The sequence below is a fragment of the Ambystoma mexicanum genome, chromosome 8, assembly GCF_040938575.1.
Source record: "Ambystoma mexicanum isolate Mex_15411 chromosome 8, UKY_AmexF1_1, whole genome shotgun sequence".
Lineage (NCBI taxonomy): Eukaryota > Metazoa > Chordata > Amphibia > Caudata > Ambystomatidae > Ambystoma > Ambystoma mexicanum.
In genome coordinates, this window is record NC_090929.1 from 276,860,851 (window position 1) to 277,149,208 (window position 288,358).

Sequence of the window (288,358 nt, forward strand, 5' to 3'; positions counted from 1 at the left end):
CAAGTCAATGGGCCTCATTCCGAGATTGGAGGTAGCCATGGCGCTATTTGCGCCATGGCTGCCTCCAATAACGGGTCCGGCACCGGTCTTGTTCAATGGGGACTTAACGGTGCAGTCCGACCCTGGCGGGACCGGTAAGTCCCCATTGAACAAAACATTCCCCTTTCCCATTTGAGCCCCCATAGGTCTCAATGGGAATGGGGAGGGCGCTAATAAAGGGCTCGTGAATGGCAAGCCTGTTATTAGCGCCCTGGTCCCTTAGCGGAACCCGTAAGGGACGTGTGGTCAGACCACACGTTCCTTACGGTTCCCTCCAAGGGACCTCGGAATCAGGCGGTAAGGGATTACCGGCACCGGTCTCCTTACCGGTGTCCAGTATCTCTTACCGCCCGACTCGTAATGACCCCCAATGTTTGATTATGCCTGCTGTCCACTGATTGTTTGATAGTGATGCAATTGTAGACCCTACATCCAGGTACCTAACAAGGTCTGGCAGATCCCCAGTACCTCCCATAAAGCTTATATGTGGCCCGCAATCTCCCGCATATATGGACAATGCACCTTCAGTGGGATGATGCATGCAATGACAATGTATGGGCCTCATTACAAGTTTGCCGGTCTGGGAACTACAGTACCGGTAAGCTTGCGTATCGTAGTTCCCGGACCGGCAAACTATGAGTTGTGCTCGCGGGTGCCTTTCTGCCGGCCAGGTCGGACCTGGCCGGCAGAAAGGCACCCGCAAGCACAGCATGTCGGATGCACCGGCACCGTTGTAAACGGTGCCGGTGCATCCGACATTCCCATTCAGCCCTATGGGGCCGAATGGGAAGGGGGAGCATCTTTTTTCCGGCGCCCGCAAATGGGCAATTACCGAGTTTGGCAGGGCCATAATGACCCGGTAATTGCCCATTCGCGGCGCCGGAAATTTTCTGAAGTTTTGCGGCAGCCTGCCGGTTTTACCTGCAAGTCTACTACCAAACTTCTAATGAGGCCCTATGTCTTAAAATAGTAGGCCGGTCCCCACCTTGAGGAATGCCTCTGTCACTGCTCCTGTCATTCTTCTTTTAACCCTAAAAACACAGCACTCCTCTTCACGATATTAGTGTTTTTTCTATGGTCACATTTCTGTCAACAACTGCTGGGGTGGTTCTGTCAAACGCACACCTAGCATGACTTTGCCCATAAAGAGAGTGAGAGAGTCGGATACATAGGGCCTCATTACAACCCTGGCGGGAGCCGTGCCTATCACACAGGCACGGCTGCCACCGGAGTTGCATTTTTCCAGCCCCTATTCCGACCTTGTCTGGCCCTGTATGTCGTCATTGCCCGGGGGATGGAATCCATTACTCCCCATTCCTATTTGCGCCCCATAGGGCTCATTTGGAATGGGGAGGGCGGACGCACTGGCACCGTTTATAACGGTGCCGGTGCATCCGACATGCTGTGCTCGTGGGTGCCGTTCTGCCCGCCAGGTCTGACCTGAGAGAGAGAGAGAGAGAGAGAGAGAGAGAGAGAGAGAGAGAGAGAGAGAGAGAGAGAGAGAGAGAGAGAGAGAGAGAGAGAGAGAGAGAATGACCGAGAAGTAAAATTATTTGAGGGTTCCATTCTATCTGGCCTTACGTTGCCACTTTGAATTGCTAATGCGCTAACAGCTACAGCAATGGTTTTCTGCTTAATACTACCAATTGTCAAGGAGAGCATTTTCACTCTGTTTATGTAACCATGATATCAGTGATGCTAATACATTTGTGCGTTTGAACCTGGTATGGATGGAAGAATTAGCTCCATAATGCTGTATTGGTGATACTAAAATGGGTTAGTGTGTAAGACTAAAATCATGGCACGGTAGAGAGGATCTCTCTCATTTGCTATTCTTCTGTATAGGGTATGCAGGTATCCGTAAAGTGTCCCTGATTCCTGCCCTTAAGAAGTCGATGATCCGCACACACAGGGCTGCTCTTGTGTTTCTCCTGAGCGCCGAAACAGTTTACACCGCATGGGCTCTTTTGACGTTCCTGAAAAGAGCGATGTATTTTAGAAATCGTATTCTGAAACTGCAAGGTGGTAAAGGTCTGTAAGAAAAACTTTATAGCACTCGTAATGGGTCAAAGCATTCTGTACTGTTTTTCGTATGAATCATCACTAAAATATTCTTTAATGTAGTTTATGACGAGGCAACCGTCCAATTGCTAAATGTATTTGTATGCTGCCTTTGGTAATGTTAATTGATTCTATTTTTATGGAAGTATAATTTTAAGATTTTGTAATTTGGATCAGTGTAATAATTGTGTTTACTTGTCGTTTAATGGTTGCTTTATACAACCGAATAAACTTGTTTGACTTGACTTGACTTAAAATCATGTCTATTCATATTACACCCTCGCCAATCCAAGCATTCCAACTTACTGGTACCAGGCAGAAACAGTTCTTATCACTACATGGGGAATCACAACTTCTGCCATATAAGGCTGTAATCTTCGTAACCACAAGTCTTGATATCACAGTGTAAGACAAACTCTCTTCCTCAATCGCACAGAAAACTGCCATTCTTCCTCCTACAGAACCGTCTGCCGTAATATACTGATGTGCTGGGATCATGTTCTTCATAATCCTCCAGGTTCAGCACCTCTGGGATAACTTCACGATAGTGATGCCATAACCAAAGCACGTGTGGCATACCCATATCTTTGCTGCCACAAGAAAGGCCCGCTCACAGTTCTTAAAAGAACAATGGAGTGAACCATTTCCATCCTCCAAGCATAATGGAACACACCAATTTGTAATGCATAGTTGAAGCCCTTTATCTTGCCAGCCCAGTGGAAACCACCAATGCTCAATGGATAGCTTGTAGTCTGCGAAGCAGGCTGTGATGGCCCTGCCCCTGCCATTAGAGGGCACCTATCTGTCCACCCCTTTCATAGCACGGAAAAAGCACTCAAGACTTCATCATTACCATTGGACTTCTTTCAAGGAACCAAGCGTGACCCTCTTGAGGCTCCATTGCAAAGAAGACTCACAGCTATCTTTGTTTACTGCCAAAACATCTATGGTAATTTTATAGTAACTGTCCGAGTGAGAGCAGAGCCAGTTTCCAGAGGATTAGACCAGGGGTCTACAACCTTTGGGTCTCAAGATGTTTTGGACTAAGACTCCCAGGAACCCTCACTGTTGGCTATACTGGCTAGGGCTGATGGGAGTTGTAGTCCAAAGTCAACGTTTTCAGAACCCTGGCTTAGACCATACAACAGTCCTATAACCCAAACATGTCTATCATAAAATCACCAGGAGCTGATCTCAGTGACACAATGAGAAACCGATAAAGTGTCTTCCCGGGGACCAGACAATATGCTTGTCAAGACCACAACCTATTCCCAAGAGGTGGAGTGACCTGTTTGGCAACATAACTAACTGCATGAGTTAGACAGCGACCCAGAACTTACACAGGTGACAGATTCAGGAAAGGAAGGGATCACGGGTTTAATAGCGTTCTGTCGTAGGTTTTCAAATACACCTCCCAAGATCAATGGTCTTGTGTCTTCAAATTGCATTCTCTGCATAGACAACACAGGGGAGTGTCGGAAAAAGGTGGTGGCTCCAGACTATTGGGGGCATTAATTAAGCAATATGCCCCGAGTGGCGGGAGCATTAACGACTCAGGTAATGCCCCGGGGCTCATAGTTATAGGCCCAAGTGAAGCGAGGGCCTTAACGAAGGCACCGGGGCATTACCTGAGTCGGTAACGCCCCCGTCGCGAGGGGCACATAGCCATTAGTACCCCGGCCTGCAAAAACTGTGTGACCAGGGAACTAAAAAAAAATGGCAAAGAAAATGCCCAGCAGGAAATGGAAAACAGAGTCCGTTTTTCCTTTCCATGGCAGCCATCGGGAGCGGATGCGCTGGAGACAGAAGCGTTTCCAGCACGTCTGCTCCTGAAAAAAAAAAAGAAGGTAAGTGCGTTTGGGAGGGCGAAAGGGAGGGGAAGGGGAAAAAAAGAAACGTACCTGGGTCCCCGGGGGTGGGGGGGACGATGGAAGCCTCCAGCCGTGTGGAGGCTCGGAGCGGGGATGGCCCTGCTTCGAGCATCCTCATTGGCTGAGGGGCTGCCACGCCCCCCGCCGGGGACAAAGGCTGTGGATACCCGACTGAGGGATTCCCGGCATGCTAATGATTCAGCAAGGGCCAATCAGAATGGCTATTTCATTCTGATTGCGCCCTCGCCGGGTACTAATAAGCCTTAACAATAGGTGTTTATTCTACAAAAACTGAGGAAAAGGCACATTTTAGGCTTGCTTTTCGATTGCAGGCCCTGAGCCTCATCTGGCCGCTGGCACAAACTACTCTTTCCTTTTTGGGATATTTCCTGTCCAGGAGCCCCTTTCTCTCTTCCACTGCAACATGATTGCTTGGCGACTTTCCACTCCCAAGCTTTCTGTGAGAGGTGGACCCAGTGTCACTCGATTAACAGCAGTTCGTTTTGTAGCGTCCAGGGAGAGCCTCCCCCAACTTTATCACTAAGTGCCTCCGTTGCTTGAAACCATGAACTTAATTCTCACTAAATTGCCAATGTGTGCAACACACGTGGTCTCCGCTTACTCAGCTCCTGCCTACAACAATTTACTGTTGGAATTCATTGCAACTAATGCAAGATGTAACTTGTATTGGCATGCCTCTTCCTGCCAACACCGAGGGGTTTCTGCTAATTTGAGATGTACATTACTGTGTACAGACCCCTCAGCAGTCCAGCAGAAAATGTAGACCTCCCTGGATCACTGCTCCCAACTCAGAAAACGCATAGATGCAAAGAAAGGTAATCGTTTTAATTTCCTCATGTGGGCCAGCACTACAATAACTGATCTTCAACGTTATCGCTGTGGAATGTGCAGATTATGGTCTTTAGAAAGCGAGGCCCATTGTTTGGATTCATGTCAGGAGCGCATCTGAGATCCTACGCTGGTGCTGCTAAGAAGAGGGAGGGCGAAGGGTGGGCAGCATGCAGGTCACTTACCCCCTGTTCCCATTGCCATTCTCGTGCACTTCGATTGTAATTCATATTATATCCCTCCGCATTGTTCTTGAATGGTGGGGGTATCTAGGCCTACCGTCATTGCCACTTAAAAAAAAAAAAAAAAGACCGAGCTGTACTTTAATCACTGCTTCCTTATGTGGCGATTGGCATGGACACCTTTAGTTTTCTCCACGTACGGAAAAGAGATGGGTATTTGAAACCCGATCACCCAGCCGCACCTAAGCAAACAAAAGCATACACCCATATGCGCGCCCATAAAAGCGCATGCGCGTATACTCACATGCGCACACACACAAATGTGCGGACTATTACACGCTGCGTAGATTTATGCCCGGAAAATGATGCATCCAGCATACATGCATACATGCATGGGCACTCTGCTGAGTTGAACACAAGACCATAAAAATTCAACAGAGGCAGAGCCGGCCTTAGGGTGGGTGAGGAGCTGGGTGACTGTCTGGGGCGCCACGCCCCCCCGTGCCATTAGCCCCGCCACGCCAGCTCGGGGAGTCTTTCAAGGGCTCCCCCGAATTGGCGTAGTGGGAGGCGGCGTGGCAGGCGGGCTTTTGCCGTCAAATGCACCCGCGGTGGCATGCGCCCCTAATGACAAAAGGTGCCATTAGCCCCCCACCACACCAGCTCGGGGGAGTCTTTCAAAGGCTCCCCCGAGCTGGCGTGATGGCAGAAGGCATGGCAGGTGCCTCATTGTCATTGAATGCACCCGCGGCGGCGGGCTCATTCAATGACAATGGGCTGCTGACGTGCCCTATTAATATCATTACCTCCTCGCCGGAGCGAGGAGGGAAAAAAAAAAGAAAAGTGGCCCATCCTGACCCGACCCCCTTCCGCCCCGCCCCCTGTTAACCAGGGGCGCCAGGGGGAAAGAGGGGTACGCAGAGGGCAAGGGGGTGCCAATTCGCCCAGGGCCGGTCCTGAACGGAGGTGACATATTGTGTTGAAAAATGGTATGTAAAAGGACCATAAGCAGGGTGAGGACAGCATATGAAAGGAGATTTGGTGGTCCACCTGTGGTAGATGGAGCTCAGTGAGGTCAGGGAATGATCCAACAACAGAACATGTAAAGCATAAAGCCTATTAAGCCATTTTATGGCAGAAATAAATCATAATGAATGAATATATATACATAGTTATGCTGCCATCATTGGCCAGCATGACATCATATGACATCATATGATATGGCATTTATAACACCCCTGTACACAAGTGTTTCTAGGCGCGACAAGACAAGGAGGAGGAAACAGAGGGAGGACAAAACAATTATCTTACAAGACCTTGTGTCATTCAGAACGCACAAGTGCAGGGAAGTGGATGGGGATAAGTGCCAAAAGAGGGGGATGGAGAAGTGCAGGTAATCAAAAAGTGCAGTCAGCGGGTGGCTCAGTGCAGGTAATAGAAAGTGCAGCCAACGGGTGGCTCATAAGTGCAGAGAGTGGGGACTGTAGGGTTACAGATACAGACCACAAGTGCTGGGGCAGCAAAGAGGCAGTGCAAGGTGCAACTGGACATGCAGAGACCTAGGCCCAAGTTCAGAGGGTGGCCAGGTGACCAGTGCGTGAACCAGACGGGTCATCAACATGGTAGAGGAAGAGAGAAAGTGGAAGCGAAGAGGATGGTCTTGAGTTGCTTCCGGAACCGGAGGTGGTTCTGCTCAAGTTTGAGAGAGGCAGGCAGGCTGTTCCAGAGGGTGGCCCCAGCCGAAGAAAGAGATCTGCTCCCAACTCTCTGCTTGGAAAATCGACTGACCCACAGAGAGTTGGAGGTGGATGAGCAGAGAGCTTGAGAAGGGCGAAGTTTAGGAAGAGATTGTTGGAGGTAGTGCAATCCCAGGCCCCAGAAAGCCTTGTGGACGATGCAGAGGGTCTTGAACTAGATCCTTGCCACCACTGGGAGCCAGTGTAGAGATTTCAGTGCTGGAGAGATATGATCCCTGGGCTTGAGGACAAGGACACGTCTCACAGTCCTGTTTTGGAAAAGTCGTAGAGGACGGAGAGTAGAGGCAGGAAGATTTAGAAAGAGGCTGTTGCAGTAGTCCAGCCTAGAGAGAACCAGAGCTCTGTAGACAGTGAGCGTCCGGGGGAAAGTGAGGAAAGGATAAATACCTCAGAGGAGGTGCAGCTGGTAGTTTGACTTCTTAGAGACATCAGTTATGTGAGGAGAGAAGGAGAGGGTGGAGTCAAAGATGACTCCAAGGTTCTTAGCCTCACAGGTAGGAGTAGGAACAGGGCCCAAGGCCAGACAGAGAGGAAAGCAGGATGCCGGTGTTCCGATGAGGAGGATCCCAGTGCCACCGGCTTCAAGACAGACACCACCAGTGGGATATCACTCTCACACCATGGACAGACAGCTCGGGACGAGAGAAGGAGTAGAGGTGGCAGAGGGGAGCCTGAAAGCAAGTTGGGTGTCATCAACATAAAACTGAAAGTTGGAGCAGAGAGCAGCGACGCAGTGGGCAAGAGGTGCCAGGCAACCGTTGAACAGCCAGTGAGAAAGGTCAGACCTCTAGGGCACACCCCAGGCAGAGAGAGAGCGATAGAAGAGGAAGGACCCCAGCTGACCCTGAGAGGGCCGATCAGCGAGAAAGGAGGTCAGCCAGGCCACGGCCTGATCAGTGATACCCAGGTTATCACAGAGGCGATTGAGCAGTATGGCATGGCTGACCGTATCAAAAGCAGAAGAAATATTGAGGAGAATGAGAACAGAAGGAAGGCCAGAATAAAGGTTAGAGAGCAGGTCTACACAGTTGTTCAGGAGAACAGTTTCCATGCTCCTGGATGCCCTGAAGCCAAACTGGTGGTCATGAAGACAACCAACATATTCAGAGTGAAGATTAAGATGGGAGATGGCCAACTCCTCCAAGAAACTGCCCAGGAAAGGAGTGATGGAGAATGGGCGAAAGTTAGCCGGAGAGGAAGGATTGGCAGAGGGCTTCTTAAGGAGGGGGTGCACAATGGAATGCTTAAGGGGATAGGGGAAGGTTCCAGTGGCAAAAGAGTGATTGCAAAAATCGGCCAAGCCTGGAGCAAGGGTGTCAATGTGGCCCTTGATGGTTCTGAATGAACAGGGAAGAACCTGTTTTGATGATACTTTCATAGATCTGACTTCTCTAGAAACATTGTCAGGGGTGAACAAGGGAAAGGAAGAGAAGGGAGGAGGAGAGGAGGGCACAGGCAGGCCAGTAGTGGAGGAGGATGAGGGAGAGGAAGAGAGTGTGGACAGGATGTCCTGAATTTTAGTGATGAAATGAGAAGCTAAGGCCATACAGAGCGCCTCAGAGGTACCATGAGAGGTAGAGACTGCAGCAGGTTTGACCAGCTCCTTACAGATTATGAAGAGTTTGGCAGAGTTGTTAGATGCCACAGAGACGCGGGCTTGGATGTGTGCTCTTTTCTTGGTGAGGACAGAGAGTCTGAACTGCCTTTGGAGCAGGCAACAGGCCAGTTTGTCAGAGGATGCACCACCTGCAGCCCTCCACTTCCTCTCAGCCTCCCTGCACTTGTGGTTGAGGGTGACGAGGACAGAGTCCTACCAGGAGTTGTACTTTGATTTGGACTTCAAGCTGATCCTCATGACAGGGGCAAGTAGATCAAGAGTGTCATAGATAGAGAGATGGAGGTTAGAAAGGGTTGTGCCAGGATGAGAGTGAGCCAAAGGTGCAGAAGGAGGATGGAAAGTAGTGGTAAAAGACTCAACTGACTCACACTTCATAAGTCAGATGACCGAGAAGGTAGGTGGCAGTGCTGGAGTCACCTTGGCCTGAGGGGTAGAGATAGAGATGGGAGGAAAGGAGAAAGTGATCACTCCAGGAGAGAGGAGTGGTGAGAGGGTTGGAGAGGGGGAGGTCTCCAGAGATCAGAACATCCAGGGTGTGCACTGCAGAGTGTTTAGGGCCAGAGGGAAGAATAGAGACAGAAAGAGTGAAAGAGAGAGAAAGAGAGTCGCAGAGGTTGCGAAAGAGTCCTGCAGAAGGACATGAAGCATCCAAGTGTATGTTAAGGTACCTGCCGAGGAGAAGTTGTGACGTAGATGTGAGGAGGGGGGGGCGAGAGGCCTGCCCACTCAGAGAGGAAGGAGGCTAACTGGCAGTGCAGCTGGTAGATAGTGGCCACAGTGAGAGAAAAGCTAGGACAGATAGGGGGCCTGCAGACCAGGCATTCAAAGGAGGAGTAGTCTTCTTGCATAGGAATGATAGAAATAGGGATCCACTCCGGGAAGTTCAAGGCTACACCCCTACCAGGAAGGTTGGTTCTGGGAGCAGAGAGGATCTTGTAGACACCAGGCGGAGAGTGTCTAAGCGTGTGACAGAGCAGGCCATGAACTATGTCTCAGTCAGACCGAGTACATCTAGATAGAGTTCTTCAAGGAGACGGCAGATGTCAGGGGAGTGTTTGACCGCTGAGCAAGAGTTGAGAGTAGCAATATGGAGTAGGTTCCCACCTTTTAGGACTTCTGTGGAGGGGTACAGGTCAGTGGTATGCCCTGCAGAAGTGTTGGAGGCACCCAAGGATGAGCAGAGGAGGAGGGAAGAGAGGGCAAGGTAGCCAAAGAGGAGTTGGTGGGTGCCAGAGGGGTGGCAGAGGAAAGAGGCAAGAGGGTGGCTGAAGAAGCAGCAAAGACAGCCATAGAGGTAGCAGAGGATGGAGGAAGCAGAGGAGCCAGAGTGGGAAGAGAAGGGCAGCAGGAGAAGAAAGGAAGTTGATAAGGCGCAGGATGTGTTTTTCAAAAAGGAGGAGGTTGACCCGAGGGCCTTGGACCAAGACAGTGCCGTTTAGGTCAACATTAATGATGGTCTTGGAGGAGTGGAAGGGGACCCGGAGGACCTACCATTTGGAGCCACCATTAATGGATGAGGAGGAAAATGGAGTGAGAACAGAGACCATATAGGTCTGGAAAGGGAATGACACAGAGGATGTTGGCAAGGGTCTGTCTGTAGGAAGAAATGGTGTAGGTATCAGTGATTGGGAGACCTGGGTTGGTGACCAGAATATCCCATTTGAACTTCTTCTTCCCAGACTTAGTAAGAAGGATAGGATAGTCGATAAAAAAGCAGTTAGAGAAGATAGGATAGACAGAGAGCACCACAGAGGGTGCAGATGGAGTAGTGGGGGAAAGGGAGTTTGGAGAGTGGAGGGGGGTGAGCTAAGGAACAGGTAGGCGGGTAAACACTAGGGTGGAGGGACATAGAAGGAGGGGCACACGGAGGACAGAACAATAACAGAAAATCAGATACAATATATAGACAAGTCAATTGCCAATGGAACCTATTGGACATAGCAGGGATGCAGGCAGTACAATGAAAGAAAACTATCAGGGAGAACCAGACCACTACCTCCTCTATCTCCTGCCTCCTCTCCGTTCCCCCTCCTTGTTCCCCATCTCCTGTACCTACCCCTCTATTCAACCTCCTCTACCCGCTCCCTCTCATCTTCCTTCTTTACCTCCATCTACTCGATTGTCTCTCTCAACTAAATCCCACCACTCTTCCTCACTATGATATGGTGATGAGCCATTGATTGAGAAGAATGCTCCACCATCAAAGGCTTTTTAGTGGTTTAAGTGGAAATGGTGGGATGTTGTTGAAGTTGCAGTTGCATAACCCACTCCATTGCAGGAGGGCATCGCATGGGCTTATAGGTCTAATCACACGCGGTGGGAGGGCTACCCCATGGAAGAGACCATGTACATCATTGATCTATGCTGGTTACTGAGCAGACTCCCATAAGAGTAAACCCCATTCTTGGTGCAAATCATCTGTCAGTCCCACTCTTCTTTTTGTCACCACTACATGGTGGTCAAGTGATAACACACAAAAAAGGAATAAAGTACCTCAACACTTTTTCTTGGCAGTGCTGATTGATTGCTTCTTTGTTGAATTTTCGAACTGTTGCCCTTTGAGGTGGTTAAGTTCACACATTTGGACCGGAGAGGTGTGTTGATCACAGGGCAAGGTTCCATTCATCTATAAGATTTTGGCAAACCTCTATAGGAATGCTAAAGGTCAGGTCCAGACCAAAGGATGCTGTTGGCAGACTCTGCAACAGTCTCCACCATTGCTGGGTTGGTAGGTGCCCTAGCAGTCAGGTGCTCCTTGACCTGGCACTTCTCCCTTCTCTGTTGTTCCTTGCACTTTGGCCTTGGCTTTGCTTTTTGACTTTCACCTGTTTCCTCATTGATGTCCTGCAAATATAGGGTCCATTTCCCCTCCCCTTTTATCATCTTCCTCCTCTTCAGATTACATTGTTTCCTTCCTCCCTTTTGATGTCATGCTGCACTGCCTTCACCCTCTCCCTGTGCTCAGCGTTTCCCTCATTCTCCATTTTCTCATGCATCACCTCCTCTCCAACATCCTCAACTATTACTGTCTGTTTTCTTTCCCCAGTTTCCTATTGTTGCAGCAACTCATCACCAAGCTTCCCAGCTCTTACTTTATTTTGTCCTCCTTCATCTCCAGAAACTCATCTCCAGCCTCCTCCATGCTTTATCTCTGTTCTTTCTCCTTCTCTTCCCCTTCTCTCAAACTGTCTCTTTTATCTTGCCCCTTGCTCATCCTTCACTATCTGCTCTGCACTCTCCTAATCTTTCAAACCATGAGCCTTTGCTTCATCCTTCACATTGCAGGGATGATTAACATACCCATGGGGCATGTGTAAGAGTTGTTGTAGTATTCTGTGTGGGCTACGGGATAGATTAAGTTATTACAGCTGTTTGGGCTTGACAGTTCTACGTGAAGGTTATGGGGTAGATTCTGGGGCAATAAATCCTATAATGATAGGCAGACAACAACAAATTATGGCACTAATATTGCCATACACAGGTACACTCATTAACAATGAAACAAGTCATGGACGTTGGGCTGCTGGAACACCAGTGGACATAACATCTGTTAAAAGGGCTAGGACATCGGCAGGGGAAATATGGACATAGTATGCCTTCAAGAGACGTGGCTGAGGGTCCCCTCAAACCTACATGGCTACTCTTCTTATTTAAACCTGGCCTATGGTGGTGGGAAGGGTAGACGCACAGTCAGCCTACTAACTTTAATAAAGAACGGTACTGACATGAAAGTGTTGTGTCTGGCTTAGCTTGGTAGTGGGAATGCAGAAGGAATGTTGTGATGTCATGTGGAGTGTTTGTGTCTGAGTGTCGGAAAGCCTGAGGGAAGGTTCTATGTTGGGCAGTTAGTCAGCCTGAAGCCTGGGTGATGGTCTGCCAGTGTTTCTGTCCTATTAATGCAACTTACTTAAGAACTATGTAACTGCTTGTGAAGGTGTCCTGAGAAGCTGTAATAAACTTTACAAGTATATTTAAGAAGGCATGAGAGTCACTTCGTAACATTGGTGACGAGGATGGGATATCTAAGGTTCATAACCCAAAACCCTTCCTGCAGATGATATATGTGATAATAAAAGATGGTATGACCAAACAACCCACATGTGGTCTACTGATAAACATCTGTTGGAATCCCCTGATGATAGAAACAGTTACTTTGAAACACAAGATAACTGAAGCCCTCAACCTCTTCGCTAGAATGCATGAGGATATATTTGTCATACTGGGAGGGGATTTAAATATTCCATGCATTGATGAAAGAGGGAGAATAATTGAGGAAGATTAGGTGTACAGGACTGGACGTATGCAACGTGCCACAACATGGCTTAGGACAATGCACTCCAAACACCTCTACTTGCTTAATATACAAATGAAGGGAGATCAATCAGCAAACGTGACTTGGTCAAACGGCACCCAGCCCTCGATTCTAGACTACATATTCATTTTGCTAAATATATTTGGAGACACACACCTAATGGAGATTATAGCAAAACAAACTAGCGACCATGCCCTTCTGAAGCTAACTTGGTGAAACTAAATTTAGAAGGGATGATGGCGATGGAGGGTGGCAGTCACCAACACAAAAACCTGCCTAAGATTGCGATCCCAAGACATTCCAACATTGCTGGAGGGCTTTGAGAGACAATGGGAACAAGGCGCTGATATAAACTCTGCTCCCTTGCTGTTAGAATCCTCCAGACCAGTTAAAGTGGGGGGAAGCTTGCACCCGCCTCATAACCACGTGGGTGACGGAAAGATCAGACAGGAGAACAAAACTGCTTAGTAAAGATTTGAAAGTTTTAAGGAAGCTTGAAACAAAAGCTTGCTTCATGCTATTGAAAAAGAAAAGAGCAAGATACAGAAATTGGCTGCATGGATATAAAGCAAAGCTCATTCAAAAAGATGTAGAAGCTATGCTTAGAGCTTTAGCAAAGAAAGACACTCGACAGATATGGCAATTGCTAAACAACCTAACCACCTCCAATCGATCTGCCCTAGTTAACATGGAGATTGAGGAGTGTTGGAGTCATTTTAATAGGGATATCTATGGGATGGGATCCTGTCTCTCAATGGAACTCAAAAACGAGGTGAACCATCAATGGACTATCCCTATGGATAGCCTTGATTTAGAGATCCTGATAAAGAAAGAAAGCACATTGAATGCGCCTGGCCTGGATGGATTAAAAAACACAATGATAAAAATAAATGTGGAGAGGCTTGGATCCTGTTAATCTTTGATCTCTTCACTCAGATCATGAGATCAGGGACCATCTCGTGGAGAAGAGCAATCATGGTTCCCATCTTTAAGAAGGGCGATAGGATGAATCCTTTAAACTATCGACCTATCACCCTCGTGGATGTTGTAGGGAAACTCTTTGCGGCCCTGCTATTAAAACCCAGAGGAAGTGGATTGAAGAGACTAGCGGCTTTGACCTGCAACAATCTGGGTTCATCCCAGAAGTCGGGACACAGCAACATTTGTTTGCGATAACATTTCTGAAAGGGACTGCCTTAATAAAGCAAAGTAAAATATATTTAGTTTTTATAGACCTGAGAAAAGCGTTTGACATGATGGACAGGAACTTACCATCGGCAAAAATGGATGCCGGAAACTTCCCTAATGAGATACTGGGACCTATAAAGGTCCTATATTCATCTACTAGAGTCCAAATTAGATTGATCGACCAGGGAACCTTAAGAAAAGAAATTCCCACATCCCGAAGACTAAAACAGGGATGCCCCTTAGCACCTACTTTATTTAACTTCTTCCTAGCGGATCTAAAAAACTGCCGATACTCAGGGTAATACCATCCCCCCTCAGATCAATTATATATTAATTTGGAGAGAATGGAAATAGGATTCCAATTGTGAATTACGTTTATCACTTCAGAGTTGATCTATCAAAATAATTGGTACATAACGTAGGTTTTTGGCAAGATGACAAATGTGTTAAGATTGTAACTCCGGAGATGGTAGCATTTCATGTATAGGAACCTGATGTATATTTTATACCAAAGTTAGATACCTGTGTAAAATTCAAGGAGCAAAATTATATATGTCCAGGCAAGCCATTTATATCTGATGCAGCAGATGTTATTTGCGGGTTGAGGTCAGACCATTGGGTGTCTAAGGGGTGTGAGATGATTATAAGTAATACGGAAGTTGAGGAGTTAGCCCATGCTAGATTAAGGATAGGTGGTTAGTGAGTACTTCGATGGCAAATTACACAATTACCTTAATCATGGCTCTTTTATTGTCAAAAAGTTGCAGCATAGCGTGTTCTACATATCTATCCCTAACGATACAGTGGTGTCGGTGGGTGGATTGACTCTGTTTCATGCCGATGGTGATTTGTGGGAAGGGAAAGTGAAGAACACTGGTTTCTTTCAGGAAAATGCATTTCCTATTGATCCAGATATTCAATTCTCACTGAAACATAAAAGCATACATACAATTAGAATGAATATGAATAAAGATAACATTACATTGAGCGGCTTAGGCCTAACAGAGTCAGATAGGTTCAATTGGGGGACCTGGATGGAAAGAGGTTTAGTGATTTTGGTGGTTCTAATGGTGATTGTTTTGATATGGTGCATTGTACTTACCTTTAAGATGAAAATTATGATGTTTGTTTTAATGACGATGGGGAGAGAGAAGATCCAATTGGGAGAAGCACATGTGTTTTAGAGCCTATATCTTTGTTTTTCCTGCAGTGATTTCAGGTTATATTCCAGCAGAAAACAAGGATGGTGTGTACGAATAATCTAGGCTCCTCATTTCAACATCTAGACTCTGCATTTCAGCTTTCACATTTTAGTGAGTTTTGAACTTTAACTAGCGCTAAGGGCTGAGGCTCATTGCTGAACTCAAGAGTATGGTCTCAGGCTGAAGGTCTCAGGCTGAACTTAAATAGATGCCAATGCACACAGCGCATAATAGAAAATGATCACTTTGCGCCGGGATGCAATTTTAATGAGCTGACTTGCATTAAAATGTAATACTAACATGAATCTAATATAAATAATTAACCCAACCCTTGTTAACATGTAACAGATTCCTATAATAACATTTAATTAAAATAAGTCCATGAAATAAGTTGGATGCAGATTGAGGAAAATGCATGAAGGTTTAAAAATGGGAATTTAAACGTGCAGGCTGGGTCTGTGTTGTAAGCTGAAAAATATGCATTGTATTGGAGCAGGAAGCGCAAGAAAAATTTAGCAAGTTCTATTCAGCCATGCAGTTAGCGCAATGAGAAAGGCACAGGGGAAATCGTGTGATCTAGTGGAGGATCTGGTCATGTGGAGGTGTTCCTGATTGACAAAGGGTTTGAGGCAGAGTTACAGGCATTCCTATTCTTGCACTGACTGATGAAGGAGGCAGAAGTACTGGTTCCTGGGCAGACTGAGTTCAGTGCTTGCAAGCTGACTAAGGCTGAAGCTGTCTCTCTCCTGGGTTGGCAATTTTTAGAAGGGTTGCAAAATCTCGAGCAACATTTGCTGTGAATGACCCTGGAACACTGCCAAGCTGAGCCAGGAAATTTCACCAGCTCAACCTAGGTAATTATTAGTTAATTGAGGTGCTGGTGAAGTGAATACTACTATAGAGCACAGATTAGATAATTCAGTTACTTTTTAGGCACTGCATCTGCATTAACTATGATAATGTAAATGTGAATACACAACTGTGTTTGTATTTCTCTAGGTTTTGCTGAAAATCAACAGTATATCCACCAAGCCAATTTTTGTTGCAAAGCCAAAGTTGATTTAGCAGAGTTTGGCACAGATATAGCGTTGAAAGCCACTGCAGGAAAATCCCTTCACATTGCGAATTACAAAGTGGGTATAATGTCACTCTTTGTAACTTGCATAATTCTAGTTTATGATAAGAACAACCTCAAAAAGGTAATTTAGTCTCATTGCATTTCTTCTGCATTCAGGGCCCAATTCATGGAATATTTGCCCGGTTCAAAGTGAATTGGCACTGCTGAAAAGTGACTTTGCGCTGCCGACACAAACCCTGATTCATGGAACCGTGCAAAGTGAATTTTTGCAGTGTAAAATCCGGGCAAAGTCAGCGCATAGTCATTTCTGCAGTGTATTAAGTCCAGTATTTGTTTATAGTTAGTGACCCTGGTGAAATAATTATTAGGCAACATTCTGAAATTAGTCTCACCACTATAAAAATACCACAAAAATACCACCATAGCAAAGTACAGCAAAATACCACAAAAATACCACAACATACTAAATATAACCCCAAAATACATCCAGCACTGCTCACAGCCCACTTCAGTGCTCTACACTGTTCCTCACAATGTTAATCATGGGTGCTAATTCAGTAGTGTTTGGAGACTGTTACAATGCAGGCCAAGTCCTAACATGAGAAGTTCCTCACATGGTTGCTCTAGTGGTGGCATGTTTCCCTTCTGCAGAGTCTTTAGTAAGGGCAACATAGCGGCTCATTTTCCATTAACCGATCATAAGAGTCCAGGTTCGAGAGTGTAGTGTTGAACACAGCTTGAGAGTACTATTAGCAGATATATTAGTCTTGCTACAAAGCTGTAAAATTGTCCAAATAAATAAATGATAGCTCATTTTGAAAGTGCATTTTACAGCATTCTTATGTGGCTCAGTTGCAGCACTTAGCACTGCATTAAAACAATATAGAAATGTTTGCACTGCCTAATTAAATAAATGAAATATATTATTACCACATTATGAAGTAGATGGTAAATACGCACACATCCCTTGCGAGAGGACCATCAACACACTAACATGTATTCTCCTGACTAGACCCAGCAGTCTGACCTGACTCACTTGTCTCCTTTGGGTAGCTCCTACACAAATTATGCCAACAACACCCAACTATTCATCCTCCTCTGTGGTGACTACACACAGGATACCCTTAAAGTGAACACTAGTGTAGAGGAGAAGCTGAATGCCTCTGCAGGAAGTCCCCCGCCCCTATTCTTCCTATATGTTGTAAAACCTGAAATCGTGACATGCACAACACCAGTGATTGTACCAATTCCACGGAGAGTCTTTGAGAAAAGGTATTAATTGAGAAGACCCTATATGATGTATCCCCACAGAGATGACAATCTCCTGGAGGAAGTCCTTAAAGGAATATGAAGATGAGAGGAAAGAGGCACTGAGAATAAAGGCCGAAGAAAAAGAGGCATAGACCGTATAGAATCTGATGACGAAGTAGAGAATCGAGTAAACTTTCATGTGCGGAATGAAGATTGCACGTATGAAGAACACTGCAGAAAATGCAAGCCATTTTATAATTGTACAGATGCAGCAATGCAAGTTGACTAAGTAATCATAAAGGCTAGCTATAAGTAGTCAATAGACTCCAGGCGATGCCGCCATTATATAGAATCTGGACATCGGTGTTACACATTTAGTAAGCTCAGAGCCTTGAAGAAAGAAGGATCGAAAAGCTGTGTCACAGTAAGAAAGCAGCTGAAGATCGAGAGAAGGCCTGGAATAGCTGTCTGGCCTGGTGTCAAAGGATGGAGCGGCCAAGAACGGTTATTTATCCTTGAAGAACAGTGAACGTGAGAATCTAAATCAGCCCTTGTTAAGGTGCAAGAAAGAACACCATGAGTGCCAAGTTTATTAATTCAAGACAATTAAATGCTGCAAAACAGGCCGAAATACAGTCTCCTGTCACGTGGGTCGAGTATGGAAATAGGAGTGGGGCTTACAAACCTGAACTGCAATAAGAGTGTGCCTATACTCCCTTTTAATCTCAGGAGCAGTGATACTTTGCAAGGACAAGTTAAAAGACAATCTTTATTGCAATCTTTATTGCAGACAGCATGAGTGATGAGAGATGTTGGGCTCATTAGTTGGAGAGACACGGTGAAGTCCACCCACTAGAACCTGGGGTACCAGCTTATGTGCTCCTAGTGAATCAAATGTTCCAGAAAGGGTACAAGCATGCCAACCAATAGTAGAGGGCCATATAACGAAGGGCCTTATAGTTTGATAGTCAATGGTGTACCGTGTATCTAGTAACTGTTGAAGATGACTTGCACTAGGGGTGGGCATAAGTTGTTCAACTGATTGTACAGACCCAATCACAACCCAATCCCATAAAGTATACTTAGATGTTCCCCTTAGTTCTATCATAACTCCAGTAGGTTTTTTTTGCTACAAAGGAACAGTTTTTTATAAAATCCATTGAGATCATGCCTTGCGACATCCGTTGATGTATGTTGTAACTCCCTGTTTTAGATCATTGAAAATAAAACTGCTGGTGGAGACTCTTTGCCAACTTCCTGAGTCAGTCTTATTATTTGGTGTAGGAGTTTTTCTGCATCCCATCCTGAGTATGACGTGTTACTAATTTAAAGGGGCCCCTAAGGGTTCACTACTTATTTTATTTATTTATTTATTGGACATTTGTAAGTAGCTTATTCAGCAAGAGGTGTTTCAAGGCGCCACCCGACAAATGGGGGAGGGCAAGGGAGAAAGATACAATAACAGTCCTACTAGGCCTTGTGACAATCGGATAATGCAATTGCTAAATAAGAAGTGCGAGGAAAGGGGGAAGGAAGAAGTGTAAGGTCTGAGTGATAGGAGCTAAGGTGGGAGGGAAGGTGACGGGGGAAGTGCAGATGTTACTGGGAGACCCAAGTGCAAATGACATGGAGAGCAGGTAAGCACAGGGAAAAAAGAGGGTGTGGGGGCATGGGTGGACTGGGTGAAAGAGAGCCTGGGACCCTGTAATATTCAGAGGGAACTAGGAAGCCAGTCATTGAGGTGGAGGGAAGGATTTAGCAGGGAGAGTGAGAGAGAGAAGGAGGAAGAGAAAAGGAAGATCTTGAGGAGCTTCCTGAATTTAAGGAGATCCGGCTCAAGCCTGAGAGTGACAGGAAGACCATTCCAGAGGGTGGCTCCTGCAGAGGAGAGACATCTGCCACCCACTCTTTGCTTCGCAAAGTGCAGGATTTGCAGGGAACTAGAGTTATCAGACTGAAGGGCTCTAGCAGGGAGGTATTTAGGGAGAGAAGGATGTATCGGGGTACCAGGCCCCAGAAAGCCTAGTGGATGATGCAAAGTGTCTTGAATTTGATCTTAACAACAACCGGGAGGCAGTGGAGAGAAATTAGGGCTGGAGAGATACAGTCCCTGGTCTTGAGGCCAAGAATAAGTCTTGCAGTCCTATTCTGAATTAGTTGAAGGGGACGAAGGGAGGAATATGGTAAATTAAGGAAGAAGCTGTTACAGTAGTCAAGCCTAGAGATGGAGATATGGAGACATTGAGTTTCTGTGGGAAGGGGAGGAAAGGAAGAATACCGCTGAGTAAGTGCAGTTGATAGTGGGCCTTGTTGGCAAGGTCCGCAATGCAAGTAGAGAAGGAGAGAGATGAATCAAAGATGACCCCAAGGATTTTTGCCTCACAAGAGGATGAATGGAATGGAAGGGGCCAATCGAGGGCGGCCAGAGGGAGGGTGGGATGGTAGGGGCTGGGGTCCCAATGGAAAGGATCTTGGTCTTACTGGCATTAAATCTCTCTCATTGGTAGTGCACCATGATGAATGGCAGTAAGACAGAAACGGAACGAGAGGAGGAAGGCGAGGGAAGCTTGAAAGAGAGCTGCATGCCATCTCCATAAAACTGGAAGAGAGGAGAGAAGGAGGAGATGAGATGGACCAAGGAGGCATAGTAGATATTGAAACGCCACAGCAAGACTATTGATCCTTGAAGGATGCCGCAGGTAGAGAGTATGATAGGGGAGAGAAAAGGGCCCAGTTGAACCTTGGAGTGTCTGTTAGAGAGGAAGGAGGTCAGCCAGTCAGAACCATACCCATGATACCAAGGGTGTCACGAAGCCGATTTATCTGGGTGCCATTGTTGACAGTGTCAAAGGTGGAGGAAAGATCAAGGGGGATAAGAACAGAAGGAGAGTTAGAGTCAGGATGAGAGAGCAGGTTGTCACGGGTGTTCAGTAGAGCAGTTTCCATGCATCTGGCAGCTCTGAACCCAGACTTATTGTCATGGAGACAGCCACCAGAGTCAGAATGTTGAGTCAGTTGGGAGATGGCAAGCTACTCGAGGAGTCTGCCCAGGAAGTGGGTGATGGAGATAGGGCAATAGTTAGCAGGGCATCAAGGGTCAGAAGAGGGCTTGTCAAGGAGGGGATGCACAAGGGAGTGCTTGAGGGATTGAGGGAAGGAGCTTGTGCCAAATGAGTGGTTACAGACATCTGTTGGGGAAGGCACAAGGGAGACAATGTTGTCCTTGGTAGTTCTAGAAGAACAGCGGAGCACCTGTTTGTAGGAGACTTTCATAGAGAGCACTGCTCTAGAGACTAGGTAGGGAAGAGGGGAGGCATAGTAGTAGGAGAGGGAGAAGGGGAGCAGAGGAGGGTAGAGGAGAGAGTGGACATCATTTCCTGGGTTTTGGAAAGGAAGTGGGAAGCCAGAGAAGTATAGAAGGTCAGGGATGGAAGGGAAGATGTGGAGACTGCAGAAGGATTGGTGAGTTCTTTGCACATTTTCAACAGTTGGCTAGAGTTGTTAGTGGCTCTGGAGATGTGGGCCTGGATGTGAGCCCTCTTCTTAGAATGAATGGAGAATCTGTAATGCCTTTGGAGCAAGCAAGAGGCCAGTTTGTCAGAGGATGCACCTGAAGCCTGCCTCTTCTGCTCAGCCACTCTGCACTTGCGTTTCAAAGTGGCTAGGTCAGAGTCAAATTTATTTATTTATTCTAATATTTATAATGCACCATATGCCCATTGGCCTCAGAGTGCACACCAAGTGTTACGGTAGAAGGCAGGCTTCATTTGGGTCCTCATGCAGGGCCAACGATATCCAGGGTGTTAGTGATAGAAAGAGGAGGATTAGCAAGGATGGAGTCAGATAAGGCATCCCAGGCAGGAGAAGGAGGGAGAATGAAGGTGGTAGCAAAGGCAGCAACTGACACTCACGTCATCAGTCGAATGATGAGAAGCAGACTGCCAGTGCTGGCAAAGGCATAGTAGGGGGACCTAAGAGATCAGATGAGAAGACTGGAGGAAGTAGTCGGACCAGAAGACAGGAGTAGTATGAAGGTTGAAAATAGGAATGTCAGAGAAGATGAGAGCATCCAAGGTATGTCTGTCAAAATGTGTATGACCTGAGGGATGGATGGAGAGCGAGAGAACATTGCAGAGGCTGCAAAAGTGATAAGTGGCCCCATTGGAGGAGTCCAGGAGAATAATGAAGTCGCCAGGAGGAGTAGTTTGGAGTGAGAAGGGAATAAGTGAGGTCAGACCACTCAGAGAGGAAGAGGGTGACGGGGACAGGGGACGTGTAGATGGTGGCAAGAGCCAAATAAAGGGAGGGAGAGATGCTGCGCCTACAGATGAAGCATTCAAAGGAGGAATAGAACTTAGTGGGAATGATTGTGGTAGGGATGCAGTCAGGGAAGATCAAGGCCACTACACCTCCAGAACAGTTAGGCACACTGGCGTAACAAGGGCCCCCGCAGCACCCGCGGTGCGGGGGGTCCCCGCCAGCACATATCCTGGGAGGGGGCCCCACTGGAAAAAAAAAATAATTCTCAAAAAAATATGTCTTTATTCATAAAGAAATAATTTCTGTAGCAGAAATTATTTCTTTATGAAGACAGAGTGACTACAAAAAGAAATGTTCTTTTTGAAGTCTGAGGGCTCTGCCCTCCCCATGGCATGGAAGACGCTAGGCTCGAGGCCTCCATGTCCTGGGGTTGTGGGGGCCCTATGACTTCAAAAAGAAATAGTTTATTTCTGAAGTCACTCTGCCTTCACAAAGAAATTATTTCCGTTATTGTTTGGTCCTTAACAGAAATAATTTCTTTATGAAGTCAGAGTGACTTCAAGAAGAAACAATGGGCCTCATTTCGGGTTTGGCGGTAACCGTGCCGGTACTACCAGGCAGGTTGCCGCCGGACCCGTAATGATTTACTGGTGCTCAACTTCCCGGTAACACCAGGGGATTACAACCCCGGCGGTTCGGGAAGTCAGGCGCAGGCAAATGGTAAGTCCCAATTTCTACGGGAATGGGGACCACGGAAGCACCAGCACTGTTAATAACGGTGCCAGTGCTTCCATGAAAACTCTGCGGGTCGGTGCCATTCTGCCCGGTAGGTCTGACCTGCCGGGTAGAGCTGTAATATGCCGGTCCGGAAACAACAGTGCCAGTAAGCTTACCGACACTGTTGTTCCCGGACCGGCATATTTGTCATGAGGCCCAATTTCATTTTGAAGTATTATGGCTCCTCTTAACCCCATGATGTGTGTGTGTGTGAGTGTATGGTGAACAGGTGCCCACTTAAATGTATAGGTGGCTGCCTGCGTGTGCCTGTATGGTGAAAGGGTGCACACATAAATGTATGGGTGGGTGCCTGGGTGTTTGTGCCTGTATGGTGAAAGGGTGCACCCTTAAATGTACAGGTGGCTGCCTGGGTGTCCCTGTATGGTGAAATAATGAACACTTTAATGTATGGATGGCTGGGTGTGCATGTGTGTATATGGTGATTGGTGTGTGTGCTTGCGTTTAGGGGCACGACAAAACCTACATTTCGGGGGGATAACCCTTCAAATGTTGGGAGAGGCGCTAACTTCATGGGAGGTGGGGGAGGAGCAAACTTGTTTGTTTGGGGGCATCTCATTTCTTTACTCATTTTAATGAGTCTATTCTAGTGCAGCTTCAATGTTACAAGCAGTTAACTCTCTCCTTTAAGGTTGAAAGCATTCACTTACGGACTGCTGTGAGAATGAATGGTCTCCTGTTCCCTCTCTTCCATTCCAATCACTCCCCTGACATCCAAGTATTAAACCCACATCACGATTTCGATTGCATAAAACATTTGGCATTTGAAAGCAATTACTAACAGTGAAATGCTTTATGTTAGTATTTGCTGGGCTCTTGTTTACAGCGAAACCCAGGTGCCATTTACCATCTGTGCCCTGTTCTGTCTGGCAACTGCTCTAAAGGTCAGCCAGGTCGAGTCAACAAACATAGCCAAAAGTTTCAGGGGGAGGGGGAGTGCTGAATCCCAGTCAACTCAATGGTGTTGCACCAATACTTGTGTTTAATGCCTTGATTACTCATTACTCCTAGCCCTATTCTTTCTCGTCCCAGTGTGTATTAGAAAGTACTTGTGTATAAGGCACTCTGCCTTATACACAAGTACTGGGATGAGGTAGAGGTACATGGAGATAATGCTGACTTAGCTATCTGTGCTCTTCATTACTCCTAGTCCCACTATTCCTCATCCCAGTACTTACTTATGAGGCAAAGAGCCTCATACATAAGATCTGGGACAAGAAAGAGTGACATGGAGGTAATTCTGGGCCAAGGAGCTGATTTTGTTGGTTGGGGCAGGGATGGTAGGGAGAGCGGATGTGTGGGGGGCAGGATTGTGCAACAAATTATAATGCTGTTGATGTCTGGGTTAAGCAGGCATGATATGTGGTAATAGTGGCTAGAGAGGCATTTTGGTGCAGCCAGTCTAGTCATTCCTCAGTTTGGTATGACTGTTTTTAACTGGGCATTTTTGATAAAGCAGTCCTGCTAAGTGAATTACCTATTTAGACTGCCATTTGGGTCCTGCCAGTCTAGCCGTTTCTTACTGCGCCATTGTATATTTTTCTGGGCATCTGTGATCAAATGATATGATATAAGTTATTTATAATGCGCCGGTACACAAGTGTTTCTAGGCGCGACAAGACAAGGGAGGGAAGATAGAGGGAGGACAAGACAAACAATCTTACTAAGCCTTGTGTCATTCAGATTGTGCAAGTGAGAGAATGAGAAGTGCAAGGGGAAAGGGAGGGGGGAAGTGCAAGGCAGAGGGCAGGCAAAAACAGGGCAGCAATGCTCTGAGTGAGTGCAGCCAGGGCAGCGTGGCTCTGGGTATTGCAAAGAGAACAAGGGACTGTAAGGTCACATGTACATCCAATAGGTGCTTGGTAGGCCCAGAGGCAGTGCAAGGGTGACTAATCAAGAAAGAGTCTGGACTCAGTGAGACTCTGAGGGTAGACAAGCAAACAGTCGGCACAGCAGACAGGTAGGTCAGGTAGGCCAGCAGGGGAGGGAGAGAGAGAAAGCAGAGGAAAAGAGGAAAGTTTTGAGCTGCTTCCAGAACTTCAGGTGGTCCAGCTGAAGTTTGAGAGGGGCAGGGAGGATATTCCAGAGGGAGGCACCTGCAGAGGAGAGAGATCTACCCCCACTCTCTGCCTGGAGAAGTGTCTAACCCTTCATGAGCTGTAGGTAGCTGAGCGAAGGGCTTGAGAAGGAAGATATTTTGGAAGAGAGCACTGGATGAAGTGCGGTCCCCAGGCCCAGAAAGCCTTATGGACAATGCAAAGGGTGTTGAACTTGATCCTTGCAGCAACTGGGAGCCAGTGGAGGGATTTCAGGGCTGGAGAGATAAGATCACTGGGCTTGAGGCCAAGGATAAGTCTTGCAGTCCTGTTCTGGATTAGTTGCAGAGGGTGGAGAGTAGAGGAAGGCAGATTGATAAAGAGGCTGTTGCAGTAGTCCAGCCTAGAGAGAACCAGGGCTCTGGAGACAGTGAGCTTCTGGGAGAAAGTAAGAAAGGGAAGAGTACCTTTGAGGAGCAGCAGCTGGTAGTGGGACTTCTTGGCGATGTCGGAGATGTGAGGAGAGAAAGAGAAAGAGAGAGTGGATTCAAAGATGACACCACGGTTGTTTGCCTCACAGGAAGGGCCCAAGGCGGGTAGCCAGAGTGAGAGAGGGAAAGCAGGGGCTGGAGTCCAAATGAGAATGATCGCCATCTTACTGACATTAAGGCAGAGATCACTGGCGGCACACCAATCCTGACTCGTGGATAGACAGTCAGGAATGAGCGAGAGAGTAGAGGAGTCTGAGGGGAGCCTGAAGGAAAACGGAGTGTCAGCCGCATAACACTGAAAGTTAGAGGAGAAGGTAGAGTTTGGGTGGGCCAGAGGGGCCAAGTAGAGGTTGAAAAACATGGTGAGAGGATGGAGCGGAGAGAAAGGGACCAAGTTGGTCCTGGGAGGGGCTGTCCAAGAGGAGGTCAGCCACTAAAGGGCCTGATACGTGATGTCCAGCTTCTCATGGAGTCGATTTATCAGGATTGATCAGGATGGCGTGGTTGACCGTGTCAAATGCAGAGGAAAGATCAAGGAGGATGAGGACAGAAGGAATGCTGGAATCAAGGTTAGAGAGCAGATCTTTACAGGTGTTCAGGAGAGTAGTTTCCGTGCCTCTGGCAGCTCTGAAGCCAGACTGAAGGTCAAGGAGCCAACCAACAGATTCTTCGTTGAGAGTAAACTGGGAGATGGCCAGCTTTTCCAACAGTTTGCCCAGGAACGGAATGATGGAGATTGGGCAATAGTTCGCCGGGCAGGCAGGATTGGCAGATGACTTCTTGAGGATTGGGTGCATAAGGGAGTGGTTAAGGGGAGAGGGGAACATTCCAGTGGCAAAAGAGTGATTACAGAAATCGGCCAAGGCTGGAGCAAGGGTGTCAATATGGTCCTTGATGGTTTTGGAGCAGTAGGGAAGCACCTGTTTGGATGACACTTTCATAGATCGCACTTGTCTAGAAACCTTGTCAGGTGTTGTCAGAGAAAAAGAGGAGAAAGGAGAAAGAGAGGTAGAGATGGCCAAAGGGGGTGCCGAGAGAGGAAGAGGGAGAGGAAGAGGAGATGAAGGACAGGATATCCTGAGTTTTAGCATAGAAGTGAGATGACAGAGCCATACAGAGGGCCTGGGAGGGAACAGGAAAGGTAAAGACCGCAACAGGATTCACCAGTTCCTTGCAGATTTGAAAGAGTTTTGCTGTGTTGTTAGAGGCCGCAGGCTTGAATGTGTGTTCTCTTCTTGATGAGTGTTACGAGTGTTATTCCTTCGACTGGCATTTTGGTGCAACCAGTCTAGGTATGTCTAGGTATGTCTAAATGTGGACCGGGATGCTTTACTGTAACAATATTACGTGTCTACACTGCTCTACATTGTGTAGCCAGTTGGACATGTTTTCATTGTGGCATGGCATTTTTAATAGCAAAGTATTAATGTTCCTGTGCACTGTTGGTGACTTGCATCTATTGGATTGGTGTTATCCTACAAAACAATTGCAAACACTCTGGCTTTTTTAGGCAATTTTTCTCAGAAAGTGTGCTGTATATTGCATTAAAACACATATTTATACATTTCTCCTAGTGCAGTGTGCGGCATATCCCTTCAGCAGCACATTCGTGCGTATTTTGCAAGCGTTATAATCTATGCCGACCCAGAGTTTGGCGCGGCCAGTGATTTGTTGCCGAGTTGGGGGGCCCCACCAGCATGGCTCGCAGGGGGGCCCCCACATTTTGTGTTACGCCACTGGTTAGACATGGGCATAGAAAGGATCTTGTAGCCCTCAGGAAGGAGTGTGTCAAAGGATCTGACAGAGCTGGCACTGAACCACATCTCAGTGAGGGTGAGAACGTCAAGGTCAAAGTCTTCGAGGAGGAGACGGACATCGGAAGCATATTTGACAGCAGATCGAGAGTTGAAGGTCACAAGGTGGACCTACTTTCCACTTTTGAAGGACTTCTGAGGAGGGGTACATGGATTTGGTTCACTCGTCGGAGTTGGAGAAGGGGAAGGGGGGTTGCCACCAAAGTAGTGGCAGGAGAAGGGAGGTAGTTGATCAGAGAAGGAAGACACCTGTCAAGAAAGTGAAGGTTGGGATGAGAGCCCTGGGCCATAAACAGTGCTGTTGTGGTAGACATTATTGATGCACCTGGAGGATGAGAAACCAGCCAAGAGTACTTCCCATCTGGTACCACTATTAATGGGAAATGAAGATAAGAGAGAGCGTACAGAGACGATAAGTGGAGCCCACAGGTCAGAAGATCGAGCAACAAAGTGGATTCCTGTAACAGTCTGCCTGGAAGAAGCATTGACATAGATGGCAGTGATGAGCAGGCCTGAGTTGGAAACCAAAAGAATCCTTTTGAACATTTTCCTTCCAGAGGGGCGAGGGATAGAAGATAGAGTAGCAGTTGAAGTATGGTATTGGTGTGGTATTGTTTATTTGTAAAGCGCGTATACACAAAGCAAGTGTTTCAAAGCGCTCAAGTAGGGAGGGACCAAGGCGAAAACAACAGCCATTTAGGGCTTTTGAATTTCTGAATGATACAAGTCTGCACAGGCAGAGTGGGAGCATGGAACAAGTGCATATAATACAATTAACAGTGTAGATAACAGCAAATAGGTCTGATGATTATTCTGAAGTTTTTCCAAGTGCATTGAGGCGCCACCATGCAAGGAGGGTAGATAAGGGAAACGCATATAGACAATCTTCACTGCATGGTGAATTCAGATCATGCAAGTGCGCAGACAGGTGCAGGAGAGGGGAGGGATGATAAGTGCACGGGAGCCAAGGGGGAATGAACCAAATGCACCCAGTTAGTCAGAAGCTGGGGTAAGTGCTGAGAGTTGCCCCTCTCAAGGCTCATTGACCAAGTGCAGTAATGATGAGGCAAGTGCGAGGGGACTGGAGAGGGTGCCAGGGACCTGTGAGACTCTGAGGTACACCACATAGCCAGTCAGCAGGCTGCGTGGAAAAGGAGGTAGAGAGGGATAGAGCAGAGGGAAAGATTAGCAGGTTAGAGGGAGAGAGAAGGAAGAGGGAAGAGCATCTCTGCTCTGACACTGGCCATCGCCCGCTGCTTTGTATTATCCATCGCCTAGGTGACCATGAACACCACTCGGTCACTGCATTGAAGCACGGGCCCATCAGGGACCGGGAGTGTTCCTCTCCACACTAGTGCCTCCACATCATTGCCTCTCCCGGGGGCTACAGTGCTGTGTCTGTGTCTCCTAATGTCAATCAGATGCCAAGCGCAGCCCTTTCCTGAGCTCCAGGCAGCACACATAATAGAATTATACCTTTCAGGTGATGCCCGCTCTATATTCCGGGTCCTTTCCTCTAGCAGGCCGAGGTGACATCTGATCTGTTCACCAATAATTCCAGGGACTAATTCAGCCAGTGAAGAAAAATACCATTCATATTAAGTAGAAAGTCCACACTATTCCAGATGGCCACTGCCAGTACATATTCAGAGCTTACACAGTGACAAGACTTGGTAATGGCCCCTCCTCACCTCTACATGCCATGGCCACTTCCAGTAACCACCCTGACACTGAGTCATGCTCACCGAGCTCACCAGCCAGAGTCGGCATCAATCACACAGCAACCCAATTGCCACACCACACTATAGGGGCTCACAAGACCCGGCCGTGTGCAGTGTCCATCCTCCTGTCACCTTCCCGCAATATGTGCGTATCTCCACTGAGATGCTCCTCAGGTCCAGACACCTAGCGAGGTTAAGGGTGACGGTGATACAGTCACAGTCCACAACTGCCCTCCAGGTCCGCCAGATACATCATGGGATCCTCAAGGCCCCCTAGAAAATCCCACCACCCACATCCTCACTTGGAGCAGATGGACAGATTCAGCTTCTCCCTGTACTTCTATACTCTTGGGCTACTGAAGGTGGCAAGCTACACACAAGCCTACGGCCTCCGTCGCTTCAAAGTGGATGATCTCCTTTCCCTCTGAGCTGAAGCTGAACTAGATTGGTGTTAGCTATGGCCCTTCTCGCCGCTTTTTTGCAGACTGGGCTCGGTCAGCCTAGGAACCTCTCTGGCCACTGCTTCATTGGTCTATTGAAATGCCAGCATGCCCTGTACTACTCATGGCAACAGATCCGCCATCCATCCGCTGCCACCAGAATCTTTTCAAGGGGCCGCAACCAGCACAGCTGTCATCTTGGGAGATTGGAGGTGTCTGTGGCTGTGTCCTGCCAGGCCCACAGTGGCAGCCTCACTCGGATCCATTGCTCCCCTCTGTGTCTCCACTCCACTGTCTATGAAACAATCAAATCCTGGATGGCCACGCACATACTCTGCCTGAGTGTTGAGAAAACAGAGCTACCTCTCATCAGATCACCAGACCGCCTCGCCAAACTTGACAATGATATGATATGATGATAGGTTGTTTTTTTTAATGTTTTTTTATTTTATTGGCTTGTACAAGCCTTTAAAACAACAATCATATGTCTCCACATCAAATACAAACATGAGATGGAATTCCATCCATTTTACAAAACACATTTCGCCATTGTTAAAAGAGCCTTGTCGGAGAATGACGGGTGTGCCGCATTTGATCACTAAACAAAACTGCACACCATTCCGTCATCCTTGTACTTCAACTTCTGATGACTTTAGGCTCTTTTCAATATCGTTCAAGAAAAAGGTTAGCACAATCGTCAGTTTTGTGTTTGCACCCGTGAACATCAACTGCCACCATTCTTCGGCATTCCTTGTTGATTGATCTTTCAGCAATTGGCCAAAGTGTTTCGTTCTTTGGGGTCCAAAGAAGGGGCAGAATAAGAAGAGATGTTTGGTCGTTTCATCACAGGCCTTACAGAATCTACAGGCGGTATTCGTCTTATCTCTTCCAGCCCAGTTCTTTGTTCGGTCTTTGGTTCTAATCAGATTTAGACAAAATCTCATGTATGTGGCCCTTTTCCTATTGTCCGGAAATAATACTACGTAATTTTGCAGTTTATGGAACGCTCTTGCTTCACTCGGGACGTCCTTCATTGATTTGGCCGTCCTTCGATCTTCGATGGTCTGGATCCAGTCTGTTTCCCAGATCTTTTTCTTCACCAATTCTGGATTGTCCTGCAGCGTTTTGATGTTTGTTTCATGCATGATCAGCAACTCTTCACATCTTTTAAACCATAAGACTAACAGACACTCAGGGTTGCCACTGCCAGGTTTGCTTAGTATTCTAAATTGTGGGGCAACGTTTGGCAGAATAGTTTTCCTAAATAGAGCAAGAGTATTCCAAGTGATCCGGGCTTCGATAGAAATCAAGCCTAACTCGTAACGTAGGCAAGCAGTTGAGATGTTGTTCGGTAGATGTAAGATTTTCACCCAGAAAATGTGTTCTAGGGTTGACCAAAATTCAACTGGGCATCCGAAGGCATTTTCAGCTCCGTATATCAGGGCTGGGACCACCTTTTGCTGGTAAAAGGTTATCACTGGCTTAAGTGAAAACTTCCCATATTTTTTGTTTAGTATCGAGGCTTGAGAGGCAAATTGTCGGCATTTTGTTTTCGTGATCTCCATCCAAGGGCTGTCATTTATGTTTGTGCTGATCTGCATTCCGAGGTATCTGGTGCTTTCCACCGTGGTTAGTTTTTCTTTTCCCAAATGCCATCTGAATTTGTTGTTTTTCTGATAGCGGCCTGCTTGCAGATTTTGTAGCGTCAGGATTTCGCTTTTTGTGTTGTTGATATGCAGGCCATTAGTTTCCACATATCGTTCTACTGCGTTCCTTTTGCGGTGTAGGCCGATTGGCGTGGTATCTAACAAGATCAGATAGTCAGCGTACAGCATCCAACTTAGTGCAGAGCCATGTATTTTTGGGGAGAATGATCGTGGCTCATCGATTGCAATGCCAATGTCTGAGAGAAACAGATTAAATAGGGTCGCAGCCAGTGGACAGCACTGTTTAACCCCACAGAAGGTGTTGATTTCCTCTTTTAGAGATCCACGTTGGTCAAGGCGCACTCTGATGGTAGTGGCAGAATGGATTTCTTTGATGGCAGCTAATAAACTCTCAGGACAACCCCAGGTGGTCATCTTCATCCAGAGTAATTCTCGGTCGATGGAATCGAAGGCATGGGAGAAACCTATCAGGGCTAGGTAGACCTTTCTCCCAGATCTAATGACTTCCATTTTTAGCAGGTTTATCAGCAGAAGGTTTAGGCCACAGCCGAACCCTTTTACAAATCCCATCTGTCTGTCATCTATGTGGTTACTGTCTAAAATCCATTGTGAGAGTTTCTGTCGAAGCATGGTTGCATATACTTTACCTAGCGCATCCAGAAGCGCTATCGGGCAATAATGTTTAGGATCCAGCCGATTTCCTTTTTTAAAGATGGGAACAATTATTGCTTTCTTCCAAGATTCTGCAGTGGCGCATCTTCTGCAAATTCGCTTAAAGAGCTCCTCACAAAACTCTGCCCATAATTCTGGATTTTGCTTTAAGGTACAGTTAGTCAGGCAGTCAGGTCCAGGGGCCCTTGTGGCACTGGCGTTCTTAATTATCTGGAGGACATCATCTTTAAAGAATGTGAGGTCCCATTTTACTAAATTTGATGTTGTAGGATACAACCACTTCCCTTTTTTGCTGTACAGGTTTTTGAAGTGTAGAATCCACCCTGCTTCTAATACCATATTTGCCATCAGCGCAGATTGCGGGGCACCTTCATTATTCAGTAGTCTCCAGAAATCAGCCGAGTTTTTGTTTCTCATCTTTTGCAGCAGTAGTTCTGCGTCTTTTTAGATCATTAGGGCCTTATGAGATCTTAGCCAGTTTTTATATTTCTGTTTTGCGGCACGTTTTTCTTGCAGGAAGCCTATGGGGTCCCTGAGTCTTATATATCTGATTGTGGCGCGTAATTCCCTCTTTTTTCTCATAACCTCAACATCGCATTTGTGTTTGTTTGCAAAGCCAGGGTTTCTCAAGCCCTGTTTTTTTTCCACAAAAAGTTGTAGTAGGTGCGCATATTCCACTCCAAGATCATCTTTGATAAATGTGTCTTTGATTTTAGAGACTTCGTCAGACTGGAGCGACAGCCTCACTCTGTTTGACTCCACCATGATCCGATGATTCCAGATGTTATGGGAGGTCTGCTTTTTCGACTGACAGGGTTAGAATTACCATCTCGTGATCACTTTGAGTCATCGGCTTTACCAGAAGCGACAAGGTGGACTGTTGAATTTTGTCTGATACGAAAAAGTAATCCAAGATGGAATTCTGTTCTAGTCTTCTCGACGTTGGTTTGGCTGGTATGTCGCCGCTGATGTTTCCATTTAACATTGCCAGGTTTCTGGCTTCCATTTCCAACATCCATTTTGAGGCCACGTTATTCGGTACATAAGGGACTTCGTTGTTTTTCAACTTTATGGCCATACAGTTGATATTTAAGTCCCCACATATTATTATGTTTGTTGACTCGTTTGTGAGTAATAATTTGTCAATTATTGATGAAACTTGATCTATGAAGAGAGTTGTCCCAGCTTGAATAAGGTTCCAGTATATGTTGAGAATGTGGAAATGGGTCACATTGGTAGTTATGGTCCTGGCTGTGGCAATCGTTGACACCTGTATAAAAGGTGACCAGTTTGTTGAGTTTGTAATGCGACATCCAGAGCTTTTTTTCACGAGTGTCAACAGGCCTGCCATAGGTCGTCCTCTGGTTTTTTTAAGAGCCGGATTAAATGCCACTTCATAGGCTTCCGAAGTCGGACAAGTGATCATCCAGGTTTCCTGTAGGCATACCACATGAAGCACGTCCGGCCAGGGTTCTTGAAGTAAGTGGGAGAAGCCCCTAGTGTTCCAGGATCCGATCTTAAACACGAGTGGCTCCTCTACCTCCTGGCGTTACCGTCTTGAGGGTCTGCATAGGGCTTCTGCCAGCCAGGACCAATCCTTTGGGTCTCCACTTAGGTCCTTTGAACTTGGCAAGTCGAGGCACCTTGTTTCCAAGGCGCAGTCTCCTTTAATAGTAATTTTTATATTTTCGTCTTTAGGGAATTTCCCCAAGTCGTCACCAGTGGCATGGCTGGCAGACAGGATTTTCTCGTTGTCGTGGCGTGGATAAAGCTCACGTTCTCTTAGAATTTCTGAGTTTTGGTATGACACTACTTCCATAGCTTTTTTGGTAGGAAGCAGTTCGTGGGGGGGATTGTCATGTTTAATTTTTTTGAGGTTCAGGCCTGCGGTCAGTTTTGGATTTCTCGGACACTTCTGAGATGTCAAAACCCATGGACATAAAAGCAGAGGCAGCATCCAGCACAATGTTCAGGACAATTCTAGATCTGAAGTGAAGGATAATTTTGTCATTTTGCTCTTCATTTTTAAATTCAACAGTCTTGATATCATCAGATCGTATCGTTCTGAGAGAGGGCACATGTTGGAATAGGCATAGAACGTTTGTGCGGTTTAAGATGAGTTTGTCGCCATGTTCTATGCGTTCTAGCCGGGCTTTGTGAGATGTTTGAAATTTATCACTACGACTTATGTCGTTCCTATTCATTGAACGCCATCCCTTTCGGTCACTGCCATGACACGAGTCTTGTGTCAGATTACAAGCCGGGCCTGGACTGTTTTTGTTCACTTTGTTATGGTCAAGGCCATCAAGGGTTTTTTCTTTTGATTCGCCGTGATTCCACAAGGCCTCTTTCTGGTCTGAGTTCCTTTCCATCGTTGGTTTGGGCAGAGTCCATGTTTGAGCCGTAACTTTACGCCTGTCTTCCAGGGTTTTAAAGATGGGACTTGGGGGAACCGCCTGAGGCCCATCTTGATTAGCAGGTTTTTGAAAAAGAATATATGTTCTGGAGGCACCAGCCAGTATTTGAGCGGGCACCGAGACGTTTTCATCGTTTGTTGTTTTTAAAGGTTCGGAAGCAGGTACCTTTTCCTCCGCTTCCATCTCGGGGACCTTGTCATCTGTTTCCAGGTCTTCATACACAGAGAGGTCAATGAGATCGGTGGAAGACTCGTCAGCTGCTTCTGGAGAGGCTTCCTGTCCTCCAGTCTTTTCGATCGGATTGACAGTGGGGAGATCTTTTATCTTTACTGAGCCTCTGTCTTCTGTAAGAGTGTTGTTGACAGTGACATTAACAGTTTTGAGGTTCCGGAGAAATTTCCTTGAATTATTGCCATGCCTTTGATTTTTTGTTCTTTGATTTTTCATTTTTTTCATTTGCCCTACTTTTGAGCCGTTTGGAACTGGTTTCTGAGGTAGGTTGCCCTTGAATGTGTCAAATATTACACTTTTCGGCTCGACTGTTTGTGGAATTGAAATCTCCAGAGACACGCGAGGGACAACCGTGTCTGTTATAGCTGCCGATGTGGAAGGTTTTTGCGGGTCCAGGGTCGCAGGGTTGTTGGGGCCTTTACTACTTTCCAAGACACTAGCAAAGTTAATTTGTTGAGATGGCTTGTCTGTGATTGGCTATTTATAACGTGCTTAATACCCAGATATTTCTAAGCGCAGACCCACGGATCAAACCTGTGGTGCTCCTCGTCGTCTTGCTTCGAGGGCGAGCACAGTGTCCCTGAGCTATCCTCACAAGACAATGCCCTCAAATTCTTCATCATCGATGGTCACAAAATCCTTGTCGCCTCATCTGTAAAAACTTTGTGTGTATACTTAAATGCCACTCAACATGTCATGGCAAGTTAATCACATCACCTCCTCCTCAGCCTTTGCAACAAAGCTCATCAATGCAAGCAAACCATTCCTTTACCCAGAGAAATGCTTCACAGTAGCATATGGGCTCGTCGGATCCAAACTGGACCATTGCAATGCGCTACTCTATGGCACTACTGAAAAAAAGAAAACTCCAAGTAATCCAAAATAACACTTTCCGTGCCACCCGTGACCTGGGAAAGCACAACCACATTTCTGAAGCCAGGAGATCTGTTCGTTGGCTCCCTGCCAGAGAAAGATTCAAAGTAACAATTCTTTCAATCAGCCACCATTGTCTATCAAACAATGCTGGGCACACCTTGGATGTTCTCATCTCCTCAGACATCCCCCTCTCACAACTCCTCTCTCTTGGACTGACGACTTTCTGTTCTCCTCTCACCTGAAATGTCTTGCCCCTCAAGCAAAGTCTACCCAAGTACTTCCACCTTCTTTCTCTGTGAAATGGCCCATGAAGCGAGTGTCAGGGTGCCCTTGCCTCTACATTCTCTGCTCCTCCTACTCCTGCATCTGACTCGCACCCTGACACAGCCCTCTCTAACCTGAATCTATCCCCAACACTCTGGACATCATTGCCCCTGTCATGAGAATCCATCTGAAGCCTACCTCCAAGTGCAACCCTTGGCAAAACTCTGACCTCGCCGCCCTGAAACGCAAGTGCAAGGTGCATGAGAGGAAGTGGAGGGCTTTGGGCGCATTCTTTGACAAACTGGCGTGCCACTTGCCCAAAGGCAATACAGACTTCCTTTCCTCTCCAAGAAGAGGATCCATATCCAAGCCTGTGTCTCTGTGGCCTCTAACAACACGGCCGAACGCATTAAAATCTGCAAGGAGCTGGACAATCCTACTGCAGTCTCCACCTCCCCTGTTCCCTACCAGGCCCTCTGTATGGCTCTGACCTCTCATTTCACAACTAAAACTCTGGAAACCATGTCCTCGCTTTCCTCTTCCTCTACCTCTACCTCCCGCAGGCCCCTTTTGGCCTCCTCCACCACTCCTCTTCTTTTTCCTCCTTCTCTCTGACAACTCCTGACGATGTTTCTAGACAAGTCTGATCTATGAAAGTGTCATCCAAACAGGTGCTCTCCTACTGCTCTAGAATCATCAAGGACCACATTGCCACCCTGCTCCAGTCTTGACCGATTTCTGCAATCACTCTTTTGCCACTGGATCTTTCCCGTCTCTCCCCAAGTACTCCCTTGTCTATCCCCTCCTTAAAAAGTGATATGCCGGTCCTACATCTCTGGCAAATTTCTATCACTCCTTTCCTGGGCAAACTCTTGGAAAAGCTGGCCATCTCCAAGCTGACCCTCCACACTGAATCTGTTGGCTGCCTCCATGACCATCAGTCTGGATTCAGAGCAGCCAGATGCATGGAAACTGCTCTCCTGAACATCTGTTGAGATCTGCTATCTAACCTTGATTCCAGCTCTCCCTGTTTCCTCATCCTCCTTGAACTTTCCTCTGCTTTCGACACGTTCAATCATGCCACCCTGATCAACCAACTCCGTGTGAACCTGGGCATCATGGATCAGGCCCTGGCGTGGCTGACCTCCTTCCTCCTGGACTGTCCATCCCAGGTCCAACTTGGGTCCTTCTCCTCCACTACCTCTCTCTCCACATGTGGTGTCCCATAGGGCTGTATCCTCTCACCCTGGCTATTCAATGTCTAACTCGTCTCTTTGGCCCACCTGATCTCCACCTTCCCTTCTAACTTACAGTGTTATGCAGATGACAATCAGCTCTCCTTCAGGCTTCCCTCAGCCTCCTCTCCTCCCTCACTCATTCCTGACTGTCTATTCACAATTCAGGATTGGTGTGCCTCCAACGATTTTTGTCTTAATGCCGGTAATTTCGAGATCCTTGTCATTTGGACCCCAGCACCCACTTTCCCTCTCTCACTCTGTCTGCCCTTCTTGGGCCTGTTAGCCCCACCTTCCTGTGAGGCAAAAATCCTTGGCGTCATCTTCGACTCCACTTTCTCCTTCTCTCCTCACATCTCGGACCTTGCCTAAAAGGCCCACTTCCAGCTGCACCTCGTAAGAGGTACCTTTTCTGACTTTCCCCCAGAGGCTCACTATCTCCAGAGCCCTGGGTCTCTCCAGGCTGGACTACTGCAACAGCCTTTTTCTCACTGTGCCTACCTCTACTCTTTGCCCCCTGCAACTTATCCAGAACAGGTTCCCTCAAGCCCAGGGACTGTATCTCTCCAGCCCTGAAATTTCTTCACTGACTTCCGATGGCTGCAGGATCAACTTCAAGAACCTCAGCATCGTCCACAAGGCTTTCTGGGGCTGATGCGCACACTACATCCAACTCTCTCTTTTGAAATACCTTCCTTCTAGAGCCCTTGACTCAGCTACCTCCAACTCTCTAAGGGTCAGACGCTTCTCCAGACAGAGAGTGGGGGGTATATCTCTTTCTTCTGTGCAGGTGCCTTCGTCTGGAGTGGTCTCCCTGCCTCTCTCAGACTTGAGCCGGACCACCTTAAGTTCCAGAAGCAGCTAAAGACCCTTCTCTTCTCATCTGCCTTCTCTCTCTCTCTCCCTTGCTAACTTACCTGACTGCTGCGCTGACTGGTTGCTTGGTTCCCTCAGAGTATCATTGGGTTCCAGGCTCCTCCACAGCCAGTCTTCCTTTGCACTGCTTCCTGGCCTACTGCACACTTAGGGGCTGTAACTCCTACCCCTACAGCCCCCCTGCCTCCTGCACTTACCTAGAGCCGTGCTGCCCTGGCTGCACTTACTCAAAGTAATGCTGCCCTGATCGCACTTCCCCCTTTTCCTCTCCCTTGCACTTCTCCATCTCCTTGCACTTCTTTTGTCACAGTTGCACGATCCGAATGACACAAGGCCTAGTAAGATCATTTGTCTTGTCCTTCCTTTGTCTTCCCTCCCTTATCTTGTTGCACCTAGAAACACTTGTGTACAGGCGCATCATAAATGCCATATCATATCATATCAACTCTCCATCGTGTCTTGTGCAGAGATTCAATAGACATGCTCTCATGAGGGCCCTACAATCCGCTTACAGGCACTTCCTCATCGTACCAAGATTCAACCGGAAAAGAGCAGGGGGATTCAGCTTCCCGGTGTGCGCAGTCACCTTCTCGAACAACCTCCACATTTCCCCTTGCATTCTGAACCTTCCTTCCACCTGTTCAGAAGAAAACCCTCAAAACTCACCTGTTCAACTAATCTCAATGCATATTTCTGTTAATCCGTACTCACTGTAACTAGCACCTAGATGGCCATGGGCTTTGTGCGCAGGTATAAATGCTAAAATAAAAATGAATAAATAAATGTAAGGCAAGCCTGTTTTTTACTGGCTCTGCTTCACATTTACTGGTGTCAAAGTGGTTTATTGACAGTGTCAGTTTCTTTTGAGGCATGAGGGATGGAGACGTCACAAAAGGTGCCACATTAGGATAAGTATAGCCTGAATCAGCCACCAGCAGTGCAAGCTTCCCATTATATAGCGTGCATTACACATGCTCAGAAGGGGACAATGGATTGCTTAGCACTGAGTCTATTTAATCCTTAGACTCTTTAATGAGCCTGTCAAGTGGTTGTACCTCCTCCCAATTTTTCACCACCTTCCCCTTTATCTTCTTGGTCTTCTTCACCTGACAGCTCCAACCTACTCCCTGTTCCCTGTCTCTGCCCCCTCCATTTCTTGACACCTACAACTTCCTTTCCTCTTTCTCTAATTAGTCTACTCCCCCTCTTTGAGCCCTTTAGGCTCCAGCCCTTTCCTCTCTAGAACTCTCACTTCCAGAAAACTCGTTCTCTACCCCCATTCTCCCTTTATACTCCCACCCTCATCTGCAAACTCCCATTTCTGTTAAATAGTGGCTTATGCCAGTCTGCCTGGCCCTCCCCTCTCTGAACGAACTCAAGTGTTTTTCTTTTAATTAGAGAATGTGATTGGCTCGTTTAAATCGGGGATTTCTCTGACCAGGGTGCCGGCTCTGCCTTCCCCTTTGCGGATCCATGGACGGAGCACATACCCGTGGCCAGTGATGTTTTGGAAACCTTGTATGTGCCTGCACAATGTTAGTCATGCAGTCGGGCATGCAGAGTGCAGTTGCATGTTCTGCGAGACCACCTGGTTCATGACCAGGCTTGTGTTAGCTTGAGTTATTCCTTCTCCCGAGGGGCACCGCCTTACGACAGTTGGTCTAAAGTCTCCCTTCTACTCAAAATGTTTTATGGGTGAAAAAGAAGTCCCTTAAAGGGAAAGAGCAAGATGGGGTGCCCAGAGACCAGGGGTGGATGGGGAACCAAAGGTGGCCCTGGAAATGTTTTTCCAAGTGGCCCCATATGGTGGCTATCCACAGTCTTTGCAGAGCTTCACTGCTTTCAAGCTAGGTCTGCGCTTTATACAATAAAATACATAAATAAGAAAAAATACACTGCGGCACCAACAAGATAATGAGCGGATGCTCTCAGCACTATGTGAAAATAGTACTCGTAATTTCTGGTCATTAATAAATAATTCAGGAAAGAAACCAATTACTAATAGCATTCAATGCAACTTAGTGTCTGAAAAGGGCTGGACGGACTTTCTTACATAAAACTTTAAAAACACGTCAGAGTCCAAGGAAGGAGAGAAGGAAGTTGCGCAGTGGGACCTTAAGTACAATAACAAATTAATAGAAGAGCTCATCCTGAATGCTTCATCCTCAAAGGCAGCGGGCCCAAATGGGCTAACTTATCAGGTCTTAACAAACAATGTAAAAACATGGGAAAACCTCCTTTTCAACCTCTATAATGAAATACTAAAGACACAACGTTTTCCATCCTCCTGGAAACAAGCAGTCGTCATACCATTCTACAAGGGGCGGTGACCGGTCACAACCTGAAAACTATAGACCAATTGCCCTCCTTGACATTGAAAGCAAAATATTTATGAAGATCCATCTGTTAGAGCTAGAGGACTGGGCAAAGGAAACAAACATCCTGTCTAAATTTCAAACAGGGTTTAGACGTGGTATGTCCACAACATTAAATGGTATGGTCCTGAATCTCTTGGCAGAACATTTCAAAGAGTATGGAGAAGGCCTGATTTATGGAGCCCAGATAGACTTCTCCAGGGCCTTTGATCTAGTGAAAATGGAGAATATGTGGGCTAAATTGAGAGATTGGTGATTACCGAGAAGGTTGCTATCAATATTGATTGAATTGCACAAAGACACGTCAATGATGGTAAGATTGGACGAGGCCGGTCCTCATACCAACTCAATAAACATCGAGCAAGGCGTGAGACAAGGGTGTTTGGGTGCGCTGTTTTTCTTTAATGTGTATTTGTCAGATCTGAGGGCTTTTTTGCAATCTTGGACAATGGCAAGCCCAAAATGAAACTCAGTCAAGGTTTTTTGGCTCGCTTACGCTGATGACATCGTCCTTATTGATAGGACAGCCCTAGGGCTGCAACGTTTATTGACTGGCTTAAGTGCATACACCAAAATGAACGGTCTTCAAGTAAACCCAAAAAAGTCTAAAATCTTAGTGTTGAAACATCCAAAAAAGCATATCAAGTATGGAAAATGTTTTTTTGAAGATCAGGCGATCAAGAGAACAGAAGAGCTAGTCTATTGGGGCTATACAGAGTATTATTTTCTGTCAGCCAGCAAAGCAGAAAGAGAAATAAGGCTAAAGGTTGAGAAAGCGGTACCACAGATGAAAAAGATTCTCAGCGAACTGTGCAAAATCTCACTTATGCTGTTACTAAAGTTCTAATCTGCAAAAATAATTCCAGTGATATGATATGGTCTGGAGGCCAAACCGACTCTCTGGGACATAGACTGGCAAAAAGTGGAAGGTCAGTTATGGAAAAGATAATTAGGCCTACCCAACTGTTTTCCCATGTCTGTTCTAAGATTTGAACTCGGACTAAAATCACTCCAGCAACAAGTGGGTAGGCGTTTGCTCACACTATATAGGCTGATAGCAACCGCCCAAAAAAACTCGCTCTATGAGGATATGAAGACGCAGCCTCAAATGGACAGGTCTAAGTTACTTCATCAGCTGGAAGTTTGAGTTATGAGAATTCTGACAGAGGCAGTCTCATCAATAGAAACTTTGAAAACTAATCCCTTGAACGCAAAGAAAGAAACCGAAATAATGGACTGGATCAGGACAGGCTTGGAAATGCGGCGCACACAACCCAAAAATAGTTTTCTAACTCTGGAAAAAAAATCTGGGAGGGATACCAAAATATTTACAAAAACATCCAAGCTGGGAGTCACGAAATATATTGTTTGGAGCGCGCCTAAATATAATCCATACAGGAGAAATGTTAAACATCAGAGGACAAAATCATAATGCCATCATTCTGTGCAATTTGTGTGCAGATCCTAAATTGCAACGCTTGGAGCATTTACTTCGAGACTGTGAAGGGACTTGGGACACCAGAATAATTTATTTTTCTAAATTTGAAGACAAAATAGAATATCTACTATCAGAACATTTTTGGAACCTTTTGATATCGGGGTATGGCACTGCCCTAACAATCGCAGTAGGTCAAATATTATCAAAAATCGGTCTGTTCTCTACAGAAGCCTGGAAGAAAGAGGATGATCCCATCAAAGATACACAGGAGTAGAGTGGGGGGCAGTGCTTGATGTTCCTCATGGTCCTTATGGTCCTCAGGTTCCATTAAGTTTTCGTGATTCTGTAATAATTTTGTCTTCAGTAGAACTATTTTTTTTCAAAGGAGCTGAAAAATGATTGTGTTATATTTTATACGTTATATTTTAAGGTGGTATAAAGTTTCTGATTTTTCTTTTGTAAAGATCAAATTTGATCAAAAACAAATTAAAAAAAAATACACTGTGCAAGTGAATATAGCGAGCACCTTTTGGTAGTACTTGGAGGTTCACAGCACAATAGCATTTAGATAAAATGGTACAAATAGTGAATTTTAAAGCACATATTTCACCATTTTGGGATTGAGCAGCAGATAGGCATGAGTAAAAGGGACATAGGGACTGAGCTGATATGAAAGGAAAGGGGGTGGGGTTGTTGGGAAAGAGGAGAAGAGGAGAAGAAAACCACGGTACACACAAAACAGCGGCCCATGGTGCAGAGGCCCACCAGAAAACGACCAGACTACCCAGAAGGCCAGTCCACCGCTGCCAGTGGCAAGTCTCTATTATGTGGCATAGGGAGGGTGGGCGAAGACCCGGCCACCCTCCCCACACCATCCCACAGCCCAGCATCCGTGGGTGGTGGTACCTAGCCCCCATGGACACATCACAGCCCTATGTTGAAAGTAACAAAGTAATTACTTTCTCTATATCTCTTTGTCTCCCTAACACACTCTCTCTCTCTCTCTCTCTCTCTCTCTCTCTCTCTCTCTCTCTCTCTCTCTATCTCTCTCTCTCCCTCCCTCTCTCTCCCTCTCTCTCTCTCTTTCTCTCTCTCTCTCTCTCTCTCTCTCTCTCTTCTCTCTCTCTCTCTCTCTCTCTCTCTCTCTATCTCTCTCTCTCTTCTGGAACAGAAAAAATAGCTTAACTTATACACATACTCTGCCAGCCCAAGGGCCTGCAATAATTTCATATTAGAAAACAGGTCAAAGTCCTGATTACATATTGGGAATTGAAAGTACATCAAATGAAAACGTAGAGCAAGTTAAACGAACAGGCTGTGGCAACCTGCACACAAAGACTTGAACCCCAATAAGAATAAACCCAGCACTCCACAGAAAACAGCACAGACCCAGATCCTAACAACTCCTGCGGACATGGGGTCCTGCGCCTGTCTGCTGTGTGGATGAACAAACACGGTAGGTTTGTAAACAAGCCGGGCTATCATCAGTCAATTGCCTGCATACATTATGGGTGATCTGTAGCACCCACGGAACCCCTATTTCCAGCACAGCTGCATTTCAAAAGGTTCGTTGGCTCTCCTTTGAGAGACTGCATCACATTTTGGAAGGCGGCGTTAGCCTGCCCTGCTGAGATATCAGTCATCCTGCCACCAAACAGGAGACTGTCCAGCAATGCTTCTTTGACTTTCAATGATGTCACTCTTTTTATTGCCAGAGACAAAGTGCCAAATCATGCCCAAATCCACGGTGCCTGACATCCTGTACGCCAGTGGTCTTCAAACATTTTGACCCCGAGTCCCCCCTAAGAAAACTTTCTCTGGCCCAGGCCCCCCCCTATACACATGCACTCCAAAATTGTACTCGGTTGCGAACGGTTATCGCGCGCTGGAGTACAATGGTGCCCCTAACGAAGGAGTGAATGTGAAACACCACGTTGTTTCAAAAGCATTGCTTGCAATGATTCAAATCAGATTAGAGGACAAATATTTGTGAACAAAGCATTCCGATTATTTTGCTATAATACAGAGGACTCGACTAAAAATAGTGTTGGATATTTATTTTACACAAACGAAAACACCCAAAACTGCTGTCCTGTAGTAACATCTGCTATGCAAGTGCTGTAACAATTTGTTTCTCAAGTACAACAACGTACTGTCAATGCTGTCACTTGCAAGTTGGACAGTGGCATACTGGAGAACTAGTGTGAAGGGTGGGCCTGCCTTTCACCAGCCAGCCTGTCGATATTGGGTTCAATTTTTGCAATAGCCAACCGCAGGCACACCATTTTATCCCCATTCATTTAGCTGGGGAAACTTTTCATCAGATGTCATGTCCCCCCCAACATTTTCAGCAAAGGTACTCCACTGCTTGCCTCCTCTCCTACATGCCCCCTAATGTGGGGGTCGCAGAGGGAGAGGGGCGCAGTGAGGACCGGTGCTGTACTAATAACGCAGCTCCCCCATGGCAGATTGCTGGAGCCCAGCAATCTGCCATGGGGGAGCCGCATTGTAAACACAACACCGGCAGAGCAGTTCCAGACCCCCGCTAGCCTCCATGGGCGTAATTTTAGGGGGGACATGGGTGTTTGTCCCCCCCCCAACTTTCATGGCACACCATTTTATCCCCATTCATTTAACTGGGTAAACTTTTCATCAGATGTCATGTCCCCCCCAACATTTTCAGTAAAGGTACTCCACTACTTGCCTCCTCTCCTCCATGCCCCCTAATGTGGGGGTCGCAGAGGGAGAGAGGCGCAGGGAGTACCGGTGCTGTATTAATAACGCAGCTCCCCCATGGCAGATTGCTGGGCTCCAGCAATCTGCCATGGGGGAGCTGCGTTATTAATGCAGCACCAGTCCCCCCTGCACGCCTCTCCCTCTGCAACCTCCACATTAGGGGGCATGGAGGAGAGGAGGCGAGCAGGCGACCGAAACTGCTCTGCCGGTGTTGTTTACTACGCAGCTCCCCCATGGCAGATTGCTGGAGTCCAGCAATCTGCCATGGGGGAGCTGCGTTATTAATACAGCACCGGCAGAGTGGTTTCGGTACCCCATCTTTAGTCCTTGATTATTCAATGATCACTGAGAGAAGTGTTGCTTGGAAATGGCTGCCCACTGCGTGAGTGTCTTTCACATTCCCTACAAGCCCACTGCCGCCACATCTGAATGCATGCACTGTTGCTCCTCATCATCTACAGTGGTCCCGCTCATTTAACTGAATATCCGTGAAGACATTGGAAAACTAGGATAAGTATCAAATAGAACATTTATATTTATTTGACATTTTCTTCTCTGAAATGTATTTAAATTATCACGAGACATATTGTTCATGCACACGCTTTTTTGTAACTCTTAAAGTTCCTTATGTGCACATGATTCATCTATCACACTGCATCAACAGACCGTATGCACACATTACACATATGGTAAAAGGTCTTTCAAGCTAAGGTTTCTATAGCCTGGTGCAACTCATCTTACAACCAGCTTCTGGATAGCGGACGCAGCCACTAATGAAGAATCAGACAGCGCGGAAAGGTACAGAACGGTAACCTCATGTAAGGCTGTGAGGTAACTAGATCTCGTTTGTGATACATACCCAATAGCACTGTAAACACACACAGGTTTACGACTTCATTTTTGAAAGTAGAATCTTGGGCTTGTTAGGAGACGACTTTTTCAGGGCCACATGGCCTCTCCCACTCGGGTTCCTATGTCTTGCTTCTGGACCCCATTCCTGTGCCTATCACTAGTCCTCGGCAAGTGCTGGGAGTCACCTTTCTGCCCGAGGCTTTGATGTGCACAGAGGAAAAGAGTCTCTGTTTCTTGGAAAGCAGCTGGTTAACTCAGTAGAGACATGCAGTTTGGAAGCTTCCAGAGAGCATCATCAGGGGCTCTCTCCATGGCCACTAAGAGATGGCAACAGGCAGGATGCCAATGCAAGGGCCAGAGCCTGAGGTTGTGAAGTGTCCCTCCCTCACCTGAATATAGCTCCATCAGCTTCTGCCACCATCTGCAGCAGCTAACTGAGACTGGAACACAGAGTCAATGGAACACGTTTCTTAGGCCCTCATTCTGACTCAGGTGTTAAGGGGTTTACGGCGCCGTAAACGGCGCCGACCCTTAACGCCTGATTACAAGGTTCCCTTTGCGGGATGGCTTTTAACGGCTACTTTTTTGCAGCCGTTAAAACCCATGCCGCAAAGGGACCTTGGCGATAATTACGGCACCGTAATTTACGGTGCCGTAATTATCGCCTTTCCCCATTCCCATTATGCCCTATGGGGCGAAAATGGGAATGGGGAAGGGTAAAATGGGAAATGGGGATTTACCGCCCCACTCACCTTGGAATGGGGCGGTAAATCCGCCAACCACCATGGCGTAAACGTAGTTTACGCCATGGTGGTAAGGGTACGACCCAGGCGGTAACTTACCGCCTGGGTCGTAATGAGGGCCTTAGTCTTAATGAAGGAAATGCATTCATTATATTGGCCACTCTGACCATCAGTCATTCTGAATGCTGACAAATGAAGTGTTCATATCCCCAGATGATATGGGATACACTTTCGGCAACTCTGTTGCTATATATCATGTATCCAATGAATTGTACAGGTATCCAGTGCCTCTGGACGCATAGAATTAAGGGTGTAGCATGGCTATGGGCAGGGCTAGATGGCTGTCTTCCTGGATTTTATATGTAGAATGAAATACAACATGAATAGCATGGCTGTAATGCCTGAAGTTCATCTGCCTTGCGGAAATTAGATTAGAGGTATGTTGACTGGGTATGTCTAGTGGCAAAGAATTGGGTTTGGGTATCCACTTGTATGGGGTATAGGCTGTCATTTTTGCATCTCATGGGTATCCGCTTATCATTGGTAATAGTGTGATAATTTCCTTATCAAATTCATTCTTCAATGATAATGGACCTCATTCCGAGTTTGGCGGCACCAGCGAGTTGCCTCCAAACTCGTACACTGTTTCTGCTGCCTTATATCCCAGTTCCACCAGGACATTACAAGTCCCAGCGGCCCGGGAATTCAAGCGGGGGAAGTGTAAGTCCCCATTCCCATGGAGTCCATTTGGACTCTATGGGAATGGGAATACGGAATCACTGGCACCGTTGATAATGGTGTTGGTGCTTGAGTGACAAGTCTGCCTACCGGGATGGTTGCACCCAGCTGCTCAGCCCTCCTGGGCGCAATGGACCCTGCAGGCAGATTTGTATTGTGGCTGTCCAGAAAGGGTCCCGGTACGTTGCTACCGGTACGTTTATTTCCAGACCGCCACACTTGTAATGAGGCCCATAGCGTGGAAAGAAGAGATGATGGGAGCCTTTGACAAATTGAAGAGGGCAATATGCCCTACACCAGTCATGGTGATCCCAATTCACGGTGCAGAATTAGTCTTGTTTATTCACTAAAATGGGGTGGAAATGACAGCAGTACTCACACAAAAGAACACCATAGGACCTAAACCAGTGGCCTATTACGGCAGACTTTTAGACCCAGTAATGAAATGCCATTACCCCTGCGAACAATTGCTGGCTGCTTCAGCCTTCGCAATTCTGAAATCATCAACTATCAAAATGGGTTGTGGAGTAATATTGTATGTGGAACATGCCCTGTTCGCCATTCTTGAAAAACCAAAAATCGCATAAATGACTCAAAGAGAGTCCGGTTATGAAGTTATTATATCAAAGCCAGCAATCAAGATTGTCAGGTTTAAGGTGTGTGAGAAATCTGAGGGTGTTCTCACATTTAACCCGGTGAAGACCCCCCTCAGGAAACATAGAGAGGGGTAAGACTGTCAGAGTTAGGCTGCAAAGGGGTACTACTGGGATGAAGGACCTTTGAGAAACAGAAGTGGGATGCCCAAAGATGAGATCCGACATCCCCTTTTTCCCAATCCCAATCTATCCCACCTCGCCTCTACTGTCAAAGGAAATCATCACGGATGTCCGACCCTACCCCAATATCTTCAGTCAAACACTTACACTCAGAGGAAAGCAAGACAATATAAAACCCCTTTTGCTAACTATATCCCAGACATATCCTCCCGTCCCTCTAATATCATAAACTATTGTGAGAATCAATCTTTTCCTTCCCTGTTAACCTCATTTACTGAGGGTACCAGAGTGAAAGAACCAATACCAATTTTCTATCCTGTATTAAGACACACAATCTTCTTTTCCCCAAGTATCACTGAAGTACTGTGAAGAAGAATAGGAACTCAAGAGGAGTGGAGATTACCTATGAGAATCACCACTGTGGCACTGGGACGAAGAAGATGCAGATAGAGGCACAGCACCATCTTCATAGGCCATGTCCCAATAACAAGGCCAGGCAGGACCAGGCAATTGAAATCAACCATGCCCACATGCAGCCTATCAAGTCTGTGTCAGAGTGTAAAAGAAACATTAGCAATAAGCAAAGAGAGCAAGTTGGGAGGAGAGCTGAGAGGCCATGGCTGCACAGGACCAGATGGAAGAAACAGGGATGCAAAGATGCGGAGGGTCTGTGTGAAGAAGTATCCTGGAGAAGCATGACCACAGACCCCTGTTTCCAGCAAAGACGAGAAGTCCTAAAAAGGGAGCCGGGAGGTGTGCTGATCCCTTGTTACAGCAAGATACAACGTTGCAGCCCAAATGTGTAAGACTGGAGACGCGTCAGGTGAAGTTGACAAATGGAATTACAGGGATACATAGTGGCAGAGTGATTGTGTGTATGATTCCACGTCCTTGAATGATTCTGTTTAAAGAAAGGAAGTGTCTGCAAAGAGGATAGCTCTGCACGGACAGGAAAAGTGAGCAAAATTGAGATCCTGACAAGGGGGAGCTGTGCGATAAATGAAGTGTGAACAAAATGCTCAAAACTGAGAGAAAAGTGTTGACAACAAGGAGTGTTGGAAAAGCATTGGGGTGGGCAGCAGGCAGGAGATTGATCCAGGACTGCCGCAGAGACCCCAGAATAAACAAAGAGTGTTGGAAAAGCATTGAGGTGGACACCAGGTGAGAAATCGATCCAGGCTGGCCACAAGGACCTCAGAATAAGCATTGCAGTGGCCACCAGGTGGAAGATTGATCCAGGCTGGCCGAAGAGACCCCAGAATAAGCAAAGAGTGTGGGAAGAGCATCACGGTGGCCACCAGGTGGGAGATTAATCCAGGTTGGCTGCAGAGACCCAAGTATAAGGAAAAGAGAACTCTATTAAGGATAAGGATCCTGGTTGTGTGACCTGTAATGGGTGGACCATGCTGTCTGACAACTGCACCATGAACAAAGGAGCCCAATTAAAAGCAAGAAGCGGAGCTCACGGAAAGGAGACCCCGAGAAGCCTAAAGAACTTACTAGGAAAAGGTACAGTGAACTTCTTTTGCCAAGTGAACATTGTGTCAAGTGAACTTTTCTTTGCCAAGTGAAACCTGAGAGACATGTGGAACATTATAATCATGATGTCATAGCCACAGGCCCCAGAACACAAAAACCACACCATCCACTGATGGGGGCAATTGGTCACTTGACTCACTTATGTCCCTTTGGGGACCATAAACACATGGGCCCTGGCTGGACTCAGTCCTGGTGCCTTTGGCACCAGGCTCAAATAGGGATGTGAGCAGGAACACTTTATTTCAGTGCAGGAGTGCTTTTACTTTATTTCAGTGCAGGCGTGCTTTTATTTTACAAGAACTTTCAAGGAGCTGAAAGCCTTTATTCCAGAGAACATCCACATGTGCTGACTCATCGGGTGTGGCTCCCTAGGCCTGGTCTTCATGTGCTGACTCATCGGGTGTGGCAGGGTGTGGCAGGCAGGCTGAACCTGGTGGCCGTGGCTTCAGAAGCTCAGCTATATAAGCTGCTCCATCCTTAAGGCGGTGCTTTGCTTTACTGTGCACTCGCGTGCAACGTGATGCTCACCGCCGCTTGGACCAGTTTACTTACCTTTGAAAGCAGTCGTTCTCCTGCATACTCACCTCCAGGATACCGGTGCTTCATCTGCCGACTCATCTCCTGACATCCAGTGATCTTGATCCCGACGCCGCAGCACTGCACTCCGCATCCATGAACTCAGACCCTGTGAAGAAGAAAGAAAAGGTTAGAACATCTGTCCTAGGGCCGCGCCGCATTTGAACCCCACGTGCCCCGTAGTGAACAATTTAACAGCTACTGTACCGCTGCAGCTTCGTTCCTCATTCCCTCCGGCTGCCGCCTCGAGCTCCGCAGCTTCTGCCGGGCCGGCAACATCACCTGCAAGGGAAGAAACCAAAAGAGCAAACATCAAAAGTGGAACGGGCAGCAATACAAGACAATGAACTTTAAAATACAACAAGAACAGATGAGGAAAGACAAAGGCAAACAGGAACACTTACCTGAAGTATAGTGGCTTAGTCGCAGCAGGACTGGACAACGTGCAAGGGACCAGTGAAGGCACTCAGTCTAGATCATACAAGCGCCCCTGACAGAAGCAGTAGGAAGGAGTGCTTGCCAAAACTAATCAACAGGTGAGCTTTCCAGGGACAGCGCAACCCACGGGTACCACGGTTTGGGAGAAGGGGTCTGGAAGGGGATCAGGCGCACAAGCTGGCATACTCATGCCCCCTATTCTCCATGCAAGAGCAGTCCCAAGCAGCATCACCTATTACCACCAGTCACCACATAAGCACAGAGGGCAAAGTCAGACCCGAGAAACCTCACCCCCGGGAGGTTGGCAACCGTGCAACAAAGCCTCCGCAGAGACCAGGTGAGCCTAACACATGAATGCCTTAAACTTGGAAAGTGAGCTGCAAAAAGGCGCGATTGTCTCATTAACTTTATTTTGAACACTATTGAGTTGACCAAATACCATTCACCCTATTAATCTGTAAAAGTGAGTACATGCATAGATTTTGACACAGACAGTATTTTGTTTTGGACTGACAGACTCAGACTTCCCTGAGTTTTCTTTCAGTTAGAGGCATTCCCATCTTAGAGTTAGTGTAAGTTAGGCATTACACCATCATGACCATTGAGAGAAAAGGTATCTAAACTGTGTTTCACTTGTCTGTGTCGTCTCTTGATACCATGCCTGTCTCATATATGGTGTCAGAGTGGGATGCAGATCAACTGAAACAGGTTGGAGGACCCTAAAATATAAAAGGTTAAATGTTAGAGCTTCAGGTCTCTCAGTAGCCACAACATGGTCTATTGGGCTTGACATTTGCAGTAGTAGGGGCGAAGAGATCCCTCCGTGAGAAAGAAGTTTAATCTCCACAGATTTAGTGTTGATTCCACCTCCAGATACTTACATTAGAATAGCACCTAAGTTAGGACTGGCCTGGGAATTTGGGATCAACATTTTGGAAGGAGTTATAGATCCAAACTACCGAGGGGATGTAAAGATACTAGTAATACATCATGCAAAGAATCCATTTAGATTTTTTTGAGGCCATAAGATTGCTCAAGTGGTGCTGGAAAGGGCTATGATCCCTAGACATCTATCAGGAAAGTGTTGATGGGGGAACTCAATGGTTTTGGGAAAACATGGGGGTCCCTGATGACTCTGTTGGTTCAAGATCTCAGAGAGGTTGAACAGGATTAGAGGATGGAAAGGCATAGGAGGAGCAAAACAATTTTCCTATATGGTTGAATAATAAAAAGTGGAATTCAGAAAACAATGCTAACCCTATCCATACGAAGAATACATATTTAGGGTTTCATTTTAGGGTATTGGGTCCTCATGCTAGTCTTCCCATTAGGAGAAATGTAGAGGGACATTATTTTGATCTCTTTTGCCCATATGATTGCTGAATACCTGGGAGGGATAAAATTATATTCTCTTTATGGTTAGAAGTACATTTTACATCAAGGCCGAGGTGTGTATGTTATAAATGCTGATGATGAAGAATTAAGAATATCTTGTGTTCTCTCTTGGGGAGATTCATTGAAACTTATCCTTGTGAATTATTAAAATGACCCAAAAGAAATTGAGCAGGGCCATTTGGTGGGCAGATTGAGATATGAGGCATTGGGACATTCTCATAGACAAGGGTCAGTGAGAGAAGTGCCATGGGAGAAGATCGAGAAAAACATGTCAGAGGATCCTTGTAAGTTAACATCTAAACTTAAAGAACACTTATCTTTCCATCTTCCCCTAATCACCACAACCATGAACAACAAAGGTATCCCTTTTAAGGAACAACAAAAAGGGAGAAGGTATCTTTTGAAAATCAACTCCCTTCTTGACCAATATAAACAATGTTATTCTTGTAAAGGGTATGGGCATTTGAAAAGACATTATTCAAGGATGCAGGATGGTCCTTCTTACCCGTTTCCTATAGATCATAAAAGGCAGGGAAAAGAAAAAAGTTAAGTAGTAGGACACTAAACTCACTCACCCAGAATTGTAGAAATCTCCTCAGAGGGAGGCCCATGCGAGAAGGAAACTAAGAAACCAGAAAAGTATTTGTATGTACAGGAGATAAACATTCTCATCAAATCCCTGCTATTTTGGCTGGACAAAATGTGCGGGGACAATTAGACGGCGGGAGTAAGAAATGTACCCCACGAGCTGGGTTGCTTCTCCAGAAATGGAGGGAGGAGAATGGAGAGGAGGTAGGTTGCATACATGGTCATGTGGAATTCTACCCACAGGTTGAAATACCTATCTCTATTCTGGGTAAAGATTTTCAACTGGCAATGACTGTAATCCCCAATTTGCCAATACCACTAGCATTGGGAACAGAAGTACCCTGATTCGATCAGGAGATTACACAGATCGCACAAATAAAATCCAGGACCAGTAAAACAGAGATTCCCTCTTTAGAAAACCTACTACCCTGCAGGTATAGCAAGAAGGTAGGTGAAGAAGAAACCCTCATGCCTCAAACAGATAAAATCAGCGTAAAGGGCATGCAGGACACCTTGGAATGTATTTTAGTCTCCTCCATTATAGAAACCCAGGAAAGTCCACAACCAGGTGACCCTAACCTCTTGGAAAAGGAGTATAGATCTAGTACAGAACCGTCCCCTCGAAAACAAGGAAGTAATTCATACACCAGATTGGATTACCTCTTAAAACCAAGTCCAATCGATGAACACAAGGGCAGTATTTTAACATTTAAAGAGCCATTTAGACTTCCACCAGACCCAAAAGTACCATGTACAGATATTTTGTACACCCATTCCAAGAAAATAACAAATCCCTGAGAAACCAAAGAGGGACACATTCTTTCTACTTTAGTATTGAAAAACAAAACAAGTCTCACAGCGCCAAAGTGTGTTGGATTAAAGTGTACTTCCAGTGTTTCAAATTTGTTAATTGAATTTAGCTAGGTCCCGTCTGACACATGTTTTGAGCACAGAATTGCTCTTATTCAGAGGCTTGTAACTGCTATTTGTATGCCCCAAATAGATCAGTCTGGTTAGGCTGCCAGCTGGTGCCCTGTAGGGTATGCAGAAAACGAATTCCTGGCAGTTGTGGTAGTTACTATATTCAATCGAGCCTGTAGCTGGTCTGGATTCTAGTTAAATTCGATTAATAAATTTGAAACACTGGAAGTACAATTTAATACTTCATACCTGTGGCCTACTCAGGCAAAGTACCCAATCCTTATCAGTCACCTGCAGCCTCAGTTTGTTTTGATCCAACTTGCAAGCACAGAGGACTCCAAGTGACTTTTGCCACAAGTGTTACTTTATTTCTTTCTACTTTAAACCATCCATGCTATCCTTGTAGAAAGGTTGGTCACCTCACCAGGTTTGATCTGCTAAATCTAAAGGAAGGTGTCCTTATTTCACTCAGGGAAGAACCATATATAAACCAATCCCCTAACCCTTCTGTGGGTAGCCCTATTCATAGGTGAAGGGTATGTGAGAAATCTGAGGGCGTTCTCATATTTAACCTGCTTAAGACCCACCCTCCGATAATCAAGAGAAGAGTAAGACTGTCAGATTCATACCCCAGGAGTGAGGCTGCAAAGGAGTACTCCTGGTGTATAGGGTCTTTGAAGAACAGAAGTGGGATGCCCAAAGATGAGATCTGGCATCCCCCTTTTCCTAATACTGATCTATCCTACCTCCCCTCTACTGTCAAAGGATATCATCATGTATGTCCTACTCTACCACAAGATCTTCCATCCAACATTTACTCTTGGAGGAAAGCAAAAGATTGCAAAACCACTTTTTCTAACTATAACCCAGACTTATCCTCCCATCCCTCTAATTTCATAAACTACTCTGAGAACCAATCTTTTTCTTCCCTGTTAACCTCATTTAATGAGGGTATCAGAGTGAAAGAAGCAATACCAATTTCCTATCCTAAGAACACCCCTAGACAAGAGACATGGTATCCTCCTTCCTTAACAGTGACCTACCCAATCCTGCCTCAGCCTTCATAGGATGTATTAAGACACACTGGGCCTCATTATGACTTTGCCAGTCCAGAAGCAAGGGTGCAGGTAAGCTCACTGGCACCCTTGTTTCCGGACCGGCAAAATACAAGTTTACCTGCCAGGGCCGCTGCGCCCAACAGGTCTGATCATGCTGAGCACAGTGGCCACTGTAGGCAGATTCTTCAAGCAAGCACCGGTACCGTTAGCAACAGTGCCAGCACTTCCATGAACCCCTTCCCATGGAGCCCTGTGGGACTCCGCGGGAATGGTGAACAACATTTACCTGCACCTAGCTTGCCGTTCTGACATGACTTGTTATGTTCCAGTAACACTGGTAAGCTAGGTGCTGGTAAAATGTCACAAGTCTGGAGGCAACCCACCGGAAGCACCGGCAGGGTTATCATCAGATTCGTAATGAGGCCCACAATATTCTTTTCCCCAAGTATCACCCAAGTACTGTGATGACGAAGAGGAAATAAAGCGGAGTATAGATTGCCTATGAAAAACACCACTATGGTACTGGGACGAAGATGATGCAGATAGAGGCACATCAACATCTTCATAGGTCATGTCTGCCTAACAAGGCCAGGCATGGTCAGGCAAGTATAAGTCAAGTCTGCAGCACAGTATAAAGGAAACATTAGCAATCAGCAAAGGGAGCAAGTTTGGAGGAGAGCTGAGGAGCCATGACTGCTCAGGAACAGCTGGAAGAAACAGGGATGCCGAGGCACTGAGGGTCTGTGTGAGGAAGCTTCCAGGAGAAGCGTGGATACAGACCCCTGTTTCCAGCAAAGAAGAGGGTTCCAAAAAAGGGAGCCAGGAGGCGTGCTGATCCCTTCTTAGAGCAAGATACAACATTTCTGCCCGAACGGGTATGACTGGAGATGCATGGGGTGAAATTGACAAATGGAATTACAAGGATACATAGTAGCAGAGTTGTCGTGTTTATGATTCCACGTTCTCGAATGACTCTGTGTAAAGAAAGGAAGTGTCTGCAAAGTGGGGAGCTGTACACGGACAGGAAAAGTAAGAGAAACAGAGATCTTAAAAAGGGGGAGTTGTGAGAGAAATGAAGTGGGAGCAAAATCCCCAAAACTGATAGAAAAGTGTTGACAACATACAAAGTGTGTTGGAAAAACCTTGGGGTGGCCACAAGGCGGGAGATTGATCCAGGCTGGCCTTAGAAACCCCAGAATAAGTTTCAGTTGGCCCTAGTTGGGAGATTGGTCCAGGCTGGCCGCAAGGACCCCGGATAAGCATTGGGGTGGCCACCAGGTGGGAGATTGATCCAGGCTGGCCGCAGAGACCCCCAAATAAGCAAATAGTATGGGGTGGCCACCAGGCAGGACATTGATCCATGTTGGCTGCAGAGAGTCCATTATAAGGAAAAGAGAACTCTATTAAGGATAATGCATCTAGTTGCGCGATCTGTAATGGTGGCCTGTGTGGTTTGATAACTGTGCCACGACCAGGCGAGCCCAAATGAAAGCAAGGAGCTGCATGATCTTAAAGGCTTCCGCGTTGATGGAAAAGAGACCTGGAAAAGACTGAAGATCTTTCCAGGAAAAGGTACAGTGAACTTCTTTTCCAAGTGAATTTTCTGCCAAGTGAACACTGTGCCAAGTAAACCTTTATTTGCTAAGTGAAACCCTAGAGACTTCTGGAACTTTATAATCCTGTGTGCCTTAAACCTGGGCAAGGAAGCTGCAGAAAGGCTCCATTGTCACATTAGCTTTATTTTAAAGACGATTGAGTTGACCAAATCCTATTCACCCTATTATTCTGTATGAGCGAGGACAAGCATAGACTTTGACACAGCCAGTATTTGTTTTGGGCTGACATACTTAGACTTCCCTTTTCTTTCCATTAGGGAACATTCCCATCTTAAAGTTCTGGCAATTTAGGTGTTACACCATCCTGATCATGGAGAATAAAGTTTTTCAAACTGTGTTTCAGTTGTCTGCGTCGTATCTTGATACCATGCCTGTCTCACATGTGGTAAACCCAGCAACGTTCATTGCAGAACCAGTAGAAGAAGGAGATTACATACATGACAGCACCAGATGCACAGAACATTATGATGCCATACCCCATGTTAGAGAAAATGCCATTGGAGGGGGCAGTACTCTTTATTGAGGGGTCCTCAATTATTGATCAAGGTTCGGGGGAAAGACATACTGGGACTGAAGTGATAAAGCTGAGACAAGACAGTGAAGTGCCACATTCAAGATTGCCTTTACATTTTTCAGCGCAAGCAGCAGAATTAGTAGTGCTCATTGCGGCCCTCAGAATTCATGAGGATGAGGAATTAACAGTGTAGTCCGACTATGCCTATGTGACGTTTGCCATGTTGAAAGAGGCAGGGCTTTCTATGCTAAAATGGCACATCAGTGCATCATACTCCATTACTGGCCAGACTCATAGATGCACTACAGCTACCATCAGCCATTGCTGTGGTGAAATGGGCAGCCCAAACTAGAGAAAGAGACATCATTTCCCATGGCAATGAAGCTGCAGACACAGAGGCTAAAAAAGCAGCATTTCTCCCTGAAATCTCCAAATTCAACATGTCACCTAACAAGTACATGAGAATGCTTTGCATGATAATGATGGAGGTTTAGTTCATTGCCCATAGCACAGATCGCACAATTACGGGGTGCTCAGTCTCCCCCACCAAGCCAGTGATGTCCTTCACATTACTTAAAGTAGCATTAGAACAGCTCCATTATCCTACACACACAACATGAGAGAGTCTTGCAGCACTGATTTCAGAAGACTGGTTTATACTCAATTGTACTCAATTGGATACAGCATGTTTCTGTGTTTGTAGTTAATTATATGATATGTCAACAGTTTATGGCACAACACACTGTGCAAGTAGTGAGAGTAGCAATACCCCGTCCTACTGAAACTTTCCAACACCTAAAGATTAACAATGTTGATGTGATCCAGAATTGCAATGGCAATAGATACCTGCTGGTAATTGTGTGCCCATTTTCCAGGTGGATCAAGGCTGGTCCATGTACACACCTTGATGCCATGAATGCTGCCAAATTCCTCATATGTGAGGTTTTCCCTAGATGGGGGGTGTGCGAGGTTCACCGGTCTGACAACATGCCGCATTTGATCTCTTTGAACACATTACATTTCTACTGGGTGTTAGTCATACATTCACCTGGTGTTAAATGTAATTTGTGAGATACTCAACAATCTTCTCAGAGAAAGAATAGCAAAAATCTAATTGAAACTGAAAAAGGGAATGTTCCATTGCTTACCCATGGCCGTATTTGCATTATACAATCAGCCCGGCTCTGACCATCACCTAATTCCTCATGATCTGGTGATGGGAGGCCGCATGCACACACCCTTTGCTCCTCTCACTAGAGCGCTAACGGATGTCCAAAGAATATCTGCTGTTCTTGGATCAGAAATGCATGAATATTTGGCTGCTATGATGGAAAGTGTCTCTTTTATGTCTCAATTGCTCCATGCCCAGCAGGAGGAGTCAAAGAAGAATGTTGAAGACAACCAACAGCTTGACTGACAAACTCTTCTCAAGCCCGCTGTATTGTGCCCTGTAGATTTAGTTCTTGTAAGGAGTTTTTCTAGAACATGGAACAAACCTAGGTTGCATGGCATTGTTCTCGTAGAGAACATTACCCCTACAGCTGTCAAAGTTCAAGCAAGGTGAGCCTGGCTTCACCTCTGTGGCGTCAAACCCTACAAAGGTGAGACCCCCTTCCGACAACCCCCAAAGCAGAAGAAAAGAAGGAGGAGATGAGAATGCAGACTCTATCAGCTACAAGGAAATGACAGCCGCTCAAGGGAGAACAAACACAGAACACTGCACCCAGGAAAATAGAGAACCCCCTCAAGGAACCATACCCGCACAAGCGGGCGACTTACATGAAATCTGACCAACATCTAATTCCACCTCCACAAGGACTATCACAGGTGATCCTGTTATACATAACACATTCCTTCCTGGCTCTCTGCAGCTGGGACATCACGCTGGTGACACTCTGTGAAAATCCAAAGACCTATTCTATTGACATGAGAATACTTTTAGCAATTATTATACAATTCCTTCTGTAAGAAGATTATCTACTGCCGTAAGTGTCTCATTTTCTTACAGGTACAGACCTTTGTGACTGATGTACAAGTCAGAGCTAAATAAGAAACAGTGGTGTAAATGAAAAAAAAAGAAATTGGCCTTTTTAACTATATGCTTATAGCCTGAAGTCAACCCCTTTTCAAAAGGTGAACACAGTAGCAATTATGCTCATAACTACATTGTTTACCTTCTGTTTCTTTTATTTCTTTGTCCTTTTTGCCTTACCAGAATTGGTTCTTATAAGCACCCCAACCAGAGCATACTAATATGACCTTGGTCCCCATATGGGACAAGGTAAATCTCCAACCTGTCTCTGCTGTTGCAGAGCAAAATATGACTGACTCTACACGACTAACTGATAATATATTATATCAAGACATGTCTCTAGTGGGGAGGGAGACATCTGATGAGTTCTGTTATGTGTCTTCTCTCATTCCCTATTACATGAGCGCACCCGGGACATTTGTGGCAACTAAACCGCCCGTGCACGATGCCCATTGTTTCACAAATTTAGCACTATGCACAACCAGAGGACAGTTTGAAGGAAGATGGGCCACTTTATGATGGATGTCAGAAGGCTCATTTCCCTATGATGACCCAAAAATGAAAAAAAAATGGTATGATACATATTGGAGGGCTCAAACAAAATAGACTCCACATTAGTAGGTACAAAGTTGTTGCAGTGACAAAATGTTGTAGGGAAGGAGACACCGGGGGTGACCGGAGGCTGGTAGAGACCCCAACTAATAATATATGAGCAGTTATACATCTCAGAAAGGTGGATTTAGGGGATGATGGGATGTAAAGCACAGGAGCTCCTCACAAAGCCAGTGGAAGTGGTACAGAATGCAAACGACAAATGTCTCAAGGAATGGACCAAATACTCTAAACTGCTCACATGGGTAGAAAATGAAGAGGCCCTGTATCCATAGAACCTGTGAGGAATGCCACCCTGTGCTTTAGGAATGCTGGACCCATTAAGGTAGGTAAAAATGAAGGATGTAAGCTCATTTTTTATGTGCCTGGCATGAAGCTAGGCACTGCAGTGTTAATGGATCACTATTGGACCTCTGGGTCAAGAGCATACATGAAACCTCCCCTAATTGGGGAGGATTATGTTCCATGGTACTGATAAGCATGCCCACATTGGTAGTACCCCAAAGCGACTTACACATTACAGACTTCCCAAAAATGGATACACACTTGAGAAAGAGAATGTTCCTAGACCTCAAATGAACCAAACGAGGGAGCAACTATTTCTCCACAAAGATGGAAAGCATGCTCAATGAAATTACATGGGAGTACAGCTTGTTTAGCAGGGCGGAAATGTCCTTCACCTCCCTGAACCCCAGGGTGCAGACACATCCCAATGCTAAATGGTTGCAGATCATCAGATGAGAGCTGCTACAAACAATTAATTCCACGCTAAAGGGCTTCAATCTAATACAGGGGGAACTGAGGGCCATAAGACTAATGACCCTCCAAAATAGGTATATCCTTGACCTAATAACAGCCATGGAAGGTGGGGTTTGAACACAAATTTCTCAAACTTGCTGTATCTACATATCTGCTAACGATGAGGAAAATGGAACCCTCACAGAATCCATAACACTGCTGACCGACCTTCATATGAAAATGATCCAGGAGGTAGAAGAAATTGGGAACAATGATTGGTTCACATATCTGTTCTCCTGGGTCCTCTCCTGTTTAGCTAATGCATTCAAGGCACTAATAGCTATATTAGTGCTGATACTTTTAGGAGTCTGCACCATGAGAATTATTAGCAGCCAATGCAAGAAGACGGCTAAAAAGGCAATAGGAATGAAGATCATGATAAATATGGACACCAGAATATATGTATACACACAAATAACCAACTATCTACCTCACTTGGATTGGAAGTAAAGTCCTATTGTCCCTCCAGGGTCTAAATTCTGATATCCCTGAGACCCCCGTAATTACGTGGGTCATTGGGTATTCTGAAAACCAGATGGGAATTGCTGCTAATTGACCTGGAGTGTGGACGAACACATAGGAAAATCTGGTAACCTGAGAGGGGTGACAAAAATATGGACCCCTCTAGGGATCTCACTGGGGAGAGGGACCTCCAAGAAACATAGTCGAGATCTTGACCAGAGGGGGAATGTTGAGTGACAGATAAATGCAACAACTGTAGCGTCAACCCCACCCAGCCTCCAAATCGAAGGAACGATGGGAGAGCATCATTCATGGAGCCTTTCGCCTTCCCATCACTGTGTCATGGAAGTAAAAGGTGGTATTCACTCAGACAACCCTACCAGCCTTATCCTGAAGTAATTATAGAGGAGGTGGACGTGCAGAATCAAAAAGAACTGAACCTGGTGTGACCTGGGTGCCGAAGCAAATGACGCCCTTGTTGAAGCTGATACATGTAGACACATTAGACACAAAGCAGATACACATCCACCAAGAAGCTAGGGAAACAATAGGTCAAACTGCACTTAGACTTGAAGGACATACCTGCGCCCAATAGGTTTAGAAAACATATACACTATACATGGAAAACAAGACGCACGAGAAATACACATTAAAGCCTGCTTAAAATGAAAAAGGAGCAATAAGAATTACTGGCCATATAAAAAAAATGGATGGCGAGGCTACAGTCAAATGAATGGAAGGCATTAGGGGAGAGGCAGAACAGACCCGCTTAATTAGCTAAAATCACTGAGCCAAGCAACGGGAGTTGTGTGCTGGCACCGAGGAGAACGGAACATAACGCCCAAGGGGGAAAACATTTCTCTTAGATTGAGTTCAGGAAAAACAACTCATTGTAGACCAGATGTTCATTAATTAGGAGACAATATTGAAGGAAAGTAGCTTGACCAAGTCTCTAGAGGACAATAAGGGTAAAAACACCCACATCCAAATAGACGAAACATCCCAGTAAAAGGCAAGCTGAATGATTGTCTCGCCAGACGTGACTTAGAGTTGAAAACAGTCTGTATTTATTATGATGAGATACAGGAATGCACCTGCCAGCAACTCCTCAAAAGTCCTCAGAACTACGATACAGGACCAGGTTTAGTTCAAAGCTGAAAGCCCTGGTTCATGGCCTAGAGAATTAGTGATGCTAAGTTTTAATTGGGAAAGTGGCCTCTCAATGTCTCTCCCCCTACCAGTACAATTACTCATGTGTTGTTGACCCACCAAGTAATCAAGGCTGGTAAAGTCCACACCAACCAATCCTTAGCCTCAATTCAAGATATATCATAAGTAAATCCACTTGCCAATCCAGAGGTAAAGAAATGACATGTATACTATGTTATCAATTTAGAGGTGATCCCAGGTGGAGCCATTAGATAAGTACATCAAATAAAAAGACTAAACCTTGTAGCTTCCATATGTATACATTCCCTTCACCTATCCCCGTACCTCGTAGGTTTTTTGTAACCAAGATTGTGATGTGACATCAATGCAGGTGATTTTTCTGTTTTTAAACCATTGACATGCTGGACACTGCTGAGAGCTCTGAGGAGTGTTACTTATGGCTGTCCCTATTTTATATAACTGACAAATAAAACAGACCTTTGTCATTTACCTTGACTCTTCCACTTATTGGGCCTGGGATTTCCCGTCCTACCTGCTCTGCTTAAGGGCTTGGTTTTCCCACCCTCGCATTAAAACCCGGTGGGAGGGAGCCCTTTGTCGGATCAGTCAGTCACCCTGTGAGGCAGACATTCAATGTGGAGCAGGCTGGAGGTTCATTGAGTACTGGGGAGATACTATACATTAGGACTAAAGGCACAAGTGAGGACACAAATGTTTATTCGGCTAGGGCAACACAAATCTTTGTATTAGCCATCTTTGTTCCCAGCATGATGTGAACTAACCCATTCCCAATTCAGTTGGTTCCCCAGGCATGGTTTGGCACATAAAATGCTGAGACATACCATGAACATCTGGTAAACCCTTTCACATCAGATTTGCCAGTTATGGTCGGTGTGCGGGTCCATGTGCATTGTTCCTCTGTGTCTGTGTTGCTGTAGAAGTGCTCCTTGTTGGGCCAACACATTTGGGAGAGTTGGCGGATGAAGGGATAAAGGCAGCAACCGTCTGCATTATTTTGTCCCCATCCTGGAAGTGGAGACCCAGAATCCTATCAGCATCTCGTGGGGAGGGGGGTTATCGCAGATTGCCATTTCTTCCTATGCGTGTTACTGCTCAATACACAATTTATATATGCATTTCTATTTAGACTACTCCCTGATTTTTCCATCTTGACCAGTTTGCTTACCATGGGTACAATGATTTATGCTCATTTAGTTCCTTAGATATTTCGCTTCATGTGCCTTTTGCTGCTTCAGCTCATACTCTTGTTTAGTTTTTGACTCTTCCTTCTCTTTTCCACACCAAATCTTGTCAGCAGTCGGAGCATGTCGTTATCAATTATATAGTATTTGTAATATTCGTTATTCCTTCTTCTTCTACTAAACTTTTTCTAGAGACAATGGTTCTTTCTTGATTAGATCAATGATGATCTTACGTACCTTACCGGCATGGTGCAAATAGTGTGTCCGTGCTGGCACCAGTCCGCTAATAGAGGACTATTACGACTTTGCGGGCACAATCTTTATGCCATGCCGATAAGGTATCTAGCGCCATGCCGCAAAAGGCTCCCAAAAAGCCCTTACCGGCATCAAGCGTAGCTCAGATAACACTACCGACATTGTTCAATGCGTCATTAGCGGTGACCGTAAATAGCGGTGACCGTAATTAGCGGTGACTGCTATTTACGGTCACCGCTAATAAGCAGAACCAGAAGTAGCGTCATTGCACCTGGAATGAGAAGGAGCACGGCGGCCATCTTTAAAAACACAATCCATTGCCATCCTCACCACACAGGACCCCTGGGACACTGCTGATTGTTTGAAAACATCCACCTGCAAGACCACAATGCCTAAGGCCCTGAAGAAGGGAGCTGCCCGCTTGAGAAAGGAACGATTTAATGAGGATGAGCTCCAGATGCTTGTGGACACACTGCACGAGCATGCTGCCACAGTCTTCTCTAGCAACATGAGGAGAGAGGCAGTGCTAAGGAAAACAGAGATCAGGGCACTTGTTGCCCAGAAGGTTAGTGTGGTGGGCAATACACCATGCACAGTAAAAGACTGTCGCAAGCGATGGGACGACCTGCGACTAAGGGTGCGCAACATCCTCTCTGTCAATCACAGCCAGGCCATGGGAACAGGAGGAGGTCCCAGTTCCCCGATAAATCTCACCCCATGGGAGGAAATATGTGCAAGCATGATTGGGACGGAATCCATCAAAGGTGTAGGCGAGATGGAGTGTGGTGCCACAACATCGGGTGATGGAGGTGAGTGTCCAAAGTAAACACTGCTATGCCAAATCTGATGAAAGTCAACCCCAATGTCAGTCCGAAGAGTCAAGCTGTGGTCGCCCACACACACACACACACACTCCCCACAAAGTAGGCCGATGCATCACAGACACATGCAGATGCCTGGAGCAAGGCAATATCATACATGACACATACCACACAAAGTAGGAAATTCCACGAGTCACACAGCGTGCATGTCCAAAATAGTATGCATGTCAGACAGCACTGTTCCTGGCCAACATGAGTGACGCCAACATATGCCTGCATTAACCACTGATGTACCAAATGACCTGCTCTTCCAAACACAAATGCCTGTTACCCCCATTTGTGTGGATGAGCAAATGTCCCAATGTATGTATGTTGCCAATCAAAACATCAATCATGCTGTCCCTCTCTTCTACCCCACAGGCACAGACCATGACAGCGATGGGCAGGACACCACCCCTGCACAGGCCACACCCAGAAAGAGGTCCCAGGATGACAGCAACCGGCTGTCAACCTCGAGGGGTCAACCCAGGGGGCGCCGTGTACCAGCATCCAAGGTACCCAAGGTACCCATTGCACCTGTGCCACCAAGGCCCGTGGAGGGCAAAGCACCATCACCACCTCCACCCACTGGTCAGCCTGATGACACATGTGAGGCACCACACTCGGAGGAGTTGAGTTTGGCGGGTGAGGTGGCAGCCACGGCACCCCTGACTGTGGATGACACTCGGGAGGACATCTCGGTCCCCATTGAGGACAATATTTCCGATGTGGTACATACCCCAACTCAAATGCCATCCCCCCCAAGTATCGTCGTTCGATACGGGGAACACCACCACCCCAGAGCAGTCTGGTCATGACCACTCAGAGGGACAATTGAGTCCAGTTTCCAGGGCTAGTGAGGCTGAGCAGGCTGGGCATGACAGCCAGGGGCCCAATACCTCCACAGGTGCAGCCACAGGGCCGAAGCGGGCTGACCTGCTAACTGCCCTTGTACGTGAGTTTGTGCAGGACAACAGGCAGGCCAGAGAGGAGTGGCGTACGGACTTAGCCGCACTAGGCCGGTCCATCTCGGACAACACTGCCTCCATGGTGAGATCTTTCTCGGACAACACCATCCGCCTCTGCGAGGAGGTCTCGGCCCTCCGCCAGGTGTTACTATGCATCGCGGATGCCATGGAGGCAGGGCATCCCACCACACAACCACAGCGGGCGGCCAAACCGTCGTCCAGCAGTTCCACGCAAACAAGCCCGCTCCGCAGGTCGGCCCGTACACAGCGCTGACAAGACATGCCACCCCCTGGGCCAGGGAGTGCCGAGTAATTGTCATGGCAGCCTCATGTAGGCTTCGGGGACTCAATGGGACTTGTGTAGGGGAGTTGTGGGGGGAGGTGGAGGGGGTGAGGGTGTGTGGGGGAGTTGTGTGGGGAGAGGGAGGGGGGAGGGTGTGTGGGGGAGTTGTGGGGGGAGGGGGAGGGGGTGAAGGTGTGGGGGAGTTGTGGGGGGAGGGGAGGGGGTGAGGGTGTGTAGGGGAGTTGTGGGGGAGTGGGAGGGGGTGAGGGTGGTTGAGGGTTTTGTTACTTACATTTACTTTGTTACATTTAATACACCAGTTGTGTGAAAAGCAAGACCTGCATGGACATTCATCATTGTGCATGTGTCAATTATTCAGTTACAGTGCATGGTGTAGTTGTACCCCCACACCCAGTGCCCTCTGTCCAATCATCATGTCACCCTCTGCTGACATGTGTGTCACAAATATTGTGCAATCACTGAATTGCGCACAGTACGGCCCTCCTGTGCATTGCCACCGCGGTGATGTCCAGCCACATCTTCTTCCTCCCTTTCATCATCACCAGGTGGTAGCAGTTCAATGTCAGGGGGCAGGGGCACATTCCGGCGGATGCTCATATCGTGCAGCTTGACACATGCTATGATGATCTTGGTCACCTTCTCATGCATGTAGCGGAGTGCCCCATCCGACCGGCTGAGGCAGTGAAATCGTGGCTTCAACAGGCCAAAGGTCTGCTCGATGTCCACACGGGTACAGGAATGGAAACAATTGTAGTGCTCCTCGTGCCTGTTCTGTGGGAATTTAGACAGGGGTGAGGAGCCATGGCTTCAAGGGATAGCCACTATCACCTGCATGCAAGGAAATTAAAGGTAAATGTCATGCGAATAATGATGGACAGCTGTACTAGTCACACATGCCGGCAGATTATCGTTGGTAACATGCACAGGTGTCTGGTTGTATGCAAGCTATTTTTGGCCCTCTATGTGTCCTGTGCCATGGAATAATGGTGTGGGTTGCATCTTCAAGATGATACACGGTGTGCTCTGCCGTATTGTAGCTCATGCATTGTGTACGCATATTGCTGTGTTTGTGTGAATTTAGTGATTTGTTGTGTTGTGTAGGATGTTCTGATGGTGAGCGTTGGCAGTAGCCTCTGCAATTTTTGGCATTTTGCGCTGATTTTTCCCATGGTGACATGCAGCATTCCTGTGGTTCATCCGGGATAATGGCCACCACAATGTGTGAAGATCTTGCTTGCGTCACCTTCCATTTCCACCTGTTTGTGGTGGTATAGTTTTTGATTGCGTTAAACCACCTCCATGGCATTGAGACCACCTTTTGTTTCTAGTATCTCCTGGGGAGGCTGTGGTTGAGATATGTATTCTGTTGTGTGCTTGAGGTGTAGCACCGATACTACCTTCAGTAGAGGGTGGATGGCGATGCATATTTCAATGAGACTGACAGTCTTATATCATGTCCACAATGGTGTTGATGGTATCACGGTCCAGACGGTACAGGGTGTGGTTGTGCTGCAGGGTTGGATTGGAGGGACTGGCTCTGATGTTTGGGATTGGGGGCAGCATGCGTGATTAAGCTGGCTGCACTGGTGAGGCATGCAGGGCCTGTCTCACCCTAGTTCTCCTGCTGCGTCTCCTCTGTGGTGTCTGCTGTTGTTGTTGGTGTTGTTGCTATGCATGCTTGTCCTCCAGCTGAAGTATTGATGCTGCTATTGTATTGATCTTGGTGTGCTAAGGGTTGTGGTGTGTGGGTGAGCTCATTTTGTAGTGGGGCGAACTCCATTGCCTCCACCTGTGCTGATTGTGTGCACCTGTGGCATTTGGGATCACTGCACATGAGATTTTACGGTAGGTCGGCGATGCCGGTATTTATGGCATGCCGGTAGGGACTTTTAACGCCTTCATGAAGCCGTTATTTGCATGTCCACTTACCTTGTGATCTCCTCCACTTTACGGCATGCCGCTATTGCCGGCATGGTGGGTCGCGTGCCTGCGCCCAGACCGCCATTAACGGCAACAATGCCGTTAATAGCGGTCGGGCAGGTCAGAATAGCCGGTAGCGGTATTCAATGCCGGTATTCCTTTACCGGCATCATTGTTCCCTTAGCACCAACCTCGTAGTGAGTCCCTATGTTGCACTCTTTGAGTTTCATTTACTTTGTATTACTGATAAGTGTATGCTTGCTCTTGCACTTTCCTATCTGACAGAGCTTACTTCTCTTTACCAGCCTTCTAAAAATCCACGTTCTTCTACCCAGGTTTTACTTTCATCTCAGCTTCGTCCTTGTGCATCAACACGCTTTTGCTAATGTCAAACTTTGGCCACTCAGTTGTGGAATGTACTAGCATTGGATATTCATCCTTGCCTCAATTTATCCTATCTCTCAAAAAAAAAACCATTAAAAAGAACATATATTGTAAATGCTTTCTCCACACCGAGCACATGTGTATTGGTTGATCCTGAGCTGCTTTATATGTGTCTTATTGTAATGTCTTGTTGCAATGTAAATATCTTTTTGATTTTGATACGTCCTATGTGCTGGGGTTTGGATAAAGGTGCCACATACATTAACATACATAAATAGAATAATAATAATAATGTCAAATCCTAGTTCATGGTAGGCAGAGGACTATGGGATGAGCAGGGTCATGTCTCTTCATATGTTGTCAGCACTACCAAGATGAACGCGCTCACGTGGAGGCAGGCAAATACCGTTTTGCTTAGCGAAGTTGGAGGTGTGCAGCAGCCTAGAACCCAGCAGGTCCCTCAATGCCCCTGTAGAGCAGCACAGGGAGCACACCTGTTCCATGGACTTCATCCCCATATAAGGTGCTTAGCCACACTTAACACCATACTCTGTTATTGGCTCATACATTTTAGCCGTCCTTTATTTTTTAGTTATTAATATCAGTGTATTTATTGAGCGAGAACCTAGCTTCAGGAAGCAATGGAGCATTTTCCAAGTCCCAGGGGGAAGAACAGAGTGAGGAAAGCAGAGAGACAAAGGAGTGGCGAGCAAACAGGGGAGGAAAAGACAGGGAATTTGGCAGCAAGGGATCTACGAGCAACCAGGGGCGGGACAGATCGCCGGTCTCAGATTTCTCTGCTCTTTCTTCATCCGCTAATATCAGGAGGGAGGGGCATATAGAGCTCCTGATATATGCTTAATGCCGCAATAAGTTGCATCTCACCATGCTATATTCTAATGCTGTTGTGTACTTTACTGGGGACTTCTCTGTTGACTAGAAATGCCAGCAACGTAGCCAATGTGTTGCCTTGTTGATAAAGTGAAGAGGTTTCTTCCTCCTTTCTGCACCCGTCCATTGCCTCGTGACATCACATTCTTTGCTTCAGCATTCTCCTAAACTCATTCTCCCTTCTCGGCCAGTTGCTAGGCTGGAAGGGCAGCCTCCGCCTCTAGCATTCTTGGTGTGCCGATATGCACACCCTTCCCTCAAGCCATTGCTCGGGCCTCTGGTCTGCACATCGAGGAATGCCAAGTGACCTGGGGGCATGACCCATCCCTGCAGGAAAAAAAGCAGCAGGTAGAAAAAGACTCCACTAGATATCCGTCAGTTAATATCGAGGGCATGCCCCAGTGGACACAAAGTAAAGGAGGTAAAGTAGAGCGGGAGTTCTGATGCAACTTCAATTCGGCTGCAATCTCTTTACTACTTCTAGCTCCTAAACCGGCAGAGGTCAACTGTGCATCTAGCAGGAACAGACCAGGAACCTTCAGAGACATCTACCTAAAGCAAGGATTAAGTTTGTAAATTCAGCCGGATAGCTTCGAAGGGTCAACAAATCTGCAATATTAAAATCCTGATTAATGGTGCCACTGCTCCTGTTCTTCCCGGCAGACTCCACTGGCACACACTGAAGACCGGCTAACCTGATGCCCATGGGCAAATCTCCAGCACCAACGTGCTTAAAACCACCAGATAATGATGCCGCACTCACCATGATGATCATGGTGTATGGCACCAGTTTCTTTCCAAGCTCCCCTATGTTATCTCCAAGGACCAAAACTGGCCAATGAGCATCCCAGAGTTAGTTGCAACACACCGCCCCCTGGCCATTAAATTGCCCTCCCAGACCATCCCTTAATCTTCTGGGAGTTTTTTTTGCCCTAAAAGTAATTAATTCGCGCATCCTGTATTCTCCTTCTAAATGTGAAAGCTATGATTTCCCCTGCTCCCAACATGTGAGAGTACACGCCCTGGCATGTTACCAATTTAGTGTCCATGCAAACTGTGAGTGCTGTGATATAGACCTCTCCAAATACATGGCTGCATTAAAATCGTGCAGAAGTTTCCAAGCACGTAGAATGGTATCAGCAATCTCATGTGCTGAATTTACTTCCAAGTCATCTCACTGTCAAAGCCTAATATGCTGTTGTGCTCTCTATGCATCTATGAAATTCATTGTGCCTGTTCTATCGATCATGGTCCAATAATCAGATGCCACTGAGAGCAAACGAGCTGTTGATCTTACTGTTAACTGAAAATTCCATCCAATAGAGCGAGAGAGCCCTTTTCGTGTCCCACATCTACATCGCCCTTTGTAAAATGTCATCAGTTTTAACATTTGCTACATGTAAATTAATCATATGTATCCGTTGACCATCTAGTTCAGCACTCACTTAATCCCACCATACATTAACAGCTCTGAGAGGCATCACTTCAGCCTCACAGGTGTTGACTCCGTCCATGTATGTATTATGAAAAGTAAAACCTTTTAGGCTTCCCTCTGGAATTGGTGGTAATGATATCACTGACGGTATATTGTAAATATATTATAAATACCAGTGATGGTAGGTTACCCCAAATTCCAGAAGTCACAAATACTACAAGTCTGGAAAAAACACTCAGGCAGTTTACTGCTCGGTTACTTCCAATGTATTGCCGCTCATACCACTATGGTAAAACAGCCATCCGCATCAGAATGAAATCAGTGGAAAGTATAACATCTAAACATGGCAGCAAGTACCACTGAAAAGAAGACCAGCTGAGAGCTCTTCTTAAAAGAAAGTCTTGACAGATAGCTGATACCTCAATACAAAATGTGAATAAAATGTTGGGACATAAGGTACATGTACTGGACAGGGATTGTTTTATTCCTGCACTGTATTTACCCCACCACTGGCATTTAACCTGTGATTTGCTGTTTTTTTGAGATCACTGTGAAATGTTCGAATCAGAAATGACCGAGGGATAAAAAACCAAAAGGTTTTAAAAAAAAAATAACCTTCGGTTTTGTCTCCCACGGACATTTCAGACCAGCCACACCTCCACACCCCCTTACTTACCTTCTGGCGGCACACAGCAACTTGTGATGCTGCCTCTGCAATCCCCCTGCAACGCCGATTCCCTTTACGCACATGGAAGGGAACGGGCACCACAGGGTCCTTTCCTTTTTTTGTTTTTTAAAAGCTTGCTTGTGAATGTCGATCAAGGAGAGCGGGGGACACACCTGCACCCATGCTCCCCTTCATCAACATTTTTGTAATTCGTTATCTCGCATTCATTTTCTTTTTCATTATTTCCTCCGGATTCAGTTTTTTATACTACTAAATTATAACAGGCAGTATTTTTTTTATCACTGGTGGAAATCATGACATTGCAGAAAAAATTGAAAAATACGTATTCCGTGATGGTGTTTTAACAACCAGCCTTATTTATCAGTGTCAGTTTTTTTCCAAAGGTGGCAAACCATCAGAATTTCATCCCACCAGTGGTGTACCAGAATACCAAATGTAGGTTATTTTACCAGTGGTGGATAGCTATTGAGCGGTGGAGGGTTATTTTACCACTGCAGCATATTTGAGGAATGAGGAGAATGACCATTCCATCGTTTTGAAAAAAAATAATCAAAATTCATGGTTATATGTACTGCATAAAAGGGATCCATAGAATGGGACCATACAGTATTAAGTCATGCCAGCAAAGTGCAACTACAGCAAAGAAAATCATACAAATCCCATATATAGAGGCATTCATATGAATTATATGTTATCACCCCTGCCGTCTATTCTCCATATAATCATTTCTTTTGATAGATATTATCCCTGGGCAATGGTATCATACTATTCAGGCAGTGGGTAAATGTGCTATAAGCAAGTTATCAAACTCTGCTTGTGTTACTGGCATGAGAATATGCTACTCTGTAGTAAGCACATATAGGCCAACAATACTGGCAGTTACTTGTTTATTTTTTATAGTGTTTCTTGGTTAATAAAAACCTTATACACTTATTCAAACAATTTAACACATCGCATTTCATATAATTGAAACAGTTTTAACCAAGTTCAAAAAGAAATTCTTAATTCACAATTCATAATTCATAGTCAATTTTGTACATCGTTCCAATTATTTCATCCAGGTATATAAAACACATTAAAATAAAAAATATTAAAACCCCTCCCCTTTCAATGCCATCTAGCCATCTTCTCCCTTAAGAGGAAAGTTCATATCACTTTAAATGTATGAAACCAATATACTTTACAATAAAATAAATTATGGTATCAGTTTTAGTAATTCATAATAATACTTCAGAGAGTATTTACACCACCAGTAGCCTTAAGTCAACTAAAAGTACATCCCTATCCTATTCAACCATTTTGTCATCTTACTAGACTTGTCCTAAAATACCATTTATACTGTTTGGCAATACCTCTATTATTCTTGTAATTTCTAACCAAATATGGTAAGCTGCACTGATAAAAATCAGTGTCTCTGCTGAGTATATACTAGCCCAAAATTGGTCAATAGCTACCGACCTAAAATCATGAGTTACATCCCTATATCCTTTATAATACATCTCTGTCCGTTTATCACATTCTGTTTTATCGTTCAACCTCCTTTTTGCAAATTCTACACACTCTTCTTTTTCTCGGTATGCCTGTCCATCCACCAACGTATTCATAACAGGGTACAATGTTAAATCTTAATAAAGTGATGAAACTAGAGAGGTCCCTGTTTGCTACCTTCAGCCAATAGCTACAAGGCCTAGAGACATTTAAACCCTGCAAGCTATATTTCATAACTGCTCTTTTTACCCAATAAGTCCAGATTGTTACAGAGGTCCCATTGAATTGATTTTTTCTTCAATGTCTTAAACAATCCCTCTATCTCCATCTGCACTTTGGGTAACTTCATGTTAATTTCATTCAATAAATCCAAAGTGGTAGCTGACAGAGCTTTTATGGACAAATTCATATTCCTATTTTTTGCAGTCATACATCTACCCAAAACTTTCATCATGCTTTCATCTCCATCACGTTGGAAAACGATTTTAGTATATAACTTGCAGCACTTTATTCTCCTATATAGGCGTAGAGTTGGCCAATCTTAAGGTGGTTCTCCATAATTTCCCTTCGAGTTTCCCTTAATCTGTAAGACATCTCGCTGACAAAGTTTCTACCGCATACAAGGCTGCCAGGATAATACAACTCCTATATATCTCTAACAATCCTTCCACCGAGTATCCACCTTTAGAGGCTATATAGGAGCGTATTACATTCCATCTTTTTATTATTTTGCCTTCCATCATTTCATGGAAAAAATTGCGGGGAGGATTATTCCTGACTAGCATATCTAAGTAGGTATATGATTCAACCACCTCAATTTTCTGTCCCTCCATTTTCCATACAAATTTTTATTGTTACTTCTTCCACCAAAGATCATTATTATAGTCTTCTCTACATTTATGCTCAAATTATTCTCAAGGCCATAGCATTGCAGCTGATCCAGAGATCTCTGCAATCCAATCGGGGTCTTGTCTATTAAAACTGTATCATCAGCAGATGATGACATCCAGCTAATGGACAAGACCCTGATCTTCGGTGGATGGTTGTTGATGTTCATAAATCTTTCACCCATATCAGCTACATATAAGTTATATAGTATGGGAGAAATAATTAAACCTTGTTTAAAGCCCAAATTGGTGGGGATGGGTAAATATCTATTGATCCCTTTATTCAGACAAGCAGTAACCAAGGTGTTACTATACATATATCTCAAGAAGTGCAATACAATCAGATCAATTTTCTAATTAGCCAGCTTGCTCCACAATCTATCCCTAATCACACAATCAAAGGCTCTTGAAAAGTCTATGAAACATACATTCAAATTCAGATCCTTACTCTTTCAGATGTCCGATATCACATAATTAATGGCTACCATATTATCCAATGTAATGCAGCCTGGCCTAAACCCAGTTTGACAAAACGGTAAGAGCTTTATCGCTTCTCCATCCTTTTATAATTTTTAATAATAAGGTACCGACGATTTTACAACTTGTATCCACCATTGCTAGTAAACGATAATTCCTAGGGCAAGATCTACTTCGCTTTTTATAAATTGGAATAAAGATGGCTTTTCTCCAACTCTCAGGAACATTGCCACTTTTCCAAATATTTGCAAAGAATTCCAAAAATATTGCCACCCACTTCAAAGGATTTCTCTTAATGACGGTATTGGCAAGTTCGTCTGGGCCTGGGGCTGTAGATGCTTTTAATTTTTCAATAATATTAATAATATCCTCTAAGCCAAAAGGAAAGATTATGTCTCCTCCGACCAACCTAGTTTCTCTTCACATCAGGCTCATTTTCAACATAGTAGAGACCAGATATAAAGACTGTCCGTGTCTCCATGGATATAGTGTTAATATCAGAAGCTACCTCATCTGTGAGGTATTGGCGATATAAATACCAACATTTATTGGAATCCTGGGACCAACAAAGTGTACGGATCATATTCCAATTAGCATTATGAATATAGCTTCTATGAGATCTTAACCAATTCTTATAATTTGTACGTAGGTTTGTAATACTTTGCACTTTACTAACTATACTCATAGTTCTATCTTTTCTGATTAGATTTATATCAGCCTTAAGTTTCTTCTTCCGTTCATTTATCTGAGCATCATATAGGTTATTATATTTGCTACCCATCTTGTGGGCCAACAGATTTTTGTGGTGAGCTCTTAATATAATTCCCAATAGATTACCAATTGCTCGTAAGCCATTATGTGCAATCTTTTGCCCATCTATTGTTAAAATATCAAACATCTCATCAAATTTATTTAGGTCTTCTTCAGTCCAACATAACCTGTTGGTAGCCCCACTACATTTTATATTCATAATCTCCCAATGTTTTACCTTCCTAACATGTCCATGGTGCAAAGAGCACTTTAATATCTTATGGTCGCTAAGGGAGGTTTCAATATGTTCAAAGCTTCTGACCAATTTCTTCATCCCTGCATTAACAAAGATGTAATCCAATATATAACCAACCTTTCCATTCATCCAGGTGCTATGTTTGCTTAGCAAATTATCAATTTCTAAAAAAGATAGTCCCCAGCTCTGCAGCAGATTTAGCGATGCTATCCCACTAGAAATGTGGGTCAAATGCTTTTATCAATACCTGTGTTCCCCAAACAGACAGGTGGAGCTAAATCGAAGTCACCACCTCTTTCCTCCCATTCTTCCATGTTTTTCAATGCTACATCACAGTAGGAGTTTAAGTCCCCAACTAGCAACACTAAAGCTTTAGAGGATTCTAACAGCCAGCCATCAATGGAGTCTCTAATGATCTTGCTCACCTCCTCCCTAAGGCTCCCACTTGGATGGGAGTAGACATTTATGAATAATAGCTCATCTAAATCAGCAAGATTATTTATTATGACACACATAACAGCAGCTGACCTACCAAATGTATCATATTCCCTTATAGAACCTGGACATTTAACTCCTACACAAAGCCCACCCATAGTTCTTCCTTTCCCCCACGCTATTGCAGAGTTTGCAAGTATATTATATCCATCCATAATTATCAAGCCCCTCACCCATATCTCTTGAAGAGCAAATATATTGCTACCCTTCAACAAAATTAGCCCTTCTTTCTGTGAGAAGGAGCAAAAGCCTCTGGCCCTAGCTGTTACCTTCGTCTCAGTATTCAGTCAAATAATTTTCATCTGGAATCCATTTATCAAAATGCTTTTGTTTCTTCATTTTGAGTTGTTGTTGTTCACCTAAACTCAAAGGTAGTATACTATACTCACTTGTACTTTCAATATTATTACAAACAATGATCTCAAAGTTATTATTCCAGACCTCATTTGAACGTTCCCTAAGTAGCTCAGAAATGAATGCAGTGCCAAACTGGACAATAGACCAATTATTCCAACTCCCAGTTTCGGCTTTTATGACTCTTTCAATATCCGATGACTTAATGCATTTTAGTTGAGATACTTTAGTAAGACACTCTAATAGCCAATTTCTATTTAAATAAGAACTGTCTTCTCTCAGATCCTTTTCTATGATTTTAATACTCCTACCTCTGTTACTAATCTACGACGACTAGTCTTCATTAATATCATCAAAAACCTTAATATTAGATCTGCAATTACTACTCATGGCCATTCTTTCCATTTCCATCTGGTAAGTTTCTCTTTCCCTTGCATTGAGGCCAGGCCTTTTGATATTAACAGGAACGTCTAAGAACTTAACCACCAGTTCTTTACCATCTTCTAATTCCTGTATCATTCTCTGCCGATGATACAATTCTCTCCTCTAAATCTGATTTTTTTTTTTAGGGAGCCATTTTTCCATACATTTTTCTTTAGGGTTAAGTTTATTTTTGGCTCCCTCTTGTTTGGCAGAGTTGATATTTAATTCAAATCTATTAGCAACCTCAATGCATTACAAATCATCCAATAAGGTTTCAGCTCACGATTGGCAATTCCTTTTGACAGTTACTTTTCTTTTTAACTTGGTCCCCTTATTTTTGCCTTTATTACCTTTTTTATAGTTTCTTTTTACGGTGTAAACAATGTCTCATCCCTTGAGATAATACAGGGACTTCTTGATTTTCTACTATTTCCTCTTTTCCACCTTCTTCATTCATACCCTGCACTACTGTGTCACTTAAATTCTCACTCAAATCTCTCTGGCCATTTGTTTCCTCACCCACCAATATACATAGTTCACTCAACTCACAATTTCGTTCCCAAGGAGGACTAATAGGTGAAGCAGATTCTTTCCGATTTGCCCATTCTGATGAAATTGCGTGCAGTACCTCTTTCAAATTCTCATTCATAATTACTACCAATTCCTTCACCGATTGCTGTTCATTCATGAGTATAGGGCAAACACCCAATAATATGTCTATAGTAAATGTGCAGGAATCCATATTTTCCCTCAAGTGTAAGGTATTGTCTATCCCACCCTCGGAAGCATTCCAAGAACAATTTTGATCTTCCTCCATGGATGCTGTACCCTGGGCTAATTTCTCCAAGTCTGGAGTAATAGAGAGGTTAGATCCAATTACATTATTCATGCTGGTTGAGACCTCCACATTGTTTCCAAGTAGCCCAGTGCTTGTTCCAATAGTAAGCCCCATTGAGTGTCTACGGAAGTCATGGCATAACTTAAGTAATGCATTTTTGTCTATAATGGAACTATCACCAGGAACAGGCATGGCATCTATCCTTGTAAAATCCTTGACTAGGTCTATTTTAGTAAAAAAAAAGTATGATATTTTTGGTTGTTCTAATATAGTTATATCCTTTTTGCTTCTGCCATCTTTGCAGGCTGTGTCTTTAAGGGTAGGAGAGCTCTCTGAACAATTACTTTTAGCGCCCTTTCTTTTTCTGCTTTTGTTTGACCTTAATTTAGGTGCCATAATCCCAGCAATTGGTCACTAGGAGGCCGCAAACTGAGACTATAGTAAAGGCCAATTACACGTAATGAAGCTCCAACTAATCAACCCTAATATATACTTCGATTACTGTGATGTTTAACTTCTTTCTCAACGATAGACTAATGGGGTAGTGTGTTTATATATAAATGTAATAACAATGACATTAGTAATTAAAACCTCTTCATGAAAATAGTACAGGATAAATTAAAATTAAAACTTAAAATTTCAATGGAAATTGGGCTCTTTCTAATTTAAAAGAAAAAATAAAAACACCTTAAAACAGCTTCTCAGTGTATGTAAAAACACAATTTAAAATAAGACAATTTAAATATACACATTTGCTACCATACTGCAGTAGTGTTAAGCTAAAATAGCCGCTTTACTTGCAAAATTAAGCAATACTCTTCAGCAAGAACGATATGCAGTTTTCAATCCTAATTGTCTGTGAATAGTAGAAAAGATAAGCGTTAAGTACAGCTGTCTTGCTGTATAGATAGCTACCAGGAAAGAGGAGAGCATTACAGCCCCAATACGTAATAAAACCAGACTCTCTGTATAGCTGGTGTTCCAGAAAGTTAGTGCGTTCTCTGCCTCTCAGAGTGGAAACAATAAGCTATTTACCGTATCCTTAATGTCTCAGATATATTTAACCACAGGACAGGTGGGGGAAAACCCGACAGCTTGAGGAGCTGCCAGAGTCCATCTCTCCTCCCCCACACCTGTTTAAATCAACCATTGCAGTGAAGAATGTGTCACTACTCCGATTCTTTGTAAGCAACTGAAAGTGTAGCGGTGTAATTCAGAAATGGTCTGTGTCTATGGGCGCACTTAATGCGTGTAACTAAGTCTGGAATGTAAGATCTGCTATTGCCAGATTGGTAGCATTGATATTATCGTCTCACTGCTCACCTCCAGCCAAACTGCTCCAAACAGCTGCTCCTAGCCCTTTACACCTCAGGGCTTATCGCCGCAAAGGCAGCCATGGTCCACTTTCAAACTGATGCAAATAAGTCACGTGGTTGTTGCCGGCATCAATAGTCCTCTTAAAGCTGTAGCAGTATTTAGTTTCAGCACGTCACATTAGTTTGAATCGTGCAGAACTTTGTCTCTTTCTGCAAACCTTATGGGGCTCCAAACAGCTGCTCCTCGCCCTTTAGACCTCAGGGCTTTCCATGTCATTACTATGTTAAAAAAAAAAAATCCCTTACATGTTCCATACCAATTAACAATGTAACCTAAAACTCCCCTACTTCTGATTGTAAGGTGTGAATATGATATACACAACTTTTGCCGAATGGCATTTTTGCTGAATGCATTTTTTGGTGAATTTGTTTCCACTTTTTTACCACAAACTTGCAGATGGTATCTATGAGCAAGGGATATAGTAAGGAGGTGAGTGCGGTGTGGAAGGGGTATGTGGGGAGTCTCCTCCACTGTTTTTGGTAAAAAGTGAAACATTCAGTGAAAATGCATTATGCAAAAATAAATGCGGCAAACAATTAATAGAACCATGACAACAGGGATTATTGCCAGACCCTTTGTTTTACAGATCAGTCTGAAATCTCAGGGCAATCTCCCACAGGCTGGGTGACTAAGTCTTTCCTCACTCACCATCCTCTGCCCACCTTGGGCATTTACCTCTACTCAACATACCACCTTTTGGTGGTAGAGAATGAGCCATTGAATGGTTGTCAGCATCCACACAATCCCCAGTAATGCATCTGCAGTACTAGAGTTGGGCTCAAAGATCTCACCCTAACCCACATTTAACTGCTGTCTGTTCCTTGCCAGATTGGAATCCACATGATACCAACAGTAGCCTGTCAGAGAATAGTTGATACTTGTTAAGAACAACTGTCCCTTTACTGCATAAAAAATAAGTGTCCACAGTAAAACTTATTTAAAAAAATTAAAAGAAAGTTCTTGTTTCTAACTTAATGTATATATTGTTCAAAAGAAAACTGGCATAAAAATGTTTTCTTAAAGAATCAAGAAAAAGGGGTATTTCAAAAGAGTCTTTGGGGAATTATCAAAGTCTTCTTGGGACAGACAAAATAGCACTGAGAATCTATGCTTCTTGTTGCTCTTGTGGATGATTAATTCTGGTCATCACCCTCATTTGGGAACTTCATATTTCTTCTTCATCGTTGTCATTTGTGTCGGTGGACAGGGGGGTGTCACGACAGTAGTTTTTGACATCACTCAAATGAAGCTATCCTCTCCTTGCCTCTAATTTAAATGTGGACGTGGTTGCTGCTTCTACACCATAAGGTCCTTTGAACCTAGGTTTGTGCCGTTGTCTCACAACATTTGTGCAAATATCTTCATCCCCTGGATAGAGCTGGAGGGGCTGTAACAACCTATCTACATCAATATGTCCATCTATTCTTTTAGTGACTCTTGAGCCCCCTTGTATAGACTGTACCTGTTTGGAGATAAATATCAGAGATTTAGTCATAGCCATTAAATAGTCATGCATTTCTTTAACAAGAACAGTGGCTGAATTATCAGCATCAGTTCAAGCCGTGTGAGAGCAGCAATTGGGGCAGTCATTCCTGTCCAATGACAAGCTCATGAGGTATCAGGTGGTGGTCAGAGCCTGGCTGATTGTGTGAGGCAAAAAGAGGCAGGGGAAGGCAATGTAAACATTTCTTATGCAATGTATCTTTTTATTTTTGCAATGCGGTCCTTCAAGAGGCCGCTAAGGTGATTGCAAATTATTTTTGCTTGTGGGTGGTAGGCAAATGAGAATTTATGTCTTTTTCACAATAGGGATGTTTTGTGTTTGAACAGTTTGTTTACAAAATCTGGTCCATTTTCTGAGCGTAGCACTTTACATACACCCCATCTAGGAAATACCTCCTGTATGAGAAAATCTGTAGCCAATATGGCATTGGATGTGTGGATGGACATGCTTCGATCCAGCAGAAGAAAGGGCATACAACTACTATCATATATTTGTAGCCGTTACAATTTTGACTCATATCTGCGTAATCCATATGCAAATGCCTAAATGGTCCAGTAGAATGGGGTTTTGCTTTTCTCAACATTGGCAATGTATGTCCAGCAGTACCATTTCTGGCACCTCATGAAAATGATAATACAATTGGTTACATGCTTATTCAAATTGGGGACCAACCAGTCTTCTGAAATGGATGCTGTAAGGAATTCTCTGGTGATATGTGCTGGGTAATGGAGTTGCTCCAGTGCTACTGTGAGCAACCTCACAGGCATACCAGTTTTCCCTGTGCTATCCATGTGCCACTCTAAATGAGGGGGAAGATGAGCACCCCCTCTTCCTCCACAATTCCTTTTCTTCTTGCGGGGCGCGTCCCTGCAACTCCACAATCTGCATTACTGGCAGTGTGTTGAAATCTTCTATCATCACCATGTTACGTGTATATGTGTATTTATTTGGGGCAATTATAATGTCTAATATCTTATGAAAATATGCTGCCCTTTTGACTTCTGAGTGCGCAGCTTTGTTGCAACGAGAAATCATGTCTAGTATGTGCTACCACACTTGATCACAGCGATCGCCGATGGACATTCAAGTGCTTCCAATCCAATAGCTTTTCTAACAATGGTGCATGCTGTACTGGTACGCTGTCTGTACACGAGAAGCCCCTCCTTTTCCAATGTGACAACCCTGAATATACTGTTGTCATAAGGTAGGCGGAGTCAGAGTACATTGTCACCACCTCATCCTCATGCTCCTCAAGCACTAAAATCATGGTACCACCTATGCGGCTTTCACTGAAAAATGTGCTGGCAATCTTGCTCTTTTCAAATTTGTCATTGTCTATTGCCTTTGTAACAGCTGTTCCACTATGCTGTAATCCACTGCATTGATCTACAATTTATGATTAAAAAAATAAGAGAATTATAACCTTCCTATGGCATTTTCCTTGATGTAAGGCAGGTCATCATAAAAATCAGTAAATTCAGTGTGGTTTACACAATCACATTCATAATATCCCTCTTCCACTAGTTCTGCTAAGAACCTGTTTGGTTCTCTGCACAACACCAAACAATGTTGATCGATGGATTTGAGATTATGACCTCATACCCTGATGCTCTCTGTGTAGTCAATGTGCTTTTGGGTTTAAATAATAGCAACAAATAGCATGTTCTGCATATAAGGTAACTGAACAGCCCATTGTGATATTTGCTGACTTCTCAATTGCAAAGGCTGCTGTAGCCAATGTTGTTCATATGGGTAATGGCCTCCCATTACTGGATATAAGATCCCTCTAAGATCTGTAATATGCCAGTGGTTTGTGTCCCATTGCAGTTCTCTATGTGAGGACAGCCATCATCACAACTCCATTTGAATGGGAGAATTAGAAAAAGTCTTTATTGCAATCTGGGATCCCCAACGTGGGAGCTCTGCTGAATGCTTTTTTTCAATTAATCAAATGCATCAATCATCTCAAATGTCCACGCCATATCTTTCCTGTCTTTCTGTGCTTCTTTCAGCCCTTCTAAATGCAGTCTAACATGTGTGCTGTAGTCAAAAACCAATGCCCTGCAATCATTTCAGAGTCCCAAAAACTATTGCATCTCCTTTACAGTATTTGACACGGCTGAGTTCCTAATCACCTCTGCTCTTTCGGGTGTCATTTTACTCCCCTACTTTGACATTATCTGGCCTATGTAAATTACCTCTTCCTGACAATATTGCAATTTCTCTTTGTCCACCATGTACACTTTTTCAGTCAAAACCATCCATAATTTCACAGTGTCTTTCCTATGTTGCACTGCAAACGAATAAGTCATGCAACATACTGTATGGCTGTTCTGTCATTTTGGACACTTCCCAAGTCCATTTTCAGCCCTCAATTAAAGACACTGACGGACTAGCAGTACCCCTGTGGGAGGCTATGCTGTAATCTGTTCCCGCAATAGTTAAATGTGTTCAAATATTGTGAGTCTTCATGCAGGGAAATGGGAAAAAAAAACTTTTTTGAATCAATCAATGTCAAATTGTGGGCTGTAGATGGTATATTGCATAATATTGTTCCTGGGTTTGGCACTAATGGGAATTAAACCTCAACAACATTGTTCAGAGGGTGTAAATTTAGTCGTGTTACATAGTGATTCTGAAGGCACTAATATACCCTGCCACACAAAGGCAGCAATGGTCTCATAGGTACCCTCATCAGTTTCCTTGGCAATGGGATACTTTTTTACTCATGGTAAAATGGCATTCTTCAGTTTTGTTTGTACTGCTCCTACTCCTTTTAATAAGCCAACATCATATGGACCGCTGGTCAACAATTAACTCAATATCTTTGCCAAATCTTCCTGCATAATTGATGGTACCCTCCTCACCAATAATATTTATTGGGGAACCTTTCTGTACTCTATTTGCAAATGATATGCACGAAAAATACCAAAAATTACCTCATCATCTGAGTCATCATCATCAAATGGGTCTTCATCAGTCAAGTCAGTTAGTCTGTGTGTTGAGTCAAGCGCTATGACTGTGTGCCAGGTTACTCCTTCACCATCGACTCTGTGTAATATCACTCTGTCCTCTCTTAACATTGGCACTTTTAATTCAATTGTAATTATTTGCCCTTCTTCCAGGTCCGTCGGTATCTGTGGTCTGAACAAAAATTCTGTGGGTAGTCTCACCGATGTGTCCTGTATGTGTGGAAACCATGTCAATAATATCTGTACTCCATAAAGGAACATCTCTGGGTTTAGTGGCACCCCTCTCTGTGATTTCCACTTGTTAAACACTCCGATAAACTTGCGAGCATTCACATAATGAATGCCTGGTGTGGAACAAATGATTCCCTCCTCAGTTTAGGAAATCATCATGTTTAGCTTACTCATCACGTCTCTCCCCCAAAATGTTGACTGGTGCCTTTCAAGAGAATATCAGTGGTATAGCTATCTCGTTTTTTCCTATGGTTATGGGGAATTTGTCTGTAAAAGGAACCATTGTGATTGCCCCAGGGAATCCTTGCTTGTCCATTGATATTCCTGACATTGGGTCTTTCCCTTTCTAACATAGGATCTTGTTGAACCTGTATCAACCTTTTGGGCCTCATTAGGACCCAGGCGGTAAGGGGTTTACGGCAGCGTAAACAGCGCCGACCCTTACCGCCTGATTCCGAGGTCCCTTAGCGCCATGGAGGTTTTAACACCTGCGGTGTTAAAATCCATGGCGCTAAGGGACCTTGTTGTTAATTACGCCACCGTAATTTACGGTGGCGTAATTAACGCCTTCCCCACTCCCATTATGCCCTATGGGGCAAAAATGGGAATGGGGAAGGGTAAATGGGTTAATGGGGACTTACTGCCCCACTCACCTCGGAATGGGGCGGTAAGTCCGCCAACCACCATGGCGTAAACGTAGTTTACGCCATGGTGGTAAAGGTACGACCCAGGCGGTAACTTACCGCCTGGGTCGTAATGAGGCCCTTTGTCACCTACAGTCACCGCAACCGTTGGTTCCTCTTTGGGGTGTGGGGTAATCAGTGGAATTGGACACATCAAGTCGCTCTGTGGGCTGTCCTATTACAGATATATGTCAGTCAAGTTCCAGTAAAGTGATTCTCTCCCACCAATGCCACGCCTCCTACTTTGGATATTGGCAGCGCTTATGGCAATATTTGTGTGTCCCATTGCACTATTGCATTCTGTCGTACCTGTGGTTGTATTTGTGCTTGCTGTATCTGAGATTACCGCCTGTTGTTGTATTTGTGAATGTATTGTCTGCTGTGCTTGCAGTATTTGAGCTCTTGTGTTTGCTGATACTGCATATCATCTTGGATGCTATAGTCTGCTGGTTCAGCGCTATATGGTGCTCGGTATGCTGACCTCCCCTCTTGGGATGAAATGTTGCCAGTTTTGTTGCATTCCTCTGCTACTTTTTTAAACCTGTGAAATGTTTCCCAGTTTCTTACATGTCCAGCCCTTTGTTGGCGATCCTCCGAATCAAGGTTGCCCTCCATTACACCCTCCTGCCTTGGTGCTTGAAATCCAAACCTTCTGCTTCTGGGTGGGACCCCTCTCTCCCAGAGGTAATAAGTGTACTCCCCTCTTCCTGAAAAGTTTCCATTTGGCCATAGCTGCATTTACTATGCTTCCTGCATGCTGTGGTTCTCCCCAACATTTTTTAATACAGCTCTTCTACTACAAATTTTGACAGTTAATTGAGACAAACTTTGCCTCTTCTATCCTCAACCTTTTTCTGTTCTTTGCTTATTTTAGTCAAAAATGATGAACAATGTTCAAATGTTTCCCGGGCAAGGGTTTTGCCTCAATCCCCACAATTTCCTTTAACTGCCTTTGTACTTCTTTGGGGAGTAACTGACATAGAATGTATTTAAGAAACTGTTATATTTTTGCCCCAACTGTCCCTTGTCTCTGGATACTATTTCTCCTGAAACTCCAGGTAGTAAGCAGCAGGGTCTTCATCTGTCCCCATTTTTCGTGTCATAATTGCACTGATGTCTGATGAGTCTGGGAAGTGGCCTCCAAACATCTGCTCGACAATTGTTAAAATTGTTTAAAGGGGCACTGTCATGTCTGGTAATTTGTGTTGTCACCCCAGGATACCCTGCCCACTTCCAAATGTTGTCTGATTGTTCACACAATATAGCAGCAAACAGGCTTTTCATGTCTCTTACTGCTAAAGTCATTCCGGCAGTTTCTCTTTCTAACTCATGAATACGCTTCCTTGCCCCTGCTATAAACTATGTTAATTTACCAATCACATTATTTGTATTTGTCTGTGGCCACTGTATATATTGTGCTAGTCCTCTATCTTTCTGTAATCATGGGAATTCTGTCAGTCCAGTTTTGAGTGCAGGTGCAGTCACACCATTTGTCTTTTTGGCACGTCTTTCATGCAAACTTTCTTATGTGCTGGTAAATCCCTTAGCCTATTTACACATAGTGGTTTTCGTTATGGGTTTTCAAGCTCATCTCTGGGAGCCATGGGTATTTAATGGGCTCTGGCCTTATTGTGGTTCCTCCAAATCTGACCAAGCTACCTCTCTCCCTAAACACGTTCCTCGTAGACAGGACTCGTACAGATTCCTCCTCCATGCTCTCCTCATCATCTTCCTCTTCTGATGGTGTTTCTTCATCTTTTTCATCCTCTCTGTCCTCTGCTTCTGGTCTTCAAAGAGGACCTCTCTCATACACCCCACTCCTTACCTCCTCTAATATATCCTGCCTTCCTCATGCAGACACTTTCCCCAACTCTCCCTTATACTTGTGCCATCCCTTCTGTTCCTGTATAAGCTGCCAATATGCATTCTTATAACGTCTTCTTCTCCCTTGTCTAATAATGTTTGCCTACTAATGTCATCATTTTCTTTGCAGAATCTCTCTAAACTTCTTTCCTTTTCCCTCCCTTCATCTTGTTGTCTTTCTCTTCTGTTTTCCTGCTCTCCTCCCGTCTCTTTTCTCTTTCACAGTCGTCCTCTCATCTGCTCTATTTCCTTCTCATCTGTTCATCTACCCTTTTCTTTCTCTTTCTCTTCTCATAGTCTGCCTACTATCTGCCTATACCTTCCCTCACCTTCTCTTTACATTCATCAATGCCTTTTCATCAAGTTTCAATATTATTTGCCCTCCTATCCATTTATCTGACACAATTGCTGTCTTGTCTTTTTGCACTCCTTTTGCTCTCTGATGCTCCTCATACGCTTCTGTTAATTTTGCTTGCGCCCTGTGCCGTGCATCAGATTTTTCGTGTAATAACAGTGGCCTTTGCTTGCTCACTTTCTCTCCACTCATCCCGCCTTCATCACTATATGCTGGGGGTGCATATAGGGAGTTGGAGTATCCTGCAGCAGCCTTTAATGGATATTATCCCGGTACAGTCGAGGACGGGCCACTGGTTTGAGTAAAAGGAGGGGGAGGGGCTGTGGGCTTTGTGCCGCTCCATCATGTTGGTTAGGCATCCATTCTTTTTTACTTTGCACCACCTCCTCTTCCTCGAACATTTTCCACAGCTCGAGTATACTCAAACTATTCTGTAATTGTTTTCACTTGTATGTGGCATATAAATATGTGCAGATGTGTTGCAGCACCGTCTTCGAATGATTGTCATCTTGAGGCCATGGCATAATCATCTTGCCAGACGTATCTTTAACCCACTCATAATGGTAATTCATCATTTTATGTTGATATCTGGGGAGTGACACCAATGAACGATGTGAGTATGTGCCATAATAACATTATAATTTACCAATAATTGATAAACACTGCTTCAACCTTTGCTTACCTTTTTTCATTCCTTTTCAAACCCCTCCCCGCAACAATTCCCCCAATATTACCACATCAACATCTCTCTCTGAGACAAAGTCCACTATAACACACAATCCTTCTCTTGAGCAGCACCAACAAACGCTGCTCATGCTCCGAATCACTTTTCTTGGTCCAAAACACCAATTCACTTCTTCTACCAATACAAAAGAACACCTCTTTTATTCTACATTACCCCCACAACACAAGCCGAGTGCCAGCACACATGAATACAAAATAAAATACAGCTGTCTTCCCGTATATTCCTGAGAGTTTCCGAATGACTGTTACATATCTTTTTGCTTCAACAGACATTATTGCTTGAACAAGAACTTTGTGAGTCCAATGAAGAACTCTTAGCTAAAAAGACATTGTGCCATCCTGTTTAAGAATCCAGTGGAAGGGGACCATTCTCAGGATCCAAGGGGTTTTACCATGGAGAACATTTTCATTGGAGTCATTCTTACACGTTTAGTTTTTGCAATTTTTTTCTAACATCATGTCAAAGACATTTCCTTGCACCTTTTGTTGTTTGTTTATAAGTGTGAGGGTCAGGATAGGTTGTTTTTTGACACAAGGACAGCTTTTCAGTAACTGACTTCCTGACACAGACAAATCCTTAGTTTTAGTTTCTAGGTAGGGAAGTTCCTCTTTACAATAGGGCTAGAGAAGAATTTCCCCCCCATTTTTATTTTATAATAATGTATTTGATTAAGAGCACAGCAACCTTGCGTCCTTCTTTAATTTCTGACGCCTCACACTGAGCTCTGCACGAGTTTCTAGAATACTACTTTATGCTTTTGTAATCTCAGCATCTTGGGTTCTGAGGCCTTGGTAATTCTAAGATCTGCTGCTGTGGCCTCTGTTTTAGGAAAATGGCTACACTCCTGTCTTCATGTCTCCACATTGGCAACCTATAGCCCGTCAATTTGTCTTGTATGTCTGCCATACGATGGCATTCTTGCCTGTGTATTCAGCATCTTATCTACCTATAATCGAACTGCCCTATTGGTGTAGTGAGTTCCTTTCTTGGTATACAGGATCCTCCTGTCCTTTTATACTATGTTGCATTATTAATACCGCACACTGTTTGTGCATTCTACAAACTACTTTTAGACCTTACTTGTGTCGCACAACCGAACAAATCCTTTATGGCAGAGTACATGCATATTCGCTTGAGTTAAGCATAGTGTTTCATTAAGCTCAGTTTAACTCATATTGTCAACCATCCCTAGGTTCATGGGGTGGTAATACTGTCTCAGTTTGTAACATTTGTCACCCTTGCGGTAATGGGGCATGACCGGGCAGAAGTTGCTAATGACATATTAATGTGTGTCATCACACACTGCAAACCTAAATGCTATGCCAATGGACACATCAATCCATATTAAAAAATAAGAATTTGGAGGGGGCTTCAAGGCCCATCAGGCATGGGGCTTTTTTCTTATTCCCAGTGGTCACTTGCTCCAAAGATGAAGGGCCAGCACTGCTAGACTCCTGCACTGACATCATTGGTTGTAGGGACCACCTAGAGTCTGCTCCTGCTAGGACATAAGGCTCTACCAGATTGAAATCGACAGATTGTTGCCTCTACGGAAAGTGTTGCCATACTATTCAAGCACTTCAAAACCCATTAGTTCGGATTTCATTGTTCTCACTACAAAAGACGGCTGTATCACTAGATGCCTTCCAAACATAGCACAATGGTGGCTGGCTGCTGACAGAACCTGTGGCAATGCGTTTTTATCTGAAAAATGGCCAGTGAAATTATTAGACCTCAGCATTAACTATCACAGCAGGAGCAGAATGCCAGGCTGTGAACAAGAAAGATACACTTAGGTGGTTTTTACTCGTGAAACCCCCAAAAAATATATATAAATTAAAAAAATAAAGAATACGCTTTTTTTTTTACATTATTTTTTTGAAATTATTGTCTTTCGACATTTTTTTTCGATATTATGACTGATCACCATGATTGCCTGAGTGCATATCATCTCTCATACACTTGATGCGGTATAGGGACAATACATGGGGTCCACCTGGATGCTTCTAATCCCTCCTCTCGGCGTTTCCACAACCTCTGCAACACTCTCTCTCTCTTTCCATTCTGTCCTCTGGTCCGACACACTCTGCCGGACACACTTTGGATGCTCTCATCTCCTTGGACAACCACCTCTCTAACTCTCTCACCACTTTTCTCTCATGGACTGACCACTTTCTACTCTCCTCTCATTTGAAACCCTCTATCACTCAGGCAAAGCCCCCCCAGCATTTCCACCTACCTTTTCAGTAATTTGGCCCATGAAGCGTATCAGTGGGTGCTTTTTCCTCTTCTTTCTCTGCTCCTCCTACTCCTGTGGCTGACTTACACCCTGAGACAGCCCTCTCTAATCTGCATCTTTCTATTTCCAACATCCTGGACATCCTTGCCTCTGTCATGAGAATCTGCTTGAAGCCTACCTCCAAGTGAAACTCTTGTTATGTTTACGACCTCACCATCCTTAAAAGCAAGTACAGGGTGGCTGAGAGGAACTGGAGGGCTTTGGGTGCATCCCCTGACAAACTGGCCTGCCACCTGTTCCAAAAGCAATACAGACTCTCTTTCCTGTCCAAAAAGAGAGCACACATTCAAGCCTGTGTCTCTGCAGTCTCTAACAACATGGCCAAACTCTTTAGAGTCTGCAAGGAACTGGCCTGTCTCTTCCTCTCCTATTCCCTCCCAGAGCCTCTGTAAAGGCCTTGGCCTCTCAGTTCTCCAAACAAACCCACGGTATCATGTCCTCTCCTCTTCCTCTCCCCACCCCCCCGGACATCTCTCTGTCTCCTCTTCCTTTCTCCTCTTTCTTTCTAACAACAGCTGACAAGGTTTCTAGACATCTCCGATCTATGAAAGTGTTGTCCAAACAGGTGCTCCCCTGCTCCTCCAGAACCATCAGGGACCATATTAACACACTTGCTCCAGCCTTGGCCAATTCCTGTAATCGCTCTTTTGCCACTGGAACTTTCCCATCTCCCCTTAAGCACTCTCTGGTACACCGCCTTCTCAAGAAGCCATTTGACGATCCTACCTGCCCGGGAAACTATGCCCTGATCTCTATTCCTTCCTGGGCAAACTCTTGGAAAAGCTGGCCATCCCCCAGCTTAATCCCCACACTGAATCTGTTGGTTATCTCCAGAACCATCTGTCTGGCTTCGGAGCAGCAGAGGCATGGACACTGTTCTCCTGAACACCTGTGAAGATCTGGTCTTTAACCTTGATTCCAGCATTCATTCTGTCCTCTTCCTCCTTGATCTTTCCACTGCTTTCAACACGGTCAACCATGCCATCCTGATCAATCGACTCAGTGAGAATCTATGCATCATGGGTCAGGCCCTGGAGTATCTGAACTCTTTCCTCTTGGACCACCCCCCCTAGGTCCAGTTTTATCCCTTTCTCTCCACCACCTCTCTTTCTACCTGCGGCATTCCCCAGTACTCTATCCTCTCACCCTTGCTTTGCAACCTCTACTTGGCCCCTTTGGCCCACCTCAGCTCTTCCTTCTCCTCGAACTTTCAGTGTTATGCGGATGAGTCAGCTTTTCTTCAGGCTCCCCTCAGCCTCCTCTCCTCTCTCCAATGATATCTGCCTTAATGCCAGTAAGACTGAAATCCTTCTCATTGGGACCCCTGCTCCTGCTTTCCCTCTCTCACTCTGGCTGCACACCTTTGGCCCTTTTCTCTGCCTACCTGTGAGAAAAAAACTTTGGGGTCATCTTCGACTCTACTCTCTCTTTCTCGCCTCACATCTTGAACGTCACCAAGAAGTCCCACTATCGGATGCACCTCCTCAAAGGGACTCTTCCCTTTCTCACTTTTGCCCAGAAGCTCACTCTATCCAGAGCCCTGGTTCTCTCTAGGCTAGACGACTGTAACAGCCTCTTTCTCAATCTGCCTTCCTCTACTCTCAGCCCTCTGCAACTAATCCAGAACAGGACTGCAAGTCTTATCCTTGGCCTCAAGCCCAGGTACCTTATCTCTCCAGCCCTGAGTTCTCTCCACTGGCTCCGGGTGGCTGCAAGCATCAAGTACAAGAACAATTGCATTGTCCACAAAGCTTTTTGTGGTCAGGGCCCACACTACATCCAATGCTCGTATCCAAAACACCTTCCTTCTCAAGCCCTTCAATCAGCAACCTAAGGGTCAGAGGCTTTTCCAGGCAGAGAGTGAGGGTAGATCTTTCTCCCCTTCAGGTGCCTCCCTCTGGAATGGCTTCCTGTCCCTCTCAAACTCGAGCCAGACAACCTGAAGTTCTGGAAGCAGCTAAAAACATTCATCTTCTCTTTTGCTTTCTCTCGCTGCCCCCTACAGACCTACCTGTCTACTGTCCCGACTGGTTGCTTGACTACCCTCAGATTCTCACTGGGTACCAGGCTCCTTCTTGATCAGTCTCCCTGCACTGCCTCTGGGCCTTCCACGCACTTAGGGGCTGTAACTGTAACCATACAGTCCCCTCTCTACTTGCACTTACCCAGAGCCGCGCTGCCCTGGCTGCACTTCCTCCTCCCTTTCCTCTTGCACTTCTCATTTTCGCACTTGAACGATCTGAATGACACAAGGCCTAGTGAGATTGTTTGTCTTGTTGTCCCTCGTTCTCCCCTACCTTGCCGTCTCACACCTCGAAACACTTGTGTACAGGCACATTATGAAGGACTTATCATATCGTATATCATATCATGTCATACAATATAGCTCTTCTCCTGCTGTTCAATATGATGGTGGTGAGGGGGCAGGAGCTTGGGAAAATGCATCCACCTGCTTCTCTACATTCCCCCTCTGGTCGAGTCCTCAACCATATTCTTTTCTTCAATTTCATTCATCTTCTCTTCATACTGTCATTTCTTTGGAATCCATATCTTTGTCTCCCCCTCAGGTGACCTGCCTTCTTCATACGTTCATCCACAGGTCATGTTACAGTATTCTCCTAATGGTGGACAGAACATCCAATGTTCTACATATTATTTATGATGCTTAACTTAGTAGAACCTTGTCCCTTGAGGTGCCATGGGACTTTTCTTTATAGTCACATTGGTACATTCCTCATCTTGCATGTGTTCACCCGCTCCAGCATCTACATCAATCATTATCTTCATCCCAATGGTTTTCTTTTCTGTCATCTGGCACTGCCCGAGATGATGCTTATGAGACAAAAATCCTAGCAATACCAACACGAGTATTGCTCCAAATATTTTGAAAGCATTTGCCAGTCAAGCTGGAATCCATGAAAATAGAAATGAAAACCAGTCCTCTCCTGCTGTCTCATCAACTTCATCGCCCATCTTTGTATGCAAGGTCAGCATAGTTATTGCTTCCACCAGGGTTCCATTTTCTCCATTATGAGAAGGTGTCAATGTACGGCAAAATGGCCCAACCTTGTTGCACATGACCCCTTTCATTGCTGTAATTAAGTCCAAGTCATACCTGTTCTAGAGAATCATCAGACTGATGGCTCTCATTTCTTCTCTGATTGCATTGAATCCATATATTGTTACATTGATCGTCTGTAACAGCTCCCATCTGCTAATCCGCAGCCACTTGGCCTTCACTGCAGACTGGAGTCCTGGCATGAATATATATATATATATATCATTATCATTGCTGTCTTGCTGAACAGCTTATGCTCATCTGGATTATCTTCAAAGGACTTTATTGATTTTGTTGAGAAATTGTTCTCCCTTTTCAGATGCCGAAGAATGAGCGATCTCTTCCTTCTGTGGTGTCCATTCATTTTTGGAAATTCATCAATATTGAGGTCAATTTGAGGAATCACTAATGCTGGAACGTGTATTACTACAATGGAGCATACTCCTCACCAATTTTTAGACAATTGCATGTAAGCTCTGAATCCACAGGCCCAATATCAGTGCATCAGTAGTGCAGTTCCACCATTCATTCCTGGGACCACAATTGTCTGCCCACATCCTTTGTTTTCTTCAACCAGAACCAAGCCTTCATTCTTAAAGTATGTTAATGCGTTCTTTAGTGGTATTATAAACACTGGTCCCACTTCGTTGTCGACCCATGTTAGTAACTTAGAGTATTTGGCCCATGACTCTAGGAATCTGTAATTCTCTGTTTGCACTATGCTTACTGGTCCCTTCTTCAATAAATGTGCAGGGCAAGATAATAGTCCTTCTTCCCATCCATTACTGGTGGCAACACACCCATACACCAATAGCTGAGGTCTTGCCCAGCATCCTGGTTCTCCTGATTTTCAGTCATATATGAGCAGTCCATCCTCTTCATCTTAGTGTTTTTATTTGTTCTCCAATTTGGGATGGGTTCATACGTTTTTTGGTTATCAACACCATCCCACTTTCCATCCTCCTTGTTTTCACTTAAGTATTCTTTTATGGAAATGTTCCTCATGATCGCCATCGTAAAGTGGCCCATTTTCCTTTTAATTGCCCTCTGCTCTGGTCATGCACGCTGCTAGATGACTGAGAAATTTTGCATCATGTGCAGGCATTTCTTTGGTAAAACATGTCCTTGCTGCGTTCATGGAATACAGTATTAAGAAACAGATGTGGCAGCTTTCATCTGACGTTCTCTCCTCCAACTCCTTTGTGTGCTGAAACCATACAATATTTTTTAATTGAGTCAAATAATCAGGATATGTATTTATATCTTCTCCAACACCCATTTGAAATAGAAATAGGTGCCTTGTAAGATTATAGAAAATTCTGCCCATACGTCTATTGGGGACAATATGAAATTATTCATTTTTACCCATCATGTCTGTATTGTTTCTTTTAGCATATCTAAATGTCTTAATAATCAGGTGGAAAACACAAATCATAATACATAATTATATCACAATTATTATTCCATGAAAATTCATCGATTTTCTTGATGGCAATGACTCTCTTATATTCTGAAACCTCCTCATCTTGTTTTGACTCTGAATGTATAACTCTGTAATTCTTTATGGATCACACCCTTTAGCTCAAGAACTGCAAGATAATTGCTAGAATTAATATGAAAATAATATCATTGTTCGATATTCGATATTCGATATTCACATGTCTTCTGACTAAAGCTGGATAAGACTGTAATAAATATGTGAAAACAGCATGCTAGAATATGTGTATTGTTATTACAACAGGTAACATGAGAGATGAAGTTTGCGTCTTTTCTTTCCACTCCAGTACATTAAAACTTTGTTTCTTTAGCCTATCTAAAGAGTTCCACCATAATCTAAGTCTATGTATTCCTTATCAAATGTTGAAAGATGTTAGTCCTGAATTTAAAGTGCTTTTGTGCTCTTCATAATCCTTGTCTTTGCTCTTGGCCATTGAACGAGTCTGCATGTGCAGAACCTCTTCTCATACTTCACAGTCGGTAGCTGCAGGAGGGGTCTGAGTTTCTTCTTTACACGGTTTGATGTCGTGCAAATTTAACCAAGCTTGCCTTCCTTTTAATTTAACAGCTGTGGGAGTAACTTCTTCCACCACATACGGTCCTTCAAATTGGGGCGTACTCCAAGTGTTATGTTATGAGAATTTCTAAGCGCACAACCACCCAAAGGTGTCATGGCGCTGGAGAGGAAAAGGCATGCAGCCATAGCCAATGCACCCTGTCACCTAAAAAACAGATATGTTTTACAGCCTTTAAGAAGGCCAGATGGTTGGATCATTTTATATGGCAGGTGGGAGCTCGTTCTATAGCTGAGCTGCTGCCATGGAAAAGGCTCGACCCCCAGTTTACAGATGGTGGAAAGGGAGGCACACAGAGCATATCAGCCGAGGCGGATCGCAGACAGCGTTTAGGCAGATAACAGGTGAACTTCGTGCAAAGATATTCGCACACTAATCATGCAGCATCCGATGGACGATGCATAGCGCCTTAAACCTGATGCACTGAGCCAGTGCATGGCCCGCAAAACCTATGAAATATGAGGGCGAACCTGTGGCAACACGAGCTGCTAGTTTTTGCAAACGTCGGAGGACCAGACCCTTTGGCTGCGCCAGATAAAGGGAGTTACAATAGTCCAGCCAGTTTAGCACCAAAGCTGCAACCACCGGTGGACAAAGAGGTGCGGTATCATACGAAGCACTTTTTGCTGTATTTTAAGCTAAAACTGACCTGCTTGGCAGACTGTCACTACGTTGGTGTCCATTGACAAGGACGCTGACAGGACCACGCACAGGTTTTTCACCTTCGTCACAGGAACAGGAAGGGGACCAAGAGAAGACTGACTGAAGGAGGACACCCAAAGTGAGGGATCAGGGGGAGAACCCAGTACCCGAACCTCTGTCACCATTCAGTTTGAGCCAATTGTGGTTCATCCAGTCTCCCATGGTCGGCAGGCACCGCTGAAGGCACGACGACACCACAGCCTGATCGAGACCTAAACAGATCAGGATCTGGGTGTCGTCGGCAGAAGAATAGCACCTGAAACTTAATGAGCGGATTAGACACACAAGTGCCCAGATGTAGATATTAAAGAGAATAGGAAAGAGTGAGGAACCCTGCAGCACCCCAAAACTAGGGTTGCAGGGGCCGAATACAAAAGGGTGCATAGAGGGAGCCTTGCCGCGATTGGCCAGGAACAAAGAAAACAAGGCCAGCACTTTCCCAGATATGCCAATCTGGGCAAGATGGGACAGCAGGTTGGGGTGGTCAACAGTGTCCAATGCCGCTGAAAGATCTAACAGAATCATGGTGCCCACCACTCCTACATCCACCAGCCTGGCCATGTCATCTTGGACAGAGATCAGGACTCTTTGCCCCTGCCCGCCTAAAGCCAGATTGGGCAGAGTCCAAGAGGTGGGAGGATTCAAGGAATGAAGAAAGTAAGGGTGTCACCAGTGACTCCAAAAGCTTTGTGAAAAAGGTAGAAGATAGTTGGGATGGAAATTAGACAGAATAGATGGGTCCAGTGACGGCTTCTTCAAGAGAGGAATTACCATAGCAGCTTTTTGCTCTGGCGGGACCAGCCCTGTCTGGCAGGAGTCGTTAATGGCCACCGTGATCTCCATCAAGAAATCAGGGGAGATCTTCGTCATAACAGCCAATGGGACTGCGTCAGAAGCTGCACACAACTTGATCTTTTGGATGGCAGCAAGCACCTTCTATTCAGAGAACCTCGGAAAAGATGACCAACCCATCAATCCGGCCAAGCCCAGAGATTCAGGCAGTTTATTCTCACTAGTAGAAGCATTCACCCCCATTGAGATGTTCACATGAACAGTCTCAATCTTCTTTATAAAAGAAAAAGCAAAAATGCGTCACACGGTTCCTAAGTGGGCGCAAGAGTGGGAACCAATTTAGCTGATGAAGAGAGAGATTTAACTGCAGAGAAAAGAGCTTTTGGTTGGCATAGGGATGGCTCAATTTTCCTAATCAGCTACAGTGTCTTTACAGCTATAATAGCTGACGAACAAGCTGCAGAACAGGCCTTGTACTGTGTTGTAAGAGTAGGGTCATAAGCCTTATGCTATTTCGCTCCACCTGCCTCAGTTTGAGTCGGGTGGCCTTCAATAGATCAGAAAATTGTGGCTCTGATGGCAGCCTGCATGGTTGTCTAAGTCGCAATGGAGCCACAATATCTGCTGCCTCATGCAGTGCGTGAGAGAGCAGAGAAAGAGGGGTGGTAGTAAACACCTTACATTTAGCATTGACTGAAGAAACCATGCCAGGAGCACTGCCAAACTCTGCAAGAATGGTTCTTAGGCTGATCCCTTACTGGTTCTAGCATACAGGTCAACCAATGGTGATCTGTCCAAAGTACAGACTTGACTGACCGCAAAGCCAGTGCAGCTTTTTTTTTAGAAAAGATCAGATCTAGTGTATTAGCTAGCTTATGGGTAGGTCCTACCACAAATTGATACAAAACCAGGTCAGACAAACTGTAAAAAAAAAGGTTCATAACTGGGGGCCTAGGACTATTACATTTCAGATTGAGGTCCCCAAGTACAACCAAATGAGTATATTGTACTTGAAAGTCTTCCAGTAAGTCCGTAAAGTGTTCCAAGAAATCCCCATATGGGCCTGGAGGCCGGTAGATGAGCATACATGGCAGGTAAAAACAGGTGAACTCACACACCTAAAAAGCACAGCCTCCATGGCCAGACAATGGGGGCAGCTAAGCTGAGTGACTGTAAGTTCAGACGTAAAAATTACTGCAATTCCATGCTGGGGTGGTGGTCGGTCAAGATGGATAATTCGATAATCGGGAGGGATAGCCTGGACAAGCGCCAGCGCCAAACTTGCTTGGAGCCATGTCTCCATGAGGCATAGCAAGGCAGGGCGGCGATCAGACAAAAGATGGTGGATTTCATCCACATGTGCATAGTCGAGAGCAGGTATTTAGTAACAGTGGAAAAACAGTTTTGCTTTGCACCTCAGTGGGCAGCTGCTGTGTGGGCGATATTCCTACAAAATCTAAATGGCTGCTCCAACCTGACAGAAATATGGTGCATATAGGGGCTAACCTCAAAAGAATAGTACAATAGCCCATCCTCCCCATCCTCCACACGGACGGGCACAGACGGGCTTGCCTTAAGCGTGACTTAAGCACGCCTTTGGTGCACTGATGGTGCACCTGCTGTGCCCATTCGCTGCGCCCATCCGTTTTGCTCATCTGCTGCGCGGGTGACCGGCATGGCACATTTAATGCTGATGCCTAGGAAAAGTGAGGCAAAACACCACCTGCTAACGAGATAGAAAGAGCACTGACTGCCCTTGCGGCGTCCCAGCACACAATAGTAAAAATAACAATGTAGCAGGCTAGCCATGTATAGTGGTATGAATTATTAAAAGCAATTCAGTTTAAAATAATAGAAAAGGTAAAACCAAGAAATCATGCATTGCAGAGTGGCTTTATATGGCCGTCTGAAACAGGAGCAGCCTCACCTCTCCAAGTGTGTACAAACCTTCGTACCATCACCTGTTCCCCTGGACATAGACCGGTTTGCTTCAATAAATCCTCTGAATCAATGAGTTGTTTCTCTTCGTCACTTCTCTTTGACCCTTCCCTCAAGTTCTTGACATGTTGAGAAATGAAAGAAACTCTTGCAGTCATTATTGTTAGGTAATCATGAATCTCATCACCTAATGTCTTTGGTACACTATCTGCATGAGTTTTGAACCTAGTTGGAGGTGCAATGTAGCCATCGCTTCTTTAAATCATTTTTATTTTTGCAATTTTCTCTTTCAACAGTCCATTAAATCCCTCACAGATGCTATTCGCCTATGGATGGTAAGCTGAGGAAAATGTGTGCTTAATGCCTAATAGAATTATTTGTTCAAAGAATTAATTTACAAAATGCAGTCAATTGTCAAACCATAAGACCTTGCACACACCACATCTTGGAAACACCTCACACACAAGGAACTTTGTGGTGCATGTGGGATCAGGATGTGTGCATGGACCTGCCTTGATCCGTTTAGAAAAGGGACATAATACGACCAGTATATATCTGTAGCTGTTACATGTCTGCACATATCCGCATAATCTATATGTAAGTGCTGAAATGGGCCATTGCATCTAGGTATTTCTCCTCTCACTGCTCGCAAAGTATGCCCTGCTGTACATTTCTGACACGCAATGCAATTTACAATAAACTGTGCCACATGCTCCAACATATTTGGCAAAAACCAATCTTATACAATTGTAGCAGCAAGACTCTCTTGAGTGACATGTGCGAGTTAGTGAAGCTGCTCCAGTGCTAGCCTCAATAATGCTAGAAGCATAACTGGCCTTCCAGAACACCACCATTTCCTCCTTAACAAAGTGCATCGTCCTGCCATTTGTTTAACACTCAAAATTAGAAATGGTTGAGACATAGGATGCCTTTTTGGCTTCTAAATCTGCAGCTTCGTTTCCGCAAGACATTTTGTCTGCCCTTTTAGAATGTGCTGCTCATTTTATGACTGTGAGCGTCAATGGGAGTCCTAATGCTTCAATAAGCTTATCCAACAGGGCCGCATGTTGAACTGGAGTGCCGCCTGCATGGAGGAAGCCCCTCCTTTTCCAGTACAGTTGACATCACATAGGCGGAGTCAGAGTACACCATCACTTTCTCATCTTCAAATCTCTGAAGTGTGATGATAAGAGCCACTATTTCTGTAGCCGGTGCTGAGTAATGCAAAGGCAATCTCATGCTTATCACTACCTCAAATTTACCCTCTCGGTTCAGCTTCACTACAGCTGATCCAGAATGCCTTTGGGCAGTCATTTGGTCAATTTTTGAAGAACCATCAATAAAGAGCACTTCTACTTTCCCAAGAGCATTTTCTCTATTTTGGGGAATATCATTATAGTATTTGCAATCATGTACATAATCATTATCCCCTACTAGTTCTGCTATGAATGTTGATGGGTTAACTGACTTGCATCTAACATTTTTCATCGCAGGATTCAAAATGATTACCTCGTATCCTGATGCTCTTTGTGTAGTCAATGTACTTTTGGGTTTCTCAAAAATCGTGAATAATGCATGCTCTTTAAATAGTGTTACTGAACACCCCATTATTATACTTGAAGCTTTTTCAATCACGAATGCAGCAGCAGCTAAAGATTGCTCACAGGGACAATGCCCTTTCATAACTGAATCTAATATCTCACTATAGTAAGCCAAAGGTTTATTTCCATGTCCTAATGTTGTTTTCTGTGCAAGGACTGCTAGCATAACTTCTTCATTTGTATGAGAAATAAAATACAATTCCTCATGATAATCTGTAATTCCTAACAGAGGGGCTGTACTGATTGCGATTTTAAATTCTTGAAATCCTTCCGTAATCTCATCTGTCCATATTATTTTACTCTTGCCTACTTGTGCTTAAGCCCTTTTAAAAGTGGTTGAATATATGTACTGTTCCTATATTCCATCTCCCTCTCTACCTGAGGAGTTCCGCAGGGGTACAAACTCTCGGCCTGGCTTGTCAAACAAAACCTGGCAACTCTCGCCCACTGCATTGCCATTTTCTGCTCAAATTTCCAGTTCTACGCTGACGACAGTGAACTCATCTTCAGGCTACCCTCAGCCACCTCCTCTTCCTCTCTCATCTCTGATTGCCTTACTGCCATTCAAAATTTTCCACACCGATGCAGGAGCAGACACTTTCATACACTCGCCTTCATGACATACACGGAACTGTTTTCATTCACTCAGAGACCAGTCGAGCGCACGATCAGAATGCTCGCACACAGCAGAAACAATGAGTGATTGCTAGCGACACCTTGCTGGAGGTAAGCAAACTATAGGGCCAGCATCATATTGATGCAACCTACTCAGGTTAGTCAAGTATTAACACTATTTCTCTGCCCCCACAGAACACGAGGGACTCCGAGTTTAGTTTGAGGATTCATCTTGAGCACAGAATAGGGCACAAACATGTCAGCAAGCACGGTAGAGCTATAGATGTATTTCAGATGCTTCAGTGTCCTATAGGTAGGTCTATACAACAGTTGTATCTCCTGATAAGGAGAACACTCCAAGATGGCCACCTGCATCGTCGCACACCGATGCAGGAGCAGACACCATCATACCCTCCGATTTGTGACATCCACAAACTGTTTACATTTACTCAGAGAACAGTCGAGCCCATAATCAGAATGCTCGCACACAGCAGAAACAATGAGTGATTACTACCAGCACCTTGCAGGAGGTAAGCAAACTATAGGGACAGCATCATATTGAAGCAACCTACTCTGGTTAGTCGAGTATTAATTCTATTTCTCTGCTACCATAGAACACAAGGGACTTGCTCTGGACAGAACCATGCACTCCACCGATAGTTACAGCAGCGTTTCATTTATGGGCACAGCAGTATCTAACCGCAATACATCATGCCGCTCGATAGTTAAGGAGACTAGGTGGTGGGATGTGTGTAATTACTAACCCATCAGAAGAATATATTTAAGACTTCTGTCCCCTAAGAGCAGATTGAGAGTTTTCAACTGCACCAAGAGGGGAGCTACGCACGCCTTGAAGATTGCTCCACCATCTTCACCTAGAGCAAGACAACATGCTCAGAATTGGGTAGGTGACTTATACGTTTACCACTCACGGTAACACTTGATAGGTGGCCAGGTCCTCATGGTCTATTGAACACCTGATAGGTGGCCTGTTCCATTGTGCTACTCCAATGGTTACCACTGTACCCCATACTGCCCCCCACCCTCACTTTGGTGTCTGGTTCAGGACATTGAGTAAGTCCCACTAATGAGACACCACCAGTAAGAAGTTCTTGTATAAGAAAACAGACGACTGCACACTACTAACCCAAACACATTGTGAGTGATAAAGAGTTGGGAATAATACCCAGCTTTTCACCCTATGTCTCCTTCTAGGGGATGGAGATGCCACCTGGTCCGCACTACTGATGGAGAGAAGCCAAACATAAAAAGCAATTAGGTCCTGAAGAAGATGACCCCAACCATAGTGGTCATCGAAACCAGTTGACCATAAGAGCATGAGCTTTCTCATGATCATGATGATGTTCACACAATAGAGTTTGAACATGTTAGATTCATTTTGTTTTCTAGACAGGCATCCTGCCACTAGGATTTCCCTATTTTTATGGGTTTTTATCTTTTAATAGCCCAGAAAAAGTTCTGATGTGTGAAAGGCAACTACCAAGTTGGTGATTTAATATGTATAGAAATTCCAGGTAGCAGGAGCCCTTCGTAACACACAGCTGAGATAACTTCTAATGTTTACTGTCTCCAAACACACTTGTCTTTGGTCTTTTTAATCAGTGTAATTGGTACATGTCTATATTAGCTGATGAGGGAAAGTACTCTTGCTATCCCTATTAGATAGGCGGTGCACCACCGGCCTCCTAGGAAGAGCTTTGCCCGACAGGGTCACAGTGTTCTTCCTACTAGGGACAGTCCAAGTGTGTTTTGTTTATTGGATACGAGTACTACCTTTTTGAGATAATTTCTAGCTAAACAAAAGCTCATCAGGTATTCTAAATAATGTACCTATCAGCCTGGGTAACCATGATAATAAAACAGTCACTCCATACAAACATACTTCTAAGTGTAAGGAACTCCTCATAATGCCTTCTGGCATGTGAAGGCTAATATAAGCTCTCTCACATTCATATAATGTATCCCTGGGATAGAACACACTATTCCTTCATCAGTAAAAGATATTGGGCCTCATTATACGGTAGGCGGTAAGGGATTACCGGCACCGGTAATCCCTTACCGCCCTACTACGAGGTCCCTTAGCGGGTCCCTCCCCTAACGCCTGCTTTTCCCAGGCGTTATGGAAGGGACCCGCTAAGGGACTTCAGAGCTAATAACGGTACCGCAAATTGCGGTACCGTTATTAGCTCCTTCCCCATTCCCATTGAGCCCTATGAGGGCTCAATGGGAATGGGGAATGGTTCCCGGAATGGGGATTTACCAGTCCCGCCAAGGTCGGAATTACCTGGTAAATCCCCATTCCGGGAACATGGACCTGGAATGCGGTAAGGGGGTGCCATGGCGCTTACAGCCATGGCTACCGCCTACCATGTAATGAGGCCCATTATCATGTTAAGTTTTGTCATTAAGTCAAGCCCTAATATGTTAACTGGCGTCTACTTAGAATATAATAATGGCATTGACACATTGTGTTCTCCTATAGAGATTGGTAATTCATCTGTGAAAGGAACTAAATGAATTTCCCTAGAGAATCCCTGCACATTCATGGCAATACCTAACATTGGATATTTTCCCTCACAGACGTAGGAACGAGTTGCTCCAGTGTCTACAAGAAAAGAAAATGTCTTGCCTCCTATCATTACCTTGACCCTTGGCTCCTCCTGTACTGAACACATCAGGTTGCTCTGTGGGCTGCCCTATTGTGGATACAATTTCATCCCTGCACCTGTGAAAGGATTTCCTCCTACCATGGTCACACTCTCTAGTATGGGTGCGGGTGCTTGCTGGACTGCTCTATTCATATTCCATTGTGGTATCATGGCTTGTTGTGTCTGCACCTGCTGAGTTTGTACCTGTTGTGTTTGTATAGGTACTTGCTGAAGTTGCCCATGCAGGGATTGCATTTGCAATGATGATTGATGTGTCTGCTGTAGTTGCTGCACACGTGTGAGTCTGCATATGATCTTGGACATGATACTCCTGTGGTTCTGTATTATATTGCATAACATAGCCCATCTCCCCTCTTGGAGTTTGCCAATTTTGCTGCATGTCTCCTCTGATTTTACATGTTCTGGCTATATGTCCTATTCACCTGCAATTCCAACATTGCTGCAGTTGTCTGCCATTAAATCCTCCTCCTCCCTGAGGGTTTTGAAATCCACTTCCTCCGCTTCTTCTAGGTTCTTTCCCTCTTCCTCTTGGTCAGGAATTGCTCCCACCTTCTCGGGAGGATAGCTCCATGGCAGAGTGCTTGCCTTGGAAGCAAGACGACACGGAGCAACACAGGTTTGATCCCTGGGTACGGGCTTAGAAACCTCTGGGTATTAAGCATGTTATAAATAACATATAATATCATATCACCCTGATGCGTAGGGTACACTGCATTATTTTGCTGTGCTGGTTGCATCTCCTGTGTCATCACACCCTCATTACTCGTCAATACTGCTCCCTCTATGGCTAATTTTGATGAGATAACTTCTCCTCTTCATGCTTCTTGCTCTTGGCTTTCTTCTTATTCTTCTCCTGTAACAATCTGCAATGATGCACGATCGTCAACTGTATTTATGGCCATGGTTTCGCTTCAATTCCCACCTGTTTCTTCATTTGCCATTGCACTGGTTCGGGCAGCCCCTGAAACAAAATGTGGTAAAATAATGCTACAGTTTCATCCCACGGTTCTCTCAGCTCAAGATGCCATCTCTCTTGAATATCTTGAATAAAGGCAACAGAGTCTTCATTCTCTCCCATTTTCCTAGTCATAATTGCACCCATATCTGATGTATCGGGATATTGTACTCTGAGCGCCCGCCATACATCTGCTCTGTAATTATTAAATGCCGCTCCATCATGTGTCATGTTTTGTGCACACACCTGCGTATCCTGCTTGATTCCAAATGTAGCCAGCCCACTCACCTAAAATGGCTGCTAGCAGGCCTTTTATATCACCTAAGGCTAACGTAATTCCTGATGTCATTCTCTCTGACTCATAAATCAATTTTCACAGACCAGAAGTTAAAATCTTTAATTTACATTTTAAATGGTCTTTATCCATTTGTGGCTATGGAATATAGTGTGGTTGTCCTCTCCCTTTCTCTAATAATGGGAATTGTAAAAATCCTGATCCATAATCATACCTGCCTACACTTCTTGTTTTCCAGGCGGGGCAAATCTCACCTCTTTGTCTCCTTCCTGGTAGAGCCCTTAATCTGCTTACATAAGGCAGGGATACATCCCGTGTACTGCACGATCTTGCTTGTGGTCGCTCAGTGCACAGTGTTGATTCTGCTGTTCTTTCTTTGGGGTCCTCTACATCTGACCATTTTAACCCTTTCTCTAGACTTGATTCTTTTGAGAATCTGCATGCACTCTCCCTTTGCACTCTTTAGTTTGCTTACCTTTCTTCGTCTGACATCATTATGCCTCAGCTGGTATGACTATTATCGTTCTGCTCATCATCAAGGTCTAATATGCATAAAGATAGGGTTCTGTGCTCGTCTGTTATGGCGTCTTCTGACCTACCTCCAGTGTCCCTCAAAAGAGTTGCGTCAACATTCTCTTGGGTTTATGCCCTTCTTTATCCCTCATTTGCCTGTATAAAACCCCAATTATTTTCCCTACATCTGCTATTTCATGCTGGTCAGCCCATGTTGGTATTCTTGGGATCCCTTGCAGCTCCCTGTGGGGCTGTTGTGACCCTATCTCTCCCTCAAGTCATTCTTGTGCTTCAGTAGGCTCTATGCTTCTATAACATAGATAATGTATCTCCTCATCTTGTAATCTGCTACTTCTGTGTATTTCATCTTCCCTTCTCCTCATCTCCCTCAATTCATCTTCCTCTCACACTCTTTGCAACCTATGTACTTTCATTCTTTGTGCTTCTACTTCCTCTTGTTTCTTATCTTCTAGTCTCTCATTTTCTTTCCCCGTCTCGTATCTTCGTCACTCTTCCCTTTGCTTTCTTTTTTACTTCCTTTTCTTCTTTTTATGCTCTCTCTTCTTCCTTTTATTTTTTCACCTTTCTTCTTTCTCACACCCCATCATTGCCCTTGTCGTCCAGCTTAAGTCATATTTGTCCTTCCTTCCATCCATTCATTCATTCATCCCTTAGCTTTGTCCTTTATGTCTTTCTGTTTCCTTGCTTCTTCCTCTATCTCCATCTGTTTATCTTGTCTGTCCTTTTATTCTTCTCTTTATTTGATCAAATATACCACACTGATCAATGTTATCAGGCACTATCAATTGCGGCTTATTATCTGAAAATCAAAATATTTTAACCACTTTAAAATCTATGCAACAATGTTTTGTTTTCCTTTGTTTGTGATTTCTATCAATGTTTAGTATTTTGTTGTTTTATCCTTGATATTTTAAAAATCTCTTATTTATGTACTTTACTTTGATTTTTATCCTTCTAATTAATGTCAATCTTTTGATAAAAAAATCTAATAATCACTTTGATTTTTTACTATAGTTGTATATCTATTAATCTAAACACAAAACAAACTTTATACTGACACATTATAACCCCATACACATGTGCACTTTAATTACTTTTACATGTGTATGCCTTCATTTACTACCTTTAGTAAATGTATCTCATCTCACTTTTTTACTACATCTTGGAGTTTGATACACACTCTTCTTGTTTGCCTTGTCTCAGGAATCCTTAAAACCCCTATTTGGAGTCTTTTTAGGTTGTATCCTTCCATCCCCTTGGAACCAGTAATCGAGGCATCTATTTCTCCTTTTTATAATCTCCAAAAAATCCTGTTATTTTTACACTTTATAATTACAACACAATCCCTCACCCTATTTTTGCCACCTTCAATGTTCTACTTACATCCATGGCTCAGCTCGTGTCCATCGACCTCGACTTTTCCTCAACTGACCAGTTCACCTTGCACTTGGAGGGACCGGACAGGAATTTCATCAAAGAGGGAGCTGCCAACTGTATCTTCTTACACATTTTTTGTTAGGTGCCACTCTCCGCAAGAAGCTACGTGGTCTTCTGGCTAATGGCGAAAGCAGCCAAACGTCTGATGATCTGGGTCTAGGTCGATTAGATCTGCACCATCCTCTAGCACCTTGAAGCATCTCTTGTGCTGGATGGAAAACCAATAAAGATCTCAGACCAAATAACCAGACAGACTCAGAAAATATGGCAAAATACAACTTTTTTCTTAATTTAATAAAGCAGGGCAAACTGGTGAACAATGGACAAATGCTTGCACACTCACACACAGACTGGATTAAACAGAGGTTATATACCACAATAAGCATCATCTATGACATCATCCTATGTGGCAAACTGCAAAACCTATTGACAGGAAGCATTGGTTGAGGGAACATTTGACCCTCTGGTATTCATGTGGGTTATTAATTCATTGGCTGCCCTTTATCTGTAAGGCATGCCTAAAAATACCTCTAGATATGTATAATACTGATTATAACAGAGAAACTGGCAGCAGATTGGTCTATGCAACATTTTATAGCATATTGCTCCATTGACCCTGTGGTTGTTTGGCATTCTCAACCAACCTTGGACTTTTGGCTCGTCAGCAGCATGTAAGCGAAACGAAACCCAGCTTGAGTCACGTCAGATTACTCCCCACTTTCCCAATTAATCCATCATCTTTCATCAGTCCGGACACAAGCCAAAGTTTCCCATCTGTAGTTGACTTTGTAGTCTTCTCTCTGTTCTGGGACATTTGAGGGAGTGTAGACACATCACTATCTTCATCCAAAGCTTAATGAATAGCCCTTGTTTTCAACTTCTGAATCACATGTGAGGAGACCGCAAATCTGTCCATTTCGACCTCCTAATTACTGCTATTTCATTTACTTATACTGGGTGTCCTTGCTCCTTTTGACTTGCTCACTCCATCTTGTATAGACCTTATCCACTGTTAATTGTCCAATACTTGGCTCTTGCAAATACTTTCTTCTTCTGTAATCACACACTCAATCTCAGGCCAACACAGACTCCTCTTTATTTTGCACACAAAGGTATTTCTCCAACATCCCCTGACTCTCCATCCCTGATCCATCTCTGAGGTAGCTGGATTTAATCTTGACACAAGCCAACGTCCATCTTCCTATTATGGCCGCCTTAGCCACATTATATTTTCCCCTATGGCAATCTACATGTCTCATCTTTCTTGCGTTACTGTGTATTTACACTCATTGGTCTGCAAGTTACTTCAACTTCTTTGTATATATGATTACTTTATCATTTGTAGATGTTTCTCCTGTCACTTCAGTTACATTGTTACTCTTAAGTATATTGATATTGTTTCAGTATGTCCTCATATATCTTCTTCATGACATTACTCTTCCCTCCTCAGATTTCACCCAGTGCCCCATGATGCTCAAAGGTACGTGCTGGCATCCTTCCACTCTTTCAGTATAAGGCTACATTCGGTATGGTTGCCTGACTGCATTCTCTCTCTCTCATACGCTCGATGCAGTATAGGGAGAACATAAGGGGTTCCACATATAGCTCTTCTCCTGCTGTTCCAATATGATGGCGGTGAGGGTTCGGGAGCTAGGGAAAACACATCCACCTGCTCCTCTAAAGGGAGCACAGTTGAAGTGCTTAATTGAGGAATAAACTATGCAATACATCTGAAATTCTAGCTCTCACCATAGACAATGCACCGAGACTGAGCATTGGCTTGGCAATAGCCTAGGAGAAACTAATAGTCCTTCCCAGCCCCCTGGGACCTTTGGTGACATTTATCTGGCAACATAGATTACCCCCCACCCCGTCCATAAATATATTTTTTGTATTACTGTATTTACCGACTTGCTTCAATGGCCTGTTCTGTTGGGGTGTCTTTTGAGTGGTTTTGTTATATTCTACAAGTATTTGAGCAGCAGGTGATGATGGAAACAATTGTTCCTCCTCTGTATTTTGTGGAATGCGATGATTTGCACCCAGAGGCCAAATTCGTATCTCCTTAGCATCCACTTGCTTTACCTCGTGATCATGATACAATCCGGGGTCAGTTTTAGCACTCTTTGGAAAAAGACCCAAACATTTCTCAGGAATGGATGTTATGTTATTAAGGATTTATAATGCGCCCATCACCACCGTGGGATGTAAGGATGTGAGTGAACAGTATCAAGAAAAATTGGACAACATGAAGGATTGCAGCTGGGTGTAAGCCATCTGCATAATACAGCTTTGAAGGCCAATGGAGGGGGTCATTATAGTGCGATAGTGACCTGCACACAAGTTAAGGCCTGAGACAAAGAGTAGTGCCAAATGCTGTGGACGGGTTTTTTATCCTGGCGATAATTACCACTCCTAAAGTCTAATAGGCGTTTTGTACATACTGGTAACATCAAAATAAGTCATGGCGTTGTGTCCAGGAAACTCAAAACGTTGTTTAATGGTGAGCAAATTAAACGTGTTCTTGTTCTGCAACATTTAATGAACAAGGTTGCCTTTACAAGATTAGCATTTTAATTGTAAACTTGATTGACCTGGAACACTTTTAGCATAAACATGCATTAAGTGTAAAGATAAAGTGAACATTTTCTCTATTCAAAAATAAAAGCGTTGTTCCATTTTTTAGCTTTCACTTTGGTAAAATTGGTTATTACCATTACATTGAAGATGCAGTGAGAAAAAAAGAGTATCTTGTTAAAAGAAATCTAAGCAGAAATTTGCATTGCTTTTTTTAAATGAAGAGAAGCGCTTTCAGCTGTTTCCATTTCTGCTTCTGAAGTAAGAATGGAATGCTGTCAATGCACGTAGTTAGTGATTGCATTTCAGGCATTCTGTTTGGCTGAGAAGAGGTCAATAAAGACATCCATGTGCTTATATGGCTTACTTTCATGCCGTGCCAGGAGCGCGGACATGGCCTTTAACAGCCCCCCAGCCCCAGCTAAGTTAGTCCCGAGCAAAACAAGGGCTTCAGCTCAGCCTGTGGGCAGTTATAGGCCATGTAGGCCCGGCTGGCAGAGCATGAAAGCCGATCGCACCCCGGGGTTCGTCCAGGGTGCAAATGGCTTTCAGAATTATTTATAGGGTGATCCGCGTGCTTGCACAGCCGATCTCCAGATGAAAAATGAAGAAGAAAAAACTATGGCCGCTGTCACATGGAAAAGGGACTATGTCCCTTTTCCATTTCTGTTCTCACCCGCTGTTATAGCCACCTGATTGGCTGAAAGCTCTTCCCTGGGTGTGACATCACAACAACTTTGTCAGCTAGGTAATGCACCTTTTAATGTGTATGAGGTCTCCCACATGTTAGCTGATGTTCAGGGACCCTTTTCTGTCCATGTCAGCTTCGGAGAATGCTCCCGTATATATTATGTATTTACTGAAAATTAAATGTGTTCCACCAACTAGCACTGTACAAGACATATAGTGATATCTGAAGCAGTCCCATTGCCAGCGGTTTTACATAGTCATGATGTACAGTAGAGGCTATTACATGAAATCAGGTGGCAGTAGTGAAGAATTTGAAAACAGTTTATAGGACAGCACAAGCCAATTCTTAAATATATTTTCAGTATTACCGTATTTACAGGTATATACAGATTTGAAATCCAGTTGTTGAGGATCATTGGCCAGGGCATGGTGGTTAATAACACTACAACACTCTGAAACTCCATCCTCAGAGGGACAGTGGTCCTTAAGGGTGATCCTGAAGCCAGTTTTGATTGGAATGCCTTACCTTATGGAGGAAGCATTGTCCAGTGTTGGTGACCAAGGAGAGGGAAGCAGTGAAATATGGAGGCAGCGCAGGTTGTGTGGGGTATGATTAATTTGACGAGAACTAGAGAGCACAGCGAAGGTGGTATGTAGTAGGAGATGGATTCAGCCACATGGAGAGCGATCTGATGGCTGGATTTAAGCACAAGAAGAACAAATGTTAATAGGAAGCAGTTTTGCGCAGATGTCCACCCCATTTGAGGGCTGCACTCGGAGATGGGAGAGACAATTGGGCAGATGCAGAACATGCGGGAAGCAAAATTCTAAACCTTTTTGGGGGAAGCAAAGTAGTAGAAGGGTAGTCTCAAAAGGAGGATGGACGAGACTGCAGTAATATTCCCAACAGACGCAGACTCAATTGCCTGTCTACAGACCACAATTCCTGCAGTGCATTTGGGGTGTTGCTCACCCCCTAGAGTTCCATGTGAAGTATAGAGATTCTCTGTCACTGAATAGGCCATAGGTGATAATCACTTCCCTTACTGCCAATCTGTACTATGCTTCCCCTCAAGACTCTGTGGTTCATCTCTACATACCTGAAGGGCCATGTCTTTCACAATATGAAACTGCTGCCCTCTATCTGCCAGTCAGGCTTGTATGGTACATATGACTCCAATTTCTCACCACTCCTTCCTCTAAATAATTAACTATGGGAGAAAGGTGGGTTGATGTTCAGTCAACCACCAGATTATAGAATATGTTACATTCCTTTTGTGATGGTTAAGTACTTACATGTGTTCCTGCCACTTGGTCTAATTCCTCTGTAACATGCTTAGAAGTAAAGTTTGTGGTGCATCCTCAGTCTTAACACACAAATCTAATAAGAATGAAAAAATGTGAAACATTGACCATCTTCACTTAATCCGTGTGACACCTTCACATGCATCCATCCTTCCAAGCCTTATATAGTTCACAACACCCTCCCATGCATTCATATTGCAATCCCTCCACTCACCCTCGTATTCTCCCTGACATCCTTTCCTCCTCCTTTTGATTCTCAATGGCAGTCTTCCATGCTTCTTAATATTGTCTATCCTTCCACCATCACGCACCTTTGCTATGTTGCCCTTGCAACCCCTGACACGCCCTAGAAAGGCTACTCGTCCATCCTTAGTCACATTCTCCGTTCCATCCTTTCCTCCTCCCTTTCATTCTCCATGGCAGTCTTTTATGTTTCTTAACATTCTCTATTGTATCCCTTCACCATCACGCACCTTTGCTATGTTGCCCTTGCAACCCCCTTAGCAGGATACTCGTCCATCCCCAGTCACATTCTCCCTGAGATCCTTTCTAACTCCGTTTAATTCTCCGTGGCAGTCTACTAGGCTTGCTGATATTCGTGTTTACATCCTTCCACCCTCACTTGCAATCTCCATGGTAGTTTCCATCCTTCCTAGCATTCTCTAACGTGGCTCCATTCAATCATTTCCTGAATTTTTTGACACCCTTTCAACCTCCCTTTCATTCTCATTGGCATCCTTCTACCCACTCCAGCATTCCTCCTGACACCTTTCCACCCTCCCTCACATTTCTTGTGGCATTCTTCCTCCGTCACTCACATTATCCAGTGTACATTCCTACCGCATTCTATGTGCCACTCTTCCACCCACTGCCTCCAACTTCATGACCTCTTTTCACTCTCCCTTGCATTCTTTCTGGTATCTTTCCACCCTCCCTCACATTTCTTGTGGCATCCTTCCTCCCTCACTCACATTCTCCAGTGTACATTCCTACCGCCTTTGCATTCTATGTGCCACTCTTCCACCCACTGCCTCCATCTTCATGACCTCTTTTCACTCTCCCTTGCATTCTTTCTGGTATCTTTCCACCCTCCCTCACATTTCTTGTGGCATCCTTCCTCCCTCACTCACATTCTCCAGTGTACATTCCTACCGCCTTTGCATTCTATGTGCCACTCTTCCAACCACTGCCTCCATCTTCATGACCTCTTTTCACTCTCCCTTGCATTCTTTCTGGTATCTTTCCACCCTCCCTCACATTTCGTGTGGCATCCTTCCTCCCTCACTCACATTCTCCAGTGTACATTCCTACCACCTTTGCATTCTATGTGCCACTCTTCCACCCACTGTCTCCATCTTCATGACCTCTTTTCACTCTCCCTTGCATTCTTGCTGGTATCTTTGCATCCTCCCTCACATTCCCCAGGACATGATTCCTTCTTTGTGGCATTCTCCCTGGCGTTCATGCATGCTCCCAGACGGTCTCCCTTCTGCCCATTACACCAAGGTTTTGAAATGTGTGTTATGGAACCTGACCATACCGTCAACAAACTTTGAAACCCCCTTCACTCTGAGTTCCACAACAGACGCTCCAAGGAAACAGCTCTGACCCACATATCTAATGGTTAGTATAATGCTCGTTACTTAAAACTCTCCTCAATTCTCATTCTTCTTGATCTTTCTGCGGCTTTTGATCAACCCTCTTTCCTCCAAACCTTCTCTAACCTCGTCATCTGGCACTCTGCTCATGCCTCCATCACCTAGAGGTCTGACTGCTCCTTCTCTACCTCATGTAACTTGCACCCTTCCACTCCCCGACTTCTCCCAGTGGAAGTCAGACACATTTCTGTATTTGGAATACTCCTCTTTATGATCTAGACCGCCTCTTATTTCAACCTCGGACATTTCAGAACACATTTTTGCAATCATGACACAGATTTGCTACTACTTTCCCTCCTTCACTCCTGACCGTCCACACAAATTTCTAACTATCTCTCGCTATCCATCACTGGATGGAACTTCAGTGCTTATGCTGAACTCCTCTGGGACCAAAGCTATCTAGTGGCCTGCCTCTAAAGCTCTATCTGTCGTCCCCATTCAACGTCCCCCTGATACCAGTGCACATAAGGCTCGAATCCCAGGGGTTTGCCATGATGTTGAGCTCAGCCTTCACCACTTTACAACCTCCAAGACTGAACCTACTATAAATTAGGATGACCCGTCCCTACTTCATTGCTGCTCTTGTTACCAACAGATGTGAGCGTTCCTGCCTTCCCCTGGGTCTTCCCCGCTACTCTTCTATGCTATGTACAAAACTTTGAACCATGCAACATAAGGTTTTGATAACATCATATGCCTACGGCCCCTGTCTTCCCACTGTTCTTATGCCAGTTGGCTCTCGATGCAACAACGAATACTCTTCAAATTTTTCCTCTGAATCTTCAAATCTATCCCTGGGCTTGCCACCTCTTCTGGCTTCCTCTATTTTGGGACACTCACCTCCCTGAACACTTGACTCTAATGCACCTTACTGTCCCCATCCACCCTGAACTTCCTCTCACTTCTGCTCATTCACACTTCAAGAGCCCGACAACAGGAGCTCCCTCCCAACTGCATGAACATCAACACCTGTCTGGCATGTCAACGTGCATTCAAACAGCACCTCCTTGCTGTCGAAGGATCACCTGCACTTACCCATGCCAGCATCCCTCTGCTATAAGGCACCCCATTTGTCATCTTCCCTGTTCCCAAATGTTCATACACACACATGTAAATTATCAAGCTTTGAGTGGATTCATGTGGATGCTGTAAATATCCGTAGTGTTAATATGGTGTGTCCTTTTTTCAATGTCCTCACTTCCTAGGAAAAGACACATCCTGCATGGTGCAGGTCTAGCAGTGTGTCATTGCTCCTAACTACAGCTGCTCATCAAGGTGTCACTTGCATCTGCCTTCATTAGACCCATGCTCTAGTGTGATTTGCAGGGCGAGAGTGGACAAGGTTTATGACATAAAAAGTATAACTTCTCAAACTCTAATCTGTATTTACCAAGGACAACAAGTAAAACCACTATCTGTTAAATCAAAATTCAGTTGTTTATTGAATTGTATGTGACAGCTTTTTCATACTTGGAAGGATGGTTGATGGCTCGTTTGCATCTTTTCAACCCATAAGTACATGAGGTGGCACACTTTCCATACCCTAGCTCAGGGCCAGGAGTTTGAGTGTGAGACTTTAGGGTGCGCATATGATTGGCTGTAGTTCCTAGTCAAGTCTCTTCCTTTGCCGCTGGCCTCTCTCCAGAGGGTATTGGGATTAGGGCAACCAAAGGGAGTCTCATTGTACTACACTGCATTCGTGTGTGTGACCTAACATAAATGTGCCCAGTTACTGGTGCCTAGGGGAAAATCCGGGTGGTGAGACATGACCTCATTGACTCACTACATGCCAAGGAAAACCTCGGCCTAATGGCTCAGCTCTAATACCCCCAGATAAAGCGCTCTATAAATAAATCAATCAATCAATCAATATGCAGCCTGCACCTGCTGGATCTGGGCCAAGAAGAGGTACATTCCTAGTTCTTCTTAAATAGCTCTTGGGTGGCACAACATGTACATTACTTCTATTCTCAGAATATTATCACTCATATGAATTATAGGGATGTTAACCAGTCTATAGCTCATTATTCTCAGAAATCAAAGCATATGTGACCAAGACAAACTATAAAGGTGCTTCTCTTGTTGTTAAATGAAATCGTAGGTACTGTACATCAGCCGCCAAAGACACTAGGCTAAATGTGTCTGTGACCTCAATGAGAACCAGCCTAGTACATGCACCCTGATCAATTGCCATTGAAGCATGAAAGGTGTATGTTTATATGCAATAACTGTTACAAAACCATTTCAATAAATTGGATTTTGTCACAGAAGGTTTGCTTTCAGAGAATATTAGGCGACAGCGCCTTGCAGACCCCTACAGTTGAACATTGTAGAGTTCCATATAGCCAGTGGTGGGTACGGTTGCTATGCGTTTTGCTGTGAAATCTCTGCTCATACATGGGAATACTTGTATGAGCACATGCGCCCACAGCGGTTTATGGTCATTTCATCTAAAACCATTGCATCTAATGCCATTCCATCGAAATGTTTTCATCTAAAAATTGTCCATCTAATGTGTTTCTTTTCTTTTTTTGGGGGGTAGCCCCCAAATCCCTCTTTTTTACCCTTTAAAATGCACCTGAACAAAAATTAGCCCTTTACCCGCCAAAAACATGCATTCGATAGAAATCATTTAGATGGAAACATTTCAGTGGGATGGTATTAGATGGAATGGGTTTAGATGAATTAACTAGATACTGCCCACAGCCCCTCTATAGCCTGAGTATCAGCTGGTGCCCGTGCAGAATCCGCCCTGCTTGCTGCAACCGAAAAGTCTCCAATTCCAATCAATACATATTACAGATTGGTACAAATGACTGAGATATGTTATTAAATGAACACAAAAGGCCAGGAAATGCAACATTGCGTAAAAAGGGAGACATGTGAAGGGCACGATAAGCTGCGCTCTCTGGTGCGGGGCCCAGTTGTCTTCTTGATACAGATTGAAATTAAATTTCAGGGCAGTGAGTCACAATTTAGCCGTACAGAATTGATCGGCTCGAGGTAAATGAAAATCATTAGAAGCAAAGTCAGAAGTGAGGTAAGCCATGTCATCTCCGCAAGCCGGTGACCTCATGGAGGATGAGTCTGCCTTCTAATGAGCCACGTCAGGCTGATGCATTTCAATGAGTCGAGGCTTCAGACAGGAGGGAGCTTTCAGCCTCCTGGCTGATTTCATCTCTAGGCCTGCTTCTTAAATACAGAACGGCGGGGACGAGGGAAGAAAGAAAGGTGAGATGTGTGGCAGGAGCAGGATAAGGGAGGCATAGAGGAGAGAGGTGAAAGCGATGTGGTTCTGTGAGATGCAGCTTCCTTGTATAGCACTTTTCCCGTTCTAGAGCGGCTTTGGTCAGCTGTGGGGAGCAAAAGAGGTACAGAGGGTCCAGGGAGGGAAGAAATGGAAGTGGGATAGGATAGGGAGTGAAGGGAAAGGAACAAAGCACGTCTGCACACCAGTCTCGTGAAAAAGATGCAGGGTGTTACATGTGGACAGATAATGAAACGAAGAAGGGAAGAGGAAAGAGTCCTCAAAGACAATTGGTAAAAAGAACAGGTTGTTAATAAATTATGCCAATTGCTTGCATAGTCCTTCAGGTGCCCTACGTCACCTCCAGTGGTGCAGAAGAGGTAACAGGGAAACATGCAAAGGAAGGAGGGAACAGTGAATAGGGACTGACTTGCCTGCATGCGCCATTCTGCTCGCAACCTCGGGGCAGGTCTGATTATTACATGGTTTAGAGAGGTTGGGATACTTGGGAGTGCCACAACGACTGTTCTGTCTTGATAGTGGGCTAGCAGATGCCTATGAACTTCCCAACACAACTATCTTCAGTTGCATCGGAAGTTAACAAGTTCCACTCCACCTCAGTTGGCCAGCAAATCTCCTCCTTTGACTTCTCTTACCACCTTTTTATCTTCCCAACTTTAATCTATGAACTATCCTTCTATTTATGTGGCTGTCTCCCTACAATCTGCTATTAGATATCACTTGAGTGCCTAATCCCCAAATCAACCAGGACCAAAGCCATCTAACTCCCACTTCTCAAAGCCTCAACCCTTTCCTCTCCTCATTATCCTTTTCCCCTTGATCTTCTCACCCCTTCTTATGATTGTGGGGTCATCTTTCTTAGCGAGCAAAAGCTCTAACAAATCAATACTTCTACTGCTCTGGCTGTCAGACTAAACCTGTTGAATTTATATGCGCGATCAATCACCACCTTAAGTACTACTCTACCAAATCCCTAATTTCCACTCTTACCGTCAGTTGTCTTGATTACCGCTCTTGGATCCTCCAGATGCTTCCTCTCTGCACTTTTGCCACTCACTAAAATAGCAATTCTACCTCTGGCCACTGCCCCCATGCAGGGTGACTCTCTACAATCGCCCTTGTGCTAGCTCATCCCTCTTGTAGCCAAATCCATCCATCAACTAACCCCCTCCCTAACTGGCTAACTCTGTCTTGCTCCACATCTTGTATGGGGAGGAAGGATAGCTTAGGGGCAACGTGTTTGGCTTGGAAGCAAGACAACTACCATGCTCAACACAGGTTCGAATCCCCATCCCACACTAAGAAACCAATCACTGGTATTAAGTGTGTTATTAAAAAATAATTATAATTATGGTGCAATCTGAAGTCCTGCTCATTCTCCATTCCTTGCCCCTCATGTGCACCCTACTATTCCTTCTCCTTCACTCTTCTCACTACCACACCTCTCCCCACCTCAATTTCAAGAACATGGCCCCTATTTAGGCACTCGTTCTATGGACGAGGCACTGGATCCCTTCTGTGGCAACCTCTATGCTCCCTAATCTACAGCCCAGGCTGTTAGGCATGTTAATGTATATAGCTGTAACTGAGGCAGCACATCATGCTGAATACTGAGGCACAGATGCTATCACGTGGTAATGCTATGGTTATACACAATACAAATTGCGCCAGAAGTGGAACGCTCATTATTGTCCACACCATTGCCTCTAAATGCAGGATTTTTCAATACTGACAAAAACAGCTTTGCATGCATGATTGCAAATGAAAACTGAAGGGCCCTGTGAAAAAGGCCTGCCTGCCATTACCCAAGGAAAAGCAGCATTTTCATTTACAAAGCAAGAAGAAAAATCAAAGGTCCCGTTCATATGAAAAACAGGATTTTTAAACAGTGTCACCAAAACGGCTAGGCATGTGTAGTTACAGTTTAAATGTGAACATTGTACCACAGCTAACAGGAAAAATGTCAGGGAAAAAGACATGGTGCATGTTGACAAAAAGTAATGTATATTATGTTTCACATATAAAATACCAGAGACATTTGAAGAGCCACTTTGTTTTCCATGGGAAAATGCCAGCCCAAGGCATACCCTTTTTCTGGCTTTTGGACACATGTCACCACAAACTTCCCCACTGGAAGGCTGACATCCCAACTCTAATTACAACTGCAATAAAGTGTGTCCTGCTAAAGGTATGGAAACCTTAATGTTCCCCACACTTGATGGCTCTGAAGGCAGTTACTGCAGGACAAGTTCACCTTGGCTGGAGCACGACTAAAACGTGTGAAGATTGGGGGCTGCAACTTCAAACAGGCAACCAACTTCAAAGAGCAAGCTGCAAACACAAAGAGAAAAAAAAAACCTGGTTACAGGCTGACCCAGTGATACCATATGGCCTGAAGGCAGCAGAATTGCCATTTGTCACACATGAAGAATTACTATTCATTTAAAAGGATTATTATCATTTAGGCCTTTTTTGCCAGCACCCATAAGGCAGATTTTCTTCCTTTATGTACCATTTTCTAGGTAATTTTCAGGCTATTTTGGAGATATACAATGCATGCACCTACAAGTTAGGGAACTCTAATGGCCAGTTAAATTAGGTTTCTGGCTGTTCTGAAAATGTTCCAAATGTGAGAGTTGGTGAACAGGTGGAGGATAACATTAGAAACACAGGTAATACATTACATATTCATAACTGTTATGCTTTTTACTGAACTGACAGATTATTGTCACATGGCTGTGCAAAATGGTACGGACCTGGCTGTCAAATATTCCCCATGTTTAACTGAAAAGGAAAATATATATGTTATGGCAGTTGCTAGTGCAATTATGAAGTTTTGCCACATAACTACATGTGTGCAAAAAAATTGACATGAGAACAAAATGGGCTTGGAAATGAAGGAGCCATATGTCTGCTCCAGACCCCTAACCCAATCCTGACTGTGAGGCTGTGTTTGGGAGGAGAAAGAAGGGTAACTGTCCAATCCTATTTTGTGTGACCTCTTGCGGGACTCCCCCAAGATTGTAAACTTGGTGGTGTCATTGCTGCTTTATAAGCGGAATTGCATTAGGAGGAAGGGACAGAGCTTCTGAAATTTACCATCAAAAGAGTGCCGCTGCAACTTACCATCTGATAGCTGCAAGGCATCCCCTGACGTGATTGCTGAGAGCGCTTCTGGGTGGAGCTGTTTATTGCTAGGAAGGCCTAAAGCTGATTGGGTTTCAATGGGTTCAATGGTGGAGAGCAGAGGCCATCCCTAAGAGTGGAGTGACCAGACATATCTGCCCTATCTTTCAAGAGGGCCCTGACATGCTGCTGGATATCCAAACTTTAAATAGAGGTTTTCAATGTAAGTAGACCTGAGGCCTTTGTAACCAAAAGTTGGGGGAATCTGCTGGCCTTAAATCCTTTCCCTTTCTAGTGGGAGGGGTGACAAAACTGTGTAGATCCTTAGCCTATTCAACTAAAAAATATTGATTTAATTAATTCCCCATATGGTGGAAAACTATGGGGTGATTTCTGTTCAAATTCTAAATTAACAAAGCTCACTTTCCATTGAGTGCTGAAAAACTATAGCCTATGATTTAATTGGATAATATGTTTTGTCCTGTTGACGCCGACTTCTTTAAGGAAGAGGGGTGCCTTTATTTTTAAATCAGTCCAATCTTTTTTTCCAATGCCCCTAACACAGGACTTTCAGTGGAGGGGGTCCAAAATCCAAAATTCCCCAAATCATTCCAGGTTTTCTGTGTGACTTCCCCAACACAGACCAAATTAGGGGGGTCTGAAAAACAAACCACTAAATCACCCTGTGTTTATTTGAAACCAAAAGTGTGGGTGGAATCATAATTGCTATACGTATTTGTATCAATCTTGAACTCCTACTGCTACTCTTTTAAGCCTGCAGGAAAATAAAAATTTCACAGCACCACATTTATAATTGTTTCGGTTATTGATCAGTTTAATTATTTCTTGAAGTGAAATTCGTAGAAAGTAAAGGATTGTGATTTGTTTTTTTAAACTCGTTTGTGTCATTGATTTGAGTAACAAGAAGTTAATGGTGAGCCACAAAGAAGGTGGCAGGTGTAATGTATTCTATTACTTTTAATTGAAATGAATACAAATATATTTCCTGTGCACTGGCCTGGTTCTTGGCTCATTGGTAGCTCAGGGGGAGGGACCCAAGGGCCATGATATTGGTCTGAAGTAGGGCTGAAGAAAATAATCTGTTAAACAGTTTCCTGCGTCACACCTTGAGTGGGGAGATAAGGAACTGTTGAGGGTGGCTTCTCAATAGACCGGTACAATGTATGGTTGGGGGGTCTGTCATTGCATTAATTAACATGCAATTCTCAACACGAGTTTATTTTCTCACTTTAAAATTGTATTTGTTTTTTTTAACACAAAAACTTAGAATGAATGCCAACACGTGTTTTGCACATAGATGCTTTGAAAAGACAAGACAATAACACTGACACTATTTCACCAGCTTTAACTGTGGAAAAGATTACCTGTCTTCCTGGGTTCTTCTGTGCATCCATCATTACTTTTGTGTTAAAAATAAAAAGCATTTTGAAAAATTATAAAATAAACTCACATTTGTAAATGGCATGCAGTAAGATGACTGGTATCGACCAAAACAGCACTTTATAAAGTGAACGAAGAAGCAGAGTAGCAATGGTATGAAAGAGGACTGTGGTTAAAGGGATGACGTGCTTAAGTTTAGCTTACAGAAACCATTGAGATTAAGTGAACAAACTGTCATTAGAGCAACATTATGGTGGCAGTGCAATTCCTAGCAGCAGCCACAAGTTGACCACCTCCATGAACAGCTCATGACGTCCCATTGTGTGATTTTATTTTGTTATGTTGATTTATACCACGCACCTACCACACAATGACATAGGAAAAACGCCACTGGAAAGTAATATTTACCGTCCATTTGGGCTTTGTTTTGTGTTGTCCCTCAAAATAAATTAAATGTGATCATAACCAGTCTGGGGAATTACAATTATTCATTAACTCTTTCTGTTCCTCATGTCCTGCTGGACCTGTGGGTACCAATATTTCATTTGTCACGCTGAGCGTGCCATCATAAGCAGTGAATGGTAGTGGCTACGTCAGGCTTGCTTTAAGAACCATAACTGGCAAATTTGCAGCGTTTATTTAATTAACGGCTTTTGACTGAATTTTGATTTTGTATTAATACAAACTAACATAGTTACAATGCTCACTGGCTATTCTCGAGGAGCAATTAGCCTGAGGCATTAACTGTGGCCCCTTGGCACCTCCAAGTCATCCATTGCACCCACTAGACATGGCCTGAGGCCCCATCCCAGGTGGCCACTCTGTCAAGTGTATGGCCTTTGGTTAAGCCCCAGCCTCCTGGAAGAGCCCCAATGTGACCACTGGCCATTGCCTTCAGCCTCTGAACTTGGAACATGGCCTTCAGACACGCCCTGGACTCCCCCAAGAACCATAATACTCTCACTTTGCACAGGGTATGGCCGTATTCCCAGGGCCTTATTTTGGCCATGCCTACTGTGCAATTTGACTGGACATGCCCTTTCAAATTAGCCTGAGTACTTCCTACACACCTGCTGTGCCATGCTGCAAGCAGACCAACTCACATGCTGTGGCCATTGGGCATGGTTTGTGTCCCTGCCCAGTTGCAACTCTACCCATTGCATGGCTACCTTCCATGCCTGGGATACCACCAAACCACCTGTTGTGACCGCTAGGCTTGGCATGCAGTGATGACCCTTCGCAAATGTACCTTTGACATGGTCCTCACCCATTATGCAGGCACCTCCAGTGGCCATGCTGCGTCTTTGGTATAGCAGTAGCTCCAGGGTCCGAACCCTATTTTGCGGCTGGGCCCCATCTCGAATGTGATGACCAGGCTCAAGACCCACAGACCAAGTAGCAAAGGCCTCGTTGTAACAAAGGCTCTGTTTTGGATTTTTTTGAGAAATATTGCACCCCTGTTAAACCCTTTGATATTGCCTATTGTCTGGTTAGCCCCACTGGGCTGTACTATTCCCCTTTAACTTGCTTTTGCATTGGAGTATACAGAGCCCCTCAAAAATCCACTGACAACAATGACAGCCATTTAAAAAAAATGTTCTGATGTCTTCCAACTATCAGAATATCTGTTTTTCAATGATCCAATCTAGTCGTTTGCAAAAGATCAACCGGGACTCAACATTTTCAAGCAAATCAGAGAGTTTGATATGTACAAAATAGGATTTTGGCCACCTTTGACGGGACTTTGAAAAAAATGCAATGCTGATTTTCCCAAAAAAAGACAAAGTCCTCTGTGGACTAGAACGTTTAGTTTGAATCTGAAATACTATTACATATACATACTTTTAAATATTTAACTCTCAAAGAATGCAGGCCATTTTTCTATGCACTCGCAGCTGCCACAGAAACTGTCGAAAGTAAACTATTCACAGCAAACAGCTTTTGAATGCAGATGAGAGTGAGTTTTAATTGCACAGAAATTTAGAACCATGTGCTCCTTAAACAGTAGCAGAGGTAGGTACAAAAACGTGAACATGTTCAACCTATGACCAGGATAAGGAGGTGGCTTTATCTGAAAGTTAGCGACCATGCTCGAACTGGCCTAAAGGGCAATGGGCAATGCCCGAAACAAAATCGCAAAATGCTAGTATGGGCCAGTTTTGCTGGTCCATGTGGGCCAGTTTGATGAGTTAATTCGCTCTGCGGCTAATAGTTTTGACTAGTGTTGCTGAATAAATATTCTTTAAATTGCACAATGTGGATTACATTTTATCAAAAAACTCCCTCCTCTGTACTATTCAGCCTGTCACAAAAGGAACGAATTGCCATTTAGCTCTGCCGGCCACTCTTTCATTGGTGTTCGAGACAATTTGATGCCCCAGTCCAACCCTGGTAGCGACTCATTGCACGATTAGCAGACGTTTGGCCCCTCTATGCTTTTTACATTGGAAAGGGGCTAGTTTATCACCTCCTCTACGGGCCCTCCTTTCACGTTTTTTCCAATCGTGCCAGGTGACGCACCTGCGAATCTCTGTACAAGGATCAATACTACTTTTCAAAATGGGGGCGGGGGGTGGCTTTTACAATCGTCACTTCAACTTTTAGGCACAGATAACAATTGGCGAATTTTAGGATGCAAATCACTTCATGATTAGGTGGCATTTACTGCATGTGTTACATTTCTCCAGCCTCACAGTGTGATGAGAGACAGCAAAAAGAGGTATTTGTTATAACACCCGTTTTTAGCCCTTAAATGCCACGGTAAACTGTTACCGCCACATTTACTGCTCCGCCCAATCTCGAGTCTGGTGTGTTTACCCCCAGCTCAGAGCTGGGGGTATACACGCTGGAAACATTTTCGGTGCAATTACCGCCGGGGGTATTACTGCGCAGTAATTGCGCCGAAAATTCTCGATTGGGTCCCAACCCAATGGGGAATGGGGAGTAACGTTTAGTGCGCAAACCCGTGATCCAGCGGTAATACCGCTGGATGGGTGGGCACTTGAGTGAGCAGTGCTAAACTTGGAAAAGGCTTTTGAAGTGCAAAACACTCCCTTCTGTGAATTTCTTCTCCCTCCCAGTCATAGCAAGCAGTCTGCAATGGTCCGGATTCCAGGACGGCATCTGTGGGCTCTTTGTTGGTTGATGCGTGAGGGGACTGGAAACAGAGTGGAACATTTCACTGCATTGGCACCTTCCTTCAATCAGATCTGTTTTAGGAAATATCCCAAGTTTACAGTAATTTGGTGATAGTAATTGATTTGTTCCCCGCATCGCGTGTTGCCTTTGGAAATGATATGCCCCCTGTCTGTTGTCAGAGCGGTGTCACTGGAAAATTCCAGCACAATAACAACCGCTCAGAAGTCTCATAGGCAGAGATGAGTCACAGGTAGAAGAGCAAATTCCCAAGCCATCCTTTCATTTATTTTATTTATTTGGTATTTGTAATGTGCCGATACACAACTAATCATCCCACAGAAGTGGTGAAGTACAAAATAGAAAACTGATTCAAACAAAGCTGAAGCACCCAGAGGGGAGGAACAGCACGTAGAAAGGAGGGGCACAGCTAGATTCTATGAATATTAAGTAGTTTGTCAAAAGTGTAATGTGATCCGAACTCTACCTTGTTGAGTGGTGAGCTACCTGGAGGCGGCAGATGGCGGGAGCTGTATAGCTGAGCCCTGATTTCAGCAATGCGGCTTAAGGCTCAGGGCGGAGCATTACCCATGTGTTATAGGGGCTCTGCCCCATATAATACTTCTGTATACAGATGCAAGAAAGTACTAGCCACTGCCACCAAGCTACGGGCTTGCAGAACGGTTGTATCATGGGAGGCTCAGAGGCTCATCAGATGTTAAAGCTTCAGAATATTGAAAGCCAAAGAAAGACACCCCCCCAAGAGTAATTCACCTGCTGCTGAAAATTCTGTGATTGAAAACAAGAGCCTCAGGGCCATGCATGCTAGAGCAGTGCCCAAGGGGATGTCAGAATACCAGCTCTCCATGCACTTAGTCACTAGCCAGAAGGAAGAAGCTGACAGATAAACATGCAGTGCTCCGCTCGTTAGCCAGGGTCGCTACACACACACATCCTGCCTCTCAGTTACATCCACTTAAACCTATCTATAATTCTGCAATTCCTCTTCTATTTTCTTTATCTGCCGTGATTCCATTAACCCTGCACTTCTCTCTTTGCGTTGGCTTTCTTTTCATTCTCAACATAAGTTTAATTTCTTGTGTATTGTCTTTGAATCTCTTCATAATCTTGCTCCTCCCTTTCTTTCTTCACTTGTTTCTTTTATTTCTCCTGCTTGATCTTTTGGTTCTCAATCACGGTCCTCACGGTTCCCGCTCCCCTTGTGCTCAGTCCTGTTTCTGTGCTTTTACTCTACTTGCCCCCCTTTATTGGACTTCCGTTGGCTCTACGTTCTCTTTCCTCCTATTCATTGTTCTGTACTCACCTTGAGGAATGCTTTTTATCTTCCTAGTGCGTGCTGGCTTGTTTTCGTGTTGACACGTTTTGTACTGCTTTAATTATGTGCAGCACTGTGGCGTAAACCAATCAATAAATGTAAATAAAATAAAAATACAAATATTCTGACTCAACTAGAAGTCCAACATCTGGGAAGAGACCAAGCGAGTGGAAACGTATTGGATTTGGGGAGCTGAGTTAGGAGCTGACAGAAGGGCAACACAGAATTGGTGAGTAAGATGCTTCCAACTTGCACTAAGATTGCTGCCGGCCTATCTTTCTTCATCGAAAACACATGGCAAGACACAGACTCTCAGCGGAGGTGACAAATAGACATGCAGCAGACTTGGCCAATGTGAGAGCCCCAAAAATAATAGTATCAGAGTGGGTCAGTCAGAAACAGCAAAAGTATGGACATCATTCAAGGTCTATACAGGTCCAAAAAACTTACAGGAAAGAAGTTGAAGCTGTAGGAGCTTGTGGGGTGCATTTACAGGCCCCAAACAGAAGTCCCTTTCACAGGAATAGCAAGATTTTAAACACTGAAACAAAAACAGCCTGGAATGTGTTTTTGTTTTTCAAGTATGTTAAAGAGCCAATTGGGAAGGGTCCTACATTACCAATGGACATGCAGCATTTTAATTTGCAAAAGAAGGAGGAATCAAAGATCCCTGTCCCATGGAAAACAGGATTTTTAAGCAATGACCCGCACGTGTGTGCAAATCAAAACGGTTTGAAAAAAAAGTAAAAGTGAAAAAAATGCTCACAGAAAACTTTCAGGAAAACAAAACATGATGTGTGGGTTGGCAAAGAGCAATGTAAATTATGCTTCACCCACAAATCTCCATTGAGATGTGAAGAGCCACTTTGTCTTCATGGAAAAAATGTCAGCCCAAGGCAAACTTGGTGCCCAGGCGCTCTCCCACATGAAGATTCATAATTCATTTAAAATGATTATTATCATTTAGGCCTTTTTCTCAGCCATCATAAGGTGGATGGAGTTCATCTATGTACCATTTTTTTATGTAATTTACAGGCGATTTTGGGGATATAAAATGCATCTTTCTGTGACTCTGGGAACTGGAAGGGCCAGTTAAACTAGGTTTCTGGCTGATCTGAACATGTTCCAAATGTGAGAGTTGGTGAGTGGTTGGAAATTGAAATTAGGGATATGCTTAATAACGTCCATATTCATTACTGTTGCGCTTTTAATGAATATGGCAGAAAGGAGCCGTATGATCGTGCTACATGATACAGATTTGGTGGTCACCTTATCTAATTCCCCATGATTAGCAGAAACAGAAAACATGTTTAGTCTGGCAGTTGCTAGTAAAATTATGAAGTTGTGATACATAACTAGGTTTTGCCAAAAATTTGAAAGGAGAACAAATGATGCTGACAAATGGGAATTGCCACATGTTGCTGCTGAAATGTACCATCTGACAGCTGTACGGAGACACCAGAGGAGATTGCTGAGAGTGCATCTGGGTGGAACTGTCTATTTCTAGGCAGGCCTCAAAGCTGACTGGGTCCTATGTTGGGGTGCAGGAAGCCATCTTTGAGAGTGGAGTGACCAGGCCCCTGCCCTATGTTTCCAGAGTGTCCTGCGATGCAGCTGGCTTTCCTGAACCTTAAACAGAGGCTTGCTATGTAAGTAGAATTGAGCCCTGGGAAACCACAGGTTGGAGCGTCTGCTTGCCTTGAATCCCTTCCCTTCATAGTGGGCAGGGGGCAGAACTGTGAAGATCCTTAGCCCATTTAACCAAAAATATTAATTTAATTAATTCCCCAATCGGCAGAATACTACGGGTGAATTTTGTTAAAATTCAAAAATAACAAAGCTCACTTCCCAGTGTGTGCTGAAAACTAGCCTATACATTAATTGGGTAATCCTTGTTGTCCAGCTGACCCCGACTTCTTAAGGAGGAGGGATGTCTTTGTTCTTAAATCCGTCCAACCTTTTTATCCAGCTTCCCCAACACAGGCCTTTCAGTAAGGAGGGTTTTAAATCCAAAACTCCCCAAGGCATTACAATTTCTCGGTCTGACTTCCCAACATAGACCAAAGCAAGGGTGGCAGGGTCAGAAAAACAAAGACATAAATACCCTGTGTTTATTTTAAATCAAAAGTGTGGGTGAAATTGTAATTGCCATATGTATTTTTACCAATGTTGAAATCTCACTGCTAACGTTTTAAGCCGGCAGGAAAATCAAAATTGCAAAACATTATATAAGAGCTTTTGTTATTGATCAGTCTAATTATTTAATAAAGTGAAATTTGCAGAAAGTTAAGTATTGTGATAGTGTCCTTTGTCACTCACATTTGTGATTTATTTATGCTGAGAGAAGTTGAATGTGTTATGCCAGGGATAAAATAGTTTTTGATATTTTCGTGCTAATTTCTAGTAATTTTAATTTAAATAAATACCAATATATTTCCCGTACACCAGCCTGGTTCTTTGCTCATTGTTAGATCAGGGGAGAGGGATCCATGGGGCATGATATGTGTCTGAGATAGGGCTAATGAAAATAATCTGTTAAACAGTTTGTTGTGTCACCAATTGAGTGGGAGAGAAGGAACTCTCCATGTTGGGGGGGGCTTATCAATGAAAAGTAACAAGCTATGAGAGCTGTAAACTGGAGAATCATTGTAAAAGCAACAACGGATACTGAAGCCAAGGAGGTGAGAAGCTTTCTCAATAAAAACACAGGTCTCCCAGATCTGCCCATCTTGTGGACATGTAATTTAATTACTACATCAGATTAGACCATATCTTACTCTCTCAAAAAGATCTCTTCTGGCATCCTTATTAATACATTCAGGCTTGGATTATTGTTGTAGTTTACTGATTGGGACATCTCAAGGGAATTTGAAATGGCTTCAAACTATTCAGAATGGAGCCATAAGGGCGGTCTTTAGCTTGGCTCGACGGGACCATGGCACTGCCTTTAGGAAGAAACTTCAATGGCTTCCGGTGAGGTGGAGAATTAGGCACTACATTCTATCTCTCACCTATAAACGGAAGAATGCTGAGGTGCCACACTATCTTTCTAATAGACTGGTGAAGAAATCATCATGTAGAGTGTTACACTCATCTAATTCTCTTCAGCTCATCCAGCCAAGAACTCGCCTAAAAATGTTGGCAATTGCAGTTTTGGTTTTAATGCTCCACTTGAATGGAACACCTTGCCAATGACCATTAAAAACATCTCAATCAATTTCTGTCTTTAGGAAACATGTAAAGTCTTTGCTCGTCAACCTACCCGAATAGATTTTATACTTAACCTTCTACTGTTTTTCCTTCATCCCTCTCTTGGAGTGCTCTGAGGCCTATGGGCATATAGTGCCTTATAAGAAACAAAATAAATAAATAATATAAGTAGAAGGGTCAACAGAGCAACAGAAAGGGCCATGACCGCTGGGACAGCTGTTGGTCAGGGAGGAGTGGGAGGGGATTCAGGAAGACCCCTGCTGGAGTAAAGGGCCACATTAACGTTGAAGAAGCACAAAGAAGGACCTACGTGTTGGACCCCCTTGATATTCCTGAAAAGGACTACATTGCTTGATAGGATGAAAAGGGTTAACTTCCCTTGTTAGAATGTGAAAGGGCATTATATATTCCTTCTGGGTGAGAAGGGCACCATATTGCTTATAAGACAGAGGGGGGGGAGACATTCCTTGGAGGGGCACTATAAGAAAGGATGAGAGACAGAAGTCCTAACATACATACTTGATAAAAGGGAAGGGCACAATAACCTTCACACTGAACATGGTCACGTTTACCTCAGATTAAGAAGATGTGGGCCAGGCACTACCCTCCTGGAGTGGATTATAAATAGGAAGCCTGGTGCTATAGCCCTGTGATCAGGACCTGTGGCAAATACGCAGCTTGCCACTCATTTCTTGTGACTGTAATCTGAGAAACCAAGCAGCTGGGTGCTATATTCCAGTCTATGTGAGTTTGAGCCCAGAAGTGGCTTGCTACTCTATCCCCGGGAAAGTGTTGTGTATAAAGAAGCTGGGGAAGATCCATATCCCTATGAGCTGCATAACCCAGTCCTTCATTATTGATCACTTTCAGACACTCTTTCTTCGGAGAACTTTCAAGAGGGAATTCCGATTCGGTTGTAGATGAACCCCTAGTATGTATGGCATTATCCCAATCCAGATCCCTTATAGTGTGTTTAGTGTGGATGATCTTGAAGAGACCAGAATCCCCATGAAAATCAGAACCCTGACCTGTTGTCGTTCGGCCCATACTGATGACACTAGTGATTTTGGGCAGTACCAAGTCAGGAATCTTTTAGATATCGCCCCTATATGTGTTTATTGAAAACTTCTTCCTTTCTGTGAAGACAGTAATTTTGAACCTTTGCTTTTTTGCATCATTTGCTTTTTTGTCGGCTCACCACAAGAGCAGATTGTAGCATGTCAGACCCATTCACATCAGACACACTCCCACTCTGGTGTAATTCTGAAAAAGAATGAAGACTCTCCCTCTGCAAGGGGCACCACCTTCACACCCTGTACAAACACTCCTCAACCAGCCAAGTTAGTCTTCATATGACCACAATCTACACCCCACCCTCCTTTTCCCTCCCCTCCACACCCTTTAGAGCTGTCACATTTTCTCCTCTGAATTTAATAGTTTACTATTTTGTGTTACACTAAATGTAAGGACACTAATACATGCTATTTTGTTTGGACTGTTCTTCTCTGTATCAATCATATGTATGCCTGTACTCTACATGGTTGTCCAGTGCTCCACTACCTGCTGAGGCTAGGTTTACACTCAATAAATACCCACAACGAATAAATAAAATTGTAGACATGAAAGCGGGTATGTTAGATGGGTCTGGTGGTTCTTATCCCCTGTGAAATTGTTTTTCCCTCTAAGCATGAAATTATGTTAATGTTAAAGGTATTTGTATTTGGAATTGGTCCCCCGGCACTCCGGTGGATCTGAAAACAAGAAGGCGGGGTGAGTTAGTCGGGTGAAGAGGGAGTAGGAAAGTGAGAGACGTAGTATGCTGTTGGCAACTTCAGTTTGTTTTATTTCCGTGCGCTCATCTTTGGTGAGAATATCGGGCTGATGGGAAACCTCGAGTGCTGTTAATGTGGTTTATGTGTTGTTTGTCTGTTGTTGCAGTATGGTGAAGTGCGTGCGGTTTGCTGAGGGAGAAGATGGTTGTGTGGATTTTCGTGTGAGTATGCAGAGATTTGAGCATATGGTTAGTGGGTTATATATCTTAGTCCGTATAATCTTGATCTATGTATCTGGTTGTCCTATAGGTGGGCATATTTTCCACTTTTCTTTACTGTCCGTCTAATTTGATGAGTGATGGCATGGCACATTCCCAGTTGTGTCATTTTTTAACTTAGTGTAATAGGAAGGGGCGTGTCATGTCCCCCACCGTGGTGTTGGTACTGTAAGTGAGCAGTCACCCACTCTCTCCCACTCCCTTGCTATCATGTTCTATTGGTGGTCCATTGTTGCCTGTGTGTAGTTTGTAGGCCAAGGTGTTATTGGTATCTCATCCTTGCCCTTCCATCCCAATCTATCTGTGTTCCTTCTATGGTACTGTCCTATCAGATCTATCTCTCAGTTGGTAAATTTATAAGCCGTAGATTGTTCTTCCTTAACTTCTGTTTGTGGGCAATTGCTTAGGGGGATCGGGAGGATTGGTTTCTTCTCTCAGCATTGATCCAGCTGTGTACAATCTTCCGTGGGTGTTTTTCTATTTATGGGGTGAAGAGCCTTGATTTGAGGAGTTTTCTAAATAGTAGGGGATTTCTTGTGTTACGTATTTACTTTGGTAGCTCACTCCAAGTTTTTGGGGTGAGGTGGGAGAAAGAAGATCCTCCGAATTTTCTTTTGTTGTAGGGTTTTGGTTCCAGGCGGATGTCGCTGCTCGATCTGAGCATCCTTGCTGGATGAAGTAGGATTAATTTGTCTCTTAGGAACTCTGGAAAACATGCACATATAATAATAAACATCAGATACTGAATTGGAAGTATTTACAGAGCTACAACCCCCAAGTTCTCCCAATACCATGTTAATTTTATATTTAAAAAAAATCAGAAAACATAGCTACTGAAGATGGCCCATGAACAAAAACAATGTTCTGATACAAAAAAGCACATGACATTAAACTCCACATTTTGTATTCCATGACAGCATTAAGTACAAACCAAAATGGCACCCAACAAACTCTAGACATACATATGGTAGCACAGAAAATGACAAAAAGTGTATGAGTGTGAGTGTATTCCAAATAGCTTTCAAATTTGTAATGCAAGGCAATGTGAAGTGGTCTTGTATAGCGGATGTCTGCCTTTTTGGTAGCCTTGTGACATGTGAACAGCATATAAAGAAAGGATGCAATAAATGAGGTAGTAATTGACTAGTGGGAGAGACAGGTGCAAAACCTGTGGTGTTTATGAGTGCAGGCCTAAAGCCAGAGCCAAGCCAGAGTTCAGAGTGCGGCACAATTCTATGTGGTTTGCGGCTCAGACATGTGGGAATATGTTTTATCTGGAGAGAAAAGCCCGTGATCTTTTAGATGTCAGGGTTGAGAGACAGAGAGAGATGCTGGTCTTATAAGAGATTGAGGAGGTGTTTGTAATGTTCTTAAGATGTTGCAGTCAATGTTGTGAGTCCTCAGAGGCTCGAGCAAGGTTAATGTGGTGGAGGTGGTGCTAGCATTCATAAGGTGCTTTGTTTTGGAAGGAGTTGTGAATGTAGTGTAAATATTGTAGCAGATTGAAAGGTAAGCCAGTTAGTTGGGGTAGGGAAAGGTAGTTATTGGAATTTAAGGCCGGCGGAACCAGTATCATTCCAGGATGAAAGACGTCCAATGCAATCTACGTAGCAAATCCTGTTTGCTTTTGTAAAGGCATGTAAATGACCAGGGGAGAGTGTCTGTGCACTTCACACTCCAGGTATGCTCCCTACCATATCCATTACATCTCCTCAACCACCGACAATTCCAAGCTTTACAAGACAAACATCACAAACATTCCCACCACACACACACATTTAATCACAAAAACCTCATCCACATCCCCATCCCGTCCTCACGACTAATAGGGCCCACCAGAGGACACTGACCTCATACCAATTAACACCTGCTTAAGAACCTGGCAAGTGGCAGACATTGCAAACACCATAACCATAGCCATGACCAAATATGGCATTCCCTTACACCCACTTGCATTCACATCCTGGATATCGTCATGGTAAGTAACTACAGTAACACATCCACCCAAAAGACAGTTCAAACCCACCTCCCAGTCACCTCAAGCACATATAGCAGACTTGAAGTAGACATCATAAGTGCATTTGAAATTATAACATGCCACTTCATCATCTCGCTCCCCTGCTACTGCACTGTTTTCACACCGACATGCATAGCAATAAACTGGATAGATGTCCAGACTCGCACCATTAAAAAAACTTGTAAACAATCTTGTGTGGTTCATGGCCAAGACTTGCACATAGGGCAACCTATGAGCTTCCTTCCTGAAGACCTTGAACATGAGAGATCGCCACCATTTCAGGGAAGGCATCAAACCTTAGTCTGATGGTCTTCCCAACCCAGTATGAAACCTGGATGCAAGCCTAGCCTTCTTAAGTGACCAACAGATAATTAAAATGATCTCAGCAACTACAGCTCCATCACCCACATCTCTATTCTTGGCAAGCACCCCAAAGCAGCAATAGCCCTAAAACTGCAAGACCACACTGAAAAACTTAACTAGCATAGGCTTATCAATTCAGCTTCAGCCCCAGAAGCAGTACGACAAAGGCCAAAATCCTACATATGAACAATTCACTCTGCATCTTGGATGTTAGCACCTCTTGATGCCAATGGATCTCACCATACTTATTGATTCCATTGATAACCAAGTACTGATCAACATCCTACACATATATATTGGACTAGAGAAGAAACAGTTGTACACTTCTTTGCCTCACACCTTATAAATTGTAAATCTTCATCCGAGTGGACACATCTCACCATTTCCAGTCACCCTGTGAACTCCCTCCCTCCCACATCACTGCCCAAAGATGCACACTGTCACATATGATCTTCAGTTTGCAGACAAACCCCTTGGTGAGAAGACCAGAGAAAGCCAGCTACAGAATCCACATACATCCATATTCTGGCAACAATCATCTCTACGTGTGTATCTCCTGACCCAAAGAAATGCATTGTCTCAAGTCCTGCCTCAGGCGTATCCAGCAGTGGATGTCCAATGCTTAGAGAAAGCTCAACTACATGAAGACTGACTATTTGCTCCTTTACAACATACATAGATCATGCTCACATGGTCATTTGGGATGGGCATTGGGGATGCACCCCACAAATCACACCTTGTGCCATGTCATTTATAAAGATGCACGCTGAGGCACGTGGATAGACAACGCAAGCTTTATTGTAGATTCTGTGCAGCACACATAAGACCCCCAGCCTTACTCTCAGCTCTCCCAAGCCAACTGGCTCCCCTCAAACAAACATTCTTATCCCAGAACCAGATTGCATCACAGACCCCTCACATTCTACACATTGCTCTGATCTTCACAGTAGGCATGCATAACACATCCCCTCCCTTAATAAACAATAAAAAAGTAAAACATATATTTTTAAAGCTAAACATTTTATAAACTATGTAAAACAGTCACTGATGACACGATATGATATGATATGATATGGTATTTGTAACGCGCCTATACACAAGTGTTTCATGGCGCGACGAGGCAGGGAGGGAGGGAAACAAGGGGAAGACAGACAAACGATCCTACTAGGCCAGGTGTCATTCAGATCGCGCAAGTGCAGAGGTAAGGGGAAAAGGAGAAAGTGCAGGGGGAGGAGGTGGGGGGGGAAGTGCAGTACAAGGTAAGTAGCGTCATAATGTGCTCGTGCTCTGTGGAATGTTGATGCTTCCTCAGCAATCAACATTCCACAGTGGCAGTTGGGCTGGACTGCTGAAGGAAGGAGCCTGCGCTTGTGAGGTCCAGTAAATAAACCTTTACCTTATACTTGGTGTCCGTGGATCTTGTCAGTGGCGACGAGGATTTTACTGGGCCCTGTCCCACGCGTGCGGCGGCTAGTTGCCCCGGCCCCGGTCCATCACTGGCGCCACAACACTGGGGCTGCAGCTGCTGAACCCGCTGGCACATCAACTTGCAGGGGTCCGGTCTGGACGCAGAGTCGAGAATACGAGTTCTTCCTGCCCGCCGTGGATGTGAGCGCAGGAGCAGCCGCGGACCCTGGCAAGTTGTGGATGGTGTGTGTGGGCATCCCCAGGACCATTCGGGTTGTGCAGGATTGGTGGCTGTCAGCAGAGGGCTCTGCTGTGCGTGCCTGCAGAAACCGCTTGACAGCTCCGCCCCGGCAGTGTCGACCCAATCAGCTCCTGGCCTATTTCACGACCACGACTAGGAGGGGCTGCGCTGACGCTGCGTGTCCCAGGAAGACACATCAGCTGATCGCTGTCGGAGAATCAGCTGATTGCTGCTTTTGAGCAGCCGCGGACCCTGGCAAGTTGTGGATGGTGTGTTTGGGCGTCCCCAGGACCATTCGGGCTGCGCAGGATTGGTGGCTGTCGGCGAAGGGCTCTTCTGTGCGTGCCTACAGAAACCGCTTCAGCTGATTGCTGCTCTTGAGGAGGAGGTGGACGGCGATTGGCTCCTCGCTGCCCCCAGCAGGAAAACGGATGAGCGGCGATCGGCTCCAGCTCTGGCCAGTTTGGTGACAATAAACGCCTCTATAGGCCCACTGGATACGGACCACTGGAGGTGGGTTGGGGGCATATATTGGCAAGTAAAGCTGACAGGAGGAGATTCCTGTATTTTGTTTGTTCTGGAGGTGTTGGGCCCGAAGGCAAGAGGCGGGTCGGGGGGTGCACAACTCCAATCGGCAATCATAAGTGAAATTGCTGCAGTTTTCAAGGGATGCCGCTGTACTGACTTTATTCTTGGATCTGATAATCGTTTTGACTCACCCAGCAACACCAGTACTGCATTCAACGTGTGGGTGCACGTTTACAAGGAGACATTGGGGTTATCTACACACTCCAGACCAGCAGACATTTTGTGGCCCAAGGTCCTAGTGTGGGCCTAGCGATCTAGACACTGTCTCCAGCCATGTTGCATACAGCGGCCAGGCCTCCACCTGCTTTTCTTCCAAACCCGGGGGAGCCGACTGTTGCTTGGGAACAATGGGTAGACGCTTTTAAAGTATACTTGAGGGCTGCCGGGGGAGCAGAGTTCAGTGATGATGAAAAAGAAGCTGCACTGTTAAATTGTATTGGTACTGAGGGTTTGAGGATTTTCCCTCACCTTCCTGGAGAGAATGTTATGGTTCAAGGGCGGGTGAGGGAGAAATGGTAGCAAGCGCTTATGAGACTGCTTTAAGGAAGTTGCAAATACGCTTTGGTAAAAGAGTGAATGTGGTGTTAGAGCGATATAAGTTTTTCTCTAGGGCGCAGGGTTCAACAGAAAGCATTGATGCTTATGTTACTGCATTGCATGCACTCATGGCTACTTGTGCATTTCCTGGCAATGGTGATGAACATATAAGAGATCAGATTATGATGAAGACATCTAATCAGAAAATAAGAGAAAGGTTGTGGATTGAGAGTGACCCATCCCTTGATAAAGTGTTGGAAATTGCCAGAGCATTGGAGGCTTCTAAGGCGAGTGTGCAAATTGTTATGGAAAGAGACATGTCTAAGGACATGGTGCATGCAGTCGTGGCAAAGAATAAGAAAGGCTGGGATAAAGCTGCAGTGCAGGCGAGCAGGGGATTTAAGAGCAAGGAGGGGTGCAAAAATTGTGGGTGGTCCAGCCATACTGCCGGTTCCAAGTCATGTCCTGCTGGCAACATGGAGTGCAGGAAATGCAAACGGTTGGGCCATTTTGCACGCATGTGTAAGGGGCAAATTGTTGCTAGTGTGGCTCCAGATGATTCTTCTGTGTTATTGGAAGGTGCATGTGCAGCTGCATCTGATCAAAATGTCATATTGCATGTGGAAGGGAGTGGGCAGAGAGGTCCATGGGTGTCAGTGTTGGTGGATCAGCATCCCGTGGACATGCTGGTGGATTCGGGGTTACCTTATTCCCTGGTGGCTCCGGAAGTGTACCAAGATGTTTTGGGTAGACAGGTGGCTACTCTGTTGCCCCCGGATATCAATCCATCTGCATATGGGCAGAATCCTATTGATATACTAGGATACAATTGGTCAAACTTTTCTTTCAACGGGAGGCAAACTGTGGGTAAATTGTATGTAGCTTCAAAAGGTACGAGTGTTTTGGGTTGGGATGAGCAGGCTGCATTGCAGTTACGGATTCACCCGGGTGAGGAGGTGCTGGTTCTCAGCGTGATGCAGGGGGCGGGGCAAGAGATCGCAATGGTTACTCCTGCAGTGCTCATGGGTGAGTTTCCTGAAGTGTTTTCGGACACCCTTGGTAAGCTCAAAGGTTTTACCCATCGCATTGTCCTGAAGAAGAATGCTATTCCTAAGGTGCATAGAGTGAGGGGAGTACCCATAGCGGCGAGAGAGGCATTGAAAGTGGAATTGGATAAGTTGCAGTCTGCGGGCATAATTGAACCTATTGAGTCCTCAGAGTGGTTGTTCCCTGTGGTCTTAGTTAAGAAGGGTGACGGGACCATTAGAATGTGCGTAGACCTTAGGGAACTTAATTCTAGCATATGGGTGGATCGGCACCCCTTACCGAACATTAATGAGTTGTTCTTAACATTAGGTGATGCCAGATATTTTTCAACTTTTGATTTGTCAATGGCATATCACCAGATTGACCTGCATAAGGAGTACAGGTCCCTTACTTCGTTTGTGACTCCATTTGGGGCATTCAGGTTTTGTCGCATGCCTTTTGGCCTGGCTTTGGCTTCGGCTGTGTTCCAGCGGTTAATGCAGCAGATGTTTGGGGGTGTTTTGGGGGTCAGTTATTTTCAGGATGATATTTTGGTTTGGGGCAAGAGCAGAGAGGAACATGATGTAAGGGTGAGGAGGGTCATGCAGATTCTCAGGGATAGAGGTCTAACTGTAAAGTTAACCAAGTGTCAGGTGGGTGTGGAGGAAGTTACATATCTTGGACATACTTTGAGTTCACAAGGAGTGAGTCCCAAAAGGGAGCTGGTACAGGTGTTGAGGGAGACACCAGCTCCTGTCAATAAGGATCAGCTAAGGGCTTTTCTGGGTCTTGCAGAATATTATGTGAAATTTGTTCCCAGTTATGCTGAAAAAACGGTGGCCATGAGAGCCCTCTTGAAAAAGTGTGTCAGGTTCACCTGGTTTGAGGAGTGTGCGAAAGAATTTGAGTTGGTCAAGAAGGAGGTAGAGAAGGCCCCTTCCCTGAAGTCATTTGACCCGAAAAACAAAACTGCCCTCACTGTGGATGCGAGTGATGTGGGCCTGGGTGCAGTACTGGAACAATGGGTGAATGGGGAATGGGTGCCAGTGGCTTTTGCTTCAAGGACATTAAGGGGTGTAGAAACCAGATATTCGGTAATTGAGAAAGAGACTTTAGCTGTACTATGGGCTTCAAAACATTTCAGGACATTTTTGTGGGATATACCATATATTGTCAGGACGGACCATAAACCGCTAGTGCAGGTGTTTTCTACAAAAGGTGTCATGACAGTTTCCCCAAGGATTGCGAAGTGGTCAGTGCAGTTACAGGATTACAATTTCTCTTTGCAATACTTTCCTGGTAAACTTAATGTGGTGGTGGATTGTTTGTCCCGTTTGCCTGTGGTGGAGGTGGATAGGCAGGGTCCGTGAAAGAGGAGGACATGCAACAATATCAAGTGGCTTTTATCACTTCTGCTGTAGAGAAGTCAGTGTGGGATGTAAAGTCAGAAGCTGATGTAGAGTTAAAATGGATTAGGGAAGGTCTTGTTAAAGGTTGGGATGCTGTTCAGCATAGGCCTGAAGGGAAAGGTTATTCCCAGGTTCTCCATGAATTGGTCGAAGGTCCTTGGGGTGTGTCTAGGGGAGCTAGGCTGATCCCCCCTGTAAGTTTGAGAGGTAAAGTGGTGGAATTGGCACATGTTGGTCATTTGGGTCGATCATTGACCAAGAGGAGACTCAGGGAGGAATATTGGTGGCCGTCTATCGACAAGGATGTTGAACTGGTGGTCAAAGATTGTCAGGCATGCGCAGGCAGTGATAAGAGCAAGGTGCTGCATCCCCAACCCATGCATCCTATAGAGGTTCCTGAGCAGGTGTGGTCAAAGTTGGCTTTGGATATTATGGGACCGTTTGAATGCTTGCAGCCTGAGTCTAGGTTTCTGTTAGTATTGGTGGACTATACATCCAGGTGGATCGAAGTTGCGTCATGTGCCACTGTCACCACTAATTCTGTTATTGACTTCTTGAGGAAAGTATTTGATCGAGAGGGTTTACCTGCCAGCTTAGTGACGGATAATGGGGTGCAGTTCACGTCTTATGCCATGACAGAATTCTTGAAAAAACATGCCATTTCCCATTATAGGACTGCCTTGTATAATCCCTCTGCCAATGGAGTAGTTGAGAGGGCTAATGGTACCATTAAGTCAGCTATACAGTTGGCTTTGGCCAATGGTTTGGATTGGCAGGAAGTGGTGACGCAATATCTAGCTGCATATCACAGAACTCCTGCTGTGTCTACGGGCAGATCTCCTTTTGAGCTCATGAGGGGCAGGAAGGCAGGTACAATGTTAAGGACTTTGGCCATGGGTGGTGGGCCGTGTGACATGGATTTACAGGCTATTCATCGTAGTATTTCTGCACGCCAGAAGGCTATGGTAGCGTCACAAAACTTTAGGAAGGAATTGTGTGTCAAACCTGGGGATCAGGTATACATAAAAAACCCAAGTTTTGTTCATAAAGGATACAGCGCGTTTTTGCCCTCAAGGAGAGTGGTTAAGGTGGGGAAAGGTTATGTAAGGTTGGAGGATGGCTCTGTTTGGAGTAAGAAACGGGTGGTTGTGGATGGATGCGAACGTGCGGGTGGATCCAATATGGACCATAATCCAGAGTGTCAGGAAGCAGTGTTGCATTATGAGCCTGTGGTTTCAAAAGAGTCTCGCTTGGAACAGGAAGAGATTGTTCCGCTTCCAGACTCGACAGGTCCTCTCAGTGCAGGCCAGTCGTGCGTAGAGGTGAATGTGGAGGGTCGGAATGCTTCCGAGATGCAACCTCTGGTGGCACAAGAAAGGGGTCATGCGCCCAGGAGGTGTGGCCCTCCCATAAGGTTTAAGGACTATGTGTGTTACAATTATACTTGCTATAACAATGCTTTGGTCCCTCGCACCTGTGTGGGCAAGATTGTCATGAGTTGTATTGTGTTACAAACAATTTTTTTTTGGTTTTTTGTTGTTGTTTTCCTAGGATACGTTATGATCTGTTTAATAACAAGTTCATGTGTTCCAAATATTGTTTTTGTATGAGATGCTAAATTTGCTATGCAAGGGAAAGAGGATATGGGTGCTCGCATCTTGGGTGAAGTGGGTCTTTATTTGCAGCATTTTACCATACCTGCATTTTAATTAAGAATGTGTAAGTTACCTTGTTAAACCAGTTCATGTTTCTCATGGTTGCTAATTGTTGCTATGTAAGGGAAGAGGATATGTCATAATGTCCTCGTGCTCTGTGGAATGTTGATGCTTCCTCAGCAATCAACATTCCACAGTGGCGGTTGGGCTGGACTGCTGAAGGAAGGAGCCTGCGCTTGTGGGGTCCAGTAAATAAACCTTTACCTTATACTTGGTGTCCGTGGATCTTGTCACACGACATTATACTACAGTCATCCACTGCAGGTAATAGTACTAACACATAATTCACATAACTAGTTAAAAACTATTGAACACAACTCTACACATAACTCATGATATCAATATTGAAATATAACTGTCACACCATTTTATAATTGTGCTACACATAGTACAGATATAAATATACTAAACATAGCACCAGGTAAATTGGTGCTTAAACCACCCAAATATCTTAGTTTCAGTAAAAGTAACATTTATGAACCTTATCTCCACACCAGCACTTCAACCCGCCTTACCCACCTTAGTTATTCTCGATACATTCCACACCTGACCACTCTCCAACCTGACAGCTCCCTTGAGCACTTGTGCCACCCGCACAGGATCAGAATACAATAAATCCCCTTTCTTTGATACCACGCCCTTCCTCACATGCACCACGTCATTGGTTTTTCTTACCCACTGCTCTTTCCGTTCATCCATTCTTTTCCTAATCTCCTCCACAATACCATCAGTTTCTCTTGCCCTCCCCAACCATGCTGGGGAGAACATGGTATTTGGTCTCCTACCTCTCATGAGTTCAAAAGCGCTGACTCCTGTTTCCACATGGGGAGCCATATGTAGAGCATATAAGCGTTCCTTTATGGCCACCTTCCTGTCGCTCCCACATGCCACAGCCAACCTAATAGCATTCATAATGCTGCAATTCAGCCTCTTGACCATTCCATTGGTCCGAGACTGATACAATGCAGTGCATTTATGTCTCACACTACATTTCTCCAGATATTCCTTGAACATCTTGAACATACCTCCAATGAACTGTGGACCATTATTGGTAAGTATGGTTCTAGGTAAACCCTCCCTCTCAAATATGGTCGGAAGAAATTCTACCATACTCTGACCCGTCACATCCCTTACCACCTAGAATTCACTCCATCGCAAAAATGTATCTATCAATACAACCACAAATCTGCCACGCCCATGATCCAACTCCATCGGTCCTAGGATATCCATGGCCAAATCTTGCCATGCACTACTCGGTACCTCCACTTTATTCATCGGCTGCAATCTAGCCTGAAGGTTTTTCCCGACCTGGCACATTCCTCACACCTTCCAACAATGCTTTCCATATCCCTATCAAATCCTGGCCACCAATAATCCACCTTCATTATTTCTTTAGTTTTAAAAATTTCGATATGACCATGATGCCCTATCTCGATCAACCTACTCCTCAATCCATTTGGCACCACCAGCCAATCCCAACGATACATCAATCCTTCCTTCAAACTCAATTCCAACCTCACTTCCCACAACACCCTCTCTTCACCACTTAACAGTCTTTTTTCAGGCCACCCATCTCTCACGAAACCAACAATCTGTCTCCACATCTCGTCATTCTCAAGTTCCCTTATCCATTCCTCCTTGGATATTACTCCTTCATTGGTGACAAACACCATATCCACAGTGTTTTCATTTACCCTAGCTACATCTCTGACTTTTTCATCTGCTCTTACCCTTGACACATGATCTGCCTTAATGTCTCTAGCAGGGATCAGTTCAATTTTAAACGTATGGCATTGCAGTCTAGTCACCCAGCCAGCAACTCTCCTCGATACCTTGTCCAACCCTTTATTCTTGAAGATTGCCTTGAGCGGTTTGTGATCCGTTCGCAGTATAAACACCTTCCCCCACAAAAAATTCCTCCATTTTTCAATGCCCCAATGGCAAGCCAGAGCCTTTTTTTGAAGCACCGAGTAATTTCGTTCAGCACCCCTAAACATCCTAGAGGCATGCGTTACCACAACTTCATTTCCATCCCAATCCACCTGTGACAAAACAACACCTATACCTGATTCACTGGCATCCACAGCCAGAATTGTTTTTTTCCTCGTATCGAACATGGCTAAAGCCTTTGACATGTTGATTTTCCTCTTTGTCTCGCAAAACTCTTTCTCACACTCATCATCCCATTCAAAGTCTACACCTTTCTTAAGTCCTAAATTTCCTCACATCATCAACATAGTTCTCTATGAATCTATGATAGAACTCTATCGTCCCAGAAAGTTATCCTACCTTTGAACTCAAAATTAGCCATACCGCATCCGATTACCTCTATCTTGCTACCATTATACCCACCAGGGTTTTTATCCACACTTCGCACTTCACAGGCAATGGGACTCTTAGCTCTGCACTCTGCATTTCACAGGCAGCCGCTCCTCGGACAAGGAGATCCTGGCCCTCCGCACATCCCTATGCAGCCTGAACAGATCCAAGTCACCAGAACACGGTGAGACCGATTGCTAAACATAGGGCTCTGTCCATATGATAGTCCAGAGACGGGGGAAAGGCAGTCACAGGCAACGTATTTTATGGAGGCTGGGGGTCATACCAACATGGGTTCCTCGCTGCCAATATAAAGATGCACACTGAGGCTCGTGGATAGACACAGCAAGCTTTATTATAGATTCAGTGTAGCACACATAAGACCCCCCAGCCTTACTCTCAGCTCTCCCAAGCCAACTGCCTCCCCTCAAACATAAACATTCTTATCCCAGAACCAGATTGCATCACAGACCCCTTACACTCTACACATTGCTCTGATCTTCACAGTAGGCCTACATAACACCATTTATTTGTGCTCCCTCTTCCTTTTCAAATCTGTAACCTGTCAATCACCATTATGTAATTATAGAGCTTGTATCCCACTCTCTCAGCAAGTACAACTAAGTTGCTTTAGGAAGCTAATCACATTCTCAATAAACACACATATATACAAATATAGTTTTTACATTAATACCATTTTCTATTTTCATGTCATTATAGAGGGACACCAGGGAAATTGACCCTGGCATAACCCACGTTTCTGTGAGGCAACAGAACTGGCTGTTGCCCACACTGAACCATGGATGGTACAATGAGTCTTGCTGCATGTTTCTGGAATTTGAATCTTAAACCGTCACAGAGTTCATGCAGGTATTTAAGAGAACGCCACTTGCTCTGGTGCATATCATACCTGATGCGAAGGTTCAATGGTTTGTTATTTCAAGATCTTCAAAAGGTAGGTTGCGCCAGAATCCTTCTTCTCGTTCTCTTATTGCCTAAGATTGTCTGAGCCCAAAGTAGATCTGCTGCCTGCTGGCCTACTTGATGTGACCCTCAGGGTGTATGCCACCGGAATTAGGGGTGTTTCCATTTACCCTTTCATTCCAAGGGCTATCTCCTTTGGACATCCCCCTGGCTTGTTGAAGGGCCTGGGATTGTTTAATCTGTTTTTTAAATAATTTTATATATGTTCAAGGGCCAAAAGCCTTAAGAATACTTCACCTGCAAGCAATTTAGCAGATGAAGATTTGCTTCTCTTGCAATAAGTCTGATAGGCTTCACTATCCTCACAAATGATTGACCTATAGGAACGCTACATCCAGGCCACAGATCAATGTTTAAGACACGGCAATGCTTAACCAAATACCCACCATTTTTTATTTCTTCTAAACAGAATATAGAATACAATTTTTATTTTTCTAAGACGGGCCCACTGTACCTTAAAACCTGTATCACAATTGTAGGTAATAGTATCCCCTTACCTGACAATGCTTGCTGGTGAGAATTTTATTTCGTTCCATATATAGATTGTGTTACGCTGTTATGTTAAATGTCATTTCTTAATTGCCTAAATGCCATTGCTGGGGCCTTGTCGCATTCTGAATGTCTAAACATTACACGACAAATGGTCTATTACAGTGCAGATCTGCACTATTGCAGTATTAGGAACGACTAACACAGCTAATGTTATCTGTAACTGTTGTTATATCTCGGATGTCAGCATTACATGTTTGAGCATAGGATGAAATCGCCATTGGGCCTCATTGAAACTGTGCCAGTCCAGAAACACTGTGCCATTAACACCGATTACTGGCACGGTTTCAGGACTTTCGCAGTACTACCCACGATGTCGGAAACTACGTTGCGGCTAACATGGGCCACAATACTACTGCTGGTGGCAGTACCGTGAACGCCAACACTGGCAACCACCAAAAGCTGTGCCGGAAACACCGGCATGACGGGAGTAAGGCAGCATTCTGACTGCTGTCAACATGAAAACAACAGCAACAAAATGCCGCTGCCACGGTGAAAACCACGCTCGAAACACCAGCAGCGCGGAGCAGGCATTAAGCAGTCTCAGGTGTTCAGCAACAGGCAACAGGTGGCCATAATCAGCCTAGCAGCACACCATGAGCACAGTGAATGCTGAAAAGGACCACACCTGCACCCCAAACCCCTTCCAGCACAGCCACCATGCTGGCAGTCACAGCACAGTCGTGGAGCTGGGGGCCTTGCATGCAGGGATCCACATTTATGAGCAGGAGTTGGAAGAAGCTGACAGGCAGCGGAGAAGGTGTAGGAGGAGGGGAAGAAGGGGGAGGATTATGGCAATGCAGAGGAACAATGGGCAGCAGGTAGCACTCCACAGGCAACCACCCATACCATAAGGGCCACACCCTGGACCTTGACAGATATACACCCTGAATCGCCTTGACATGGAGACCATCACCAGCATAGTCAACCTAATCCAGGACGACATGTGGAGCCTAACTGGCATCCAGACCGCCATATCCCTTTACCCCCCTTGCTGACCGTTGTATCTGTGCTGCAATTTTTGGCCTTCGGCACATACCAACACACTGTGCGGGAGCTCCACAGGATTTCTCAGCCCACTTTCTCAAAGACGCTAGTGCAGGTCGTGGAAGCCCTCCTGCATCATGTTTCTGAGCACATTGCCTTCCGCAGGACACCGGCCCAGGTCAATGCCAACATAGTAAATTTTCATGCCCTGGCAGGCATGGCCAATGTACTAGGTGTGCTGGACTGCACGCACATTGAGCTGGTGGCCAGACATGCCAACGAGAAAGTATACTGCAACAGGAAACTGTACCACTCGCTGAACGTATAGTTTGTGCGTGATGCAGACCTCATAATTACACACTGCAGTGCACATTTCCCTGCATCCACGCACAAATCCAAGGTGCTGCGCAACACCACGCTCCCAGGATACATGACATGATACAGCAGAGAACAAACCTGACTGTTGGGTGAGTGAAAGTACCTACACACAACACACAGCATGTGTACTGTGGAAGGGGGGGTTGTCCACTGTCACCATGTGTGTTAGGCAACAGTATGTACACAGATTGCATGCATGAGCAGGAAGCCATGGTTGGCATGTGGAGCATGTGGAAATGGAAGGACACACCATCACAATCTGGGCACAGATGGACAAGCACATCACATGCACTACAGGTACCAGAAAGCATCACTCCCATGTCACCTACCTCAGCATGTCCACACTGTGCACATCCCCCACTGCATGCGTCACAACCATGTCAGAGAAATCAGAGCAACCTTCCAACCAGCAGTGTGTGTCACAACATGAAGCTAGGTGATCTGTCTGTCACACGCGCACATACCCATATGCATGTTGGAGGAATCTGAACAAATAAAGGACCACAGAATTACAAATGGGAGAGATGACCGATGTACATCATGCAAACCCAATGAAACATGGCACCCATTGAAAATACTCGAGATGCATGAGTTGGCTTAAGGGTATTGGCCAAGGTGGGGGTCACAAGGGAGGAGAATGCAGGAAAACCCTCTAGCCCCACAATAGAAAAGTGAAAAAAATAGGGTCATTTGTGCGCACATCCACACATGGCTGCATTGCCACTACCACCCCAATGACTGTGCCCCCCTGTTGTCCCTCCCATGCAGATGATTCCGGATACCCCTTGCTGGCATGGCTAATGACGCCTGTCAGGCACCCACATAACCAGCAGGAACATCCATATAACCGTGCGCACATCCGGACGAGGTGCACCATAGAGCAGACCTTCGGACTCCTGAAGGAAAGGTTCCACTGCCTAATTAGATCAGGGGGTACATTGATGTATATTCCCGTGAAAGTGGGCAAGATCATCTCCTGGCCTGTGCCATGTTACATAACATGTGCGTCAGGTGTAACATTTCCCTGCCCCCGGACATGGACATGCCTCCAGCTGTGGAGAGCGACGGCAGTGACCGTGAGGGTGAGATGCCATTGCCCCATCACAGGGATGTCATGGACGCACGTGAAGCCTGCTATGAACTCATCAGGAATTACTTCTAGCCACAGAGCACAGGGACATAGCCTAGGCCATACACCACATGTGACACTGCACTGGCACACTTGCACAAAAATAATTAATGCCCCGTCATGATTTACAATGCAGCACCTGGTGTATTTCAAACGTGTATGTAGAATTTAACTGGTGGACCAACACTCCCTCCCCATCTATCCCTCCCCACACAACCTCCCCAACTATCCCTCCACATCCCCCCGCCAATTGTGCCATGTCAAGGGTTGCGGGTGGTGTATGGCTGGTGGTGGAAGCAGTTGTTACGGGCGCTGTGGGTGGTGCCTGGCTGGGGGTGGAAGCTGCTGTTGTGGGCACTACGGGTGGTGCCTGGCTGGGGGCGGAAGCAGCTGTTGCGGGCACTATAGGTGGTGCCTGGCTGCTGGTGGAAGCAGCTGTTGCGGGCACTGCAGGTGTAGCCTGGATGGTGGTGGGAGCAGCTGTGACTGGAGTTGCAGGTTGTGCCACATGGGATGCTGCAGGAGTGGTTTCTTGGGAAGGCGGCCCTGTCCCTGGGCAGTGGCCTGTATTGGTGGTGCTGCCATGCCCTCGGTGGTGGTGCATCTAGTTGCCCGCCTTCTGCGTCTGGTGCCCCTTGAGGTGCCTTGTTGGCCTCCATCACTGTCAGATGATGTGCTTGAAGGTGGAAGAAAGGCAGGATGTTAGGGACCATTGTGGCTTCCAAATGCCCTGATACATGCAATATGGTGATCGTGTAGCATGATGTTGAGGTGACATGCCATGGTACATGACATGGTGCACTCATGCATGTGTTTTAGGTCTTCAGCTGCAAGTTGTGGGATGTTGTTATATATGCAACACAGCTCTGGTGGGACTACTGGTATGGTGACGTAGCATTTGCTGGGAAAGGTGGCATGCAGGTCTTTCCAGGAGTGGGATATTGGGATATGAAGTGGGGAGTATCAATGGGGATGGACGGAAGGGGCATGCACATGTTGATGGCTGACCCAGTTGCAGGTCCACTATGTGAATGGGGGGGGGTTTGTGGTAGGCCTGTCAGGGACATGGAAGGTCCATGCTGTTCCCAATGCCTGGGAGGGTGGCCATGTGTGGGTGCAGGTGAGGGCTAGAATTGTGGTGTTGTAGTGGAAGTTGTGGCACAGCAGGCGCACATGCAGTATGCAGTGCCAGGGTGCCTTGTGTCTGTGTCTGGGGGACTTGAATTTTCACTTGGCAGGCACATATCGATGTCAGGGGGCCTGGGTGTATGTCAGCAACAGTGCCCTGGGCGTTTCTTCAGGTGTTTGTGAGTGTGCCTGCAGGGTGAGGGTGTGTCACAGTGTGCAGGTGACACAGTGAGGTGGCATGTCATTCGAGTGGGAATGGGGCCGACATGGGAGACAGGTCATATGACTTGGTTGGCAGCATTTTGGCATGGTCGGAAGGGGAGCCACTGCTGGTGCTGGTTGTGATTTGGTGGATGGGGACTGTGCAATTGCCATTTCAGTGCTGTAGTAGTATGGTGGAAATGGCAGGGTGGTCGGGGGGGTTTATGTTGGGCTGTTAGGTCTATTGTGTTGGCCCATGTGTCCCAGTGAAGATGGGGGGTGATGTTGTGCAGTGGATAGGGCTGCAATGAACTTGGCCATGTGTGTATGGCACGTGTGCATCCCCACTTGGCGTGGTGTTAAGATACCAATCGGGCGTCACACACCGGACCAGGACACTTGGTCTTATCCTGGGATGTGGAGCTCAATAGGAATGCTTTTTCTTTAATTTCAATGAATTCAAATTGAGCCGATACCCGACCCGTCTCACACCTCCTTTTACAAATACCCTGGGTCACAATGGACCATGAACCAGTTGGTTGGTGAAAATACAATATTTATTTATTTTTAGAATTCACAAAAATCACACATTTTAATATTGGGCAGCAATCACCAATGGGGTTGATAATTACAATAAAAACTAGTGAACTACTCTTGGTTAACCTTCTTCATGAACATATCCAAAACACAATTGAATAGGAGCACTTTCTGAATTAGGATAGATAGCACCCAAGTTAAGGTTTCCCCCTGCAATATTTCATCAACCCACGACTAATCAAATTCTGAGTGGATAGAAAGAAGCAGCAGGTAGTCAGGGATAAGAGACAGCAAACCGAATCACCCAATAAGAGGGAAAAACTGATTTTAAACCCTTTGCAAGGCCTGAAATGACACTCGGATTTTGATAAATAATTAATTATATGTGTGTTTAAATAAAGATAAATATGTTTGATTACAGTATCAGCAATGTTATATCACTAGCAACCACTGGGCAAAGTATCACAAAAGCATACAGTTCACAAAGCAGGTTGAAATGGAAAACCCAGTGCAGCCGAATTCAGACATGAAAAAGTTCAATTTTTTTCTAGTTTGCAGTTTTAAATGTAAAAAACGTTTTTTGCAAAAAACGGGTGAAAAACACTGAATTGGATTCGTTTCTTTGGCAGGGTAATAGATGCACAGCCCAGGGACAATATAGAGGTGAAAGGAGAGCTATAGGTGGTGAATTGAGAGAGATTTGGAAGGTAGAATGAGGTTTGTTTTTAGGAAAATAGAGCAGTTAAAAAGATAAAATCGGTTTCAAAAGGAAAGGAAAATGTACTTAAACTAGATTTAACGGCTAAGAAAAGAGCAACGCCACCCGTGAATATAAAAGTTACACTTCAGTTGTAACCCTTCACGCAGTGTATCCCTTTTTTCTAGGGAAAATTAATTTATTTGATCAAAATATCGCTAATGACTTATTATCTATGCAAGACAGAAATGAAGAGAAAAGTGGTGCTAACGTTTGGAAATAAAGGACAAGATGCACAGAGAATTCTTACAGTTGGACAAATTATCAGGATATGGATAGGCTAGCTTAGAGAGTGGGACAAAGACAAAATCAAGATGGAGTAGACTATGTGTGATGGGATGTGGATGCTCACAGTCCGCTCTTAAATTTGCGATTAGGCACAGTTCAACTGGGTTCTGGAATCCATGGCTCGGGTTACTGAACGGCGGACAAAAGACAGCTGGGCAAAGGTCTGACCACAGCACAGTGACGCCTCAGCAGGATGGAGCGGGTAAGCAGGGCAAGCAGTTAGTGGGCAAGAAGCTGATCTGGTTTCAGGATGCTTCCCAAAAGAACGCCACGCTTTCCCTTTAGTTATTGGGATTTTTAGATCTGGGCTCTCTGGATTTAGGCCTTGCTGGGATGGTCAGCAATGCTTTGGCCTTGCAGTGGTATCTTGAATCAGCTATGCTGTGGCTTATGCAGGGGGATCTGGAATCTGGCAAGATGAATGTGGAAAATCAGGAACTCAGGCGCAGGAAATTCAGGAAAGAGTGTGTGTGTGCAGAGTCCTGTCATCCACACTTTATAAAAAGCATGATGACATCATAGAACTATATGGTGGGGCAGGCTTAGCTGAGCATGCCTCTAAACAACTGGATTGGTCAGGGGTAATGGTTGACAACTTGCTCTTAGTTGGTTGGGTTTCAAGTGCATGCTGTCAGATTTATGTTGTGAGTTTTACAATGTCCAGACCATCCCACAGTTACTTTAGCTAAAATTCAGTTTTCCATAAATGGCACATTTGTACAGTGTTAGCATTTTAACAAATTACTTAAACAGGTTACATATTCTATGCAGCACATGCCAGTCCAACTCTGCAGTCTGTAAGACATTATTCAAATAATGTTTGGTCATTTTTAGGGTGAAATATTCAGCCTAAAATTCTATAACTTTATACATGTGTGTGGATTATCATTAGGCATGTCAGCATTGAAATTCACAGTGACATTAGGTATACATTCCATGGAATGCCCAATTCTCTGCCATTTCTATTCCAAATATGGTGAAAGCTACAATGTCTTAAATTAATCCCCCCAAAATTACATTAAAACTGTTAATTTTATTTACATTCCTGCAAAGTCCTGTTACAAAGATAAAAGTCTAAAAAGTTTCTTAATAAAATAGCTGTTTAAACCAAATGGTCAGCATTGTCCTCCAAATATGGTCATGCCTTTCCAGGCCATTCCTCTAAGTCCAGAGTTGTCCTGGAGTTTTTCTTTGAAGCTTCTTGTAGACGTCACAGGGAGGTGTGACTTTCTTTTTCACATCCTCGTGTCCCAGAATTTCTATTGTGAGAGGCCTCTGCCCAGCCGAAATTATGATGAGTATGTGAACTTTCTTTGTCTTGGTCAGTCAAAGTTTTCCAACTTAGTAATTATCAGTCAAGTGTCCTAAAGGTTTATGGTGGTTCCTTTTGGGGGAAGCTTTAGCTAAGGCAGCAGTGAAAAACCTGTTCTGAAGCTTGAAATGCAGTTTAATTCCTTTTATTTTATTTTCTTTTGTCCTGGATCAAAACAAACCTGTTGGATAAAACATCCCCTATAAGTTTCCCAGCAACAAACCCCGTTACATTGCTATGCACAGACAAGTTTTTGTTCAACATGGTACTTTTTCTGGTTTGCAAAAGCTCATTTTTACATGTGTGAAGCCAGCTGGCATTTTCCTTGCAAATTCGGTTTGTCTCTTCCCTCTTTATTTCCACATTGTTTTGTAGCCATAGTTAGTTTCTGGTAGGCAGCAATTTGTTTGAAACACAAATGCACTGAAATTGACATGGGCCCAGAGCCAGGGACACTTTGATGCATTGATCTTTGATATTTTGTATCCTAAAAGTAAAGTGTTTCACGTGTATCTGAAGTAAAGCTTCTTTTGATTACTTCAGAACTGAACAACAGCCTGTCATTCAAAGATACTGTTCTTGTCTGCTGTGAACGTGAATGGGCATGGCAGAGTCTCCTTACTAAAATAGTGTGATGAGGCATCAGAGGAAAAAACATCAGACCTGCATCGTTTTTAATGTAAATATTTCCCTTTTTCACTGGGAACTGTGGGTTTGCAAGCAGCAGAGCAGCGCTGCTTTGATTGACTTCTCTTGGGTGCACCCCAGAACACACTGGCACCTTTCTCTGTGTGCTCCCTGTTCCAACTCGCCATTTTGTGTTTGGCAAGATGGTGCAGCCATCCTTTTGTCACTGCAAGGCGCAGTTGTGACGCAATGGTGCCCCAACCAGCCAGCACAGCCATTTTGTTGTTAATTGCCAAAGCGCAGCTTGGTTATGGAGAAGAATTCTGTTGAGTGGGTCAATGTAGCCCACAGTGGCATGTTCCATCAGGCAAGATTTGGGGCAGCCATGGCAATGGATGGCTGCTCAGTGCACATTGCACTTGTCTGTTGCACACCGGCAGGGCGGTGGGACTTGTGTATGGTTTAGGGGTCGTGTTGTGCATTGCCATGGGACTCTGTACAGGGCTTCTGCACTGGCTATGGGTGTGCCGATGGTTACAGATGGTGGCAGTGCTTACATGCACTGAGAGATATTGTTTCCTGTGTGCCTCCACAGGTGGGTGGACTTAGGTTTTGCGGTGCCTGATATCCCGGGCCACAGGGGCTGTTGCAGTTCCAGAGGCAAGTGGTTGCAGCTAGTGGAAATGTGGTTTGTGTTGGGTGCTGTATGGCTGAGAACAAACAAGTTGAAATGCACCAGTGAGCCTGCTGAAGACTAAATCTCAGGCACTGGCTGAGCAAAATTAGGTGAAATGCATTAGAGAGCCTGCTGATGGCTAAATCTCGGACACTGGCTGAGGCAAAACCAGGTGAAATACACTAGAGAGCCTGCTGAAGGCCAAATCTCGGACATTGGCTGAGGCAAAACTAGGTGAAATGCATTAGAGAGCATGCTGAAGGCTAAATCTCAGACAACGGCTGAGGCAAAACCAGGTGAAATGCACTAGAGAGCATGCTGAAGGCTAAATCTCAGACACTGGCTGAGGCAAAACCAGTTGAAATGTACTAGAGAGCCTGCTGAGGGCTATATTTCACACACTGTCTGAGGCCATATAAATGAGAGAGCAGAGAGGTTGCTGTGACTGAAGCTAAATCAGGACAAAGCTGACCTGGGGCGTCCTTAAATTAGTAACACGTCATGCATGGATGGGATGCAGAATAACTCTTACACCAAATAAGACAGACACCAAATAAGACCTGACTGTTTTATTATCAATTGTCTAAAACAGGGAGTTACAACAGACATCAACGGACGTTCGCTTGTGTACTCTCAAAGCATTTCATAAAAAATAACATTTATATAGCAAAAATGTGTCATACGCAATGTCATACTAAGCACCAATCAAGAAAAATGTATGGGGGTTGTGATACACTCAAAGAAAACATCTAAGTATGCTTTCTATATAGGAATGGGTTGTGATTGGATCGCTACAGTCAGGTGGACAACTCATGCCCACCCCTAGTGCAAGTCATTTTCAGCAGTTATTAAGTACACAGTATATCATTGGCTCTCAAACTATAAGGCCCTTCCTAATATGGCCCTCTATAATTGGTTGGCATGCTCGTGCCCTTCTGGAACATTCAGGTCACTAGCAGCACGTTAGCTGGTGCCCCAGGTGTCATTGAGTGAACTTGATCACCCTCCCACCAATAATTCGTTCACACAAAATCCTGTGTTACAACTACACTGATGACACTCAACTAATTCTAAGACTCCTGAACTCAAAACCCAACTGCCGACCTGACCTCGCTTCCTGCCTCCTCGACATAGAGCTCTAGATGACCCAAAGGCACCCCTTGTTAAACCCCTCCCAAACTGAAATCATAGTATGTGGCAACTCCGAACTTCTTCAACACCCACTACCCAGGCCATCTGCCATGGGAAACTCACCGACTCCCTCTAACTCAGTAAAAAACCTTGGATGCACCCTTGACTCTGACCTAACACTCTCGCGCCAAGTCCTCTGATCAAATTTCTGCCACTACCACTTCAAAACTCTTAGGCGCATCTTTCCACCTCGGAGTCCATGCTTACCAACTGAATAAACTTCAAAGAGCACAAAACGCTGCAGCCAAACTGCTACTAGCGCTCGGCCCGAGAGACCACTTCTCCCCAGCCCTTAAAACTCCGCACTGGCTTCCAGTGGCCCGAAGGGTGACTTTCAAAACCTTATGCATTTCTCATTGAGCATTGCATAAAACCGGACCTCAATATCTTCAAGACAAGCTAAAACCCTAACACCCTCCACGTAATCTAAGATCAAGCTCAGCCGACCTGCTAGTCATACCTAAAACAAACTCAGTTGCTAGTCATACCTAAAACAAACTCAGTCAGGTTAGGCGGATCATCATTCTCAGCCTTGGCCCCCACGCTGTGGAACGCACTCCCACCCCACATCTGCCTAACTGAAGATCTAATGTCTTTCCGCAAACTACTGAAAACTTAGCTCTTCCCCTAAAACCAACCCTGTACGCAAACTAACCCAAACTGAATAACAGCATCTCAATGACACCAACACAACAAACTACTAGATCTCGAATAACAATAAGGCAAATAACAATACAACATCAAGATCCATGCAAGAAATCGACAACTAATAACCACTGATATAAACTAAAAGGACAAACTAAAAGGACAAACAGAATAGAACGGGTAAATTAGATGAAAGCAGTGAAGTGGACAAAAAGAATAAATCGTACGAAAACAGTAATGAGGTTTAAATTAATGAAATGGATGTAATGAGTGCAATGGACAAAATGAACAAAATGGGCCAAATGAATAAAGAGAAGACGATGGAAAGATGAATACAAGAGACTGATGAGTACACAGACAGATGACACCGACTGTATGAGTGCATGGCATGAATGAAAAGTACAGAATAGACGATTCAAGTACATGAGACGGGTGTAGTGCATGAAACAGATAGAGGGCACAGAACGGATCCAGTGCGTATGAGAATCGATAATGCATGATGAATGATCGAAGTGAATCGAGCGGATGAAATCGTTAGAAAGGATGAAGCGCGTGGAACGGGTGAGTGCGCTGAGCGGATGAATGCGTTGAGCACATGAGTGTGTAGATCGGATGAGTGTATAGAACGGATGAGTATGTTGAGCGGATGAGTATTTAGAGCGGATGGGCTGTAGAGCAGACAAGTGTGTAGAACGGATGAGTGCGTAAGTGCAGAGGAGTGTGTAGAACGCAGGCGTGCATATAGCAGATCAATGTGCAGAGCGGATGTGTGTAGAGCAGGTGAGTGCGTAGAGCGGGTGAGTGCGTAGAGCGGGTGAGTGCGTAGAGCGGGTGAGTGCGTAGAGCGGGTGAGTGCGTAGAACGTGCGAGGGCATAAAGCGGACGAGTGCCTAGAGCGGACGAGTGCCTAGAGTGGTCGAGTGCCTAGAGCGGTCGAGTGCTTAGAGCGGTCGAGTGCCTAGAGCGGTCGAGTGCCTAGAGCGGTTGAGTGCCTAGAGCGGTCGAATGCGTAGAGCGTATGAGTGCGTGGAGCGTATGAGTGCGTGGAGCGGATGAGTGCCAAGAGCGGGTGAGTGCCAAGAGCGGGTGAGTGCCAAGAGCGGGTGAGTGCCAAGAGCGGGTGAGTGCCAAGAGCCGTTGAGTGCGTAGAGCCGTTGAGTGCGTAGAGCCGTTGAGTGCATAGAGCCGTTGAGTGCGTAGAGCGGGCAGAACGGGTGAAGTATGTGGATGGAATGGGTGACTGCAGAGCGGACAAGTGCTTGCAGCAGATGAGTGCCTAGAGTGAATGAGCACGTAGAGCGGATGAGTGCGTAGAGCCATTTAGTGCGTAGAGTGGACGGAACGTGTGAAGTATGTGGAAGGAATGGGTGACGTATGTGGATAGAACGAGTTATGTATGTGAATAGAACGGGTGACGTATGTGGATGGAACGGATGACGTATGTGGATGGAATAGGTGAAATATGTGGATGGAATGGGTGAAGTATGTGGAAGGTACGGGTGTAATATGTGGAAGGTACGGGTGTAATATGTGAAAGGTACGGGGAAGTATATGGATGGTACGGATGAAATACGCGGATTGGAGGGCGTGGAGCGGATTGGAGGGCGTGGAGCGGACTGGAGTGCATGGAGCGGACTGGAGTGCATGGAGCAGACTGGAGTGCATGGAGCAGACTGGAGTGCATGGAGCAGACTGGAGTGCATGGAGCAGACTGGAGTGCATGGAGCGGACTGGAGTGCATGGAGCGGACTGGAGTGCATGGAGCGGACTGGAGTGCGTGGAGCTGACTGCAGTGCGTGGAGCTGACTGGAGTGCATGGAGCGGACTGGAGTGCATGGAGCGGACTGGAGTGCATGGAGCGGACTGGAGTGCATGGAGCGGACCGAAATGCATGCAACGGATTGGAATGCATAGAATTGCGCGATTTACATGGAATGGTTTGGAGTGCATGGAACGTTTGAAAGAGCATGTAACCCATCATATCACATCACCACGCTTACTCTCTTCTTTACACCACCATTCAACTAGAACACAGAGATACTATGACACCATTCGGTATAGCTGTTCTCATGCCAACATCTGCCTAATACTCCCCATCACTCTAACTAAACACTGCTGGTTACACACCCCCCAGACAGGCATTCTCCTCAGGCTTAACACAGCCACAATCGGTCTGGATAAATCATGCCAGAATGAACACATACCCTTTATCTCTCAACCACCACACCTACCGCTAAGAAGTAGCTATTACATGAATGCCACACCAGCTGCACACATATCCGGAGCTCACTCGCACATTTGACTCTCTCTACTCTCTCTACTGACTTGAACTTTGGTTCCCAAGGGCATTCAACCTACCAGCGCCTTCAGACCATACCAATGATACATAAGGCGCTATATAAATGCAAAGTAACACAACATAACATAACTTGACCATGTCTCCCCACCAAATTAGTCCAACTTCTCTCATCGCTCATGCCTTCTGCAATTCAGATTGTCTTTGAACTTGGCCTTGCAAAGTATCCTTGCTCCTGGGAATAAAAGGGAGTGTGAGCACATGCGATCTCAAGTCCAGAGCAGCATGCCCTCCTTCTATTTCCATCCTTAGCGTGACGGGAGACCGTATTTGGGCTTGTTTTGCAGCATTTAATTGTCTTCAATTAATAAACTTGGCACTCGTGGTGTTCTTTCTTGCACCGTAACGAGGGCTGATTCAGCGTCTCACATTCACTGTTCTTCAAGGATAGATAACCAATTCTTGGCTACTTCATCATTTGACACCAGGCCAGACAGCTCTTCCAGGCCTTTCATGCTCTTAGCTTCATGTTGCTGTGAGACAGCCTTCCGATCCTTCATTCTCTGAGCTTACTAAATATGTGACGCTGATGTCCAGAATTCTATATAATGGCAGCACCGCCTGCAGTCTATTCACTACATATAGCTAGCCTTTAAGATCACTTAGTCTACTTGCGTTGCTGCATCTGCACAGTTATAATATGGCTTGCATTTTCTGCAGTGCTCTTCACATGTGCAATCTTCATTCCGCGTATGAAAGTCTACTTGATTCTTTATTTCATCATCAGATTCCATAAAGTTTGTACATCCTTTTCTTCAGCCACTCTTCTCCATGCGTCACGTTAGCATCTTGTGATGTCACCAACTTCTCTTTTTTTTATCTTTATATTCCTTCGGGGATCTCCTCCAAGAGATTGTCATCTCTATGGAGATACATCATATAGGGTTTTCTTAATGGATACCTTTTCTTGAAGGTTCTCCGTTGGATAGGCATCATTACTGTTGTTGTGCATGTCTCGATCTCTATCTTCTAGCATATAGGAAGGATGGGGGCGGGACTTCCTGAAGAGGCATTCAGCTGCTCCTCTACACTCCCCACTCTGGTTGATTCATCAACCCCTCCTTCACTAGTCTCTGCATCTTGGGACCTTCTCTTGAAGAAGTGCTTTGTTGGAGTCCAGATTTTTATCACTCCCTTCAGGGACCTAGCTGATTTTACATGTTCATCAACACTCCAGGTGATATAGCTGCACTGTCCATTCGGATTCCAATAGATCCATCATCCCATATACTTCTTGTGATTTCTTGGATGCAGGAAATGTGTTCCCTCAAGTGCTAAAATGCTGGCCTCTATATATTTTCCGATCTCTTCATTTGACAACTCCTTGGGTCAAACCCTGATTAGACATCTATCATGATCTTCATTCTGACTGCCTTCTTTGCTGTCTTCTTACACTGTGTGATTATTATCACACAGAACCCAAACATCACCATCACCAGTATTGCTCAAAGAAGCTTGAAGATATTCGCCGTCCATGAGAAGATAGACACAAACCAGCTATCATCTGCAATGTCTTCTGTCCCATCCTCCATCTGATTGTGCAGTTTCATCACCAACGGTATGGCCTCTGTCAAGGTCCCATTCTCGTCATCATGAGAAGGTATGAACGTCCAACATGGTGGCCCAAATTGTGGCGCAAACTCCTCCATCCATATGCTGTGATCATATCAAGGACATATCAGTCTTATGGCCCTCAATTCTTCCTTGATTGTATTGAATCCCTGATGAATATGGTAGCATTGATTGTATGCAGAAGCTCCCCACGAGTGATTTGCAACCACTTTTCATTGGCCATCATCTTGATCTGAGACATAAAGATAGTCGGAAAGATTGAAGCAATTTTGCTGAACAATATATGCTCATATGGAATAGCGTCAAAGGCTACTATTGATTTAGCTCAGAAATTGTTTTCCCTCTTTGTTCGATTGAGGAATTTAAGTGATCTTCTCTTTCTCAAATGGGTATCCACTTTTGGAAATTCACCAATGTTCAGGTAACTCTGAGGAATTATTACCGCTGGAACATGGATAAGCACTATGGCGCACATCCCTCCCGAATTATTGGGCAGCTTCATGTAGGCTCTGGACCCACAAGCCTAATAATGATCCATCAGGACGACTGCTCCTTCCTTCATGCCTGGTACATCAAAAATTCGGCACCACTGGTGATTCGCTCCAGCTTTTCTCATACCATTATTTCTGAAACACAAGGATGTACTCTTCAAAGGCAGTTGGTCCTCTTTTGTCGTCGACCCATGTCAACAATTTCGTAATCTTCCGCCATTGAGCTTCGCATTCTTTTTCTGCAGTATCTATAACTGGCTCGTACTGTCCGGTTAATGCTGCTGATTTACACACAATCAGTCCATCAGTCCATCCTTCTTGAGTCAACACTATTCCTCTGATTTGCAATTGACCTCTTTCCCAGCATCTCTGTATCTCTTCTTTATTCTTGCCTTGACAATTGAGCATCTTGTTTTCTTCCATCTGATCCCTGCTCCATTTGTTCCAGGCTGTTCATATCTGATTATCTGATGCCTTGCTTCTGGCTTCTTTCTTGTCTTTAAATCTTGCACATAATTATCTTCTCTTTGAGAAGTCTCCTTGTTTATCCATACCAGGAATGCTGTTCTACCTTGGAACTGTCCTCTTGTCTGGCAAAGTGCGAGATGTGTCAGGCAATGTGCTTTATTCACTGGTGCTTCTCTAGCTATGAACAATTTGGAAGTTCCCATGGCAAAACGTATGAGAGCGCAGACTTAGCAAACCTCCTTAGATTTTCTATCTTCCACCTTTTTCATGTGCCGTTAGCACATGTTATTACCCAAGTGTGTTGTACTATCTAGAGAAGTATGTATTCCATCATTGTCTTCCTCTGTATTCTCCTGTGTCTCCCTAATAAAATGTTTGCAGCCCATGGAATCAACTATGAGGCAACCTTATGATGGGGAGACAACACAAGGGATCTTGACTCATTGGGAATTGGCAAATCCACAAGAGTTCCTGGAGTGGGGAGAATCAAAGGGACTTCTGCCTTGTTAGGATCAATGAGACAGAAAAGGTGACTCAGAAGAAACAGGAAAACACAAAGCATAATGGTTCATACGTATATCACGAACCAACATATTAATTCCTACCACTTGTGCCACTCTGGAACTTCTTGAGCTTGCCCAGTCTCTGAAATCGGACCAGCTTCAACATTCCTCTTTTTTACTGCAATTTAAGGAATGAAAAACACTTTACTCCGGCAACTGTAATGAATTTGGTAGCTGCAGTAATTCCTCTACTATTGCTACAAGCAGCCTTCTGATTACAGGACCATTTTTAGGATTCTGCATAAAAGTGCAGATGTACACATTTCTTCTGACAAGAGCAGGATAAGCTTAGAGGAAAAACAGAAAAACAGCAAGTACAATTCTGTGAACATCCCCTTCTGACAAGACCATAGATTCAGCCAAACAAATATTCAGTAAGAAATGAATTGGGGTGCTGATCACATTTCCAATTCTTAACCAAGTGTTGTCATTTAGGCATAATCGTGATACATCAGCTTTTGTCTAAAGTTCATTTTCTAATATTCCTGTGACTCGAGCAAAGAATTGCACGCCTGCTATAATATCGATAAGGTGTGCCCACGGGAAGTCACAATCCAAATGTAAATCGGCATTTATTAGTCAGTAACTTTGTCATCCTTTTTCTTTGTCATCGATTGAGTCTGCACACGCTGAAATTCTTTTTCTTGTCTTGCCTCTGAATAGATGGCTGGGGATGCTGTGGTCTCGCCAGCGTGTAGCTTGACATTGTTCAGGTGTATCCACGCTCATCTGCCTTGGACTTTTACTGCTGAAGGAGTAACATTTTCAACAATGAAAGGGCCGTAAAATCTTGGCTCGTGCCACTTCCTAGTGAAGTTTTTAATTAGCACAGTGTCGCCAACAAATACTCTAGGTGCTGATATAAGTTCACTTGATCTGGTTGCTGAATGGTTTTCAACTGTTTTCTGAGACTGACCTCCTTGTCACAAATATGCACGTAACTAATTTCCTAACATTTTTGCTGTACTCTGGGCATCACTTCTAATCCTTGATGGAGGAGTCAAAGGCATTCTCATTTTCTAGATCATGTGCGAGGTGGTGGTCCAAACCATGCTGATTCCTTACAGCATATAAAGCTAAGGGCAGGCAATATAGTCATCCCTTTTTCAAAGTAAGCTTGAGCTTGGCAATCCTTTCTTTAAGGAGGCTGTTCAGTCTCTCACATATCCCATTCGGTTGCGGGTGATAAGCAGAAGAAAACTTGTGCTTAATACTCAACCTTAGTCCTATCTGTTCAAACACTTCATTGACAAAATGTGGCCCATTATCGGATCTCACCACTTCACACATTCCCCATCTTGGAAAGACTTCACATACTAAAAACGTTTCTGCGCAAGTAGCATCAGGGTGTGTACACAGACCTGCTTTGATTCACCTGGAGAAGGGACACACCACCACTATCAAATACCTGTATCCACTACACACTTGCAGCATATCAACATAGTCAATATGTAAATGCTGAAAAGCACCATTCGGTCGAGGAATTACTCCTCTAATCATTGTCAGTGTATGCCCCTGCAGTAAACCTTTGACATACGATGCAGTTTACTACATAAAATGCAATGTGTCCTAACAAATTTGGAGTAAACCAATCTTCCGCAATTGTTGCAGCAAGACTTTCCCTAGTTACATGCGCAGGGTAGTGCAGCTGTTCGAGCGCTACCTTTAACAATGCACTGGCATCACCAGCTTTCCAGTGCTATCCTGTCACCATAATTCTTCAGTGGGGGATAAAGAACACCCCCTTCGGTTCCATAATTCCTCTTCTTCCTGTGGTGCACTTCCTTGAATCTCCATTCATCGAGTTCTTGGCAAATGATTAAATCCTTCTTTCACTACCATAATCGTGACTACCTTCTCCTTAACATCTGGAGTATCAAAACTTGAAATATCTAGTGAATATGCAACCCTTTTGGCTTCTGCGTGTGCGGCTTTGTACCTGCAAGAAATACATTATGTACGCTTAGTGTGAGCGGCGCATTTAACGACCGCTATGGCTACTGGGAGATGTAGTTCCTTAATAAGCCTTTCCAATAAGGATGCGTGCTGCACTGGAGTGCCGTCCGTTGGAGGCAGCCTCTCCTTTTTCAGTGTGCTAGTCCTGTGTGTACGGTTGACATCACATAGGCGGAATCACCGTACACCGTCACTTCCTGCCCTTCATGATTCTCAAGCACAACAAAGAACACTACTAATTCTGCCGCTTGTACTGAAAAGTGAAACGGTAGGCTTGCACTTGTTACAACTTCAAACTCGCCATTTGCTCTATGCCTTACTACAGCTGTGCCAGAATGCCTCTCTCCATTTATTTGATCAATGTTTGAAGAACCATCAATAAAGAGGATTTCTCCTCCTGAAAACATATTTTCTTTTACATGTGGTATATTACCATAGAATTCTATATCGTTTGCACAATCATGCACATGATCAATTTCTGTCAATATCTCAGCTATAAATGTGGCAGGATTCAATATTTTACATGTGACAATTTTAATCGCTGGGTTTGAAATGATCACTTCATAAACAGAAGCACTCTTGGATGTCAATGTACCTTTGGGTTTCTCTAAAATGGCAAACAAAGCATGCTGTACAAAAGGAGTATAGAACAACCCATTACAATGCCTGTAGACTTCACAATTGTGAATGCGGCGGCTGTCAATGACTGTTCACAAGAAAAGTGTCCCTTCATAACTGGGTCTTTGAATCCCACTGTAATACACTAGAGGCTTGTGCCCTTATGCAGTCCTCTGTGTAAGCACTGCTGTCATGACTGTCCCATTCGTATGCGAAAATAAGAAAAACTCCTCAGCATAATTGAGAATGCCTAAAACAGGAGCTGTACAAAATGCTTTCTTCAACTCTTCAAACCCTTCCTCCATCTCGGCAGTCTGTTCTATTGTATTTGTATCTACCTGTGCTTTCTTCAAAGCCTGCAAAAGGGGTCTTGTGTATAAACTGCAGTCAAACACCCAGGCTCTAACATAATTACATAGTCCTAACAACTGTTGCATCTGCTTTACTGTGTGCTGTTTTGCAGTTTTCATAATCGCCTCAGCTCTCTCAGGTGTTACCTTCTTTCCTTCATGTGAGATCAACTGTCCTATGTACAACACCTCTTCTTGACAGTACTGCAACTTTTCCTTGTCTACCTTGTATCCCTTGTCTGCTAGAACAGTCATCAACTGAATGGATTCCTGCCTCCACTCATTTTCTGTGGTGCTACAACTTAAAATATCATCTACGTACTGTATCACAATGCTCTCAAATCAAAATTACCTAGGTCCATCTGGAGGACTCTGTTAAAGATTGATGGAGACTCACAGTAGCCTTGGGCCAAACAAGTGTGTTTCAGGCGAGTCTGGCGAAACGTAAATGAAGTCAAATGTTGTGAGTCCTTGTGCAACAGGATAGAGAAAAACGCATTTTTCAATTCAATCACTGTGAAATATCGTGCTTCTACTGGAATACTGCACAGTATCGATGCCGGGTTAGGAACTAGAGGAATCTCTGCATCTACAATCTGGTTAATCGGTCTCATATCTTGCATAAATCTCCACAACGCTCCCTTTGATTTTTCACAATGACTCTGACGGTACAAGGATACCTATTTCCATCAGTGCTGAACGCACACCGTGGAAGTACTTTGAAGTACTGTTGACTGGCGGCGGGAGCTGCTGGTGATTTACCTGGAATTGGCTGGGCTTCCCGTTCTCCCCTGTGCTACGCGAGTGAACGGAGCTGTCAGGAAGTCTTTCTCTGCAACACAGGTTGCCTGGACTATTGCAAAGGAAACAAAGGTGTGTCCTCGCAGGGTGCCCTGCCCCCTGCTGTGGTGACGCCCCTCTGGTCGAAATAAAGCACACGCACCCAGTGCACCCGCGCGTGCACCATGGAAGTACTTTGAAGTACTGTTGACTGGCAGAGGGTGCTGCTGGTGCTTTACCTGGAAGTGGCTGGGCTTCCCGTGCTCCCCTGTGCTACGCAAGTGAACAGAGCTGTCAGGAAGTCTTTCTCTGCAACACAAGTTGCCTGGACTCTTGCAAAGGAAACGAAGGTGACTTTTACAGCCCAACCCCCCCTTAGAACGAACAAAGGGTTGCAACCTGGCGCACGTTGTACGAGTCACGTTGTGTTAGTGAAATCTAAACGTTGTATTCACGTTGTGGTGGGACAGCTCATTGCTCACATAGGATACGCCTCTTGTTGTGTCATTTCAGAAAGCCAAATCTAATTTACACAAGTGAGCACTGACACACTTGTATTTTTCTTTCCTTGAAGGTGTGTCCTCACAGGCTGCCCTGCCCCCTGCTGTGGTGATGCCCCTCTGGTTGAAATAAAGCACGCACACCCAGCGCACCCGCACGCGCACCGTGGAAGTACTTTGAAGTACTGTTGACTGTTCAAGGTGCGCGGGGCGCTGGGTGCACATAAGGGCCCGAATGGTGATTATTACCTTTAGACAAGCCTAAACAACTTCAGGGAGGCTGGTTTTATTTTTTTTTTAACACCGGACATAGTGTGTCCCAGCTTAGTCAATTCGATACTCTGTATTGAGGCGCAGACCGGAATACCTTATGTATTGCCGCGTCACCGCCTAACTGAGCATATATCCAATTCTGGTGACGTTGAGGCTGGGCTATTTCTAAGCCTGGCGGTTGAGAATCGTTTAATGATGGGTGCATTCTATATTGCCTTGTTGTATTAACTGCTCGTCATTGGTAACAACTCTCCATTACACAAAAGTACTCCACATACACGAAACCATCCCTGAAGGGGATCGGGGACTCACATGGTTTAGCCCTAAGGGTTTATTCCCTACGCAGTGGAGGGGCAACCTTTGCGACTGCCGGGCCTGGACTAGCACCCATGGCAAACTCAGTAGAGGTAGACCGAGTGACCATAGCTACTCAAACCGAACAGAAAGAACAGGTGACCCCTTCTGCACAGCTGCCTGCAATCCAACCTAACATTTATTCATTTGCGCAATCCTTTGCCCAAACGGTTGCTGCTCCCCCGGTCCCTTCCCACCACCACATCTTCACTCACGCCCAACTATGCCAAATGGTCAATGCAAATACAGAAAAGATCGAGCAAATATTATTTTTTGTTCAAAAGAATCCTACTGAATGCTCAATTAAGCGTGAAGAGATTCAAGAGGACTTGGAGGTAGACTAAATCTTCCACCCAGACTGTCCATCAGCTTTGACCAACCTTTTCTCGCAGTCTAAGAGCGATCCAATTCCTCCAGATGGAAAAGGAAAGGGTCTGAATGGAAATTTAGCTAATGCGGGACAATTCTTCACCTCCCGCAAAGAAAAGCACCTTTTTTTTAGAGCGCTAAAAAGGAAAGCAGACAGACAGCCACCCTTGCCATCGGCAAAACCTCAACCACCAAAAATAAACAAAAAATACAAAAATGAAAAAAAAAAACTCTGACTCTATCTGTATGGGCAGTTTGGAACAGGAAGACAAACAGTCTCCAGAAATGGAACAAGGCACACTCTCTGAAACTAAAAAACCTTGTCTGCTTTCCTCTCAAAGTGGTGGTATGGTTCTATCATCTACACACCACAAAGGAAAGGGAAATGCCACAATTGGCAAAGAACTAACAGGGCCCAATTCTGGTGGACTCTCAGTGTCACGTGATAAAACTTCAACTACTGCCCAAACTCAGCCATCAGCTTTTTTCAAGCCGATAGCTAGTAAAGCTGTACAAGCAGGGAAGGCAGTAAGCCAAACTCCCTCTCTCTAATCACAAAGAGTCTCATACCATAAAACTGCAGCAAAATGACTTAACAGGCAGTCCCCAATCCAATTCACCTTTGGGAAGGGATCCAGAACTTGATCACCCCGACTATGCAAACATGCAGAAACCATCTCAAATGGCAGTGCCCTCAGTTGAAAAGAATTTTCAAGAACCTGCATGTTTGGCAAGCTCTAAAATAGAGACAGTACATCGTTTCCTACTATTTTTTGGGTGGGAGTCCAACCCGGACATTCATGTTACTATACGATTAAATCGCTCTGCTTTGCTAATGGCCATTAGGCAAATTACAGCACTTAGGACGCTCCATTCCGATGACATAGAATGTATCACTCTACCTCAAACCCAAAATCACAGGATGGTATGCAAAGTACAAACTACCATCATTTCTGATTTGATATGGCAACACAGGCACGAACTGCAAACGATCAGGCTCCTGCCGATGCCATTTGAAATTCTTGATGAGGTTATTGCGTTCAATGAAACACCACTTTGTCAACCTGCCCAAAAAACACCAACTGCAGCCGCTGCAAAGGATCAGAGTGGGATCCAACCGGAAGTTATAAGTCAGTTGGTCTCCCTCTCAAACGCTAGCAAGGATTGGTCATGGCTGACCTCTCTGGCTACCACAATGAACCCTGCCATGGATAACATCCCCACTTAACAAACCACATAAGATTTCAATTTTTTCATGGAATTCATGTGGTTTCACAAATTTGCTCTCATGGTTTAACAAGAAGTACGATGCAATAAATTGTGATATATTATTCTGTCAAGAAACCATGTCAACACAAAACATCATATTGCCTGGCTTCTATGTTCATCAAATGCCGGCTGAGCGCGGCCAAAGTAGTTGCCCACATGGCGGAATTGCCATGTGTATAAATACAAATCTGCATTCAATCACACACGAAGTATATAAATCTCCATTGTATTTAGCTGTTGTTATATCACTACAACCTTCTTCCAAGGAATATTATTTGTGTGTATCTTTATATCATAATCCCATACGTTTAAATTTGACATTGCTTTTGATTTTCTAGACACACTTTTAGATAAAGTAAACACCAAATATGCGGCTTGTCGAATAATAATTGGTGGAGACTTTAATGCTGCATGTGGGAAGCAACCTCTCACCAATATGGACAGTGAGTATGCTTTCTCATCATTGGGTAGGGGCTGCATGTGGAACCAGCATTTAGCACTTTGGGACATAACATTTCTCCCAACTCAAAAGCCAGGTTTAGGGTATACCTGGAAACGAGGGGGCTTAAAATCCTGCATAGATCATTTTGCCATCTCATTGAACATACAGGATTGCTTTAAATTGGGAAAAAAAACTCAGAAACCTTGACCGTAGATACTTGTAGATTCTGTAAAGCGTCAAATTTGCATGAAACACTCAAACACCTGACCATCCATTGTACCTACTTTGAAGTGCAACGGGAACAAATATTTGAACTCAAACATACGAGTGATTCTTCGTAATCAAGGGAATGGCTTTGGCTGGTATTTATGTGGGGCATGACAACAAAAGCCATCCTATGGCTTACGCGATTTTTATCTATACTAAATGTTGATCTAGAAAAGCAAATTGCGTATTAAACACAATTTCTTGTGTTCAATTCCAATGGAACTATCTAAGAAGTGCGAATCATGCTGAAATACGAGCAAAAACACCTCATTGTATTTACATCAAAATGTTCCATCAAAGTAATCAACATCAAATTGATATTGTGAAAGTGAAAATCGATAATGGGATTGGATGTATGGGGTTGCCTTATGTAAACTAAAAAGTGGAAATGTAAGAATGGGGAGAAATTACAACAAGTCAATTATCATTATGTTGGAGAATGCATTTAAGTGTATTTTATTCTTTGTACTTCATAGGGACTGCTCTAAAAATTGTATGTTTAAAGAAATGTTATGTTTAGAAAATGTTTATTTGTGGAAAGGAAGATGAAAATTTGAAAAAATGTATAATTCAAATATGTAACATAAAAGTAAGTTGTAAAAGTTTGGTAATCAAACTACAAACAACGGTTTGAATAAAAAAATAAAAAAAATATACCCTCATCAGCCTCTCGTAACATGGGGTGCTGTCTTGCTTGAGGTAAAGTAGCTCTTGGTTTCAGCTTTATTTTCACTTCCTCTGCCCTCTTTAACAGTCCTACGTCATAAGGGCATGTAGTCATAAGAAGCTTGGCACCTTCTCCAAGTCTTCATCAAAACATGCTGGATGCTGCAGCATGTTTACCATTCGTGTGGGATTTCCCTTTTCTCTATTCTAATCCAATATGTAATGCTCATAAGGAACACAACTTCATTGTCTGTCGGATCATCTCTAAACATGTCGTCATCAGTTATGTCAGTCAGTCTGTACCCTTCTTTGATAGCTATCACTGTCCTCCATGGTTTACCCTTGCCATCCGTTCCTTCAAGCATCACCATTTCCCTTCGTACTATGGCTGGTTCTAATTCTATATGGATGGTCTGTCCCCCCTGTTCGTCCATAGGTATTTGCGGTCTAAACAAAAATATATCGGGTATTCTCATAGTCTTCCCACTAAGCCAGGTAGCCATGTCAATAGAATCCTCACCCCATAAAGAAAAATCTCTCTCTCCACTGGAACGTCTCACAGAGTCACTTGCCCTGTTAACACCAGTATAAATTTGCCCACATTCATGTAATGTATTCCTGGAGTGCAACAGACTATCCACTCATCATTAAAAGAAATCGTCATGTGTTGAGTTTTGTCATCAAATCTCTTCCAAAAATGTTGACTGGTATTCGTCGAGAATACAGCAACGGAACAGACATGTAACACTCTCCTACAGAGACCGGTAATTCATCAGTAAAAGGAACTCAGCTCGTAGCTCCAGGGAACCCTTGAGCATTCATGGCAATTCCCGACATTGGATATTTTCCCTCTCATATACATGAACGAGTAGCTCCAGTGTCTACTAAAAAGGAAAGCGATTTGCCTCATATTGTCACAACGACCCTGGGTTCCTCTTGGGGGTCTGGTGTCACAGATAATACTGAACACATCTAGTCGCCTTGTGAGCTGTCCTATTGTGGACACACCATACTCCTGTACCAGTGAAAGGATTTCTCCCACTACCGTAGCACCTCCTATTTTAGGTGTCAATAATTGTTCTGTGTTTGCATACCGCTGTGTCTGCATGGGGGCATGTTGCGACTGCCCTTGTGGTGGATTCATTTGCGCTTGCTGTGGTTGCCGTGCCTGTTGCATTTGCGTGGTCTGTGTTTGATACAAACCCTTCCCTAGCTTGTGAGCTATATGCTGGAGGAAAAGCTGTTCCTGCTCTTGAGAATTGGCCATTCTGTAGATTCCCTTGGCTCCCACATACGCGTGCAATGTCTCCTGTCATCCCACAAGTCCAACATACAGGAAGAGTCCTACTAATTAGTCCCCCTTGGTTAAATCCTCATTACGAATTCTGATTCTCTTTCTTTGTATTCTGAAACCCACCTTGATTGTTTTGGAATCCACCCTTTCCTCTATAGCCCATGCCTCTGTCTAGTGGCATAAAACCATTCCCTCCTTGTTTCATCGGATGCTCTTTGTTCTTATTTTTCTCCTGCAACAGCCGACAGTGATGCACTATTGTCAATTGTATTTCAGTCTATGGCTTTGCTTCCATTCCCGCTTGTTTTTTCATCTGCCTCTGTACTTGCTCGGGCAACCCATGACATAAAATGTGGTAAAATAATGCCACTGTTATTTCCCAAAGTTCGCTCATTTCAAGAATCCAGTGCTCTTGAATATCCTTAATGTAAGCAAGAAGGTCTTCATCTTCTTTCATTTTACGAGTCATGATTTCACCCATTTGTGACATGTCAGGATACTGTACTTTGAGAGCCTTCCAGACATCTGTTCTGCAATTATTAAACCACGCTCCATTGTGCGCTGTGTTCTGTGTTGTCACACTTGAATAGCCTGCTCTCTTCCATATGTCATCAGCTCTTTCTCCAAGAATGGCTGCTAAGAGACCCTTAATGTCCTCTATGGCTAGGGTAGTTCCTCCTGTCATTTTTTCAAATTCATAAATCCATTTTCCTGCACCCAATGTCAAACTCAGGAGTTTTCAACTTAAATTATCCTTGTCCATCTGTGGCCATGGAATATATAGTGAGGTCTTGCTTCCCCTTTTTCCAATAAGGGAAACTGCGCAAACCCTAACGTGCAATCGTCTCCCTTTGTTTGCCTATCCATGGTGGGGACAATAGTTCCTGACTGCCTCCTCCCTGGCAACTATCTTAACCTGTACACATATGGCGGTAATTCTCCCTTCTCTCTATACGATCGTCCTCTGGGATGCTCTTGGTATGCTATGGGATCTGCCGTCCTATCCTTAGGTTGCTCAAGGTCAGACCATCTTACTTCCTTATCCGTCTGCAGGCTTCCCTCGGGGGCACATGCACCTCCTCCCTTTTCCCCTTGGAAGGATTCCCTCTCCTCATCAGATATATCTAGTCTCCAACTAGTGTGACCCTCATCCCCTTCACCCTTGTCTAAGGTCAGTCTGCTTAAGGATAAGGCTCTATGCTACAAACTGAATGGATTTTCCTCTTCGCTTTGTGCTTGGAAGACTAGGGTTTGAGCTTCCTTTTCTCAGCTTCCCAATTTGCTACCTTCCCATAATTCTTGATAGGCTTTATCGATCCTGTCTCTGATACTTCCTATATCAAAGTTCTCTTCTAAGACCACTTTAGATGCCCCTGGTGTTGCTCCACTTAGTCCTATCGTATTGTAGGACTTGGCTCCATAAGCTCTTTTTGAATACAGTTAATATCAAGCTCCTATTGTCTTCTCTTTCATTCTAATTCTTCATCTAATTCTCTTCCCTTTTTCGCTTCCCATCTAACTCGCTCCTCTTCTTGCCTTATCTCTTCTCTCCGTACTCCTGCTGTTCTTTCTTCCTCTTCTCTTAGTCTATGTATTATTTTATCCGTTAATTTCTGCACTTCCTCCTGTTTTCTTTTCCATTCTTGCCCATCCCGTTCTTCCATTGCTCTCTCCCTGTTGTCATACTTCCTTTGCTCCTCTGCCCTTTCTTCTTTCTTTTGTTGCTCCTCCTGATACATCTGTTCTTGTCTCTGTCTGCTCCTTCTTTTATATTAATCTTCCTTTAATCCCTTTTCTCGATCCCTGTCTTTTCTATCCTGTTTGTCCTGATCTTCTCTTTGCCTTACTTCCTCAATGTTTATCCCAGCTAGCTTGAGCAGTATCTGTCCTCGCATCCATTTGTTCTGTACGAGCATTACCTCATCAGCTTTATCCTTTTTTATCCATCTCTTAATTTCTCATTCAATTTTTGTCGATATATTCGATCGCTCACTTTTCTCCTCCTTGTCCAGCAAGATCTTAAAGAGCTTCTCTTTTCTCTTACTCCCCTCTGGAGTATCGCCACTGTTGTAGCAGGCAGTCCGTGTATCGGATTACTATACTTTGTTGCTGCTTTCAGTTCCTTTAAAGGATACAATCCTATTTCTTTCATACTATCGCGTTTTACTTCCAGTGATGTAAGGGGAGCTGAACACCTACCTCCTTACACTGATTAAGCATACATTCTTCAGGTGGTGGATCTTCCCTCTCTTCCTGGTACATCTGCCAGAGCTCTAAAATAGCTAATCTCTTCTCTAATTTCTTTCCTGTGTATGCAGTGTGCAAGTATGTGGGTATGTGTTGCAATACCGCTTTTGACAACGATCCCCCTTGTGGCCATGGCATGAACATCTTATCTGCCGTGACTTTCACCCATTCCGCACTATACTGTTTCAGCTTGGGCATGTGCTTTGGCAATGTCTTAGGTAAATGCATCAGATGAGTGATATCTCCCATTGTGACGAGTCTCAATTGACTGTCAATACTTACCAGAGTTTATAAAATTCCTTTGCCACTTTCAATTCTTAAAACAATAAATATGAGCCCGCTCCAAAAATTGCTGCCCAAAACCTCTATTTCCCCCATTTTCTCTGTCTACCTCTGAATTGGTACCAACCACTTCCCCAGATAGGTGGTATAACTTCTTAACTTTTTCTCAATTCCCACAAAACTGTTTGTGTCACTCATCGACACCATAATTAAACACAAATACATAAACAGACAGACTAATCGACTCTTTAAATGAAAACCTTGGTGATCACCCTAATCCTCTTGCCCCTGGTTAATACTCTGATCACAGAGTTTAGATTGTCACTTTATGCAGACCTGTCCTGCACATAGCCTAGTTTACTCCAATTGGGGTGTGAGACAACCTCTTATAAAAAAACCCTTGGGTTAGGACTCTTGGGCATTATATCTCTCTCTCTCTTTATACATTATTTCCCATTAGTCCCGTTGCTTTCATTACTTTCGTTACTTTTTAAATTATCATAACCCCATCCCCTTTGTTTGCAATTCCCCTCAGTCTACTCACCATTCCTCATTTGGCTCAAGGCATTCGGTATCGTCTCCTCCAATTGACCACGTTCGCCTTCCCTCCGAAAAAGCGCCTGTGGAAACCAGGTAGGGAGTTTGTCAAAGTGGGACCCTGCCCCACCGTCTCAATTTTCTTGCAAAATTTCTATTCAGCCGCTCTCCACAGGAAACCCTGCGACCTTCTGGGTAGATGGCGAAGGATGTCCGATCATCCGAAACACTTGAGTTCTAACAGGTCGATGGCTCTTTTATTAAACCATCCGACAATGCTACCACATGAACCTGGAGGGTCCTTAAATCAGTAACATGTCATGCATGGATGGGATGTAGAATTACTCTTACACCAAATAAGACCAACTTGGGAAGTTGGCAAAAGTCTCTCCCCACTGTTTTATTATCAATTGTCTAAAACAGGGAGTTACAACAGACATCAACGGACGTTTGCTCGTGTTCTCGCAAAGCATTTAATAAAAAAGGACATTTATATAGCAAAAATTCATCATATGTGATGTCATACTATGTGGCAAAGAAGCAAATCCTACGGGGGTTGTGATACACTCAAAGGAAACATCTAAGTATGCTTTGTATATAGGGATGGGTTGTGATTGGGTTTCTACAGTCCAACTCTAATGCAAGTCATCTTCATCAGTTATTAAGTACACAGTTTATCAGCTCTCAAACTATAAGGCTCTTAATTATAGGGTCCTCTTTAATTGGTTGGCACACTTTTGCCCTTCTGGAACATTCGGCTCACTAGCAGCACGTAAGTTGGTACCCCAGGTGTCAGTAGGTGGACTTGACCGTGTCTCCCCACCCAATTAGCCAAACATCTCTCATCACTCATGCATTCTACCATTCAGATTATCTTTGAACTTGGCCTTGCAAAGTATCCTTGCTCCTGGGAATAAAAGGGAGTGTGAGCACACACTATCTCAAGCCCAGAGCAGCATGCGCCCCCTTCTATTTCCATCCTTAGCTCACGTGACAGGAGACCGTATGTTGGCCTGTTTTGTAGCATTTAATTGTCTTCAATTAATAAACTTGTCACTCGTGGTGTTCTTTCCTTGCAACTTAACAAGGGCTGATTCACCATCTCATGTTCACTGTTCTTCAGGGATAGATAACCAATTCTTGGCTACTTCATCCTTGGACACCAGGCCAGACAAGTCTTCCAGGCCTTTCCAAGCTCTTAGTTTCATGTTGCTGCGACACAACCTTCCGATCCTTCTTTCTCCATGGGTCTGAGCATACTAAGTATGTGACACCGATGTCCAGAATTCTGTATAATGGCGGCACTGCCTGCAGTCTATTCACTACGTATTACTAGCCTTTAAGATCACTTACTCTAGTTGCATTGCTGCATCTGTACCGTTATAAAATGGCTTGCTTTTTCTGCAGTGCTCTTCACACGTGCAATCTTCATTTTGCATATGAAAGTCTACTTGATTCTTTATTTCGTCATCAGATTCCATAAAATGTATACATCCTTTTCTTCAGCCACTCTTCTCAGTGCGTCACAATAGCTTCTTGTGAGATCATCAACTTCTCTTTCTTTCATCTTCATATTCCTTCGGGGATCTCCTCCAAGAGATTGTCATCTATACGGGGATACATCATATAGGGTTTCTCAATGGATACCTTTTCTCGAAGGCTCTCCATCAAATAGGCATCATCACTGGTGTCGTGCATGTCATGATCTCTAGCTTCCAACATATAGGAAGGATGGGGGTGGGATTCCTGAAGAGGCATTCATCTGCTACTCTACAAAGGAAATGGAGAGACTCCAGAATTCTTTATCTCAGATATTAGCTGGAAACAGACCAGGAAAGAAACCAAAGATCTTGCTGTGGTAGGTCCTGCTGATGTTGTCAAAAGCCAGATCAAGTAGAAGGAAAAGATGTTTTCCCAAGATAGTGAGCCGCTGCTGGAGGTGAACAATATCACACCCTACAAAAAAACCTGGACAAGGAGGGAAAACAACATTCTAGCAGCAGTGGGTTATTAGATATTTCCACTGGCCCAGAGGATTGAACCACAATTAGAGCAGGTCCATTTCTGATCCTTGTACATTCCATAAGGTGGGAGTTTGGGGGGAGTACTAGTGGGTAGGAGGATTCCAGAACTCAGCTAGGCGTTAGACCCGGAAACTGCAAGCTTGAGCCAAGAAGAGACCTTGGTGTTGTAACCTTAAAATTGTGAGTTCAAGTATGGAACTCAGTGCCCTACTCTAGAAAGGGGGCAGTTGAGACAGTCATTTAGAGAACCCTGTGGAAGAACATCACTCTCATAGTTAGCACACTTGTTTTGTTTCTGTTTTTTTATTATTTAAAAAGGACTGCATTCTCATAGAGAACAGTTCCAAAGTGCTAACATTAAAAGTCTGACATAGTAAAAAGTTAAAACAGAAAGAAAGAAATTGCATAACCAACTATAAGATTGGAGCCAGTAAAGTTAATTAGTTAGGCCATTGAGGGTCTTTGACTTCCCCCAACCTGATACATATGATAATAGGCATTATTATTTGCAATTGGCTACCTGCAGAGTTTGAAGGTATTATCCACCCTGACCTGGATGACTTTAAAAAAAAGGTGCTGATCTTCATATATCACTCATGTGAGGTCTGTTGATCCTTCATCACAAGAAGTCCCCCAATTGGTTACATTCCATATGGCAATAATACGTAACAGTTGCCAGCTTTAGTGGAAACACCTTAGCACCCGCGGTGAGCATATGCACATGCTCATGCTAAGGCTCTTTGCTAATTGAAAAAGAAGAAAAGGAAACTTACCTCAGCAATTCACGATGAAGATGGGGTTTGGTAGTCTGTTTTCAGTGTTCATGACCATATTCCTAGCAGCGTCGTGGATTGCTTAGGTAAGTATACATTTTGTTCCCATTTAAAAAAGAGCTTTCACATCTGCTCATTGCAGGTGGCAGAGGGGCGAAGGAGGGTAAAGACATCCAGAGGCAGGGACACTCAGTACTAAGGCTAATCAGAACATGGGATTGTACCTGTGACTACACCCTGTGATCCTAGAAATCAGATTAGTTGAGTGCCCAACCAAGGGTGCTGATAAAAAAACAACTGAGTATCGTCAAAGAGGTTTTCCAGACAGGCAAGTATTTATCTCAACGTGAGACTGTTCTTCAGAGGCAAATTTCTACAGATCAGCCCTCATTCAGCCTGCAGCACCATGATTGTCTGTTGGACCAGCATGAAACATCCAACCTCGTGCGCCGGCAGGCAAAGCAGGTCCCCACTGAAGGCCAACACGCAAGGCCTCTATCAGCAGTCTCCGCTGGTATCATTGTAAGACAGGTCCCCTTCCTCACAGGGAGACCTGCAATTCCATCTGCCCTGGAGGAAGCACTGAATTCGGAGGCATACCAGCAACTTCTCAGATGGCTGCCACCGTATCCCGGAGCACACCAGGCTCCCAGGTTGTCCTGGGCCTGCAACACCATGATTGACTGCTGGATCAGCATGAAACATCCAACCCCCTGCGCCAGCAGGTGAAGCCGGCCCCCACTGAAGGCCGACACTAAAAGCCTCTAGCAACAGTCTATGCTGGTCTCGTTGTGAGACAAACCCCCTTCCTCACACGCCCAACACCAAGTAACGCTATTCTCCACTGCCTGCCCACAGCGCTCCCACACACCCTCCATGATCTGATGCCTGCTCCCAGAGCACAGCAGGCAGCATGCCACCCCAAAAACATCATAGACCCTCATTGCGCCTCTGCAACTTACCTGCCCAAATGACTCCACAGGAAACGCACATCAGGAACTCACACCTCAGGTTATGCTCCATCTTAAATTCAAATGAGTTTCAAGGGTTTGCACTCTGACCAGCTATGACCCTCACACATTTACCAGGTTACTCCCAATCATAACATCCAAGCCGGGACTAAAACACCATACACAACACATCGCTCAGTGCCCTGTCTCTCCCAACCCCGCACACAGCACAATCTCAGGCCCCCCACACACTGCAATAGGTCACAATCGCATTGCCCCTGGAAAATAGAGGTTAAGCCCTAAATACTCACTCAAAGTTCCAGCGCCCCCCTTAAACCACCTTCCCCATCAACACGCAACCCATAGTAATTTCTCTCCTCCTCCCTTCATCACCAAGGACCCCACCAAAGTCCATAGCATCCACCATAATCAAACATCACTCCAACAACAGACACCTCCCCCTCCCAACCTCGCCCATCTGAATCAAGCCCCTACACGAGATCAAGCCTCTGTCTCCTTGCACACTGACCCTCAGGCCTTCCTAACATGCTCCTTGATCAACGCTTGATCTCTTCATGCTCATACACTTGATATCCATGCCCACATCACCCAAAACAACCTCGACACACTCGCCATCACAGAGAGCCGACTTCAGAAAGCTTCTGGCACTGCCCTAGCCTTAGCTATTCCCACAGGACATATCACCCTATGAAATGACAGACCCAACTTCAGAAGAGGCGGAGTCGCCATCATTGCCAGAAAATCCATTCTCCTCAGACAAGTTCATATATCTATTGATGGGAACACTGATCTTCTCTCTCTCAAATGTTCAATTTCCCCTACTTGTACGATCACCATTCACCTCATCTATCGCCCTCCTGGCCCTTCTCCAAACTTTGAGCAAAACATACTTCACATTCACCAGGATAAATTCAAAGCCTCCTCAAAAATGATCCTCTTAGGAGACCTCAACCTGGGACTCCACTACACTAATGAGCCTGATGAACCTCTAAATCACTATCTGACGCACTCAACAAACTGGGTTTCACTCAATGCATCACCAATCCCACACACAATAAAGGCCGAACACAGGACTGGATCGCAGAGCACAACTGCCAAATCTCCACAAGTGCCAACACACCCTGTCCATGGTCTGACCACCATATTATACATTTGTCTATCACACAGCCAAACAAGCCTACAGCACCATTAAACTTCCTCCTGCTGTCACAAGGAGCTCACGGAAGCTCACCAGAGACATTATTCTACCCCGATCAACACTACCTGCTTTCAGGTCCACTTCACCACCAACACTATCTCACTAGTGGATACCTACACTTTAATCCTCTCTAAAGAAGTTAACACCTTAGCCCCTCAGGTGCCTTACTAAGCAAAGTTGATCAGGCATTCAAATTCCTAGTTTACCCCTGACCTGTTAGGATTACGCATCCTGAAACAACAAGCACAGCTAACTTGGCTAAAAGAACCCACCGTTTCCACAAAACAGGACTTCACCAAAGCTTCCAAACAATACAAATTAGCCACACCTAAGTCCAACTCCTTCAACACTAGAATTAGCAATGCCAAGTCAGATGTAAAACAAGTGTTCTCCATATACAGAGAACTTGAGTCCCCTGCAGTTCCCCCCTCTACCATCACTAAAGACAAGACCTGGTGCTCTAGTATCCAAGAGGCACTCCTAGGCAAAATTGACACCTTGAATAGGAAAATCCTATCTCAGAAAGTGACAATCAAAATTGTACCCACGACTGCTAGCAACAAGTGCCCTCCTCTCACCCCTGTGTCCCTCACCACTCAGTTTGTCTTCAGAGACCTATCTGAAACCGATGTCACCAAACTGATTAATAGCCTAAAGCCCTCAAAATGCAAAGGTGACATATGCCTTCCACCCCTTGTCAAAGACTGTGCCGACGTACTAACCCCCAGCATCATCGCCATCATAAACACTTCCTTCGCTCAAAGTACTGTTCCAGCCACCTTCAAAGAAGCCTGGGTACTCCCCTTCAGAGAAAAAACTTCCCTGGATCCAGCTGTTGCCACAAACTACAGGCCGATCACCACTGTCACTTTCCTCCTAAAAATCTGTGACCGAGCTGCCTACCTTCAAGTTCAGCAGTTCCTGAAGGACAACTACATCCTTGGGATGCGTCAATCCGGTTTCCGTCCTAGACATGTCACAGGAACTGCTTTGCCTGATTTAAAAAATCAATAAAATGAGATCAGGGATTAAGGCAAGTCAGCCCTGCTCCTTCTCCTAGACTTATCTGTGGCTTTTGACCTGGTCAACCATCAGATCCTCTGCCACCACCTCACGCTCATTTTACACTATCAGCCACTGCCTGGATAAAATCTTTCTGAATGGAAGAGTCATGAGGGTCTTCTCAGAGATCGCCAACGCCTCTTCCTCTCCCATCACCTGTGGTGTGCCAAAAGGATCCTTCATCGCCCCTACGCTCTACAATATTGTCACCTGGCGCCTATTTCACATTTTAGATTCTCTCGGCATAGCATGCACTAACTATGCCGCTAACACCCAAATCCTGATGCCCCTCACAGGTAACTACATAGAAGATTCGAACACACTGAACTCGATGTATTCCACAATAGAGACCTGGATGCCTGCCAATCATCTCTGTCTCAACAGTGACAAAACAGAAATCCTGATTGTGGGCCCTCCAAGTGTCCTAAAGAACCTCAACAATCAATATTCTGCCGTCATGATCAACAACTGCTCAATTCCTGTCCCAAACACTATAAAGACCTTAGAGGTCTACCTACACGTCTCACTCACCATGACCAGACAATGCCAGTGCCTCCTCGGCAGCCTACGCTACCAAGGTCTTTAATGCGGCCAGACCCTTCCTCTCGAAAATTAACTGCCTAACCATTGCCCGTGCAATCATTGGCTCCAAAATGGACTGATGTAATTTCCTATTCAATGGCACCTCTTCCAGAAACAAATAATGCCCTAAGAGCAGCCTTGAACATCCCGAAAAGAGAGCACATCTTGAGTGCTAGAAGAGACGCGCACTGGCTCCCCATTCAGAAGCAGATCATCTTCAAACACTATCCATTACCCACAAGCGCCTTTCCAACACAGCACCACCATGCCAAAGCCCACTCGTCAAGATCCACTAGGACCCCTACACTGACAAGCTTATTGTTCCCAAAGTGAAAAGATGCAAAGCCGGAGGTTCCAGCTTCCCTTACCTTGCTGCCAAGCTCTGGAATTACCTCCCACGATCCTTGAGGGCAAAGAAATCCTACTGGATTTTCTGCAAGGCATTACACACTCAGCTTTCACCTAAATCTGAACTCCCCCACATCAGGCTGATCGCTTCCCCATGAACTGTCTCCTTCCCTACCGTCCTAAGGTTTTGTTTTGTAGGATAAGGACCACTTGGTCATGATTCTGTATATTTGTATGATAACTGCCACCAGGGTATACCTTATTTACCTTGTATCTGTGTGTAACTATGCCTGCTCAATACTACCTTTTTTAGTACCTTGTTATGCCACAGTGCCTCAATGCCTACGGGTTATATGTGCACTTTACAAATGAAACAAATAAACTAATAAATTCAAGGGGATGCAAAGGTCCACCGCCGGGTTGCATCTGCAAGACCCCATGCCTCTGTCATTGTAACTCACCATCTCTTGGGTTTAGTGCAGCCCTTCATTGTCAATGTGAGCAGTAACCACTTGCTAGTGCAGACTGGTTCCCTCTAGGCCCAGGAGCACTAGGGTTGAAGGCTATATTGCTCAGGCTGGTCCATTTGCCACTTAATCAGCCACCTCTAGATTGCACCAATGTGTCTATCTATAAATCAAATGGTCGCTAAAAAAGGCACATGCTGCCCTGGGAGACACCTGGTCCCTGGAGGTTTGTTCAACGCGTGAAGGAGGACCATGACAAGTAATGGAATCCAGGAAAGCAATAAGTTAATGGCAAAGAGACAATCCTTCTGAGCCTACACCACCAGGTTTTAGACGCACATTCCTGAGCCCATCATGCTGCACCCTTCCTGAGCCCATCATGCTGCACCCTTCCTGAGCCCATCATGCTGAAACCTGCCTGACCCCATCATGCTGCACCCTTCCTGAGCCCATCATGCTGCACCTTTCCTGACCCCATCATGCTGCGCCCTTCCTGACCCCATCATGCTGCGCCCTTCCTGACCCATCATGCTGCAACCTTTCTGAGCCCATCATGCTGCACCTTTCCTGTCCCCATCATGCTGCACCCTTCCTGACCCCATCATGCTGCGCCCTTCCTGACACCATCATGCTGCACTTTTCCTGACCCCATCATGCTGCACCTTTCCTGACCCCCATCATGCTGCGCCCTTCCTGACCCCATCATGCTGCACCTTTCCTGACCCCATCATGCTGCACCTTTCCTGACCCCATCATGCTGCGCCCTTCCTGACCCCATCATGCTGCACCTTTCCTGACCCCATCATGCTGCACCTTTCCTGACCCCATCATGCTGCGCCCTTCCTGACCCCATCATGCTGCACCTTTCCTGAGCCCATCATGCTGCACCATTACTGAGCCCATCATACTGCACCCTTCCTGAGCCCATCATGCTGCACCTTTCCTGACCCCATCAAGCTGCACCCTTCCTGAGCCCATCATGCTGCACCTTTCCTGACCCCATCATGCTGCACCCTTCCTGACCCCATCATGCTGCACCCTTCCTGACCCCATCATGCTGCACCCTTCCTGACCCCATCATGCTGCACCCTTCCTGACCCCATCATGCTGCACTCGTCCCTGTCCCCATCCTGCTGCACCCGTTCCTTCCTGAGCTGAAAAGGCTGCTTAAAACTGTTGCAGCGATTTTTGTTGCAAATCACCTAAAACACTGACCCATGGCACACAATATCCCCACTTTCTCTGGATCCTTAAAAACGGTCGCCACACTGATTTCTCCTCTGCACCGTGTTATCTTGCTCAATGCAAAGCATGCAGATTCTTAGCGAAGCTAAGGCTGTTTAACCCAAATACGAGATTACTGCTTTCCAATCCCAGCACCCCGTGCTGCTCTGCGGGCAAGGGGCACCACTCTTTAAGGGAGCAGCACCTCTCCGTCGGCAGGACTACTAAGCAGGGCCGCTGTCACTTGGCTGGGACAGGCATTCACGGTTTTAGCTGAATTCTCCGCTGTGGTTATCTGGGTGTTAAATCAATCAGGCAGCTCAATCAGTGCCCATGGTTCATATAAAACAAAATAAATAAACAAGAGTTCCCCGTAGTATATGCCAATCTGCCTGGAGGGATCTTTGCCACTGGAGACCTGAGAGGTAGAGGGTGGCGTGGGGAGCAGTGGAGACACTCCAGCACATCCTAATACATTTTGAACACGACATTCTCATACTTGCCAACCCTACCGATTTAGGCGGTAGGATACCGCTTTTTAAGCAGTCCTACCGCCTACCGATTTTTTGACATCAAATACCGATTTTTTTTTGTAAAAAAAAAAAAAAAAAAAAAAAAAATTTTTTTTTTTTTACATTTTTTTTTTTTGCCCATACCAGCTCGGGGAGTCTTTCAAGGGCTCCCCCGAGCTGGCGTACCGGGAGAATGCCAGGCATGCAGGCTTTTAATGTCAAAGGCACCCACGGCGGTGGGCTAAAAGCGCCCTTCCGCCGCGGGTGCCTTTGGCAAAAGGCGCCATTAGCCCCCCACCACGCCAACTCGGGGAGTCTTTCAAGGACTTCCCTGAGCTGGCGTAGCGGGAGAAGGCGCGGCATGCAGGCTTTTAATGTCAAAGGCACCCACGGCGGTGGGCTAAAAGCGCCCTTCCGCCGCGGGTGCCTTTGGCAAAAGGCGCCATTAGCCCCCCACCACGCCAACTCGGGGAGTCTTTCAAGGACTTCCCCGAGCTGGTGTAGCGGGAGAAGGCGCGGCATGCAGGCTGTTAATGTCAAAGGCACCCACGGCGGTGGGCTAAAAGCGCCCTTCCCCCGCGGGTGCCTTTGGCAAAAGGCGCCATTAGCCCCCCACCACGCCAGCTCGGGGGAGTCTTTCAAGGACTTCCCCGAGCTGCCGTAGCGGGAGAAGGCGCAGCATGCAGGCCTTTGATGTAAAAGTCGTCCACTGTGGTGGGCTAAAGGCGCCCCTCCGCCGCGAGTGCCTTTCACAAAAGGCGCCATTAGCCCCCCCACCACGTCAACTCTGGTGAGTCTTTCAAGGGCTCCCCCGAGCTGGCGTGATGGCAGAAGGCGTGGCAGGCGCCTCATTGTCATTGAATGCACCCGCGGCGGCGGGCTCATTCAATGACAATGGGCTGCTGACGCGCCCTATTCCTATCATTACCTCCTCGACTGACTATTTTTGAAACTTTAAGATTCCTACAGATTTTTGGTCACAGAATGTTGGCATGTATGCATTCTGTATTGATTTGGTTATCAATGTATTATTGTTTCTGATTAACTTACTCTGAATGTCAATCTGCCAATATCGTACACAAAGCTTTCAGTGTCCGAGGTTAATTCACTTTGGAGAGTCTGTAATTGGCATTGTCTTAATTGCTCGTGTCAGAGGTTCCATTCTCTGTACGTCCATCTGCGTGAGTCATTCGCATACAGGTAATCCCATCACACATTACGCCTCAATTACGGGAAGTGAGTGAAGGCAACCCTTGCAAATACTAGCATTGCCGTCACTTCTGCGCTCCAAGCATGAGGAATCAAAGGGTACATGGAGGAGAAGATGTGGGCGTTTGAGATGTGCCTAATGTCAAAACAATGCCCTTTCCGGGCATTTGCAAAACGCCACCTTCGTCCCAAGTATATGCAGCCTTGCATCACGCAGCACGCACGCTGTATGAGGATATGGCAGCACATACATCCACTCCCCCAAACGGGTGACCAGACGTCCCGGTTTTGCAGGACAGTCCTCGAATTGAGCCCTTTGTCCCAGTGTTGTGGAAAGGGAGGGTGCATCTGTAAACTCGTGGGCCAACGGGGGCTACCTGCGTGCTGGGCCCGCAGACTGCATACGCGCACTGACTTCAGGTGAAAGAAGTACATGGACACGGAGCTGTGGAGCGGCGTCCTTCTTTATTAACATACATAACGGAAATAACTTCCCCCAACTGTCCGCCTCCCTAGCCCCAACGTCACTTCCCCTAAATATGGCCATAACACAGGCCAGCCCACACAACATCAGTCGTATTCACAACATGACATCTCCCCCCTTTTTAGAGCAATGGGTCACTCACTGTTTATTAGCCCATGTCCTCAATCAGTCTGTGGGGATTAATGCAACACCTCTGGGGCCTCACAGGAATGCGAGGCGCCAGCGGGGGTGAAGGTTCTCCCCTGCGGCCATCTTCTTCTTCTGACGACTCTCTGAGGTAGGATTCATCTAAGTAACTCTCATCGGGACTGTCATCTGTTTGCACCCACCCAGGTGCTGGCAGGGTCACAGCCATCTTAAAATGCGACACGTTTCGCATCACAGACAAATGTCTATCCCGACTGGCAGTGATCATGGTGCCTTTCCCATGAGTCACTATCAATTGTTCTGATGCGAACGTGGCGTCTTCCTTCCGACCCCTTGGTTGGCGTATCATTACTTGATCTCCCGGTTCCAGGGTGCATTCCTGGGCCGGCGTCCGGGAGTCAGCTCGGTCCTTCATCTTGCTCCTTTCATCTTGCTCCTTTCATCCTGGTCCTTGTCTCTCACTTGCTGTTCGAGCGTTGATGGCGGTGCCGGCTTGGGACCCACCGGCAGCCTTGTCTTAACGTGTCTCCTGAACACCAGGTCTGCGGGCAGACCCGGTAGTGCTGTGGGGGGTGTGGAGGTACTCCCACAGCAGCTGATAGAGGGTTTGCTTGAAGGGTTTGTTGAGAATGATGGCTATCTGTAGAGTCCTCTTGATACTTGCCATGAACCGTTCAACAATGCCATTGGCTTGAGGCCATCTTGGGGTTATCTTCCTGTGTTGGAACCCCATGTACCTTGCAAAATTCTGAAAGTCCTGGCTAGTGAAAAGTGGGCCATTGTCTGATTTTCTGACTCTTGGGACTCCATACATGGACAGCATGCGGTCCAGCACTGGGTTTACACACGTGGCAGCCATACTCACAACCAGCGGAGCTTCAGGAAAACAGGAATGTTCATCTATTAACACAAGGACATAAGCACTGTTGTGAAGAGGGCCGAAGAAGTCCACTGCCAATTCGTCCCACACGTTTTTAGAGAGTGGGGACATCCGCAAGGGATTTGGGTGTGGGGCGGGGCCACCTGTGCGAATGTCGGGCATCCTCCTGCCATTTCCTCTACCATAGCGTCAAACTTGGGGAACCACACATTTTGACATAAGTGCTTCGTTGACACCACCCCCCGGTGACCTTTGTGCACCAACTTGACTACCTTCTCTTGTAGAGCCTCTGGAATGGCCAATTTGCAGCCTTTTAAGACGATGTGGTCATCCACAATGGACAGTTCATCCTTGACTAGGTCTAGATACGGAATGTCATCCTGGACTGACTCATTCTCGTATTTGGCTTGCTGTTTCAGATGAGCCTATCTTTCCGACTTGATGCAGTGTGTTAGATGCTAAAAGCACGGCCCTGCCCCGATGCTGCCATGAGATCAGCCCAGTCTACTGGGAGTGGCTCTAGGTGATGCACAACGCAGTTGATATAAGCATCTGCAATGGAGGGCCCTGCTTGAGCCAGGCCAGCGGGGTGGCGGGAAAGACAGTCCGCCGGGTTGTCTTCCTTGCCTGACTGATGTTTGATGTTGAACTTGTAGTCCTGCAGGCGCAGCTCCCATCTGGCAATCATGGGGGGCATCCTGGCCTTTGGATCCCCATAGATCATCAGGGGAGCTTGGTGGTCCATCACGACCGTGCATGCCTTCCGGTACAAAAATAAATGGAAATATTTACAGGCCCATACTACTGCCAGACTCTTTTTCCACCTGGGAGTATGCCTATTCAGTGACCGTGAGACTCCTGCTGGTGTAGGTCACAATGAATATGTTGGCTGTGTCAGCAGGATCTCTCTGTGTCAGAATTGCTCCCAGCCCCATGGGACTGGTGTCCACTATCACCTCGGTCTTTTGCTGCTTGTCAAAGTACGCCATGTCCTAAGCCCGGGAGATGTTGTTGCAGATTGTCTCAAACGCCCTTTGGCATTCATTAGACCATTCAAACGGTTGTTCTTTGTGGGTGAGTATCTGCAGAGGGTTTCTGACAGTGACATAGTCCTTGAGGTACCTCGAGCAGTAGCTTGCCAGGCCCGGGAAGGATCGTAGTTCTGACATATTTTGGGGAAGTCATGCTGTGTTGAATGCTGCCACTTAGTCTGGATCGGGCGCAATCCATTTTCTGAGCTCACGTGTCTGAAGAAACAAAGCCACCCTTTGCCAAATTCACATTTTGCCTTGTTGAGTGTTAGGCCTGCCGCCTCCAGTGCAGCACACACCCTGTGCAGGGCTACATTGTGTTCCTCCTTGATCTTCCCGAATACAAGGACATCGTCCGAGTAGTTGAGGCAGTTGGGTACATGCCGTATGACCTTGTGTATCTCTTCTTGAAATATCTCAACTGCCGACGAGATTCCAAAGCTGAGTCTCTTGTATTGAAATAGCCCCAGTTGTTTAACGAATGTTGTGATATATTGAGACTCGGAAGCAAACTCGATCTGGTGATACCCTTTTGTGAGGTCCAGCTTGAAAAATACCTTCGCTCCATGGAGCAGATGGATTATGTCAGTGATTCTCATCACTTGGTGTCGTTCACACTCAATTGCTTCGTTGGCCCTCCTCATGTCCACACACAGTTGTATAGACCCGTCCAGCGACTTCTTGGGCACTGGGGCGATGGGTGACACCAAGGGTATGGGACCAGTGACTGGTTCAATCACCTGTTGTTGGATGAGTTTGTCTAACTCTTCCTCTACTTGCCTGTTTATATTGACAGATATGCCCCGATAGTGTTGGGCCACTGGGCAAATCGCAGAGTTAATGTGCAATTGAATCTTCTGGTGTTTCCGCTTCCCCAACCCTTTAAATAGCATTGGGAATGCTGCTTCCATGGCTTCTGGCATGGCGAAGTACTTGTGGGCCATCAACTGATATAAGATGTGTACCAGACCCATGTCGACCGCTGTCCTGAAGCTGAGTATGAAGCCACTGTTGGCCTCTGTCTTTAGTACATGCATCTGGATCTTTGCCGCATGTGTCTTATGAGTGCACAAGGCCGTAATGGTGCCTTTGCAGGGTAGTGGTGTGGTCGACCGGTATGGATAGATGTCAACTGTCGCCTTTTTAAGGCTTGGGGGCCGGGCAGTGGCGTTGTAAGCCTCGTCACTAATTATGTTGACGGTAGCCCCTGTGTCAATGAGGAACTCTAACAGGGTTTCATTGACGTGTAGGGTGAGAACGGGGCTGGGCTGGGTGGTGGTGGTGGTGTTGTTGTTGAGTGCCCACACGTAGCCCTTCTTCAGTTGATCTTCACCTGAAGATGGGGACTCACTGCTTGAGGGAGATCTCATCTCTATGTAACGGACAAATCTTCTCTTGCCACTGCGTCTGGACCCATCTGATGGCCGCTGATCCTCTCGGGTATACATGCTTTGCCGTTCTCGATCCTCCCACCTTTTACTCCTGGGTTCTCCTTCCTGCCTGTTGCTTAGCGGGCTTGCCTGAGTGCTTCTCTGTTGTTTTTGGAGTCTTTGCCTGCTGTGCATGGGGACTGGTGCATTTTTGCAGACCACTCTAAAATGGTCACCCCCCCGCCTCCTGCATGCAGCACACTGCTGTCCCAGGGTGGGGCATTCTCCCGTTTTTGGATATTCATACCCGCACAGGAAGCATGTGGCCTCTGATTGCCTGCCGGTCTGACTCAATGCGGTGGACGGTTTGGTTATTGCGTGTGCATCTGCATATCTGTGCTTGACGGTGATTTTGCCCAGGCTGTCAAGCTGGGACTCCACAGCTGCCTTCATCCGAGCTAGCGTGAGAATGTCTTCCAGCGACCTTTGTTTCTGAAGCAGCTTTTTCCTGAAGGTTTGCAGCGATCGTAGAGCCTCTTCGTTCAAGTATCGGTGCAATTCGCAGTACTTTAGTTTGATGCAAAGCCTTAAGATAAAGTTATCGAGTGACTCGACTTTATTCTGTCGTGTGGTATGGAAGATGTGTATTTCATAATCAATATTAGTGTGAGGGGCAAAGTATTCAGATAATTTGCCATGCAGGTCGCCGTCTGATGCAGTGTCAAGATTGAACAGCTCCCCCGTGATGTTCCGTACTGTGGGTCCCACTGCCCTGGACAGGGTATTCTTCAAGCAGGCGTGATCCATGAGCCCTATAGACACCACGTAAAATTTAAAGTCCCACAACCATATGGCCCATCGGGTCCCCAGGTTAGTGGTATCCCTTGGGTCGAAATGGTGGGTCAGGTGGAGCATCTGCAATGCGCCCCCAGCTGTCTGTTCCATGCTTGCAGCACCACCTGGTGCGCCATCTGCCGATGTGGAGGAGGTCTCCTGGTCAGACATGGTTGGATGAAATGGTAGGCTGCCCTTGGGCCTTTGTTGGGAGGTGCTGTTGCCCTACCAGCTTCTATATGCGTCATACTTCGTTTGGATGCAGTGATTTCACCCACGCCCAGGCCCTGTCTTGAGCCCCAGGCTCTGTGCCCTCACATCTGCCTGCCCACCTTCTGGCATCTTGAAAGGCCTCTGGGGCACATGTGACGGCTCCTGCAGGCACCTGTATCGAGTGGTCTGATGGCTGTCCACCCCGGGCCCTTAATGCCAACAAGGCTTGTCTCCGCCCTTCTGCCTCATGTAGGCCATCAGGGACGGAATGTGTGGTGGGAGACAGGGTCGGGCCTATTGATAGGAGGCACGCTGACGTGCGTAACAAATGCCGACAACATCCTCCAGGCATCGCACCCGCATCGGTCTGCTCCAGCAGAACTATTTAACATATAGCCAAATAAACATTTGGTGGCGTCCCGCGATGGACTTGAAACCCTAACCTTTAATATGAGAGGCATATGCATTGAATCATGTGCCACAGGGAGATGCCTAGGAAAGAGTTATATTGCAAGACCTGTAATAGCGATAAAAGCAAAGGTCCCTTTGTTTTTTAAAATGCTTACATTTATAGCCACATCCCCATAGTTTATATCCAGGAGCAGTGCTGGGATTGGAAACTATCATTTACCACGTGATCCCACCAGCTGCACGGGCAAGAATTCATTTTACTGCTAGACACTACAGTAACCAAAACCCAACATGTTTCATTCTTTAACGTGTTTTCATACAAATGAAATAACTTCTCAAGGTGATTTTATTCTTATAACTTCAGGGATAGTTCTGAGCACTGAACTTTCTTTAACCAGATGCCCACATCAAAAGGTATGAGAGATAAATTCCTCAATTCTATGACGTTAACTCACCTACAAAACAGTGTAATCAGTTTATATTAATGTTGTAATCAATTATTTCAGTACTCATCAAGAGAGTAAATAACTCGAGGAACACTTACAGCAAAATGTTCAATATTTAAAAAAGTGGGGAGTCAGGCAGCCTTACCATTAGGCATTGACCTGTGTACACAGATAGAAGATAACAATGGTGTAACGAGAGAAGCACTCACTCTCTAGTCCAGAAGCACTCTCATCATGTTTTTCCAGCATGTAACACAGTTGTCTGCAGAAACAAGAAATGTTCTCCTCAAACAACACAACAACAGTCGTCATTTCATTTAAACAACCACATTTTTCTAATTACAACAACTTCATTATGTAAAGAGTTGCATACATAAATATTGCCATAGAAAATTCGATGCCTCTTTTTTACGTATCTTCTTGTGGTTTCTCAAATTAACACTTGACGCGATCAATAATGAAACAGTAAATCTCAATGTATATTGTGCCAATCCACAATCTCATTAAGGCTGCATTCTACACTGTTACGTAAGAAAATGAGACGCTGTTCTTTTTCATAAAGTCTCTTTTTGCAATAAGACAGTCCATTTTACTGTATCATTGGTATGTCCCACCGTAACAAAATGTCCCACTAGAGGGGTTGTAAGCACTGCTTTTCTAATGCAACTTTTGTGTTCTGTTATGCGTGTTTACATTTTTCTCTCCTTTTCACTGTATATAACTTCCCATAGGTGCCCCAAATAGCATACAAATCACCATGTGAGTATTACAATTAGTGAATTGTTTCTGTGACCAGGGTCTAGTTAGGCCAATGTTCACTTCTTTCATTCTTTTAGTTGAATTACAGCAACTACATGAACCATAGGTGGTATGACCTATGGGTTTCATCAGACCCCATGTTTCTGTAATACTCACCTGTTTCTCATTTGACTTGTAAATATCATTTTTAGTAAGTAAGTCCTTAACAATGTAACTCTATTATATGCACACAGGGGATGATTAGAGGAAACTTCCCTCCATTCAAAATATGGCAGTTCTTTTCAACAATACAATTTCTCTTATTAGATAGATGATTGAAAGTACTTACAAAGACTATATTCTCATTACTTTTAAGACTATATTCTCATTACTTTTAGACTTTCCCTTGTATTTGAGCATTGCCTCACGATTATTATTGACAGCTCTCTTACATGCCTTCTTAACAATCAATTTGGGATACCCTCTTGTTCGCAATTTCGAACAAAGTGTAGTGGCTTTGGACTCAAAGATTTCTTTGTTAGATCTGTTGCGCCTAAGTCTAAAAAATTGTCCTATAGCAAGATTCTCTCTAGTGTGGCGCGGTGGACAACTGCTAAACAAAAGTAAAGAATTTCTATCAGTCACTTTATGGAATGGTTTTACTTTCAAAATATTATCAGTCTCATCAGATGAGATCGTAATATCTAAAAAATTCATTTCAGAGGAGCTTTGAACAGACGTGAATTTCAAAAAGCGATTTTGGTTATTGATCCAAAGCATAACATTTTTGAACATGATGAGAGGGGCCCCTAGGGGACTCTGACGTCTATGGAAACAAGGCGAGTCACCACACATGATAGATACGCCAGACACAAGTTTGTATTCCCAAAGCTAGGGTTTATTGCAAAGCAAAAATCTCAGTTGGCCAACTCGGTCTCACGCCCCGCGACGTGCATCTCTAGACCTCGAGGGACGCAAGAGAGTGAATTACGTACATCAGTTATATATATACAAAATGCATATCAAACAATCAGCTATGACATGTTTAACACCCCCCTTTATTGGGTTTCTTTGACCTTGGTGTGATGATGGACATCTCCGACCACTATGACACCTTCAAACATCTATTCTAGTAACAATTTGCAATTTGTGAGTGCGAAGTATCTTTCAGTTGTTGAATAGAACACGGCGCTTCTGTTCTTGGAAGCGAACTACATACGGGGGGAGTTGCATTCCGGACCTTGCTATCTATCAGGTGCTATTCGCGTCCTGGGAGCCGACATGCTCTAGCGGGCTCAGCAAAGGGGGGCCGTAAGAAAAGCATAATTCAAGCCTTTAGCGGTATTATTCTAACATATTCTACCATATAATGAGACTGGCTGGCAGCTGTGCAATGATTAGATGCCCTGCAGCTCTGCTTCAAGGCTACATTCAGGAGGGAGCCGGGCATTCTTCCTGGCACTGCCTATGTTTGTGTTTCAGCGAACTCTTGTTATCCTCACAGCACTGCGGCCTTGTCCTTTTCACATACAGACAACAATGTTTCACAGTCGAGCAGTGTAAGCGGAAAATATACTGCAAAGCAATAGGAACAGAAAGCAATGAGCAATGGTTAGAAAACAAAATGGCGATTCTTGTTACATCAAAATGGCTGTTCATTGGCAAACTCGAAAACCTATATTTTGTCATATCGTGCATGAGTCGGTTGGCCCACGGCCACCAAAATGCGTTTGCGGTCTCAAAGTAGAGGTATCCGTATTTCTAGACTGACAAACCCTCCTTTGGCCGTATGCCAAACGTCTCATCTATTTATTGAAACCTCCTCTAGTGATGATGAATCTGAAGTACTTATGTCTGAGTCTTGGATGCTATCGTGGTCATCTTTGTCTTCATCAATATCTTTTGCCATCAACTCTTTTACTGCTCTCATCTCATTTGGGTCTGGGCTAGTTCGATCATGAGGTTGTTTATTCTGTGTTATCATATGCATACATCCTTCCGTACATCCCTCAGTTACCTCAGCGCAAACTATGGGTAAACAATGTATACAACAACAGCACGTTAGGAATATTCTGAACACCACTACTAATATTGAGATCAACTTCCATCCCCAAGATCGTAGTATTCCCCAAAACCAAGATCCTATTCCCCAGCTCCCTTCTCCAGTAGGGAGTTCAGAGCTTAGAACGTGCATTTTCTTTATTGCTTCAAAGATCGTGGGGGAATGGTCATCGACATAAACGCAACATGCTGATCCCACTATTTTGCAAATTCCCCCACGATCAACCAGGATCACATCGAGAGTCATTCTATTTTGCAGCGTCATTAACCTGATTCCTCTTTCTTCCAATGTCATGTTAAATAATATATCTGTTGTTGTGTTTATTGTATTCTTTGGGATTCTGGGCAGTTGCCTTATATTATAGGAGTTCACTATCTGCCCCAAGAATGGAATGAATGATTTTGCTACATCTGTTTCTATTAAAACTCCTTCGTCAGTCCTTTTGACTCTAGTTCTGGATAATCTGGCCATGGCTGCTGTTTCTAAGAGGAATACTCCTGGGAACAGTAGCCCTAGGTAACATGTACCTCCCCAGTTTCTGGGCAACCAAGGGTATGCTTTCTCTCCACATATAAAATAAACTGGATCACCTACGTATACTGTTTCTATTTCCCATTTTAGTACCACTGAATTCATACAACCAGCATATGTTCCGACTAAAAAAGAGCCTTTCTTTTTTAGACAAAAAGGGACAGTTCTTGAGCTATAATTCACTGTGTAAGATGGGGGAATTGCATCTTTGTCCCCTTCTGTTCTTACACGAAATGTCATTACAGATGTTTTTTCTGGTGGGGATAATCTATCTCGTCTATTTTGTCGTGTTATCTTTCGTGTACTTTTCCTCATGGTCTCTGGGGCTATTAATTGTGCTTCATGAAAAATGGAACAACCCACAGGCTTCATTATTATCTCCTCAAACTCATTCATGTTGGTTCTGTTTAATCAACCTGTATTACTCTCATTCCATTTCCCATAGAACATTGCACCTAAAGATGCACTACATGCAGAATTTAATGGTTAATGGACAATGGACAACTAACTCCTTAGGGACAGAATTTCCAAAAAAGCTTCCTTAGAGGCTCCCTACATCATGAAAACATATACCTTCCAAATGTTCACATTCATAGGTTAAACGGTTTGAGCTGGGTGCTGATGAGTCATTTAGTCAGTCATGACTAATTCTTTTATGTATATAGATTAAGCAAAACTGTAGCCCACTAAACCATGGGGAGGCTTTTTTGAGATGCAGAATATGCAAGCTAAATCATTCTTAGGGGTTAATGTTAATGTTAAAGGATATTTGTACCGTGCACTATCACCACCAGAGTGGTCCCCTGGCGCTCTGGCGGCTCTGAAAAAGAGGGGAGGGACGGGAGTGAGTTAGCGGAAATAGGCTGGAAAAGTGCAAGAGAGCCGTGATGTGCTGTTGGCGGCCTCAGCCCGGTGGGTACGTTGACTGGGCTTGGGGTGCTTTCCGTTCGGTAGCCGTTGTGTAATGTTGTGCAAGTCTATGTGTCTTTTGTTTTGTTGTTGCAGTGTAGTGAAGTTTGTGCGGTTTGTTGTGCTATAGAGTTGTGGTTGTGTTTGTTTAGAGTTTGAGAGGTGTATGCAGAGGGTTGAGATTGTTAGTGAGTTGGTTATTGATTCATGATTGTGCGCTGGGTGGTCCATGTTCGGTGAATCACATGTCAATCATTGAATCACATTTCTATCTAGAAGTTGCGTAGACTAAACTTAAGAATTCTATCTGAGTGTGGTATATGCAAAGAAAAACCCATTTCTGTCTAGATGTCGCACAAATTAAAGTTGAGATTTCCATCTGAGTGTGGCATATGCTAACATTTACAGTTCTATCTGGATGTGGTGCAGGCGAAGCTTAAGGATTCCATCCAAGTGTGGCATATAATATGATTGTTAGAATATCTAGATGTGACGCAGGCTAGGTGGATTCCGACCAAGTGTGGCACATGCTAACATTCACAATTCCATCTAGATGTGGCACCTGCTAAGATTAAGAATTCCTTCTATGTGCGCACATGCTACCATTCACAATCCTATCCAGATATGGCACAGGCTAATTTTGTCAATTCTAAATGTGGCACATGCTAACGTTCACAAATTCCATCTAGGTGTGGCGCATGCCAAGATTAAGAATTCCTTTTGTGTAAGCACATGCTACAATTCACAATCCTATCCAGATACGGTGCAGGCTAATTTTGTCAATTCTAAATGTGGCACATGCTAACGTTCACAAATTCCATCTAGGTGTGGCACATGCCAAGATTAAGAATTCCTTCTGTGTAAGCACATGCTACAATTCACAATCCTATCCAGATACGGTGCAGGCTAATGTTGTCAATTCTAAATGTGGCACATGCTAACATTCACAATTCCATCTAGATGTGGCGCATGCTAAGATCAAGAATTCCTTCTGTGTGTGCACATGCTAACATTCACAGTTCCATCTAGATGTGGCGCAGTCTAAATGCTACGTAACATAACATAGCAGTATGTTAGTGCGTAGTGCAGTGCAACATTTATAGTGCAACCAAGAATGTTGTTAGGTAGGTGGTCACTAATGTCTTTAAGTATGCGTGTTGTAATTCTATCGCAGTTAACATTATGGAGAGGCAAGATAGAGTGGCGAGGGCTTTCTGGAGTAGAGTGATTGCTCTACTCCTCACCCGAGCCACACTTACAGAATTCCTTTTGTCAATTTTGAAATATTTGGGGAGTGACACATATGCAGGTTGGGGACACTGAGATTAAATGACTTTCCCAGGATCACAATCACACTTTGATTATGAGTGAAAGCTGGGAATTCAACTGAGTCTGCAATTTCCACACTTGATCCCACTGTTCCCCAATTCTTATCATACAGTGAAATGCATTTATTGTTCAATGTTTGACTTTCAGGCGCTAAAATAACACACTAGTTTGTGGACTTGAATTGGAAAGTACACACATCACATAATAACCCAACAAGACATTAAAAGTAAAATATGAAGAAAAGGGAGAATCATTTCAGCTTCACTGTCTCCAACAGCAAGGGAAGTATGAAATTAAACAATTACCTAATTAGCGATTGTTGTGAGGCTAGACTTGCTTATCTCGGATTTACTCCTGCATTATAAACCTTTAGCTAGACTAAACAAGCAGGCTTGCACATTATTATTTGTGATGTGCAGAAGAACATTTGACAAAACAGCAAACCCTATTTTATGTCAAAAAAGCAGACTCAAATATATATGTTCCAAAGGCTTGTGCCATTTGGTCAGCTCTCCTTTAAGATCCCTTCCTCTCAAAAGGCCTGCCAGAAAATAAAGAACATGCACAGTTGGAAATAAAATATTTGGTAAGTCTTTCTACAGAAGACAGAGTGTTCAGTTCATTTCAAAATACCTTTATTCGACTTAAAGTAATCAGGTAAACAAACAACTACAATGGATTAAAGGCCAGGGAAAGGGCTTAGGCACTTTACACACATGAGAATACAATTTACATCACATTAAATGAGATTTGATCATTGAAGCGTAAACATTGCAATGCACACAAACAGACAATATAAAAATAGGACTATAAAAAGTAAAAGAACACAACAGTACTTATCTTAACAAACTATTCATAAAAATCAATTGTCAATACAATTGATTACCGGGATAAATTAAATTAATAATACCATAGTAAATGTTTTCAGTCAATATATTGTTTGCATTCTTCAGCATTAAATATCTCCTTAACTAATCTCGATGAATGTGTTTGGCTACAAAATGTACCACATTGTAATCATGCATCAATTTACACATCATCATGGAATTCTCACGACTGCACTTGTTATATAGATTTAAGAATGGTTTAAGGTACACCATTCCAAAATCTCTATAAAGAAGGCAAAACAAATATAAAGTGTTCTACTGACTCCTCTTTAGCACAACAGACTGGGCATGCACGGCTGTTTGGTTCCATGATCTTGGAAACGTGGCTACGTTCAGAGTACCCATTCTGAACTTAACATACAGTGAAAGAGCACATGGAGAGGGGACAAAATCCACATACTCCTTACACCAGATATCTGGTTGCATGACAGATATAAAGGTCCAGTTGAAAGACTTATGCATGTAGCCTCCATCTTGGTTCTAGACAAGATGAGGTCTGCATGGTTGACAATGCCTTTGGTTTCAGCGCTCATGTCAATGGGGTTTTGCCAATAGTGACTCAACTCAAGTAGTCTTAATGTAGATTTGACATGCTGGAACTATGGCAATGCTCAGCCGCCACCTGGGCCATTTAATATTGGGGGATTTCTTTTTATTTTTGGAGGCCAGCAGATACCCATAATCGAATCCATTACAGCACGGGCCGTATTGCTATTTCATCGACTATTGATCTTAGATCAGTTTCTGGATGTACAGCAGCATTTGGGCTGCTCTGAGGGAGCCAATGTAGCTTTTTATGAATGCATTTTCTGTCGTAGCTAGTGCCTGTGTTTTGACATACACCCATATTTCTGCCCCATATGTGGCTGCATATTTCGCATGTACATTGTAATTCTCAATGGCCGTTTTTGCAGCTCCGCCAACGTGCCTTTGCATGATGAACCTTGCCACTTCACCACTGTTTATCTTCAGAACAGTGTTCGCTTTCATTATCTGGGCAGCCCATTGGCAATTTTCTGAGGCCTTGGCGCCCAGATAATCATAAAACAAGACCTGCTCCAATCTCCCCCAATCAATGCTTAGGTTCAGTCTATATCTCTATTTTGGGTGAAATACCACGGCTTTGGTTTTAACAAAATGTATCTCCAGACCCATAGTCTTGCATTTTTTCATTAATAATAGCTAATATTTTGCTGAGTCCTACAGGTGTGGTGGCTAAGAGAATTGCGTTAGATGCAAAAAAGATCAGGTCATGGCCTAGCTTAGAGGAATCCACACTTGATCATTGTACTCCTACCAGCTTGAAAGCCCGCCTGTAGATGACTAGTGATGTCTTTAGTAAGAGCCCATTCCCACAAATGCTTCAGCACAACTTTTGCAAAGGTATTCTCCGATGCACCCAGGAAATATATTGGACGGTAGCTTAGTCGATTCTTACCCCAACCCCATTCTCATATATGGGCACAATTTATGCTTTGCTTCATGACTCTGGTACACACTTTGAAGTGATCAGAGAAATAAAAAAGTGATGCAGTATTGGTTACCTAATTGCGGGTTCTCCCTTAAATAGATCAATTGGAATCTTATCTGGGCTGGGCAGTGCCCCCCTCACTCCCCCTTCTGTGAACTGACGGCTTCATGATTTGCCACAAGAGTAAAAGTGAGGGGCTGTTCCACTTCTGATGTTTTACGGAGCATACTAATCTGTTGTATGCATGCAAGTTCAATAAAGGAGGAACCCGAAGGCAGCATTCGCCGCCGGGACAATAAACTGCATAGACATGTCCGTGTATTCTTAATGCAGGTGCGTGTGTGAAATGAAGTGCGGCCTGGGGCAATCATAGAATCCAACATTGGCGACAAGGAATATGCTAAATGGGCTGGGTGGAATCCTCAGAAGGACATTCTAAACCGAGGATGAGGTGATCCGACACGCTCATGAAGCACTGATTGCAACGCAGCAAGTTGGCCACCATTTTGGCATATTTAACACGACGGTTGTGGCCCGAAAGGGTGTTCGTGTGCCGATCGTGTTTCTTCTGAACTTAATTTTTGGAACCCTCACTTCTATCTGACACCAGATGGCTGTGAATTGCTGCATTTAAGTGACGATTTGGTATCCCATATACCATGATCCTGCCGCTGTAAAGATCCTAGTCATAGGTGTTGTCTACGCCTTGCGCACTGCAGAATCTAGTAATTGGGGTGTTCTTCATCGCGAGGAGGAGACAGACTTGCAGTCTCACGCACTAAAGTGGGGTGCTCGTGCGGTCGGACAGCATGGGCGAACAGGAAGATGCTGCTGTTGCTCCAGCGCCAGTGCCACGCAGACAACAAGGTACTTTGGCGCCTATGCCTGAATTTGACCTTTCGGGCCCCCATCCAAACTCGGTCCCAAATGGTTGTTATGGGTAAAGAAGCTGGAAATGTTCTTCAGAGCCACCGGTGAGACGGAGGATGATGCAAAGGTGGCAACTATGCTGTACTCGGCAGGATCGGAGGTATATCAGATTTTTGAATCATTGAACTCGCAGGCGACGACATATGCAGCTGTTAAGACTGCCCTACAAAATCATGTCCTACCTCTAGCAAATATGGATTATGACAGGTTTATCATGTGTGCGGAAAAGCAGACTGGGCATGAGACATTGGACCAGTTCTGTGGGAGGTTAAGGCGATTGGCCAGCACATATAGGTGGGAGAATGAGGAAGGCATGGTACGCAACCAACTTATTCCAGGCTGCAGCTCGGGGTAGCTGAGAAGACAGGTACTCCGTGCGCCCAGCCTGACGCTGGCGCAAATTTTGGACATGGGACGTGCATATGAACTGGCGGAGAGCAGGGGAGCCCAGATGGATGCAGCTGTTTGCCTGGGGAAATGTGAGGAGGCTTTCACCATAGGTCGCTGAGCCTCTCAAAAGCAGCGTTGGGGTCAGAAAAAGAATGAAGGTTCTCAAAACCCCAGCAACCCGCATCCATGTCAGTACTGTGGTTATGATCTCCCTCACGTGGACGAGTGTCCAGCAAAGACAAGGATATGTGGCCGGTGTGGCGTGCCAGAACATTACGCAAGGGCAGCGGTACCAGGGGCCCAGCGAGGGTTCACAGTGGTAACCCAAGAAAGTCTAAAAATGTGCAGCAGTAGAACAAGGTCTACAAGAACTGAACATCGCAGAAGTGGAAGAGGATGAACAGGAAGTATTTTTCATATCAAATATAGTGTCAGATACAAGGAAGCGGAGGCAGCCTACCTGCATGGTCAACATCAGGGAAACTCCAACCCCAGTATTAATTGACACGGGAGCATCAGTCTGTGTTTTAGCGGCGGAACATTATGAGGCTCTACCAGGACTGCCGGTGCTTGAGGGCACCAAAGCAAGAATTTACACTTTTGGGGGAAGACACGCCGCTACCATTAAAGGGGGCATTCATGGCGTCAGTCACCCATGGACAGAACGCTATAAAGGCCAGATTCTTTGTCACGGACGTGAGCTCCCATTTGCTACTAAGCTGTGTGGCCTCAGAGGTGCTGCACATTGTTCATTTTACCATGTCAGTGTATCTGACAGACATTGACCACATCATGGACAGTTATGCAGACATTTTCAGAGGCGTGGGCAAGCTCAAGGGGGACCCCATCCATCTCCACATCAACGAGTCTGTGAGGCCTACAGCACTTAATCATAGGAGAATCCCGTTTCACCTGAGGGTGCAAGTCGAACAGGAATTACAGGCTCTGGTGGATATGGACATTATTGAAAATGTCAAAGGCCCCACCCCATGGGTGTCCCCAATTGTGGTAGCGGCAAAACCCAAACAGCCGGTAGCCATACGCATTTGTGTCACTATGTGGCTGCCTACAATGGCAATCAGAAGAGAGAGGCATCTCACTCCGACATTGGATGATATAGTGGGTGAACTCCAGGGTGCCAGAGTGTTCTCTAAATTGGACCTCCGTTCTGGGTATCATCAGTTGAAGCTATACCCTGAGTCCCGCTATATTACAACCTTCACTACACATGAGGGCCTATACCAGTTCAAACGGTTAAGCTTTTGCATCTCGTCAGAGGCTGACGTTTTTCAAAATGTCATTCGAGGTGCCCTGGCTGGACTGAAAGGCGTCATAAATTTAAGTGACGATATCTTGGTTTTTGCTTCCTCAGAAGCGGAACACATGAAAAGACTGGAAAAGACATTGGACAGGAACAAAAACCTAGGCCTCACGTTGCATAAGGGTAAATGTGAGTTTTTCAAAGACCGAATTGAGTTTTTCAGGTTTATATTCCACGCAGGGAGCATATCCCCGGACCCGTAGAAAATGCGTGACATACAAGAAGCAGCATCCCCAGAAACACCCTCGGAGGTCAGGAGTTTCCTAGGTATGGTGAACTACTGTGGCCGGTTCATCGGGATCTGGCGTCTTTGTCTGGGCCGTTGAGAGCACTTACTAAGAGCGATGTCGTCTGGGCATGGACCACCAGAGAACAGAAGGCGTTCAAAGACATTAAAACTGCGCTAACGGGCAGTGAAACTGTGGCATACTTTAATCCAGAGAGAGTCGGAGATCGTGGTGGATGCCAGCCCTGTGGGACTGGGTGCAGTGTTACTACAGGCAGATGCCCAAGGACAGATGCATCCAATTGCGTATGACAGCAAGGCTCTGTCTGATACAGAAAAGAGATATTCGCAGATTGAAAGATAGGCAATGGCCATTCTATGGGGGTGTAAGCACTTCAGACTATACATTTTGGGGAAACCCGTGGTGGTCATCACGAACCACAAGCCGCTGATCCCCCTCATGATGGGCGGCTCCTCGAAGCCATCCCCTCGAATAGAGCGGTGGATGTTGTCACTGATTGAATATGGGGTAAAACTACAATACGGACCAGGTACCAACAATCCCGCTGACTATTTGTCTCGTCACCCAGGGGCCGGCCGTACGCAAGAGAAACGGGAAGTGATTGAATGTGTTGAAATGGTCCGTAATGTGGTGTAAGCAGCCAACCCTGTGGCTTTACCAGTTCGAGATAGTAGAAGCTTCGAGAAAGGACGAGGTGTTTCAAATCATTCAGGCAGCCATGGACAGCAGTGATTGGAAAGGAGTACTGGCCAACAACACCAGAAGAGAGATGGGGCCCAACAAGAGTTGCAGGCACTGTGGAAGGCCCAAAATGAGCTCTCGATGTCAGAAGAGGGACTGATGCTGAGAGGACGGCAGATTATCATATCTCGCACCCTGGTTGTGAAAGTACTAGAACTAGCTCACAAAGGGCACCAGGGCACGGCGAAAACTAAAGCACGTTTGCGAGCCAAGTTATGGTTTCCGGATCTCGATAGCCATGTGGACGAATATGTGCATGTATGTATTCAGTGTCAGGCTGCCAGCCCTGCCGAGAGGGGACCCACGATACAATCCATGGAAAAGAGCGAACAGCCGTGGGGAACCGTGAACACAGACTTTGGGTGGGGTATGTATTTCCTGGCAGTGGTCCAGATACCCGGAGATCGAACTGGTGGAGTCTACGGCTTGCGTTCATACCATATTAGCTCTGGAGACATTTTTTGTCACACATGGTTTTCTGTATGAACTTTGCTCGGACAATGGCCGCTGTTCCAGGGTCAGCAATTTGCCAAGTACATGGAAGACCGCGGCATCAGACATCGAAAGGTGACACCCCTCTGGCCAAGGGCCAATGGTGAAGCGGAGAGGTTTATGCATACATTAAACAAAATATTCTGAATTTCACTGAATGGAGGAGGGGAGTTATGTCAGAACTTATTTGAATTCCTTAGGGAGTATAGGGCAACCCTGCACCAGTCCACTGGAGTAGCGCCTATGGAAGCACTGTTTAAACGTTACCCTAGAGGTCTGATACCTGAGGTGGAGGGAAGAGAGCCAGGTATAACTGACAATGACTGCATTCGTGAGGAGCGGCAGGCAAGGAATGAGAAAGAAAGCAGCCGGCAAAACCTACAAGGCTAGGTCATCGCTGTAGGAGACACAGTATTGATACAAAACAGGCATCCCGGGGGAAAGATGTTCCTTACGTATTAACCTCAGCCCATGGGGGTGACACATGTGAAAGGATCAATGATAACTGCGGCTGATGGACGTGGAACTGTGACCTGTAATGTGTCCTATTTCAAAAAGATTGAAGGCAATCCGCCCAAAGGAAACAAAGGGGCCAACGAGCCTGAGGATGAAGGCGTCACCCAGATAACCGAAGGGTATGACGGTGGAGGGGATCCTCTACCAGGGGACTCACCAAGTCTGGCCCAGGATGACAGACGGAGGTACCCGAGCAGGGAGGTGAGGAGGCGTCCAACCGATTCCAGGACTATGTAATGCACACCGATGCCTAGACAGCTGTGGTGGTAACACAAGTTCACCCACGTTGAGTCGTTGCATATTGTTATGTTACTGTTCTGTGTTTCGTTTAAAGAAAAGGAGGAATGTTACGGAGCGTACCAATCAGGTGTATGCATGCACAAGCCTCGTTCTGGCTCGCGCATGCAAGTTCAATAAAGGAGGAACCTGAAGGCAGCATTCGCTGCCAAGACCCTGAACTGCACAGACGTGTCCGTGTATTCTTAATGCAGGTGCGTGTGTGAGATGAAGGGCGGCCTGGGGACAATCATAGAATCCAACATGATGGAGTACCTCCCATAAATCACCCAGAGATCGCATCCAAGGGTTGTTGCTCTCTTGTTTGTTTATTTATTTATAGGGCGCTACAAACCCAAACGCATCCAGGCGCACGTTTACATGTTACATAAGTTACATTAAGAGTACAATGTTAATGGGTTACATTACAATTGACATTGGCCTGCAGCTTAGCATGTTGTGAGTGGAACAATCTCTGTGTTACAGGTTTGAACATATCACAGCTCAATGTTACAGGTTTCAGCAATACCCAGTACAGTTGTCACGGTTCATATGTTTCATAACAGTAGACAGTAGGTAATACAGAGGAAAGATTGCCCCGATACTTAGCAGGTTGCAGTTGTGCATACTCAAGGTTAAATGTTTGAGCAGTTCACAATGCGCTTATATGACAGAGATTATTCTTGCACAACTAACCAAATTCTCAGTTTATTTTCAAAAAGGCTGGTATGCTGCTTCAGTTCTGATGTCCAAAGGCAGTGCATTCCACATTTTGACGGCAAGGACTGGGAAGCTCTTGCCTTCAGATTTTTCCAGTTTGTATCTTGTAATAGTGAGTTGGTTCACCTGGGCAGATCTGGTGGGTCTGTCGGAGAGGTTTTTAGAGAACTTGCAGTTCAGGTATTTTGGGGTGGAGTTGGCTAAACACCTGTGTGTCAAGGATAATGTTTTGTAGCGGATTCTGTCTTTTATAGGAAGCCAGTGGACCCTTTTTTTTTGCGTGGCTGGGATATGGTTGACTTTTGTTATGTTCAGGGCTGCTCTTAGTGCATTATTTTGTAGTACTTGAAGTTTGTTCAGGTTGCGAAGACTGGATCAATATATAACCCATGGAAGTGTTCTTACCAAGCGTCAGGGCCAATACAACCCTGTATTGCAGAAACACTGTTTCCAATCCTATCGGCTACCTGCTTTCAGAACAAAGCTGAGTCCCCAGACTTAGCTTCACCCAACAACCCTTCCTGTTTGCCATGCAAAAATGCATTATTTTTTGGAAAAAAAGAGACCTATAGTTTGCTCTATTGGTGTGCTTTTTTACTACAGCTCCTGTTCTAGTTACACAAGGATGGATAGATGTAATAAGTGAGTCACATTCCTGGATTACTAACTGATCTGAAAGATTGCCTTCACATAATCTTTCTATATGACCTTTGGTTGCCTGATAAATGACTTATACTATTGTTGCGTTTGAGGTTGGCCCACTTAATTACATAACGGGAATGTCCTACTAGATGTATAGCCCCGCTCATATCTCTATTCAGTGGGCACATTTGCTGCCCAACAATGTTATTAAGCACCAAATGAAGTGGCCTATGGTCACTTTCATAGCATTCAATGACCTCACACTTCTCTACATGTCCCCAGTCGCAGGCTAGGATTAATATGCTATCAATCCTGGTAGAGCTGTTATCATCAAATAAAATATGTTTTCCTGGTTGATCAGTTGAACATCTGCCATGGCATGGCCTTAGTTGTAACTCGAACAATATTTGGGCGGTTAACATTGCCTGCACATGGGTGTGGCTCGGGTATCCTGCAACTAGATCTGGTATATCCCAGGCCAGATTTTGATTTTCCCACAGGCTGTCTAACTCTATAATGGGTTTGAATTGAAGGTTAAAATCTCTGACCACTATTATATGTGCACATTTTGGATCCTGTTGTGCCCAATTTGCAATTAGTTCTTACATAATGTCAAGCATGTTTGGTTTGTTTTTGCTGTTGGCCCTATTGTAGATGTTAAACAAGAAATACCAGCGGTCTGAATCTGTGCTTATGTCTAATTGATGCAGGTCAGGTGAACCAGTATCATTGTCTGTTACTAGCCAGTTTTGATCTACGTCAGCCCAGGTCACCACACTCCCACTTGGCCTCATTCTTATAGGCTTAATGGCCTGTATGTAGAAAGTTTGATAACCATGCAAATCAATTTACTCTGTTGCCCATGTTTCATGTAGACAAAGGACCCTCAGTTCCTGTATGAAGTCACACCATGTATCAGCGAAAAGGTGCTTCCTTTCCCCTGCAACGTTTCATGAGACTATGTTTATGCACATTTTCTTTATTTTTTATTATGATTGGTGTATTACAAACCTTTCACATTTCCCAAAAATCACATTACATTTGATCAATTCCATATGAAATCCACTATTACATAATTCAATTATCAAAATTCCTAATGTCAAAGAAAAATTAATACAATTCCAAACAACATCACAGTTGCAAATGAAAATCTTCATCTAACAATGTTATCACTGCACAAATCATAGTAGGTTTTTCACCCATTAAAAACATAGTCCACCATTACTTTGCTGTTAAAGTTATAACATTGTCAACAATGACAATGCCAAATAGCATGTTCTCAGGGGTGTCAACTCACTACAACATACAGCTATATGTTTCACAGTCTTAATCATTCCTGACTTTAAGCAAAACCTGAGGAAGAGTCTTCTGGATCAATCTGCTTGCATATATTCAATACCTCCTTGGTTGGGTATAAATGAAGGCACAAACGCATGGATTGGTCACGGTAGTAACAGCTAGAAAACTTAGCTAGACATTTGGGGACTGTGTTAACATACCTGTTTTCGTTGTCAAGATTTAACAACAGTTCATATCCCTTTCTTTTCTCTTGGGTATCCATCCAATCTTGGTGCCAGAGATTCTCTTTAACCACACCAGGATTTAATATCAAGATATCAATTGAAGTTTCCAAGCATCTAAGCAACTCATGCATTTGGACTTCCAACTCTCCAGAGGCCAATCTGGCGCCTTGCTATTCAAGTTTCTTAATAGTTCAAACGGAGAAAGAGAATCTGTCATTGCACACTTCTGAAACAAGGACAGCGTCTTCCAGATGGCCATTGAATAGAGTGATGCAAGTCCTAGTTCATATCTGATAGATGATGAAGGTAGCCCCTTTAGAAGATGGAGAACCCTCTTCCAGAAAGTGCCCTCCAGAACCTCCCAAATTTGCCATGAAAGATTTAAAGCAACCTCTCCACCGTAGGTTAACATCGGCATAACCTTCAGATTATAGATGGTCCAAAAGGTGAGATAGTAAATTTGCCATATCTCCCATGCAACACAGTTAATCCTTGGGCAGCCACGCTTTTAACTTTAGATCTTAATAACAAAGCCCAAGGGTTCTCATTTATGCTTCAATTTATACGCCCCCCCCAAATAAACAATTGAATCTACACATTGCAATATTTCCTGAGCCACAAACCATTTGTACGTGCATTTTTGTTTTTCTTTTAATTAATTCATGGTCATTATCCTAGACTTCTTTACATTGATCTTCAAATCGTTTTTCATCATGTAGTCCTGTAGTTGGTCCAGTCTGCACTGCAAGCCTTTGGTGTTTGGCCAATAAAAACCAAGTTGTCTGCTTAAAGCATTCAGGGCACTACCTTTCCATTAATTTTAGGTGAAAAACCATTTATAGTCTCCTGACTATGGCACAAGTCAGACAAGTAGAGATTAAATAGGGCCGGAGCCAAGGGGCAACCGTGCTTCAGACCCCTATATGTATTGAATTTTTTTTTAGATAAGTCCTTCCAAATTTAATCTGACCTGCATCTTAGTGAATGAATAAAGTGCTTAAATTGCATGCAGCAGGTCCAAGGGGCACATCCACCATTCTAATTTATTTGAAAACCTTTCTCTGTTTATGCTATCAAAAGCTTGCTCTAGGAGGTGGGGCGGGGATAAAAAAAAATAAAAATGTAGTCAGATGGCGCAAGATCACTGAGGCAAAGAGTTTACCCAAAATATCCAAGAGGGCAATAGGGCAGTATTTTTTGGGATCCCCCCTATCGCCCTTCTTGCATATGGGTACTATTAGTGCCAATTTACAAGAATTCAGCACCTCTCTCGCTTTCATCACCTGCCTGAATAATTGAAAGGTAAATCCCAGCCCATAACCCAGGGGCTTCCTTGAGCATACTATTTGTAAAGCTCTATGGTCCTCGAGCTCGCAAGGATCTCAGTTGTGTAATTAGGCTTTCTATATCTTGGTCCTCAAAGGTAAAGGACCATTCACCCGTGGGCTCTATTTCTTTTTTCTCCTTTATGGATTTAATTGGAGAAACCAGAGCTCTAAAATGGTTAAACCATCCATTCGCAGATACAGCATTAGATACAAGCATGGCTTGAGGGGTTCCATTGTTGGTAAAATGGCGTGCGTTTTTTTGAACAAATTGCCTTTTACATTCGCTCACCATCTTGCTGCAATCTTTGGACTTTAAATGAGATCAACCAATTTCTGTAGTGCTGTTTCCTTTTCCTGATCTGATCTTCTCTGGGCCCCATTGGTAATCACTTTAACTTTTATCTTAAATCAGCACAAGAGTTTTCTTTCTTGAACCAACTCATTGTTGCAGATATGCCTAGGCCAAAAATCAGGTTTCCTCTGCCTCTTGTTAAGCTCTTTAAATTCAAAAAAGTACAAGGGCATAGTTTAAACCTGATTTCTCATTTAGATGTAATACGGATCGCATCATGAGGCTTGATTATTTATCTGTTTCTCCCTGTTTCTCCCTTGCGAAACGAAGATGTTGTCAACAAATCTTTGCTCCGCTACTCTAGCCGCCCCCATTCCACGTCATTTTCAAAAAGCTATGATCAGTGTTCTTCGTTGGAACAATTTGAAACGATTCTACAAATGAAATCAAATTGCCTGAGACAAAGAAGTAGCCAAGAAAGGCATTATGGTGTCCCCTGGACCAGGTTGACCTTCCCAGGATATCACCCTTGGTCTCACCATTCAACATGCAAAAATCCCTTTTGTTTATTTCTCGCATCCATAGTGCAGCCCTTTCTTGAAGCGTGGCAGCAATTGCTTTCAAGATCATCACTGGTTTATCCTTCCCATCGAGGCATCTTATATTTGAGTCTCCACATATCATAATGTTCGGGACTTTCAGCTGGATATAGCATTCATCTGTTAGATCTGTTACACAGTTAACAAATATGTGTGACTATTATTGCAGAATTCCAATAAAGATTAAATATTGCAGGTATTTTGGTTGCCACATCCCTTGGGTCTTCTCTGCCCTCATACTATTTGTTGCTAGTAGTCGCTAACACCTCAGCAATCCATGCCCAGTCCTGCTTCTCCATCAGCAATAAAGGTATATTCAGCACCTCAATGACTTTCTTGTCCTGCCCCTTTGCACAATTAAATGTCACTCTTATAGGACCACCCCTTTCTCCATGTGATTTTAACCACTTATCTTCAAGATTTGTATCTTTAGACTTCATACTTGGGCTAATTTTTCGATCTCTTTTGAGCTCGGAAAGGGCCTTTTGCGACGCACCTTCCTTTTCATCATTACCTTTAGCAGTTATAATAGGCGTCTGTATCATACTTGTGTGGTCCCTTAATTCAAACCCCAAGAGTAAGAATGCTGCAAAGGCCTCCAAGAGAAACATTTTCACAATGCTTGAATTTATATGAAGTATTATGCAATCCATTTGTGCCTCCTTCACAAATCCCACCACTTGTATATCCTAAGATTCAATATAACATAGTTTCGGAATATTATGGGATCATCTTAAAACATTTCTACTGTTCAAAATTAAGCCCTCATCAGTGAATAATAATCACTGTAAGGATAGTGTTATTCCTCGTGTTTTCAAGTTACAAAGACATTTTCTGGAATCATCAGATCTTAATCTCTTTACTGATTGCATATTGTAGGTTTTCTTCTTTTATTGCAGTTCATTACCAAGAGTACTGATTTGTTTTTTTTTATGTTTCCAACTATTCCTTAATAAGGGCATGTTGTTCATCCAGGTGCTCAGGTAAATCCAGTGAGATTGTTAATTCGTTGTTCATCTCTATTGAACATGGTGTTGGGACCTCAGTCAGGCCTTCGTTAGGGACATTTTTAGCCTGAGGTATTGCAAGGATAACAGCTGTCAAACATGTTGTCAGGGGCAAACTAGAGCTGGCCTTTTAACCAAGATCCTTGACCTGCAAATTAACACTAAGGTTCCCTGTTGCATTTATAGTTCTCATCCATCTAAAGGATTCCACTAGCGCGTCCATCTAAAGATTTTTGGCTGCCACTTCACCTCGAGCGAGATCACATAGTCTATCTACCCTGCCACTGTGAGGAGAGGTCTGTTTCACGATCTAGTCTATTTTTCACAGTTGAGGTAAATGATTTGAAAAAAAAAAAACATTTTCGAATGGATCATAGCAAGTAATGTGGCAAAGTCTGTATGGATGTCATTTATGGTCTCATAAAGTTTCATAAAAGGGGGCAGATATATTGTTAAGGTAGACATTATGTTATTTTGAAGTTCAAATGCAGCAGCAGTGGAAAGAGGCCTGCCCTGTACCTTTACATTTGGAGGAAAAAACCGAATCACGCTGCGTTGATGAGGCCGACTAGGTAGAGGAGGTCTGAAAGACTTGAAAATCCACTGAGCCTCAGATACAACATCTAAAAGAGTTTGCTGGGATCCTGCAGTCTGATTTGCTTTCTCTTTTAATCCAGCCTGCTTTAGTAATAGCAGAGTTTCGAAATGCACATCCAAAGAGATAACTGACCTCCGGTCATTCATCAGTGTTTGGTCATTTAGGAGAGGACAAGTGGGTGGTCTTATTTCTCCAACAGAGTCACTCAGCCTCACCTGTCGCTCAAGCCTCAATTTAATCTCTGGGATATCCCAAGACAATTGGGCAGCCAGTATTGAGGTTTGCCCTCCATTTCACAATTAGATGAAATATTTATTCCAGTATTTCAGTCTGGAGTTTCTAGATCCTGTACTCCTGTTGTATTGAATAAGCGCTCGAGGGAGGCACACTCTCCCACCTCTTCCTCCTTCTCTCCCTGCTCCTGAAAGGGGCTAGTCTACAAATGGTCACAGTTTTCTCATTGGGATCCCCTCTCTCGCTCCTCTGACCTTCCTCAGCGGGTGACAGACATGCAACCTCAGTTGCTGCACCAAGAGATCTGCCAGCTTCTAATGTCTCTGCGTCTACCATATCATCTGCCATATCAACATACAATAGTAGATGTATTCAAAATAAGCGTAAACCTGGGCAGCCAAGGAGGCAGTTTATCACTATGTAATGAGGGGGTGCTCACCTCAGCTTCTGCCAAACAAGCCGGGGTTGTCAAATCCTGCAGTCTCAGGTGACGTTGGGTACGTGACTGCCATATTCCATTGTATCAGATATACAAGCTCCCCAAATCTTTTCAGTAGCCTGGCTTCAACCTGGATGACAGCCTGACTGAAGTAGACTGAACGCCTGCTGCCGAACTCACGCACCAGAGCTATGCGCCGGCTCCACCTTTGAAGGTTGCTCCCAAGATTTAAAGATACAGCATACAGCAAGCAGTTCATAGAGTTCACCAAGGCACATCTGATTACTCTGCAATGTCACCACAATGGAACTCCTGCTGCCGAACTTATGCTAATATCTGTCTGTGTTTGGCTGGATGTCTGTCCACGCACTTGAGTTTCTCCTCCACTGTGTTGTTGCCTTCAGTGTTCTTTGATATTTCCCTCTCAGCACTTTTGGATCTTAACATAGTTGAGTTCACAACAGATCTTCCTTAGTGGCACATGTCTGATCATGTTAAAATGTCTAATGGGCAACAGGATATGTGATCTTAGTGTAATTATGGAACCATGTGGCGGGTACATGCGAAACTCTATAGCTAGGAGCCCTTGGAACAAGAAGCTACTTTTCAGTAAAATCTCTATGTAGTCCCCTTCGCTACTTGGCATACGGTATTGTATGCAGTGCGCAATGTCCTCCCTCATTACTGAGTAGCAGCCCTTTACATGTCTAATCCAGTAAATACATTTTTTGACCAAAGCCTCTTGGTTCTCAAAACTACCAGTGAGAAGGCTAGGCACATTGTGCGTTACAATGAAATAGCTTGCCTTTGGATTTTCTAGCCTCCTTGTATTAAACCAGGTGCCCTCTTCACCATGGTGCCCGTATGTGTTAGCACTTACCCTCATTCCCAAGTTGTGTCTCGGCGGAAGGTTAGTGTGCGCATGTTTATTAATGACCGATGTAGTTGCCTGGGTTAGGTTCACAGTTTTATTGGCCTGCTTTGCCTCTTGGGCAGCCGGCATGGCCGTCCTAGATGCAGCTGTTCTATTTACGGTGTGTTTTGGTGCCCCTTTGGTGTCCACCAGATCAACTGTTCCTTCTGATTTTTTGCCAGTCAGAATTTCATTATCAGTAGTCGAAGTTTTTTTAAAAAAAAGCATTGGAACGATGTTCCTCTGCCCCGCCCCCTTTTATGCCCCACACCTTTTTCCTGCTCCATTCAATCCCCCATACAGTCATTCCCACAACCCCTCAATTCAAACCACCTACCGGGGTCCTTTCAGTTCTTCCCTCCACCCCAAAAAGCTGTGAATTACAAAGGATCTCACAAGACTAAATAAAACGCTGTGTAAAAATATACATTTAAATGACAACCATTAGTGTGGCATTGACCCCATAGCATGGAGCTTTATGTAGCCTCCCCTTCTCTTTAGGGCCGGTGCTATCACTAGGCAAGGTTAGGCGCTTGCTTGCCTATATGTGGAAATGTGAGAGCGGCAATATGCTGCTTTAAAACCTCTGCACTAATTGTATAATACTAACTGCCTTGCCTCTGATAACACCGGCCTTGACTGTCTGCAGGCTGAGGCTGGCTGCAGCAGCAGCAGCAGACCAGGCGGTGTTACCATGCCGCGAAGGTTGGTGTTGGGTATGGGTCACGAGTGGCATGGGCGTGGCAGCGCTGTCACAGTCCGGCACCTGCGCATTTGCACTCCACGTGGCAGGCCATGAACTAAGCACCATACGTGCCCCCTCAAGTCTCGACTGATCGTTGTGATGCTCATGGTGTGAATCTATCAGGGAATGCTCCAGTACACTGTGCAGCCTGGCTGACCCCCCTGCCCTGAGCAAACCTGTTAACTTGAACCGGTCCACCGTCTGGACCGTCCATCACATGTGGTGGCCTGCGCTCCCTGGCTGGAGGCCGGCAGCAGCCTTTTGCTGTGCAGCACCGGTGAAACAAGCCAGTGAGTACCTGTTGCGTAGGCCACCCATCCTGGACGCAGCAGCCCCTGCTGTGCTGTGAGAGCAGCCCTGGGGCTGGGCCCTGCCAGTACTGGAGCCTGTGCTGAGAACAGTCCGACATCACGCAAGTGAGGACTCCACACTAATAGTATACTGCCTTGCCTTGATCAACCCTGCTTCATTCACACTCTCCCTCCTCCGCTTCCAATGCCCTTAGCAGGAACTGGTACCTGTGTTGACATGTGTGACCTGCTGTACTGCGCGTGCAACACGAGGAGTCTGAAACTGTGCAGATTGCATGCTCGTGTGTGCCCTGTGTCTCCTTCACTCCACGAAAGTCAGTGCATCCCCTGCAAACACCTTTCAAACATAGTTCGGGTTGCATGCCCATTTGTACCCTTAATTTAAATGCACTGACTATAACAGTGGAAAATAGCATGAGTGTAGGCAGAGGTGCGTGCATACAATATATTATGCATTAACTTTGATCACTTTGTTAACACTGTTAAAGACTCCAATCAAGCAGTCCCACTAAGTCAGTGCCTTCTCTGGGATTGCTCAAGGGAAGCCCTTATATATTTTTATGTCCAGTTCGTGTACTCTGGATGACAACCCTTATATAACACCCCTCTCTTAGAATCCCCCTGACCCCACTGAGCCAAGAAGTAAGTTTGTTTTGCAAATTTAAAAGGTTTGAGAATTAAACAATATATATATATATCACTTTTATAATAAATTAATAATTGATATCACACTTGTGAATATGAGCAGTAATCAGCAATGGATGAGGTGATACTAGCACACTGGTTTAATTACTTAGGAGTAGTATATAGGATAAGGTAGCTGAGAATGCTTTATATGGTACAAGGAAATGCAAGGTGGAAAAGAAGCAACACAGGAATAAACTTGATATGATTTCAGCAAAACATAATATAATCACTTTTCCCCTTTTGGCAATTCACCCCCCCTCTATGCAATGTAAGGAGGTGGAAGTGACACATACAGTCTTCAGAAATACAATCACAGTACAATCCCAATTCAGTTCCCCCCTAGCAAGCTTAGATCAACAGGGTTGATTTTAAACACAGGCAAAATACTTTAAAGGTGGTATGCAAAGAAGTGAAAAATATGCTAAAATGATTTTAATTCCCTCTAGAGGTTCAGGGTGGGTGACAGCTACTTTGTATTAGTTCAGGATCACTTTAGCAATGCTCTATGAATGATTGTCAGGTGGCAAACGAATTTCAGCAAAGGAAAGCAAGGAGCTGCTATTTTGCCAAGTGAAGAAATTGAGCCAAATCGCAATTCGCAGCAATTTTTCCGAGTGCGTTGAGTGCGATTACGGAAAAAGTATAATGAATAGAACGTTGGTTCGTTGGAAATCCCAGAATCTTAGCTTTAAGATGAAAGTTAAATTTCGTTCCTAGGACGAACGGTTCCGGAGATACGGACAATTTCGTGAAGGTAGATTCTCAAAAGAAAAGTCAAGCTCAGAATGACAGATGACAGTTTTCAGGTTTGAGATCACAGAAGGAACACAAGATTTCTAGGATGCAGTTCTCAATAGGTTAAAATAATTAGAATTAGATTATTTTAAACTAAGAGATTGGGTTTTGCACAGTCCTGGCAGTACTCACACTATATTTTGGACAGGAATGCGACTTCGCCACAGATCGGGTCAGGATTGGACTGCAGTTCCCTTGCCACAGACGGTCTCTGCCTGGTTCTGCTCACAGCGATCTGGGTCAGCTCTGCTAGCGGCACTGCACAGCGGTCTGGATCTCTGGTTCTGGCAAAAGTTCTTGGCACTGCACAGCGGTCTGGTCTCTGGTTCCGGGTGCAGCCCTGCTTTCTGGGTATTTCTGGCACAGGGTTTTAGGCCAGAATCAAACAGCTCGGCCCAGCTGTTTTACTCTGATGTGCCCCTTGGAAGTCTGGGGTGAATCAGTTTGCAAAAGATTTTGAGGCCTGCTGACAAATTCTGAAGTCTGAATTCAAAATTCTGGTCTCTGTCTGGATTTGAAGTCTAAGTGCTGGATCTGGTGTCTTCTGGCAAAACGCTCCACAAGAAATCAGCTTGAAGTGGGAAGTGAATGTCCCTACCTGTCCTGCACAGTCTCCTTTTATGTGTTTAGAAAGTGGGAGGGTCGGCTCACCTTCTATGCCCATCCCTCTCAACTCATCATTGGCCAGTTCCTCCTCTCTTCCTTGATTGGGGGAACTGGGTTGTGAGTCAGAGTGATGAGGTAGGTTTATGCTCAGAGGATCCTCCCCTTGTCAAATTGCACACAAATCTATTTCTGACCCAAATACATATTTATCTATGTACCATTTTTCTAAAATTATACCTCCAGTTAACATATTTTCTGTAGCACCAAACCATCCGATCCCTGTCTTTGTAAGATGTTGTGTCCACTTATGACAGAATTCTGCCCTTTTCATCCAGATAACGACCTCTAAACCTTTCCAGATTTTACACAAATGTGCACCAGAGATATAGGTTTCAGATGATAAAGTGTCAGATTTTTAACATGCATACATTTGGAGTAACAACCTTTTTTCCGCTACTATCCCCAAGAACATACCACAAGGTCCTAACACCTCTTAAAATGTGCACAGAAAAATCACAAGAATGATGATGTTATTTATATAATTTTTACAAGTCCGCACTATGAATTATCCATCTTTTTAAAATTATGCTCTGGCCCCAAAGGGGTGTGGTTTTCCACAGCACATGGTGGAATTTCTGGTTTATCCACTTCCCCCAAGCTCAGCTGGCTCACAGATGCAGTGCCCCTCCCCGATTCCTTCCAAGAGTTAAGCCATTTACAACCCCCCTAATTTAACATTTGCCTGGGCCAAGGACAGTGCTTTGTTTAGTTTCCTGTAGTCCCCAGGTGCTCCTCACCTAATTCAATCAGAGAGCTGTCATCTCCTTTTGGCAGGGGCAGCAGAATGCAGCCAGGCCTGGGAAGAGTGGCTGGGCAAGTTTCACTCCTGTCGGGGGTAGTTGCCAGGCAGAATTCACTCTCTTCAAGCCAGGCTTCAGCTAAATGTCACTTTAGTTTCCAGTTTTCTACATTCAAACCAAACTGACACTTTTTACACATGCAGCTAGAACGCTGATTCTAAGTTCAAAACTATGACATTTCAACAGTTGCAAACTATGTGACACTCAACAGTAGGTCACTCATTTATTTTAAACATTTAGATTTTAGTGTCTTTCAGTCCAATTTCACTTCAGCTGCTGACATCCACAGCTCAGCCAGTTTTGTTATAAACATTGTTTTGGGCTCTTTCTCTTTCCAGATTTTGTATGCACACAAGACTACATTCTGCCAAACGTCTGCTGGTGTTCATTGAGATATTTGAATATCTTGCAATGTTTAAAATAGGCATTTTTAGCTTGCATTTCAGAGAAACAAAGGTGATTTCAAAGCGCTTTTTTATTTTTTATTTTAGCCACCGGCACTGCTGTTTTTCCTTTGGCACACATTTCACTCATGGCACTCCTGGCCCATCACACTCACACTGGTGGGTGGCAGGTCAGGGGACCATTTTGCTGTGCACAAAACTGCACGGTTCTCCAGGATTCTGGCGCAAATGTGGGCTTTTCCGCTCTCTTGGATTTCCTAAGCCCACAGCACCAAGTGTTGCAGCATAATAACTTGAACGTGGGCCAAGACACCCAACAACACGCCTGCTGTAGATGCCTCGCCTGTGTGCAGGGCAAACCCTCACGGTCAATGGCACTAATGCAAGCAGGACCGACTCCACCTTTCAAGCTTCCAAGGTCAATCAATAACATGGCTGCCATCTCCTTCCTTGGGGCAACACTTGTTCTTGACATGGCCAGGACCTCGAATAATGTAGCCAGTCCCCCACGCTACCCATTTGGGGATTCGGAATATAGCTTTTCAAAGCATCCAGGGGAGCTGGAGGCAAGAGGTTCACGGAATGCCCCCCGTGGAATAAATAAGGGATGTTTACTGAGACACTGGAATGCAGGCAATCACAGTGTCCTTGCAGGTCGTGGAGTCTTCCTGATTCTCTGACATTGTTTTAGTTATTACATCAAATGCGAGGAACATGGACATGCCGAGTTGCCCCATCTGCCTTTGTGGGACACCTGTGCCCATTTGAGCTTGCAGTCTATTGACTACCTAAGGCCATGCTAATCCCTATGGCCAGCCTTTCCCACCCACTTCCTGCCCCAAACCATCCACTACTGGGATGTCTTTGAGCTCACTTTCCTCAAGCCAATAGCCCCATATCGCCTGAGGTCATCTCAGAGTCAGCCCTCTGCCCCATCAGTCAGGCTGCACCAATGGCAAAAGATGTTTTGAGTAAATGCAGTTCATTACTGCTCTGTCACAGCTCTGCTCAAGTAGGTCACTTTGAAATACAGTTGTTGCATAAAAAAGAAAAAGGGGAGTTGGGGGCTGTGAGGAGTGCCGGCTCATCACACTTCCTCTAGTACTGGAGTGCAAGGTAGCCTTTTTAAGGAAACATCATGACACTCATTTATTTATTTGTACTTATTTTTTTGTTCATTTATACAGTGCTTATACACAGATGGATTGCTTCAAAGTGCTTCAAGGCGGGAAGGGAAAAAGTAAATACATTAATCACTCTTAGGCCTTGAAGTTTCCGAATGATTGAAAGAAAAACTGGAAACGCAGGGTAAATGATACAGAAGTGACCAAGCTAGGGAGAAGGAACACAAAAGTGGATAGGGGGACAGGACGGTATGCAGAGATTATCATGAATACCAAAATAGCTAATACCTTTATAACAAACCTAAAATAACGAATTCCAAAATATTGAACTCAGGAAAAAACTAAAAATGGGGTTGGGACGCGGATAGTGGTTTTGGGGGTGGGCAAACGTATTAAGAACAAAAAAAATGGGGGGCTTTGGGGCAGAACCCCCCAAAACAACGATAAAGGAATTTATTTGGGAATTCGTTATTATGGTAGTCGTTATTATGGTATTAGTTATTTTGGATTTGTTATAATTACATGTACCCGACAGGACAGACAAACTAACTAGTCCTGGTACATTTAGGTCATGCATGCGTACAGATGGAGGTGCGATGAAGGGAGGCCTGGGGGAACAATGAGTCCAGTCCAACAGGGCCCTGGGTTAAGTGCAGAGGGGTTGCCCCACTCATTGAGTGTGATCTGAAAGTGCAGTAATGCTGAACATAGTGCAGTGGCTCAAAGGCAGGTGCAAAAGACTGGCGGGGGAGCCGGGGACCTGTAAGGCTCTGGAGGTGAAGCAGGCAACCAGTCAGCAAAACTGAACAGAGTTAGAGGGGAGAAGAAAGGTGGAGAGAAAAAGAACAGAGGTTAGCATATGAGAGGGAGAGGGAAGGACGAAGAGAAGCAGAAGGTCTTCAGAAGTTTACGGAACTTAAGGTGCTCCGGCTCAAGACGGAGAAAGGCAGGGAGGCTGTTCCAGAGGGAGGCACCTGCAGAGGATAGAGATCTACCCCTAAATCTCTGTTTGTGAAAGTAGTTCAACCGCAGAGAGTTGGAGAAGGAAGAGTGGAGGACTCTAGAGCGAGGGTATTTAGGAAGAGAGCGTTGTAGATAGTGCAGGCCCAGGCCCCAGAAAGCCTTGTGGCTTATTCAGAGGGTCTTGAACTTGATCCTTGCAGCCACAGAGAGCCAGTGGGCTTGAGGCCGAGGATAAGTCTTGCGGTTCTGTTCTGGGTGAGTTGTAGAGGACAGAGGGTAGAGGTAGGAAGATTGAGAAAGAAACTGTTGCAAGAGTCCAGCCTAGAGAGAACCAGGGCTTGCAAGTTGGTGAGTCTCTGGGGGAAAGTGAGGAAAGGCAGAATACCTCTCAGGAGGTGCAGTTGGTAGTGGGACTTTTTGGAGATGTCTGAGATGTGAGAGGAGAAGGAGAGATGACCCTAGATTTTTTGCCTCATTGGTAGGTGCGGGCGCAGGGCCTAGGGAGGTTGGCCAGTGTGAGAGTGGGAAAGTGGGAGCAGTGGTTCCAATGAGTATGATCTCTCTAACTGGCATTCAGGGAAAGTTTTTTGCAGCAAACCAAGACTGACCTGCAGATAGACAGTCTGTAATGAGCGAGGGTGAGGCCGAGGGTAGCCTGAAAGAGAGCTGCGTGTCATCCGCATAACACTAAAAGTTGGAGGTAAAGGTAGAGATCCTGTGGGCCAAGGGGGCCATGTAGATATTGAAACACCACAAGTAGAGAGAGTAATAGAGGAGAGAAAGGACCCAAGTTCCACCTGGGAGGGCCGGTCAGGGAAAAGGAGGTGAGCCACGCCGGGGCCTGATCTGGGATGCCCAGGGTATTACTGAGACAGGTGATCAGGATATTGTGGTTTACCATATCGAAAGCAGACGAGAGGTCGAGAAGAATGAGGACAGAGGGAGAGTTAGAGTCAAGATTTGAGAGCAGGTCTTCACGGGTGTTCAGAAGAGCAGTTTCTGTGCCTCTGGATGCTCTAAAGCCAGACTGATTGTAACAGAGACAACCAACAGATTCAGTGTGGAGGGTAAGTTGAGTGAAAGCCAGACTGTTTACTTTATCAGCCAGCCTCAGTCATCAATACAAGCAAAGCCTGCTGTGTGCATCCCTGTGTACAATAAGTGTCACACTGACATGAACGCTCCATGCACTTTGAAAGAGTCCCTTTTAATAATAACCATGCACAAGCGATTGGCTCTCGGTTGCTGTTCCTGGTCATCTCTCAACCTGACATCACCCACTGCGAGCATGTGTGCAGCTGACACACAACCGCATCCGAGAGCCTTCTCAAGGCAGCCATCCTACCTGGATACAGTGTACCAGCGACATGCTAGTGTTCTTGGAGTTCAATGTGAAGAAACTGCATTGGGATCCATACACAGCAAAAGACATGAGCGATGTGTTAGGTGAAGGTAATGTAATGGGTTGCAGCAATCAGTAACACAATGGTCGTGGTGGTGGGCGCCAATCTGACAGTTTGCCTAGGCTGTCAAAATTCCTTGCACTGGCCCTGCATTCACACCTCTTAAGAGGCATGTACATAACAATAGCCACTGATGCGCCCGCCCCTCCCATTATCCGCAAGCACCTCTGTGCCTAAACTAGCCCCTTGCGCCTACAGCAATTTCCAAATTGCTGGGTGACTGCCTGGGAATAGGCTTCATTCGCAAGCAGTCCTTTTAAATAACCAAAGCTTAGCAAGCACTTGTGAGCACAATGTCGTTTAACACACGATTTTTAAACCACAGCATATGTTCAAATCCCCAGCAGGGGAACTGTTATTTTTTCTTTTTTTTTTGTTTTGTTAAAGTGGCCTTTCCTACCGTCCTGGAACGGTACTCCAGGTCACATAAATTAAGGGAATTATGAGCGATTTCCCCGAGAAGTAAGGGTGCGTCGTACACTTTTTTTCCCTCCCACTTTGACCTATGCTCATTACCTGGTATACTGGTCATTGCCCTGCAGTCCTCTGCCTTTGCATGTGATGCCAGGTGCCAATATATTATGTATTCGTTCCACACGTTTTGTAAGTGAAAGGGCAGAATTTGTCTGTCTTTTGAGTTCCCTAACCTCTAGAAAATGTCCACAATTCGAGCATTTAGGTGGAGCAGCACAAAGTGATGTTGGTGTTTCATCTCACTCTGGCGATTCCCTTTGGTTGCCAGACAGGTTCTCTGCAGCACATGTATCACTACCCCTGTTTGAATGCACAAAGTTATTAAGAAGCCTATCAACGTTGGTTTCATTGGTAGAACCCAAAACATTTAAGCTATTGGTTATAGGGATTGATGGGATGATTAAGAGTACTTCTTCTGTGTTATGGGTTAAACTGATCAGGTTATTTATATGGGCGGAGTGAAGCTCAATGACGTCACAGTTTGTCCCTTGTTACCAGGTGCAGTAGCTGGAATGCTGTCATTTCTCCCACCCTCTTGCTCTGCTATTATGCTTATTTCACATCTAATTGCTCATTCTTGTTCTTCTTATTCTCCGTTTCGTTAAGGTTCGGGTAGCTTGTTCTTGGGATTATTGTGTGTACCACTGGATGGGCTTTGGCATAGAAAGCAAGTGGGAAAAAAAAAACCTACACTTGAAATGATACTATTCCAGTGATTTGTCATGGTCTGTGTGTTTTCCTTACACATCCACTGATGTCGGCAACCGGTTTTGGTTGAATGAAAATCAGTAATACCACCTTCATCAGGACGGTAGGTTCAATCTGCACTCATGAACCACCTTGATTGTCTGTTCAATTGCCTTAAACACAATACCATAGCATGATTTCTGCTTGCTCTGGAAATTGCACACTCTTTTGGGGACAAACTGAAAATAGAGACAAAATCGCGATCTATTAAAAACGGAATACAGCATGACTGTATTCATGCCCAATAACACCAAGCTTTACACCAAGCAACAGTTGCAAAACATGGTCGCCAAATCCCGTAGTAATTATGGCACCCATGTGATCACGTGACCGCGAGTTGCCATGATTTGAAAATGCTCCACCAGTCCAGTAGCAAGAAGAGGACCCAAGAATAACTTATAGAAGATGGGGTTTCCCTTTTCCACAAAACAGCAAACACTTCAGATGAAGCCCGAGCGAGGCAACACACTGGTGAGTTTACAAAGATATTGCTAACAAATGTAATCTACTCCCTCCGAACACGCAGTTATGATGCAACCAGAGATGCATCTCGTTGTGTGGCCATTGACAGTCAGTTCCGTTTTTTACTAGAGCACTATTTGTGTCTCTGTTTTCTGTTTTGTCCCTAACAGAGTGTGTAATTTCCAGAGCTTGAAGAAATCATACTATGGTCTTGTGTTAATGGCAATTGAACAGACAATCAAGTTTAAACTTGAGTTTGAAATTAACTATCAAAACTTTGGTCTTGGTCATGTACACAGACTGGCCTTTTCCCTGTGCATGATAAAAACTACTAAAAAGTAAGTCTGTGGCTGGTGCTTGGAACACTAGACAGCTCAAGTAGCACCCTTAGTCCGACTCTCCACCCGAAGCACCGCCCCCATTGAATTCCTAGATGGCGTTGCCAATTGTAGGAGCCTCTGGAAAGTTATATTAATGGCTGATGGGCCACACCACCAGCGCACTCCGGGATCACAGGGAGCAGAAGTGCAAGGGACTCACAGAAAATGTGAACAGTCTTCCCAGGCTTCTCTAGCCTATTGTCGACCCCAGACTGCCATGCTAGTGTTCCATTGTGTTTCAGTCCGGCTTGTGGGTATGCACTCTGCCTGTCTAAGCTACGTATGTACAATGGCAATCTGCATGGTTACGTTTGCAGCGCACTTTACCTTAATGTCCTTGGAGGTTGTTCCGACTGGTAATTTGCTGCTGTAACTGCCCCGACTGCAATATTTTGTGCTGTGCTGCAGGTTTGTTGCGTCTGGGCTTGCAAGAATACAGGTTCTGTAGGACGTACTGCAACCTCCGCCCCCACTGAAATCAGGCAAAAGAGAACATGATCTCTCCAGGGAGTCCTTCACTCAGTGCCCCAACTGCGCTTTTGCCACACTCTGCCGCAGCTTTGCTGGGTCTAGGCTTTTAAGGATACAGGCGCTGTAGGACATACTGCAAGCTTCATCCCCTCTGCAACCAGGCAGACAGAGAGTGTTCTCTCCAGGGATTCCTTCCCTCCATTCCCTGACTGCACTTTTGCCGGCTTCGCCACAGTTTTGCCGGGTCTGGGCTTTTAAGCATACCTGCGCTGTAGGGCGTACTGCAAGCTCAGCCCTCTCAGCAATCAGGGAATCAGAGTGCGTTCTCTCCAAGGAGTCCTTCCCTCGATGCACCGACTGAGCTTTTGCCGTAAGTTGCTGCGGCTTCACCGGTTTACGCTTTTAAGGATACAGCCGCTGTACGGTGTACTATTAGCTCCACCCCCTTTGAAACCATGCAAAGAGAGCACTTTCTCTCAAGGGAATCTTTCCCTCTAGGCCCCTGCTGTGCTTTTGCCGTGCTTCAACATGGCTTTGCCGGGTCTGGGCTTTTAAGGATAGAGGCACTGTAGGATGTACTACGAGCTGTTAAAGAGAGGGTGGGAGCCCTCTTTTTCGTTTATGGGGGCCTGACTCGAGAGGGAAAATATGAAAAGAACAGGTGGCCAAGTCAATGGCTACCACTCCCTTCAACACACATGTGGTGCTGGAAAAACTGGCAGAAGGCTAGAAACTTATTTTGACTAACCATGGGGGATCACACTTACAGGATTCAAAAATACAGGTAAAACAAAGTTTATTCTGAATCAAAAAACACATATTAAAATCACAGAGGAGCAAGTGAAGATCATCGTCATCCAATATACGTGAATCATGTCACTCTGTAAATAGGAATTGAGTTACATGATTTACGTAGAGTGGATGATGATGGTTACATAGTCCTGAATGTTGCTACCTAACCACCTCCATCAACTAAAACGTATGTTATTCATTGACGGTCTATGTACAGTTTTCACACCTCCATTTGGAACTCTAAACGTGTACGATAATGATGCTGTGCGCGTATTGTAAGGTTTATTGACCTAGGAGGGAAAGAAGGAAGGCTTGAATTTCGCATTGCCATCTGACATATGAACATATATATCTGTAGGAAGATCTTACCACTCTGAGCTATCTTCTGAACCAGCAAGGCATTCACATTTATCAGTATACATTTAAACTTTAGTTATTGCAGATAATCAAATCAAAGCATGCCCACACAGAAAGCTGAATTTGCTACATAAATGGTGCTGTAGTTCACACACTGCATGCACTACAGTGAAGACATTAAGGATGCATTGATCAGATTTGAACATACGTGTCAACAACATGCAGGCAGTGAACTCAGAACCACAGCAGGGTACTGTACACTATCAGGTGCACCCTCCTGTGCGATTCAGGTGTGTTAGGATTAAGTCTTCATGAATAGAACTATTCTGTTAATTATCCCTTCAATAAAGGATCTGGGTCTGGTAGGGCTAGTGTCATGGATCTAGGCTGGCATATCTGTATGAGTGCACCATCCTGTCAATATTCAGGAACATGGGTGTTGTGTCCAATTATTGTGTAGATCTGGGACGGGGTCGGTCATATTCACCTTTTAACTATGGACGTATGTGATGCTGTGCTTTAAAATGATGTTCCATCTGTGTAGGAACCTGGATGTATGTGTCACAGCAATGCCAGAGTGTCCGGTGCAAGCACGCTTTCAATGTGCATGCCTTCCATACATAGGCACCCACGTGGTACACAGATGCGCAATTTAGCATGGCAAGTATTAAAGAGCCGCGTCATGCTGAACTGTGACAGAAATCAGACATGCATGTCTGTGCTGGAAGCACGGTGCAGCATGGCCAGAAATGATGACACTTGTGTGGATTGAGCGTCCACGGCGCCTGCTCGGAAGGTGCGCAGGAGAGAGCATAGCTTTTGCACCTGGCCTCAAAATGGATCCTCATGGCGGACACGTTCAGACGGCTCCACTGAATGTCCAACAAGTGGAACTCTTCTCTTGAGTCTGAACATGTTTTCTGAATATGCCCCATAAACTTCTCCAGGACATGTGGATGTGAATGGGCTATCTCCCCACATTTTTAATGATGTTCTTGTTTCCTCCCTGTGAACCCCCTCTCCATTGTCTGTGGTGTTAGCGGAGGGGCCGCGGGAGGGCAAGCAATGGTGCTGTTGGAGCACTAAGTTGCCCAGTATGCACGGCTATTAACATAACATTCAGGAGACATTTTGAAAGTCCTGGTTTAGGGACGTGTAAAGCCAATGGTGTATAGCCATCTCGAATGTTCTGCCCTGGAATAATGACTTGGCTCTTTGTTTTCCGTATTGCCGAGTTGCCTCCCTATGAACTCGGCAAACAGATGAGGTCCACTTGCAAGCGCCCCTGTCCCTGCCTGCACTTGGCGGCCATCTGCTTTAAGTCCCAAGGTGTTCTTGCTCGCAGGTCAAGCGATGCTCGCCAGAGACTTGCATCCTATGACCGCACGACTAAGAATATCTTTTCAAAGGCCCACCGTGTTCCTTTTTATAGAAGTAATTCTTGTTTTGGGAACATTGAGTTTACAAGTGCACTGTTGTAAAGTCCCAAGCACGTGTCTTTCCGAGACAGTAATTTCTATTATAGGCGCGTTCTGGCTTTGAGAAACTTCTGACCCACTCCCTAGAGTTCAGAGCTGTCAGACAACAGGAGTGGCTGGGACCCTAAAGTGAGGCTCGATGAATCATCGTAAAACCGCGGGGGCGCGCATCCCTCGTACGTCTGCCTTCTATTGCACAGAGGGGCTCATTTTTGTCAATACCGTAATTTGATGGCAGGGAGGAGTGGTTCCTTATTTACATACACCTATGCGGTTCCCAGCTGCCACATTTTCGTCATTTGCATGGAGGTGTGAAAAAGTGCAGGGCAAAAGGCAGTATGGTACACGTGCATACACCACATTTTGCCCTCCACTTTTGCACTCCGCCGTGCAGAGCGAGTAAAGCCTACCTGGCATTTACTTTTAATTGTGAGCGTACAATTGAAATTAAACACTGCACAGCATGCTTGCATGTCGGGCAGGGTTTAATTGTAATTGTACATACTGCCTGCTATGTTGCAGGCAGTGTGTACAATGTATTCCTATCTGTCTGCTTTGTGCTGTTGCATTTAGCAGGCGCCCACCATAGGAGACTCCAGCACTTGCCCCAGCATGAAAGTGCATGCCGACGCAAATGCTGGAGCATGTGTATGGTGGAGAGGAAGGAAGGTTGTGCTGCAACTACCCAGATGACACACAAATCAACTTCAAGATCCCTAAGGACACCTCTTAGCCCTCCCCTGACCTTGCTGTATGCCTCACAGATATTGACCACTTCTCAACACCGGAAGAAATGTGATCTTGATCTGCAGGAAGACTGCCCTCTTCCACCAACACACCTCTTGGTCATCCTCCCAAGGTCCTCCGCCTCCTACCTCCAACACAGTAAAGAAACTCGGATGCACCATGAACGCAGATCTGGCACTATAACATCCCATCAACTCTGTGTCAAAATCATGCTATCTACATCTATGTATTCTCTGACGCATCTGCCCCTACCTCCCCTACCCTCACAGAGTTGCCACAATCACGAAGGTTGTCCTCTCTCGCCTAGATTATGCCAACTCCCTATACCTTGCTACGGCTGCATCTCAACTCAGAAAACTCCAACGGGTCCAAAACACGGCAGGCAGGATTAGTCTGGCCCTAGAGAAAACATCTCACCTGCCCTCCGTGTCCTGCACTGGCTCCCAGTCAGGCAACGGTCAACCTTCAACGCTATGTGCATCACCCACCACAACACAGGACCAGAATATCTACAACACAAGCTCACTCACCCCTTACAGATCCAACAGAAACCGGAGATCAAGCACTACTCACCTCCTTGTCATCCCTTCCGCCAAATCGACCAGAATAGATGGATCCTCCTTCATCCAAGCACCCACAATATGGAACTCTATACCTTTTAGCATCTGCCGCATAGAGGATCACCTCGCCTTCCAGAAAGCACTTGAGACCTGGCTCTACCCCCTGCACCTAGAATGAACTAATCCGCCTCTTGGGTAAATTTCACCCCCAGGCACATAGGCGGGGGCATCTATGAGTCACATATCACACTCCATCTCGATGGAAGATAGTCATATCCCTCCCAAGGCACTCCAACCCATCTGCACACATCTGCAAACATCCACTACTTGAACTCATATCGCACATCACCTCTGCCACTAGAATGCAGCTAAGTGCCACGATACAAATTAGGTCTAGCTGGACACATAATCAGTCCCCTTGACTCACATACTCTCCCGACCACCTTCACAGCACCCATTCACAAGGAAGGTGTCAATGGGTGGCTATCAGGGACTTTGCCACCCCTGTCGACCTTTGTACTGGCTAAAATGCACACAAGCATTCTATACTCCTCTGACTTATCTCTCATACCTCGGACTGTGGTCCTCCAAGGGTTTTCACCCGAAACGCTTTAAGGCCATACCAATTGAAGAAGGCACTATACAAATGCCATATTACATTACATTTAACAAATCTGAACATTGCTCTTTTAATCCCAAGAAAGAGTTTGTTTTTTTGCTTGTTTTTGTAACAGGTTTTCAGTTCACGTTATCAATTACAGGGTCATTTTAAATAAAATGCTAATTGCTTGCTGGGGACCACCAACACTTGGATTTACGTGTTGTTGTCCCCAGGATTTGCTGCCCTCCTATGCCTCAGAATAGCTGTAACATGAAGCACAGTGCAAAAGCAAAGCATAAACTGCTTTTAGACTTTACTTTTATGCTCTACTTAATTAGATAATGACCCTTTTAGGAGCTCATGATGGTCAATAGAGTCATTTGGTGGCATGGATTCGTTATGCGCAGACAGAAACTCAAGTTGAGGTCCTCCTCTCCTCTCCCCTATACAGATGGATGGAAATGTGGTGTTGTATGAATGAAAGGTGTAAAACCCTTATGCATAGCTTGTACACCTTTCATTTACGTAACGCCATGGAGGAAAATGAGCTCTTTGGTGTTTATTGAATTTTCTAGAAATATTGCATAACAAATTAAGGGACATTCCCTTAATCAAGGCCTCCTCCCATGGGCCTAAGACAAACAGCAAAATGCTACTGCTTTCCGTGGCCACTGACACCTGGCGAGGTTGGACCTCAAGAGTCTGCACAACCTGCCTGAGGTTGTTCCACCCCTTGCGGCAGTCCTGGATGGGAAGGGGTGGGTTTAGATTGTGGAAATATTGCCCTGGATGTCTTTCCAGTAGCAGGTGGACTTCCAGGCAGGGATCTGGCTGATGAGGCTGCTAAACTGTCCGATTGCCTCCTTTGCCACCTACTCCGCATAGACCTCCAGCTCCTGCTCAGAGAACTTTACCTTTCTCTGGCATCCCATCCCATCGACAGCACCACTATCACCTGGAGTACTTCATTGGGTGGGCATTGTGGCTAGTTGGCTCCTTCCTTGATCCAATTTTGAGTGTATATTTTTCTTCAAATCAGGCGCTGCACCACTTTATTTTTGTGTAAATGCCGATACAGTATTTTCCCATGCTGCAATGGGCTTTTCCCATTACCGACGGTCGAATTCTGATATTGTACACAGGTCACATGGTCATTGCCATTATTGCACATAGAGCGTTCATGGCATAATGCTGTGGACATGGTCATGTCTCTGCACGTTCTGTTATGGTTCAAGGCTTGTATACAGTGCCAAGTGCAGTGGTCTCAAAGTGCCTGGCTTGTCTGGAAGTTGGTGCTTTATGTCCCGCCAGAGCTACCCTAGCCTTAGACTGCAGAGGAAAAGGAGTAGAGACAAGATAAGAGGTTTGAGAAAGGGGAAATGCCACAGACGTAGGGATGGGGTGATGAAAAAGTGGGAAAAGTAAAGTTTTTTGATAGGTTGGGTGCATGCGGGTTCTTAAGGTGGACCATTGATTGTGATTGCAAAAAAAAAAAGGTACGTTTTAAAAGTGTCTAGCATCAAAAGGATTGTCATGGTAAACAGTTAGAGGTGCAGTGGGTAGCTATTAACATGTCGTGTTTTTTGCTGCGTTTGAGGCCCCATGTGTGTTCCAGCCACCCAATTATATGGCGGTGGCTTTTTGACTCAGGATTTTCTTTCACCTGTTTTTTCAGAGAAAACCCCTGGAGAGTAATTGGGGACTGCCAAGGTGGGAGTCCAGATGTGGCCCAGTCCAGTTGCATTTGCTGCACAGTGGAGGGTTCCTGTGCAGGCGGCTGCGTGTGTTACATGCCAGCTACCACAAAGCAACAAAATGGCTAGGGAATCGTTCCGATTGAAAGCCAACAATATAAATAGTAAACATCAGTGCGCCCAAAGATCAGCAGTCAAGAGCCGCCTAACAAGTGACCAGCCTTATAGTGGTGCTCAGTGGGGGGCCCTGATGGTGCTCCTAGGAAACTGCACTGAGGCTGCTGTCCAAGTCATCACACAGTCTTGCCAGCAAAACAAACCCTTAAGGATTCCTGCGTGATTTTGGAGACTGGGCCTACATGTGGTAACAGATATTAACGCATTTAGATTTTTCATTAAAAGCAATTCTAGAACTCATAATGAGGACTATTGTTTCAAGCACTTTAAATTAGAAATGATTATGCATGTCACTCATGCATAATTTGTGATGTGGCATAGACCAAAGGCTCAGCAAATAGTGTTTGCACTGTATCACCAACATACTTTTTGAGATTAACTTTTGCACTAGACTATTTAGAGCAACCATATCAGAAAATATTGCTGAGGTAAGTGTCAGCAAACAAAATGCTTTCCCCTGTGCCTGCATCATATCAAGAGTATATGAGGTTTCCTACTAACATAGATATACCCATTGCATGCATTACAATCGATAGCCATTTAAGAGCAAATGCTCCAATAGCCCACAACATTGTCAGTTTAGACTCCAAGAGACGGAAAAGGTAAAGAATTAGAAAGCAGGCCTTCTCCTGCTCCACACTCAGACTCTGGAGTCATATAAAGACACACATCAGAATGGCCTCATGTCTTCTGCACTTAAAGACATGGGTCACTGCCCACTGGCTCCTCGAGAGCGCTGCTCCCCCTCCAACCCTTTCCCTTACCCCATCTCTCTTTTTCCTCACCCTTTTTTTAGTACTGGGCTCCATTACTTTCTTTCTAAAAGTGAAACCTGGAAACCAGCAGAGTGGATTCTCGTGGACCTTTCAGCGGAATAAGATAAATACAACCACGCCAAAAGCATATTTCGTCTACAGCAATGTATGTGCATTCAAATCAATGATTTGAAACAGATCCCATGTAGCTTCAAATAGCACTCAGCAGGGGTTAGTCACTACAATGCATGTTCTAATCCAGCAGCACGTGCACACACGCGGGTCCTCCAGGGAACCTCACGAATGCCATGGCTGTTAAAAAGCAACATCCTTCCCTGGCCTCACTGAGTGAGATGCTTGCAATGCCTTTCAACGTCTATCCTAACAACACCAGGGTAACTATTCCCATGAGGATAACAGAGCAACCTACCAAAAAGAAGGGGCCTGATTTGAGGCAATGAAATCCTGAAAATATGTGTTCCAACACATCAAACATGGGTATCTACATGATCATGCACCCGGCTCACAACTACCACCTTTCGGACCCTCTTCCTTCCGTCCCGCCCCGTACTCTTTCAGGGAAGCAAAAAAGTGGCTATAATCTTTGATACAGATTTGTGCCCTAGCCCCCAAATTGAGGCCCTCTCCAGAAATGCCTCCTTCAACTTCATCTATTCATGACTGTATGTAAATATGCTCTATATAAAGTGCTTTGGGGAAGCGCTATATAAAAAGCACATCATTATCATTATCTAGAAACCTCACAAAGACCAACAACACACAATCATGAGTATACAAGCACTTGTATTAGCCAAATTGAATTGTTGTAGTAATATGTACACCTGAATCCTGAACAAACATATGTTGACATAACGATTAAAGATGAACAGTGCAGCTCGTCTGATTTTAAGGTTTCAAAAACACAACCATGTCGCCAAGGATCTGCAAACTCTTCAATGGCTCCCCATCAAGCAACAAATTGATCTCAAGCTTTTGTGCACCACCCAGAAAGCAAACTAGCACGCTGGCCTAGTTACCTTGCACACAGTTTCAAACTCTGCATCCAAATTCATAAACCCTCCTCCTCTACAATGAAACATAAAAGAAAAACACAATGTGATTAAACAGGATATATGGAGAAACAATTTATATCAAAGGCTTGATCCAAACTGGAACAAAACTGCATGATGCTCAAAAAGACCATTAGAACTGGTGGGCCTCATTATGAGTACAGCATAACAATAAACCTTGTCAAAAGTGGAATTCTAGGATTCCAAAATGGCCACTTACAAAACTGACAGGAGAGCACCGTAATCGATGATCTCATGTCCTCGGACACCAAACCCAGGAATTTTTGTTGAAATTACCATCCCCGAGCGCAAAGACTCAACAAGGTTGTGTGCAGCACAAGGGTAGTCAAGGGAAAACCTTGTAGAGGCTGTAAATACCGAGGATTGGTCCCAAATCATGGGCTATTCCCAACTGCACGCCTGACTGAATGGCACCTATATTAATGGGGTTACATGAACATCAGGAAAGACAGAGGATATCACCACCTTCATAGGATTGAGGAGTACCTCCAGAATCAACATTACAGTTATCCAATGTTTTTCCTTTTGCAGGTGACTTAGGCTTTCTGAAATTACAACTGCACGTGACCCCTATCAGGAAAACCAATGCTGCATGAGGTCAAGGCATGCACATTGTGCACATTTGGGCTGATGACGAGAATTGTGCTGCAACTCCACTGATGTGGTGGGTGTGAGAACTCATGTACACCTTAGAGAAAATTAGTAAGTGTGTCCGTGTATGGGTGATGCTTCATAACATGTGCATTAGGAGGAATGTACCCATGTCTGCTGAGGAGGACATGGCACCCCCAGACTTTGATGAACATGCTAGTGGCTGTGCCAAAGGAAGGGATGGTCAACGTATCTTTCAGTAACTCATACAGACTTGTTTCTGAACACACATATGCACTATTTAAACTGTAATATGACAATGGACCATTGTAAAATCCCTGACACAACCCAAATGACGCTGCGACACATGCCCTCCTACTATCCTGAATCCCCAAAACCCATGCCCTGCCTCCAATGTGAATCCTAAACACCCACGCCCTCCATTTCACCTTAATCATCAACACCCATGCCCCCCTTCGGCCTTAAACCCCAACATCCTTGCACTCACTTCAACATGAATCTCCTCCACAATGTCACCTCAGCCAGAGTCTGTCAGTCAATGTTTTCTGCTGTTTGTCTTACCCAGAATTTGCCTTTGATGATTGAGTAGAGGTGTGCATTAACGGCTGACAGGAGCTTCCTGCACATGAGTCTTCTGTGAGGGTAAGTGATGCTGAGTTGACTGAAACCCAAACATGCATGCTAGTATAAGTGCCCTCTGCATGTTGCTGTCCTGGCTGACCAAGACAAGGCTCCACCCCATCTGGCCCACCATCAGGGAAATATCTGTTACGTTGCACCAATGATGGGATATTTCTCTGGTGGCCCTACATGAGGCCCATTGTATAGCATCTTGCATTGTCAGTGCATGCTGCAGCTGAAGGTCAGGAAGGGGTTCCATCCTCTTCTGCTGCTGCTCCATCCTCGTCAGCATTTCCTAGATGGAAGGGTAGGCGTTTGGGGGCAGGTCATTGGGATGATAGACAGGGGTGGTGGTGCCTAAAACCTCTCTCTGTCCCCATTCCTCTGGCCTCAGCATCTACAGTGTTATCATTGTTAGTGGTGACAAATATGTCATCATGATGCTGATGCCACTGCAGATCACCAGACACTAAGGATGGTGAAGGAGTGCTCATGGAAGAGACATGGTTTGGTGAGGTGGAGTAGATGAAGACTGGTGTGACCCCAGCATCATCACGGACATGTGGCATTGAGGCTGACTGCTGATGGTCTGTGATGGGAGTCATGCTGAGAGGCACCCCTCCAGGCATGATTGAAGGCTATCTTCAAGCTCTGGAGGTGTGGGGTGCTAGGCTGAGTAGTGGTGGTGGCTGGTTCCAGTGGTGCTATGGAGGTGTGAGTGGACCTACCAATGGCAGCAGCTCCTGCTAGTACTGAGTCATATTTTGAGGACTAGATCTTGTAGTAGCTCCCAGCTGTATGGAGTGCAGGGGGGGCAGAAGAGGTGCTTAGGATACAGGTGTCTTTGATAGGTGTGATGAACTTAACATGTGAAGGAGCAGCTACACTCTGTTTTTAAGTTCATGGACAAAGCATTGTTATCCATGGTTTTACCACGGACAACTGGCAAAGTCCATAAACAAAATGGGTTGTCCTTGATTTTGTCCATGGTTCACCATTGACAACTAAGGATGATAAATGCTGCAGGGACAGATCATGGACTAGGATTCAAAAGAACAGATTTAGAAAAAAGACAGTGGGACATTGGAAAATATGGTCGAAAAGGAGGTGGGCAAGAAAAGCACAGCAGGGACTCAAGTAGCCAGGGTTTTCAGTCATTACTAGGTATGTTATTTAATTCTATAACACTTCTAAGATGGTCCCTGGTCAAACCAAAGCGAAATCATATAGACGAATTACCAACACTCATTTGTAATGGAGAGCGTGTGCATAGAGATCTGATGGTGGGAAGGTGAGGGAGCTTGGCACTGTCTCTCTTGGATAAACCCTCCTTCAGTTTGTTCCTGGCCTTGTGTATCACTCCCATTCCCTTCCTTGCTACTTTATCTTGCATGGATCTTATGCATTTCCACATGCCATTTCTTCCCCACGCTGTTCATGGTTCTATTTCCAACTTCTCTTCCATTCTCCCCTCCTCATCCTCCCTACTCAGCTTCAGTCTTACCAGTGGGTGTACAAGAAGCATTTCTGCATCCACTTCCCACTTCCTTGTCCTTTAAAGGAACAGCCAACAAGGGGGGGGCCTTTTTCTCTGGGTCACCATTTTTTTTTGTATACTTGCCCTGCTTCATGTTCCCACTTTCATGGCCATTATCATGCTGTCCTCTAGTTAATCTACAAAGTTACCAGTCCCTATTTTCCTGCCATTCAATGAGGGGCTGGAGTTTTATGGTAAATGTCAGTAAGGTAAGGTGATCAGGTAAGTCGAGATATCAAAAAAGCTTAAAGGGTGCATGGCAGGGGAATAACATCTTTCAAGATATTTATCAATGTATGTTTTTACTATAGAGAGCCTATAAATAGCCACCCATCCGCCACTCCTTGTCTTATCTCCCTGTATTCCCCCGGGTAGATGTCTCTCTGGCTGTGAGGCTACAGGGCTTAGGGAAAGGGAGGGGATTAACATATGGGACAATGGGCACCAGAGCGAAACATGACTGATTGCCAAGTCTTTTTAAAAAAAGAACCCAGAATGCAACCCCTTTGTATGGATGGCACAAGACATTTAAGACATTCTAAATGAGATTAAGACTACAAAAGCAGAATGAGAAATGACGTTAGACAGAACGACTATCCTAAAAGTTAAACTGCCCTCCACTACACAATGAATAACAGGTGACACGGTGGCATCAGGTAGTATCATGATTCCACTCTAGATGGTTGCCCAAAAAGGTAATACATTTGCTGAATCAATAAAAATGTTCAAGAGTCCCAGGGTTTTTAAGAGTTTCCTAGCTCATTGTCAAACACATGCTTTTGGCCAATGTGGAGAATCCTGCGGATTCCTCACTAAAATATCCTGCCTAAAGTCTCCTCCCAAAGGACCAGGTGAGGGCAGACACTTTCTGATCCCAATCCTGAAGGTTGTGTACTACGTGAGGATCACCTGGGTGGAGACCAAGCCCAGGGAGGTGGGGAGATTTCGCAGGGTGAGACACAGTACCTTTCCTGGGAAAATAATTATTTTATCCCAGACTTAGAGGAGGAATTAGCTTACTGCCATTTTGATATATCTCAAAATTCTAAGGGTAAAAAGGTGAAATCTTGAGAAGTACTTCAATCTAGTGTTGAAACTATGGAACCTATCTTTTATACCCCTAACAATCCATATCCTCCACAATGTCAAAGGTATGCAAACAGGAACTGCAAAACTGTGACTTTTCCTGCCCCATCTGTCTCTAAAAAGGTTAAACATGTTAACTCTTGTTATAATAGCATCAAGGGAGGAAAATCTCTACTTAACCCCTTTAAAGATGTAGAGAAATTGAAACGTTCTACAATGGACAGCATATCCCTGAAATCCTGCATGTACTGTGAAGAAGAAGAGGGCTAAATAGACATGAAGGAGTAGGGTCAGGCAATTAGTTCTAAGGGTCTATACCTGAAACCAATTAACCCACCTGAGGGGCATAAAAGGCTGCTGCAGGGAGGAGCAGTAGAAAGAAGCTGGAGCAGCAGCTGGAAGGTCTGCTGTAGCAGAAGCAGAAGAAGCAGAGTACAAGGCTGGTAGTTCACAAGGAAGTGTGTCCACAGAAGGGATGACAGAGCAGAGGAAGAGCTGATTTCACCTGCAGGCTCTGAGTTGGTCCTGTGCTCACAAACCCTGTTTGGCTCTGGCAGGATTGGAAGAGACTGGTAGAAACAGGGAATCTTTCCAGGTTTGCCTAATTACTGTGAATGCTGAGCTGAAGTCATGCATCCACCCATGACCCGCGTGCAGAAGCAAGCAGAGTGAAACGGGAGAGTAGAAGTCTCTTCTTTGATTAGGCTGGATCAGAGACACCCATGCAGCAGAGGCGTCTGGGTCCCAAAAGTGCCTGCAGCAGAAGTGGTCAACGAAACCAAGCCAGGAAGCAGAAGCAGCCCACAGTCGCAGTGATTGTGGAGTCAGGAAAGAGACGCTCTGTACTCCAAATCAACCAAAATACCTTGCTGGTAACTGTAGCCAGCTTTTTTGTCACTCACGTACATATTCAAGCGAGATAAAGGTGTTCAAAGAAGTGGGAAGTCATTTTAACAAGGGAAATGTAACACGCAATGAGATTATCAAAGCTGAAACACCCGTGCATCGTGAAAAAACTTTCTTTTCCCATTGTTAAGTGTAACTTGATGGCAAGCTACGGGTCACTCCTGTTAACATGGAGAACGCTGCTGGTAAACTTATTGAATCCTACTGAATCCTAATTTAATTTCCAGAATGTCACAAGCACAGTTTTAACATCTGAAGAGGTTGCTCAGGAGACATTGGGCCTCATTATGAGTCCGGCGGTAACCGCGGCGGTAAAACCGCCTGCTTACCGCCGGACTCGTATTACCATTCCGCCTCCGTGACTCCCGGAATTACCAGGGCATTACAGCCCCGGTGTCCCGGGAGTCACGGAGGCGGAATGGTGTTAATCCCCATTCCCATTGAGTCCCATAGGACTCAATGAGAATGGGGAAGTGGAAACACTGGCACCATCTCGTGATGGTGCTGGTGTTTCCACGTCCGCCTGCAGGCGGGAGGTGTTCAATCCGCCAGGTCAGACCTGGCGGGAAGATCACCTCCCGCCTGCAGGACTCGTGATCGGGCAGTCTGGAATTAACAGTGGCGGTGGGTTTACCACCACTGTTAATTCCGGACCGCCCGACCCGTAATGAGGCCCATTGTTTTCCGATTACTTTGGAGGCTAGAAGCTGACCGAAAAATGGGAAGTGACAGATCAAAAGGAAAACAAATTTGTGTGTGCTTAATTTTCGTTTTTTATTAGAAATCTGACTCCTTGTAACATCACAAATAATGAAGCAGAATTTGTAGAAGTGGTTGAAACTGAGTAGAGAACAAGCATTACCCAAGCCATTACAGACCAAACCCTATTACAGTATATCCAGCTCATCTAAGAAATGAACACTGTTGTTTCGGAGTTGTTGAAGCTGTTGTTACCTCAGACCCCTTTACCATAGGGGTGATAAAAGTTATCCAAGAATGAAAAGAACGGCACTGGAGAAACAGTGTCATTGAATCTGGGGAAGGGAGCTGGGTACTTGTTCAAATCAACACATTTAAAATCTGTAGAGCTAAGACTGTTTAGGGTAAGAAGAAATAGTCTGACAACTAAAAGTTGATTTTTGTGGTAGCTACAAGACAGAAAGAAAGGCGAAGAGGCTGCCCTCTCTTGCCACAAAGAGAGAAGAGTGCCTTGCCAAACTGTAGAGCTCGAAGACGTCTTGTTGAAGTTGCCTAAATATTTTAACGTTGTAGTAGTAGTAGTCTAATTGTGGTCTGTAGCTACAAGGCAGAAAGACAGGCGAAGAGAATGCTCTCTCGTGCCACACAAGAGAGAAGAGTGCCTTGCCAACCTTTAGAGGTCGAAGAAGTTTTGTGGAAGTTGCCTAACCCTATAAGTTGCAGGAGCAGCAGCAGCAGCACTGTGGTCGCCAATACAATTGTCAGAACTGTAGTAGTTGAATTAAGCAGTAGCAGAAGTCAACTGTGGGGCAAGGGAGCCTGCTTGCGATGTTTCAATACTATAAGGGAGTTGCTGGAGAAAGAGCATACCCAAAGTAGAAGCATCCTGACAAAACTGTATACAAAATACATCGCAGAAGTTGCAAGTACAAAAGGTTGTTAAACAGGTGGTACTTTTATCATCGCCATTTGTTCATTATATCCTGCAAGGAGACTATCCAGGAATCTCTTTGGTACTATTGTTTTCTTTGTGAAACTTGGAAATGGGAATATTTTTATGAAGGGAAGAAGAATTTACCAGTGGATTTTTATTTGTGTGGACTTTTATTTCTTTGGAACTTTAAGACTTGGACAATTTACATTGGGACATTCTTAGGGGAGCAAGATCCGCCCAGGATAAGTAGAAGTCATTCAAGACACTGGTTGTTTGCTAACCTTTAATTTATGTTGTTTTTATGTTTCTTTAAATGTTTATGTTGTTTAGTGTGAGGGTTAGCATTGTGAATGCTAGGAAGGATTCCCATATAGCCTATACTATGTAGGGAATCCCCTAGTAGAGGAGGTTTAGTTAGGGTTTATCGTTTATTTTGGTTTAAAATAAAATGGTGAAACTTGAGAAAACTAAACATAGTCTTGAGTCTCACATTACTGACCCCGCAGACTAAGCCTAAACAATTTTTCTCAAAAGAAGTGATGATTAAATCAATGTTGTCCTTCCTTTGTCAGGGTGTTTTGGTATTGGCTGCTACATTGATTGTTGATAACAGCCCATGGTTACAAGGCTATGGTACCCTTTTCACACAATTTAAAAATAGTTTTTGAGCAAAAGTGTTTCACCCAAATGGCATATATGGAACTACTTTGAAACAAGGCTCTATCGAAGTAGTTACATACGTTGCAGGTTTCCAACAGTTACAGCCAGCAGCAAAGTAGATAGATACCTCAGCAGAAACCATATTTTGTGCTGGATTAAAAGAGGAATACATGGATCTGCTAGGCTTAGTGTTAAATCATCTAACACAGTAACATAGCTAATTAGCGTCTTTAATTGAGCAACACGCCCAATCTAGAGTTAGAGAAAGAAATATAGAGCATAGAAGGCCACGGGTATGGGTGCACCCCATAGGAAATACAATTATTTCAGGAGGGCATGAAGGAGAGGAAACCATGCAGTTTGGGAATCTTCAGAAAACCCTCATTTATGCTGCAAATTAGAGACACCGGCAGGTGAATGTATAACTTTATTTTGGCAAGTCAGGCCATTATGTAGGGAAATGCCATAATCTGACAGGTATTGGCAGATGCACGACCATGAGAAATGGACATGGGTCAAGAAGGGACAGAGTTCATTCCATCACTATCAAACAACATTTTCTTCTGCAAGTAATATCACTAGTCTTTGGACCTCTAGTGGTACTGGCTACTAGACTCAGGTGACATCAGGAAACGCCATTGACCAAGACTTCGTAGCTTGCCATAAGGCACAGATAACTCGGAAGAAATGTCCCAAACCCATAAAAGCAGTAGACGGGCGACTGATATGTTCAGGTATGTGTGTTGAGAAATATGTGTCTTGATCATGGTGATCCAAGCTGGTCACCTGGAAGAACCCCAGTTTTTTGTTATCCGTTCCCCCGACTTTCCAATTATTTTAGGAAATCTTGGCTATATAAGCATAACCCAGAAATAGATTGGGGAAAACAAATGGTAACCTATTTCTCGACTTGGTGTAGCAAGCACTGTAGTCCACGCTGTATGTCAACATGCTATGGAAGGGTCTATCTTGTAGGAAGGAGAAGAAAACATCAGATTAAAGGGGCAATAACTAGAATTCAGGGACGTATTTTCAGAAAAAGATGCGAACTGTCCCCTATACAGAGGATGTATGATTTTGCTATTGTGTAACCACCCAAAACTAAAATTCCTTGCGGCTGCATTCATGCTCTGATGGTCAGAGAAGAAGTAGAATTAAGAAAATACTTAGAGGAGAACCTTAGCATGGCTATATCGACATCAGTGGAGGTCTTACTTTCCCCCCCTGGAGCAGACAGGTTGTTAAGACTGTGCATGGACCTTTTTCATATAAACTGGACTGCAATGCACAATGGATACCCATTGCCGCTCCTTTTGATCAATAATGTTCCAGCCGAGAAGTGCAATACAAAATTTGAAATTGGACTTACATGGGTATAGCATTTAGAAAACATTGGCCTGGTGTTGAATGAAAAACCACATTCAGTACAAGGTACGTCCTGAATATGTGCTGCTTTGCAATGGCCAGTGTAACAGTCTAACATCAGATTAATGATGTATTTTGATATTTATTTGACACATATGCAATGCTCTATTTAGGCAATATATTATTGGTGTTTTCAACTGTTCTGAGAAGTCTTGCAAAGGTTACAAAAGCGATTACTATTTGCAAAACTAGAGAAGTGCCGGTTTGAGGTACTATCTGTCACCTTTTAGGGTTTAGGATTTCAGCTAAAGCAGTTGAGATGGACCCAAGAAAGGTAGAAGCAGTGATGAAATGGCCAGTTTTAGTATATTGTTTCACATCGTGCGGGCAAAAGACACAGAAAAGCAGATACCTTACCCAGTCTGGAGGGGAAGCCAAGTAGGATCATAAAGTCGGAGACAAGGATATTGTCCTAGTCCAATATTTTCTGTTTTGGGATTGAAGGTGTTTGTAGATTTGAAAGACATCTTAAGGGTAGAAATAGGGAGAGTGAATATCGAGCACTGGGTGGCCCAGGAACTCGAGAAACAAAGGTTGTTTTTTTAGGAACTAATCCCTTTGTTAACCATGCACCATATGTATAGGTATAATGTTCAGATGTTGTGATGACGTATATCGATGGTTCATGTGGACCAAGGAGTTATTGGCACAATCATTCTGGTGGCAACAGGATACGAGCCAGGCAACAAGCTATATGCAATTCTGTAACATATGTGCCAGAGCAAAGACACCCAGATCTTTGCAGTAGGGATTATTATGCCAATGCCGACTCTTACCAAACCCAGGCAACATATTTAATTGGACTATGTAGTAGAATTCAGGAAGTCAGAAGGGTTTACTATAGTGTTGGTAGCGTTTTATATGTTAATGAAGCTGGCACACGTTCATGCTTTAGAAAAGTTACAGACAGCATTAGCCTTAGCCAACATGTTTGTGAAAGAGATTATATGGTTATATGTGTTACCTGACATCATCATTTCCAACAAGCAGTCACAATTAATTTCACAGATCTGGTCAGGACTATGCAAAGCCCAGGAAATTGCATGGAACACGACGTCCAGTTACTCCCAAAATCCGATGGCTAGACGGAAGGGGTGAACTAATCAATAGACCAGATTCGGAGATTCTTTGTAACGCAATTTCAGAAATAAAGGGCTTCATTGGAACCAATATCCCAATTCTCATACAATAACCTTACACATTCCAACATTAAATGTTCACAATTATTTGACACAATTGGGTTCCACCCTAGGATGAGCCCTATTATCATTCCATCTACAGTGTTCCTGTAAGCTCAGCTTTAGTGAGGGTTCTGCAAATAATGCTATAAAAGTTAACTGGCCATGTTAGGAAGGTGTAAGGGTGTGCCGTAATAAAATTGCGGCTAAAAAGTTGTCTTTAAAAACAAAGGCAGCAAAAATGCTGTGGTTCGACCCGTGAAAAGGTGTACCCATTATACCATTTAAAGGGTGCAGGGTTGCAGGGGTGTCCCCCTCACCCCTTAAATGGTACAATGGTTCCATGGTTGCAGGGGTGTTCCCCACATCCATTCATGGATTGCTGCAGTAAAACCACAGACGTTTTGCCAGATTTTTTTGTATCAATGCCCATTTTTGCCACGATTTTATCACATAGAACCAGTGTAAGAGAGTTGGAAACATTTCACAGGAGAGGAAACGCCACAAGGCCTTAAGAGATTGGCCAGGAAGTTTGGATGTCTATGAAACACTTGAAAATACTGGAGATGTATCCAAGTTATGTTGCAGGTTTCATAGAGCCAATTAAAGTGACACAAAAAATAAACCAGGGTTCAGTGACTCTGGAATTACTGGCAGCATGGAACACACATCAATTGTTTTGTTTCACTATTGAAGCAGTAACAGTTCCATCATGCCCAGAAAAATATCATATACTCATATTTGAGGATTATCCTGTAAGCGACTTCAATTCAACACTACAGCTAAGTCAATGCCTAGTCTGGGATGCTGATGGAAGCCCTTATTGATGTATTTTTTATGTCCAGTTCATTTACTCTGGATGACAACCCTTATATAACACCCCTCTCTCAGAATCCCCCCGACCCCGCTGAGCCAAGAAGTAGGTTTGGTTTTGCAACTTCAAAAGGTTTATTTGAAAATTAAACAATATATATCTATCACACTTTTATTGTAAATTAATATTTGATATCACGCTTGAGAATATGATGTTGATCAACAATGGATAATGTTATAGTGGTACACTCTTTTTAATGGCTTAGAAGTTGATATAGAGAGGATAACGTAGCTGAAAATGCTTTTATGGCTTCAAGGACAATGCAATGATGAATGAAAATGCAGTACAGAAAATAAACTTGATATGACTTCAACAAAAGACAATGTAATCACTTTTCTTTGACAATTTACCCCCCCCCCCCTTTATGCAAGGTAAAGAGATGGAAGGAAAGCACACAGTTCTCAGAAATGCAATCAAATATAATTCAGATCCACCCTATCAAGCTTAGAGTAAAACAGGTAGGAGTTTTAAACACAGGCAATATACTTTGATGTGGTATGCAAAGAAGTGAAAAATATGCTAAAATTGCTTTAATTCCCTATAGGAGGTTCAGGGTGAGTGAGAGATACTTTAAATTAATTCAGGATCACTTTAGCAATGCTCTATGAATGATTGTCAGGTTGCACACAAATTTCAGCAAGGAAAGCAAGGACAAATATTTTTACACGTGGCTGAAATTAAGCAAAATGTCAAATCGCGGCAAATTTAGTCGCGTGCGTCAAGCTCAATTACGGAGGCACTATAAGGAGTAGGAAGTTGGTTCTAGGCTCGTTGGAAACCTTAGAATCTTAGCTTTAAGGTGATAGTTAAAACTCTCTCCTAGCACAAACGGTTCCATAGTATTTCGGATTTGAAATTTTAAAGCTCAAAATGACAGGTGACAGTTTTCAGTTTTAAAGATGACAGAATGACACAATTCTAGGAGGCAGTTCGAATAGGCTAAAATAGTTTGGATTAGATTATTTTAAACTAAGAGATTGGTTTTGGCACAGTGCTAGCTGGGTACTCACACTAGATTTTGGACAGGAATGCGACTTCGTCACCGATCGGGTCAGGATTGGCTGGACTTCTGCTAGCAGTTCTTCACAGCGATCTGGTCTCTGGTTCCGGATACAGCACTGCTTTCTGGATACTGCTACAGGTTCTTGCAAAAGTTCTTGGCAAAGAATTCAAACAGCTCGCCCGGCTGTTGAATAGTTTGGTTGGTTTTGAGGCCTGCTGGAGAGGATTCAGCTTGTGGATTCAGGTCTCTCTGCTACAAATTCTGGAGTTAATTTCTGGTCTCTGGAGATTGACGGATTTGAAGTCTGGATCTCTGGATGTGAAGTCTGAAGTCTCCCGGCAAAGCGTCCCACAAGAAAGTGGAAAGTGAATGTCTCTACCTGGGTTTCAATGTTCCTTTTATGTGTTTTAAAAATGGGTGTGTGCCTGGGCCTAGCTAAGCCTGCCCCTCTCACTTATCATTGGCGAAGCTTTCCTCTCTCCCTTGATTGGGGGAAAGAAATGGAGTGTCAGAGTGATGCTGTAGGTTTTATGGTCAGAGGAACCTCCCCTTGTCAAATTGCACACAAATCTATTTCTGACCCAAATACATATTTATCTATGTACCATTTTTCTAATATTATAGGTCCAGTTAACATATTTTCTGTAGCACCAAACCATCCGATCCCTGTCTTTGTACGATGTCGTGTCCACTTATGACAGAATTCTCCCCTTTTCATCCAGATAACGACCTCTAAACCTTTTCAGATTTTACACACATGTGCACCAGGGAAATGGTTTCAGATGATAAAGTGTCAGATTTTTAACATGCATACATTTGGAGTAACAACCTTTTTTTCGCTACTATCCCCAAGAACATCCCACAGGGTCCTAACACCTCTTAAAATGTGCACAGAAAAATCCCAAGAATGATGATGTTATTTATATAATTTTGAAAGTCCGCACTGTGAATTATCCATCTTTTTAAAATCATGCTCTGCCCCCAAAGGGGTGTGGTTTTCCAAAGCACATGGTGGAATTTCTGGTTTATCCACTTCCCCCAAGCTCAGCTAGCTCTCACAGGCACTGCCCCTCCCAGTTTCTCCCAAGAGGAAGACATTTTACGACCCCCCCAATATAACATTTGCCTGAGTCCAGGACAGTGCTTTGTTTAGTTTCCTGTAGTCCCCAGGTGCCACTCCCCTAATTCAATCAGAGAGGTGTCATCTCCTTTTGGCAGGGGCAGCAGAATGCAGCCAGGCCTGGGAAGAGTTGTTGAGCCAGTTGAACTCCTGTCGGGGGTAGTTGTCAGGCAGAATTCAGCTAAATGTCACTTTAGTTCCCAGTTTTCTACATTCAAATCCAACTTACAATTTTTGCACATGCAGCTAGAATGCTGATTCTAAGTTCAAAACTATGACATTTAAACAATTGCAACCTATGTGACACTCACAAGTAGGTCACTCATTTATTCTAAACATTTCCATTTTAGTGGCTTTAAACCCAAATTCACTTAAGCTGCTGACATCCCCAGCTATTTTTTATATATATATACATTAAATAATTACTTCCTTCAAGTCATTTCAGAATATAATTTTACATTGTATCAACCTCTTAGCAAGTCTTTTGTTGGCCTGGTTTGGGTTCATTTGTTCAGTTTTACACAAAAGTCTGGTGGTTTTAAAACGCCGGCTTTCTGATAGTGGTGAGCACCAGTATTGCATCCATTTTTGACATTAAGAAAATGAATTCCCCACAGTTCTGGGTTGCTTTTGGCAATCAGCATTGCCATTCCCAATGGTTTCAGGCTACTGTGTGTGTAGCCCAATGGTGGTTTTAGGCAGTGCCCTCCTGTGCTCACAACATAGGCAAAAATGGGTGGCAGCCTATTCTTCATGTTTTCCCTGTGCACTCTCTGGGGAGTTCTGGCCATCATGATGTTTTCAATGCCAGTAATGCACAGTTTTATGGTAGGGCTTGGATGCATGGGTAAAAACATCCCACAATCCAGAATAAGAGAAACAAAATATTGTGCACTCTCAGCTATGCAGAGATCAATTGCAGGATTTGGAGGATTGGAAGGGATACAGATCTGAAAATCAGCCAATTGAACCAGCAGAGTATATTCATGCATCACAATTTGGTCAGAAACCTTCAAAAGAAATACCCGGAAAAAACGAATCAAAGTAAGGAGAATTCAGAGGAGGAGGTACTGTTAGGATTTGAAGAAACAAATATCGGAAAAAGATACCTGGACATTGGAAAATCTGGTTGAAATGAAGGTGGGAAAGAGAATTATAGGAGGGGCTCAAGTTACCAGGGTTTTCAGTAATTATTAACCTATGTTCTTTAGGTTAGTCACCATTCTGAGATGGACACCAGACTAGACAAATGGAAAAAGATAGATGAAGGACTAAGGGCCTGATTTACAAACATGTTTTCAATGGGGCTTACCTATGTTAAAAACGTTTTGTTAATCAAGCTCTCAGTACTTTGTGTAATGGGCAACACTCACAGATTTGACCGCGTCAGTGCAGAGAGTAGGAGTGTGGGGGGAGAGAATGGAAGAAGCGAGGGAAACGGAGCTGTGAACAGCACAGGAAAGCACTGGCATGTGGAATCCGCACCTGTTCCATGCAAGGTAAGAAGGGAAGGAACAGGGAAAAAGGATATCCACTATAAGGTAGCCTGACATATAAAAGGGCTGAAACAAATTCAAGGAGGGGTCATCCAAGAGAGACGTTGAGGTTCCTCTATCGAGTCTATTTGAGCTCATTCAGAGGGCCTCTGTAAATCGGGCTGCCCCATTTTGTATTTCATCAGTTGCAACAAAAATACCTTTGAGAATGTGTTGTTTTCCCACATATGACAATGGACAGCTCTGATTGTCTTTATATATAAGTGACATGGGCAGAGAAGATGGATGTCATTTCCCTATCTATGGACAGGCCATGGAAAAAAAAATAACTGGGACAGACAGAAAAGGCAGACAGACAGAACAGTGATGACTAGTTATATACATGCACAACTTTGTTTATCCACAACATCATGGACAACCAAAGGTTGATTGGCCATGTACACTGCTGTTACATGACAGAGACCATGGACACAATTACCGTGAGACATGTACAGACCCTGGATAAACATACCATAGACACAAATCAGAGACAGAACATAGAGGGCCATGTATATAACTGGACAACTCTGTTTATCCATGATACCATGGAAACCCGAACAGCAGGGTCGTAACTAGTGCTTTTTCCCTGGCTGCCTTTTGTACCTCTTCTAAGAGAAAATACCTGTAAACATTTACTATGTAGGCAAGTGCACATTTCAGCAGGACATTCATGCAATGCTTTGGGCGCTGAGTGCATCTCAGGGTGTGGGGTATAAGCATGTTACACTTGCCCAGCGCTGATTTTACTGGAGGCACCACCATTGCATTTTAACTTCCACATGCCTTAGCACGTCTCTTATTGAACGACAGTGCATGCGTCTCTAATTCGTGGCGTGGCAGCTATTCATTTCACTGGATTATGGATTCAGGCGGGCACACTTATAAACCCAGGTTGTTTGGGAGTGTCTGCCCAGTGTTTATGATGGCTCTTGGGCGCGGTGGATGGACACCGTAATTGGTCATGTATCTCACTCACTGTACCTTTCGAGGCCATGTATGCTTGATGTGAGCCTTTGTCTTGGCCCATTAATATTTTGATATGTGGGGGCCTGTGGCTTGCACATTCCATCTTGCAGGGTTCATATGGCATCAGTCGGGGTATATTAGGATTGATGTACATGGGGATTGTCCATCGCTGGCTCTCAATATTGTAATAGTTGTCAGATATGGTGATGTTTTCATTCATTACACGGTACATATTTATATTTACATAGAATGATTACCTGGTGTACACGTGGAATGGGTCCTCATCAGTATTCCTACAGTATTATTGACTGAGTCTGCAAGAATCTTACCATCAAGAATGTCAGCACACGCCCGTCTTCTGATGGCTTGTCACTTGCGATTTCCCTTCATGTATCCCTAACCGCACTTTTTCCATTATTGCTCACCTGGATACGCTTGGCTGCCTGCTGGAACCTCTACTGTTCCAACCCCCTCCAACTTGCCATGTGCAAATGCTTGTTTTTTCTACTGTGTGGGTGAGGAGCAGCCGCTCTAATTTGACTCCTTAAGTGACAGATCTCTTACAGCGTTGGGTGGCGAGGAGACTGTGCACCTGCACTTTAAGAGAAGTGAAAGTGTTCACGGTCTGTGGATCACTTGCGTTCCCTGCACACTCAGAGGATTGTACTATGACAAGCAATTGATAAATCAAGTTAGGGTAAAAATGTAATTAACTGGTTAGAAAATATTTTAAACAATAGTTTGTTAATTGTGCTAAATTGAATAGAATCTAAGGGAATCCCAAAAATTGCTTATGGAATTGATTCTTAGAGATGCTTACTCTTGGACAGTTCAAGAATCGAATAATATATTCAAAAATAGTTTTAATAAGGTACGAATTTCATGGCGCAAAAAGACGAAAGAGAAAACATTTCAGCCGATAATACAAAGTCCACAATATTCTTTTCATATTGTCACAGTGAAATCAAAGCTGATTGATCATAGTAAAAACAATTTCCTTCATCAGAAGTGGTCATTTGTGAATATGTTCAATATAGTTTGTGCTCCAAATTTCTGGTATCTGTTGGCAATAAAACACATACGAATATCTTTATAATCCACTTATGGGACTATTATGCTTATATTTCAACAATTCACTAAATTGATGTAAAAAAGTGACTATACCTGACATAGGTACCCCACTGCTTTACTGCTTGTGGATAATAATCCGGTTTTTCACATAAAGTATTTGCCTGTGGATAACGCAGAGAGTTCATGAGTAACTATATTGGTGGTTTTCTAAAAATTGAAAATGAGAGGTGTCATAAAAAATGAACAAAAAATCAACCTACCTCTATGAAAGAAGTAGGTTCGTGTGCGATCAGGTCAAAAATCCCCAATCAGTGAGGGGTCCTTTGCTGTTTAATTAAATCTTCTGGTTTGATCAAAAAGGTCATCAGCGTTAGCAGTAAATGCGAGATAGTTGCCGAACTACCATCTGGTGGAAAAATAATTAAAAATCTCCGTTATAGTAAAAGCTATAGAAGCTAGATACTGGTTGACTTTCACCTGCGATAGGAATAACAATCTACTATTAATGTTGATAAAGTAAAATGCTTTAAGAATAAGAATAAATCCATTAACCTGCAACACTCCTACTACGACAGTCCAGGCAATAGAGATTCATGAAAATCTGTTCTATATAACGTGGACACGGAATACCAAGTAATTTTGCAAGTGTCTACCTGACTTTGGTAAAAAAACGTCCGAAGCGACGTAATAAAAGATACTGTTTGTAGAAAGTCAGGGTGTCAAACACCGGTATCTGCAGTGCGACTACAATAGCCATTCCCAAATATGCAACAGCAAGAGATCTTATAACCTACTGTATCTTTACTTGGTTGTAAAACAATGGAGAAATATATTATTTCTAACATGACCCCTGCCTACGTTTGTGCTGTGTTATATTTGTAAGGTAAGTATCTGAAGTATCAGTAATTCGAGGGGTAGAAGTTACCTGGACTTAAGTTAAATAGCCATTTACTTACATGCTCAAACTGGTGTGTGCCAGTGTAGACGGGCGGCAGCTACTGATGTTGAAAGGTTGCTTGCCGGCAACAATTGCATTATTTATATGATGACGTGTAAGTACCGTGTACGTGACGACGTCAGATGTAAACATCTGGCGTCATTACGTTTCACGTCATAAATAAAACATCATACAATAATGAATCAGCTTCATGAGTATGGTTTCATGTCTATGTAAACAAAGGGTGAATAAATGTTCTGATCGCACCGTGGTTTACATCGGTGAATCAGGAGACACATGTAAGTGACTTTCTGGGATATTAACCGGAAGGAGTTCATTTATGTGAAATTAGAAAACAGGATGGAAACAAACGTTCCAAATTCAGTATGCATATGGGATACCTATGCTTACAATCTCTGTAAGGAATTACACACTGTGTGGACCAAATACCAATTCGTAGTGCCAAATTTCTGTACATTGCTATAATGTTTGCACAAGAATATTTACATGTTGAAATCAACTAAATCTCTCTATCCACATAAGGGCATAGTCAACTGGCCACCAATCCAGTTTAAGGGGCACTTCTAGCAAAATATGCCTATGGGGTTTCTAGGTCTCAATCGATAGATGGGGATATGATGTTATGCAATAGGAACAATTCAGTAATTCCATTGTACGTGTATTGAATGTACATTTGTGGAAAATATAAAACTCAATATATTATATCATTCAAATCATCATTTGTATCTATTACAAGCTAATTAATATCACAGTATTATAGTCACATAAAACTTACAAGAATAAGTATATGCTCATTATTGTCAATCTCTGAAAGCATTGTAGATCTCAATGAGAATCAGGAAGCACTCAAACATGGTCAAAATACTCAAATGATGTAAATATGAGTCTAACTCAAGACTTACTTTAACACTATGTCGTAGTGTATCTAAGATGTCTGTCAACATCTGATAGTACTAATGTCTTTCCAATTTGATTTTGTACTGCGTATCTCCGTTGATAGTGAATATAGTCAATCTTGATGATGAACGATTCCTAAAGTCCTAATTTACATATTCAGCTCTCTATAAAAATAGTGTATATCTTCAACACCCAGTTTTAAAGATTCGGTCCCATCAAATTCAGGGGAATTAAAAGAGGATTGAGATAAAGTAAAAAACTAAAGAAAGGGACCCAGATGAAAGTCTTCATTCATTCCATGGGGACTCATACTGTCTATCTTATCAATCCAGTATAGTTCTCTTTGGTCAATCTTTTTGGTATGATTACCGACCCTTGGTGCTCGTAAAACTACCTCCAAAATCTGAAAGCGGAGTTGGGCTACTAAGTGTTTCTTCTCTGTAAAATGCCTGGCCACCAGTGATCGCAAGTTGTGAGTTCTGATGTTACTTTTGTGCTTATTGAGTCTATCTTTCATTTTCCTTACAGTTTGTCCCACGTAGTAAATTCCGCAAGGGCAGTTAAGGGCATACACCACAGATTTAGTATCACGCGTGGCACAATGTTTCACTTTGATTTTGGCACCTGTCTGTGGATGTCTCACGTAGTCACCTTTGGTGATGTTGTTGCAGTTAGAGCAGTGCAGACATGCAAAGGTTCCTGACTTCTTGGTTTATAGAGTAGCTTGGCGAGGTTCTTGTGTGCGTTCAGCTTTAACCAGCTGGTGCCTAAAATTTCGTCCTCGTTTGTAGGCTATTAATGGGAGTTCTGAAAATAGTTTTTGTAGTTGTGGATCCATTTGAATGATCCTCCATTTTCTCCGTATTAGTCTGGTTATATGATGGCTCTGACTCGAATATTTCAGAGTGTAGAGAAATGGTATTTCTTTAGGTTCTGGAAGTTTGTTCAGTAATTCCATTCGAGTCTTCAACGTAGCTCTGTCTCTGGCTGTAGTAATAATTTCCTCAGGGCAACCTCTTTCACAATATTTTTCAGCCAATTTGTCCATCTCCAGGACTAGTGTGGATTCGACTGATGTAATTTTTTTTGCCGTGAAAGAATTGGCTGTAAGGTAAATTATTGCATAGATTTCTAGGATGATGACTTTGATAATGTAAAGTATTATTCACATCTGTGGGTTTTGAATATAGGTTTGTCACAATTACACCTCCTTTATTCTCCAATTATACATCAAGAAAATGGATTTTGGGATTTCCAGTTTCCATCGTGAACTGTATCCTGTTGTTTGCCGAATTGATATATGTAAAAAAAACTCTGTAAATGTTCTTCGTCACCTCTCCAAATCATTAATACATCGTCGATGTATCTCATCCAACAGATGAGATTATTTTTCCATCTTGGGTTTGCAATGATGTATTCGCCTTCCAGATGATACATAAATAGGTTGGCATAGGCCGGGGCCATTGCCGAACCCATCGAGGTCCCTGACGCTTGCAAGTAGAACTGATTGTTGAATCTGAAGTAATTATTGTGTAAGATGATTTCTGTAAGTTGTAAAATAAACATCTTCTCTGCTCTACAGTTTGGTTCTTGTAATAATGCCCATTCTAATGCTTCGATCCCCTTGTCATGAGGAATAGATGTGTATAGGCTTTGGACATCCATTGTAACCAATAGATCATTGGGCTCCAAATTCTTTACATTTTGTAGGATGTTAATGAAATGAGTAGTATCCCGTAAGTAGGAACTGGTCTTTTGAACAATGGGTTGTAGGACCCGATCCACATAAATGGCCAATGGGTGGAATATACTATCGGTTCCAGCGACAATAGGTCTCAGTGGTGGTCTTGGCAGTTGCTTATGAATCTTAGGTAAGCCGTAGAATATGGGTATGATAGGATTTGTTTTGAAAATGATTTTTTTTTGTTTTTTCTGTGATCCAACTATTGTCTGCTGCTTCCTCTAACACAGAATTAATCAATGCACTTTAAGGTCATTCCACCTGTAGAGGAGCAAATGGATGCATTTTCCCTAACTCCCGCCCCCTCACTGCCGTCATACTGGAACAGCAGGAGAAGGGCCCTATATGGGACTGCATTTGTTATGCCTATACTGCATTGAGTGTATGAGAGATGATATGCACAACTGTACCAAATGCACCCTCGCACTGAAAGTGTGGAAGGATGCCATGTGGAAGGATGGCAGCACGCACCATTGAACATCATGGAGCGAAAAGTGAAATCTGACAAGGGCAGAGTGATGTCATTAGAAGCTATATGAAGCCATACTAAAACGATATGAAAGTACTTAAGAGAGACGAAGTAACTAAAATGATAAGAGAAACATGTACACAATTCTAAAGTAATCATGAATGCAAAAGAAGACAAAGGGCCTCATCACAAGTCTGGTAGTAATCCAGTGCAATTACTGCCGGGTGCTAACAGCATTACCACTGGGTAATGCAGCGGAATTAGTGCAGCATTACAACCTGGCGTGAAGATGCTCCCGACTCTGGTGCCAAAACAAGGACTATCACAGAGAAAGCAGTGTAATAGCGCTACTGCGAGTGATCCCTGCGCTATTAGCGCCAGCGCTAGTAGCAACGGCGGAAATTGCATCAACGCCGGAACGGGAAGCATCACAGTGGCCATTTTGAAAAACACAATCCATTAAATAAAAATATCTCCACTTTCTTCAGCCATCTAGCCCTGGTAAGCACTTTGGAAATGTTACCTCGATACTAGAGAGGTTGATACACACCTGTATTTCCTGTGTTTTAAATAACATCTGTCCTTACTACTTTCGTGCTTATCGAAAGTCATGTAAACATTTAATTTTATCATCTGTGCAAAAAATTGGTTGGAGACAAAATAAAATAGTGTCTTAACCATATAGCTGCATACAGATCTTTCATCCTGATTTCTAGCATTTTGTATACAGGTACCCTTCTGGGCATATCAGGACTCCGCCAGGCGCCCTTTATATATCATTTGTCTGCCATGGTGACATAGGGCAGGCTTACTGGGGTCGCAACATGCTGGTGTGACTGCTGCACAGTGTTGCGGTCACTCACGTACCTCAATCCAGCTGGCACAGGGTGCGCCAGTAGGGGTGCAGTGCATTTGTTTTGTACACTTGGCTCACCTTCCCGCTGCTGTGACGCTCTGGGGTGCCCTTGGTCACCTGCCCCATGGCTACTGTGGAGGGTGACTGATGTGCCAACCCATCACTCTGCCCTGTTTAGAGGCCCAGCTTCTGGGTCTGCTGACTTGTGTCCCTGTCTACTGGGGCATCTTATGCTGGGCTATCATTTGTTCATGCATTTGTTTTGGGGTTCAATCACTTCCTGCCTCATGACTGCTGGCACCCGCCTCCGCACTGCCGACTCCCTCTATCCCCTCAAGGTCCAGCACCGTGCTGCATTTCTCCTCCCAGGTGGTGAGGACTAGTGGCTCAATGTTGCCTCCTCCTGTCGCCAGGGACTCCTGCCGGTTTTGGGACAACAGGTACCCAGAACACTGATCCTCACGTCATTTCACCACTTGGAGCAGTCCTCTATATCACGGGGTACACTCAAGTCTGCTTTCACCTTCTCGGCAATGGAGATCCAGATGGCAGTGCAACGCTGCCCACTGTTCTTGCGTTGACAACTGCCTTAGAGTTCTTCGTAGAGGGAAGTTATCTCATCTGAGAGGACGGCCAACTCCCCCTTGATAAATTTGGGTTTCTGCAGGTAATTTTCAGCAACCATTTCTCTTATCCTCTCCTGAGACATTTTTGCTGCTTACCATTAGACACATATGTCTTTCACTTTCGTTTTGCCTACGTTGTTCTCTATCACCCACAACTATTGGCTAATTCGCAACCAATAAGAGGTTTCGTACCTCTCACTAGTCAGTGACGCGTCCGTTCACGCACACACCCCTGGGCCCATTGGCTCCTTACGGCCCTGTGGGAGTGCATAAATATTTGCAGTGTCAGGGACTCCATAGCTACCATTGCCACAAGGAGTACGGCCAGATTCACATCGCTCCGGCAAGTGTTTTTTCTCCTGAGACACACTTGAGTGACTCTGTCAGGAGGTCACCACCAGAAGCATCCACAATCTCTCCTCACGCTGACTACTAGCGATCCGCCACTGCCGGCTTCACTTCTGACCTGCGCCGCAGCACTTCCTAAGGCACCACATTTAGCAACATGTCAGCCTTCTCCATCAAGTAACACCACGAGCCTGCACTTTGTGCCACTTTAGTACACTCGGATGTTTCTCCATCACGTCCTCCACTAGCAAGTTTTTACCTACATGATCATCGTGTACTTTCTCCAGCACGTTCGCCAGTAGCACCTTCATCTACGCCTATGCTGCTGCACACTGGCACTATACGGTCTCTGTATGTTGGCACCTCGACCACACTGGCTCCACACGTGTTTTGGGTTTTGGCAACCTCACTGCTTGGCACCCCCACCACCGTGCCATTTCTTCAACCATAACCCACTGAGACTTGTGCAATCTCACTATGGCTATACTACAGATCATGTGTCACCAGTACTATCTAGGTCCTGGTTTGGATTGACGGTTTTTTGACCTTCCCTCCAACAGCTCCTAGACCTACCAGGCAAGATCTTCCAGCCTGAAGGACCCTAAATCTTCTGAGTCGGTCCATGCAACCAAGTGCCATGGGCATTTCACAGTCCTGCAAATAATTAAGGACTCTCAAGCACAGCGCCACCACTGCAACCTCAGCAGACGGTAAGCTGTTCTTCCAATACACTGCTTTGTGTATTCAGGCACCAATCAGCCATTATTTAATAATGTTTAAAATAACAATAACTCCCTAGAGATCCTGACAGTTATCCCTTTCCCCCACAGATTACTCACATGGCCAGTACCACGCTCAGCGTCCATCCTGATGAAGGCCACCACCACTTCAGGCTCTTACCCAGCCCCACATGGCGAAACACTTCAGTGTCGATGTTCTGTGACAAAACTGTTTAAACCCCATTGTATATGTGTTTGTAGATAGTGTTGTGTACACCGTCTTGTTCAGCACCCCCGGACCTAATACAGTCCTGGGCAGCATCTTGTTGAATCGTGTCGCCACTTATTTGTATTTTTTACTTGTGCATCACTTTGGAAATGTTACTTCGATACTAGAGAGGTTGATACACACCTGTATTTTCTGTGTTTAAAATAACATCTGTCCTTACTACTTTCGTGCTTATCGAAAGTCATGTAAACATTTAATTTTATCATCTGTGCAAAAAAGTGGTTGGAGACAAAATAAAATAGTGTCTTAATCAGATAGCTGCATATGGATCTTTCATCCTGATTTCTAGCATTTTGTAGCATGGCAGACAAGACACTGTGAAGTACACATCCGACACACTGACATGTGTCCAGCCTGACAATCACTGTGCACCACAGTGCAAACCTGCTGGCTGCACACCAGTGCCCCATTGAGGCCTGACAGTGCCATGGACTAGGGCAACCCCTCTCCCCCTCATGTGAGTGCCACCCGGGGAGGGGTTGTGGGGCCATGAAGGAACAGAATCATGCATGTCAAATGTAAGCTATCCCAGCATGGAGACCCTGGCCTACCAACATACAGGTCAAAGACCCACAGGTCATGGGTCAAACACTCACATGACCAACCATGACCATTTGCCCTTATGTGTGGGGTCACACTCTCTACCCTAGCAATTGTGCTGTGCATGCCACCACAAGTGGGGGAACCATACCCGATAACATTTCCTATGCCCACTACAGGCACTCACGCATAGCCAGAGGCATCAGAGGAGGATTCAGGCCCATCAGGGAATGGTGCATCCAGGCCCTTAAGGTCTGCCACCAGTGCCACCCCCAACCAGCAAAGGCCAACACAGGCCACACCAAGGCAGATGTCCCAGGCCACAACACCGCAGCAGAGCAGGGCCAAGGCAACACCCATGCCACAGGCCACCAGGAACAGTACTGGGCACACTGCAGCCACACCCACAGCTGTACGCATGAACACTGAGGCCACACCTGCTGGCAGGGCAACTGAGGAGCCATAAGGGGACAGCAGCCCTGTGTCACCACCTGCCGAAGGGGCAGACTCCCCAGAGAGCCCTCCATGCTCAAGCACACACTCTCCCCAGAGAGCCCGCCACACCACCAGCACCCATGCTCTCAGAGAGCCGTACACGCACCCAGCGCCCACACTCCCCAAAGAGCCCTCCACGTCACTAGCACACACCGACACCAGAGCTGGATTTCGACACTCTGTGTTATGGCTCCCCTGCATACAGCCCTGGGCCAGTGCTATGCCCCACATTCACACAGCTCAGTTCAACACGCACCATACTGATGCAGAGGCTCGAGGACATGGAGTGCAGACAGCTGAGATGGAGCAGATTGGCCACACTCACTCTGCACACCTAGAGGCCATACAGGACAGTATCCATGGGGCTACCCGCAGGGTTGTGCATGTCATGGCACAGAGCAGGGCTGAGACGACTGCCAACATGTCTGCCCTGACACTGTATGCACAACGGGTCAGGGAAATGTCTGAAGGTGTCTCTGCACTAGCAGAAGCCATCTGGCAGAGCACATAGGTGCAAAGGTAGCAAAACCTGGGAACAGGCTCTGTCCGATCCACATAATCCACACTCACAGAGGTGTCACACCACGGCATGCCACATCGACAGTCCGAGTCCCTTCTGCATCCAAGATCGCCAGGGCCTGGCAAGTGGTGGGGGGTCCCGGTTGTGAAAGACTGTTTGACACTGATTTCCATGAATGGCCATGCTGGGATGTTGGTGGGGGAGAGTGAAGGAGGGAGTGTTGGGGCACTTTAATTCATAAAAAACGTTAAAATTAATCAATGAGAGGACATTTCTGATTGTGTCATTGTCGTGTTTATTGATTGGGGTGGTGTCACACAGTGGTGCATGTCGTGTACCATGTGGAAATGTCAAAAGAAATGGTCTATCAATCCCTTGCATACTATTCTCCCATCCATCACAACATCTCTGGCAATGCGTGCATTTGCCTCTGCCACAAGCACTGCATCCTCATTATCTGGAGGTGGCATATCCACATCATGGGGTAGCGGAACATTTGTCTTCTGGCAGATATTGTGCAACATTGCATGCAAGAGCACAATTTTGCCAACTTTCTCTGGAGCATACATCAGGGTTCCACCGGTATGGTCGAGGCAGCAGAAACGTGCCTTCAGGAATCTGAAGGTACACTCGATGCACACATGGGTCCTGCTGTGCGTATGGTTGAACGCATTCTCTTGCAGTATTTGTGGATCACACATAGGGGTCATTAGCCAGGGTAGCTGTGAGTATCCAAAGTCACCTTCATGGGGAGGCAAAGACATTAGTCACAGTCTAATGTGTGGGGTGGACTTACACAATATCAGGTCAATGGACTAGTTGTGCATGTAGATTGGCCTTCATTTCACAGCATGCATCTATTCTATGTGTGTGCATGCAGTGTCACTCATGCCATTCATTGCTTGTGCTTAACATTCACCCTGTTCCCTTGCTGCATATGTTATGTAAGGTGTCTGTTGGTGACATGTGCAGCGGACATGTTGGCTGTCATATGGCTGCTTATTTATACTGTGCATGTGGCATGCCGGGTTCCCCTGGATCCTCCCTGGGAATCTGGTGGCACCAGGTCGGCATTTTGGGCTTGCTGCACATGGGTGTATGGCTGTAGCACTGGCAGGGATGTTTTTCTGTGAGGCAATTTGGCCATTTGTCAGCATTGCTTTGGTGCATGTTGCATTGTGGTAAATGTAGCCATATTGGTGTATCTGCTTGATACTGTATGTGTACCACCACTACTCCATGCAGGTAAGTCTGACATGTGCATGCTCCCTGGTCTGTACTGTGACGTTGTTGTGGGAGATGGTCAAGGGCGGATTTCACATTTGCTTGTCATGCTATTCTTTGTGTGGTCATTCACATTCCGCCCAATTGGGCATGTGCCCAGCAGCGCATGTGTGCTGGCTTTTCTACTCACCCATTATCCAGGTCTGTTGTCCTCTGTGCCTCTCAATGTATCCTGGCAGTGTACTGTTCCACAGGACCATGACATCGTGGGTGGAACCAGGATAGCGGGCACAGCAGTGGGTGATGATGAGGTTGGAGTCACAGGTCACCTTCACTTTTAGGGAGTGGTTTTGCTTGTGGTTTTGGTACACTGCTTCGTGGGCCTGGGGGGCCACCATCGTAACATGAGCACAGTCCAGGGCAGATATCACATTTGGCCTTTGGGCAATGGCATAGAACTGTGCCTTCATGGCATTGACCTGGGCTGGTGTGGTAGGCGGTGAGATGTGGCGTTGTACTTGCCGCAGTAGGGCTTCAAGGAATTGGGCCAGAAATGCACAGAATGTGGACTGTGCCATGCTGTGCATCATGGCCAGAGAGTGCTGTAAGTTGCTAGACCCAAGGAATCGTACGACAAACACTAGTTTCAGCAGTGTGGCACAGCTGTCTAGATGTCAATCCTGCTCCCCATGTCATCCTGTATTGTGGTGAGTAGCTTTGTTATGGTCTTCCTGTTTAGGTGGTATAGGGTGACCAAATGGCTGTCAGTGAGGGCCAAAGGTGAGGGTCTGACCCTGGGGATCAGGGCATGCCTTGCTTGGACTCACCTCCTCCTGCCCACCCACTCCCTGTGCCCTGGCCTGGTTGTCCTGCCTCTCTACTTCCAAGTGCAGCATGAGCAGTTTCCTGTCCCAGCTCACAGTGGCTAGTGGCAGCATGGTGTTGGAAACAGTGTGTGGGGTAGGTGTGTGCCTTATGTAACCCCCTGGGGTGAAATTGGACTTTACCTGCGGCTCCATTACAGGCACCTGTGCTGATTTGCCTCCAGCTGGATTCTGCAGGTAACTGCTGTGTTTTCAGTGGTATCAGTGTCGGTTTTCGGCACAAATACTGCCAGATATTGACTTGTGATGTGGCTGTGTTTTCGCCATGTGTGTGCAGCTCTAACAGCGGTGGCTGTAATAGCGCCGGCTGATTTTACAGTCGTCGGTATTTGCGTCGGCTCATGATCTGGCTGAGCAGCATTGGTGGCACTAATTCCGTTGCCACCACTTTTAAGTGTTACCGCCAGACTTGTAATGAGGCCCAAATAAATTTGCTGATCAATAAGTGTACATACGCAGTAACGCAAGGTAGATGAGATATATAGAAGCTTGCTATAGAGGAAAATATAACGTGGCTAGGACGGCTATAATTGGAAAATGGATGCCGGCTTGTGTTAAGATTCAATTCCGCTACCTCAGAAACAGATCAAGGTTGCAGAATCAGGAGACGCTGCAAGAACAGTTGTGTGTGCAAAACAAAGAAGAGTCTATGTTGGCTTGGGATCAAGGATGCTATTTTTAAGTAAAAGCTGCAAAGCATGAAGGGAGGCAAACGGATAAGCCATGGACGAGACATATTTCTCTAAGATTAAAGAAGAAGAAAACATCTACAAGAGCCAAAATTTAGACAATTACATGTGTATAAAGTATATACAAGATAGTGTGAGCAAGTCTAGAGGCCAAAAAAAAAAAATTACACTCAACATAATTAAATCAAATAGCAGTAAATAAGAGGCTGAAATGGACAAATTTGTGGTCTCTTCACATGTGACTCAGAAGTCGAAAACAAGCGCTATTCATTAAGCATTGGATGAAGATAGTGATGTGCTTACACTCCCTTGAATGCCCCAGAACAGAGAGCAGGCTACAAAGTCAACTGCAAATTGGAACCTTTAGCTCATGGATGGACTGATGAGAGATGATGGACTAATTTGGAAAGTGGAGAGTAATCTGACGTGATTCAAGCACCTGGGTTTCGTTTCGCTTACATGCTGCTAGCCAAGCCGAAAGTCCAAGGTTGGGTGGGAATGCCAACCAATCAGTGGTTCTATGGGGCAACCTGCAATACAATTTTGCATAGACCAATCTACTGCCATTTTGTTACCCATAATCAGTACTTTAAGTATTTAGAGGTAGTTTGAGGCGTGACTCGCAGATAAGAGACAGCCAATGAAGTACTAACCCGTACACATTCTATAAGTAGACATGTTCCGCTAACGAATTCCTACCGCTAATAAGTTATAAAGTTTGCCACATAAGATGATGTCATAAATGATGCATACTGGGGTATACGACCTCTGTGTTATAAAGTTTGTCTGTGAGTGTGCAAGCATCCATCTGATGTCTGCCAGTTGGCCCAGCTTTATTAAATTGAGAATAAAGTAGTACTTGACCATATTCTTTGAGTCTGTCCGGTTATATGGTCTGAGATCTTTATTGGTAATTCCATCTAGCACAAGAGACGCTTCAAGGTGCTAGAGCACACACCTCTTCCAATAGTCTTCTACATCCTGCTCCACAGCGGCCTCTACCTTGTTCGATATTTGGGTCCATATGGAATGTTGTTGTGTATTGATGTTTGGTGCTGATGGCTACCAAACAGTTAATCTGCATTGACCAGCAGCTCGCCAGCTAGGACATGTAACTCTGTCTCACTGAATTTCATTATTCTAGCCCACAGTTTCCGCAAGTTTGACCCACTCTTGCCTTCTGGAACAGTTCCAGTGAGTCTGATGGTCAGATGGCAAGGAAAAGTGTTGGATTCAGAGTGGCCTCACTTTTTCAAAATGTCTTCCTGTTCCCACGATGATGCTATTGGCATACATTGGTAAATCCATCAATTTTCAGAGGCATAACCATATGGTAAATACACTGCATTTTGTAGGAGATTTGTTGGGGTTATATTTAGTATCCCATGGTATTTTGTGGTATTTGGTACAGTGGTATTTTATGGTATTTCCTGGATATATATTGTGGTAAACATATTGGGGTATTTTTTTGTATAGTTGTGAGACTAATTTCAGAATACTGTCTAATAATTATTTCACCAGGGTCACTAACGGTAATCAAATCCTGGACTTAGTACACACTGAATAATTGGTTCATGCTCCCCTGTGATATTTTATCTGCAATATCACTCTAATGCCCTTTTGGCTGTGTTAAACATTAAACATGCAAATGAAATACAAAACATTCATTCAGCCTCTCTAAGTAAAACTATTTACTGTGGCTAACTTTTCTTTAAGATTTTTCTTACCACACTTTCATCTCTCTATGCTTGTCAAAAAAATGAGACTGAATGCAGAAGAAATAAACTGAGACTAAATGATCTTTTCGAATTATTGTTGCTTTTTCATAAACTGGAACTATGCAAGTTACACAGAATGACATGTCCGCCCATGTTGTAAATTCAAACATAAACACGTTTTTTCCTGCAATGGATTTCAACACTCTCTCTGCCATAAAGTGCAGAGCTCTGCCTGTTGTCAGCCTTAAAGTTCACAAAACAGCTGGCAGACTAAATACACTCTGACTTGCAGCAAAACATAGAGAAATATAAACACAGTTTTACATGCACATTTAAATTCTTATCATTAATGCAGTGCCTAAAAATGAACTGAATTACTTAAACTATGCTACATAGTTTCAAACAGCCACTTCACGTGCCCTGTAGGTCTGTTGATGATATTCCCAGACTCAGCTTGTCAGTGGCCCTGGGTCAATCACAGATAGGGTCGCTCTTGACTGCAGCTCTTCTAAGGACTGCCAAGCCAGGAGAGAGGTAGCCTCAGCCCTGAAGACTCCGTCTGCCCAGGAACCAGCCCTCTCTTCCTTCCAGCACTTCTGTCTCCTTTGCCATTGCATGGATGGAATGCCCCAGCCCCCTCTGCCTCAAACCTTTTTCTCAAAACCCTGTGTCACTCAAAAAGCACCTTCCCTTGACAAGATCATCCCACTAAAATAGCACTTGATTTCCTCTGTGCCTTTACCCGAAACACAGACTGCACTGCTGAAGAGAACTTGTTACATCTCTCCGGCACTACCAGCACCAGGACAATGCCATGTCTTCTGCAGAACGAATCTCACATTCCACATCTTACAACACAGCACAGCTTTTCGCTTGCCCGTTTAAAGTTTATTTTTTCCATTTCCAGAAAATCATGCGTTTTCATCAACCTGCATCCAGTTTATATAATGGACCAATTTGTACCAAATGTTATTATGGAAACGTGTTATGTGTTAAGTGTGGTTGGGTTAACTAGTATATTGGTATCATTTTTTCGAGTTCAACTCAGCCCATTAACATAGTATCGTGGAGCAAAGTGATCATTTTCTAGCATGTGTTCTGTGCATTGGCATCTATTTAGAGTCAGCCTGAGTCTCACACCCTTGGCCTTAGTTAAAATTAAAACCCTCTTTAAAATGTGAATGTTGAAATGTGGAGCCTACATTCCTCCCACAATTTGTAGACACCATCTGTAAAATATCAGATGTATCATTCAGTATGAGTTTTCTTAGCAATTCCACCTGACGGAATTACGATAACCATGGTGCAGTATCTGTTGCCTCATATAGTTGTAATGTGGAAGTAAGTCTTCCATTCTATATGGTGGTAATAATACATTTTTCAGGTGGATTTACCACCGGTTTTATTGACATACTCATAGTGAGTCTATATGTTTTTAAGAAAAGCCATAATTGTGTTGTCTTGCTTTGTTCTGGATGTTATTCTTCTTACACCTGCTCATTTCCCGCCCCATGAATTGTTTCCCTACGCTACAAAGCATCAATGGTACTCATTTGTCCTCTTACAACTAAAAATGTGTTTGTGCAGTCGCAGAGTGCTGAAGTAACAAAAGACATTATTATCCAACAGAATGGTACTCAATTTATCAACTTCAGAAGGATGAAAGGTTGAGTTAACACTGCCGAGACTCAAAGCTGCAACAGTAGGCTGCACATAGATATCAGGGGCAAACGCTTAGCTCACTGTGCTATCTGACCACCTACCTAATATGAAGCCCAAAAGATAGACCAGTGAGTTAACCACTTAAGTCAGATTTATGTGTTCAACCGACTGTCACAGGTTTGAATCCTGAAAGGAACAACTCAGCCTTTCATCCTTCAGAGGTCGACAATTGAGTACCATTAACTTAAACAAACCAAAAAAGAAGAGTTCCTATTTGTGTCCAGTCTCTTTGTTAATTTATACATTGTTGGGCGGTCAGATGGTTTACGCACACATTGTTTGCTAATGAATAATTTTGTAAATGTTATGTATATTTATTGTCATGCATGAGTCTTTGTAAAACAAAAAATCTATGTTGTTTTTTATGAGAATGTGGTTCTGTGATATCATTCTGAACAAACCTAGATTTATATTTTGTGTACCATTTGTGTTTTGGGAAACATGATAAAATAAATGTATTTTGTATTGCAAAAAGCTTATTAATTGTGACATTAGACTCTCCGTTTGGAACCCTGCTTTTGTTTCTGTATGTATTATTTATTTCCCAGTAAGTAGGAGGGTGGTCCACTTTTACTTTCCACCTCATAATGCAACTGGGAGCACCGTGTTGTTACCATTAACTTAACTATAGTTATGTAAAGCACAAGGAAAGGGTTGCACTGCAAAGTGTTTGGAAGGAAGCTTGCTGTTCTCTACAGGTGTCGCTCTCAGGGTTTACATGCCAATGAAAAAAGACCATGTGGCTTGGATTGTGCCTTATTGAACCCTATTGTATTCTACTGGTGAATATGGTGTCTGTTTCCCCAGCATACGTTATATACATCCGGAATGTGGCAATCTCTCTGGCAATGTACTATGCACAGTTGGCCCGCATTAAAAATATGAGGCTGGACCACACATAATACATACATGGATGGGAATTCAGAGCCTGTGCAATCCGTGCTGCTGCAGATACAGAACCAATTATGTGGCTATTCTACGGGTACCATGGTACTGGCTAGCGCGAGAACGACACCAGATACGATTTAGAAGTGCGAATGCTGTTGTACATTGAGAGTCAAATGATGTTGAAGGTATTCAAAAGGTCATTTTCTTTTCAAACTGGGCTGTGATAAAAAAAAAAAAGAAAATACGAAAACCAATTAATGTTAGCTCTAAAACCGGTGTCCGTTTGCAATTTATGCTTGTTTGCACTTACACATTCCTGCACGTTTAAGGGTGTATTTTAACCTCATAATTCCTGTTCAGGCCAGGCAGTGAGCAGGTAGGTGGCACAGGCTCCCTTATGTCCATTCTTTTCTATTATATGCTGGGAGTATTTGTCCTACCGATCTCTTATTAATGGGAACCTTTGGATAGGTTTAGTTAGTATAAGTGGCTGGTACCCCGCGCACATGATGTAGGGCTGAAAGCATAGCAGATTCTGCACCACAATCTCCCACGATTGACTGCCCTGGCAAGTGTATTCACATGTAGTTTGTCCATTAATTTGCTGGTGTGAGAAATTGTCCTTCATTTGGTGCTAAATTGCCCCGGGCTGATGCAGTTTATGTGATACATCCTTTGGCTCGTTGTGCTGTTTTTTCCTTACTTTTTTTTTCCTTTTGTATATGTGTCCGTTTCCATGTGAAATAATTATTGATTTTCTTCTCATTCCTACTTTCAAGTCATGGTTCCTCGTGTTAGATGCATTGCGTGCCAAACCTTTCAGTTTACATGGACTTTCGATGCCAAACACGTTATTTCTTATCTTTAAGTGTACAGTAGAGGCTCTTACAGCCAGGATAGTGTCAACTAAAGTAATGGCTGGACATGCTGTTATAATTCAAGATGATTAATGGATAAACTCCATAAAAGCAAACACATTATTGTTAAATCTCAAAACCTCCAAAAAGACATGTTTCCTGGGTTGGGGTGCCAGTTCTCTGGAATGGAATGTGATGTAGAAAGAAGTTGACCATCTAACAGGTTGTAACTGATTCCAGACCGATTTACAGGGAAAAGAAAAAGTTACTTTTCATAAATCTGCAGGCCTTATGGTGTGTTGTGTCTACTGCCTTTTAAATCTCCAAGCGGTGTGGCAGGCACTCCCTAGTAAAGGGTACACACATCAGAATGCAATCAGCACGTCATAAAGCAGCACGATAGTGGCTACATAGTAACACCTAAAGGCAAACATGTCTATTGTTAGAAATGTGTGCCAGTCCTCATCCATCAGTAAACTCTTATGTTCAAGGAAGAGCAACACCCTTTCACTTTTCAAGGGTGCCTCATTCTTAGCCCTCAAGTGTAGAGGGACATTTCTCTCTTCTGGAATCAGCAACACTGGAATCCCCTCGTATCCACTTTTGAACCTGCTCCGCGACCCTTAATAAGGGGTCCCACCACCCTCACTAACTCACATGCAAAGTTTGGCGCTGAAAGAGCAATCTCCAGCTTCAAAAGCCAATAGATTTCTGTTTTCAAATCGTGGGTGCCCTCTGGTGTTAGGGCGGCTCAGATGCAGAAAATGGCAGCTCGGCCACAGTTGTAGGAAGGAGACTGCCCATCACTGCAGAATTGTAAAAAGTCCTGTTTGGAATGACTTAATGCTTACATCTTTGGGCAATATAAAAAATAAAAAAATAAAATAATTAAAAAAACTTGCATCTATGCAAGTGCAACTAGCATTAAGGCAAAAGTTGCAGTATTGCAAGAAAAGTGTTACTATAAAGCCTTTTCGCACAAGGATAAATACTGCCCTGGTGCTAGAAGTAGGGCAAACACTGCTTTCGTGGAGAAATGCACTAAAGAAATACTTTAGATGCACTACAGCAATTATTGGCCTAGTGCTAATTGCACTTTCACCGCTGTAAAGTTTCTGCAATATGGCTCTTTAATTCGAAGGAATTCATTGCATTTCTTTCTCTGCACTTGAATATGTCCACGCTTAGCTCTTCTCTGCCCTCTTGTGACCTTTGTGACCTTCACATCAATTCTCCCTAAAATACCTTAACGTATTAGAGGACATATCCATCCCGTCAGATTCGTGGGACGTTTATATGCACATACCTACTAGCCCTGAGCAAGTTTCGGTGGCAGCCACAAAAAGATGTCCAAGCAGAGCAAAAGGTTCAAGGCTGCACACATGCAAATTCCATGGAGAATCTGTCTGGACCCAGTGCCTTGCATTCACCCTCCTTTTCCTATGTGTCTGAGACTAGACGTGCTTATCTGCTGTTTACACGTTTCACGCCAGGTCTTCCCTCTTATCAAATTCGTTTTTTGTTCTGCTCACTACTGGATTCTCAGATGCTTAGACATTTGGGTCAAGAAGAGGCAAGAGCTTCCAAGGTAAGTCAGCACAGTTGGCCAAAATGCACACTCTGAGGCTTTTTGTCAATCAGGGCTCCTCAGTGTTGGTTTAAAGGTACACCTATATAGTCGGTGCCTGGAATTTTGGGAGTAGAAGAAGGAATTGTGTGAGAACATGTTGGTGCATGGCACATGCTCCCCTTACCGAGGGCTCCCAAGCACAAGCCTGATTTTTGGTTCTGATCATGCAATCAGAGGCCTCCACACTGAAAGGCAGCACACATGTGGTAAGCCTGACCTCAGGCTAAACAATAGGAATTGCAGGTCCTCCGTCTTTTCCACAGATTTCTTCACGAGGCCTAGGGTATCTATAGCCTGTCCTGGAGAATTGGGATTTAAATGAAATCCTCCACATCTGGTGGTTCCCAGAGATAACCTTTATTCTTCACTCTATGAGGGGTTGTGCCTGGAGATTAGTCAGCAGAGAGGTCCCGGAGACAAGGCCCTGTTTGCCCCAAGTCAGTAGGAGGCCCTCTTTGGACATATATCTCACATAAAGGGATCCACAGACTTATTGCATGCAATATTCTGCCCATGAGACACAACATCTCTTTTGGGAGCGTGAACTGCTGATGCAGCTAAGTTTGAGGGCCATGTTCAAGCCAAGGTCGACATTCAGAAACCACAAGGTATCCCAGCAGGTCCCTGTTCTGCCTCTGAAGCATAGTCAGCTGGATGAAGTTTTCCAGAAGTTCCTCTTTTCGAATTCTACCAATAGCGTTTTCAAAGAAATGCGTAAAGACCTTTGCCTGGGAGCATCAGTCGTGTCTTCACTACCAGCTTTCATTAGTCTTGCCAGCCATCTACAGCTGTGGCACTGGTTCAATTGCACCTAGTACGTGAACCAATTGATTTCATATGTCATCAATTGCATCTCCCACAATAGCGGAAGAAGTAGTTGAGCCCTCTGCAATTGAAATAATCTATAACATATCTGACTCAGACCACAAGAAGGTCTTAAATGTTCGAGAAATCAGCAAGTTTTTGGGACCAAGTGATGGAGCGCCTGGAACTTAAGTGCCTGGAGCTGCCTTGGAAACAGGATTTCCAATTCAGTCTTGTGGCTGAACGTAAGAGTTCAGTCATACCCCATATAATCAGGTTAGCCTCGATTATCTGGAAGAAGCTGCAGTACACTCTAATGTTGGGCAAAATGCTTGTGGCCACATATATAACCATACAAGTTGAGACACTATCAGGGTCATTTTAAAAATGGTGGAGTGGCATAGTAAGGTGTAAAGACAAGGGGCCTCATTACGAGTTGGGCAGTATTCTGGTGGTAAATCTGCCGGAATATCGCACAACTGAATTACCGTTACCTCCATTTGGTGCGACGGATTACAAGTGGCGGTGTCAGTGTTAGACCCCATTAATTTGGAGTCCATAGGATTCCATTGGGAATTTTGGTGGAATTACCACTGCGAGCTTGCCGATTGTTTGGCAGAAAGTGGGAGGATTTACCTTCAGCATGATGTTGGAGGTAAATCACTGATTCCAGGGCCAACCTCATAGTATGGCAGAGCAGAAAAGGTGGCAGCAATTCTGTTACCGCCACTCTGTTCCCACACCGCCATACTTGTAATGAGCGTAAGGTGTTTAGCCGCATATGTCTTGCCATACTTCTTCATTAGATTTGACACATATTTTGCAGGTGGAATGGGAGATGGGAGGGGAAATACATTGTCACCTCATACTTCGCACTTCAACTGACAAACCTCTTTGTTTAACACCAGCATGAGATTTTCATGCTGTAGTAAAATTAATTGTTTCATGTGAAATCAGCATTTTGTTCACAATTGTTTATGCAGAGCCCTGTAACAAATGTAGCACATAGAAATGTGATGTGGTGGGGCGGTGAAAGAGGCCCCACTGCCTCTCACTATTGTACTAACAGTGTAGATATGGAGACTGACAGTAGAGGAGTCCTCTTCCTGATGAGTGTTAATACGTGGCCAGACTGGCAGACATTCAATGAAGGCTTGTATAGACATGTAGGAACACTTATCATGTTTGCTTTAGCCTAGATGCAAAGTAAAAAAAAAAGCCATGTCACATTAGGAAAGTATATGCAGACTAGCACTACTAACAGTGCCAGTATGCATTTACTTTTTTAATATGGCATGACATTTTCTATTTGTCATCAAGGGAAAAACAGACATTGTAAGTTTTAATACATGGCTAGACCAACCTACATTGGTAATACCAGTCTTCAGTTTCTTACTGTGTCATGATATTGTTTCCTTGGCATCAAGGGCAAATCAAATATAATATGTGTTATTATGTGACTAGACTGACGCTCATTGGTGGTTCAAGTCTCCATATACTTTCTTACTTTGGCACAGGCTTTTTTACGTGGCATCAAGGACAAAGCATACATGATAGGTGATATCACATGGTTAGACTGGGCTACATAGATGGTGCAGTTTGAATTTACTTTGTTACAGTTGCATGACATGTTTTACTTGCCATCAAGGGAAAACAGACATGATTAGTGTTATTACATGGCTACACTTGCATACATTGGTTTCTCCAGTCTAGCCATATATTCTTAGAGTGTCACAGCATTTTTGTTCTGAGCATTAGGGATAAAAGCAAACATAAGCGTTATTTCATGGTACACTGGCCTATGTTGGTATAGCCAGACTGGACATTCTTTCCTCCTGAGGCCTGGAATATTTTACTGGCTAGGAGTCATTCTATGGAAATACAGCCTCCATATACATGTGTAGGCACAGCCAGCATGAAAATGTTTACATGCTGCCATATGGTGTGGGCTAGCTCTCTATGAAAATGCATTGGAAAATGCTCCTGTGCACTGTTGGTGGCTTGCATCGATTAGGTTTTTTCATGTGCTAGCATACAAGACCGATTGAAAACTCTGTGGCTTTTTAACCAATTATTCAAAGCTAAAATTCTCAAATTTAGGCCATTATTTTAAAAACGTTTGTTGGGGGACAACCCCTTGCAAGCCACCATGGTTTGGGCTCCCTTGCTATGCTCGGTCACTAAAGCATATCTGTCACATTTACGCCCCTCCAGTTAACAAATTCACCAGTCATCACTGAGTGAGTGGCTGGTCCTGGTTGATCTTGAATATCCACCCTGTTAACAAATGTTTGCCAGACAACACCTCAAAAATTGATGTGGTGTTTTAAACTCTGACCTGCCAACAATGCAGGTCAGAGCTTGGAACACCACAATGCTGATAAATTACCTCAGTAATTTAAGTGTTTACTTCAGAAATCTGTGTGTAACCTGCAATTGCAAGTTTGAATCCCAGCATGACAGACTTAACCTTTTATTCCTTTGAGATTGATAAATTGTATATCATTATAATGGGTAATGATACTGCAGCACCGATGATGGCAGAGTTTAGAAGTAGGTGGAAATCTTCAAACATTTCTGTAAAATATATATTATTACGAGCTAGGGGGTTGGCTCCATCCTTTGGGATGTTTACTTTCAAATTCTACTGTGTGCCTTGCACAGGAGGGTTTTTTGATTCATGGGCAATCAGACCCTTTTTCAATGCATGGTGTTTCTTTTTGATCTGGGCCTGGTTCCATGTGTATTTACAAAGCTTATGGTGAGGCATAGCTTTATTGTCAGTGATTGGACATGGCATGTAAGAGCACTGCCCCCTCAGCGGGTAGATCATTCTATCCATAAGGGCAAAGTTTGGCTGCTTACTATTTAAAAAATAAGCCGCTCACATGGGGGGGGGCATTACCACTTCAGGTAATGCCCCAGAGCCCACATTTACAGACCCATGCAAAGCCTTTCTAAAGGAAAAGACATCTTGTGGGGGTGGTCCATACAAGGGGAAATACCCTAAACCATTTATGCTATCAGTCACTTCAATTGTCTTTTGAGTATCAATTGACTTTCCCTTTCTTTCTGTAGTTGGGATGTCCTAAGAAGCAACATTTTGTCTTTGGCAACACTGAGGGTCAAATATTAGCCTCTTGGATAGAACAGAGTTGGAGGTGGATAGTGTAAGGGTGCAGAGGTAAGGCTTGGACACAAAGGTGGCATAGTTTTGGTCATATACTTTCATTAACCAATGACAGGGTTGGAAAAAAGAACTCTCTGTCCCTAAAGCTATGATGGGATTCCCTGCCTCAAAGAAATCTACGGAAAACATCAGGAAGTCAAATAAATAGTCAGTGTCGTGTCCAAAAGCCCTCATTTATTAACATAAACGTAACGTGCAAGGATGCAATATTCTCAACTAAAGATAAGTCATTGCCAAGAGAAAGTCCCCAATGTCTCAGGTTATCAATAAACTATACAAATGTTCCTTCTGCAACATGCAATATTGCAATGACGAGGGTTAGCTACTTTACCCTGTAATCTTTCTCGTTCTACTTCACAAGTTAGGGGGTTGTCTCCTCTTAGATGGTTTCCTTGGTTTTGCAAAGACAACACCACAGAACGTGTGTTTAGGCCAGCTGAAGTATTTCACAGACCCTGGCTACTTCTAGGCCTGTGACGAATCAACTTCCAGGGTACCAGTGGTCAAACGGTGAATATCTGTTTCTAAACCATCAGCCCCACACCTCTAATACAACAGAAAGGACCCAAACAGATTGGAGTAAAAAGCAAATTATGAACCTCCTTGTCCAATTTTGATAACCTGGATGGTACGGCAGGCTTATCTCCTCTATGGGTCATGGATCGTTGGTTAGTTGCAACACAGCGAAAATCCAACTATTACCCAATCATAAAAGGAGCGTCCAGTCAAGGTTGTATAAAAAAAATCGACATCATTATTATCACAACAGACACTGCGAACTACAACCCACCCTGTAAAGGAATTCAGAGGACAGACAGTTTCAAAGAAGGAAAAGGGATACACAGGAGGGTAGTCAGTATGGTTATTAACCACAACAGTTTGTTCAGGTTTCTTGGCTTCAGCGCAAAAGGAGCAAAGGGTTTTATAATTTCTCTAGGGACCTTCTGGGAAGGAACACGGGTACACAACCAAAATATACCCTGTGCTGTAGGTGTTCCTGGTGCTTGGCAAGGTTGAGTTGGCTTCAGGGAGCTTTCCAGGCTTTTGCAAAAGGGTTGCAGATGGGAGTCAGGAATTGTTGTCTCAGTGCTGATTGGTGGTTCTGAAGCACTGATCGAGATGTCTCGGGTTTCTTTAAGCCACTGCGGCTTGACAATGGTCAGCATTGCAGTTGGTTGCAGATCTAGGAACTCGATTGGCACGAAAATGTCCTTTAAGTTGGACAGTGGTATATGCTTGTCGAGACACTTCTCCCAGCGTCTTCAATAGGATTGTGTTGCCTATCAAAGGGAACAGCACAACGCTGAGGAGTTTGTTGCAGGCAGCTGCCTTATCATTGGATGTTGTTTCATACAGCTTCTGGCAGGCACTTCCTAACTAGGAAGCTTGCTGCAGAGCCTAGCAGGGCACGCTGTGTTCTGGCCAGGTACTGGTTCTGGAGCGGCTGAAGGGTCCTCTGAGTTCTTTATCTCTCTTTTCTTACTTCTTGTGAAGTCTTCAGATGATCTGCTTAAAGAGGGGCTCCAGCCCTCCTTTAAAACCAAGTGGGTCACAGTGATTGGTGTAAGCTAAGCCTACTTTAATTAACCAATCTTGGGGTCCCTACCAACATTTTCTATATGTGTGAAGTCATAACCAGAGTGCTTTGCAACAGGAAAAGGTAAAAGGATGAAAACAGGAACAAGTGTGTCCCTGAAGCAATATGGCGGATATCTGCTCTGAATATAAAGAGCTCTGGGTTCACTCCCTTGTGCTACTAGGTCCCAGCCATCTTCCTGTCTGCTGTCATCAAAGAGTCTCTCTGGTTAATGGATGTCCCTGTGGTTCCTGATTAAAGCGACAGGTCTCCCTTGAAGATGCTGAGAGACCAGACTCTCTGACTTCTGTAAACCACATTCTGGTATCTTATGAATGGTGGTCCCCAAGAGAGGGTGGCCTACTTCAGCAAAAGACCCAGACATGTCAGTTCACAGTCATTGATACTGAGTGTGGTTAACACAGTTACATATGAAAGGTTGTTGGGTTCCCTATCTCCTTTGTCATCCTCTTCAGCCAGGCCCCCTGCACCGGCACTGTGTCACACTCACCTGAATTCTGCAGGAACGATGGATAATGCCTCTGGCTCAAGTACTGGTTTTCCATGTACAACTGCGGTTCAGGACTGCTAAGGTGGACCTGCGGACACAACAATTAGATTAGTGTTCTACCCTGCTTTGTCTACCTGTGTCACAACCCATCCCCTTCCCTGGGAACCTGGTGTTTGTGTGTGTATTCTATTGGGCTCACCGTGTATGCTGATTTGGTGAACTCGCCATCCTGAGCTTTGCAGGGGTGCTGAAACTTGAGCTGACTTGAACCCAGTTACTTCACTGTTCGGTGGGTATTTGCTTGCCCGGCTGTTTCTTTAACATGCAAATGTCTTTCGGTTCTTACATGTATTCAGTCTTTTCAGGCTGCGGGCTGCTGACGTTGCCGGTGTGGTTTGGGTGGTCCTGACTGATGAGTTGAAACTCGCTGTGATCGGTAAGTTTGCTCCTTTAATATTGTCAGCTTATCTTCTTGATGAAATGTCCATTAACTGTCTTTTTCTTTTGCAGGATCGGGATCGGAGTGTGCCGTGTGGTGTGGTACTTCAAGCGGAGGGAGCAGCAGGTGACCGGAGTTGCATGGAATGAGGATCCCGCGTCGGGGAAAGCTGGAAGGGAATTTGCAGGTAAGCTTACCACTGCAGCAACGCAGATCTGAACTGGAGCTTCCGCGGTAGATATTGGGTGAGGACAGGAGTTCCTTCAGGTAAGCTATTACGTGTTGCAGAGATGAATGAAGGAAAAGGCAACCACTGCTGAAGAGAAGGTAAGATAGCGCATTGAAGAAGACTGAGGCTGAAAAACTTCCTGGATGACTGGCAGAAGATCTCCAGAGCTGCGGTGAGTGTGGGAACAGAATTCAGACGAAGCACGAGTTGCTGGCTGGGTGTGGTTTATATAGACAGACACACCCAGAAACTAGACCACAACTCTCAGAATGAGCACAAGGAACAGGAAATGGAACTTCCTAACAGGAAGTGGGTCTATATTACTGTGAACCCAATATTAACCAGTGTTATAAGGTTTAATGAACCATAAGGATGCCCTAGAGTGTCTTGTGTGCCAGGCCCTCGACCACATAGCCCCTATCTACCTGCTAAATGAAGGTGGATGGTTGCTTGGAGATTTAGTGCTCATGACAGTCCTCCCCCTCAAGGCCCCTCCTAAAGTTGTGGGTGTGGCCCTTAGTGGGGTTGTTTTGGTGAAATCGGTTCTGCAAACGAGGGGCGTGAACGTTTTCACTGGGTTCCCAGGATCTATCTTATGGCCCGTACCCCTTCCAGTCCACCAAGTAGTATAGTTTGTTTTTTACCACTTTGGAGTCTAATATTTTCTTGACTTCATACTTGGGTTTTAATAAGGACACATGGAAGACCGGGTGATTGCGTATATGAGATGGCAAAGTTAATTTCATAGCCACCGGCGACACCACGGCTTGAACAGTGAAGAGCCCTAGGAACTTAGGTTGCAGTTTTTTAGATCCTTTTAATGGAATGTATTTAGATGCCAACCAGACTAAATCGCCCACCCGGTAATTAGGTGCTTGTCTGTGCCGACGGTCGGCATAGGTCTCCTGAGCCTCTTTTGTCATCTTTAAATGATTCATGGCTTCTTGACTGGCTTGACTAATGCGCTTGTGTAAGGTTTTGACTGCAGGCTTAACCGAGTGGAGGAGTGTACCGAGTTGTTATAGACATATTCTGCCATCCAGAAGACATCCACCCAGTCTTTGTCTGTCTGATGTAAGAGGCAACGGAGGTATTGTTCGAGAGTTTGATTCGTGCACTCGGTTTGAGCATTGGTTTGTGGGTGATGGCTCATGGAAAGGTGAATCTTGACTCTTGCCAAATAGCAACAGCTGTTCCAGAATCGTGACACGAATTGGCTCCCCCTGTCGGATGTTACTGCTGATGGAAAGCCGTGCAACTTAACTATGCGATCCAAAAAAACTTGAGTCATTCGTGGAGCTGAGGGAATCCCTTTAAACGCTAGAAAATGGGCCATTTTAGAAAATAAGTCTACGACTAAGAAAATGGTGTTGTATCCAGCACTGGGAGGTAGGTTTGTGACAAAATCCATTGAAATTATATTCCAGGGTGCAGGTGGTATTGCTGGTGGTTGTAATAGACCTGTTGGTTTTTTCTTTGCTGCCTTTTTTTGAGCACAGATTCCACATGAATTTACAAAGTTTGTAACATCGTTTCTCCAGCTTGGCCACCAGTATGATCTTTTAACCTTTTCCAGGGTCTTGCCTATTCTGGGATGGCCTTCCAGGGGAGTTTTGTGGTAACTGGTAATTACTTGCTCCTGTAAGGCACCGTTGGAAGGTAAAGACATTCTTGGTAGTACGGTAGTCCATCCTGATGGAAAATTGGTCTGCTTCCCCAGTCCATGACTGCAGTTCCGCAGTTGACAAGTTGTTTTTGACCTCTTCCTTCAACGTCTCCAATGCAGTGTTGGCAGATCTGCATATCCCGAGTATCTTGTGGCCTGGTATTATGTCTACTGGATCCTGTGCAATATATGCTTCTTCACCTTTTCCGATACGCGATAGAGCATCTGCTTTACCATCCTTGACTCCAGGCCTGTATGTTATTACAAAATCATATTCTGCCAGAAATAGGGCCCAGCGCAGCTGTCAGGACGACTGGGCCTTGGCGGACGGCAGGTATTGCAGGTTTCGATGATCCGTTATGATTGTCACAGTGTGTTTTGCTCCCAGCAAGTAGTGTGTCCACTCTTTTAAGGCATCCCTGAATGCCAATAGCTCCTTGTCGGTCACAGCGTAGTTTAGTTCTGCTGGGGAGAACCTTTTTGACCAGAAGGCCACTGGATGAAGGCAACCGGTTTCTGGGTCCATTGGGATAGGACCGCCCCCATGGCTACACTTGAAGCATCTGTCTCTACGGTGTAGGGGAGTTCAGGTTGTGGGTGTTGAAGAACCGGAGCAGAAGTTAATTTTTCTTTAAGAGCTCGAAAAGCTTCCTCAGCAGCTGGTGTTCACTCAAATGTTCGATGCTTTCGTAACAGGGAGGTGATTGGATGCACTAATTGTGAGAACCCCATTATGAATCGCCTGTAGAAATTAATAAAGCCGAGGAAACTCTGAACCCCTTTTAGGGACGTAGGTGTGGGCCAGGTGAGGATTGCCTCTACTTTCCTGTTGTCCATTCGTATTCCTAGGGGAGAAAGTACAAAACCAAGGAACTCCACTTCTGTAACATGGAATGAACACTTCTCGAGTTTGGCATAAAGGTGGTTGTCTCGCAACTTCTGGAGTACCGCTCCTACTTGTGCTATGTGTTCTTGTAGACTCGCAGAGTAGATGAGTATATTGTCAATGTATACTACAGCACATATGTTTAGTAGTTCACGTAGTACATTGTTCATGAAATACTGGAATGCCGTGGGTGCATTGCATAGGCCGAAAGACATTACTTGGTACTCGTAGAGCCCGTACCTAGTGCAAAATGAAGTTTTCCATTCATCACCCTTCTTTACGCGCACCATGTGATAAGCTCCATGGAGATCTAGTTTTGTGAAAACCTGTGCTTGTTTGACTTGGTCTAGCAGTACCGGGATCAATGATAACGAGTACCTGTTCTTGAGTGTTACTTGATTTAGCGCCTGGTAGTCTATGCATGTCCTCAGGTCCCCCTTATTTTTGGGGACAAAGAAGAGGGGAGAGGCCGCTGGCAATTTTGATGGTTGAATAAAACCGTTCGCTAGATATTGGTCTAGGTAGGTTTTCAAGTGGTTGTTTTCTTTTTCCGTTAGAGCGTAGATACGGCTACATGGTACTTGTGCTCCTGGTATCAAGTCAATTTGGCAACTGTAAGAACGATGAGGTGGCAGCATGTTGGCTTGCTCTTTAGCGAAAACGTCTTGGAATTCCAGGTATTCAGAATGGAGACTTCCCACTATTCCCAGAGTAGATACTACCTTTGGACTGATTGGCAACTGATTTGTAGCATTGTGTTCTTTCCGGTAACGATCGTCACATGTGCCAGTGAAGGTTACGGTTCTTTTACGCCAGTCAATACTGGGATTGTGATTCTCTAACCAGGGCATCCCGAGGATGACCTGAAACTGCGGCGCTGTAATAAGATCAAACAATAGTTTTTTTCTATGTCCTTCTTGACATACTAGTACGAGTTCAGCAGTGCATTGTGTTACTGGGCCAGACAGCAATTGTGTTCCATCTACTGCCGTGACATTCTCAGCCACTGCCTTTGAGCAGATGGGTAGTCCGATTTTACCGGCTATCTCAAAGTCCATGCAGTTACCGATGGCTCAGCTACCAATAAACGCCTCTAGAGCGTGCATTCTTGGAGGGTGTTGCTGGTTAATCAGGATCACAGGTATAGCAAAATGTGAGACCAGGGAACTCTTTTCCATGCTTGGCAGACTGGCCTCTAGGCCTGCTGGGCGTTGGAGTTTCCCGACTCATCTTTCTCATCACTTTTGTCCATGGCCCCTACCACTTTATGAGGAGGGTTAGCTGGGCAATTCCGTAAAAAGTGTCGGGACTGGCCACAATATAAACACAATTGCTCAGATCGCCGGCGGTCTCTTTTGGCTTTTGAGAGAGGGTCTCGGAGGACCCCCAATTGCATAGGTTCAGGGTGTGTTTCTGCCAGATGTTTAACAAGTGGGTCTTTTGTGCGCATTTAGAATGGTCTGTTTTCCGAACAGGAGCGATCAGCCTTCCGGTTCTGTAACCAGTGGTCCAACTATATAGCAAGATCTATGTATTCTGCACACCCCTTGGGCGGGTTAACCACTTGTGCGGGGATGTCTTTTAGCTCCCCCCGGAGGCTCCTGTAGTACAGGGTGGTGCGCTTTTCCTCAGGGCAGTTTGATTCCACTATTAGACGATTGAATGTCGTCACATATGCCAGTAGTTCCTGAATCCATGGTGAAGAGATAGCAATTTGTTGTCTAATGCCTGCCCCTGGGTGTGGCGAGCAAAGAGCTTTTCAAGTTCTCACTGAAAGCCCGGGAAGTTCCGTAGTAAGGGGTCATCCCTGTTCACTAATGGGACCGACCAGTCTGCTGCATGACCCCCTAAATATGACAGTACATACCCTACCTTTGATTGATCCATCGAGAAAACTCCAGGGCTTCACAAAAAGTGCAAACAATATTGGTCCATAAATACCCCAAACTTCCTTTGGTCCTCCGTAAACCTCTCAGGGGGTGCTAAGTGTATACTGCCTGGAATAACCACTTGCACGGGGCCTGGGGCTTGCAAAACTGGAGTGGAAGGAGTCCCCCTCGGCAGAGGGGCTTGGCCAGCCTGTGTCTGCAGTAATTGACGTGCTAACTCTTCCGTTCTATCCCTGTTTACAACTAACTCCCATCCGAGGGCATTTGTTTCAGATCAGGCTGCATGCACCTCAGCCCGTAACTCCCCCAAGATTTGTGATAACTGGTCTACTTCCGAGGTTTCCATTGCTCAGGCAGAATGGTTTGAGGTGGCTTTGTGTTCTGTCACACTCACCTGAATTCTGCAGGAGCAATGGATAATGCCAGGACTACTAAGGTGGACCTGCGGACACAAGAATTAGATCTACCCTGGTTTGTCTCCCTGTGTCACAACCCTTCCCCTTCCCTGGGCACCTGGTGTTTGTGTGTGTATTCTATTGGGCTCACCTTGCATGCTGATGGTTATAGGTCATTTGGTCGAAAACCAAATGATCGAATGCCATTTGATCGAGAGTCAAATGGTGGAAAAAATGGTCGATTATTTTTTTTTTGATTTTTTTTTTTATGGGGGGGTTCCACCACCAACCCCCTTTTTTCTATATTAATTTTTTTTTTACCAAACAAAACTAAAAAAATATATAAATAAATAAATACAAAAATTCGACCATTTTTTTTCCGACCATTTGACTTTCGATCAAATGGTCATTCGATCTTTTATTTTCAACCATTTGACCGGACAGCCATGCTGATTTGGTGAGCTCTCCATCCTGAGCTATGCAGGCGTGCTGAAACTTGAGTTGACTTGAACCCAGTTACTTCACTGGTTCGGTGGGTATTTGCTTGCCCGCTGTTTCTTTAACATGCAAATGTCTTTTGGTTCTTACATGAATTCTGTCTTTTCAGGCTGCGGGCTTCTGACGTTGCCGGCATGGTTTGGGTGGTCCTGACTGATGAGTTGGAACCTTGCTGTGATCGGTAAGTTTGCTCCTTTGATATTGTCAGCTTATCTTCCCGATGAAATGTCCATTAACTGTCTTTTTCTTTTGCAGGATTGGGATCGGAGTGTGCCGTGCAGTGCGGTACTTCGAGCGGAGGGAGCTGCACGTGACCGGAGTTGCGCGAAACGAGGATCCCACGGTGGGGAAAGCTGAAAGGGAATTCGCAGGTAAGGTTAACACTGCAGCAACGCAGATCTGAACTGGAGCCTCCACAGTAGATATTGGGCGAGGACAGGAGTTCCTGCAGGTAAGCTATTACGTGTTGCAGAGATGAATGAAGGAAAAGGCCACAGCTGCTGAAGAGGAGTAAGGCAACGCGTTGCAGAAGACTGAGGCTGAAAAACACCCTGGATGACTGGCAGAAGATCTCTAGAGCTGTGGTGAGTGTGGGAACAGAATTCCCATGAAGCACGAGTTGCTGGCTGGGTGTGGTTTATATAGGCAGCCACACCCAGAACTTAGACCGCAACTCTCAGAATGGGCACAAGGAACAGGAAATGGAACTTCCTAACAGGAAGTGGGTCTATATTACTGTGAACACAATATTAACGAGTGTTATAAGGGTAAATGAACCATAAGGATGCCCCAGAGTGTCTTGTGTGCCAGGCCCTCGACCACATAGCCCCTATCTGCCTGCTAAATGAAGGTGGATGGTTGCTTGGGGAATTAGTGCTCATGACACACTGTTAGTAACAGTGCCCGGTGCCTCAGGGTTCCCTTCCCTTGGAGTCCTGTGGGATTCCATGGGAATTGGTACTAACTGGCTTATCACCACTCATAATATCCTGGTTTTACCAGCATATCAGGCTTCGGAAATTGTAATGCGAGTCGGCCAGTAACCCATCAGTGCTACCGGCGGGATACTGGCAGACTTGTAATGAGGGCTTCCTGCTTCTGTTCAGAACTCCTCTTGACCTTCTTGACAAATCTCATTTATAGTCCATAAAGTTTATTTTTAACTCCCCATGCAGATCTGCCATATGATCCCTGTGTTCTGGCCATACTTTGACATAAAGAGTGATCTCGGATCCAAGAGCCAAACTGCTGTACATTTTCCGTCCTTTGAATCCTGGTCTAGGCTGTAACTGGTATTGGTGAGCCTGTGGAGAAACACAGCTCTGAATGGAAGACATCCATCTAAAATCAGTGTCAATAAAGGCCAGAAGAGATATTGATTCATCTTAAAGAGGGAGGGAGTCTGTAGGAATATTGGTTCTCATTACAAGTTTGGTGGCAATACAGCAGTACATTCATTGAATTACTACCAAACTAAATTAGAGTTACTGCAACTTGGTCCTGCAAATTTACAGCAGGATTACAAGTGGTGGTAGGGTGGTGTTAATCCCCATTTTCAGAGTCCATAGAACTCCATGGGGATTTTAGCAGAATTACTGCTGGCGGTAATTCTGCTGTTTGTAATTCTGCCATGTTTGCTGATTTGTGGCGGTAAGGTGGAGGATTTACCTTCAGATTTTTGCTGGCGATAAATCCTGTCCCTTACCACCAAACTTGCAGTACAGTGAGGCGGCAATGCAGCAGTAACAGAATTACTGTTGCATTACCACCATTTTTACCCATACTGTCATACTTGCAATGAGGATGATATGTGAACCATGCATGACCTAATTAGTTTATTTAAGGATGCAGTCTCAAATAGAGACAAGAAAAACTTGAGTGCAAGCGGGTGAACCCTGTCCTTACACTTAGGCAGAATATTGAAACTGTGAAAACAGGTCTCCAATTAATTGGAAACTCCTGTCCCCTGCACGACTATATCCTGTCTAAAAAAAGCAATATTTATTTCAATAACTTTTCAGCTCTACATTTCATAACAGATAGTTTTTGTACAATTCAAATATGAGCAGTAGTAATAATGATTTACACGTAGACATCAGATTTCCAGATACATGTTATCTTCTTTTAATTCGTATTTTTCAATTTTCAAACATAAAAACCCAATGCATTTTGAGAGATGAGCTCCCTTCTTCAGGGGTAATCTGTGGCAATGTTCATAGAAATCAAGTATAAATATTAATCAAGGATAGGGAAATCCACAAGTTTATCTCCACAAGTTGATCTGCTCACAATATCAATCAAGATCAACATAATGTGTCCGTGTCCACTGTATATGTCTTTCAGTCCCATTAGCCATGGCCTTTGGCCTTGGCCAATGAACAAAGCCTTCATGCCCAATGGCCAGGAACATATTGCACCCCTTGACATGTTGCCTCAATAGGTTACCCGACACCTCACTGCAAAATTCCACTTTTTTAGGGATTAATCTCATTTTTTAAATCTTTTAAAAAAGTTTTTTTCCCATAACTGCGGTTATATCAACAATGAACTACAAACAATGCAGGATATTTCAAAAAGATTTGCAGTCATTTTACATGTGATACACATTAAAAAATACCTTTAAATATGAAACGATAACATCAAATATGCGAAAATGTTCTAGCTCTGGACTTGGTCCTCAGGCCCGCTCAACTCCCCAATTTCACATAGTGTACTCTTTCCCCCTGCCCACCCCTAGCCTGATGACATTTCATAATGTTTCCTCCACCAAATGGCATTCTTTCAACTTTTAATTTTTGCATAACCTTGTATATGACTACGAATATTTGTGAATATCTCTCGCATCGGAAAAACACAATAGCAGCTCTTTGATTTCTGAAAAGCTTTTCGGCTGCAATGCACATGGGAGAAATCTCTATAATTTTGGGAGAAGGGGGTGCCCCCTTATCCGTCAAATATTTAACATAGTATACTAGATGTAATAACCCCAAATCCACCCCCCCGAAACTCGAGTCAACGCTTTATGCCCAAGGTTTTTCATACCTGGTCCTATTCCATCCAGCGGTTTTCACTGTGTGGACCGGCACAAAATTTCCTTTTTTGTCTTTTGGAAAATGAATGGGGACAAGGCCGAAAGTGTTTTTTTTGCTATCTTAATAACTTTTTTATTTTTTAACAGATTTTTCCCCAAATGTCCGGTCTAGTGGGGTGACGAGACAGGGGAGGGGAGGCTTGGGGTGCGGTGGTGCTAAGGGAGTGGGGGGGTCGTTCATACAGCCAAAACAGTTGTACGATTCAAATGTTATTAGCAAATCATTTTCCGCATTTCCTATAGCACTCAATATGCACCTTAACTATGGTACAGCAAGGGATCAGATTCAAACAACACCCTTATAGTAGTTACTGGGGACTTAAACCTGCAGATTGAACCCATAATAGATCTAGAGGGGTTTTGAAGGACCAGGATGAGGTCTGGGACATTCTGCCTTTAATTGCTGCACGAAAGCACACTGTCTAGCCATCGAAACAGCTTGTTTTTTGTATGCCCTTCAATTAAGAAAAGTTAGTGGCCATTCTAGTAACAATCAACCAGCTGGCATTTTCTTTCAGATACCATAATTCCACTCTCATTGATGGCATCTTTGTATGGGCTGGAGATTGGAAAAAGTTTGCTAACATGTTGATCTTGGATGACTATGCTAGTGATCATAGGCCCCTTGCAATTTCCATTCTTTCAATACATAACTTCTTCCCAGTTTGTCAAGTTACCCCTTTTATTCAGGCCTTGAATGTTACGGGTCATGCACGTAGGGCTCTTAAATGGGCCAAGCATATGGACCTGGATATTAAGTCCAATCTTTATGAGTCTATTCTTCTTCATATCGGAAAAATCTGCATGGAAAGTACCCATGACGTTGAGGTCCTACAGCAGTTTGGGAAGGTGGCTGCTGGGACTTTCCTGCATTTTACCTTTTCCAAACCGGCAGTTAAAAAACATGCAGTAGCAAAGGATGAATGGTTTGACCAGGAATTTATACAAGCTAAGCTATCCTTGACAGCTAGTTTAGCAACAGGCCCACCAGTAGACAAGTTTCTGAAGCGCTCTAGTAGAACTAATTAAAAAAAGAACACTCACAAGTAAAATAGAGGCATTCTTGAAATTACAATGGGAAGGACTTGCAAATGCCCATGATCATGTGGATTGTGTTGCCTTTTGGAAATTGATTTGGTGGGGAGGGGGTTCTGGTCCTTTCAATGATATGTGTTTACATCCTGTTCTGGAAGAAAGTGGGTTGATAATTGGCTTGGAAGAAATTATCATTGCCATTAAGTCCCAAAAGTAGGGTAAGGTGTTGGGCCAGATAGGATTCCTATCGACATCTTTAAAGATGAGTCATCAATTTAGGCTCATGTCTTGTGGAAGCTTTCCACTACGTGCGTCAACATGAACACAGTGCCGTATTCTTGGCACCACGCAGAAATAGTACCCATTTACAAAAAAGGGGGGAGGGCCCAACCAGCTGGCTATCGACCAATTTCTCTATTAGATAGTTCTTGTAAGATCTTTGTGAAAGTGATCTTAAAACACATCCAGTCATGGGTTGACAAGAACATGATCTTTAATAGCCTTCAGGCAGGATTCCAAAAGGTCAGGAGAACAATTGATCAATGTTTCCATCTGCATATTGTGAAATCAAAAAGAAGATATCGAGGCTGAGTACCCCAAAAGGAAATACACCAAACGCGGGTTACAAAGAAAGATACAAAGATCTTTATTCTATACTGGAGAGTTTCAAAGGACAAAGCAACAGATAGCTATCGGCCCTCATTACAAAACAGCAAACTCCAGCCCTGTTCGGTGTGCTCAGTGAGTGGGACTGTACATTAGAATAGTTGCACTTGTTATACTCTGGAAATCATGATGTTCAGCCCACCTACAAGTTAATACAAGTTAATACATCACAGATCTAGGGTTCGTGCCGAGTTCATGCATCTATACATTTAGGGTTTACCTTTAATACATTCATCAACAAGTCACAATGGCAACAATATATCTTAGGATTCCTTGTTAAGCCTTCTCATACATTTCTTTCTGTACAATATAGTTAAACAAGTGTTCACATTTCAGTATTTGAATACATTGTGTTCAACATGTGCTCGTGGATTAGTTTCGTTGGCACAGGTAATCCTCTACACACAGGTCAGTGAAGGACAAGGTCTCGGTTCATGACCCTAACAAGTAGCCTGCAGGCAGATTACATATTAGCTTATACATAGAGGTCAAGACGGCCATGTTACATTCGGAATGATACTGTCCACCATCTTAGAACACAGGGTGACTTTAGAGAGAGAACCCATCTTTTTTCACCAAACCTACAGTACACAAACCCAACCAACCCTCAACGCACCCCAGAACCACAAACTCTAGAAATCAAAAGTTAGGCCTCCCCTCCAGACACTCACAGCAAACCTCTCTAAGCAAAACTAAAAACAAAATATCCCCTGAACACAAGAAACTGTCCACTCCCAAGAAGGTAGCCAAAAAGCCTAATACCACTCCCACACCTCGCCCAGACCTACAGTGTGCATTAATTAATGCCAGATCCCTCCCCGCCCACGCCACCGAAATCTATGACCTTCTCACCAACCTTGACCTCGACATTCTTGCCATCACCGAAACCTGGCTACACAACGCCGCCGGCCCAGCCATCTCACTAGCCATTCCACCAGGATACTCCATCCTCAGACAGGACAGAACATTATCTACAGGTGGAGGAGTGGCACTCATAGTCAAAGACCACCTTGAATTAAGACAAACTCCCTCCAAACTAGGGGATAACATTGACTCTCTATCTGCCAAGATCGCACTATCTCACAACACCACCATCACTCTCAATCTAGTATATCGCCCACCAGGCCCTTTACTGGATTTCCAAGACAACCTCACACACCTGCTAGGTGAAAACCTTAAAACCACTACAAAAACCATTCTCCTAGGAGACCTCAACTTGGGGCTCCACGACCAGAAAGATAAACCATCCACTAAGCTAGCACAAGCTCTCCAAGAAATGGGCTTTGTACAAAGAGTTCTCCAACCTACCCACAGTAAAGGGCGCACTCTTGACTGGGTAGTTGACCACAACTGCGGCATCGACATCAGCTCCACCACGCCCACGCCATGGTCAGACCACTTTCTCATTCACTTCTTCATCCCCCTACCTATCAACTTGGTAACAAAACTCTCACCTGCATCCCCAGCCATGGCCAGGAGCGCCAAGAACCTCACCAAAGAAAGCATCACACCCTACCTAGCTCCTCTCACGAACAACCTCCCTGCCTCATCTGACCCAGCTGCACTGGCAGATATCTACAAAACCACCATTAGCACTGCCATTGACATCATCGCCCCCCTACAAAAGAAAAAATCCAAAAACTCCAAACACTCCAATACGTGGTTCTCAACAGAACTAAAAGAACTACGAACTAAAAAACGCAAAGCCCTCAACGTATGGCAAAAAGCACCCAATGCCTCCTCACTATCGTCCTACAAATCACTGGCCACCCAATACAAAAAAAGCATCATAGCAGCCAAATCTGCATCATATAATGAAAGAATCTCCAACTCCACCTCAGAATCCAAAGAGCTCTTCGCCATCTTCAAGGAACTCTCCACACCGGCCACTAAGTCACAAGAGATTGTCAAGGACCAAGCCTGGTGTAACACCATACAAACCGCCCTTCTAAAAAAAATCGAACTCCTCCAAGCCAAAATCCTAAACCATCACAAAAATCTCACTCAGCAAATCTTAGCTGCATCCCCTAAGGAAACAGTGATTGAGAACAAAAAGATAAGTCACATCACACCCTTTAAATTTAGAGAAGTCTCAGAAAAAGAGGTAATCGATATCGTTAACAGAATCAAACCCTCCAACTGCAAAGGCGACGCGTGCCCCGCCAAACTAGTCAAAGACTGTGTTGAGACACTAGCACCATTCCTCAAATCCTTCATTAATGCATCCTTCAACTCTAACTCAGTCCCAACCAGCCTAAAAGAAGCCTGGGTGCGCCCCCTTCTCAAGAAACCCACTCTAGATCCAGAAAACGCCAACAACTATAGACCCATTACAACAGTTCCCTTCCTGCTCAAGATCCTCGACAAAGTCGCCTACTCACAAATACAGCACTACCTTGAAGAAAACCACATCTTAGGCAAAAGGCAATCGGGCTTCCTCCCGGGGCATGGGACCGAATCTGCCCTTCTAGACCTTAAAATTCAACTTAATGACATCATGGACAAAGGCAAACCGGCTCTCCTCCTACTATTAGACCTATCTGCTGCCTTCGACTTGGTCAATCATGACATTCTAGGCACACAACTTAAAAATGAAGCTCACTTCTCGCCGGAAGCCGTCTCCTGGGTCAAATCCTTCCTAGAGGGTCGACTTATGAAAGTCTTTTCTGAATCTGCAAACGCTACCCCAACCACCATCCACTGTGGCGTCCCACAAGGATCCTGCACTGCACCCACCCTATACAACATTTTCACCCTCCCTCTGTTCAATGACCTCGACCATCACCACATAGCTTACACCAACTATGCTGACGACACCCAAGTCCTGCTCCCCCTTACTGGCTTATATGAACAAGACGCCGCAGCACTAACTAAAATATACACAGCCATTCAAACCTGGATGGCAGCCAACGGACTCTGCCTTAACGGGGACAAAACAGAGATCCTACTAGTTGGCACCAAAGAAACACTAAATAAACTCCCGCCTCTATACAAATCCTTTAACGTCGATAACTGCACCATCACAGTCTCCACTGCGGTAAAAACGCTAGGAGTATACCTCGACTCCACTCTCTCCATGACACGGCAAGTCAATGCCGTAGCCTCCTCTGCTGCATTAACCACTAAGATAATCAACACCGTTAAACCCTTCCTATCCCCTAAAAACTGCCTGAATGTAGCCAGAGCCACAGTAGGTACCAAATTAGACTACTGCAACGCCCTCTTCCTGGGCACATCTGCACAAAACATTAAAAAAATGCAAGTCACACAAAACAATGCTCTAAGAGCAGCCCTAAGCATTCCAAAAAGGGAGCACATCTCCCAAGCCAGAAAAGAAGCACATTGGCTACCTATAAAAGAACGCATACTATTTAAATCCATGGCCATCACACACAGATGCCTCTCTGCTAATGCCCCACCCTATCTTTCTGAAAGGATCACCCTCCATACCTCCTCTAGACCTACCAGGTCACACCTGACCAACCAAACATATGTACCCACTTTCAAAAGAAGCAAAGCCGGAGTGTCCAGCTTCCAACACCTAGCACCCAAAAATTGGAACGCACTCCCCACCGCCTTAAGAAGCGAAAAATCATACCATGCCTTCCGTAGACTACTCAAAACCACGCTGTTCCACTAACCCCGCCTCACCTGTATTCTCACCACTGTAATTATGGAAATAACAGCAAATGTATAAAAAAAACGCGTCTATGCTAATCTGTATATCTGTATACTCACCATGTATGCCTGTAACAAGTAAGAATTCTTAGCGCCACGATGCCCCCGGGCAGATGTGCGCTCTACAAATCCAAATAAATAAATAAATAAAATAAATAAATAATCTAAAATGGCGGATAGACCTAAAATGGCGGTTAACACTGATCTAAGGTCAAGACCTTGCAACGCGGATTTCTTCGTAAGTGGCTTGTAAGCAGCTTGGCGTAGGCCAATATACATATATTCATACAGTATAGGAGGCACAATATGATTTTCCATTCGACAAACCCTCCTTTTGGCCTATGCCAAGCACTAAAACTATTTCTGGTCACTTTATGAAAAACTCCATGTCTCAACATCCATACACCCTGGATCACTGTCAGAAATATCTATTGCCATTAGATCGGGTATCAGAATTTCCTTCAGAACATATTATTTCGAGTTCTTGTCTGGGCCATATACCTTATGTCCTATTGTACCTATTGCCTGTGCGCAGCATCCCCCTAGCATCGAACATATTCTAGGTAAACACTGTACACAGCAACAAAGGAACAACAGAATTCCCAAAATGATCAGTAAGACCGAAAGCACCTTCCAACCCCAAGATCGCAAGAAGTCCCAGAACCAAGCACTAAGATCCTAGTTTCCTTCGGGAACATGCACTTCTGAACTAAGGACATGCAGATTTTGTATTGCCTTAAAGATAGTTGGAGAGGAATCTGGCACGAAAACACAGCAAGCGGACCCCACTAATTTACACACTCCACCACGTTCAGCCAGAATGAAATCTAATGCCATCCGGTTCTGAAGTGCTACTAATCTTATTGCTTTCTGTTCTAATGTCATATTATAGAGTATGTCTGTGGTCCGGTTGATGGTTCTCTCCAGTACTCTCGCTAGTCTCCTGATGTCTGCCGAGTTTGCTATTTGTCCCCAAAATGGCACAAAGGATTTTACTACGTCTCCCAGAACCTGTGCTGGAGTATCACCATTCTCGTCTCGTCGTGGACGAGATTTTGAAACCTCTACAGTACTGGCTATGAATACCCCGGGTAACAGGATCCCTAAATAACAAGTTCCCTGCCAATCCCTGGGTAGCCATGGAAATGCTACATTACCGCAAACAAAGTAGACAGGTTCGCCTACATACAAAGGTCTGTCTTCCCCAGTCAAATTCGCAACGTTGGCAAAACCTCTAAAATATCCCATTGACTGAGTGCCATTCCTTTGTATGCAGAAAGAAACTGAATCGGGGCTAAGGTTAACAGTGTAAAGGAGGCATGGCATCCTTATTGCCCATAGGAGCCATCTTGAAAGAGATCAAAGATTGAAAAGGACGAGACAGTCTATCAGAAGGCCTGATAGAAGCAACGAAGAGCTTGCTCCTATTCACGAAGAGTGAGCATCCCAAGGGCATAAGAACACGTGTCTCAAAACTATTCAAATTAGTACCATCAAAGTTCCCCTGAGATGCTATTGTTCCATTGACCAAAGAACAGTGCTCTAAGAGAAGCATAAGAAGCAGTTGTCAAAGGTAAAGGATGAATATACCAACCTAGCCCCTTATCCCCGTGTTGCGGTAAATGCGAACAGACCCAACAGTTGGACTTAAGAAAAATTGCATGTGTAGCATTCATGATAAGTAACAATGTATTATTGTATTATCTTTGTCTATGCTGAGAGTCTCTAGGAGATAAAGTATGCAGATGCACCAAAGGTGTAGAAACAGTGGGTACATTTTCAGTCGGTAACAAGGTTTTGAATGGATGCACTTCTTCCAGGTACTAAAGCCTAAAACAATTACCATTATAAAACCAATTCACATTATAAAAAGACAACAGTATGTTTTCGGGGCCCAAACAGTTTGTCCATTCTCACAGCTGGTCACACGATCATTTATCAGTCCTGTACGAGCGATAGCGGTTGCAGGCATTGCAGTCTTCAAACGAAAAACCCCAGTGTTTTTGGCTGGCGACCTCCCGGCTGAGCAACTTCTTAGTCCTTCCACAACCCTAGCCAACAGAATCCCCTTTTTCAAACAATACTTGGGCAAAAAGCAAGCCTTTAATGATTTTTACTCTTCTTTCTCCTTCGAACGGACAGCTGAACCGTGCCGTAAGTCTATTTCCTTGGACGCAAATTGTACCTCGTTGTCCCTGGTACTGATTGATCCAAGAACAACGTTTCATCACTTCCCGTTGGAAGCGATGTATCGAGAGCAAGTAAAGATGCAAGATCTGGAACAACAGCTTCCGGAAGCAAAACATTTGGAGAGTGTGGAGACAAGATGGCTGTTTCCCCAGGCCTCACGGGCTCACAGAGAATCTCTGACGCACTGTCAAGGCTGTTTACTGCTTCGGGATTGTTGGTTGCAGTATTGGTGAGGGGTTCTGTTTCTTCTGTATCGTATGGCACCGGGTGTGGAATCCTCTTGACATGCGTCGCGTGGATTCCGTTTTTCCTGCCTTCGACCCACACCGCAGTTTGTGTGACCAGCAGGACCTGGAAAGGGCCCCGCCACCGAGGTGCAAGGCAAGAAGATCGCTCAAATGCCTTCATCAACACCCAGTCACCGGGCTGAATGCTGTGACCTGGGCCCTCGTATCGTACGGGTAAAGCCTCTCGCACCTGGTGATAAATCAAATACAGGTTTTTAGTCAACTGGCTACATTAATCTGAAAGAAGTACATTTTCAACATTTTTCAACGACCGACATTTCGGAAGGTTCCAGATATTTGCAGGTCTCCTCATTACCACCTCAAAGGGAGAGAGCCCAGTCTTAGTTTGAGGGGTTGTACGCATGGCTAGTAACACGATCGGTAAGGCGTCCGGCCATTTTAGTTTGGTGCCGGCACACGTCTTTGTGAGCTTGTTCTTGATGATGCCGTTGTGTCTTTCCACTAGTCTGGCACTCTGGGGGTGTCTGGCCGAATGGAACCGTTTGTCAATCTGTAGTGCCGCACATATCTTCAGAATTACAGCAGTGACAAAATGTGGACCATTGTCCGACCAGATGACTCTTGGTAGGCCGAACCTAGGAAAATACTCTTTTAACATAGTTTTAGCAGTAGTCATGGCTTTAGCGTCTTTGACAGCAAAAGCCTCAACCCATTTACTGAAAGCACAAATGAGAACTAACACATATTTCAAATTATTGCATCGTTCCATTTCAATAAAATACTTCCCCTAGGAGTCGATGTTCCCTTTCCCACATTGTGCTGTAAACAGATCATGCAGCTCTGAACATATCGTTCAGCTATCTTAGAGATTTTGTCATTCGCCCAAACTTTCTCCAACATTTTTGTAAGTTTCCAGGCCATGAGACATAACGACCATCATCATTATGTATGCGTCAGGAAGTAACCATTTCCCTTCAACTATGTCCACCCAACACCCATCATCTTCGAGTGTCCCCAAGCCTTCAGCCCATTTCTTGGACTCTTCTAATGTGGCATCGGCTTGGATATCCCTTACAGAGTAAATACCCTCATCCATCGCATAGGCATTTACAGTCTCTCTTGAAATATATATATATATATCTGCAGAGATATCAGTAGCAATCTGTTTTGCTATCTGATCAGCAAAAGCGTTCCCTTTTCCTATATCATCTACAATTTTTTGATGTGCTGCACATTTTACGACAGCTAACTGAGTAAGGAGTAAAAGCGCTGAGAGCAGTTGTACTATTAGGGAGCCATGGTGAATCTTTGTACCATGTGAAGTTAAGAACCCTCTTTCTGACCAAAGTCTCCCAAAGTTGTGGACCACCCCAAAGGCATACTGACTGTCAGTGTATATATTCACAGTAAGCCCTTCGGAAAGTTGCAAGCTCGGGTTAATGCTATAATCTCTGCGGCCTGCATGGAGTTATATGTGATCCTCTTGGTTTCCACGACCATGCTTTATGTGGTGATTGCATAAGCAGAGTTGGATGTACCATCCGGAAGTTTGAAGAAGGAGCCATCACAAAACAGCTCCCCTTGTGAATTGTTCAAAGGAGTGTCTTTTAGATCAATTCTACCCTTTGTCTCTTGTTCGTTAGTGTACAGGCAATAATGTGACTCTTCGTCACTGCAAGCAGTACCTTGCGGGAAAGGTAAGAGTTCAGCCGGATTAAGAACACAACACCTCTTAATTTGTATGTGGGGAGCAAACAAGATCAATTCATATCACGTCAACCGTGTGGAAGTGAGGTGTTGCGTTTGAGTTCTGTTCAGTAGAACATCTACAGAGTTAGGCACCATCAGGGTTAGAGGATTGCCTAGGACCATTCCCTCACTCTCGGATAGCTCGCAAACATCTTGGCAAAGCGTATGCTACAGGATCAAGGGCGGAAGAAAAGTAAACGCACGGCCTATTCTTCCCTCCATGTTCCTGCGTTAATACAGCCAAAGCACATCCATCACATTCATGCACAAACAACACAAAGGCCTTTTCATAGTTTGGTGTGCCCAAAACCGGTGCCGAGCACAATGCAGTCTTGAGCAAATCAAATGCTTGCTGGTGCTCCATGTTCCACAGCAATGGCAAAGAAATTCCCTTCTTCGTCAAAGCCAACATCGGCTTAATCATTAGTGAGAACCTGGGAATCCACTGCCTACAGTAAGAAGCCATACCTATCAAGGCTCTAACTTCCTTCTGTGTATTTGGGACAGACATGCCAGAAATGAGTTTTATCCATTCAGGTGTCAATCTTCTTCCCTCCTTTAACAGGAGATAGCCTAAATAGGCGACCGCCTGAAAACAATATTGAAATTTCTTAAGCAAAGCTTTGTGTCCATGTTTAGCCAAATGCATAAGCAATAACACAGTGCCCTCCTTACAAGCGCTCTCTGAGTCGGCAGCTAAAAGCAAGTCATCAACATATTGAAGCAGTGTACAAGTAGAGGGCAATTCAAGAGTATCAAGCTGTTCTTTCAAAGCCCTATTATAGATGCTAGGACTTTCCGTGTAACCTTGAGGTGCACGGGTAAAGGTGAATGAGCGTCCCCCTAAGGTGAACCCGAACAAATATCTACTGTCCTTGTGTATAGGAATAATAAAGAAAGCATTCTTCAGATCCACAACACTAAAGTAAGTAGCTGAAGCCGGGATCATAGTCAATATTGTCGTCACATCAGGCACAATTGGAAATTGCGGAGCGACAATCTTATTGATGGCACGTAGATCAATTATGAAACTAAATGGAATTTCATTATCGCCTTTTTTGTACACGGGCAAAATTGGACTATTGAACAAACTACCGGCAATTTCCTCAGTCACCCTCGATGCACAAAATCGGAGACGATGCATTTCAAAGCTTGCTCACCCTCCACTGAAATCTTATATTGTGGAATACGTGGCAGTTTTACTCCATGTTTTAAAACTATTTTAACAGGCTGGATCTGCAAAACGCCGACATCATTGTCGGCAATTGCCCATAAACACTCTGGTACATCACTGAATTCTTGTGGCAAAGGTCTGGTTAAGAATTGTGAGTTGCTGTGGTGAAATCGTCAAACACACTCCATCAGAAGAACAATGAATTACTGCATTTAATTCCTTCAACAGATTCAACCCCAGCAAATTCTCTCCACAATTCGAAGTCAAAAGGAATGGACAGTGGTCCGTAAAGGGACCCAAAGAAATAGGTAACAGTGAAGAAACTGGACAGACAATTGGTGTGCCAGAAAACCCTACAGAAACATTGGTTTGCCCTGACAGTGGAATGTTTGGAACCCGTGAATGGTAAATGGAACACTTCTGTGCCCCTGTATCTATCAAGAATAGATGTTTCCTATTTCCCACTATCATTTCAATGTAGGGTCCTTTCTGATTAACGGAAATAGGCTTCGGTTCCAAACCCTGCATCGGGCAATCCTAGCGAAACAATATATCATCAAAAGGTATGTCTTCAGAGAGGTAAGCGGCAGAAGGATGATCGAATATGTTTCTGGTATCCACACTCGGAGTCTGATTATCCTACGAAAAAGGTTGCTGTGGATCCTGTGCAAACTGACTTCTACCAGGGCCCTCAACACCCAGGCGACCTCTGGACCGTCTACCCATATTCCCAAATGTGTTATTTAACCTTTGTCGAAGGACCGGGCATTGTGCATGCCAATGACCCTCTTGCCTACAATAGGCACACTGGTTAATGTTTACAGGACCCAAGGGCACATTTCCTTGTGGAACATACTGACCTCTAAACTGTGAATTACCCCCTCTAGGGCCTCTAACAATTTGTTGTAATAATACTTTTGGCCCTGTAAGGATATTTGGCGTGTTACAGCACAGAGTACAGCACTACTGCACAGGTAGCAACCAGCACAGAGTACAGCACTACTGCACAGGTAGCAATTTTTTTTTTGATGCAGCACCAAATGCCTATGGTGCATTGCTATATGTGTTACCAGATTAACAAGGAAAGACAGGCTATTCAGTCAAAAACGATTTTAACATATAAGATGCAAATCTATTTTTACAGTTAAAAGCACACGTGCACATTCAAAAATGCACACTATTTTTTCACCTGAAATGCCTATGGTGCGAGAGACACATTTGAAAATTAATAACTAACATTACTCATAACTAACCTGACTAATGAAACTGAAGTTAACATAATCCACTAATAAAAATGTGTCTCCACTGCAGAATTAGGCCTATTCTGAAAGTGAACTTTTAAACGCACATCCATTTTTTTTTCTTTTCGTTTTCTCTGCTGCCCTCTCCACATAAATACAGGAAGCAAAAGGGCTCGAAAGAACAGGAAATCAGTTGGTTACAAAGTATTACTATAAAAATGAGCCATTGTGTAGAGAAGGAGGATATGGCATGATTGATTCTGATTGGAGCAGCGTCATAGCAAGTATCATGCTAGAGGGAGTGATCAGAGTTTTGCTGGGGGAGTTTGAGGAGAGAGAAGGGCAGTCAAGATTTGGCAGAGCTGGGAGAAGGACCTTTTTCCTGGCTGGAGCATTCCTATCTGCAAAAGCTGAGAATTCCAGGCAATCACCCCGGTTTGAGAAGGTAAGGCGCTCCTTTTCACTGGGGTTAATCTTCAAGGGAGCCACATTCAGAAAGAGAACAGCTGAAGAAAACTCGGGCTGAACAGATAAGGTAATTACATAAGTGTGGGAGCTGAGTGTGTACGAGAATATTCAGTCAGAGTAGGAAAGGAGATTCCGGTGCCTTAATCACATGTTAATGTTGCAAATTGGGTTCTGTTCTCCGTACTCTTTTTTCAGTGTATCACAGACAATGCTGTTACTGTGCTATTTTATTTATTTCTGTAAAGAGTGAGATCGTGTTTAAATGCAACTTTTATAATACAGAAAAATATTTGAAAGCAAACGGTTGGTGTGTCTTATATTCACCAATACAGTGCTGATGATGAGGGGAGATTTTAAACAATGCAATTGTCATTTTAAGACAGATGTGTGCATGATCATATTCAGTATGGACAGTTGAGAGTGATTGTTTGTAGCATAGCTTGTTGGAGGTACATGAGCCAACGGGAAGAGGGATTCTCTGAACATAGTTCCTTACCGTATATAAGGTAGTGGAAATTACCACAAAATTACCACATATAGCTCTCTGTCGTAAATAAGTCAATGAGATCGCCCATGGTGGCACACCAACACTAACACTAACACTGAAAATGTGGTATTCCTGAAATGTAGGTCTGAGGTCTCTCTAGTGATTACACGAAAAATCTAAGCAAAGATAAGGGATTCTGGACATTGGGGCCACAAATAAAACAAGGGAATTATGTTCACCAAAATACCACCAACCACGCATACCAACCACGCATACCAAATATGCATGTCTGGGTGCTGAAATAATGCATGTCCTCTGTATTATTGTTGCACATGGCCCAATCTGAATACAAGGAGTGATTATTGCTAAGTTATTTTTCGGCGGTAATAAAATACCGTCAGGCCCCAAATCTCTACAAAATACCCTACATATTTATGGTGCGTTGGCCGGGAAAGTGATCACAGAGTACCTATTGGGCGTGGCAAGCGTGTCTCACACTGCCATTTGCACATTAAAGGGAACCCATTTTATAATAGCAGTGTGCCACTAAAAACGAATTTCAGAATGTCACAAAGGGAAACCACATTCTCAGATCTAGTGCAATATTTAGAGGCAAAGTTGTTTGCACATGGGAATTGGTCGTCGAATAGCACGTTAGAATGGAGTAACCGCATTCAGGGTGAGGTGCAGAAAGAAAAACTAGACAATATTTTTGCAGAAGGCAGCATAATTCAGGTCTGCCTTACAAGATTATTGAATGCAGCCGATAAAAGTGCAGAGAAAGACTGTTTAATACGGCTATGCGGCAAAATATGGTTTATTTTAAACAAGTCCCTGCGAATGCAAGAGAATGATACTCAGCTAATTAACAGGTTAAAGACTGAATTAGATGGGGCAAGTAAAAATCAGGAAATGTTGAGAGCAGAATTGGATGTATGCCAAAAAGACATGCAATTAAAATGCAGAGACTTTGATACTCAGTTATCCAAAAGCAAGAAACAATTTGAAGATAGTGAGCAAGAATTGGCACACTTAAAAGCCTTAGTGGATCACATTAGGCAGGATAAAGATGAGGTTGTTTCAGAAATGCAGATTTTACAAAAAGAACATTGTGAAAAAGAAGGTGATCTCCAGAGTGCAGAACAAGAAATGATTAAAATGATTCAAGAAAGAGACGAGAGAAATAAAGAGTTCAATGAATGCCAAATGCAAATGTGCGACATGCAGGAGGTGATTAATAAGATGAATGGTGAAAACAACTATTTGCAAGATGAAGCCAACAGACTCCTTA